The sequence below is a fragment of the Zootoca vivipara genome, chromosome 7 (genome assembly GCF_965207765.1).
Source record: "Zootoca vivipara chromosome 7, rZooViv2.hap1.1, whole genome shotgun sequence".
Classification (NCBI taxonomy): Eukaryota; Metazoa; Chordata; class Lepidosauria; order Squamata; family Lacertidae; genus Zootoca; species Zootoca vivipara.
Genome location: NC_142590.1, coordinates 5,165,955 through 5,414,349, shown reverse-complemented (window position 1 = coordinate 5,414,349; position 248,395 = coordinate 5,165,955). Strand labels below are relative to the sequence as shown.

Sequence of the window (248,395 nt, the reverse complement as noted above, 5' to 3'; positions counted from 1 at the left end):
GCTGCCTTTGCTGGTGCTGAGCTCAGTGTGCAAACTAAAAACCCTGTGCGAGCCTTAAGAATTGCAGGAAAAGAGCAAAAGTATTGACCAGTGTGTTTGTTTTTCAGTAACAAAGACTTCTTTGTTGTAGTATGCACACATTTTAAAGATAATTCTTGCCAAGAATTTTAAGTTTTTAAGCATTATTTATCTTGTAGTGGGGTTTTATTTTTCTGTTTTTAGGTGCAGATTCTGTGTTTCAGTATAACATCAATGGAACTGCTATGCCCAGTTAAAAACAGCAACAACCCAGAATCTGGCCAGATTCAAACAGGTTCCATGTTCTGGCCAGGCAAAACTTGCTCACTCTTAAAAAAATTAATACTGTCCATGATTTGGCACAAGATTGCACCAGCTGTGCATATTGAACAAAATTTAGCTGTTTGATTCAATTAAAGAAAAAAACCAAGTTAGTTTAAGTGGAATTTAAAAGCTTTGGGGTCATAGATGGGAAGGATAGAAAGACCCAAAGTTTGATTGGGAACCATTAATAGGGAACGATTGATTTTCCAGATTGTGACTTGGTAGACTGTGGATTATTGAAAAAATAGCTGGAACTGGTTGCTTTAGTATTACTGGGTTAAAATCTAGTCTATTTGAAAATTGTTTCTTATATTACATATTGTGGCTACAGCATAACTCCCAGGAGATACTGTCATATCTACATAGATGAATCAGTGTTACGCAGTTCAGGGACCTGCTATAGATCAGATACCTGAATCATGAGTCTGTTAGAGGAAAATCAGTAATATAGTTGGGACTAGTTGGTATGTTTGCACTTGATAAAATGAAATCTTGCACCTATAAACTTATGCTAATAAATGACTTTATGCAAATTAGACTAATTTATGTACATTATTTAACATTATGCTTACATTTTGAATATGATTAGCTCTTTAAAATAAAAGCACAGTTACGAAAATTTGTCGAACACATTATATTGGTAGTGAAGAAAAAACATTGCCCTTGGATATTAAAGGCCACTAAAGGCAGCATAATTTTATTTTGTTCTTGAACAGGAAAACCACAACCTCCTGTACCATTCTAATGTGAGCTGTGCTTGGAATAAAATATATGATAGTTGTTAAAAAAAATTACATACATTTTCTATTTGCTCTGAACTGATCTTTGAATTTGTTTGAAAAGTTTATAATTTGGGGGCAAGAAGCAAGTTGGTAAGAAAAATATGGATAAAAGAGGGATGGGTAAAGGGGGCTGGGCAGAAGTCTTGCATAATGTGGTCAGAGTGAAAATGTAACGAAGCCACAGTGGTGGAAGGACACACAAGCAAACAGAAGCTCCACTTCTTGAAATGGTAGGACTCTTGGTGGGCTCTACTAGCACTTTTTCCTGAATAAGGATATAAAAAGCGCCTAGCTGGATCAGACCAAAAGTCCAACTAGTCCAGCTTTCACAGGCAGAAGGGAAGTGCCATTCCTTCCTGTTTGACCTCAGCATCTTGTACTGGTATATGGCCTCTGCTTACCGTCTTTCCCACATTTTAAGACACCGTCTTATCACTTTTTTTCCTCAAAAAAACACTGGGTGGCTTATTTTCAGGGAATGTCTTACCGGTATTTTTATTACATCAGGAGCAGTGCCCCTCTTGCTCCCTGTCTCCCTGCGGGGCAGGACTCTTGACTGAAAGAAAATGACGGGCAACAGCCACCACCAAGCTCCATGAGAGGGAGTCTGAGGGAAGGGAGGTGTGTGCATCGCTGGCCCAGCCCTCTCTCCCTGGCCCTGGGATGTTCGTGAGGGAGGGAAGGAGCTCCTCCGAAGGGCTGCTCTCTCTCTCTCCCCTCACAGGTGGGGACTCACTTAATAGCAATCTGCTACACTGGAGCTTCTTAAATTTAAACCAGTACAGTATAATGGAATCTATCTGTGTGATGCAGTCGTAGCAGTAGCCTATACTAAAGCAAATAAGGATCTCTACCAGCCAGCCAACTGCCCAAGACTTAAGAGCGAAAGTTCCAACAATGTAGCACTTTGTAGCACTGATAGCAAAGAGGCTACCGGCTGAGATACTGTAGAAAACAAAGCAGCCAGCTGAGCAGCAATTAAGATGGTAAATGGTAGCAATTAAGTAGCAATTGAGCCAGCAGAAAGCGGGGTGAGATAATCTGCTGGTCCTAACAACCCGTCCGTGTTTCTCTTACCCACAAAATGTTAACTTTTGTGTAGGGTGTAGGGCAGTGTTTAGCAGCTCCTAAACAGCGAGAAGGGGAAAGTCCTTAATCCCCAAGGCAAGGACTGCGCCACCGGCAGCGATCCCGGTACCGGTACAAATCCTTAAAGGGGAAGCTCTACAGACAAGCAATGGAAAGAAAAAAGAATCCTCACTTTTTAAAAGGCTATTAAAAGGGGGAAAGGTGGGGGGAAGCGAGAGGTGGGCTGTGTGTGTGTGTGAGAGAGAGAGAGAGAGAGAGAGAGAGAGAGAGGCGGGGGGGGGAGAGAGAGAGAGACGCGCACACAGAGTCTCTCCCTAAAGGGGAAGGCAGCGTCTTCAATCGCCCCTCTTTTTTCCCTCGTGCTTTCATCTTCTCCCCACCGCAAATGCCACTTTTCTCCTCTTCACCAAGCAAGCAGAGCTCACACAGCCTAGCTAAAAAAAAATATTTTGGAATCCTTTTACAGGTATTTTAAAAAATGCTTACAGAAACAGGAGGGGGAATCACGAGGCTGCAGGAACGGCTCTACGGTGCATTTTTACAAGCTTTTAAAAGAAATGCGTGTCTTTGGAGCGACAGTAAAATGGGGAGAGATTTTTATGGGGGAGAGTTGGCTGGCGGGAGGGGGGAAGGGTCTATCACTATGTCTTATTTTCGGGTTATGGCTTATATCGCGCAACTGCTTAGAAATCCTGCTATGTCTTATATTATGGCTACGTCTTAAAAAGGGGGAAACACGGTAGCTATACAGTACTGCTTAATAGCTATTGGTAGAACTATCCTCTAATGTTCTCCAGGGTACTCAAGTGCACATCACTGCATTTTATGAGTTTTGTATGTTCATGATGGAAGAAGCACTTACAAGGCCAAGGTTCATATACAGTAGTGTGTTACAACCATGGGAACAAGAAATATACATTCCTCCTTCTCTCCCACCCCCGCCCTGCCAGAAAAAGCAGGGCAGAGATGATTCTATAGGAGTAGTCAGATTCTTTGTCATGTACCATATTCCAGCTGGGATTCTACATGTGTGGGGTTGTGGAAGTATTTGCCATCTACTTAAAGTGCTTATGTGTATGCAACAAATTCTGGAAAGCACCCCAAATCTGCAAAAATTAAAAGCAGAAACAGCCTGAAATTACAGGAAATAAGATTTCTGTTGAGGTGCACCTTTTGACAATTGGTCCATATGAAGTCTGATCTTTAAGGTCCATTTCAGCAGTTTGATGCAGCAAGTGAAATAATAGGATCATACTTTGTGTACCGTACTATAATAATCTCACTGCCCGCTCAGGCACATGGATAATTGCCATGATCAATTCAGAGTGATGTTCATTCCCAGCAGTTGCTATGTCACATGAAAATGGATGTCTCTGTGTTCAAGAGGATAGCGAATGGTGGTAGATTTCAAGAGCATGATCTGTCTCGGTTCATGTAGGCCGAGGGGAAGTTTTGTTTCCCCCAAGACCGCTTTGTGTGAATGTGAGCCTCAGCATCCCCAGCCTGCCCTCCCATTGCCAGTGTGGTGTCACATCACTCCACTCAAATGTGAAGCTCTCAGGGTGACTCTTGGGCCAGGCACTCTCTCAGCATAACCTACCTACCTCATAAAGGTTGTTATGAGAGGTTGAGGGAAGACCCATCTCCACTGCCCTGACTCCCTGGGGGAAGGTCAGGATAAACATGTTGCAACTACATACAGTATTCTCTTTTGCATCCTCTCCAGAGCCTCCCCCATTCCCATTCTAGCTGCCTTCTGCAGTGGGGATGTTTGTAATGGGTGTAGCATAGCACAAATATTGTAAACCAAATGTTTGTCCCCTACCTTAGCTGCTTCTTCCAGATGGTCAATTGATGAAACACAGTTTCAGGTTGGAAAGATTATCAGACATGGCCATTTGAGCTGCTACAGATGCGGGGGGGGGGGGGAGAGAGAAGGTTATTGTTCCATTTCCCCTGCTGCATTTATCAGTGGATTCTAGTCACTGGTTAAGACCTGCTTAAGATGTTGCTCTGTAAGGCAGACCCCCGCTCCATAAGGACGTGGCTCTCCTTCCTGCCTTGTTTGTTTTTGTGTAATGCTTTAATGGGCCTCTCAGACCATTTGACATAATTTGAATACAGTAGACTTGTGCCTATCTCCACCCCACCCACCCCCCGCTTATGTTTATATAGGATTCTGTTCCATAGTTCCATAGGCCTGCCATGACTTCGTTCTTCAATGTTATTCCAATTTGCCAGAGACTCCTGTGCTGTGGAAGAACATGAGCGTCAAGCATCTGTCTTGAATGCAGAAGGTCCCAGATTCAACCCCAGCATTTCCAGGCAGGGCTGGGATAGAAATCCTGGAGAGCTGAGGCAAATAGGTGCAGACGGTATGGTGGATGTGATTCTGATTAAGGCAGCTTCCATGTTCCCTTCAGGTTTTGTTTCCTGAAGAGAAGTACTGTACTTTCTGCTTCATGGTGCTCCTGGAGAAAAATGCAAAATGTACATTGTTGTTTTTACAACTTTAGAACAAGGTGTTTAAAGCACTAGTAGCATTTGAAATTACATTTTTATTCTGTTTTGAGGCATGCGCATATGCGGAACGGAGAGGTGAAAGTCCTATGGACTGTGTCTTCAATATTCTGCTTCTGGGACCTTGAGGAATAGTCAGTGGTTGAGATGTGTGTTCATTTGGATGCTTCAAGTTACCCAAGTGCCATGAAATGTTGAACTTTTAGTATTTCCTGGCATCCATGCTGGGTCTTCCATCGTCTTTCATCAGACAGCCAAGGTTGCATATTTACTGGCAAGTTCCAGAGCTTGCCAACTCATACGGTATCATTAGTGTTATTTGAAAACAACAACAACAATGAGGTATTTTGAAACTTCTATGTAATGGCTTTGTGAAGTTTTCATGCTCAGATTTAACTTTTGGCTGAAGGTTTCTAAAATCAGTTGTTTTATCTCCTATAGATGTTGCCAGAATTGCAAAAATGGAGTTGAACCTCACTTGACTCTCCTTTTAACAGGGATGATGCTCCCCCTATATATATATATATATATATATATGACATAATTCCCCGCACCTCTTCATTTTTTCTCTTCTAGGGCTTCCTTCAGCTGTTGGTAAACCGTTCTCTTCAGCACACCCCCAGTAGCCAATTCCAGCATAATTCCCTGAGCCCTTCTTTAGTCATTTAACTTCATTGTATCATGCACAGTGGAGAGAGATGGGACACCACTTGGCAAGTAATTCTGCCATTATTTTTAGTATTTATTTGTGTATTTATTTATTTAACTTGCATAATTGTCTCATGTCTGGCAATGCCCTGCCTACTTCATCAGTGCAGTGCAATTTTCTTGCACAGAATGTGCGGACCTCAGCCTAACCTGGTCCTGCCCTCTCTTACAGGGAAGCAGAGCAATGGAGGTGCAGGTCTCCCCAAGGGACAAAGACATTACTGCCCACCTTTAGGCAGCAGTGAAATCAAGCATACTTTGATTCTTTCTTCCTTTATGGCAGTAAGTCCTTAGCTAACCCTTACCTTTTAACTTAGAGTGTTGGCGTTGATGCGGAAACCAATAAAAGAGGACATTTATCGTGCAGTTTCACTGTTGACCTCATTGAAATATCACAGTTGCAGCTATAGCAAGCTTTTAAAATCTGCTGCAATATGTGTGCATAATAATTTGTTTAACCTACTGTGATTTCCTAATTTAGTTTGGCCTTCTAAAGAAACGTGCAGCTTTGAATATGTAAGTGCCCCATAGATTATAAGATTCATTCACTACTTAACTGGCTGCGCTAATGTTATAGAGAGAGATATTGGTCGTTGTCTGCTTTTCATTCAGTTGTTATGATGTTAAATCAGAACAGGAGCATGACACTAGTTGCAAGTAAACACTAGTGTTGTCTCTTCTCCAAAATGAATATATAAGCAATGGTTGGTGTAACAGAAACTTTCTGTTATGCCTCTGAGGATGGAGACTTTTTTTGTGGTTTTCTCGCGTTGTGCATTGAAGCCCCCAATATCTTGTGCTCGCTCAGTAAATGAATCTAATTGGATGAACAAGCTCTTAAAGATACACTTTGCTCAGCTTTAGCCAGAAGATGGCTGTGCATTTGGGGTTATAGGGACAAGAAAGCAAAGTGGCCCAGAATATTTTATAAAGTTGGGATGCAAAGTACAATTCAGCTAGAAAAATAGTTGCAGGAGAGTGACTATTGTAGTGAAAGTTTCTGCTGTTCCTCCTGACTGAATTAGGTGTTTTCTGCTGCCAAACTTTAATTCCTTCCTTGTGAATGGGATGGTTTGCAATATCCTGGAAGGCATTGAGGGCACTTATCTGTTTATGATTACCTGATAATTGCACCAGACAATGATTAGTTTGATATCTCCAAGAGATTCAAACCCAATTAAAAATATTTAAACTACCAACAATGGCAGTTGGTGATGACTGGGTACATATTTTTCCTATGGGATGAAGTGAGTTTTGAAATTCAGTGAGGCTTTGTATTGCATTTGAAGGTCTCATCTGATTTGTAACAAATCAAACTGGCAATTAAGTTTAAATGGCTTAATGTGAAGGATTGCAGGTGAGCACATCCCAGTGGATTGGGGCCAGTGTGTTCAGCAGAGACTTTTCATTCTCTCTTTTTCCTGAGTACTTACCCCACCCCCACCCCAAAATATCAGGAACCAGAAGGTATCTCTCTGCCTAAACAATAAGCTCCCTGAGACAAACTAGGTTTAAGACGAGGGTAGAACTAGATGTTCCACCAAATTCAGAGTTGCAGATGAAAACAGTAGTACCCTGTGTGTCTAGTTCCACCTGTTTTCCCTGTCTCCATGTGTATAGTATCGATATGTGTATTCTCCATACACACAGATCCCAACCGCTAATGTATAAAGATGGATTAGAAAATGTGCCACATGGTGAAGTCTTAAGTTCTTGTTACCCCACATTACGGGGCAACAGAGGAGGCCCTGGCTTGGGTGGCAACTGCATATTTGCAGGATTCACCTATCCAGACTTCCTCTTGTGCAACAGCGCTTTCCACCACCACCACTTGCCCCCCCCCCCCGAAAGTTGGCTGGGGGTGTTGGGAGAGCTCCCAGAACAGCACACAGGGGGAGGGGGGTTGTTTCACCTGACAAACTGCAATGCTGTGCAGAGAGTACAATTGGAAGATTGCAATGCTGAATCCCACCCAACAAACCCTTGAATCTTTTCAGTGAGCTCATCATCAGCGCTCTAAACATCAGCATCAATTTCTGTAGTTCTTTCTCTGGTGCTATTACTTGATCTATGCATAACTAAGATCCTGCTTTTCAGCCGCTGGCCTTGTAGTCATGCTTTTTACCACCTAGAGTTCAACCTAATCTGATGCACAAATTTCAGCTTACGAAATTCCAATTTACATTCTGTAAATTGAATTCAATGGAGTTTATACGTAAAGTCCACCAAAAGGAGTGTGCACACTCAGTCCCCCCTCCCACCCTTTTCACTCAGTCCTGTTTTGCAATTTGGGGTTGGTCCAAAAGATGACTTTGTCAGGATAGGTTTTTCATAGGTTTGGTTGTAGGCAGATTCCGGTTATCCCAGTATATTTTTTATCATACCCAACAGTGTGCAAGCCAGTTCTTCTAGGTCATGTATACTAACACAAAGCTTACATTTTCAGATTAGCTGATTATAAATTGTAGGTTCAGAAAAATAGTCTGGAACTTCTTGGAAAATCAATAACCAAATAAATGAGGGTCTTTAATCTCCTCTTTATGAGCTCTAGATTATGTTTCTTATCATGCAGTCCTGTTGACAGGGATGGTTTTCTGGGCCACTTGGAGACCTACGAAACAGATTGCAGGACAAAGTTCTGGTAGGTGCAGGGTGCAAGTTGGAGCCCCCTTTAGTGATGCTAGTAATCCCTGGCCTGGATGTGAAATACGCAGCTTCATTTTGCTGACAAGTACAAGAAAAGACAAACCTGTGTTGTTAAAAAATGCATCTAAGTATTACAGCTACAAGAAAAGACAAACCTGTGTTGTTAAAAAATGCATCTAAGTATTACAGCTCAGCTAAGTCTTTCCAGCATCTATTGCAAATCAGCTTTCAAAAGTAGTGTGGCACTTTAAGTAGGTTATTTAAGCACCCTCACTTCCTTTCTCCTGTCCCTCCCATATGCACTTTAAGCTCTCTGGCTGTTACCTGTTACATGCAGGAGGGTTGTGTTAGATGGGCAATGGGTAGTGGTGATGTTAACCTTGCCTGCCATTGCTGCCTCCTCTATCTCCAGAGGCAAAGGCATTGTGCATACCCTTTCCTGTCTCAGCTTATCCACACCACTCAATAATGTGAAAGCTAGAAATTTGGCATGCAGTGGCTTTTGTGAAGTGGGCTAACCCATTTTTGACAGTTCTCATGAGCTAAGCTGTGGTTTTCAATGATCAGCTGAGCCACAGAACCTAAGCTTTTAAGGAGGGATGAACTAAACTGCCATGGGATCAAAACTATATTGAAATTCTGTAGGTTTTAACTTTTCCACACGTGTCCCTTCCTGAACGTCTGCCTCAATGATCTGTTCTTGGGTGGATTCTTGCTGAGACAGACTGAAAGCTGGCCCTGCATTGGATGTTATGGGCTAGGGTGCCACCCTCTTGAATGCCACCCATGCTAAAGGAGAGCGCCTGTAAAGCACAGGTGCTTTGGGATGCTGTGCTGCTACCTTGAACTCATGCATTATAGCTATGTGTTGTGCATGTTGCCACAACACGAATGAGAGCGCCAACGGGATATCTGTCTGAGTTGCACAGTGCAGGGGATACCCTTGCCCACTTTCTGTGGTCTGGCTTTTGGTGGGATGTGTGGGAATCTTGAGCAAACTGCGGCTCAGAATGGATCACTGCCACTGGTGAATTAGCCAATTTGATTTTTCTGTTGCACCCCACTCCTAAAGTTTTAAATATATAACTCTTCTCTTATTACAGAAATATCCTAATCATGTGTCCCTTCCCCCCTTTTAAAACTAATCAACCACCACCTCGCAGACCCTTTAAAACTATTGCTCTATGAATCTGAAACAAGATATCTCTTGCAGTTCTTGAACTGCTCTCTTTTGGTTGCATTGCATTGCATTGCAACAGAATTCATACTTCACTTCTCCAACAGGCTGAAATGTGATCCAGTTGTTTGGGCTGTTCTGCTATCAATCATTGTCAATTTATTTTTTATTAGCATTTTCCCAAACCCACATTTGGTGCATCTTTTATTCTCCCAGTGAGGAAGAAAACAAAAGAGAGGTGATATGGTCATTATTCTGTGAGTGTGTCTTTTGGTGGTGGTGGTGGTGGTGGGGAGAGTAAAACAACAGTGAAGATAAAGACTTGTACAAACTTATTTAAAGCAGTTTAGCAAAAATAAATGAACTAAAAGCTCTCGTTGAACAGCTTTAAAAACAATGTGAATGGAAACTTAGAAACTGGGTTAGGACTCTGAAAAATTCTATAAATGTATACTTGAAATTCTGTTTGTATTTTAAAACAAATGCATTTTCCTCTTTAACACTGTGTAAAAGAAATGTTATGCATGTGAGTGGTTTGAGAATTAAATGGTTTAATACTCATAAATGGAGTGCACTGTCTTTTGTTTGACTGTCCACAGTCCTATGTACCACCTCTTCCATTTAACAGTCCCCAAAGTAAGGTTTTTTGTTGCCACCCATCTGTCTTGTGAGACAATGGAGTGCACCTCCAGGGGGAAGTCAAACCGGTATGTTAGCAGCACTGAAGTGACCTCCTCGGTGCACAAGCCTGGGCAGTGTGTATGGAGGTCCTGAGCTGCCCAAATGACAAGATCAGCCTCACCGATGTGGCCCAAAAGAAAGCAGAGCAATACATTTGGCACCAGCTTGGCTGCAGGAGTTGCCAGAAGGCAGCCATACAAGGCGCCATCCAACCATCTTAGGGACTCCATTCCAGATTTGTGCAGGGTTTACTCCTTAGCCTTTTCTTCTCCCAAAGATGTCCTGCAAGGCAGTGGAGATTGAGGATAAAAGTTTTCCTTCTCTAGATGGACTACCTTCCCGGACTGATGAGTCCTGTCTGCCCCTCACTTCCCTTTACAGCACATGCAGGAACTGCATTCTTGACCGTTGGACCCCCTCTTGGTTTCATCCACCCAATCTGCTGGAGCCTGTCTTCGCATGCAGGGGCGACCTTAATTCACCAAGGTTTAAGACCCATCAGCCACCCTCATCTGGTTAAGTCTGTCAGTCAAAGCCATTCTCAGGCTGTGGCTGCTGTTGCATCCTGACAGCTTGTGGGCACCACAGGTGAGAACTGAGTGCAAGGTGGGAACCAAAGGTGTGCAGACTAGCCCAGAAGGGGCATACCAGAGGTAGTGCCCTCCCCATACAACCCATACACCCCAAACTAAGGTTCACTACTCACACAAAGTCAGTTTTCCCTAGTTTTTTTCAATTTATTAGAGCCCCTCACTGGTCTTTGTGGACAATAAATCACTCTGGTTCTTCAGTATATTCAGCTTTCACAATGGTAGCTTCATACATGCCTCATGCCCTGAATCATTCTGTCACCAACCCAAAGGCAGCTATGTACAGCGGTCCACCAGGAAAGTTGTCAAGCACAAAGCAAAATATGAGTGGTGTTTGCTTTCTCGGGTCACAAGTTGTACAACCTAGGCTTCCTGGTTTTGCCATTGCCAGTGGATTGCAACCCTATAATACCATTCGCTTCTGTGGCAAAGGCTCTTCCAAAAGCCACAACATGGACTTAAATGAACAACTAAGATAGCAGCCATCTTCTTCAGCAATTCAAAAATGTTGCTAAGATGGCAACTGCTAAAGAAGCGCTGTAAAGCTGCACCCTATGCACAATTACAAGGATGCAAAGTACATGGAACTAAAGGATTATCACTTCTGAGTCAATATGCATAGAATCATTTCAGTTCAAGGTGCAAGTAGAATCTTGTGTGCTCTTCCAATGATCTTCAATGCTTCCGCTGTTCTTAAGTGGAAATAAATGCACAGATTGCTATATACATCATGGGGCGGGCAGGGTGTTTTTGTTTTGATAGCCCATTTGCTATAGCTTGTATCTGTGATCAACCTCCATTAATGGGACTTGGGGCCTTCGTTTTATTAATCAAAGTCAACAAGTTAGAATTCCAATTTGCATAGCCAACTATTTATTCGGTAAAGCTGTCATCATTTGGGAATGACTTCCAAAGAGCTCGCACGCTCTTCCTGGAATAGAGTAACCATGTTATTCACAGAGCGGCGGGGGGAGGGATCACTCCACAATACATCTCTCTTGCAGTGCAGCTAGCCTCTTCAAACATCTGCCATCTTAAAGGTTAAATTAAGGTACCACCAGTTAATAAACTACTGTCTCTAAACATAGCTGAAGAGGCAGGTGTGTGTAGTAAATTGTGAGAAGCTTCAATTTATTCTTCCAAGATTCAGATTTTCAAAGAAAAAGAAGATGCTGCTAGGCAGGAATGACAGATGGAAAGAGAAAGACATGAAAGAGGGAACACACACAATACGCAGGCAGATACAGTAGTGCCCAAGGCCTCTGCAAATTGTCCTGGAGGTCTTCCTGTTGTGGAAGGAGGAATTTTTGGTTTGTCTTTGCTTTTGTTTTTATTATGTATTTGTGTTTTTATATTGTAATTTTATGTCGTGAACTGCCCCGTGGTCAACAAATTTAATAATAATTTTTAAAAAGAATAATGATGATGAAGGCATTTCAGAGTCAATATGCACAGTTGAGTAAGAATGGGTTTAGTTGTAATTTGAGAACATGTCATTTGAGAGATACAGCAATAATACCTTTTTATTAGCTGTTTCAAAACAGGAGGAGGACCACTGAAAAACAACCTGAAGTGTTAAGAGCAGGGATTGGCTACTCTGCCCAGGAAGAGAATGGCATTGATGGCAACTTCCCGTATGAGCACCAAGAAAGGTCTGTTAGCATTGAAGACAAGTTTGTTCAAAGGAAATGAACGGCCTGCGATCATGACTGCTGTGGCGGCAGCTGCCTCACTGCCTTCTTCATTCACCTGCCAATCAAAGATGCACAGAATTTAGGCCACACGTTTTCAAGAACAGTAGCACCGGAGACCAATAGAGATAAGGGCTTCCTTCTTCCATGATGCCCTATCCCAACTCGGGTTGCATGTTTCATTTACTAACTGGTTAGATTAATCAACTAAATAGGTGCCCCCCTGATTACTTGGAAAGCACATTTTGAAATATATACACATGCTGATCAAAAGTATAGTGGCAGACTCTCCAAGTGTCCCTGTTTTCCCGGGACATCCCTGATTTAGAGAAGCCACCCCAGTTTCTGATTTGATCCTGGAATGTCTCCCTTTTCCTTAGGATGTCCTTATTTTCACTGTGGAAATGTTGGAGGATATGGAGTTATCTGACCCCGATCCATCTGAAGGCAATCCTGTATAGGGAAGTTTTTTTTTTAATGTTTCATTATGTTTTTATATATGTTGGAGCAATGGGATGTCCCTATTTTCACTAGACAAATGTTGGAAGGTATGTAGTGAGCAATCACCATCTTGAGGCACCCCCCTTTTCGCTTACAATGGTGGGAATGTCTCTCCTAAAATGATACCTGCTACAACACAAATACCTTTGACATAGGCCCTGTGTGCATGTGCTGGAGCTGTCTGAAAAGGCAGTTGAAAGCAGCAATGAGAACAGCACTGACTTACCTCTAGGGAAGCTTTGTGGAATGCTTCAGATACAAAAACATCCCTCCGGACACCTGAAATTATACCTGAAAGAGACAAGAATTACAGTAAAATTACGGTATAAATAGGCAAGCTGTCGGGGAAAAGCAGGCAGCCACAGGAGTTTATGATGTGGCTATTAAGCATTCAGTGTGGAGAAATTGCCAGCAAATGGTGGGTGGGTGTGCGCGCGCGCATGCACACACCATATCATGTGATTGATTCTGCAGAGTGGGGCTTACCTGCCCCCCCCCCCAATACTTTATTTAAGTTGGCACCCCTGTGGTGGAATATATACACTTTCCACTTATGACACTGTTCCTCATCACATGAGAAGCTGTAGAGCAGGCATCCCCAGACTTCGGCCCTCCAGATGTTTTGGACTGCAATTCCCATCTTCCCTGACCACTGGTCCTGTTAGCTAGGAATCATGGGAGTTGTAGGCCAAAACATCTGGAGGGCCGCAGGTTGGGCATGCCTGCTGTAGAGGGTGCAAAAGGTGGGAGCCGTGTGTGTGTGTGAGAGAGAGAGAGAGAGGAAGGAAGGAAGGAAGGAAGGAAGGAAGGAAGGAAGGAAGGAAGGAAGGAAGGAAGGAAGGAAGGAAGGAAGGACAGGGCTGCAGCAGCTGCCTCACGAACCTGGCTAAAACTGATTGCAGAACAGAAGGTCTGCACTAGAAGGCATAGAGCAAGCTGTCCCTCCAGCATACAGGTGAAACTCGGAAAATTAGAATATCCTCGAAAAGTGCGTTTATTTCAGTAATGCAACTTTTTATTTTTTATTTTTCACAAATGCTCTCTTTTGGAAATTCCACAGTAATAAAACAAATAGTTATAATAATACAAAAATAAACATCGCTATTACATTTCATTAATTACATTCCATTTATAATTGACCCGCCTAATGACAAATAATTACAATCACAACAAATAAAGGCTTGACATATCTTGCTTTGCATGTCATGCATCTATATCATACTGTATATTGGTTTCACCTTTTAAGTTGCTTTACTGAAATAAATGCACTTTTCGACTATATTCTTATTTTCTGAGCTTCACCTGTATGTTGATGGATTTCTATCCCCCAATTGAAAGTGGCACAAGATGGATCTCTGGACTGGACCTTAGAGATCGTATGCATGTTGATGGTCTGAACTGATGGATCATATAAACCAGGTGTGGGGAATCTCTGGCCTCCAGAACTTGGAGCTACAACTTGCCACCACCTCTGACTATTGCCCATGCTGGCTGAGGCCGATGGGAGTTGTACTTCAGCAAGATCTGGGGGGGGGGAAAGACCTCCCCCCAAAAAACACTTGATATAAACAGGAGTTTCAGGGCAAGACTTTCATTTTATCCACCAGATGCACAGATACACCTGGGGACAGTGGGCTTTCAAAACCAGGGCAAAAAATATAATTGTAAAGAAGTTTGTCTAGTTTTATAATTAGGGTTGTTTTTAGGTAAAGGTAAAGGGGCCCCTGACCATTTGGTCCAGTCGTGTCCAACTCTGGGGTTGTGGCGCTCATCTCATTCTATAGGCCGAGGGAGCCGGCGTTTGTAAGCAGACAGATTCTGGGTCATGTAGCCAGCATGACAAAGCTGCTTCTGGCGAACCAGAGCAGCGCACGGAAACGCCGTTTACCTTCCTGCCGGAGTGGTCCCTATGTATCTACTTGCACTTTGATGTGCTTTCAAACTGCTAGGTGGGCAGGAGCTGGGACCGAGCAATGGGAGCTCACCCCGTCGCGGGAATTCGAACCGCCGACCTTCTGATCAGCAAGCCCTAGACTTTGTGGTTTAACCACAGCGCTACCTGGGTCCCAGGGTTGTTTTTACCATGTGCTTATTATTTACTTTTTGGTACACATTCTTAGAAAATCTGGAGAGGAATACTTTTGTTTTGTCTCTCGTGGTAATGAGACCAAGGCTATTCCTGATAAATTGTGTGTGTGGCCTGCGGGCAGGGAGGTAGCATATAAGCAAAGTTTTGCATATGGTTGTTAAAACTGGATATATTATTTTGAAATAAATCTTAACTATTTGAAGGTTTTGGATCTTTTGTGACAGTATCAGTGTGGCAACAAGAGAAGTGGCGCCAGTAAATAAAGGGGCACAGAACATATAATTAGTAGTACAGTGGTGCCTCGCTTAACGAATGCCCTGCTTAACGAAATTTCCACTTATCGAAAGGTTTTTTCTAGCGGAGGTTGCCGTGGAACGAATTAAATTCGTCTAGCGAGGCACCACTGTACGTGGCTGCAGATCATAGAGTGACAAGCAGAACGTAGATGTTCCATGAACTTCCTGAGACCAAACACAGGTATGCCAACATATAGAATCATAGAATTGTAGAGTTGGAAGGGATCCCAAGGGTCATCTAGTCCAACCCCCTGCCATGCAGGAATCTCAACTAAAGTATCCATGACAGATGGCCATCCAACCTCTGCTTAAAAACCTCCAAAGAAGGAGGTTTTTACAATAAGGAGGTCTAGAAAGTTGTTATGCTTAGAATCTTAGGAATCCAAGTTGTTAACCTCAAAGATCTTTGAAACTGAATGTGTTTTTAAAAACAGCTTTGAAAAAAACATTTTTTGCCAGGTGTGAGTTTCTATGCATAAAACTTTATCCTGAGGGCAGAGGGGCATCCTATCCTCTTTCCAAGCACAGGAGCCCTTTGAGACTGACCTGGCAGATTGGCAAGTTCCGGTCTGAAGAGATCAGTCAGCCCCATCTGTTCCAGCTTCTCCTTCAGGCTGAAACTGTCCTCCATACGGAAGCGGGGCAGATGCACTGAGATGGAGGCCTCTCTCAGGACATTCAGCCAGCCTTCCAGCTTCTCGGCTGTCAGCCCCTGTTCCACTTGTGCCAGGGAGGTCTGTGCAAAGGGCAGGATGAGGACCATGGTGATGTCATCTCCTTTGTAGGGCAGCTCCAGGACCTGTACTTTGGAGCTTGCAAAAGAGGCATACTTGAATGTCGCTTCCTGATACATTGTAGGCACAGAGCAAGGCTCAGAAGCACTTCTGTAAAAGGTCTCCACCTTTGTATTTTCGAGCTGGAACTTGGATTTCCAGTGGCCCTGAGTTAATGCATTAAAATAAAAGAGAACAATCAGTCAAGAAGCCAGGTATCTGGACTACCCAGTGCAATTTACTTTGGCCCTGATTTCTCACCAACCCCATGCAGGTTTACTCCCTACAAGGAAATTATTAATCTGGAATAATTACCACACATGGCTCTGTATCACTAAAATGGATTGGGATCTACAGAAAAGCATCTGAAGATTTTTTTTGGGGGGGGGAACCCCACCTTTGTTAAGACAGGTTGAGAAGTAACTACAGTGGTACCTCTACTTATGAATAACTCTTCTTACGAATGTTTCTACTTACGAACGGAGCTCCGTCGGCCATCTTGGATGCGGTTCAGATAGGGTTGCTTCGACTTACGCATTTATTCTCCCAATGCATTCCTATGGGATTCGACTTACAATTCTTTTTTCGACTTACGAATGTGCGTTCGGAACACATAAAATTCGTAAGTAGAGGTACCACTGTATTTCATGTTGAGATGTCTTGAGCGAGTGCCCACTGAAAGGGATCACGACAGAAACAGGCTTTGGATACACAAACTGATGATCTCACTTCCATTCCCACTGATGTTTACAATTATGCCTTGTAAGGTTGGGCAGGCAATCAGACACTGCTCCCTCACAACTGGCTCCTCATCCTCTCTGCAGACTAGCTACAGTATATTCCTGGCAGTGGCCTCTGGATCAGTTTTGTGAAGCCAGCATCCTCATGGGGCATGGCTGCCCCCCCACACACACCCTGCCGTCAGGAACATAGCTAGGCTTGGTTTCAGAAAATAATTTTCTCCTTCCATCAACAGCCCCTCTCCCCTCTGTGAGTGAGTTTTAAACCACCTTTCATCAGTTCAAGCATGCCACTCTTGTGACCTTTCCATACCTTAAAGTAAATAGTGTTGACCAGTACCAAACTGGTGAGGGCATCAATGCCTCCTTCTGGGATCACGTTATTGATGAGCTTCTCTGTTTTGTTTGCCACCCAATCATTAATGAGTGCCCTAGATAATTCTGGCTTCTCCTGAAATGGGGAACATAGAAAAGGCTCTATGAAACCTTGCATTCTACCAGACAATGAATTCAGATGTTTAATTCTTTAATTCGGTTCAAAGCTAATAGAATTTCTCAACCACAGTCCCTCAGTACTATTGTTCAACACCTACAGTAAAGGACATAAAGAACTGGAGGCAATACCATCGGCCTATTTGGAAAAAAATGTGTCCAAGGTCATGGTTACCAACCAGCCAAAACTATACAGGTCAGTAAAAATTGTCCTCTTGGCCAGTTGACAGAATTGGAGGATTAAAAAACCAATAAAAATGTAGTAGGGGCATTTTTGCTACGGTATGTCATAAGTAGCGCTCACATGTGGACTAAGGGAAGTAGCTGTGTTTATAAGTGAATGGCACATGCATGCCACTGTGAATGAATACACCTTGCAGGGCAACTGTACTCAAATCACAGCAGTTCTGACTGTGAGAGAGAATTTCCTGGTAGTAGTTTGCAGTTCTGGAACTCCTTGCCCAGGGAAATTCAATGGACCCCATTTGTCTCGACCTTCTGTAAAAAGAACAGGACGTGCAAATGGGTTGGGAGGTAATATGACCAAGCCAACACCAATGAAATAACAGAGTAACACCATGGGGGGAGGGGGAGCAAATACATTTTGTGGCATATGCTGTCTTAAATGCAGCTTGTTGATGACTTGTGACAATGTCTGGTTGACATGGAAACTGCTTCAATCAAGTAGTATATAAATTTTATGAAACAAATGCATTTTGTGAAATAAACAGGAAAAATCCAGAGAATGACTCTTAAGCCAAAGCCCTGAGAGTAAAAACCACAGGTGTGAAAATCTTAATTCACACCAACCTGTTCTCCGTAATGGTTTTATTCCATTTTTTTTCCATCATAGCAATTCATTAAGAAAAAGGCAACCCTATAACTTGTCCAGAGCAACAGCCAAATCCAAAGCAAATTAGCACAGAATTAGAAAATATTACCTTTGAACAAATCAAATAAAGTTGCAAAGTGCAGGAGGGGGCAGAGAAGAGGAGGAAATCAGGTCTGGATGCGAGGCTGGGATGTGAGTCATTTGAGGAGCAAAAGTGAATGTGGAGCGTGGAGGGAAACTTAGCACCCAAACAGCAACAAAACAAAACAAAAACCTGCATTAACTTCTAGTTTGCGTACATCAGTATCCATCCTTCAAGTTCAGAAATGTCTAAGACAATAAGAAATCTATTCACACCTCTTAATAGCATCATCACATTCATGACTCACTTTGAAGTTCAAAGGCCAGAGTTTAGCTCCATAAACCACCTCACTAACATTCTGATAGGTTTCGTTGAAGCTGAAGGACTTCTCCCCAAAGAGGCGGTTGGCCGACACCAACTCTGATGATTTGTTGGCTTTCTTGTAAAGTCGGCAGTTAAGTTTGGCAAAGAAGAAGTGGACCTGATCCGATGTCTTTTCTGAAATGGTGTCAAATTGAAAAACCTGCAAAAACAGAACAATGACAACAGGAATTGAAGGCCAGGCCAGGAAGGTGGATGAATTCTGTTTGTGCATCTCAGAGGGAACTCAAACACGCTACGGAGTCTCTTGACTACAGCGGCCACCCAGGCAACCCAATGTATTGTGTCACACAAACAGAAAAGAGGTTGTACTTCTTAAACTTTTTTTTTAAGCTGGAACAATAATTGGAAGCCAGATGTGCCTGAAAACTAGCTTAGCCAATAAAGTTATTTGCACATGGATTTACATAGCCTAATTCTGTGATAAAATCATTTACAATGAATAGTCATTTTGCCTTTGTTAACTATTTCCAATAAGCTTCATCAGATGCATCCCTTTTAGTCTACCATAGTTCATAATACCATAGAACAGGGGTCCCCAGACTACGGCCCCCGGGCCGGATGCGGCCCAATTAGCCTCCCAATCCGGCCCGCGACGACCCCCGCCGCCCGCCGCCACCCGCTCTTACGGCGTGCGGCGCGGCGACGATCTTCAAAATCGGCAAAAAATCGCCGAAAATGCTTTGTGCGCATGCGTATGGGCCTCTCCCGACCCAGAAGAGGTCATTTCCGATGCACTTCCGGGTCGGGGGAGGCCCATACGCATGCGCACAAGCGATTTTCGGCGATTTTTTTCCGACCGTGTGCGTGTGCGCATGCGCACGGGCGCGCACTCCCCCGCCCTCCGCCCCGCTGCACGCGCACTCCCCTGCTCTCCGGCCCGCCGCGCGGTCGGCGCGGCGGGCACCGGCCCGAAGCCCGGTAAGTCTGGGGACCCCTGCCATAGAATCATAGAGTTGGAAGAGACCACAAGGGCCATCCAGTCCAACCCCCTGCCAAGCAGGAAACACCATCAAAGCATTCTTGACATATGCCTGTCAAGCCTCTGCTTAAAGACCTCCAAAGAAGGAGACTCCACCACACTCCTTGGTAGCAAATTCCAGTGCCGAACAGCTCTTACTGTCAGGAAGTTCTTCCTAATGTTTAGGTGGAATCTTCTTTCTTGTAGCTTGAATCCATTGCTCTGTGTCCGCTTCTCTGGAGCAGCAGAAAACAACCTCCCTCCCTCCTATATATGACATCCTTTTATATATTTGAACATGGCTATCATATCACTCACCCCTTAACCTTCTCTTCTCCAGGCTAAACATACCCAGCTCCCTAAGCTGTTCCTCATAAGGCATTGTTTCCAGGCCTTTGACCATTTTGGTTGCCCTCCTCTGGACACGTTCCAGCTTGTCAGTATCCTTCTTGAACTATGGTGCCCAGAACTGGACACAGTACTCCAGGTGAGGTCTGACCAGAGCAGAATACAGTGGTACTATTACTTCCCTTGATCTAGATGCTATACTCCTATTGATGCAGCCCAGAATTGCATTGGCTTTTGTAGCTGCTGCATCACACTGTTGACTCATGTCAAGTTTGTGGTCTACCAAGACTCCTAGATCCTTTTCATATGTACTGCTCTCAAGCCAGGTGTCACCCATCCTGTATTTGTGCCTTTCATATATTTTTTTTGCCCAAGTGTAGTACTTTACATTTCTTCCTGTCAAAATCCATCTTGTTTGTTTTGGCCCAGTTGTCTAATCTGTTAAGGTCATTTTGAAGTGTGATCCTGTCCTCTGGGGTATTAGCCACCCCTCCCAATTTGCAAACTTGCTCAGGATGCCCTCAAGCCCATATACTTGCTACTACTTGCTACTACTCTGTTTGTATATACTTGCTACTACTCTGTTTGTTGGGATCCCGGAAGCCTAGACCCAAATTTGAGGCAAGAACCCCAGCAGAGATTTAACATGGCAAAACATGCAGCAAAGAAAAGATGGAAATATAATATAAATCTTTAAAAATGTGCCCTTTCAGTGAGTTCCTAAGTATCCCACTTCCCTACCACAGAGAGACCACAGGTTTGGGAACTTATAAAATGGTTAAGTTACAAAACTATTCAAAGGTCAGGTTCATGTACTTTTCCATACAGCAGTCAGAAAAAGTTGCGCGGGCAGTAAAATGTTGCTTGATTACAAAATGCTAGAAGTTCCTAAACCATTGGTATAGAAAAAAGCTAGTTTCAGACTGCATTCTTGTTGATAAAGCCATGTGGTTGGAGGGAGCAGCTCAGAGCTCCTCACACAACTGATTTCACATGTAGACTGAGACAATGAAAGGCTTGGTTGCCCATTTCATCCCAAGGTGAGGGGAAGTGACCTAAGCTAAGCTTTACTTTATGGCTTTTACCCAGGCATCCCCAACCTGCGGCCCTCCAGATGTTTTGGACTACAATTCCCATCATCCCTGACCACTGGTCCTGTTAGCTAGGGATCATGGGAGTTGTAGGCCAAAACATTTGGAGGGCCGCAGGTTGGGGATGTCTGCTTTAACCCCTTCCTGCATTAATTTGTCTCAAATATGCTTATATGAGGCTGGTTACTCTACACTGTTTATTCTGCATTCATCCTGACTTACTGACATTAAGCTTCCACAATGGTTAAACTATGTCTGGTCTTTACTGAGCATTTGTACTGATTTGTTTGTGGGGTAGTTCTATGACAATGGACATTCTGCTTTTGGTGTGTTTACACATCTTTCCTCATCACTTTCCTGACCACAAAATGTCACTTTCTTTCTTAAAGCGGATTTGTTGTGCTAGAGCAAGAGAGCCCTTTCATCCACTTTAACTGAACAGGCCTAAAGTTCTGGTATGTGCTCAAATTTCTCCAGCAAAATACCGAGAGTCTGGAGGAACCTTTAGTCTTCCAGATGAAACATATTGTTTGCAGGGGGAAAGCACAATTTCCCCTCTGTCCCTTGGGGGAGGGAATCTATGAGACTGCTCAGCATATGTTGATGGAAGAGACAAGGGAGAGCACCAGGGGCGTAGGAAGGGGTACAGGGGGTGCTGTCTGAAGTGTCATCCCTGAGCGGGTGACAAAGTGGCACACCGCGGGGGGCAGCACTGGGAATGACACGACCCAAAACGGCAGCATGGGGCTTGCATCCGCCAGGCAGACTCTGTGGGCAGCTTGCCACGGCGCCCCCCTGAGCGAATCGCTGTCGCGCCCCCATGGGGGGCTTGCCCCCGCCCCCACCATTCTGGGTCCTGGAGCAGCTAGCTACGCCCCTGGAGAGCACCGTCCACCTGCAAGGCCTCCTGCACAAGCCCCACTGAGTAACAGCCTTGGAGAGCTCATTTTGCCTGATGTGAACCTGACGTTCCAAACAAATCACCATCCATAGTCACAAGGATGAAAAGCTTGCTTTGTTTTTGGTAACTGAAAGCTTATGGTTTTTCAGAACTTAAATTTGCATGTACAGATCATTCTAGAAGGTCTGCCTCCACTGCCCCGGGAGACGCTGGGAATCCTGCACTGGTCCACATGGTCTTGGGAGCCACAGTGCCAGTCCACACAGACTAGGGGAAGCTGCGGCCTCCTCCTCAGCTGGTGCCACAGACGTACTTCTGGACGTCAGCTTCCAGAAGGGCCACAACAGGAGGAGGAAGAGTGATGGGGACAAGGTAAGTTTGGGTCCCGTGCTCTGGCACGGCCAGAGCATTGGAGCCAAAACAGGACATCCTGGACTGGGATCAGTAGCCGGGGTGGCTTCTGTCAATCTGAGACGTCCCACTTAGAACAGTATGACCTTCCTTCCAGTGCAGATTTAGGGACACACAAGAGGGGGAAAAGGGAGGGAAGTCTTGTTGTTTGATGGGCGCTTGATCTGCTTGCACAACTGCCCTATATGCAACATGCTGATCTGTGATATTCTTTATTCATAGTAGCCTATGGTTTTATGTCCTGAACCAATACATAAAAACCACGTGGAAAGATTAACAACCAAATAGTAAAATAATTAAGCCTTTTTGGGAGCTGATTTACAACGAGTTAAAAAGATTGTTAAAATACACATTCCCCCAAAAAAACCCTGAGTTAATTTTGTTGGGCTTAATAGGAAGTGAAATAAGAAAGGAGGATGTAAGAAAATTTATGTATGCCACCACAGCAGCCAGAGTGCTCCTAGCTCAGAAGTGGAAAACCACTGAGATTCCATCAGTAGAGGACTGGAGAGGTAAAATGGTAGAGTACACAGAACTAGCTAAATTGACTGGAAGGGTAAGAGATCAAAAAGACCAGAAAATCCAGAAAGAATGGGGTAAATTTGCAGAATATCTTAAAACGTACTGTAAAACACCAATCATGCCTATAGGGACTTTGTAACACCTGCATCTGTAATAATTGAGATTATATAGAAGAGGACAGGGTATAATTAAACAAATAAGAAATGGATTCATAAGAGCGCAAGTAGAAAAATTTGACAAATAAAACCAAAGTTGAGGGAAAGGGGAAGCCGAGTTCGGCAGAACAAATGTTGAATGTGTTGTAACTAAAGGAGATATCCCTAAAAATGCACAATTTGGGATATATATATATTATTATTATGGAAAGATTAACAACCAAGCATGGAGTGGAAATCATTCGAGTCTTCCAAAAGGAAAGACTCCAGCTCCGTCTTATGCAAGAAGGCTGTCCAAACATAACCTGGCCCCACATTACCTCCATTAGCTGCTGGAGGGTGTTGCCACAGGCCCCCAGCTTAGTCATGGCAAAGGCTGTGGAGATGCTGAGGGGTGACAAGAAGATGTTCTCCTTGGCATTCCTGGAGGTGGTCAGGTTCTTGTAGAAGAGGGCAGCAAAGCGAGAATTGGCCTTGGACAACTCCCAGACCCGTGGGTTGGTAGAGCTGGGAATGTTCTCTGGAATCGGCCCAGAGGCTGCAGCCTCCTGGGCCTTCTTATCTGGGTTGCGGTAGATACAAATAGGGTTGACAGGGATATCCTTTGGCTTGGCAGTACACACATCCTTCACTAAATGGTGTTGTGGAGTTACAGCAGGCAATGTACAGATGAGAAGTAGTACTGGGAGCTGCATCTTCCTGTAAGCAAGAGAGGGGTGGACTAAAGATAAAGAGATCCAGCTTTCTCAAACATAAATGAGCATGCAGACAGATAAACAACCTATGGCACTTCCTGCTGCTAAAACAGCCACCCATGAAGTATCTTAGTGGAAGAAATCAGAGAGTAAGCAAAATGGTGCTTATTCTTCAATGAATGAGTTCAGGAGCAAGACAGATGAAACAAACAGCATTTTACTCCTGTAATGATGGTGCTGTAATCTAAGAGAGTTTAAAATGCAGAACTGAACATAGTTGTTTGTTTTTTAATTGGGATTGGCAATTTCCCCCCCTTTTGCTCTAATGCAGGCATCCCCAAACTGCGGCCCTCCAGATGTTTTGGCCTACAACTCCCATGATCCCTAGCTAACAAGACCAGTGGTCGGGGAAAATGGGAATTGTAGTCCAAAACATTTGGAGGGCCGAAGTTTGGGGATGCCTGCTCTAATGCATTCAGGATTTAGAAACAATTGTAAAGCCTGGAATGCCAGGTGGGAGTGGGGAGAGAAATGTTAATTGCATGCTTCACAACTGAAGTAATACACGTGACTGCCTTGCAGGGGGTTGGACTAGATGAACCTTGGGGTCCCTTCCAACTCTGTTTCTATGATTCTCTGAGTGTCCAAAGGGCACCCCTCCCCCCGGTAAGGCCATTAAGTCCAGCGTCAAAAATGACCTGTTTGCCCCAATGATACTGCCATTGAGAGTCTTATCTTCCTTGAATCCATCAAATACCCTTTTTAAGCCATCAGAATTGGCCAGACCCTTCACTGTTACATTTTGTGGTCACAAATTAAGAGTTTAACTTTGCATTGTATGGCAGAACACCTTCTTTTGCTTCACCTTAACCTTTTAGTTTCACTGAGTGGCCCAAAGTTGTAGTATGAGAAGGTGCATGTTGTGTATAAGAGTCGTTTTTCTTCATCTTATATACCTGTATCATGTTCCACAATGAATCACCTTTTTGCTACAGCATGCCCAGACAGTTTAGCGCAAAAATTCAAACGGTTGCCCCACTGAGGTAAGGCTTTACTAATAAATGAGGGAACTACCCCTTTGCTGTCTTTTAATAGTACGCCAAACTCCACCACCTGAGGCAGGTGACCTCACCTGGTTGAATGGCTGGACTGGCTCCGATTTAAAGAAACCTTCAAGAACTGGGATCTCTTACCTCCTCCTTCCTGGGGCTTTCTCTCCTCTTAAGGCAGGGCGAGCAAATGGCTGGTTTGCTTGCTTTTGGCAAAGTTCATCCCAGTCAGTAAGAGTGTTCCTTCTACTCAGCCAGAGCCAAAACAAGGGGAAAGGGGGTGGGAAGGCCATGGAGGTCAAAGGAGAATGACCAGCTGAAGCAGGTTAAACAAAGAGCGAGGCCAAGCAATGTTTGATCTGAGAGATTTAATGTTCAACTCGATGTGGGAATGTCTGGATATATACCGCACATATGAAACCGCAAATAGACCCAGCAGCACTGGAGAAGTAGTAACAGGAGAAAGTTTCTGTTTTATTTCTTAAAACTATTATTCGTTCATTTTGTTGGAAACACACAATATGAATAAAGCCCATGAAAGCAATGTAATCCTACTCATTTTTCCTGGGAGAAAGCAGTTTTGCAAGCCAGCCCTCCTCTTTGCAACACGTGACCTTTCCTGGTCTTAAAGGTGGCAGCTATGGGATGATGACAACATAGAGAGGAAGGGAACGCCCAGCCAGCCTGCTTTTAAGAGCCTTTGCATGAGAACCATGCCTGCCCCCAGAACTGTTTCATAAAAATACGTATTGCTTGGACCAGCACTTGCAGATATAAGCAGCCATGCCAGGGGGCAGCAGGGGAGAGGACTGGAAGGTAGTAGCCCAATGACTGGGATGGGAAGAAACACAGGGCCTGCCTACATCACACATTTCAACTGCTTTAATAGAAGCTCCATCTCCCTGGCAACCCAAAGAGCTGTATTTCTGTGAGGCGGGCTAGGAATCTCCATCAGACAATGCTCAGGGCCTCAACAAAACTATAGTTCCCAAGACACTTTTTGAAGAACCTTTTGACAGAGTTGGGAGCCTGGATTGTGTTCGGTTGATTTTTGGCTGTACACACTGTTGTGATTAAAAAATCAATCTTCCCATCAGACTGAGAATATCTACTCACTCACCCAGTTTAATATATTCACCATTCTTCAGCAGGGTTTCTTTTTTTTCAGCAAAGTAAGATGCTCACATATCTGTCAAACAAAGCTTTAATAATAAAGAAAACTCACACAGCAACAGTGTCTGAGAGAAACTAAAACAGCATCATGAGGCAAGAATGAGAATCCGCCTCTCTAACTGAACTGAACTGACCTGAACACCCCAAGGGAGGGGCCAATTCCAGGGCACAACACAAAATCCCCGCCCACCAGATGCCAGACATTCTACTATTCAAATTAGGCCCGAGTGTTTTCCTTACATACACACCGTGCCCTGAATGCACACACCCGCACCCAAATTCTGGGCACTGTAGTTTACCTCTCACAGAGTTAAAATTCTCATCAACCCTTAGCAAACTAGTGCACAGAAATTTGCTTCAAATGTGTTTTAAATGTATAACACGCATGTAGCCTGTAATGTATGTTTTGGGTAGGAGGGTTGCAAACATATGCAATTGTTCAATGGACCTGTGTTTGGTTTGTGCTGCTAGGCTCTGAATACTTAAGATTGTGCAATATTTGAGCATGTTGATGAAGCCCTATATTCTCCAGAAGTCTGCAGAAATAATGTGATTACCAGACTCCTAGTTTCAATCACACTTCTGAAGATGTTGTGTTCTGCAACTTTCAAGTGTCATTTCCAACGTCAAGCCTTACAAATGAATCTTATTTAGATAGCCAGGTAAATGGTAGTAGCAATCCTATTGTTAACATCACTGCCTTTAACATTTTTGAGCTAGGTTTGCAGCAGTATAATTGGGTAGAGATCCAGTTCTAAGCTTGTGGAGGGGGGTGTCCTAGGAAAGCTGCCCTCAGGACTCCCCCTTAGTAACCCCCACTCCCATGTGCTTGTTTGCAGACCAGCAGATAGCCTTCCCAACAGTTAATGGCAGTGACAGCATCCTCTTATCACACACACACACGGTTCCTGTCATAGGATTAGTGGGCTCTGATGAAACTCTGTGCTTGCCGGAGTATGCTGTACATTTGAATCCTCTGATTTCCCCCCCCATTCATTTTTACATGCTTTTATGTGTTCTTCATATTGCCATTTTACTTCTTTTAGGGTGTATGTTTAACAACATATTTGTTTTCACACCATAGAAGACACACTTGAGGGAAGATATAACTCAAAATAAGTATATTGATAGCAATAGCTGTCAAACCCGTAACCTCCAAGCAAATCACGAAGTCAATGAGCTCAATGCCTTGGAGTCTTCTTTATTATCACCAGCATCACTTTAGACAATTTTTTATTTTATTTTTTGTTAAATATACCTCTGCAGGGCACAATCACATACAATCAATACGATTGGTAAATTACATGAGCTCTATCCCAAGCATATATGCACCAAAATGTCAAAAAAGTTATTAAAAAATGAACTCCACCCAAAAAGGTGATAATGACTTAAGAATGTCTCGGGGAGACTGGTACAATCCTAAAAAGACCAAAGGAAACTTGGCTTAATACCCCACCCCACCCCCGCACACAACCATAAAGAATGCACACAGATATAGAGAAATCCCACAACTGGAAATGGCTTGGGAAATGTGAGAGAGGCAGGTTCGATGAACAAAAATAGGGAGTGAAATCTAGATCGAAGGCTGCAAGTCCATCAAAACTAATTTTAAAATGCCACCATGCTGCTGATAAGGTCGCCTTGAAGGAAAGGGGTCCATGGTTAGCAAAGAGGCTGCTTACATAGCAAGCAGAGACTGTAAGGCAATTGTAAACTCACAATAGGCAGCAGAGACTGAATTTAGAGATCTGTAGAGAGCCTGAAACTGATCTGTCAAGACAGCCGGCAAAAAAGGGGCACTGCCCGTCTTGTTCCCCACTCCTAGCTGCCTTTATCTCATGCTAAGCTAGGGAGGATCTCCCTAAACAAATCCAGCTGTGGGATTCTGTTCCAGTTACACAATCTGGTTTTGGATGCCAAAGACTTGTGAGTATTGTCTGCCACAACAAACTAACATTAACGACAAGAGGGCACAGAGGGGGGGGTGTCTTCTTGCACACATCCCATGAATTCAATGGGACTTGCATGTAGAAGACAATCCCGCTTACAAATGGTGCCCAAAGTCACTTTTAACATACACAGAAGCAAACAAATTTTGTTTATAGCAAACACCAAATACTCCACAGGATTCTGTTTTTTATATATATAAAAGATATGTATACATGTAACATCAGCATATCTAATACTTTTGAGAGAGAGAGAGAGAGAGAGAGAGAGAGAGAGAGAGAGAGAGAGAGAGAGAGAGAGAGAGAGACTGCATTTAAGCATGTGTTTTTCTTTCGGTAAAAAAAACCCCAAACGTTTGCCTCCAAAATTAAGATACTTTTTTTGTATGTGGGGAGAAAAGCATCAGGCGGTCATAAATACTTAAGTTATTTAGATATAGGCAACATCAGAACAGAAGCTACCCAGAAAATGGCAACTGTAACTATTAAGGAACTTTTTTTTATCATAATGAAAGCTGAGAGTGTTTGCTGTCTTTCAGAACCAGAGCCTTATACTAGTAGCTCAAGAAATCAAAAAGCAATTATTCTGCCATAATAAATAATTATTAAAACCACTGCGAGTCCATTGGTGAATCCAGCACAATGTTTACTACAGGAATCCCATTGAAGCCATGAAGGAAAGGAGCCATTTTCGTCTCCGTTTTACTTTGGATGTCATCAATATGTCCCCTCACTGAGCTACCCTTTTAAAAAGTACAGAACTGTCTCTGGGTTGATTTGGTGAAATAGGAACTAATTTGGTGTTTTTAAATGATGAATATTAGGCAATTGATCCTGAAAAGGCCTTTCCTCGAGAGCTGCTTATCAACCCAAGATCAGCAATTACACCAGAGACCATTGGGTGATGCAGGGACATAGCTAATCTCATGCAATTTAGTTTACTCAATCAAGGCCATAGCTTTTAGTATGTCTGTCTAAAAGTACAACTGTGAATTTTGAAGAGATTCCTCTGTTGTGTTTTCTATATAGGGGAGTGGAAGAAAAGAATTGCGAGGTGGGAAATTCTGTACCAGAATCTCAGTAGCTTGGTTTACACATTACATTAAATCATAATGTTAAAAAACCCTATTAACTTCATGTTTACTTACAGTGTTCCTGCCACAGATAAAACAAGCCAGACTCTGGTTTGTTATACTGTCCAAACCTGGGCTTGTGGTTTGCTTCCTCCAAATGAACCATGATTGGTAAGTCCAGAGCCTTACCAAACCAGAGCTCATGGTTTGGAGTAAACAAACAGGCTGGGTTCAAAGAACATGACCAGCCACCTCCTGGCTTGTTTTATCTGTGGTGTGGCGACAGAAGCAGGGAGAATGCCACTGGAACTTCTGAGCAACGTGCAACGCCCTGCTCCTCTTTCATACAAAACCAGTTTGTTTTACTCCAAGATATAAAGTCCTGTGTTAACTGGACCCTATCAAGCTAAATTAGCATTACAAGAATGAGCCTCCACAAATCCTGAGCTTATGTACTCATTTCCTCTGCCAGAATGGTGGCGAGGAGATGACCAGAAGTTTATTCTTCCCATTCAGATGAGCCAATTTACCTGTTGCCCAAACCCTATACAGTAATTAAACTTAACTATGATTCAATGAAAGAAGCCTGGCTACTAAACTATGGTTTGAAGCTGGCTTGTCTCAAAAAAGGGGTAAGAAAATAAAGTTAAGATGAAGCACTTTCTCTTGGTACAGACAACATGGGGTGATTTTCTACTAAGATTTACCTAAATTCATTAAATTCAATGCACCATTAGAAACATTACACAAGGACAATTTTTAAAAAGATGATTTCATTGCAATTTGGGTTGACTTTATAGATTTTATGAGTAGAGTCAAACATGGCAATCTTCTGGCACCTACTCCTCATACTATAGGGTTTCCTAACCCCTTCTCTTGGTGAACAAGGCTCATCTGTGGAAAAAAAGAATCCTTATACCACTAGGTGGTGCTATAGTTATATGAATATTCTGAATAAAGGTTTATTTTTATTACTTAAATCCATCTCAAAGCATTATTTAAGAATTTGCACTATATTTTGGGTTTGTTTCATTTTCTGTGTGTATTGTGATTTAGTATATATTATTTGTAGTTTGATTCGTTTGTCATATGTTTTTTTGATTTTGTATGTTACATTGGCCTAATACCAAATCAGTTATTCTGTAAGCTACTACTATGGAAATTCCAACTTGGGTGTTTTACAGGTCCTGTTTTGCAAATATAATGTTCATTAGTCTTATGGATAAAAAAGAAAATAAAAATATTTTAAAAATAATAATAGGACAAAGTCAGGTTGATTAATTTCAGTGGGTCTACTCTGCACCCAACTTCATGGCACAATGCAGTTAATCTAAAACTGAAAGCTTTTGAATGCCTCTTTGCAGCTGTTCCCAGGAGAATGCAAACTTGGCTTACACAGGCTTTTTCTCGTAATGCTAAACATAGTTTAGCACTATGTCTGAATGAGGCCACTGACATACCTTTTTAAGTTCTTTCTGGAGCAGGTCAGTACAGAGATTTGCTTCATAAGAGGGAGTCAACTGCTGGTATTAGTCCATTGCTTTCCTATAGTGGGTGGAATTCAATGCAGCACTAAGGAGATTGTTCCATTTCTTTCTGCTTGCCTAAGGGCTTCCCCCCCCCCCTGCAGACTGTTCTAGGGGTTCTCCCAACCTTCCAGAGCAGGTTGGAGGAAGGTGCAAAGGGAAGGAAGCCTTGTGACACTAATGTGCCCTGGCTTTTGCTAACAGAACCAGGTAGTTGAATCTGCCGTTCATAATCAATTTCATACTTCACAAGACACACTGTGCCAAGCAAATATCTGGGGTTGTTGGACCAGAGTTAGGTGATCCTGCCTGTCCCTTTAGATATTTTGAGGCAAGGAAGCGTATGCAGCTGCTAGTTTTCCTTCCACTGGTCTACTTGCCTACCATCCACTTCCATGTAAGGTAAAACTGCAGTCTGTTTATAACAACAGGCAGGGCGTGGGGGCAGATGAGAGGCTCAGAATGGGAGAGGCACCTGTGGTATCATTTCTGCTGCTGCCTTCAGATCTTAAATGAACAGGCTGGATCTCAAGAACACAACTTGGGAAATCTAGCGCTGGAAAAAGTTCCCTTCCATAGACAGAAAGATTTGCAAATGCGTAGAACATAATGTCAATTCCACTATGAACATACTGATGAGATATGGGGAAATGACCTCATTGGGGCCATTTATTTTTAAAAAGCCCATGCCTGCTAAGTAGAATTATGAAACCAAGTGCTTTTTTTATTACATATGCTTGTCTTTATGGATTCATGTATTAATTGGTCAGAATGAAAGAGGCTTCTATATAGCTATGGGCATGCAGGAAAATGGTATAATGTGTCTAAGATACAACTCAATACACTTTCTGCAGCCAAGGACCACAGAGCTACCTGTGCAGTCAGCATGTGCAATGTGTTTGCATGCATTTGCTTCTGCATTTAATTACATCTGGTGCTACTTCTACTACTAAAATTCTTCAAGCTTCCTTATATTTATTTTTACTAGACTTCAATAGAAAATTTCAAGGAGGAATAATGACAGTAAACAGTAACTTTTTCATAAGCCCTTTTTGTTGCAAATTGTAACTTGATGTGTGATGGGAGAGTATTCAAGCATTTAAAAAATAGAAAAGGGGATATATAAATGGCTGCAAATTTAATGAGGCTTAAACACACCACTTCCAAAATCTAATAATTTATCATCACTGAATGTGTTTTTGTAAGGCTCAACAGTCATAACCTTTTAGACATATTTACCAGTGTTAAGAGCTGAAAACACAGAAACCAAGTTCAATACAAACTGGCTAAACCAGTAGGATGAATAAAATAAAAATACACCCCCCCCCAAAAAAACCACCCAAGAGTAAAGCACAAGTCTTTGGCTCTCCTTGAACAAAAAGCAAACCAAAAAAAAGTATTTCCCACATTTATACAGACCCCCCCATTTGCCTACCAGTAGGGGCAATATCACATTTGTGCATCACTGAGTAATAACACCATTAGAAAAGGCAACTTCACAGAAGTTATTGGCTAATCGAATTCATTTGAATGCTCTATTTTGAGGCAGCAAGCTTTTGACTGGTGCATGATCAGGGAGGGTGACAGGCACATCTACAGAAGGAAAAGGAAAAGAAGCAGAAGAAGCTAGAGCAGTTAAATGAGAATGGGTACTGCAAAAAGCATCTAAGTTATCCTGTAAATCCTTCATAAACCTTTTACGGAATTAAATTTTGTTCTAACCACCAAGGTTACATGGGACAGCAAATGACATCCCGCTCAAAATGCTCTAATAAGGTTTAAAGTGAACAGGGTGTTGTAAACAACAAAGTGGAAAGAAAGGAGTAATCTACAGAATTGTTCATTAATAACAGCTATTAAAATTGTAGGCTAAATGTATCAGAGAAAAATAAGCCAAAAACATAAGCAGTGGAGGATGCTGCTGTAAAGGTTTGTTGACTATTGTGAAATACATCTATGTCTGTTTGCCTATTTCCTCATTGCTATAAGACATCCAGAGTACAAAGGTTATAAAGCTAGCGTCAAGAGAAGCGGAGTCTGGATCCCATGGACAGTTTAAAAGTCTAGTGTGTCACGATGTTTCTCTTAAAACAGAGAGAAACCGTGTGAAAGGGGGGCGGGAACTAGTCCACTGATGCAACTTGAACACCAGCAGACGTCTCTCTATTTCTCAAGTTTATGAATATCCAAGCTCAAAAGATTCTGAAAAGAGCTTTTTGAATGCCACTAGAATACAGCTATTTCTCAGGTTTCAATATTTTCTGTCTCCTTTACAAAGCAGGAAGGATTCACTGCCACCCAGCTCCTTACCTTAAATAGTGCTGAAAGGTCCTAGCAAACTAATTTACTAGGAAAACTAATTATAAAAGAACAAACTAGATGAACTAGAGAATTAGATTCTTCTACTTGAAAGCCAGTACACTTCACCAAAAAGTCACTGAAAAACTTAAAAGCCTTTTCCTAATTCCTTATGTGCTCAACTTTGTTGAGTAAATCTTTGCACCAAAAAATGAGGGAAATGGGAAACTCAGCCAAGATCAATGTGGTTTGAAAAGATTAAACCAAAACCTTTGCTTGTGCAAACAGGACGTTAACCTAGATAGGACACTGTGCACAGAGTACAGCCTGGGTGGGTGGGTGGGATGACACAAATATTGAGAGATCTAATTTTTAAGCTCGCATTCAGAGCGTGTACTTTTATAGTAGAAGCTTCTCAGTATCAGCAATGGCATTTCCCTCATGTTCTGCCCATTCCTCCACGTGCTCAACGAATACACACATGGCAGGGTGATTAAGCCTCTGTACAAACTGCTTTTTGCAATGTCCCTAAGCAAAGAGACAAGCCTTGGCATATACACTTTGTACACCCATGGGCAAATTTCACACAGACTAGTGAGTGCATGTAAGATAAGGGTGGCTGGACTTGCCACCGTGATGCTGCTCCCCTATACCAAGGGTGAACCATCTTTTTGGCCCAGCGAGGCAGATCCTTCTCCCTCCCTCCCTCCCCATGGACCAACACTGACAGGTGGGCGAGGCCACCCACCCTCCTGTCAAAGTTGGCCCACAGAGATGGAAAAAGATAGTGAGCAACACATCAGCTGGTTGCCTTCTGCAGGCTTTACAAAGCGTGCGGCTGTTGGGTGGGTGAAGGTTGTCCTGCTTTATGCAAGGAACAGCTTGCCTGTGCCGGTTGCCTGCAGCAGGTGAAGCAGAAACCATCAACACAGCGGAACTAAGCAGGACGGATGCCCACCTCCTATCAGGTGACACCACCTGCTCACCACTTGACTGTCGAGTGGGCGGGCTTTATGAAATATAGTCTCCTGGGCCACATTAGAATCTTGGACAAGCCCAAATTGACCCATGGGCCAGAGGCGCTCCACTCCTGCCCTTTATGCGCGTTGACAGTATGCACATTAAAATGACTGAGAAGTGCTGAAGTCTCTCTTCCCTGAAGTTAGAAAATTTTCTGCATATGAAATTATTCTAACAGAAAGCCAATTTTTCTCTTTTTCCAAGTTAGGCTCTCTCTGGAGGGGAAGATCTTTAAAAGAGTGCTACATAATTTATGTACAAGGTTAACTAAATATTGTTTTCTTGCAAACAAAGATGAGATTTTGGGCTAGGCCCTTCATAGCCCTGGTTCATTCAAAGGAGTTCCTGTGTTGTGAGGAATAAGAATAGTATTTACAAGCAAGGTTAGCTTGTTTCAGTGCTCCCCTGATATTACTCTTGCTTTACCGCACCAGGAAAGGCAGAAAGGTGTGATGGACTCCCTCAAGTGAACAATTTTCATCAAGAAAAGCATTTCTATCCAGACTTCAGTGGAAAGCAGGGCCAGGGGAAAGAAAGGTAGTGCAAAAGGAGAAAAAACATTTCTCATGTTAAAATTCTGACAGAGTGGTGTGTGAATTTAAGAGAAGCTGAAGATGATTGTTAAAATGCCTTTTGAGATATATTTTCTCAGTGCCTCTACCTCCCAGATGTTTTATAACAGCTGCACTCATGTGAAAAAATTCTTAAAACATACCCAATATATATACAGATATAACTACATATATGTGTATATATACATACATATATAGATAATTTTTATTTAAATAAAAAAATGAATGCTCGAATCCCAAGCCAATACATGTATCAAATTTTTGGCCAGCCAGGTCTGTAGGGCATAATCAAATTCAATGTGAAATAGTATATAAATGCGGTGCCTTGACTGGGCAAATTAAATAATCACTACTCAACAGAGTCTTCTGCTTGGACTCTCCTACTGGTAGGCAACAGGGGACTGTATCCCCCCCCCCCATTTTGTTCAATGTAACAGTACGACAGATGCAAAATAGCTGAAGGTTGCTATGACCTCAACAAGGGTTTAAGGGAAGAAAAACAACCTAAAACAAGATTAATAAACTTATGCTTTTACCCAACCAAAGCAATGCTTCAACTTATTACATAACCAGTGCTTTCTGAGTTTTAGTAGTCTAATCCAAATGGGAGAAGTAGGCTGAAGAGATGCGTGGGAGCTTTTGCAATGGTTTCCACTCAGAGCATCTCTACCTACATATCAACCTGGAGGGAAAGAGGAGGAAGTCAAAATATGCACAGCACAAGTAAGATCACTGCCTGCAACAGTGGCATTTTAAGGACAATCTTAAATGCAATGACATACGCAGCAACAAGAAAGGTTTTCATCCCATCTAGATCCTGAAGGGTGTTGCTGTTGAGACAGAGTTGCTGAAAGTAAATCTAAGGAGTTCTATTACCTTGTCAGTCTCTCCCATTACTCAGAGAAAGCCTTCACTTTCAGAGACTGAATACAGCAGGGATAGGCAAGTCCCCCACCCCAAGACAGACCAGGGGCAATCAAGAGCAGCTTTGGAGCTTTAAAGATGCAGAGGGAACACAAAGTCAAGGGGCCTGCGCTTTCTGTCTTCTTGCTTCATCCCACCCAAACTATAACTTCTACAGCTCTCATCTTGGGCAGATACAGCAGCTTTCCCTGCATTAGGGTATCATGCCGTCCACATCCTTTCCCAAAACAAAAGTTAACATGGAAGTTGTGCTTTAGACCTGACAAAGAAGCAGAGAGACCCAAATTTCTTAACCTAACCCATCTCTGACAACCGAAGCCATTCTACACTTCAGTTTAGGTGTTCTTAATCTGCAGAAGAAATGCAATGGCTGCCTTTCAAGAGTGCTGGGATCAATCAGTATTAGCCAATTTATGCTGCCTCACCAGAAATGGAACAGCTATTTCATTCTTGTTCATGTAAATAGACCTGCTTGTTGAGGTGCTGAATACATGGTTTACAAATTGAAATTAAAAACCTATCATGCTTAGAAAAATACAATGGATAATGGTGATATACTACCATGCTTAAGGAGAGTTACTTTCAGAAACTCTGCAACACACAGCAATTGAGAGCTTCCTCCTCCATTGCAACACTTCCTAATTTCTTTTCAAACTCACACAAAGCAGTGGTGAGTGAGACTGTTTTGAAGGGAGAAGAAAAGAGGAAATTATATACTGGGTATGTAATAATACCAAAATAAAAGAGAAAACCTACCTCATTAAGATCATACAATTAATCAAACAGAGTGTGTGTATATATATTTATATATATAATATCTGTTTCTTTTAAAGCCCTGGCATTCAAGGCATCCAAAGTTATTAAAATAAAGTTCATTCACAGAACAAAAACAAATTTAATCAGAGTTGCTTGCAGATACTGCTAATTTTCATTTTTTTAATTAAAAAATGTGTTAATGTGAACTATGTGCAGGGTTTGTTCTAGTAGTGGTGTTGTGCACATTGTCTCAGGACCTGCCATTGTTGCAGCTCTTGCTCAGTGTCTCCCATTATATCCCAAGGAGGGGTAAAGGCGACCCCAGGCAGAAATGGAGAGATGCTTTTGTTCCTTCAGGGAGCAGATGTAGGCGTTGCTCCTGTCCTCTGGGCATCCAAGTCGCCTCCTCCCGCTTCAGTATCTTCCGGCAAGCTCAGAGCTGCAGTTTTGCTGGAGAGGAGGCCAATGCTTTCTTGGGTTGGAGCTGATCCATTTGGAACATCACTGCTGAAGAATGAATGCCAAAAAGGGAAATTAACAGTGAAGACAGTGAGGCAGAGAAATAAAGAAACTGAATAAAGTTTTAGAAAAAGAACAATATTGAGAAGACATGGTGTCCCAAGTGGCCACTATCAATGACAATCAAAAGATCAGTACAGTCTGGTAAAATACAGAATACTCTAAATACAAATTCAGTGAAGACAGATTATGCATTCTGAAGGTAGTGGAATTGGTTTTAACTCACATTTGTTGTGTTCCACTATATTGGTTTTCTAGGCAGGGCATGTGGGTGGAAGCAAATTCCACATACAGCCGTACCTCGGAAGTTGAACGGAATCCATTCTGGAAGTCTGTTTGACTTCCAAAACGATCGGAAACCAAGGTGCGGCTTCTGATTGGCTGCAGGAAGCTCCTGCAGCCAATGGAAGCCACGGAAGGCGTTCGGGTTCCAAAGAACATTCGCAAACTGGAACACTCACTTCCAGGTTTGCGGCTTTCGGGAGCCAAAACGTTCGAATCGCAAGGTGTTCGCCAACCAAGGCACGACTGTACCTTAAAATGCATTTCTATGTTTAGACATAAAACAATAATAAATCACCAAAACAAACAGAATACACAAGAAAAAAGAGAATATATTGCCATGTTTATTTTAGTATCTTTAATCTGCCTTGTTAAGTTGCATCTGTTTGGACCTTCTCAACTCCATTTAGGGAGCAGTACCCCAATAGTGTAGGGAACCAGGTGGCGCTGTGGTTAAACCACTGAGCCTAGGGCTTGCTGATCAGAAGGTCGGCGGTTCGAATCCCTGTGACGGGGTGAGCTCCCGTTGCTTGGTCCCAGCTCCTGCCAACCTAGCAGTTCGAAAGCACGTCAAAATGGAAGTAGATAAATAGGAACCGCTACAGCGGGAAGGTAAACGGCGTTTCCATGTGCTGCTCTGGTTCACCAGAAACGGCTATGTCATGCTGGCCACATGACCTGGAAGCTATACGCTGGCTCCCTCGGCCAATAATGCGAGATGAGCGCGCAACCCCAGAGTCGGTCACGACTGGACCTAATGGTCAGGGGTCCCTTTACATTTACCTTTACCCCAATATTGTAATATGTCACAACCACTAGTTCAAAGCAGAGCATAGACAGAGATGGTAACTGGGCAAAATAAATTTGACAGGCTACTGTGTGCTCTGTGACTGCATATGTTTGCATGGTGATAGTGCTCCTGTTGTGACCCACCTTGGATCAGGCTGTGACCCACCAGTTGAAGACCAGTGCTATTACCTGAATGTAAGTGCAACATCCTCAGCTGGTACCTTGCTTTGCTGTCCATTTTCTGTCTGCTTACTGGCACTCACTTTGCTTTTCACTTCCAATGAAGACTGACTCTCCTAGGGCAAGAATGGGAATATGTACAGTTCACTAAATGCAGGTAAGAGGTTTTCTATGCTTGTTTCACAGATGAGGAATGGGATAATTCTAAAACCACTGCACAAACCAACTCACACAAAAGCTGCAGGGCAAGGGAACATCTGAGACATATCTGCCCTGTCCATTTGTTCAGGATACACAAAAGCACATGTATCAAGCAGCAAAAGCTAAAGAATTCTATCACCACAGGCTTGAAAACCACTGCTCCATTTCCAAATGTCAACTAACAGGTGTGGTGCCCAGGCTGCAACACAGTGCATGCAGTGGGACAGTTTTGAACTCCAGGAGCTCATCATGAGAACTCCTAGCCAGGCTTCCTAGGAGAGTCTAAATATGAGACCGTGTTGATCCATTTTATGATAAATATCCAATTTTATAGGGATCAGCTGACAATTATATAATGGTGAGCTGGCAAAGGTGGTGTAGTTATCAGCATATGGAATTTGGCTAGGGAGACCTGGGTTCATATCCCTGATCTGTCAGGTGACATGACCTGATGTATTGGTGCTTACTTCTGACTGCACGTGTTCAACTTGTATCACACACTAAGAATTAACAAAAATAGATTTAGTCCGCTGAAATGCAACCTTTAGCTTCCAATTAGAAACACATGCAATCATGCAAAGCAGTATTACTATTTAAACTGCTAGTGTGAGGTAGGAATACCCACCAAGGAAAGAGTTACCTACCCTCTGCTTGATTACTTTCCTCATTCTCCAATTTCCTCTATGCTAATCTGTCCCAAATAGTAGTAAAACTTGAAAGCCTCGTTATCACCTCATTCACTTGCCAAGGGGGGCGGGAGTGAGCCTTTCAATTACCCTGGCACTATATAATATATTATAAGGGGGGGGGGGGACCTGCAAAGCTACAGAAGTCAGAATATTTAAATTAAATAAGAAGAGTTAACACGGGAAGCTGTTATCTAGAATAACACCTTTGAGGAACTCACCCAGCAACAGCAGTTTCTTTTTCAATCTGCTCTGCTCACCCTGCTAAACACTCACCATGCTCAGCTCCCGGGTTCTCTTCCCGATCTCCCTCTCCACCTGGTGCAGCTCCAAGCTCAGCTGTTCACTTGAGATCATTCCAGGCCACTTAGGAGGTGGCGGTGGGGGCTGTGGCTGGCCTGCCAAGGGGGTCGCCTCCCTCTGCAACAGCAGCCTGTTACTAACAGCCTAAATGCACAAAGCGAAGCACATACACAACTGAGCACAGAAAAAACACCATGCAGACATGAGGATGAGGCCAAATTTCAAGAGTATTGCTTGGTTCCCAAAACCCAACCTTCCTTCTTTCTCATATGAAATACACAAATTGGTCATTACTCCCAAGAATGTTTCACACACCCATGAATATAATCTTAAATCAGAAATATACAGTAGCTTGTGAAACATGCAAGCCCTTTCCCCAAGCTTTGTGAACAATCTTTCATTTCAGCTCGTAGCGTATGTGGTGATGCCTGGATCCATGCTCTAAGAAAGATGTGAGACAAAAGCAAACAGCACTGACACAAGACGTTCATTGCTGAATCAGGCCAAGGGTTCATTTAGTTCAGCACTCTCTTTCTGGAAGGAGGCAGCCAGGTGCACGTGGGAAGCTCACAAGTGAGAAAAGATAGCGAGCACCATCCTGCTGTTTCCCCCCCAAAATTCATAGGTACACTTGGAACATGGCGGTTCCATTTAACTGTCACAGTTATTAGCCATTAAGAAACCAGCTCTTAGTGAAGCTATCCAAGCTAGACGCCATCACTCCTCCTTGAGGTAGTGAATCCATGTTCTTTTCTCTGTTCTGTCCCTACTGTCCACAGATTTCATTGCGTGACTGAAAGAGAAGCACGGTGGTGTGTCCTGTTTAAGCTTTGTGCAAAAATCTGACACGTGCCGGGATTGGCCACCTTGCTCAAGGCGTCTCACTGTAATCAAGTTTACTGCAAGCTGGTGCTGTGGTGAAGCTGACTTAACCAAGCATCTGACTAGAGTCCTGAGACCCCATGCACCCCACATCCTGGTTTTGAAGCAGTGGCTTTCTGCGATTTCTTGGAAGCTTACTAGAGGTTACTTAATGAGAAGGAGGTGATGGCAGTTAAGCTTCCTTAAAATATAGTTTCCCTATCACCAGTGATCTTCCCTTGCAACCTGTAGTTGCAGGAGTGGTGCTCAAGAAGTGTTCATAAAGGGCAGCAGGGAGGCCAAATAGGTTTGGTAATCAGCTGACTGCGTCCTAGAACATCCTCCATGTTACGTAGCAGTGCACAGGAGTCTGCAGCAAATCATTCAATGTTGATTGAGTTGCTCCTAGCCTGAGAACCACTGCACTAAAACAAATTATTTCTGCCTAATTTGGACTGATCTGTACCTAGCTGAACAAATAAAATATAAGCATACTGGTATCTAAATGACATCTGAAATTAAGAATTGAATTATATATACATATATATGAAAATGTGTTTGAATGATTTCATCTTAAAGGTCTTAGCACTGAAGCATTAATATTTCAGAAATGTCTGTCACAAAATAGTTACAGGCATCTTTGGTGTTTGCATATTATCTAGTGCAATATTAGGTAACTAACCTCCAGTCCTCGTGTCTGCTGGCTAATCTGATGGTTTAGCTGCTGCAGTTCAAGTCGAAGCTGCTGTTCCCTCTCAGATGAGGGCAAAGGCTTCCCATGGCCAGCCACGTCTGTCATAGACAATCTCTCCCTTTGATGACAGAGAATTTGAAAAAGAAGCAAATGTTTCAGTTCTCCCTTTTCAAGGCATTAGAAAAGACAAAAACTTGTATAGTATTGTCCACCCAAACACAGCAGGTTTGGATCCTCGTTTGGACACTCTTACCTGTCACTAGGGCGTCCCTGAGAAGAAGGTATGTTTTGATGAGGTGAATATGGCGAACCTCCCCATGCACTGTGTGTTTCATAAGGGCTGTAATCTACAAAGCAATTGGAAAGGGCTATTAAAAAGTGCTGATTCAAATGACTTATATTTATGGTAGAGAAGATGAAGTTGCACAGTTGCTAAGGCAATGTATGTAATATTAACTGATTTTTCTTTCCTTTTGTGAAAAAATGTATATTGAAGAAAGTCTGCAAAAATACTGACAGATCTGGGTCATATTTCCATCTCCTTTTAAAACAGCCACCATAAAATGTTTGGTGACTGGGATGGGAATGGAAGAAAAGACCAAAGAGCAGTTGAACAACACCACAGAGAATGTTGGAGACCTTTAAAATACCCATTCCAGCTTTCAAAAAAGAAAGATAGATCTGCAGAGGGAGCAAAAAAAACAAACACTCATTACTTCTAGCCTGGGGAAAGGCTGCTTACGTAGGCTAAAGGGGTATTGGCAAAATCTACGCTGACTTTTGCATGTAGGACATAAACCAGGCATCCCCAAACTTCGGCCCTCCAGATGTTTTGGACTACAATTCCCATCATCCCTGACCACTGGTCCTGTTAGCTAGGGATCATGGGAGTTATAGGCCAAAACATCTGGAGGGCTGCAGTTTGGGGATGCCTGGACATAACATTTAGAATTTGCTTATATGTCACTAAAAGGCTCACTCACAGGTTTGCCACAGTGAGTATGCTGAGTAAGTGGCAGCGCAGCAGGGCCATGTATCCACTTGGTACAGTGTGTGTCCCAAATGCCTCCCTATGCTTCTCTGTCCAAACTGCCCCCACTTAAGCTGAAATCACTATACAAGGCAGAGCTCCCATCTTCTTCATGCTGCAGACAAGCACTGGGACTCAAGGAGGAACTTCAGGCACGCTCAAGGGTTTACATTAGCTCACAGAGAATTATTAAAAAGTCTCTCCCTATGTCATTTCACAAACCCGTTTTCGGATTTCTCAATTTTTGAACCATTTGCCACATGGCATACAGGCTTTAGTTGAAGAAGCACAGGTACAAACACCAACTAGCTGTGGAATGTCTCCCAAGGTTATGGCTGAAGTGAGGAGGCTCCTACAGGAAATTCTAAATTTGTGTGTCTATTAGCAACTCCTAATTCTACACTTCAGGACTGATGAAAGCCTACTGCAAAAGAAAGCCGGCCTCCAAAGGGGTACACTGCATACCTGAAATGTTGCCTGGCTTTGTAGATGCCCCTTGGACTGTCATGGCTTGCATGGGGCCAGGGTTCTGATACATCGCCTTAGATGTACGTGAGATGGCACCAAACCTTGATACCGTAGGCCGATCTCCAAATGGAATAAGATCATCGTCACCAGTCTCTGCTGCTCTCCTCTGCAAATCCAAACGCTGGTCTCGCATTCCCTTGCTATCCACGTTCTGGGAGGGTGAACCAAAAATAGGGGATTATAAGCAAGATTCTCCATTTTAACTAACTCGTCTCAGTAAGAATAAAATTATCATTTCACAGGGAACTGGGGGTGGGGGCACATGTGCAGAAAGACCCTGTTCCAACAAATTTCTTTCAAAATCTAGATACACTTTTAAAAAATGAACACCTTCTAGGATTTCTCTTGGACCCTTTAATATTTTAATATTCTATAATATTTTATGTGGCTGCCCAAACCGCTACCAAAGACAAATTGATATTAAAGATAAATTAAAACATTTATATACTGCTGTTCCGTTGGAAGGTTATACCGTTGGAGCCCACTATTCTCCTTCTTCCCAGAATGCAGTACAGTGGTACCTCTACTTACGAATTTAATGCGTTCCAAACGCACATTTGTAAGTAGAAAAAAATTGTAAGTCGAATCCCATAGGAATGCATTGGGAGAAAAAATTCGTAAGTAGAAAAAATCCTATCTAAACTGCATCCAAGATGGCGGACGGAGCTCCATTCGTAAGTAGAAACATTTGTAAGTAGAGTTATTCGTAAGTAGAGGTACCACTGTATCTCTCACACAGCTGAGGATCTCCAAGAGGAGCAGAACACAGTCAGGGCTACATCCAACCCCGTTCTCCAATTCTGGTTAACCCCACCACCACCACACACACACCATTAAAAAATGTTGAAATGTTGCCCTCATTTTACTTGAGTGCAAATGGAGTGGCAGAAAGACAGGAAGGGGGGCGTTTTGGCTCAGCACACACAAGTTGATGAAGGAGGCAAGGCTAGAGCAGGGAATCAGATAGAGACACAGCAAACAGCTTTCTCGGAGTAGATACCTTTTTCTCTTTTCACAGCACACAAACAGTTCTCTTGTGACACATGGTTCAGAACCATAACACTAACGTGGTCCACACCTTTTAACAAATAGTCTAGAGCTAGGATTTACTGCATGCTAAAGCCAACTTATTATAATCTGCCCTTCTGGTACAAGGTCCATTTGAATAGCACCCTCTGGCACTGATCGTTTGGTCTTCTCTGCATGCTTACCCCCATCTCAACAAGTCCCACTGCTGCTGTGTCTTTGGGTTTTGCATCTTTGGTTCCAATGTAGGAGCCAATGGTTTCACATGACCAGGGAGAGTACTGGCTATAATCATTTCCTTTGTATTTGCCAGCTACCTTCAGATCTTCATCTATATACTGCAAAAAAACCAAAGTCCATTTTTGTAAGTGAAGGAGAAGAATAACATTCAGTTATTGCAATAGTACTAAAATTAAATTTTAAAAAATCCTATGTGCCTCCACTAAACTTCTAAATTGACTCTGAAATAGCACAAGAGACAAAGTGGTTTGAAAGTGTTCAGACACTTCCAGTATGGCTATTGTATATGGTATTTCTTGCATAAATTTGCATAAAATGTAAATAAATGCGCCCAACATCACAAGCCTAGTTAACACCATTCTAATATTTAATGGGAACATGAAATATGGCTGTTAATACAAAAAACCTTCAAATATAATGAGTGCATTCAATGTGCCACTAAAATTGGGAGGCCATTCTATTGGACTGGCTTATTTAGAAGTCAGCTCTAAAAAGGGACACTGATGGCACAGTATTTCTCTGAAGCTCTCATTACTATGTCTCTAGCCCAGTTTAGACATGATGCATCTGAAGCATGGTGGGCAAGTGAGAGTACGCCTTCTTTCCCCACACAATCTGACAAGACCCTCCTGTTTCCCAAGCCACTGAATCTCCACATGTGGCATAACATTTAAATAGGGTGCACATCTTTAAAATCCAATGTGCATAGGCTCAGATCATGTGGACAATTCTAAGCAATTCATGCTGATCATGCTGTTCTGTCCAATGCATGTGTGTGCACTCTCTCTCCTACACATGGCTGGATGCAGTGAGATTCTGGCAGGACATGGTTCAAATGCACCTTTCTCCCTGCATGTCAGTTTACATTCATTGTTCATTACCAGGCATGTCCAAAGTCTGTTTCAGGGGCCTAATCCAGCCTGCCGGTTGGTTTAATCCTGGGTATAAAAATCCCCGGAAAAGCTCAGCTTTTGGGGTAAAATTGTAGAAAAGGTCAATAACTTCAATCCTAAAAAAAGGTCAACAACTTTGGTTGGCCCTCACGCATGTTCACGTCATCAAATCTGACACCCCTGTTCATTACTAAACCTACTTCCATGACTATTACTAAAGCAACAGCTATATTTTAAAATCATTTTAAAAACATGTTCACCTCATCAGTGTGTAAAGAGTGAGGCAGAGTTGGTGATGGTGCAAAAGGAGGTGGGGAGATGACCTTCCTTTCCTCTAGCTGGGCCATGATCTCCTTTCGTCGTCGGTGCAAATCATCTAGACTGGGATGAGGCTGAGGGGGAGGCCGGCTATAAGGCTCCTGAAGACAGAATATCATTTTGAAAAGTAATACTTAAAACATTTAAAATTTAAGACACAATCAATTATCCATTCTACATGTGAATCTAAAGCTGCAGCCCACAATCCACAATTGTTAGACATCAACGACAATGAACAAGACTAAGCACGGAGGGGGTGTATTTTTGTCCAAATCTGAAGTCTAGAATGCTTTATATTTGAGCATTCTGCTCCTCCAAAACTCTGGAGTTGACCATAATAGCCTCTGCAATTCACTCCAGAAGGGGACAGTATTCCCCTTGATTCTCTGCAGAAATTCAGTTCTAAGACAGAGACTGTACTCTGCACCCTGTGTGGCAAAGTCTCCAATGATGTGTAAGTAAAGAAGTCCCAGCCCTCAAATTGGAGATCTTTGGATGAGGATGTGCTAGAACCCCACTTTGTATGCCTCAAGACCTCAGAGTCAGGCTGGAAGAAAATATCATCTTGTTCCTCTAACAAAAATGCCCGTGTTTCTGGAGAAAGTCTAAGCTGCCAGAAAGGAGCGGGTCTTCGCTCACCAATGGAAGCTATGGTTCTGGTCCAGAATTTTTTGAGTGGGAATACAGTGCAAACTTGACCTCTCATTTTCAGCAACTAAGGGCAAGCCGTCCCTCTCTGTATGTCCCACATGGGTAGCAGAGGCAAAAAGAAATGATAAAAATTAAAAAATAAATAAATGTATTTTTAATTACAGTGGAACCTCGGTTTACGAACACCTCGGGTTACGAACATTCGGTTTACGAACAACCGAAACCCGGAAGTAAGTAACCCGAGGTGTTCGAGGCCAAGGAAGGCCTCCGCTGCAGCACCGGAGGCCCTCAGATGGCTTAGCGGAGGCCGGGGCCTCGCTCCGGACCTTCGCGGAGGTCCTGATTCAAGCCTGGGCCTTTGCGGAGGTCCGGATCAAAGCCCCGGCCTCTGCGAAGCCATCCGAGGCTCCGTTGCTGCAGCGCAGCCTCGGATGGCTTCGCGGAGGCCGGGGCTTCGTTCCGGACCTCCGCGGAGACCCGATCCAAGCCTGGGCCTTTGCGGAGGTCCGGATCAAAGCCCCGGCCTCCGCAAAGCCATCCGAGACTGTGCTGCAACAACGGAGCCTCGGATGGCTTCGCAGAGGCCGGGGCTTCGATCCGGACCTCCGCGGAGACCCGATCCAAGCCTGGGCCTTTGCGGAGGTCCGGATCAAAGCCCTGGCCTCCGCGAAGCCATCCGAGGCTGCGCTGCAGCAACGGAGCCTCGGATGGCTTCGCAGAGGCCGGGGCTTCATTCCGGAACTCCGCAGAGGCCCCGATCCAAGGCTGCTTCCCTTCTTTCCCCCCCGCCCACCCCCGGACTACCCTCTTCTCCACTAGGCGGCCGCTGGTTTTCTCCCCTTTGCTGCCGCCGCCGCTTCAGGTTCATGTTCGCTTCCCCCCCCATCCGCCAGCCATTTGGGGGGGGGGCAGGAGGGCTATTAAATCTCAGGGTCGTGGGCAAAAATAATTGCAGGGGGTTCAGCTAGATGACCCTGGGGGCCCCTCCCAGCTCTAAGATTATGGGAACTTGGAGCGTCCTACAGAGGCCCCGCAATTGGCCTCCAGCTGCAGAGGCCCAGAGGCCTCCACAACTGCCCCGCAGGATGATGTCCAGCAGGTAGCTTCCCAGCCCCAAAGTTAGGTAAGAAAACACTTTGTTTTTTGCTTTTGTGACTGCGGCTTGTGGCTTTATTTTTGTGACTTTTTTTTGTGACTGTGTGGAACCCAGTTCAGCTACTGGTTGATTGTGTGGCTGCAGAAATGGATAAAAGCCCCCTATCCAAACTGACTATCATCAGTGGACATAAGGGACAATACTGTCTTAATTATTTTATAGTGCAGTACATTGATTATTGCCTTCATTTTATGGATCAATGGTCTCATTAGTAAAATTTGTGTTAAATTGCTGTTTTAGGGGGTGTTTTTCATCATCTGGAACGGATTAATCCACTTTCCATTACTTTCAATGAGAAAGTTCGCTTCAGTTTATGAACAGACTTCTGGAACCAATTGTGTTCATAAACCGAGGTACCACTGTATAAAGGTTTCAATTTTTACCTTTTGTTATTGCAGAATCTTAGTTTCTCTGATGTACATTTTTATTTAATTTAAATGAAACATACATATGGGCCTGATCTAGATGAAAATCCCTACTTGGTCATGAACTTACTCAGTTGCCCTAATCAAGCCCAACTTTCTACTTCTCCCTTGTGTAAAATGGGATTACACAGAGCTTCTGCAAGAATGAAGACTGTATAGCATTTCGTAGACTAAAATGCCAAGCCCCCCCCCCAAAAAAAACCAGACAGACAGACAGACAGACAAACAAACAAGAAGTGACATATAGAACTCATACCCTGTGATATGAAGGTCTGATCTGACTCAGATGTGGACCAACTGGATAGTAGCCTTCCATTTGTGGATATCTGTCTCTTGTTTCAGGTACATATGGTGACACAGCTGGTGGAGGAATTTCGATGGGCACAGGGCTTCCTCGGATGATTTCTTCCCTCTGGTATGGCTGGGGAGGGGGGTACATGCGCCGGCTGTCATAATGTGGAGGGTACATGGGTTGTCCCATAGGAGGATATTGTTGGGGCTGTGCAGTGTACTGAGAATTCACCATGCGATCCTGAAGGTATGGTGGGTAATGTTCTAAATAAGGAGAGCCTTGTTCAGGAACAGACGGTGGAGGCCGGACAAATCGAGACATACACTGCGAAGGCTGAGCTGCAGGATAATATACACCTAAATGCACAAAATAAAAATTCGGAAAGCTGCTTTAAAGCAATTCACTCTTTCAACTGCTTCAGAGAACGGAAGTGGCAGTAAGTTGTCACTTTAAATCTCCTTTCACTTTACGTTTGAAGATGTTAATCCATTTTTACCAAGCGACAGCTGTTTGGAAAGAGCTTGGAAACACTTTGCATTATAACAATAGATCATCACTTGCCTTAACTTTGGGCCAATGGTGTTTTATAAATTACCATGAGGAAAACATGTGGAAGCCCCTCAAGGAGCCACTATAACTATGGGCCAATTCAGAGAGGTCCTCTCAGCAGTGATGCTAACAGGACAATTGCTCATCTACTCACCCTGCTTGGGAGTATGTGGCTCCCTTAGACACTAGCAGGAGCAGGAAGTCACCAGGGAGACCCTGCCCTAAGAAGCCAGGTGATGAAAAGGGGGTTGCATGGGCAATAATGGCAACAATGCTGAGGGGGCTAGAATGGAATGTATCCTTTTCTAAAAACATTGACAATATTTTGTGTTGAGATCCTGCAGGAAAAAGGGATTGGTGGTGTTGTTGCACATAGGAAAACAGCTTCAAAAGGATTAGATTGTCATGAAAGCTAGTGGGATGAGATAAAAGAACCTAGAGAAGGCGAGCAACTTTGTATCATAGGATTGCCACCTTTCACTATGTTTTCAAGAAATGGATTAATTCTTGGGAGTGGTACCTATTTCTAAATATATGGCTGACACTCAACGAAACTTCTGCAAGTGTGAATGCTTCCAGTTGGTGGCAGCAGTTTTCAACTCTGAAAGTTGCTACATCTAACCAGACAGCTGCTCTCTTCTGGCTTGATGAAATAAAATAAGGTATTTCCCTACCTGCAAAAATTCACTTAAAATTTTCAATACAATTTGTAAAAACAACAACTCACTTGGGTCTTCTTAAATGGTGGAGTGGTTGTGCTTATACACAAGATTTTAGTCAGAACGCCAAGTAGTGATGTGTTGTTGGGATTATAAGGAGAGCTGGTCATCCCTTGTAATTCTGAATGTGTGAACCTCAACAATCTGGGACCACTTACAAATGTGGATTCATGATGATTTCAGTTTTAGTTTAACAAAAAGCAGTTATCTAGCTCTCCTAGTTACAAAGCATCCTCTGAAAAATGTGCATGTCGCCTTTTGCAAATGTGCAAAAGTTTCCACCAGCGTTTAGGGATGGTATCCCTTTTTCTTGCTTTACTTCACTTCTTGCCTTGTGATCCCAAGCAAGTACATACACATCCCTTTTGCTTTTCATTCATACATTTCTCTATCCCTATACAGACACTTTCCCTCATCACATAACTCCAAATCCTGCACTTATCTGGTTCAAGATAAAGCATGCAACTGTAAAAAAAAAAAAAAGTTTACGCAAATTATATTGATCATTCTGAGACCAGATGTTGAAATGTCTGTGTAAAGAGTTAGGTTATATTTTGTGCTATACATGAAGTGCTACAATGATAGGATGTTTGAACACACAACTAAGAAGGGGGGTAGAAAGGATATTTTATCAGCATTGATAGGTAGGGTAGGAGACAGCTAAGCAGCAGGTGTCAAATATTGGGGTAGTTTATCTGAAATCCACTGCAGAGGGCAAGAAATGCATTCGTACCTTGGATCCCAAATGCCTTGGTACTCAGACATTTTGGCTCCCGAATGCCGCAAACCTGGAAGTGGGTGTTCCGGTTTGCAAACATTATTTGGAACCCTACTGTTCGACAAGGCTTCCACAGCTTCCAAATGATTTGGTTTCCAAACGTTTTGGAAGTTGAACGGACTTCCGGAACAGATTCCGTTTGACTTTCAAGGTATGACTGTATATGGCCTAGCAAAATTAAAGTACAAAAAGGTATCCCTCAATAAATTTCTTTATACACACAGGGCCTGCTTACCATCCACAAAGCATTCCCTGGAAATAGTTGGTTAGGTGAACAAGTCCACAATTTCAACTGATTCCTATAGGAATCAGTGATCTTTCTCCCTCTCCCACCATGGTTTCTTCCTAAAACAACTGCAGCCAACCAGCAAAAGAGAGACAAAGGAAAAGCTAATTTGTCCGACCTCTCCTGCTCTCTGATTCATCCAATCTTTCTCCCCATTCCATGGTTTCTACTTGAAAATGGCTTGACCAAAAAAAAGCACAAGTAAGGAAGTGGGCAAGTTCCAGCCCTTTGGATCTCTATCTGTGGAGTGTATAGCAATGTTTGGGCATACAGTGGTACCTCCGGTTGTGGACGGAATCTGCTCCGGAGGTTCGGTTGGATCCTGAGGTTTCCGCAACCTGAGGACCGCTTCTGCGCATGCTACCAGGTTTGCCGCTTTCGCATCCTGAAGTTTACATAACCAGAGGGTTACGTAACCGGAGGTACTACTGTATTTCCTATGTTTGGATACGTGAATTGGTAGATAATGAGCAGGCTGATAGCAGGACGTGTGTATATGACACCTATTTTATTAACACTCTTTGCCAACCTTTTTAAATCTAGATGATCTAAAAGGCTGGAAATTGGAAGTACCAGACTGAAAATTTAACACTAACATAGCAGTCTTAACCATTGTCTTCTCAAAAGAAAGTCCTACTGAATTCAATGGGGCTTACTCACAGGTAAGAGGTATCTAGCACCCCACAGTATCTAGCACCCCATCCTTCATCTAGGGCAAGTAAATAAATAAATAATATGTAAACCTTTGCCACAAGCCCAAATTTTACCCAGATGGCATTGTTACCTGATTGGTAAGGTGGAGATTCAAATGGTGGACCTGCTCCCCGAGGATCTGGGTAAAACACATCTGTTTGTGGAGCTGGATACAACTGGGAGCCTCGTGGCACCATTTGGAGCTGCTTCCCAACAGATATTGGAGGCAGGTCTGCAGGTCCTCGGGGGGCCACTGGGTGAGAGTTCACTGGTAAGGCAGATAGAGAACTCTTGGGAACGGATTCCAGCCTAAAAGAGATCCAACACAACATTAGAGCAGCTACAAACCTGGGATGAATCCCCCCGAGTATTGCTGCTTTGGAGCCTACATTGATTTGTACATTGACTTCTCAGCAACCAAGCATATGCAAGAGGTAGCAGAAGATGGAAGGTGGAAGCATCACCAGCAGATATTAAGGGAGTCCAGCTAGGGTTCCAGAAGCTACGGCAATCCAGCTTACAGAAACATCAAAAGAGCCCTGCTGGATTAGACAAAAGACCCACTTATTCAAGAAACCTGTTCTTATCAGGTGCCCATGGAAAGCAAGCACTATCCCCCCTTGTGATTCCCAGCAGCTGGTATTCATTGGCATGCTGCATCCAATGCAAGGGACAATACACAGCCATCACGGCTAGTATTCATGGTTAGCTTTGTCCTGCATGAATTTGCCTAAATCCCTTTCAGAGACAACCAAGTTTGTGGCCATCACTACATCTTGTGGGGGCAAATTCCATAGTTTAACTATGGGCTTTGTGAAATCCTCTTGAATGGAAGTACTGCCACCTATATTTGATGGTAATGCAGGCCAGATACAGAGGTGACCTGAATGCAAAAGTCATGTCTGTGTATCCAATTTATGCACATGTGGACTGCATTCTCTAGACTGCCCAGTTTATATGAACACCATAAAAAGGTAAACGTACAAGTCAGGAGGTGACCCAGGGGCGCTGCTGCTAAGATGGTCAATTTTCCCGGGCTTCAAGGCTGAATCATAACTGGAGTCGGTTCCACGAGAGATCAGTTGTGTCACTGCACTGCCTGTTGAAACAATCCCATTTGGCAAGGCAGAGGGTTTTCTGTTGGGCAAGTCCATACTCCCTTCATCCGAGAGGATAGCTGCTGCCGATAGGCCCACCTCATTCAGCTGGCCTAAGGAGGCACTCAGGGGTCTTCGAGGAACCAGACGTTTGTTCATCTTACGAAATCTTCAAGAGAAACACGTGAGGAATTAAAGAACAAGGATGAGTTACAGCTCACGTTGGAACAGTTATTTTTCTTTTCCTACTCAAATGCTAGAGCACAAACTTTAATTCAGGCACGACTATTGCAGCTGGAACGCCTGCTATGCCAAACCTTATTGGTGTGATGAGGGCAGCACACACTAGGCACCATGCAGCAAACACGGCTGCTTGCTGCTTACAAAATGTCACAAGGTGTTTTACTCAGTTGCTGGGATAGTGAATGTGTAACTCGTATTTTCACTCAGTCCTGCCCTCTTTAACAGCCTGTAGCATACAAATCTTACTGTCTGTCTCCGTCTCATCTCATTTTTCTCTCTCTAAATCAGGGCATAATTCCAGTTTGGCAGTAAAACCCACACACTAGTATGACAAAAGACGACTATCTAGGGGCATATTGGGCAAGATACAGTGGTCACTCGACTTACAAAGTACTCGACTTACGAAATTTCGAGTTACGAATGGAAAAAAATGGCCTCATGCTTACGTTTTTTTCGACATCCGAAAGGAAAACCGTTGCGGTTTAGATGGGGTTTTCTCGACTTACGAATTTTCCGTTCCCAATGCATTCCTATGGGAAACTGCTTCTTTCAACTTACAAACTTTTCGACCTACAAATGTGCATTCGGAACGAATTAAATTCGTAAGCCGAGGGACCACTGTACTAGAAAGTTAGGAAGACAGGGCTTACCCCTGCAGAAGCCTTGTAAGCTGATATACATATATGAAGAAGCTGTAGAATTTAATTCTTCCACCACCATTTTATTTTATCTTTGTAGACTGCCATGTTCTCCCAATCCCCATGCAGGTGATCTGAAACATTTATACCTTCAACCCTATTCAATTATCCATTCTAAACTGGATACTAAGTTCACAATCAGAAGTAGAATAAGACATGGAATCTTACTTTTCTAGTTCTTCCTGCGAGTGTGCAAAGGTGCAGCTGGCCCCACGGGGGCAACCTCCTCTCTGCTTCATGTCTCGGCACATATATGTCTTATACTTGCTGTGTTGAGGAGGCTGGATCAAATGGAAAAATAAGGAAACTGAAACCAAAATTGTCAAAGTCTACAATTCTTCTAAAAATAATGCTCCAAAATAAATTCAGAATAAAAAAAATTGAAAAAAGACTGTGTAGAGAGATCTCCAGATCCAGAAAGAAAGCTTTGTTAGAGAACTGACCAAGAAGAATTGGGATTCACTATTAAGGTTGCAATCTTAAACAAATATACCAGTGAACTGAGGACACTATGCAACTTATTTCCAAGTAAGCATGCAGTGAGTTGTGCTGCATGTGCTGTGATAGCAGATTTAATAAATGGAATCCACTCATCTCTTTATTCAACACTCAGTGTTAGAAACTGAGATATGAAAGCTAGGAGCTAAATGGCACCTTAAACCTAGGTTATGGGTGCAACAATGGAATGTCTTTTGTTGTTGTTGTTGTTTAGTCGTTTAGTCGTGTCCGACTCTTCGTGACCCCATGGACCATAGCACGCCAGGCACTCCTGTCTTGCACTGCCTCCCGCAGTTTGGTCAAACTCATGTTCGTAGCTTCGAGAACACTGTCCAACCATCTTGTCCTCTGACGTCCCCTTCTCCTAGTGCCCTCAATCTTTCCCAACATCAGGGTCTTTTCCAAGGATTCTTCTCTTCTCATGAGGTGGCCAAAGTATTGGAGCCTCAGCTTCAGGATCTGTCCTTCCAGGGAGCACTCAGGGCTGATTTCCTTAAGAATGGATAGGTTTGATCTTCTTGCAGTCCATGGGACTCTCAAGAGTCTCCTCCAGCACCATAATTCAAAAGCATCAATTCTTGGGCGATCAGCCTTCTTTATGGACCAGCTCTCACTTCCATACATCACTACTGGGAAAACCAAAGCTTTAACTATACGGACCTTTGTCGGCAAGGTGATGTCTCTGCTTTTTAAGATGCTGTCTAGGTTTGTCATTGCTTTTCTCCCAAGAAGCAGGCGTCTTTTAATTTCGTGACTGCTGTCACCATCTGCAGTGATCAAGGAGCCCAAGAAGGTAAAATCTCTCACTGCCTCCATTTCTTCCCCTTCTATTTGCCAGGAGGTGATGGGACCAGTGGCCATGATCTTGGTTTTTTTGATGTTGAGCTTCAGACCATATTTTGCGCTCTCCTCTTTCACCCTCATTAAAAGGTTCTTTAATTCCTCCTCGCTTTCTGCCATCAAGGTTGTGTCATCTGCATATCTGAGGTTGTTGATATTTCTTCCGGCAATCTTAATTCCGGCTTGGGATTCATCTAGTCCAGCCTTTCGCATGATGAATTCTGCATATAAGTTAAATAAGCAGGGAGACAATATACAACCTTGTCGTACTCCTTTCCCAATTTTGAACCAATCAGTTGTTCCATATCCAGTTCTAACTGTAGCTTCTTGTCCCACATAGAGATTTCTCAGGAGACAGATGAGGTGATCAGGCACTCCCATTTCTTTAAGAACTTGCCATAGTTTGCTGTGGTCGACACAGTCAAAGGCTTTTGCATAGTCAATGAAGCAGAAGTAGACGTTTTTCTGGAACTCTCTAGCTTTCTCCATAATCCAGCGCATGTTTGCTATTTGGTCTCTGGTTCCACTGCCCTTTCGAAATCCAGCTTGCACTTCTGGGAGTTCTCGGTCCACATACTGCCTAAGCCTGCCTTGTAGAATTTTAAGCATAACCTTGCTAGCGTGTGAAATGAGCGCAATTGTGCGGCAGTTGGAGCATTCTTTGGCACTGCCCTTCTTTGGGACTGGGCTGTAGACTGATCTTCTCCAATCCTCTGGCTATTGCTGAGTTTTCCAAACTTGCTGGCATATTGGGTGTAGCACCTTAACAGCATCATCTTTTAAAATTTTAAATAGTTCAGCTGGAATATCATCACTTCCACTGGCCTTGTTATTAGCAGTGCTTTCTAAGGCCCATTTGACTTCACTCTCCAAGATGTCTGGCTCAAGGTCAGCAACCACACTACCTGGGGTGTATGAAACCTCCATGTCTTTCTGGTATAATTCCTCTGTGTATTCTTGCCACCTCTTCTTGATGTCTTCTGCTTCTGTTAGGTCCTTACCACTTTTGTCCTTGATTATGGTAATCTTTGTACGAAATGTTCCTTTCATATCTCCAATTTTCTTGAACAGATCTCTGGTTTTCCCCATTCTATTGTTTTCCTCTATTTCTTTGCATTGCTCATTGCATTGCTCTTGTCTCTCCTTGCTGTTTTTTGGAAATCTGCATTCAGTTTCCTGTATCTTTCCCTATCTCCCTTGCATTTTGCTTGCCTCCTCTCCTCCGCTATTCGTAAGGCCTCGTTGGACAGCCAGTTCAATGGAATGTCTAGGCGTGCTGAAAGCTGAAAATGAATGAACTGCAGCTAAAATATTATGTTCATTTTTCACATGGTCTAGTCCTTCCCCTGCCCACCCCCCTAGTATTCTTAAGAGGGTCTCTTCTCCAGTCTTCAGAGAGTAGCTAGAAGTGGGGAGGCGGAAAAAGGTCCTCCTTTCCTTCCACTCTGAAGTTTCAATCTGAAATCTTAGGTGCAGTATTGCGCCCAGGGCTCAGAAACTGCTCACACTAACAAAATTCCCTGTCGCAAAATGCGCCTAGAACAAAGGGAGTTTTGAACACCGTCAACACCTTGACAATATTAGGTATGGAACCATTAGTAGATAATCCTTTTCCCAATGGTGTAGCAATTCCAGGGTTGGAATTCCAATAAAATGTTCCATTTTTAAGTTGCTTTTCTGTCATAAATTCTACTGTTTTAATGTGGATCTAAAAAAAATTTTCTCCATTCATGCAGCAAAAGTTGCAAAGTACTTCACAAATGCAAAAGCACTGCTAAATATTTCAATGGCTTAAAAAAATTATTTCACATCTAACCTGCCTGGTATGTTCTTCTCCTTCCACATTCCCATCAGCTATATGATTCAGCCACCATTTCAAACCTCTCTGATGGTGAAAAACAGTTTATATGTTTTTTTTTAAAATTAATTAACTATATTATTATTAATTATTATTATTTATATACCACCCTATACCCACAGAAGTAAAAACTATGGCTACTGCAACTCAGAGCGCAGCGGTGGGGCCCTGTATGCATGAAGGGAGAAGGAAGTACAGGAATCCACATTATGTTCTCAACACTCCAACTATGATTTGGAAGTTGTTTCTAAAAGCAGGCTTGTGACACACACACACTCTCTCTCTTTGTTTTGACTTGCATTCTCTCAGCTTTATGCCTATGAAATAATACTCACACACAAATTACCATAGAAATTAAAGACAAGTAATGCAAAATAAGTATTACACAGTAGTGAGCTATACATAGCGTAAGAGAAAATAAATGCTTCTTGTTCCAATAAATTAGAAAATGCCTAATTACCTATAACATTTATTTAATACTTGCTACCTTACTCAAATTTTAATGTAATTAATGTCCATCATTTCTCTACTATTCTGAATTCTAGATATGCTTAGAACTTTTTTAAAAAAGAAAACACTTTCCAGTGAGTAGCTTTGATTTTCTTTCTACAATTAAAAAGCTTAATGAAAATCTTCAGACTGCAATTTTCGATGTTTCCTCTTAAATCACATTAAAAAATAGTTACTGGGCCCTCACATTCTGTGAAACCCACAGAATATGTAGTTCTTCCTCCCACCTTAATAATTGGACAAAATGATCAATATGCACAAAATGTTATGACATCTTCTGGATTTTAGGATTCCAACTAGGATCAAACAAAACTAATTTGGATATGTCTGAGGGTGTGGGCTATATGCCTAGCAGGATTCCCAGTCTTGGAGCAGCTGACCTCCATGCTATTATCACAAACTGATTTTAAAATGCCTGTTTCAGAAGAGCTTTGTCATGCAGCAAGGGGAGATAAGTCCAAAGTTGCCCAGGATACATAGAACTCATTGCATGGTTCTTTGGGTCTATGTCTGAATGAGTTGTGATTTATGAGAGTTCAAATGCTTTGGAATGGCTATGAATATTTCAGATGTAACAGTTCCATGTTTCTTGCTGGATTCCACTATTTACACATTTCCACTGCTTTGATAGATATGGGTTCCAGAACACCTTATGGCAAAGTACATTACACTTTCAATCAGTACCTTTTCAGTTAATGTGGCCATATGAAGAATTTTCACAGACATGCAGGCAGCACAGATAACTGTTAGAAATGCTGTTCCAAACGGTAGTGTTAATGTGTAATATTGGATGCTTTAAATGGCAAAAAGAGCTAAGATCATTTGGCAAGGCAAGAAACCAAGTATTACATTTAAAATATTAACAGATACTAAAGAAAGAGGTAGATTCTCATTTCCAAATATTTCTTTTTCTTTATTTTTTTTCTTACAATGTGAGGTTAGGATGAAAAGGGGGAAAGAGGGGGCTCACTTCCAAATCTAAAATTATATTATGATGCAGCATGTTTGACATGGATAAAGGAATTGATAATATTGAAAAAATGAACGGCACAAATACAGGATGGGTGACACCTGGCTTGAGAGCAGTATATGTGAAAAGGATCTAGGAGTCTTGGTAGACCTCAAACTTGACATGAGTTAACAGTGTGATGCAGCAGCTAAAAAAAGCCAATGCAATTCTGGGCTGCATCAATAGGAGTATAGCATCTAGATCAAGGGAAGTAATAGTACCACTGTATTCCACTCTGGTCAGACCTCACCTGGAGTACTGTGTCCAGTTCTGGGCACCACAGTTCAAGAAGGACACTGACAAGCTGGAACGTGTCCAGAGGAAGGCAACCAAAATGGTCAAAGGCCTGGAAACAATGCCTTATGAGGAACGGCTTAGGGAGCTGGGTATGTTTAGTCTGGAGAAGAGAAGGTTAAGGGGTGATATGATAGCCATGTTCAAATATATAAAAGGATGTCATATATAGGAGGGAGGGTGGTTGTTTTCTGCTGCTCCAGAGAAGCGGACACGGAGCAATGGATTCAAGCTACAAGAAAGAAGATTCCACCTAAACATTCGGAAGAACTTCCTGACAGTAAGAGCTGTTCGGCAGTGGAATTTGCTACCAAGGAGTGTGGTGGAGTCTCCTTCTTTGGAGGTCTTTAAGCGGAGGTTTCACAGCCATCTGTCAGGAATGCTTTGATGGTGTTTCCTGCTTGGCAGGGGGTTGGACTGGATGGCCCTTGTGGTCTCTTCCAACTCTATGATTTAATGATTCTAATATTTAACACCAAATAAACTGGCCAAGATGTATAAAAATGTGTCAAGTAAATGCTGGAAATGCAAAGGGATAGAAGGGTCATTCTTCCATATGTGGTGGACAACAGCTAAAGCCTTTTGGGAAATTATATAATGAAATGAAGAAAATGTTTAAATGGGCTATTCCCAAAAGACCAGAAGCTTTTCTTATAGGGATAATAGAGACAGATGCTCCAAAGAAGATGACCATATTATTTATGTATGTGACAACAGCTGCTAGAATATGATATGCACAGAAACAGAAAGAAGAGAAGGTTTCAACAAAGGAGGATAGGCTTTTGAAAGTATACAGACTATACAGAAATGTCAATAATGGACAGAAAAAATAGAGAGATCAAAATGATGAGCTTTTTATAGAAGAATGGAGGCTGTTCATAGACTATTTGAAAAAGCATCATAGTCAAATGGAATCACAGGCAGGATTCGAGATATAAAGCAGCGGAAGAAAAATATAAAATAAAATAATTAAAATAAAGGAACTTTTTATAATAGATAAAGATTATAATGAAGTAAAAAAGGTTTGAGCAAAAACACTGGAGGTGAGGGTGGGAAGTCAACTCATGGAACAATGTGATTTGATATGGTCACTGTGAAAACGCTGTGTGTTGTTGAACACATTTATTTTTTATGTACTGCTATAATATGTGGTCAAATTCTCCCAGTGCTTCAGAAACCTGCAAAACCTCCACCCAGAAACCAAAATGTGTGCCACAGACAATGATGGCTTAATCCTACACCCTGCAAGTCTCTGAAAGACTACTATCTGTCCTCAGCCTCATGTGTGCAATGTATCCCCTATGTCAGTGTTTCTCAACCAGTGTGCCTCCAGATGTTTTGGGACTACAACTCCCATCATCCCTAGCTAGCAAGACCAGTGGTCAGGAATGATGGGAGTTGTAGTCCCAAAACATCTGGAGGCACACTGGTTGGGAAACACTGCCCTATGTGACTCATATAATCTTTGTGGATTTGCTGGAGGTGGCAGGGAAGGACTAGACCAACACCCCAATTTTTACAAAATCTTCCTTTTCCTACAGTACTTCCTTCTGAGAACTCCAGGCATGAAATTATATCTTCTATATATATTGGCAACTGATTCACCTTTTTTATCTTACATATACTAGGGGAAGCATTTCCTTTTGTTCTTTTTTGATTTGGCAAGGTCTACTATGACAAAGTGTGCCTTCCACACAAGTTCCACACAATACAGTACCTGCTGCTGATCTGCTCCTTTTTTGCTGTGATTTTGGATGTAATCCACCAGCCCATGTACCACAGTCCGCACAGCGACAAGTCCATTCTCAAGCTGCTCCCAGGTGGGTGGTGGGGCATCTACAGTGTTTATAAGAACAATTGAATTTATCTCTGGAAAATGAGAAATCCTGTAGAAACAGGATCTGAATCATAGCAAGCATCAAAAAATTTACAACATGCAACATTTTAGTTCTGAAGGAAGAATAAATTTGACATGCAAGACTAAGGAAATGTCTATGGAAATTCAACACTGATTTGCCAGATTTAGGGAGCAGCAGCAGCAGCAGCAAACATTTCCTGCCTGTCAGTAAGGAATAAAGTTATTCAAATAGAAATGCTTGAGAGCATTTGAACCCTCAGAGAGACACCCCCCAGAAAAAATATTGTAATTGTGGGAAATATGGGAGAAGATTAGAGGTAATCAAGGAAAAGCAGCAATGTCTGAGAGAGCCCAATAGAGTCATTTCTAGTGAAAGGACTATCTCATTGACATGTGTTCCTTTTGCTAAAATATGGCAATATAACCCTACTACAACAATGATAAGCAGAGAGACATACACAGACATGTCCTCCTCAGAAAGGGCTGGGCAGGATTTAGCAAGACTCTGAGCCTAACCTCATGAATTCATAGAAAAATAATCCTATGATCCTGACCCATTCAGAATTATACAGGTCACAAGGCCTTTTCCTATTATCATTAAGGTCTGTGGGACCTTATGGAGTAGCCATTGTTGCCACAAAACCAACAAAGTCCTAGAATACCTTAAAGGCAAACAACTTTATTGGGGCATATGTTTTTGTGGGCAAGCCAATCAGCATATGTGCGACTTACTCCCAGCGAATGTCCATTGTTTATGAATAAACAGAGCAAGATCAGTAGTGTGAATGCACACCTATAGGAGGAATAGCCTGAGGTCCAATGTGGCCCCTCCAGGTTCTTGGAACCCTCCATAGGCCGTTCCCCTCACCATCTTTATTCTGTGTACTCTTCAAGTGCTTTTCCCGGGCTAGAGTGTGTCACTAAATTTTGGTGCCTCTTGCTTGCCAGGAAAGGGAGATGTGTATGTACAGAAACCTATATCCATGTAACACGCAACCTTTGTACAGAAGGAACATAGCCTGCTATACAAAAGGGTGATCTATTCATCTGCTGAATTTCACCTCTGACCCTGTCCATCACTGGGATGCAGCCCCTGGAAGGTTTTCCACAAGGGAATATAGCCCTCAGGTTGAAAGTGGTCTCCACTCTTATTGTCTCAGCTCATAGGGATGTTTTTATGCCTTAGAACTCCCAAATGCTGAGATTGCCACAACTCTGAGAAGTCTAGGCACATGGGCAGAAGGTAGATTTGTACTTTATAACTAAAGGTGCTCCGCCCCTGGATGAACATTTTGCATTTGGTTCTGCACCAGCCACAATTTTGCACCCTGCTTTGGTTCATGGGTCTTAAGTGTTCTAGTAAAAAATAAACAAGCCTGGTCTGTCCGCCATTAGAATATAAAGGAGACTAGAGCATCTCAAGAGAAACAGCTTTTTTGTTAATAAAGAAACAAGAGAGTACTCTGTTCACTTGTGCTTCTTACATTGACACGTATCAGTTTGATTGAAAGATATGCACAGCCTCTTCTGCTGATGTGAGCATGAATATAAACCACTTTTTTAATAGTTACCTGGGCTGGGATCAATATTTGCAAGGAGTTCTAGGTGGGGTCGAAGCCGGTTCAGATTGGCTGGGTCACCAGTCCTCTGGAGAGCGATAGTTAGTTCCTGAACACTCTGTGCAAAAGAGGCTGGGGTCTGCAACTTAAATATATATGTACAGTAATTAGAACTGCGTTCTGTACTCCTAGAGACCATCTTCAGTGAATCACACCTAAAAGATACATTTTAAAATTTCTTGTCTCACCAGCCCTCAAGATGTTTGCCTTGATGTGAAACCATTTTTTCAACAGAGATGCATTTACTCTAGAATTCAAGATTTCTCGCCATTGGTCAATCACAGCTTAGGCCCTTTCCAATAATACAGCCTGCATGTTCATTAATTTTATATACTAATATACAATGCATCAAGGCTCAGCGATATTAAATCCTGTTCAAGAGGGCAGTTCTTACAGAAGTGAAAATGGAACTGGCAACCCCATCACAGCTCCACAAAGCACAGCACATTCCTGAGACAATCTCCCAGCCACTTTTCTGCTTCACGCTCACGAGGAAGGCTTGGGCTTGCCCTTGCCATTAATAGCACCTGAGAAGCATGGTATGCCTTAGGAGACTCTTGATAGCAAGTGGGACATGGGAAGAAGAACTGAGGATCCCCACTTACAACTAATATCAGCAATAAAAACATAGTAGAAAATTAAAGGAAGTGGAATGATTTGAAGAGAATGTACCTTGTCAATAATTGACTGCATGTGGGATTTGTGGGACTGGTCTCCATATAGCAATGAAGACCACTGATCTGGGGCAATGCGCAAACCAGCCTCCATAGCAATTTGCACAATCTGGGAATCGTGTTCTCGTCTCAGAGCTTCATAGGTTCGGAACTCCTCCTTTAACTGCATCAGGGAGGAATCCTCATCTCGTTTAGTCACCTGGAAGAAAAAAATCCATCTAGATTAGGTAGGATGACAATACCCAACTTTACCAAATAAGGGGACAGTTTCTCAGTTCAGTTCCCTGACCCAAAAGTATTAGCTGCTTATAAGGATTTATGAAAGGAAGTACTATCGCTCAAGAATAATTCTTCCAGTTTGTATGGGGGAGGGGTCCCCTCTCCGATGATCAAATGAAAAGCTGAGACAATTGTGTATTAAATAATATGCCTCCAAAACTAAAGGGATACTGGATTTTCTCATGAAATGCAGTACATGAAATTGCAGAATGAAAGCCAAGAAAGAGAAGAGTGGAAGGGGAAATAGGTGTTCTTACTAAAAGCACCTTTACTATGCCTTTGACTTGACCAACACACTCTGGCTCACATTAAATTGTTATGCCAACTACTGCAGGCAACAATTTCCACACTGTCCTTGGAACGTAGATGACTGATGTAGGGTGGGTAGAGGAAGTGCAGAAGGGGACAGGTTGAGAAGCTTTGAGAAACTCTGTGCTTAAATGACTAGAAATGTAAGTTTAGAGTTACTAAAGGAGACAATTTGAGTGTTCCAATTTTGATGAAGAGTGCTGTATCATCAGAAACCAAGTTCTGTACTTTCAACTTTGCTTTTGATCAAATGAATCTGTTTTATACCATGGGCTTCTCTGGTTCAACACTTTTTGGCAGCAGGGGAGTGGAGTGTGTCATGAAGCCTGATGGCTGCTTTAAGAACAAGGTTTCAATAACCAGAGGGCAAATATTGTAAAGGGTGACTGTAAATGAATCTGCTTTATCTTGGAAAACATATTTCAAAACTAATGCTGCAAAGACTGAGCGGACCTAAAAGTAACTGGCAAAAAAAGATACCAGAGCTGAATTTGAAGCAGGCTATTCAGACCTATCATATGAGGCCACAGAGACATGGTGTGGGGAGGTATCCAAACTCAAAAGAGCGCAAATTTGACTAATGTCATTGACGAAACTGAGGATTCCAACGTGTACCTGGATAAGATCAGATCAGCATTGGCATCCAACAAGTCAGTGGTGCTGCAGCCCCTAGAAGCTAAACTTGATTATCTGGTCAAATAGCTGACATTTCTTAAAAAACAAATGAAGTACTCAGTAGGGCTGCGCGTTATCTGGTTTTAAACATTGTTATATATCAGCAGCTAAATACCATAATTATACTGATATATCACAATGTCTAGAATGTATCTTGGCTGCTTCTCTCCCACCACCACCACCTTAGGGAGGAAGAAGCAGCTGACATTGCCTAGCCCTGCTGAACAAGGCCCGATACCGCTCTGGTTCATGTCAGGTAGAGGGGCATTGGGGATTTGTTAAACTGCTCAGCTGGGGGACTCAGGCTCACACAAGTCAGAGGGGCTCCTCAAAGGCACAGGAAGGTAGGTAGATGGAGCCTAGGAAGGCGCTTACCCTGAACCTTCTCAGGCTCTGCCTGCCTGCACCTTTGCTGTCTGCAGGCAAGCTGAGCTGGTGTGATGTATTACAGCTCAAATTGTGTGAAAGCAGTATCGCGATCTGAACATCATACAGTACTGGTTTCAGAGCTCTAGTAGTGCTCAGTTAAGTCTTGCCGCAGCTCATCAGTCTGAACTGCAACTCCTGCAAATGGCACTGGAAGTTTCAGAATTAAAGTGAGAAGACCAATCTAATGAAGTTCAGCAAAATTTCCTCATATTAGGGGTCTTGGAAAAGGTGGTGGGAACATGCCTGCTTTTCCTGTGACCTAGTTTAACAGCTTAATTTCAGACTCTTCTCTATCTATGACATGGAAAGGGTCCAGAACCTCTTATTGGCCGTGTCTGAATTTCCCTGGGCACCAGGCACATTTCGCTACTGGTGTGGGTCCAATGCTAACCACATGGAGATTTCTGGGCACCAGGTAGCGACTGACATCTCCATCGAGTCAGCTGACTCGTGCGTGGCAAAAGATGTGCGTCTTGTCCTTCTGCACTGCTGCGCGAATCATGGACATCTTAGTCCTCCATCATCACATCAAGGAAAGTAAGTGCAGGGCTGAGTACAGATAAACTTGACTCTGCTGCAGCCTTTCCACAGGCCTCCCAAATGGAGCTGACAGAGCACAGTTCTTGCGTGAATCATTGTAAGAGCAAACTACAATCAAGCAATGTAGTTGAGTTAATAGAATCCTAGAATTGGAAGGGAACCCAAGGGTCATCATGTCCAACCCCCTGGCAAATACACATTCCGTTGTGGTGATGATAACTCAGGTTTAAGGGGCCTTTGGATGCCTAGCTTATACCGTGTTTCTCATATTATAAGACATGTCTTATATTTATTTTTTCCTCAAAAAAACACACTATGGCTTATTTTCAAGGGATGTCTTATTTTTTTCCTCCTCCTCCTGCTGCGGCCGGCATTGCTGCTGCGCCTATCACTATGTCTTATTTTCGGGGTATGGCTTATATTCCTTGAATGCTTAAAAATCCTGCTATGGCTTATTTTATGGGTATGTCTTAAAATATGAGAAACAGGGTATGAGTTTCTGAACGTGGATCTTGGGTGTGATGTCCCAGGCAAATGATCAGCCAAGAGATATTCTGGTGCATTTTGAGTACTACATGATTAAAGATTCTGTTTCTAAAGCTATTCGAACTGGCTTCTTGATGTGAGGGTTTTTTTTAATATTGGTTATTCTATCTGTACTCTTTCTGCACTAACAACAGCACTCAGTATCTACTTCAAAATCACTGAAACCACAACCAGAACAGCTTGCTCTCTACCTTGAAACAGGAGGCTCTGTATAGAAGCTGGACAACATGCCCAATGCTGGTTTTAGAAGCCTGAGGAAATCGTGGCTCCAACCTCTGTACCACAAAGAGAACCAAGACCTTCCGAGACAAAGCAGATCCATCTTCCAAAGCCAAAAGAACTAACTTGAGAGCTTCCTCCTGCATTGCTGAAAAATAAAAAGTAGCATGACAGAATGCCAGGTATTAAGAGCAATTTCAGATACATACTGCTTATTCTATTTTGTTTAGGCCTTACATAACTTACCCCAGGCTTAACAGTTCTAGTTACAGGTAGGTAGCCGTGTTGGTCTGAGTCGAAGCAAAATAAAAAAATTCCTTCAGTAACACCTTAAAGACCAACTAAGTTTTTATTTTGGTATGAGCTTTCGTGTGCATACAGAAGAAGTGTGCATGCACATGAAAGCTCATACCAAAATAAAAACTTAGTTGGTCTTTAAGGTGCTACTGAAGGAATTTTTTATTTTACCAGGCTTAATGACTACATTAGAGGTTCTACAAACCTCAGTGTTATGGTCAAGCTGTGAAATGTGGCACCCACTCTGCAAACAAGCAGCTTGAGTAGAATCCTGACAATATGCAGTTTCACTTAAAAGAAAATATTTAGTCTATATCACATGGTTTTAGAAATGTCAATAATCCAGTGTACAGGCAGGTCTGCTGTTAAAAATACTGGGAATCCCAATGCATTTTTTGCTGTACCCAAATCAAAAGAGATTACAGTATTATAACTTACAGTCTGATATTATGAAGGCTGGCAGGAACTTTGTGCAGGTTGTATGGAAAACAATGCTGAAATGTCAACTGTTTGCTTTCATACTCCGCATCTCAGCTCAAACTGAATCTGTCTTCTCATTATTTTGACAATTTAACAGTTCTGTACTCAGCTGTTGCGCTGTGTGATTAAGCATGATGAGACATGGTCCCAGGGTGGAACATGGTCCCAGGGTGGATTTGATTTACCGTAAATCAAAGCGATTTAAATCACAATTTAAATCACTAGCCAGTAAGGCTTGATTTAAATCATTTTCTTACAGAAAGGCCCATTCTTGCTGGTATAAGGTTTCATTTTTGGAATAATAAATTTTCAGAGTAGTTTTTACAGTTATATCAAAAATTACTGATTTGGTTATACTATCAGAAATACATAGAGAGATAATTATGAAATTATTGTGAGGTTTTTTTAAAAAAAAGTTAACTGTTTATATTTGGACAACTTTTCTGCTGTACTTTTTCTAGAAGGGAGGGAGGAGGAGAGATACAGTTGGTAGACCTAGGCTGCGACAGACTTGCAGAAAGAGCAGGCCAAGGAGAAACATGCTGGTGGAAAGCTGGAAAAGGGGAACCAAGGGCTAGAGCAGAGAACTTAAGGGATTCCTGCTGCAGGACTGAAGTTCCAGATAGAGACTTTATTGTTTGGAGAATGTCAGGCGAACCCTGGGAAGAAGGGCCTTGAACTACAACTAATCCTGAATGCGGCAGCTAGACTGATGACTGGGAGCGGCTGCCGAGACCACATAACACCGGTCTTGAAAGATCTACACTGGCTCCCAGTACGTTTCCGAGCACAGTTCAAAGTGTTGGTGCTGACCTTTAAAGCCCTAAATGGCCTCGGCCCAGTATACCTGAAGGAGCATCTCCACCTGCATCGTTCTGCCTGGACACTGAGGTCCAGCGCCGAGGGCCTTCTGGCGGTTCCCTCACTGCAAGAAATGAAGCTACAGGGAACCAGGCAGAGGGTCTTCTCGGTGGTGGCGATGTGGAATGCCCTCCCATCAGATGTCAAAGAGAAAAACAGCTACAGTACCAGATTTTTAGGAGACATCTGAAGGCAGCCCTGTTTAGGGATGCTTTTAATGTTTAATGGATTATTTTATTTTATTTTTCTGTTGGAAGCCGCCCAGAGTGGCTGGGGAAACCCAGCCAGATAGGCGGGGCATAAATAAAAAGATAATAATAATAATAGGGAGGCTTTTAATGTTTAATAGATTATTTTATTTCATTTTTCTGTTGGAAGCCGCCCAGATGGGCGGGGTATAAATAATAAATTATTATTATTATTATTATTATTATTACTCTTATTAGTTGCCTGGAAGCACTTCAAGGTCTCGCCAAGGACTTACAGATCCCAGTTACTATTTCCTCCACCACCACCACTCCTTTGGATTTGCTTCTACACTCAGGTGCCTATTCTGTACAGTTAAGTGTTAGTGCAGTTGCTGGAACCCAATGGGATTGGGAAGAGGTTGCCAGCCCTGAAGTGCCTTCAGCACTTGCCTCAAGTCTGAGTTGCACAGACATGCAACTGACTTGCACAATTATTATCCAGGACTAGTGGAGTATTCTGATCACAAGGTTGCACTTTCATTTTTACTGAATCATACTGAGCTACTTCGGCAGATCTATTCCACTCTAAACAATCTATTCATTGAACCTCTTGGAACTTAGCATTTAAGAGGTATGGGTTTGATTCTGTGTATATACATTTGCAAAGGAAATTTCCCGTTAAGAAAAGGCATGTTATCTCTGCAGACACAAATTCACACTTTTGAGAACTGCAAAAACAAGCATCTGTGATATCTTCTCATTAGAAAAACTGCCCCAGATAATCTTACGGAAACCTCTGGAAGCGCATGACATTGTGAATGGATTAATGGAATTCATTTACCAAGAAATTTAAACATTGCCTATAAAGCCTCATGATACATAATTAAAAACAAATCCTTATTTCCTGATGAATAGCCTTTGGACTATAACGTAACTTAAATAGAAAACTATCTTTAGAAAGATTTTTCTTCCAAAAGCATTTCATTTTTAAAAATCTGAGATTTTTAAAAATTCATTTAAAAAATAAATAAAACATTTTTATCCACCCTGCATGGTCCTAAACAATAGTAACAAATATTAATAGAACTGTAGAATTGGAAGGGGCCACAAGAGCCATCTGGTCCAACCCCCTGCAATGCAGGAACCTTTTGCGCAATGTAGGGCTTGAACCTATGATTAAGAGTCTCATGCTCTACCAACTGAGCTATCCTGTCAGCAGTATTCACTTAAAATATTTTTTTTAATGCGAGTGGGTACTCTAGCAGTTAAGAAAAAGCAGACAACTATATGTGTATCCCAGTGCACATGACAAACAGCCCTCCTACCGAAGCTGAACAGGTCTGGGTTTGGCCAATGCCTGAAAGAGTCTACCTGGCAACGCATGTATGCTGTCTTGGCTTATAGGATGAAAAACAGGATATAAATAGAACAAAAACAATAAATCTATATGTTGAGATTATCATAAGTCCCCTCCCCCCCCAGCAAGGAAGATTTTGTCATTTGCAATAAAGAACAGGGTGTTTTCAGTAGTTTTCCCTGGGCTGTGGAATGACCTTCTATGAAAAGTGTGATGGTGCGCTCACCTGGCCTTCAAGCAATTGCATAAAGCCCAGTCACATACTGAAGTCTACCAGTTATCTAATAATTGGCAGGGTAGTTGTAAATGTTTTTATTATTGCTGCTCAGTGATGTTTTAATATTAAGACTACAAGATATTTTGAACCTGGCGAAAGTCAATATATAAATATTTTAAATAATACATGGAATTTTCCAGGGTTTCCATTTCATGCATCCCACTTCTCTGAATCCATATCTGTGAAGTTCAACCTGTCAGCAGTATAAGGAACAGATATTTAGAAGAAGAAGAGTTTGGATTTGATATCCTGCTTCATCACTACTCGAAGGAGTCTCAAAGCAGCTAACAATCTCCTTTCCCTTCCTCCCCCACAACAAACACTCTGTGAGGTAAGTGGGGCTGAGAGACTTCAGAGAAGTGTGACTAGCCCAAGGTCACCCAGCAGCTGCATGATATTAATCAGAACCATACTCACAGTAGACCCATAGAAATCAATGGACTTTTCTTATTGATCAGTTCAACTAAGTAGTATTTTAGTCATTTAAATTTGTAAGTAACCAAATTCACTAAATCGCTTAATTTTTGTTACTGTACCAAATGCCATGGCTTGAGTGATATATACCTGGTCCAAGGAACTGGCAGCCTCTGGCCCTCACTGCAGCCCAGAGGTTGGAAGAGAGTTGCTGGGGGTTCTGGTGCTGAAGAATGAGCTCTGTGACAGTTCTTTCACCCAGAGATCGTGCTGCACGCATAGCCCTGATTCGCCCTTCTTCCTCCACTAACTGGCAGTGGACTAATGTCACAAGTTTCCTTTGCATGGGGCGACTGAGTACACTCTGAGTGGTGCTGTTCAGTCCCACACCTTTAAAAAAAAACAGAAGCAGGGAAGTTATTCCTCAGTTTCTCAGGGGCAATGCAAGGCTTATAGTCCATTGGCGGGTTAGTGAAATGGTACTTCAGTCTTAAGAGATTTATAGCCTATAGAATGTCTTCGGTAGATATCCCTTTTTCCCTAGTTAGTGATAAACTAAAAAATATTCACTTGTAAACTAGCTTCCATGAAACAAAAACATTAAAAGGTCACTCTGGATAAGTGCATTACAAACGAACTGGAACTGTACAAAGTAGGCCTGCAAAATAAGTTTTAATAGATAATCAGGCAGCAGATTTGTTTCTAAAATCCTCTATTTTTAATATATTTTTACAACTAAATTTGTTCTTGTTTTCTTTTTTCTTCCCAAAATTAATTCCTTGTCTTTGAAATGAATTAATTTAAATTATTTTATTGCCCTTCAAAGTAGCTGCACTGTTCTCATCATGAAGAACTCACCCACATTTCTCTGTCTCACCCACCCCACCCGTTTTCCGCAGTGCAGCTAACAGAGACAAGGGTTGAGGAAACTCTGTGAACACAGTAGTTTATCACTTGAAAAAAGTCATTAAAAAGGGTATTCCTTATAAGAAATCACACGAATAAAACCCCAAATAGCATTGAAACTGCAACTTAAACCACGTGTAAGATGGGGCAGCAGAATTTATTTATTTTTTAAGTGTCAAACATTTCTGCAGGTCACTGAAATGTCCTCCCTGTTTTACAAATATGCAAATTCATAAAGACTTAGCTGATCGTTGCTGGCATCTGTCTGTCTCGAGCGTACCTACTTGGGGGCGGGGTCAAACCACTGCATCAGCAGCACCAAAGTGACCTGCCTGGGGTGCAAGCCTGGGCAGTGTGTATGGAGGTCCTGGGCTGCCCAGATGACCCTTCTCTCTCAGCCTTGCTGATGTGGTCCAAAGGAAAAGAAAGCAATACTTTTGGCACCAGCTTGTCAGAAGGAGGCATACAAGACACCATCCAACCATTTTAGGGACTTCACTCTGGATTTGTGTAGAGTCTACTCCTTAGCCCTTTTTTCTCCCAAGATCAGTTTTTCATTCTCCTAGATGGGCTACTTTCCCAGGCTGACGAGCCCCATCTGACCCTCTTAGCTGATGAATTAGCTGATTAAAATTTGCATAGTTAATCAACCAAGGGTAGGGCCCACAGTAACACCTTCTGCTATTTCTTCTTGCTATTTGAAAATGAGGAAAAACAGTAAGAATTTTTGAACAATCTGATTGCTGAATTTAGCACTAGCAAATAGCCACTCACCTGGTCACCTGCGACAGAGATCTTCTGGGCAATCAGAGTTAACTTGCCTAAAATGAAAGCAAGTTGGTTCCTTTCGGGCTACTGATGTGCCACAAAGGTATTGTGTAGGGCAGGCTGGCTAGTAAAATATTGTGTGTGGTAATATTTTGATTCTATTTGCAGTTTTTCTTTTCTGACATTACTTCTTTGGCACTCAAAGTGATTGTGTTTTCAGCTGCAGGTTTTCATCCAATGTAGTCAATGAAATAGTGTTGGGGGTATTTAAAAAAACCAATAGATGCTGCTTAACTGTTTTAGTTTTCTTATAATGTAGGAAAGAGCACATATTCACCTCTTGCACTGCTGAGTGGTTTAAGGTACAAGGCTAGTTCTTCCACACATTTCTTGGCTTCCTCATAATGCTTGGTATCTTCAGCGCCACTACGTAGAGTTATTGGCTGCTGTTCTGGCACCTGTGTATAGATAACAATCAAAGTACAAAAGTGAAGAGGCTAGCAGTTCCAGTCATCTACCCCATCAACTGATGAAAATGCAGTGCATCTCTAAAACTATTTTAACTTTAAATAACACATATAACTTTAATACAAAGACGGATTGAAAGAAATTCAAAGCAAACATTCAAACATACTTTTACAGTGAGCCTATCAAATTCATCACATTTGTACCATTCAGTACAATAGTTGCCTTGCAACTATTCCTCAAATTTCCTTCTATGACAAAAAGACAATTTATTTTTTAGCATATCTGAAAATATTTTCCTTTTTTATTCATTTCCAACCTTTCTGTATCACCTTCCTATAAAAAGATTCATGGCAGCAGGCACTGAAATCAGGAGGAGTTTCTAAAAATTATGTTAGCATCCTCTTCAGTATGGAAAACTAAGAAAAAATGTTCAGTCTCAAAAGTGGTAGTAACGGTAGCCTATTACTTTGCCTCCACTGATCAATAGCTTATTACTTTGGTTAAAGATGTAGCCAAAATGTAGCCAGAGTCCTGTGTTTTCAATAAACTGTAACTTAATGACAAGGGAAAGTGGGAACTTCCCATCTATCCTATCCATACGCAAATCTTCAGAACTCCAGCAATTATTACAGGATTTGATATCGGACGGAAAAAAAGTAATGATGTCTGAAGCATCCCTGTTTACTATTTTTGACAAGCTACTACTAACATAAGCATGGCTGTTACTAAGAACTGGTTCACACATGACATTTATATAAGGTTCCAAGTTTGCAACCTGGAGAATGGTAAAAATAATAACAAATCCGTCAATACAATAGAAAGGAAAGCGATCATGGCTTCTCTAACTAATCCCCACCCCCAGCACGTTTTGCTATCCAACACCAGCCTTCTCCTGCAGCCAGCAGGATTTAAGGTAGACTGCATAGCAGGTGCAGAAGGCGAGGGTGGCAGATTTGGGGCATTAATGGCAGGAGCGGGACCTGAAGTTACCTTCTCTCTTGAAACACTGGGAATTTAAGCAGGTATATATTGTGGTGTCTCTACCTGATGCAGGAATCGTGGTTGGGCTGCTTCATCCTTCTCCCTCTCTCTGTCTAGGGAAAAGTGGAAGGAGTTCACCCTCCAAACTTGAGGGCTTGCCTGCCTCTGAGAAGGAGAATCCGCAGTGCAGACAGCACATACCTACTAAGCTTCATCACTGCTCTTTTGCCTGATCTCCACCACTCCCCCGGTGTGATCTTCATAATTGCTCTTTTGTGTGATCTTTACCCCCTCCCCCCACACCCTACATAGTTCCATGTTTCAGACATTGTGATATATCACTAAATCACAATGTTTAGCTGGTGATATATTGCAATGTTGAAAACCAGATATTGCCTAGCCCTACTACTGGGATGACTCTTCATCTTCTGGTGGAGGTGGAAGAAGCAGATTGCCAAGCTGTCCAAGGAGGAGGAAGGTAGCCAGTAGCAGCACCAGCTGGCCTGGAGATTGCAGGCAAAGGAACAAAAGGAGCAGGGCAGCTATTGGGTGTCTGTGACAACTTGTTCTGGCTGTCCCTCTGCAACTCAACTGGGCATCCAACACCTATGTTCACATTGTAGGCAGCAGTGCCACTTGTCTGTGGCCAAGTGAATTGCAGTGCAACAAGATTACATTTTTATTATATATACAGATACATTTGCTCATTCCACAGTAAACAAATCTGTTGGGGGGGGGGGGAACAGGTTAAGATACCCTTACCTGAGCACCCACAAGCTGCAGCAAGGCTGAGTTCACAGGAAGGTGCTCGATGTCTGTATTGATAGTGGTCTGGTCGAAGGGGCATGCCTTCCGGTGGAGCTTGTTCAGGCACATCTTGCATACTGTGTGGCCACAGCCCAGGCTGATAGGCTTCCGGATTGTTTCGTCGAATGTTTGTGTGCAAATAGGGCAGGAAAGAAAATCCGTCCATTGTGGAGCTTGTACAGGCATTTCTTCAGGCGTTACTTCACAAGACAAAATCTAAAGCACAGATTCCACTGGAATCAACTTTTTTTTGAAAAAAAATGTTTTTAAATATTTTCTGTAAGTACAGACAGTCAGCACATAGTGTGAAATATGACCTGAAATGTAAGCAAAAAGGAAGAAGAATAAGAATAAGTTAATGTCTATAGATGTTGTACTATAAGCCAGGGGATGAATCTATTTAACCAAGGCATCCAATGGTTTTCACAGACTTCTTGGGAGTAGCATGTTCAATTTTATTCCCAAGACTGGTGAAACTTTCAGAAAACAATTTACCCCCAGCCTGGGAATCAGTGACCCAATTCACATGTCACATTTAAACTACAGTTTAAAAGCAAGTTTTGGTTTAACGCGCTAATAGATGCTGCTAAAAGTTCCCGGGGTGCTGCCCCATTGACAAAACAAGCTAGAGTCTGCATTGTCATATTATCTGAACCTAAGCTTGTGGTTTGTTTCCCGAGCAAACCATGAGCGCTAAGCCGAGAATGAACGTGGTTCAGGCGATATGACAAACCAGACTCCAGTATGTTTTGTCTGTAGCACAGCCAAAGGAGGTGTGGTGAACTGCCATTGTCTGGAGTTTTGGGCTGGGTTGTCATCAATATGCTGATGACACCCAGATCTATCTGTTGATGGATGGCCGCCCTGCCTCGACTCCGGACACACTGACCAAGTGCTTGGAAGCTGTGGCTGGATGGCTATGTGGGAGTCAGTTGAAGCTAAATCCTTCGAAGACAGAGGTCCTCTGGCTGGGTTGGGTTGGGGGGCCAACTCCCATCTCTTGCAGGGGCTCAATTAGTGCCAGCGCCTTCTGTCAAGAGTTTGGGTGTAACCTTCGACACCTCCCTTTCCATGGAGGCGCAGGTTGCAGGCACAGCTAAGGTGGCTTTTTTCCATCTCCGCCGTATCAAGCAGTTGGTCCCTTACCTCTCTCGCCCTGATCTGGCCACAGTGATCCATGCGACGGTCACCTCCAGGCTTGATTATTGTAACTCGCTCTACGCGGGGCTGCCCTTGAAGCTGACCCAGAAACTCCAGCGGGTGCAGAATGCCGCGTCGAGGCTCCTTATGGGGTACCGGCCGCGGGATCACATTCATCCAGTGCTTTACCAGCTGCACTGGCTCCCGGTGGAGTACAGGATCAGGTTTAAGGTGCTAGTTTTGACCTTTAAAGGCTTGGGACCCTCATACCTACGGGACCGCCTCTCCTGGTATGCCCCCACGGAAGACCTTAAGGTCCACATACAACAATATTCTGGAGATCCCGAATTGGCCTCAACTAGGGCCAGGGCCTTCTCAGTATTGGCCCCAACTTGGTGGAATGCTCTTTCACAGGAGACCAGGGCCCTGCGGGATTTGTCATCTTTCCACAGTGCCTGCAAGACAGAGCTGTTCCGCCTGGCCTTTGGGTTGGATTCAGTCTGACCCCTGTGTTTTCCTCCCTCATGGTTTGGATTTATGGACTACTTAAAATGAGACTGCATTTTAAATTTTAAATTTCAATATTGTATTTTAATCTGTATTTTAATTAATTGTTTTCTTTTATGTCTCATTGTAATTTTATTGGTGTTAGCTGCCCTGAGCCTGGTTTTGACTGGGGAGAGCGGGGTATAAATAAAAATTTATTATTATTATTATTATTATTATTATTGAACCTTTGAGCAGCATGCACACTGACACTGATCATTCACATTAAACCAGTTTGTTTTAAACTATGGTATCATGGGACATGTGAACTGGGCCAATGTTTTACTGTATCAAGCAGAATACTGCAAATTGGAGGTCAGAGTACCCAGTATCTTTCAGAAGAAAAGATCCCTAGATTTTTGGCAGCAGTGAGGCAGGAGGGGAATTGCCTATGTGAAAGAATTTGATGAAAGCATGCTAAACTTTTCACTTGGCCACAATAAACATTTTAATACAGCCTCAATCTAAGGATCCTTATTCTTCTGCTTTGTCTCCTTCTAGAGCTTGCATACATCTTATTTCTTATTTCTGTGCTGAAAAAGGGTCCTATTGAAGGAAGGAAACCATGCCTTTTTTCCAAAACCTGTTATTCCATGTCCATCTACAAGTTACCAGAGCACACTGCCCTGTGCCATCACTGCAGCACGTGACATGCGTTAGGCACAGGCACACTGTGCCAAGTAGATGTTATTTCCATAACCCTGACCTATTATGGGATAAACTCTGTCCACATGGATTAAATTGACCTGAAGCGCAATATGGGCAGGATTACATCTAGAATGACATGGTGCAGCCATGGTGAGCATTTCCCACCTTCCATGATTTTGCAATTTCATCTGGCTATGCAAAAGCATCTAGGATATTTTCTCAAAGGACTACAGAACGCATACCAACATGGTGGTGTATCAACTGCCTGAGTAGAGCAGGAAACACCGGTCAACCCACAATGTTACTAGATCACAAATATTTTTTCCTAAGCCTCTCTCTTCAGGCACATCTGGCTTAAAATGCCAAACATCTGACAAAGCTTTCATGTCTGGTTGTCTGGAAAGAGTTTTTACTCAACACAGATAACCATGTGAATGCACAACTAATATAAATAATTCCCCCACCCCCATCACAAACAAGTAGGAACACCTTTCGATTATCTGCAGGACCAACCGTAGAATCCTAGAGTTGGAAGGGGCCCAAGGGGCATCTAGTCCAACTCCCCCCAATGCAGAAATCTCAGCTAAAGCATCCATGACAGACGGCCATCCAACCTCTGTTTAAAAACTTCCGAGGAATGAGAGTCCACCACCAGTATCAATAAATTTGAAACTGTGCTGAGGTAGCACTAGATTCTGTTAAGTTATACAACATTGCATATACCGTATTTTTAGTTCCATAAGATGGACTTTTTTCCTCCTAAAACAGAAGAGGAACTGTCTGTGCATCTTATGGAGCGAAAGTGTGGTCCCTGGAGCCGAATTGCCCAGGGGCTAAAGGCAGATCGTGCTTTTTAAAAAAAGAAAAAGAAAGAAAGAGCTAAAGGCTAACAAGAGGGAATGAGCTGAAAGGAACCGGCTCAGCAGCTGATTGCAAGAGATCGGGGAGGAAGATAAGAGAGCTAGCTCCCTTCCCAAGGGCTTGCCTAGGCCTCAATTGTTGTCTGCAGAGGGAGACATGTGACTGGCTAATTAGATTATCTGTAAGGAAACTGTAGAAATGGGTCCATTTACTTTCCTATAGAAGCTGCAGAACTGTGAGTTGAACCCCACAAAAACAGGATTTTATTCCCTTTGCAAGGAAACTCGGCAACTTTGAGCTGATCCTTAAAAAAATGGAGCTTTCCCCCTTTGCAAAAAAGATGCACAACTCTGAGCTGACCCCCCCCCTAAAAACGGGGCTTTTCCCATTTGCAAAAAAAGCTGCACAACTTTGAGCTGATCCTAAAAAAAATGGAGCTTTCCCCCTTTGCAAAAGAAGCTGTCTCAAATATTTAATTGGGGGGCAAAGGCACCTAGGTCTCTAGGAGTTGACTGCTATGCCTAGGTCAATTCAAGAAAGCAAAATATTTCCCCCCCCCTTGTTTTCCTCCTCTAAAAACTAGGTGCGTCCTATGGTCAGGTGCGTGCTATGGAGCGAAAAATACAGTATTTGTTTTGCACAGTTTTATATACAGTGGTGCCTCGCTAGACGAAATTAATTCGTTCCACGGGTCTTTTCTTATAGCGAAAAATTCGTCTAGCGAATCCCATAGGAATGCACTGATTTTTTTTTTACCTTTTTTTTGCCCATAGGAACGCATTAATTGAATTTCAATGCATTCCTATGGGAAACCACGATTCGCTAGACAAATTTTTCGTAAAACGCATTCGTCTAGCGAGGCAACCTCCGCTCGAAAAATCCTTTCGTTAAGCGGAAATTTCGTTAAGCAGGGCATTGGTTAAGCGAGGCACCACTGTATTTTGTTCCTTCTGGTCAGAGAGGGGCAAGGAAGCACCAAGTTCCTAGGCAGCTTGGCTATGAGGTAGGATGATGGCAATGGCTGTGATACTCAAAATATGACATTTCTCAAGATATGGCATTTTTACTCAGTCCCCAATTTCAAGCTTTGGCTGTGCTTACAGAGCAACTTAAGTGTTCATGCAGCGCTAATTATTAGTTAATGTTACACAGCAAATACATTTAGTACAACAGCATTTTTTCATGTACTTTTCATTTACTTACTATACAGTTACTAAATGTTAAAAAATGTATACTCTCTTAAGAAGACCCCCCTGAAGACTATGCACCTTTTAACATGACTGCCCACAGAGGCATTCTTATATTCAGAAGTGATTATCCTTGTTTTCAAAACCTAACAACAACTGGACCTTGATAAACTAGTTGGGACGAGGTCTAGTGATCAAGGCTAAAGAAACTGTTTTCTCATGATATCTCTGTGCACCTCATAAAAGAAAAGAATCACAGACTACTTTTCAAACACTGCTTTCAGAGAAAGCAGACAGAATAGATAGATGATAGATAGATAGATAATAGATAGACAGATAACTAAATATACAGTGGTACCTCTACTTACGAATAACTCTACTTATGAAAGGGATAACTTGGCAGCTATGTTCTACTTACGAACGGAGCTCCGCCAGCCATCTTGGATGCAGTTTACTTACGAATTTTTAGATAGGGTTGCTTTGCCTTACGAATTTTTTCTCCCAATGCATTCCTATGGGATTCAACTTACATTTTTTTCCGACTTACAGATGTGCGTTCGGAACGCAATTAAATTCGTAAGTAGAGGTACCACTGTAGATATATAATAACTTGAGACACAGTAGCTACATTCGTACATCATGCTTAAGTTAAATCTTTGTTTAAACAAAACTGCTTTATTACCTATGGTTTAAAGTTGGCTTATTTTGAAACTGACCATGGTTAACATTAAATCACAATCCCCAGTTCTGACAAAAATACCAGCTAAGTTTAAGTGAGACAGAAAGCAAGTTTCTGAACTCCTCCAGACAACATGGGAGGGGAAAGGGGAGAAGTGTCTGTGGCTCACTGCAGCTTGTGCTCACTGCACTAAACCATGATTTAGCACAGGGGAAGCCAACATGGTGCCCTCTAGTTGTTGCCACTGATCATGTTGTCTGGGGCTGGCAACACCTGCAGGACACTATATTGGCCACCCCTTGTTTAGCATAAAATGCATATTCAATATAGATACAATCTCATAAACTTAGCCAGTTTTATTATACACACATGATGGGAGGAAAATAGAGACTTGTATATGGTCAACCAAATGAGTATGTAGTCAATGAGAATGATCCTGAAGTCAGGGACTACCTGACTTAATAGTCTGTACTCTTAGCTGCTATGCTATACCAGTACCTTGAAATGCTTTCATTGCTGAAATGCCAGTGTGGAGATGGTAAGCTACATGCTCTATGTTCAGAAAGTCCATGGTTCAGAAGGTTGCTAGTTTCTTGTGCTTCACAGGAAGTAACCATAAAATCAAGAGGTAATGGGTGCGTTTCTCAAGACACTTTCATAAGCTTCCTGGCAAAGTTGAACTATGCAATGAATCATTTAGTGAGAGGAACAGTTTTTTGTTTTGTTTTTAAATACACCTCTTTTGCACACAAAAATCATACAGCTCTTTTGATTTATGATGACAGGCTCTTTTATTTCCACCAGCCAATATCTGCAAGTGCACAGCCTTAAGGATACCTCAAGTAAATAATCCTCCAACCAGATCCTAGGGCTCAGTTTAAACTAGACAGATCAAAACAAATGCATCTGTCATGTGTGCATATTCATTAATTGTGTGTAAAATACAGGGAATGCATTGGTCATGGTTTTCAGCATCCTGATTCACAATCCACCTTCTATAAGAAGACACATTTCCAGTCCTTGCTGCTGATAAGAGACAAAGTGTGGTAAATCTCTGAAACTTGCAGGGAACTTCAGTGGTCAGGATGCAAATTGTCACTGCCTATATGATTAGCAGAGCAGGAATAAATAATAATCATTATTTATTTGTCCAGTTCTGGGCACCACAGTTCAAGAAGGATACTGACAAGCTGGAACGTGTCCAGAGGAGGGCAACCAAAATGGTCAAAGGCCTGGAGACAATGCCTTATGAGGAACAGCTTAGGGAGCTGGGTACGTTTAGCCTGGAGAAGAGAAGGTTAAGGGGTGATATGACAGCCATGTTCAAATATATAAAAGGATGTCATATAGAGGAGGGAGAAAGGTTGTTTTTGCTGCTCCAGAGAAGCTGACATGGAGCAATGGATTCAAACTTCAAGAAAGAAGATTCCACCTAAACATTAGGAAGAACTTCCTGACAGTAAGAACTGTTCGACAGTGGAATTTGCTGCCAAGGAGTGTGGTGGAGTCTCCTTCTTTGGAGGTCTCTAAGCAGAGGCTTGACAGCCATGTGTCAAGAATGCTTTGATGGTGTTTCCTGCTTGGCAGGGGGTTGGACTGGATGGCCCTTGTGGTCTCTTCCAACTCTATGATTCTATGATTAATTACCCATCCTTCACCAGCATGTCCCAGGGTGGGTTACAACAATTAAAACACAATGTTAAAAGCAGCTTTTTAAAAACTTACAATTTTAGGTGGGTCATAATATACAACTCAGGTGTCAAAAGCCAGAGTAAAGAGGGGCATTCACCAAAAGCTAAATAATGAATAAGCCCAATACACTCTGTGGGGAGCGAGTTCCACAACTTAGGGGCTGTCACCAATAATGCCCTCTCCCAACACACTGCTACCCCGAGATTCTGTGAGCAATGGAACAACCAAGAGGGCCCCACTGTTGATCTTAATAACTGATTCTGTAGGGAAGGAAGCGGTCTTTCGGGTATTTGGGGCTTGAGTCATATAGGGCTTGAATTTGGCCACAAAAGAAACAAGCCACTTGTGCAGCTTTTTAAAACAGTGGTCATGTGATGTCTATATGGCATATAGCCAATAATTTGGCCACTGCATGTTAGACCAGTTAAAGTTTCTTAGTTGTCTTCAAGGGCAGCCCCAAGTCACCAGAGTACAGTGGCCAAGTCAGCTTCAGTTTATTGGCTCACACCCAGTGTTTGAAATTAAGCTGGGCGCCAGCTGCATTTTGCACCAGACTATTGGCCACTTGCAACCAAGTGAAAATGCCTGGGTGCCAGGATGGAGCCTGACATCTCCACCACCTGGAGCTGCATGCCTGGGGATCATTGATTGAATCTTGACTGTTTTCACACACTAATACAACATCCTGAAGAATTCTATCCATTATATTTTATCTGCACAATCAGAATGAATTTTAGAAACCAGAAGGCTTTTTCTGTGCAGCAGAAGCAGTGAATGATGTTATAGTTAATTGATGTAGTTTGTTTGCTTTCACTTCCCTCACCCCACTGTCCTGCTCACAGTTTTGAAGAATATTCTTACTTTATGAATGGTCTGTGTTAAGAAAAAGAGGCTGGAACAGGCGGGTTGTCCCTGGATAAAATTACTTTTTTGCTTTAAGTTCTCAAAGTTCTTAATCTAGTTCAAGGTTGGCCATCTGAAGTAGCCAGGTGTTTAACTGAAAATCAATCACAGTCAGTTCATCAACTGAAAAATAAGACTTCAGAGTCATTTTGCCCCAAAATGGCAAACAGACATTCTGTTTTGGCAGCTATAACCTTGGTTTAAGAAGCCATTTGCCCCTAGCTTATGCAGTCATGGGAAAAAAGTGCACCCTCTTTGAATTCTGTGATTTTACTTATGAGGACATAATAACAATTATCTGTTCATTAGCAAGTCTTAAAATTGGGTAAATACAACCTCAGATGAACAACAACACATGGCATGTTACACCGTGTCATGACTTACAAAAATAAAGCCAAAATGGGGAAGCCATGTGTGAAAAACTAAGTACACCCTTACTGCTTCCATAGAAATTAAGGGGCTAAGTAGCAGACGGGTGCTGCTAATCAAATGCCCTTGCTTAATTGGTCATCAGCAAGTCTAACCTCCTCTATAAAAGTTGAAGTTTCAGCAGATTGCTGGTCTAAAGCAGGCATAGGTAACCTTGGCTCTCCAGATGTTTTGGAACCACAACTCCCATGATTCCTGACCACTGGCCCTGTTAGCTAGGGATCATGGGAGTTGTAGTTCCAAAACATCTGGAGAGCCAAGGTTGCCTATGCCTGGTCTAAAGCATTCAGGTATGTTTTAACACAATGCCAAGGAGGAAAGACATCAGCAGTGCTCTGAGAAGCAATTGTTGCTGCCCACGTAACTGGGGAGGGTTCTAAGGCCATCTCCAACCAATTTTATGTCCATCATTCTACAGTGAGAAAGATGATTCAAAAGTGGAAAACATTCAAGATAGGTGCCAATCTTCCCAGGAGTGGACGTCCCAGCAAATTCACCTCAAGGTCAGACCGTGCAATGCTCACATAGAGTTACTGCTGCTAAAGGTGGTTCTACAAGCTGCTGAATCATAAGGTGTGCATATAGCTTCTCCATTTTTGCTTTATTTCTGTTAAATAAATCATACCACAATGTAATGTCATGCATTGTTCATCTGAGGTTACATTTACCTAATTTTAAGACCTGCTAAGGGACAGATGATTGTTATTATGTCCTCATACATAAAACCACAGAATTAAAAGAGGGTGCACTTTATTTTTTTCCATGACTGTATATCTGAATTTCTAACACTGCTCAAATTCAGTCAGTCACCACCTCCAAGCACTGATCGAACACCTCAGCCATCTCTTCTGATTCAGATGGAACAGAGCTGGGTGTTGCCTGCATATTGATAGCACTTCACTCCACATTAGATGACAGCTCAGAGGCCTCACAGCATGGCAGAAGAAGATGGAACCATGCAGGACACCACACGACAACTCCCATGGGACTGAAAAGCAGTCTTCCCTAACTGCTTTCTGGAATTGGCCCTGGAATAGGAGCAGAACCACTAAAGCACAGTGCCCCAACTCCCACTGAAATGCTCCAGAAGTTTAAAAATCATGCAAAAACAGCCATGTAAATGCAGTAATTATCAAAAATTATACAGGTTGCAGAATATTTTTTTTCCTGGTACACATCATAGGTTACCAGAAAGGTTTTATTTTTTAAAAGTACAGAACACACCACTGGCATTTCCCCATTAACAAATGTAGTTAACACTTTCACAAAAAGAACCACAAACCAATTCACTGCAGGTCTGCCATTTTTTGTTCAACTGACATTTATTTCAAAATATATAATAACAGACAAATAAAAATTTGTCTCCTGCACTTCAAAATCCTCATTCTAAGAGCGCTGCAAAGCTTTCACAATTCAAACATCTCTCAAAGTTAAAATCACAACTACACCTTTATAAAAGTATGACTCAGTTGCAACATACATGAAACGTTTCGAGTTTCTGTTACACAGAATTTCCACAGCTATACAGAACAGTGAAACAAAGACTCTCTTCTGATCAAGTAAAATATGCCACATGATAGTGGTAGAGAAGTTTGAACATTGAAAAAACTGGACCTTACTTTTGCTTCTGAAGCGCCTTGATTACCACAGCCACACGAGCTAATATCCTTTACTTAACAAAATATCAAGAACAAAATTTGGGGCACAACTAGCAGTTGCCTCAGCTGCAAATCCATAGAAAATTTTTATTGCACCAGAGGAAAAGAGAGAAATTATATCCTTACATCAGGGATATTATATGCATATGTCCTATGGTGACTTCTGGGGATAGGTACCCCAAACATTTGACTTGATGTTGCAAATAGGCATTTTGGGAAATACAGTAAGCACTTGAATTGTTAACCTTTCAGGGTTATTATATAAATTGTATAAAATGCCTATTTGCAACATCTTTCCAACTAAGGAAGAAACATTAGGAAAAGAACCAGTGCAATTCACTACCTAATCACCATTTTAAAGTAACAGCTGCTACGATACTGAACATACATGGCAAAAAGTGAGTACACAAAAAAGCTCTTTATCAGGTAATCTTTGGGACCAATATGGACATATTCTCAGATAAAGCCTCTAACATAATGTCCTGTTTAAAATTCCTTTTCCACAATTTTAAAGGCAATGCAATTCAAGACACATTTACAGCAATATTCAGTGATACAATCCCAATGTGTTGCATCCTACATACTTTCCATTTCTATCTAATTCTGATATCACTTATTTTTATTTTTAAAAAATCGTAGTCAAACATTATTACAAGTTCTAAAGAGTATGCAAAACACAGCCTCCATAAACTACATAAGCTAGCCTTCCCCTAATAAATGTATAGTTCTGAAGAACCAGAATATTAAAGACACAGTGATGAGTTCTCCTGCACAGATCCTGTTTTATTGAAAAAGGGAATATGTCTCCCTTTAGGGAACACCTCACATGCTCCACAGTTGCTGATTAGAGTCCTTGATATTCCACAACTTGACAAGTCATTTTCTTCCAACACCCAATAATCCATCTCCCTGATTCAGCATAAGGGCAATATGATAATCATCTTGTCATGATCTTCAGAATGCCAGATTCTGCCCTTCCTCGAGTTCATTATTAGTGGGGATGTTGATCCAGTAATAAAAAGGTAGGTTACAGGATTGCTTGGAAATTTGAAGGTGGTGTTTTTTTTCAGGCAGGCAAAGTACTGGATTTTCTCTCAGGCTAGTGCTTTCCCCCCTTTCCCTTCTTTCTTCCATTTCTAAGCCTGTCATAGGAAAGGGGAGAGATGTCTCTAACGGCATTTGCAGGGAATGGAGGATACAGACTTTCTGTCATACTTCCTTGGCATGATCTTTTTCAGGGCATTTCTTACATCTGAGACAGTAATAGAGACATGGCGCTTCTTTTTCCTCAAGCGCTCAGCAGCCAAGGACACCTTCTTGTAGAGGTCATGCACACAGAAATGCAAGATGTTCTGGGCTTCGTTGGTCATTCGAACACTGTCAAGCCGCAGTTTCTGTGCTTTCTTGGATGGCCTTCTGTCAGGGAGCTTCTTTCCATGGCCATGTTTTGCATGCCTCCCAAGTATCTTCCCCCCTCTGGGCCTTCTCTGCCTATACTGTGTCCTGTGCCGTTGCCTTTGATGCACCTGGCTTTTTTTCCTGGTTCTCCGGGTGGTAGCAGCCATTGTTTGACTTTAAGTTCACACAGCCAAATTCCCCGCCTGCCTGAAAATGCTCATACCCTGTCCCCTGAAATAATCTTATATAGTTCTGGCTATTCAAATAAGCAACCAAGTGCAAGCCCAGTGATTGGCTGACAAGAACAAAGCCCAACTTAAGCGCCTCATAATGACTTAACTGTGATCCATTCATCCTGTACTGAAATGGGAGATAGTAACAGCTCTACTAACCGTGTTGTGGCAGGATACTGGCACAACTTGTTGTCATTTGAACTTACTTAGAATGAAGAAGGCTGTTTATATATACCACTAAGATGTCTTCTTACTATAACCACTTTGAATATATTATATTAAAGATGACTAATATTCTCTCAGCCATTCCCTTACCCCTATTCCAAAAGCTAATGTAACTTTCTAAGTCCTATAGCTGTTCTGTAGGCAATGCAGAACATTTTTGAAAATGAAAGATAAGAAATTCTGGACAGAGAACATGACACATTTCTACTTCTGCCCTCGAAAAGCGATGAAACACTTACAATGAGGTTCGCAGAAGAATCTCACTGGAATGGTCACTGTGCATAGGCCAGAATTTCATGAGAAGTGAACAGTGGTAAATTTGGACCTGGAAAACTTGGGTTTGAATGTATCAGAGAGACTAGGGTACACAACAGTCCAATTATGATTTCCCTGGTTAGAATATGGACAGCCATTATCAACCTAGGTGGGCTCACCTATGCAAGGAATGCAATTAACATAAAAGATGGAAAATATCTGGTCCAAAAGATGTTTGCAGAGTGACTCATTTCCCCCTTTGTTCCTGTCTGACTTTCCAGATGAAGACAAGAGCACCCTGGCCCATAGCACCAATTAGGTCATTAATAACTTTATCCAAAAATGTTAGATGTTAGGACATTCTAGGAAACTTAGAAATTCTTTTTTAAACTATGTAGCTTGGATGAAGTTGGGAAAAGGCCAAATATTTAGCAAGCGAGTAGGAAGATTTGGCCTAGGATTCTCAATCAAATCACTTAGTTTGCTTTGCTATTCTTAATCCACATTGTTTTCTTAGTGAGTATATCTAACATTCTCAGAGTAGACCCAATGAAATCAATACATTTCTATTAGTCTCCTTTTAAACTACAACTCCTATCAGCCCCAGCCAACGTGACCTGTGGTTAGAGATTGTGGACATTTTATTCCAAAATGTTTGGAGGACACCAGGTTGGAGAAAACTGGTCTAGAATCTTAAGGCTACCAAAAAATCACAATGACAATACCACCATGGTAGTCTAGAGACAACAGACTGCCATGCAGATGACAGTACAAGTAAAGAATAAACTCTCACCACCAAGGGCCAGTTCCTATGATAAAATCATCACTTATAATCAATTAAAATGAAAGGCCATCAGTTAGACAACATAAGACCGGTCAAAGTATGACAAAAACATCTAGCAAGCTTTGGAGTTCTTCAGGATAGATGCTAAGCAAACAAAGAGTGGGGAGAAAAACAAGCTGCCTTGAAGTTGAAGCCACAAAGGCTGTGCCTTCAAGTGAGCTTGCTTCTCTCCCCATGCCTGCTTGCTTAACATCCAACCAGATGGTGAATAATGAAGGAATCAAAAGCTACTTCATTATTTTGTGATATTTGGGTTGGCTCTAATAAAGACAGCTCAACTGTGGATTTTGGAATGCAATCTACTGAAAACACATCTGCATGACAGCCACTTTGTCAATGTTCCAGAATCATTAATCACACAGACAGCCCCCAAAGAATTGTGGCACTAATCATAATGCCACACAATCAGTCATAATCCTCCCAAATGAGTTTCCGCACTGCAGACTATATGACCTCTGGGGTCCCTTCCAACTCTACATTCATATGATCTATGATTCATAGGTAAAAGGTAAAGGGGCCCCTGACCATCAGGTCCAGTCGTGTCCGACTCTGGGGTTGCGGCGCTCATCTCGCTCTACAGGCCGAGGGAGCCGGTGTTTGTCCGCAGACAGCTTCCGGGTCATGTGGCCAGCATGACAAAGCTGCTTCTGGCGAACCAGAGCAGCACACGGAAACGCCATTTACCTTCCCGCCGGAGCGGTCCCTATTTATCTACTTGCACTTTGATGTGCTTTCGAACTGCTAGGTGGGCAGGAGCTGGGACCAAGCAACGGGAGCTCACCCCGTTGCAGGGATTCAAACCGCCGACCTTCTCATCAGCAAGCCCTAGACTCTGTGGATTAACCTACAGCGCCACCTGGGTCCCTTCATATGCTGCCCTTAATTCATTTATTAATTTATATCCCAAATCTGGCCTTCTTGCATATTTTTCAGGGCAGTCTGCAAACACTGTAAAATTCTGAGTAAGACAATGTTTAAGAGCCAGCATAAACAAGCTGGCAACAAAAACCTTAACAATTTTAAGCTTCCATTTAAGATTAATCACAGTTTACAATTACATCTGGATACTAACACTGAATACTAGAATTACAGCTGAATATTTAAACTTAACTATGGTTTGCTTAGACAAACCTGATTTTGGAATTATGGTGTGAAGTTGGATTGTTCCATAAAGCAGTTAAGGTTAACCAGTTTGCCTGTCCAGGTTTGGGCAACACAACAAGTTGCGGTTACTCAAAAACAGAAGGAAAAGTTTCCAAACTCTTCCTCATGGTCACACTGCAGGAGGAAGGAGGGAGCACGTGAGCCCAAGGCTAACCTAGGCATGCTCTTGTAGTAATGCTAAAGTAGGGGTGACGAATCACTTCCAGTCAGAAGGGCTGATCCAAGAGACAAACCCTACACTTTCAGCAATAGGATGGGACTGGGATGAACCCATCAATCACCTGTAATCATACCACATCAGACATGAGGAAGATCAGAATGATCTGCCCAAAATGGCCTGGTGGGTCAATTTCAGAGGCCTCACAGCAATAATGAGGCCTTTTGTCAGACTGCTGCCAGCAACTCCCGGCTAGTTGCCCAGGAATGTACAGAGACAAGGGAATGCTTCTTATCGTCCTATTTTTATTCAGTACTAGCGTTGCTGTGGCTCATCCCTGTGACTCTCCCCACCCCACCCCATCCCGACCCATGACCTATCCCAATCCCATCCTCCACCCACCCCCCACCCAGGCAAGCCCGCACCTCCACTCAGCCCAGTCTGCAAACTGCTTTGGAGAGGGAAGCTTTTCTAGCTGCAGTACCAGAGGTGTCGCCGCTACAGGGCGATGTTTTGCAACCTCTGTTCCTGTCTTTCTGGTTTTTCCCAAAAAAAATCCAAAAAAGCATGTTTTTACCTCTAATAGGTGTGACATCTGTACAATCTAAGTTTATACAAACACTCCTGTATTGGATTGCAACGTTGTGTCAAAATTTCAACTCATGCGGTCAAGCACTTTCGGAGTAAGCTGAGAGTGAGCACACACAACCTGGCATTTTACCTTTTTATTTATATAGATTTCCAGAGCGAGGCTATAGAACCCAGCCTCTTGGATAATGGCATTGTCCTGAGTCAGGCACCCCCAAACTTCGGCCCTCCAGATGTTTTGGACTACAATTCCCATCTTCCCCGACCACTGGTCCTGTTAGCTAGGGATCATGGGAGTTGTAGGCTAAAACATCTGGAGGGCCGCAGTTTGGGGATGCCTGTCCTGAGTGAATCTCCACCACCCCCATCTCTCCCACTTCCTCATTCTTCTCCTCCATGGGTGCTGCTACGTCCCCTCTGTCTTTGAGCTCTTTGCTCTCCTACTTTCAGGCTTGCCGGGTTCTGGGAGAGGGGGGTCTGGAATGCTTTCTAAAGACACCGTGTCCATCAGCTGCTTTCTCCTCCTCCTCTCCCATTATTTCCCAACTTTCCCCCTCATCTGCCTCTGAGCTGCGATCTCCCTCACTCCCCTGTCTATACTCTCTTCCTCTTCCTCCTCCCTGGAAGGGTCAGGATGGGGAGGCAGCCTCCACCATTCCTTCTCTGCCCAGGCCCTGACATCTGTGGGCTGGAAGTTCCCCACTATGATTTAGCATTGCATCTGAATAAGCCTGGGGAAAATTTTCAATTAAAAGTTACACTAAAAAAAAACCCCAAACCAGTTCAAATCGCATTGCAGTGGATTATAGAATGTCCAGATTTAGTTACATATTCCAATAGTGACTGCAGAACACAGTGGATTTAATGTGTTGGCAAATAAATAAATCTCTGGTAGAAATGGTAATGTAGTTTAGCACTTAACATCTGCGTGTCAGATTACATTTCAGCTTGATTTTTTCCTTGTGTCAAATATTAAAAACTGATTCTCTTAAGAAATTAAAAAATAAAATTCAGACTATTTTGCAGTCATCTTAATTTTCTGAAGCCAGTACTCCTACATCCTTAGAAGTCAACTGGAAGTTCAACATTTTCATTTTTATCACAGCATTTTGCGGGCTTTTCATTCAGCAGTCTGCCTCATTTCATAATTAATACTAGTACAGTACCTGATAACAGAACAAATGTAAGAGATAACTCAGATCAGGAATACACAAAAGCAGTTGCCAATTGTAAAGGCAAATTTTCTTTCTGGCCACCATTTGCTTCTAGAGGCCCAGAGCAGAGAGACACTGCATCTCCCACCCCAAGTTTTAATGTCTTATACAAATAACTTGTGATGTGAGATTCACACCGCTCACAAGTTTGCATTTGTCTTTAAAATTAGAGAGGAGCAGGAATAACCTCTTTCACTTTTACTGGATGCCTCCAATCCCTGGCATGATAGGAAAGATTGATCCAGTTACTCCTCAGAAGACTAAGGCTGATGAAGGATTAATGTATATATGGCTCACCACCTTCCTCTTTAAAATACTTGAAAAATGTTACATATTTTATTCTACACATTTTTAAACATCAAGAAGGCTAATACAACAGAAATTCTCAGTTTAGAAGCCCAGACTATACAGTACAAATTTTCTCAATAAGTGTGTCTGGCACCTTCATCATACAGCTTTTGGAGAATGCTGAAAACACACCTGACTCTTGCTTTTGACATCTGCAGTGTATATTTTTGGGACACATCTTATTTTTATGGCTGCAGATTGCTTTTAATATTGTGTTTTAATGCTGGGGTGTTAGGGTGAAGGGTGGGTAATAAATAAATAAATTTGTGAACTTACCGCCTTAACTAAGACATTGAAAAACCAAGTAGTATATTAAAATGTCGTTATAATAAACGAGGGCCAAACTAAGATGAATTCAGCCCACACCTTGTCTCTTGCACACTTATAAAGGTAAAGGAGCCCTGGACGGTTAAGTCCAGTCAAAGGCAACTATGGGATTGCAGCGCCCATCTTGCTTTCAGGCCAAAGGAGCCAGCGTTTGTCCACAGACAGCTTTCCGGGTCATGTGGCCAGCAGGACTAAACCGCTTCTGGTGCAACGGCACACCGTGACAGAAACCAGAGTGCATGGAAACACCGTTTACCTTCCCGCCACCTATTTATCTACTTGCACTAGTGTGCTTTCGAACTGCTAGATTGGCAGGAGCTGGCACAGGGCAACGGGGGCTCATTCCATCACGCAGATTCGATCTGCCAACCTTCCGATCAGCAAGTCCAAAAGGCTCAGTGGTGGTCTACACACTTATATCATTTGTTAATTTGGCTCTAAATGCAAACTCCTGGTGGAAAGGCAAATGCAAATTAGAAGGCTGCTCAAGAGCACAGTCCTAAACATTTCTAATAAGAAGTCCCACTTCTTGTGGCTTCAAGTTACAAGGAGATTCCAACTAAACATTCAGGGGGGAAATTCTGACTGTAAATGCTGTTCGGCCGTGGAACAGACTCCCACAAAAGGTTGTGGACTCTCCTTCCTTGGAGGTTGGATGGTCATCTGTCATGGGTGCTTTAGCTGCATTGCAGGGGGTTGGACTAGATGAGTCTTGGGTCTATGATTCTATGAATAGGACTTATTCACATGAAAGTGCCTGAGGCTACAGTCCCATACAGTTACTTGGGAGTAAGCCTCCTTTATCTCAGTGAGGCTCTATTCTGAGTAGGATTACACAAGATTGGACCCATTTAACACCTATCTAGATAATTTAATGTACTACCAGGCATCCCCAAACTGCAGCCTTCCAGATGTTTTGGCCTACAACTCCCATGATCCCAAGCTAACAGGACCAGTGATCGGGGAAGATGGGAATTGTAGTCCAAAACATCTGGAGGGCCTAAGTTTGAAGATGCCTGTATTACTGTATAATCTACTTCAATTCAGCACTAATAAAGGATGCCAGTCTGAGAGCTAATCAGATGGTATGGAAGTTTCTGAATGCATTTTATCTTTATTCCTGGAGTATTTTTTTACAGTTGTAACTCCTTATTGTTGTAAACTGCTTTGAACAGGCTTTGCCTGGAAAAGTGGAATATAAATATTTAAAAGAAAACAGTCAACCTGATAAACTGACAGATAAAAAAAAAATCCAATAAAAAAATTAATGCAGGCACCGCTCCCATTTATGTGTGATTGACTCACACGTGATTGCATACATGCACAGTGCTGGGAAAGAAAAAATAAATTCAAACCAGGAAATGGTGAGAGAGAGTTAGAGTCCTCATGGCTTATGAAGAGACCCTCTCTGGAGCCCAAAGAGGATGTCAAGGAGGGCTTTGTTTAGACTGCTCAGCCTCCCCGCCTAACAGCTGATGTGCAAGGTAGCGCAGCAGCAGCCACTTTTCTGAGTGTCCTCCAGTCTTCAGCCAGCCCCAGAGCTTAAACTCTAGTTGAACAAAAGAGATGTGTGTAGAGAGAGGGCGAGAGAGAACTGGAGAGCAGAAACTGCCCTGAGACCTGGGGGTATAGGGCCATATACAAAATTAATTAATTAGTAAATAATATTAACAATAATTAAAAACTGGGCATTTAGAGAGTTCTCCGCACTTATGCAATTTTTGCTTATATGCGCAGAGGCCCATAACATTAAGTGGGGAGGGATGACTGTACACACAATGCAATCTAAACTTAATTTGCTACTTAAAAGAACATAGAAAGGTAAAGGGACCCCTGACTGCTAGGTCCAGTCGCGGACAACTCTAGGGTTGCGGCGCTCATCTTGCTTTACTAGCCGAAGGAGCCGGCGTACAGCTTGCGGGTCATGTGGCCAGCATGACTAGGCCACTTTTGGTGAACCAGAGTAGCACACGGAAATGCTGTTTACCTTCCCACCGGAGCAGTACCTATTTATCTACTTGCACTTGCTCGAACTGCTTTCGAACTGCTAGGTTGGCAGGAGCTGGGACCGAGCAATGGGAGCTCACCCCGTCGCAGGGATTCGAACCGCCGACCTTCTGATCGTCAAGCCCTAGGCTCTGTGGTTTAACCCACAGGGCCACCTGCATCCCTAAAAGAACATCAAATGCATCAAATGCTGTCTGCAGCTTTCAGATCCCAAGATGAAAGTCTGCAAGTAGCTCTTAGAAATATGAAATAATAAATACATTTTTCAGATTTTTAAAAATCATCAATTTTTAATCATTTTTCAATTTTAAATTTTGTAACTTAACTTTAACATTTAAAGTAAGTCCATCATGTGACATATCATATTAAAGCCTATGAAGTTCTGAAAAGATTGGTATTTTTAGTTTTGAAATGTCTGAATTCTGGGCTCAGCTTTTAAGGATTTTGGCAAGGTAAAAATAATCATTTTACAAAAATTTCAAATGAAAACAGGATGAAATAAAAATTTAGATTTAAACTTAGTTTTGATCCTTCAACAAATGTACAATTTTTAAAGAAAACTGGATGACATGAGGTATGTACACAGCTGTTGAGAATGGGCTGTTCCCCCCCCCCAGCTGTTTTGTAAGTTTATAATCCCCATCTTACATTTTCTATCCCACCTATTTTTCTGAGAAGACTGTAATAAATACAGAATAAAAGCAAATTGTCTCTGAAAAAACACAGTAGACATTAAATAACAGTATACAAACTGTTTCAAAAATTGCAGCAGCACAAAACTCAGCCAGCAAAATTATACAACTAACCACTCTACAGCAAGGTACTCCATAGCGTGCAAGTCACAATAGAAAATGTCCTATCTCCAGTTGACACCGATGTACCTACTGAGGTTTAAAGATCCAAGAATGTGGGGAAGGACATATGCAAAGAGAAAGTTCCTAAACTACCCATGTCCCAATATATTAAGGGCTTTCAGGGCAAGATCAGTAAAAATCACAGAGAAGCAATGTGATAGAATCAAAGCTCCCATCAACATTCTGCACTAACAGAAGTTTAAAAATGCATTTTAATGTCAGATTCAACATACAGCTTGTTATAGCGATCTAATCTAGAAGTCAATACAGAATAAATGACTGCAGCAAGGTCCACCTTTCATCAGGAAGCTGAAGCAGGAAAAAGGCATCCTTTGCCACACATACATCAAACAGGAGCACTGCTTCAAGGAGCATCCCCAAGTACCCACCTGCTCTTTCAGGAGAGTGCAGAATTTGATGTAAACCCAACAGTCCCATCTACCAACAGTACTTCTGTTGTATCAGGCCAATGCCCATCTAGTCCAGCATTCTGTTCTCACAGTGGCCAGCAAGATACCTGTGGGAACCCCAAAAGCAGGACCTGAGCACAAAAGTACTTTCCTCACCTGTGATTCCCAGCAACTGGTACTCAGAAGCCCTGTTGGCTTCTGCCAGCCTTTTCTGCTGTAGTAGCTCCAGACAGAGGCTCCTTAGGGATCTGTGGGGCTTTGGATCCAGTGAATTCAAAGCCTCTGGTGCCCTGCCCCAAAACAATCCATTTCACTGGCAACTGTAAAATATGGTAGTCTTATCACAGCAGAACCCACCCACCAGTGGCATTCTTCCCCATCAGCAAAGAGACATCATTCTAACTCCCAACACCAGTCCCCAGCATCCAGGAGACTAGGACTGTAGCGTAATGAGATTTTAATTTCTCCAGTTTTAAAAAAGTGGGGAGTTGAAAACTGAAGATGATCACCACTGTGATAAGCAAAGGACCATAAGTTTAGAAACCACCACGTTGAGTAGACGTGACCATTATCATACACAAACAACAAAATATCATTTTTAGACTGTAAGAGTGTTTAGTAAATGAACATTACTACTTCATAATGAAGACATAGCAACAAATTTGGATAGTTAAACATCGTAAAATATATAGCAAGAATGGGCAACTAGATTTGTGGGTTATGTTTTTAAAAAAATTGGAAACCAAAGGTGCCCCAACCAAAGTCAGGCACAGATGCAAGATGATGGCTTGGGAAAGGAGTAAATTACCTATTGGTATAATCTAACTATGCATCTAGTTATCACACATCAGGGTCTCTTAACAGCTAAATTCAGGGGAACTGTCTTTGTTCCAACAAGTGGAAGTCAGGAAACTGTACCAATCTACCAAATTTCCAATCTACCTCTTGCCCACCCCTGCTATGCAGTAATGCTGCAATTTATGCACACGCAATTGACAGCAGGTCCTACTGAATTCAGTGGGATTTGATTCTGAGTAAACATGTATAAGAGCAGGTTGCAAGCATCACAGTAATTTGTCCATGAGCCAGGACAAAATTATTGCCAAATATGATAGTAGTGAATGTTATTTCTGGCATGATCAATGAACAAAAATGAGTAGAGCTGCAGCAACCATACTGTTTTGCAATGTAATCACAATTTATATAAATATTACCCAGGGAACGCTCTGCCATACAGCAAGGTGAAAGAACCTACTTAAGGTAACACCAGCACTAACACAAGACCCAGAGAGTGTTCTGTATGGTGACCAACACTTCTAGTATAGTACAGTGGTACCTTGGTTTAAGTACACAATTGGTTCCGGAAGTCCGTACTTAACGTGAAGCGTACTTAACCTGAAGCAAACTTTCCCATCGAAAGTAATGGAAAGTGGATTAATCCGTTCCAGACGGGTCCGCGGGAGTGTACTTAAACTGAAATTACTCAAACCGAAGCGTACTTAAACCGAGGTATGAGTGTACTTAAATTGAAAGTACTCAAACTGAAGCGTACTTAAACCGAGGTATGACAGTACAGTATCTCCTACAAGCAAGCATTTCATCACATGCAATCAAATGCTTCCTTTGGGTACAAGACCCACACAGCCTTAACAGTTGACATTATCTGCTAGCAAAAAGAACTAAAAAACCTGTAGACTAGAACTGCAGCAGGCGCCAGAAGAGGCATGGAGCACTTATCTGCCTCTTCTATTAGCCCAACTGATTTATATGCTACATGTGCAAACGAGGGCTTTGTCTGTTGTGCCTTCAGCATAGAAATGTGATGGGCTAGTAGCAAAGCCAATGATCGCCTTGTCCTTTTGCCACCAGCACCCCCCTTTCTATACTGGACCTGCAGGGAAGAGCTTTATTTTCTGCAGATCTTGCAGGAAAATGCAGAAGTCTGGCAGAGGAGGATTGATCACAGCATCCTCCTCTGCCAGCTTATTTGGTTTATGGGCTGGTCAGAGTAGAAGGGATTTCACTCCCTACAGCCAGCACAGAACCTGAGTGAGCAGGTGGAGGAAGTAAAGAGCAACTTATCTGTCCTTATTCCACCAGGACATAATGTTTTCATACTTGCTAAATATGATGGGGGTTCAATACCAAGTAATGATGGAAGCTGAGCAAGCTAGCAGAGAAAAGGCAGGTTGACCTGTCCCTCAGGCCCTGTCATTCTGTTTACTCACTTGAATGCATTTTTATATATCATTTTAGAATATAATCCTGGGTACGGGGACTATATTGATGCTGATCTTTGTAAGCCATTCTAGAAGGCTTTTCAGCTAAAGAGTGGAGTAAAAATTCCTTAAATAATGAATTCTATGTGTTCTTCATTCTTGATCACCTGTGGCGACCAGGTAAGTAAATACAAATTCCTGTTAATTTTCATGAACAGAATTCACAATGCTCTCTCATAACCAAAACACTATCTGATAGAAGTCAAAATAAATAAATCACAATTTATTCTAACAAAATAATCAGTGTGACAGTTGTGTTTATGAAGAGATGGGTGAGGAATAAACTAAACAGCCTTCATTTTGTGCAATGAAATTTTTCATGGCTTCTTGGTGAACTGTTTGCAGATGTCACTTCCTGCTCAATATCAACTCTCTCCCTGAACACAAAGGTTTGCTTGCTTGATTGTTGGCTTGCTTGAGGTAGCCAAACCAGATTCTTCATTTCCTGGGAAGCAGACTTTTGTCCAATCCTCTGAAACCATGACACTGAAAGTTACATACATGATAAATATACAGAAGGTAGGGGTACTTGTACTCCTCCAGAATTTTTAGAATTACATTTTTGTTCTGTGTTTTTAACGTTTCTTTCCTCCCTTGAGTACAGTAACTACTGCCAGGGATAATGTTCAAAAGATCATGGGGAGGTCAATGTCAGAACCCAAAAAGCTTCAGGGAATGAACATAGAAGCTACATTTAGGGAACAGAGGCACAGAATAAAAGCATGTGTGATCTTTTAACATGTGGGACAGCGCTCTCCCCTAAGAAGTATGGACGTGCGCAATGTGATCCTATCTGTATGTGTGTTTACTTTAGAGTGTGATCCACACACACACTTACTCGGGAGTAAGTACCACTGAACTTAATGGGGGCGCTTCTGAGTAGACATGCATGAAGCTGAGCTGTCAGAGATAATTCCCACCGAGGGTCAATGAGGATCACACCTGGCAAGGGGTTCCACCCACCCCCGCGCACGTCCTAGCCAAGAATACTGGACTGTATATCCACACACACACACACACACACAGAAAACTGGAATGAGTCGAGACCGCGTGTAACCACCGGCCCCCAGAATATTTCCCGGCCTCTTACGAAGCCGCGGGGGCGGAAAGCGCCCGGCAGAAGCCTGAGGCCTAGAGAGGCGGCGACGAAGTGGAGGGGAAATGGTGGAAGAGGCCGCTGGGTCGTCTCGCACGGAGACACCAGCCGCAATGCCAGGTAGAGGCGCCGCCGGCCCGAAGGGAAAGAGAGGAGAAGGCCGCAGCCTCCGCCCTATTGTTCCCCGCCACCCGCCCACCGGGGAGACTCCCGCTTACCTCACGGCGGCGGCGGCGGCAGCTCCTCTCAGCTGCGGGCCACGGACGTGGCCGTCGCGCCCTCCTTCTCCTTGTCCTCCACCAGCAGCAGGAGCCGGGCGGCCGCGGCCTTCCCTTCCGCCCTCCGGCCCTCTGCTGCTGCCACGGCCGCCTCTGCAGCAGGGGCCATCTTGGGTGCCTCTCAGCTCGCCTCAGCAGCAAAGCCCTGCCTCGCCTCCAGGGCCGCCGCTAATGCATCGCTCGCCCGGCAGCCGCCCGCCCCTTCCTGCTCGGCGGCAGAGGGGGCGGAGCGGGCCCAGGCAGGCGCCGCTTCCTTGCCCTCCATTTATAGAATGCGGAAGGTGTAGATATAGAAAGGGGTGTGTGTGTGGATATATATATGCACGCATACAGTATATATAATCTGTGAGGCAGAAGAAACCTTGGTTTATCAGTTGTGGTTCCGAAATCCAAAGATCCGCAACGGTATGTAGCTGAAGACTGGAAGGAAGAGTTGCTATGAAATGCTCTTTATTTTAGAAAACCCCCTTCTACGTAGAGATTAACTTTCAGTGCTTTACTTTCAGGCTGCAATACAGCGCATACTTTCCTGCCACTGGGCCTTGTGAAACCCTGTCAACATGCATGAGCCTGGACTGCAATTCATGTCAAGAGTGTGTATATAGTATAGTATCTACGCCTTTTTTTATTGTACTCGTGTCTGCTGCTGGTAAGTCAACCCAAGTGCAGGATCCTGTAGAAAGGCAGCTTAAAAATAACAGTGGTTGCTGTGTAGGAAAAGACTCAAGGCTCCTGTGGCAAAGATTGATTACATGTGCTGATTCAGGTGCAGAGCCATACTGAACTTATTAAAGGGCCACAAGACTCTTTATTGTTTGTGATAATAACTAGGATGATAGAAGTAAGAACATTGCCAGGTAGCCGATGTGTCACTCTATACCAGGCATAGCCAAAAGGATAAAGCAGCTGCTCTTCATTTCAGATCCCATGGCTCCTAGCATCCCCAGTCTTGAACCATGGCACAAGGATCCACACATTTCTTCTGTCTGAAAGATGTCTTCCCAGCCTGAAATGATATTAAAATGTCAACTAACAGCAACTCTAATTAGCTGCATTTCCTTCTTGAGTACCGTGTGTAAAAGAGACATACATGCTTTGTTTGACAGCTAGCTGCAGTTTCCAAAAGGGGAATAATAGAAACTTCAAAATCACTTCCCTGCTCTGTTTGCTTGCTTTGGAAGTACAGTATACATGAAGCATTAAAAGACAAGTCACAGAAGGTAAAAGCATCTTAAAGCTATGAGACATCAACAGGCCTAGGAGAATAAAAAAGGGCATCACTCTGGAGCCAGCATTCCACAACTGGGTAGCCACCACTGAAAATGCCCTTCTACCTACCATTACCTGGCAGGGCCATTTGATATGAGCTTTGAAGGAGATCCCAACAATTAGACAGGTACATGCGGAAAGAGGTAGTCTATGAAGCACCCTGGTCTCAACTGCAAAGGGCCTTTTCCAGGTCCAATTGAAGGTGTTTGATTTTCCCTCTTTTTTGGCTGTGAGCCAGGGGAGCTGCTTGATCACCAGAGTGGTGTGATTCATACAATCCAGTCTCAGCAGTCTGTTAGCTACTTTCGGAACCAACACAAATTTCCAGAACATTTTAAAAAGCAACAGTGCACATAATACTTTGCAGTAGTCCACAGAGGAGGTTACCAACGCATGAATTGCTGAAGCAAGGCTACTTTGACCATAGCTGGCAAAACTTCCTGAGTTGGAGAAAGGTACTCTGGGTTACAGAGGCGATTTCTGCCCATTACAAAAATGGATGAATGGGCACACCCACCCACCCTCAGGTGATGAACATGATTCTTTAGGGGGAATTACAGCCCTTTAGAACAGGATAAATACCTTTTACCTGGGTAGGCAAACTTCCCACTAAGCAGTGCCTCTGTTCTGTCTGGGTTGAGGGCATGATCAGCCATTGCTGCGGGACCATATTAATGCCTGAGAAAGCTAAGAGGACATACATGGGGACAGAGGGAGGAAAGGAAAGCAAGAAAGGGAACTCATAAAAATACATTGAGGAGTGTGGAGGCAGGGCAGGGTTTGGGAGGTAGCTTTATTGTGCCAATGCAACAGTGCTTTTTCCTAATTGCTTTACAACTATCACCTAGTAAAGGATAGTGCTATGAGTTTGGGGTGTGTGCATCTTAAACTGGGTGCTAGACCCCTCTCATCCCTGGATCTTACAAGTGTTAAAATAATAGCCAGGCTAGCCTTGGGGTGAGGAGTAAGGAGAACAAAGGAAGGGGCTCTGTGATAAATGGCAAATGGGTGGGGCCCCTCCCTCAACTTGCAGACAGCAAGAAGGAATAAAGACAGAGTTGAGAGTAGAGAGCTGTGATGTGACCTAGGAAGGAAGCAGCAAGCTGGAGAGAGAGAGAGAGCAATGTTTGAGAGCAACGTTTGATTCCTTTTTGAATCCAAGGCTGCAGCTATGGGAGAAACAATAAACTTTTGGGGGGTGTTAATGCTGCGAACCCCTTCTCCATCATAGGCTAATGCTGTACTGTATGTATGTGTAAGTAAACCATATATCCTAAAAACAACACAGTTTCTGCTATGCCTCATTTCCAAAAGGAAACATGAACTCTGGGTAAGCGCCCAGAACCCCTGGAATCTTGCACCATTCGGAGATTGGGGTGGCATGCAACAGTATCAATAATTAACACTCCTTCCCTTTTGTGGCAATGGTGGCACCCAGGCTGAGGGTGGCAACCTAGGAAACAAAATATCAAAGCCTAGGTAAGAAACAGCAAAGAAGGTGCAACATGTAATTGCCTGAGGAATCACCCTCCCTGGGAGCAAGTACTTACTGTACCTCTGAACCTGTTAGAGGTAATCTAACATAGGGTATGGTTAGATTACTTGCCATAAATGAAAAGTTGGACTCATGAGAGAGGGTAACTCAGTGTCTAGCTGGTAAGCCAATAAGGGATATAACTTTAGAATGTTTCTATTGGACAAGTTTTCAGGTTGCCTCAACCCACTTGCAAAAGCAATGGGCAATACTGTGGAACCTTGTTTATCAAACGTAATCCATTCCAGAAGACCATTCGACTTCTGAAACGTTCGACAACCAAAGCGCAATGGGTGGTCGGCAAATTCCATTGAGAAAATGGAGAAACGCGCCTTGGAAGCTGTTCAACTTCGGAGGCGCATTTGAAAACTGAAGAATTCACTCCTAGGTTTTTGGCGTTCTGAATTGTTTGTCTTCCGAGACACTCAAAAACCGAGGTTCCACTGTACTGTGAATAAAACTTATTATTTGCCACTGTCACCATCATTGCCTCAGTGTGGTACAACATTGAGTTTTTACTTGTGTTGATGAGTGATATCTCCAAACAAAGCTATCCCCCTGCTGTAGACCCACTAACAGTTTATTCACCTCATCACATACACATGCCCAAAAAAACCCCAAGCGTACAGCAGAACAAGCAATTACACACCTCTGCACAATATGCCCTGTAGTAATAGATGAGTCAATGGTGAGTCATAGCCATAGGTGAGCCAATGGCCTTTATTCGGAATTAAGGAAGTCCACACACCCAGACCCAAAACACATACTGGATGTGCCTACAATGGAATTTACAATCAGTATGGCAGAATGGTAGTTCTGGGTGCTTTAAAACACAATTTCACTGGGATTAGGATACAAGTTCTACTCACAAACACAACTGTGGAAGACTGGTTGAAAGCCCACTCCCCACTTTGTTTCCTGAGATGTGGCTATCAAAAGTCGCAGTTGTGCTGCCACAATGTAGGGAGGGGATAGGCTGGTAATGTCCCTGAAAATACAGTAGTCAATTAATGGTATTTCAAGTCATATCAATCCACTGATTGCAAACCTCTCTAACCAGCAATCCCCTTCGCATAGCTGGGTTAGTGGTCAAATATGACAATAGAGGAGGGGGAGTTTGTGCATTGTATAGCAGCACCATTGAAGAAACCCATCCTTAGGAACCACAAATCAAAACAAATCACCACCTCTGTTGCAAAGTCTTGACTGTGCTTTAATCACCATTGCCTTGGCCAACAGTGTTGTCTGGCTTGCTCCTTGTATTCACGTGCAATGCTTCTGGCTGCAACCTAGAAAGTAGAAAGCAGAATCCCAAAGAGGATCCACATTGCATGTCATTGTACCCTTTTTTCCTCTGTGTGCTGACTGTGCTGCAAGCGTTGTCAGAATTATTTCCGCACTGCCAGATGGGAATAAGCATAAGTAATGTGTGTAATTATCACACCAAAATAATTGCTAGAGAAGCCAAACCTGTATGGTCACATCCTATTAATTCTGTCCTGGATTTGCTAAGGTGCTGATTTAACATTAATAAACCCTCAGGCACATTGCAATATCATATTATTTACTCTCATTTTACAGCCCAAATTTAGCCCTCAAATTTCAACAGCAAATTCCATACCTGAAATAGTAGTGTGCTATGTAATCTTCCACAACAAATTAAAACATACAATTTAATCATGTTACATCTTCAGATTTAATTCTCCCCCCTCAAGTTACCTGTCATTCCCCACATTACAATCTTAAAAACCCATCCCTATCTTTGACATGCCCTATGGAACTTCCACCTGCGGAGTAGATTTTGTAGGTGTGCATGGAGTTGTAGGCAGTGCTTTGTTATAGGAAAAAAAGGTGCCAGAACACCACTTCAGTCTGCAATCCAGATGCTGATGCCACCATCTTGAAACTGAAATCAAACGACAAGACCCACCTACTCAGGCCACTTCAGTCACCATTGTGCGCACCTTGCTGGTCTCCTGTCCTGCTCAGGCCACTTCAGCTGCCCTCGTGCATGCACACTTTGCCGCTCACCACTCACACCACTTCCCCTGCTCAGGCTGCTTCAGCTGCCATCCTGCACACCTTGCTGTTCAGGGGACTTCCTTTGCTGGGTGAGCAGAATTATTGGATCCCTTCCAATCGGGATTCAGGCCTCACCATGGGACTGAAACTGTCTTGGTCGCGCTGGTCGATGATCTCCGGCGAGCTAGGGACAAAGGTAAGAGCTGTTTCCTAGTTCTGCTGGATCTCTCAGCGGCCTTTGACACCATCGACCATAACATCCTTCTGGACCGTCTAGAGGGGTTGGGAGCTGGGGGCACTGTCATACAGTGGTTCCACTCCTTCCTCCTGGGCCGTGTTCAGAAAGTGGTGGGGGGGATGAGTGTTCAGACCCCTGGGCACTCACTTGTGGGGTGCCTCAGGGTTCCGTTCTCTCCCCCATGCTTTTTAATATCTATATGAAGCCGCTGGGAGAGATCATCAGGGGGTTTGGGCTGGGTGTTCATCAGTATGCAGATGACACCCAGCTCTACCTCTCTTTCAAATCAGAACCAGTGAAGGTCCTGTGTGAGTGCCTGGAGGCAGTTGGAGGATGGATGGCGGCTAACGGATTGAGGTTGAATCCTGACAAGACAGAAGTACTGTTTTGGGGGGACAGGAGGCGGGCAGGTGTGGAGGACTCCCTGGTCCTGAATGGGGTAACTGTGCCCCTGAAGGACCAGGTACGCAGCCTGGGAGTCATTTTGGACTCACAGCTGTCCATGGAGGCACAGGTTAATTCTGTGTCCAGGGCAGCTGTCTACCAGCTCCATCTGGTATGCAGGCTGAGACCCTACCTGCCGGCAGACTGTCTCGCCAGAGTGGTGCATGCTCTGGTTATCTCCCGCTTGGACTACTGTAATGCACTCTACATGGGGCTACCTTTGAAGGTGACCCAGAAACTGCAATTAATCCAGAATGCGGCAGCTAGACTAGTGACTGGGAGTGGCCGCCAGGACCACATAACACCGGTCCTGAGAGATCTACACTGGCTCCCAGTACGTTTGAGGAGCACAAAATTCAAAGTGTTGGTACTGACCTTTAAAGCCCTAAATGGCCTCGGTCCTGTATACCTGAAGGAACGTCTCCACCCCCACCATTCAGCCCGGGCACTGAGATCCAGCACCGAGGGCCTTCTGGCGGTTCCCTCATTGCGAGAAGTGAGGTTACAGGGAACCAGACAGAGGGCCTTCTTGGTAGTGGCACCTGCCCTGTGGACCGCCCTCCCAACAGATGTCAAGGCAATAAACAACTATTTTACATTTAGAAGACAACTGAAGGCGGCCCTGTTTAGGGAAGTTTTTAATGTTTGATGCTGTACTGTTTTTAATATTTGGTTGGAAGCCGCCCAGAGTGGCTGGGGAAACCCAGCCAGATGGGCGGGGTATAAATAATAAATTATTATTATTAGACAAAGCAAGGCAAAAAAACCCCCCGTGTTCCAGCACTTTCTGGCAGAAAAAAAAGCCCCAGGCATAGGGAAGAGGAGGAGGGACGTTCCATTGCATGAGTGACAGATTGCCGCACTAGTGGAACTGCAGAAATGGATACAACCCATTGTGCTTAACAATAAGATAAACACAGCATGTGCAGAATTCAGAAGTAAAACCCTTGTTCGTCTTTAAACGGCTTATAACTCATTCCCTTATTGTTGTTTAAGCTTTAAAGCAATGAGTAAGTCTACCCTCTTGGCTAAGATTTATTAAACATTTTATATTTTATGTGCAGTTTTAGACCGGGTTGACGGTCTGGGAAAGGAATACAAACAGGAGTGTTCTGGGAGGGCTGAGTCTGAGCCAGGAGAGGGAGATCCTGGGGGGATGACAGCCTCCCTGGGTGTCAGTCTAGCCAGGAGGGGAGAGTTATTCTAGGTCCAGAAGACTCCGAACCCAGACCCAAGGGGTGAGGGGATCCCCTGGGTCTGTGATACCATTTAGAAGACCTCAGGGGTGGGATGGTTAAGAGACTGGGCAACTGAGGAGAAGCTGTGAAGGAAGCGGTATGGTGTTGAAAGTATTTAATGGGAATATCTCAGTGACAGAAACTGAGTTGAACATTTTACTCTCTATTTTAGAAACCTGAGCATCTACCACCAGAAGTGTAACAACTCATTTTTAGTAGCTGAAGTTCAAGAAGCACTGTGCCTATAGTGTTGTGTTTAAGCCTGAGTTAGTTAAAGTGAACAAGTTAACTTCTACCTGAAAGAATGCATTTGCTGACCCACTTTGTTTCATAAACCATTTTTGTTTAATAAAACTTTTCTTGTTTGTTTATTTTATGCTTGAGACTCCAATCATTAAGTTTTCCCTCACACAAGTCCCCCACTAGATTATCTGTGGTAAATTGTGGGTGCACCATATTTAATAGTTAGCAGGAGTGGATCCGCTGCCTTACTAATGGGTGGTATTAAGTGGTGGGTCTGCTACAGCATCTAATAAATTCAATAAGTAATAGTAATAGTAAGGTCCGTATAGTTAAAGCTATGGTTTTCCCAGTAGTGATGTATGGAAGTGAGAGCTGGACCATAAAGAAGGCTGATCGCCGAACAATTGATGCTTTTGAATTATGGTGCTGGAGGAGACTCTTGAGAGTCCCATGGACTGCAAGAAGATCAAACCTATCAATTCTGAAGGAAATCAGCCCTGAGTGCTCACTAGAAGGACAGATCGTGAAGCTGAGGCTCCAATACTTTGGCCACCTCATGAGAAGAGAAGACTCCCTGGAAAAGACCCTGATGTTGGGAAAGATTGAGGGCACAAGGAGAAGGGGACGACAGAGGACGAGATGGTTGGACAGTGTTCTCGAAGCGACCAGCATGAGTTTGACCAAACTGCGGGAGGCAGTGCAAGACAGGAGTGCCTGGCGTGCTATGGTCCATGGGGTCACGAAGAGTCGGACACGACTAAACAACAACAACAACAAAGTAATAGTAATAAGATTATAGAGCAGGATTTGGTCTTTATCAGCCCCATGCCAGGATGTTTAATAAAGCTTTTTGTTATTCTTTGTCAAAGTTTTAAAAAAATCATATTGCCCTGAAAGGTCCACCACTTCATGGCAAACTGTGGATGCTCAGCTGACAGTCTGATGCCCTCTGCTGTTGTAATTACAGAGCTAACCATCAGTAATTTCTGAAAGTTCACTTAAGTTTCAGAGCACTGCACAAATCCCTATTGCCATCCTATTCTAAAATTCTGTCATATGCATTCTGGTCCTGTGCATATGTATATCTAAGTAAGTTCACAGAGAATCTCAATCTCATTTCTTTCTTTTTTAAATGAAGGAAGGAAGGATGATCTTGTCACATTTTTGCAGGAAGGAGACTCCTGGTTTATTGCTAGTACTGGATAAGAGTTGGGGACTGGTTAGATGCAGAGAAATGGTGGGAGGAGCCAGCTGGGGGACCGGCAAGGAAATAAGGCTCAGAGCTTGGGGATTGGAGAGATGTCCAGAATCAGAAGATGAAGCAGGAGGGTGGGATGCGGGAGGCCAAGAGGCAGAGATGAGTCCAGCTGGTGAAGTCACAGTTGTCTCCCCCTCCTGCTGCGACACCGCTAGTTTCCCAGAACCAGAAAAGGTATGAAGAGGGCCGAGGAGAAATTAGCATCACAGGCACAATGTCAGATTCCTTGGGGGGAAACCCTGGAGAGGAGGGGACTTAGGCAGCTGTGAGAAGGTGGGGATCTTCCGTCACCATAGCTGATTCATAAGGGCAAGACTTACCAAATAAGAGTTGCTGTGCTCATTAGGTTTGACACTCCTGTGTAGATCCTGCTCCTTCTAATAAAGCACTAGCTCCACTTACTTCATGTGATCTACTGCGGGCTTATACCTGTCAATAACCTTGAGCTCTTCTTGGATAATTTCTGTATCAACTTGGTATTAGCAAGCTTTATTGGTAAGTGTTCAGAAAAAGCTTATCTGTTTTCACATAACTCTTCCAACATGTTGGTGTATATGTGCCGATGGTGTTGTGTGCATGTGACCTGAGCTCACTGTACATAAACAGCCATGGCAGAGAAGCACATCTTTCCACCTTAAACCTGTTTCTTATAAACCTTCTGGTGAAACCCTACAGCTGCCCATCATTAGCATTAGAGCATTAAATGTTACTGCCATTTTGAACATCTTGTGTTTGTGTGCCAGACCAGACCTGTAGGTTCAGCTCCATTCCTCACACCTGACCCATATCCATGTGCCCTGCAATCAGGGTTAGGTGTGGTGCTAGCAATTTGGAAGCGACCTAGATTGTTGTCGTAAAGCAGAGCTGTATTGTGCTCTCTTGTTTAATGAGGAATCGTTCATTCTGCTACCTGTTCTCCACCTCCAGCAGAAGCCAGAGCAAGCATGTTAAGGACTGGCTACTAGAAGAAATGTTCTGTTGTTACTTTTTTAAAAATCAATGGGGAAATAAAAATTTAATAGTAACAAAATAGTTACAAAAGACTACAGATATGGATACAAAGGGGCAATAAACTGACAGACATATTTGCTTCCCCATGGTTCAGTTCTTTGTTTTTTAAATAACTTTATTTTATTTCAGGTTAAAATCAACAAAACATAATATAATGTAGAACGTAACATAATCGAACATAATTGAACATAATCAAATATAAGCAAACATAATTTTCAAGAATGAAAAAAAGGACAAAAAGAAGAAAAAGACAGAAGAAAAAAAAATAAAAAAGCAAAGATAAGAAACCAAGAAAACAACAACATCAAAATCAAAATTACAGATGAAAAAAAATATTAACTTCCAAACATTTAAATTCAGCTCTCTCTCACATACAATTTTACTACGCTTTTCCTAATCATTTTGATTCTATACCATATCCTAACTTCCTTATATTTTCCATTTACTTAATCAGCTTGTGCATTTTACTCTAAACATATCACCCATTTTGAATTTATACCTTGTTTATAAAAATAGTCCTCAACATATTTCCACTCTTCCTTAATTTTTTGTTTGGGGATCCTCCTAATTATTGCTGTTAATTTAGCTAGGTTCATATATTCCACCAATTTAATACGCCATTCTTGTATAGATGGGATTTTGTCCCCTTTCCAATTTTGGTCTATCAGCGTTCTGGCTGCCGCACATGCATATAATAAGACATTCTTCCTATCCCTCGGTACACTTTCTGGGAGCAGGCTTAATAACAAAATCTTCGGTTTTTTCTCAAACGTGAATCTTAGCATTTTTTTCATTTCATCGTACACTTCTGGCCAGAATATGTTGACCTTTTTACAACTCCACCAACAATGAAGGTAGTCCCCCGTTTTTCATGGTTCAGTTTTTATTTCCCATGCATTCCAAAAAGAGCAAGGATACAGACCACCTGCATCCCATTGAAATCTATGGAAATACACTTTTATTTAAACAGTGTGACTGCCAAACTTAACCTTTTCTAGTACTGTATAGTCAACGCTATAATTGTCTCCAACTCAGTGTACTCTTGAGGATGGAGGGAGTTCTGTTTTTCATTGTTATAGCTGAAAAAAAATAAAATAAACAGATTTTTTAAAAGGAAGAAAATCCTCAAATCTCCTCAGGCAGGATTTTCCTCAAAGCTCTATGACTTTAACAAGTTCCTTGACTCCAGCTTTTCATAGCCTAGCTCAGAGTAATCATGTGTAATAATTCAGAAGTAAACCCCACTTAACTAAGTTAGAATTATTTCAAACATGATGCTACACATCTGCCTCCTTTCCCCATAATTTACTAGAATCCTCTTTATCATTGTTTGCCGTTACAGTGATTTAGGGGGTAGAATATAATTACTTTAACTGCATAGATAACACTAGGAGTGAACTCCTAAAATCATAGAATTGGAAGAGACCACAAGGGCCATCCAGTCCAACCCTCTGCCAAGCAGGAAACACCATCAAAACATTCCTGACAGATGGCTGTCAAGCCTCCGCTTAAAGACCTCCAAAGAAGGAGACTCCACCACACTCCTTGGCAGCAAATTCCACTGCCGAACAGCTCTTACTGTCAGGAAGTTCTTCCTAATGTTTAGGTGGAATCTTCTTTCTTGTAGTTTGAATCCATTGCTCCGTGTCCGCTTCTCTGGAGCAGCAGAAAACAACCTTTCTCCCTTCTCTATATGACATCCTTTTATATATTTGAACATGGCTATCATATCACCCCTTAACCTTCTCTTCTCCAGGCTAAACATACCCAGCTCCCTAAGCCGTTCCTCATAAGGCATCGTTTCCAGGCCTTTGACCATTTTGGTTGCCCTCTTCTGGACACGTTCCAGCTTTTCAGTATCCTTCTTGAACTGTGGTGCCCAGAACTGGACACAGTACTCCAGGTGAGGTCTGACCAGAGCAGAATACAGTGGTACTATTACTTCCCTAGATCTAGATGCTATACTCCTATTGATGCAGCCCAGAATTGCATTGGCTTTTTTAGCTGCTGCATCACACTGCTGAGTCATGTCAAGTTTGTGGTCTACCAAGACTCCTAGATCCTTTTCACATGTACTGCTCTCAAGCCAGGTGTCACCCATCCTGTATTTGTGCCTTTCATTTTTTCTGCCCAAATGTAGTACCTTACATTTCCCCTTGTTAAAATTCATATTGTTTGCTTTGGCCCAGTTGTCTAATCAGTTAAGGTCATTTTGAAGTGTGATCCTGTCCTCTGGGGTATTAGCCACCGCTCCCAATTTGGTGTCGTCTGCAAACTTGCTCAGGATGCCCTCAAGCCCATCATCCAGGTCATTGATAAAGATGTTGAATAAGACTGGGCCCAAGACAGAACCCTGTGGCACCCCACTAGTCACTACACTCCAGGATGAGGAGGAGCCATTGATGAGCACCCTTTGGGATTGGTCAGTAAGCCAGTTACAAATCCACTGAATGGTAGCATTGTCTAGCCCACATTTTACCAGCTTCTTTACAAGAATATCATGGGGCACCTTGTCAAAGGCCTTGCTGAAATCAAGATAGGCTACATCCACAGCATTCCCTTCATCTACCAGGCTTGTAATTCTGTCAAAAAATGAGATCAGATTAGGCTCAATTGCATGGCTTTTCCCCACTTACTTTTGCCTGTTTTGAGGACACACACCATGTGAATCTGGTGCTTATACAGTGGTACCTCTGGTTACGAACTTTATTCATTCCGGAGGTCCGTTCTTAACCTGAAACTGTTCTTAACCTAAGGTACCACTTTAGCTAATGGGGCCTCCCACCAGGGCCGGCTCTAGGGGAAGGCTGGGTGGTGCGGCGCACCAGGCTGCCAGGGGGGCACCGCGCCGCGCACTGCGCCTGCCCACCAGCTGCAGCAAGAAACGGGTCAGGGCGGGGGCGCTGGAGCTACCTCCGCACCACGCGCCGGGGTGTCTGACATGCTTAAGACAGCCCTGCCTCCCGCTGCCGCCGTGCCGCCACCACGTGCTTTCTGTTCTCATCCTGGGGCAAAATTCTTAATCCGAGGTACTACTTCTTAGTTAGCGGAGTCTGTAACCCAAAGTGTTTGTAACCCAAAGTGTTTGTAACCCGAGGTACCACTGTACTTATAACTGCAGCAGCATAGGATTGTACCACAGAGAAATAGCTCTCATGCCACCTAAAGAGCCAATATATATTTAACACAAGCTGACTAATAATATTCACGCCGCAACAGGGGAAGGAAATCGGTGAGTTACGTTTCTCTTAATATCCCTTGAGACAGGAGCTTGAACACAGCACACAGTGCATAGCTAAACTGTCAAATCCATGCCCACAAGATGTAGTGATGGCCATCAACCTGCATGGCTTTGGACAAATCCATTAAGAAAAAAACGGTAACTGAGTACTAGTCATGAGAGCTATTTGTTGGGATATCACCACTGGGAGGTCGAGCTGGTGATTCCAACGGAACACGACCCAGGGTCTCAGTAACCTGAGCACGTCATCAGCAGAGATGTCCACGCAGTTTTAGCAGAGAAGATAAGGCAGGTGAGAGGCATTTTAAAAGCAGTTTATTTACAGCGTCTCAGAAGAGGGAGCAAAAGATGCTTCCTCTCTTCCATCAGTCCAACAGTACAGAAAAAGTACAAACGGAAATGCACAGACATGTGACTCTGTATGGGAAGCAAAATTGAAATGTTTATTTTGAGCAATATATTTTGTTTGAATATCCACAGAGAGGTTTAAAAAATAACAAAAATGTAACCATGTCAATATATTTTAAAGAAAGCACGTTTTATGTAGGTTTGTCTTATGGCAAAGATTAAAGCTTGCTAATAGTCCAAGAGTTCATGCAGAGCTGCTACATTTTAAAAAAATGCAATTTAAAATAATACAAGTAACTGTAGGGACACTTACGAGGTGGCCTCTAGTAAATACGTCTGAAATTGTTGTCAGTTTGCAGCAATTGCCTTCCTGTGCATAATATTTAGCCCAATTATTTTACACAGGTCTAACCTTAAAATCTCAAATTCTGGACCATAAAGAAGGCTGATCGCCGAAGAATTTATGCTTTTGAATTATGGTGCTGGAGGAGACTCTTGAGAGTCCCCTGGACTGCAAGAAGATCAAAGCTATCCATTCTGAAGGAAATCAGCCCTGAGTGCTCACTGGAAGGACAGATTGTGAAGCTGAGGCTCCAATACTTTGGCCACCTCATGAGAAGAGAAGACTCCCTGGAAAAGACCCTGATGTTGGGACGACGACAGAGGACAAGATGGTTGGACGGTGTTATTGAAGCCATGAACATGAGTCTGACCAAGCTGCGGGAGGCAGTGGAAGACAGGAGTGCCTGGTGTGCTCTGGTCCATGAGGTCACGAAGAGTCGGAAATGACTAAACAACAACCTCAAATCAGGTTTCATGAAACTGGGATTAGTGTGCACCCCACCCCTGATTTACATAAGAATGCTTGTTTTGCATTGATGGGACAGGTACAAATTTAAAATCAATTTTAATTTTGGAATTATGTTGATTACTTGTCCAAAACAATTACAGTTGGGGAAATGGTATGTCTGTGGTATTTTTAGGTTATGGGATACTTGAATTAAATTAAATTGTCAGGATCACAATTTAAGGTCCAATTTAAAAAAAAACAAAACAAAACTACCCATAAATTTCATTTTAGATCCATCAGGTTATATTATCAGTACAGTACAGTACAGAACTCTGATACTTAAAGGGCAGGCAACCCAACTCCTTATCAGCTTCTGTAATACTGCAGGGTGCAAAATAAGTTTGATATCTACAGTAAAATAAAATGCAATATTGCTGGATCTGGGGGGTTCTAGTGAAGGGCTAAAAGCAGTGCAACCATGTAGCCAGCGTTGCTTATTAGACAGAGCAGCCACATTCCTAGGTTGGGTATTTTTTTTTGGAGTGGGGGAGGCACATCGTGCCAACCAGTTCCCACCCCCCACTCACTAGTGGAGAGGCTGTGAGGGCCAGGCCAGAAGAAGGGAAGGACAGTAACCTTTATTCACACTCTCCCATGCAAAGAGTGTGTTAACTTAACCTAGCCCATTGTGTACATTGAGCAGAATATTATTTTTTTAGCCCGTTTGAGTTTTTAAAAATTTTGTTAGTTCTTTTAGGTTTGTTCCTGACCTTTAGGATTTTCATTCTGGTCGGACCTTCAATGGAAAATCAGTTAGCTACCAAAATGACCCGGCGTATAAGACGACTCCCGACTTTTGAAAAGATTTTCCTGGGTTAAAAAGTAGTCTTATACGCAGGAATATACGTAGTTGCTTTATAAAGGACTATCTAAGTGATTGGATACTAATTGTGGAAAACAGTTTGACTTTCCCCCCTGGTTGCTGGGGCTGGATTTTCTGTCCATAAACCATTAAATCCATGGGAAAGGCCTCCCACTGAGCTGCACACATTGGGAACCTCAGAAATTAGCTCTGAGTTATAGCCTGGGTGGCCGGCCAGCCAGCCAGGTAACTGTAAGTATACACAGCAGTGTTTCTGTTCTTCTAGGGCTGTTTTCATCCTTTGCCATAAAGTACTCAAAAAAGAGGAGGAAATAGTCATTATGAGAGTAAAGGATATATATGTTTTTTCATATGACTTTAAATTATCCCTTCATTTCATCCTTTGGCAATAAACATCCAATCCTGCTATGCTCATCATAATAACTGCAAAATAAGCAAACCCAACCCTTACTTCTTACTGCAGGCAAACAAACATGTTTCCTTATTACTGGCTTGGTAGAAAGCAGAACGGAAAATGGTGAGCAAATGAAAGTCCAAAGGGTGGTGTCTAACTCTAGTCCATAATACAAAGTTGTAATATTTAACTCTTTTAGGCTCACATGCACAGCCTATTTTTCGTGATAACTTTGCTCATTTAGAAACCAGTAGGAGAACACTTCAATCTCCCAGGACATACTATACAAGATCTCAAAGTAGCTGTTTTATTACAGAAAAACTTCAGAAACAGACTGGAAAGAGAAGTTGCTGAATTGCAACTCATTACCAAGCTTAAAACCATGGAGAGACCTGGTCTGAATAAGGACACTGGATTCTTATCTCATTATACACGATCAAGCTTTCTTTAGCACCTCAGCCCTTGCTTTTTCCTGCAAGACCAATTGCAGTCGTTAACAGTCATCAACAGGTTTCCACTCCTATCAGCCAATCACCCATTCCCACCCCCCTTCTGAGTAATACCCCTCCCCACCCTCTCACTATATACCGTATAAGGGTCTGGTGACTTCTGTTTCAGTGTATCTGAAGAAGTGTGCATGCACACAAAAGCTCATACCTATGACAAACCTAGTTGGTCTCTAAGATGCTACTGGAAGGATTTTTTTATTTTGTTTTGCTCATTTAATTCAGTTTTCCCCAATCCATAGATAATATGTTCAGGGGAAAAAATATATAATTGCATGTCACCCAATTACAGGTGTACTGAACTGCATTGTATCAAAGTGTGCATGTGTTTTTCATCTGTGTGGCTTCTGATGAGGCAGGCACCACACCCACCCACAGCCACAGCCACCAACGTTTTGCCCACTGTTTTGTGCAAATCTGGTTTGTGGGAATACTTGTATCGCAAAAATAAAAAATTGGCCACAGGCACAACTAAACAAATACCTGTGTGCATGCTCACAATGGATCTCAAGTTTCTGCATTTTTTGGGGGGGTGGAAAGGTAGTAACTGAGGGGACGAGACAACACACAATGTGAATACATCTCATCAAGCCGTGCATGCTAGTGTGAACAGAAAGCATTGATACAGAGTTCACCTAAAAGTGTTCATGTGTGGATGAATGTGCACAAAAACACATAGAAAAATCTGATATGTGCACCCACTAGCTCATGAACATGCTGGTGTGTTATTTGTTGTTGCTGTCATGCACCTCTTTCTTGAGACAATGGAGTGTGCTTCGTTTGGGGGGGGGTAAAGTCAAACAGCTATGTTAGCAGCACTGAAGTGACCTGCCCGGGGTGCAAGCCTGGGCAATGTGTATGGGGGTCCTGGGCTACCCAAACAAGACTCCCCCTCAGCCTCGCTGATGTGGTCCAAAGGAAAGCAGAGCAATACTTGAGCACCAGCTTAGCTGCAGGAGTTGCCAAAAGGAGGCATAGAAGGCACCATCCAACCCTCTGGATTTGTGTAGGGTTTATTCCTTAGCCTTTTCCTCTCCTGAAGATGTCCTGCAAGGATTTCAGATTAGTGTTCTCATTCTCTTAGATGGGCTACTTTCCCGGGTTGGTGAGCTCTATGTACCCCTCACTTCCCTCTACAGCATATGCAGAAACCACATTCTTGACCGTTGGACCACTTGGTCTTGTCTGCTCAATCCACCAGAGCCGGTCTTTGCATGCTGCCCCAAACTCACTGAGGGTTTGAGACCCTCCGGCTACCCTCACCTGGTTTAGCCAGCCAGTCAAGCCTTTCCTGATGTGTGGCTGCTGTCATATGCGGACAGCTTCTAGGAGCCACAGGTGAGAGCTGAGTGCAGGGTGGGGACCAAAGGTGGACTAACTACCCCAGGAGCATGATGTGTCCCCAACAGAAGTACTACCCTCTCCCCTAACACCCCATTCAAAGCCTTTATCTTGTATCTGCTCCTAGCAGCCATGGCAAATCAGCGTACTCTGATAAATAGCAGTTTCTGAGGTTGCCTGTCACTCATAAGTGATTCTGATTTGGTCGATGGCATCCTGTTGTCTTAAGCTGCATGGTGGGAGTAGAAAGAAACCCATGTCCTCACAACAGCTTGTCTTACAGGAACAAATTCTGTTTAATCTGGATGATGCAATATAAGAAAAACCTGTTTAAAGTGAGCAGTGAGCAATGTGGCAAACTATTTTCCCCATCCCCATGTACCGTATTTAATATATTGGTCTCTTTGGGTCAGTGATTGTGATGAAGGTTGTCAGTCTGTTAAGAACCTGCTTAAATTCACAGAATTCTAATGTAATTGAAGAGGCAGCTTTTACAGGATCAATGTCTTATAGTCCAAGAGCTCATCTCCATATACGTATTTCCTTCCTGAGGAATTGAAGGCTTGGCTATTTAAACATTTTACAAAAAACTGCCCGTCTAATGAATGACTGGTGGGTCTTTTAAAGGGCACTGTGGTACTGGGCACTGTGTGGCAAAAAGTAATGTTAATCTATAATTACTATACAATTAAAATATGTATATGTAATAATTACAAATGATATCATTGAATTGTAATTTCTTACGCCAATAGTGGAGACTGGAGCTTAAGTAAAAAAGTAACATTTGATGCATTCAATTTATTGGAAAAAAATCCTAAACTCTGATTCTGTTCCAATAATTCATAGTTTTTGACTACCAATTCATATTTTTTTATTGATTTGCCATAACACAGCAAAAGAAACAAAATTACTGTCATGTCAGATTACACTCACAGTTCTGAGAATAAATGCAGCCAAACAAGGGTTTACAAGCATACCAGGAGAGAGGGGGAGAGAGTAATCCTAAACTCAAAGATTTGCTGGCTGAGCAGCATTTGCATTCTAGAGGAAGGGTAACCCTGCTAGTGGAAGGGAAGAAGCCCCCCTGGAATGCCAGCAGAAGGTCCTACTGGTAGGAATGTTTCACCAGCCAAGTTATGTGCTATCTTTGTTATTGTTTGCTTTTTTGTTGTTCAATATTATTATGATTGTTTTAATAATCTGCCTTGAGTGCTGTATATGGTTGGATATAATTATTGTTAAATATATGTGAAATAGGCTAAAGGTTATTAGGAGAGGTTTAGTGAGAGCGTTGTGTTTGCTGAAAGGCAGAGGGGTTGTGTCATGCACTAAGTTTTTCCTACACAAAATAAATCTCCATGGAAAGTGATTTGCAATAAGATTTAGAAAGAAGCTAGTACAGTTGGCTAAAGTATTGGAGCCTCAGCTTCAGGATCTGTCCTTCCAGTGAGCCACTGCTGCAATACTTTGGCCACCTCATGAGAAGAGAAGACTCCCTGGAAAAGACCCTGATGTTGGGAAAGATGGAGGGCACAAGAAGGGGACGACAGAGGATGAGATGGTTGGACAGTGTTCTCGAAGCTACGAACATGAGTTTGACCAAACTGCGGGAGGCAGGGGAAGACAGGAGTGCCTGGTGTGCTCTGGTCCATGGGGTCACGAAGAGTCAGACACAACTAAGCGACTAAACAACAACAAAGTACAGTTGGCTGTTGCTTCATCCACAAGGCAGGCAGCTGGACTTCATAGCTGCCAAGTTTTCCATTTTCTCGCGAGGAAGCCTATTCAGCATAATGGAATTTCCCTTAAAAAAAGGGATAACTTGGCAGCTATGCTGGACTTGCAGACTGGATCTGCTGCCACCTTGGCATTCCCCATAAATGCTGGAGGTGCCCTCCTTCACCTTGCAGATCTTCACTCCCCTTTTCTTCCCTAGCAGGTGGGGTTGTGGTGCCATTTTGTAGTTCTCAGACACCATGGTCTGTCACCAGTAAAACATCCTCTGCTCTTTTAAATGTGCTTTTGGGGTGCAAGGCGTTATTGTTTTGTTACTGCTCATGTTATGTATCATGTATTTTGTTTTAGTATTCTGTTTGCATGCTGTGAACTGCCCTGAGATCTATGGATGAAGGGTGGTGGTTATGTTGTTTAGTCGTTTAGTCGTGTCCGACTCTTCGTGACCCCATGGACCATAGCACGCCAGGCACTCCTGTCTTCCACTGCCTCCCGCAGTTTGGTCAAACTCATGTTCGTAGCTTCGAGAACACTATCCAACCATCTCGTCCTCTGTCGTACCCTTCTCCTTGTGCCCTCCATCTTTCCCAACATCAGGGTCTTTTCCAATGATTCTTCTCTTCTCATGAGGTGGCCAAAGTATTGGAGCCTCAGCTTGTGGTGGTTATACAAATGTAATAAATAATAACAGCAAAACTGGTTAGGCTTAAATAACAAGGGGCCAGCACAAACACCTGCACTTCACACATTACAAACGTTATCCAACCAGGGCTTTTTCTTAAAAAATAAAATAAAATTCCGGGGGGGGGAGAAACTGGCCACTCCGAGGCGGCCTCTCCAGGTGAGATCCAGAGGCCACATTTTGGTGGTTCAGTTTAGCTGGCCGCGCTAACGGGACGCTGGGATTCGGCCCGCGAAAGGCTCCGAGGGTCGGAGCCCGTCATTCGCAGCGCGGGCGGGGCCTGGAGGATGCCTCTGCGTGGGGGAGGGAGAGGAGGGAGTGGGAGAGCCCATCGAAGGAGAACAGGGGGCGGGCGCGGACCAGTCGGCCCTGCCTCTCCCAGCCAGCGCCCCCTCTCCCCTCCCCTCCCCTCCGGGCATGTCGGGCGCGCCCTTTTTGCGAGTGGGGCGGGGCTGGTGCCTTGGCGCGCGCCTGCGCTGTTGTTCTGTCTCACCGCCGCTCCATCTCATCCCCCTCCCTTCATTGCAAAACAGAACCGCCAACGTCATCTGCGCCGCCGTCCCTTCGGCGGAGAGGGAAGCGGCCCGAGGCGGGGAGGCGGGGGCTCTGCTTCTGCCACCACCGTCAACCGCCACCCTGAGGGAGCGGGAAGCCGCCGGTAAGAAGCGGGCCGGGGGCCGGGGCGCTGCTCCTCCTCCGCCGGGGGGCGCTGTCCCTCGACGCCGAGAGTGGACTTCGGAGTTGTTTTGGGCTCTCTATTTCGGGAGGGGTTTTCTCTCTCTCTCTCACCCCCCTCCGGGAAACCGGCTGGGCGGAGGGGAGGGGTGCTGCTGCTGCTGCCGCTGCTGCAAAAACCTTTCTGGGACAGGAGGAGGAGGAGGGGCAACAACAAGAACAAACTTCCGATTCGGGTTAATTTCGGGGCTCTCCTTCTCTCCCCTCTCGGGGGTTGCAGCAGCCGCCAAGTTCGCACCGGTTCAAGGGATGCCAAGGAAAAGAGCCGCGCAGACTTGGGGGGGGGGGCTTCCCGCTCTGCCTCCATCCCAACTTGTGCGTGTGAGCCTCGGGGGAAGAAGGGCGGTCGAGAAATTCAGTAAATAAACGCAGCGAGGAGGTGTTAAAAGGAGACTTGGCCTCCTGTGCCGCCTTGGCAGGGAGCCTGCCTGGGAGCCGGCGATGCCGCCGTCGCCCGCTGCGGTTCTTCTGCTTTGCAGCAGCCCTTGATTGAGGGCGAAGACTTTCTGAAAGCGGCGAGACTTTGCGGCGAGGGGGGGGCGATGCTGTTGAGCTAAAGTTGCTGGATGCTCCGGATGAGCACGGAGGGGTTGCTCTGCCGGGGGTGGGGGAGGAGGTTGTCGTTGTCGATCAGCATTTTCCTTTCCTTTTAGAAAGCTGCGGGTGTTTGGTATAGATGTTCTTGTTAGACGAGGATCGATGTTAGATGAATTTTCACCCCGGCAGAGGCGAAGAATAATGGCTTGCGGTTTAATGGAAAGCTCTCCTAGCAAACATCTCGATAGATCTCGCCTGTACAAAAACTTCAGGTCCAAAGATGAATTGAATTGGGAGAGCAAATACGCAGGGCTTGTCAAGTTTTCTATTCGTTTCTCTCTGGAACTGAAACTGTGACGAAGACTGCAACGTGTTTGTCACACTTCAGCCTTCGAAGGGGCTTTACTGGCCAATCTTTCATAAACGGGCTGATTTCAGGGGAAGCTAGAAGTGGTTGTGAGTTACAGTACAACTAAATTGGGTAGAGAACCAGAAGAAAATCATTGTTAGAATTTGGTTTTTGTTTATTCACATCCAAAAGTAATTTTGTGCAGAGAATTTAATTTATTGACAAGCTGTGGAATTATTTTGTGAAGTGAAGCTAAATTCTGGTTTTTTTAAAAGATGCATTTCCAGCCCTCTTGACAAAGTTTCTTACTGTCACATACCTTAAGAAAGGGATCCACATGAGAGCCCGGAAAAAGTATTTGATTTTGCAGTAACATTTTGTTTATTCTTAGTAGCTTCGGTAGGCTCCTGAAATTATTAAGCCTGGAATTCTATTAGGGAGAAGTTCTGTTGAAATTGGAAGAGGCAAACATGATTAAAATTGTACTGCAAGCCTGAGTATGTTATAATGAGGATGACCACCTATAGGTCCACTTCTCCCACTACATATCTGGAAATGCTTCAAGATGACATTTGGAAGTGTGGCAAACAAGTTTTGTAACAAAGTTGACACATGTGGTGGCTCCTTGCTTCAACAACCTCTCATGGGCAATTAATTTTTATTGCTTTTCAAAAAAATCAACACATTAACATCAAATTAATTCACATTTAATGCAAATTTAAAAGTTGACTTCCCACCCTGCATCCATGATGTTTTTCTCCCCTCCCTTACTTGCTGCTCAATGTAACATGCATTTCCAAATTCCATTTCAATACTTAAAATATTTTAACATTTATCATGAATTTGTTCCCCTTCTTCATTTCCCATCGATTGTACATATTTTAATTCCTCCATTGACTCATATTTAACTATAACATATTTCCAAAATCTCAAGTAGAGTTACTCTTCATTGTGAGCCCACAAAATCAACAATCTCTCCTGGGGTGCACCGAGTCCTCATATTGTTGACTTTTCATTGGCAGCAGAAGACACACCTCTTTACTCAGGCTTTTGGGAAGGGTTGGAGTTTTAAACCACTCAGATATGTTTTATAATGTACCATTAATACAGTGTTTGTGATGTGTAACTCTGCTCTGGGACCAGATGGTTACAGGTTGAGTATAAAGGGTTGCATACGGTATATAAGGGTTGCATACGGTATATAATATAAGGGTTGCATACGGTAAATAATATATTAATATATCTTGGCAGAAAAAGGGCAAGCAGACAAAGAGATGGTAGAAGAGACTTTATGGGAAAACATTGTTAAAACCATTAAGACCAATGAAAAGAAGCTCTTTAAATATACAGTGGTACCTCGGTTTAAGTACACAATTGGTTCTGGAAGTCTGTACTTAACCTGAAGCGAACTTTCCCATTGAAAGTAATGGAAAGTGGATTAATCCGTTCCAGACGGGTCCACGGAGTACTTAAACTGAAAGTACTCAAACTGAAGTGTACTTAAACTGAGGTATGACTATATTATTAGCAGGGGAAAGTAGGTAAAAGTTTTCTCTCTCTCATAATGCTAGAACTTGTGAACAGCCAATGAATCTGAATGTTGGAAGATTCAGGACAGATAAGAGAACGTACAGATAAGAGAATGCAGCTCATTGTTAAACTATGGAACTTGCTCCCGCAGGAGGCAGTGATGGCCGCCAACTGAGATGCTTTTTAAAAAACAATTTGACAAATTCATGGAGGATAAGGGCTATCAACGGCTACTAAGCACAATGGCTATGTTCTGCCTTCATGGTAGGAGGCAGGAATGCTTCTGAATACCAGTTGTTGGAAGCCGCAAGAAGGGAGAGGCTCTTGTACTCGGGTCCTGCTTGGCTACTGTGAGAACAGGATGCTGGGCTAGATGGCCTGATCCGGCAGGCTCTTCTTATGTTCCTTCAAACCATACTGAGAAAAGAGTGTTAGATCAGCGGTAGAACACATGCTTTGAATGGAGAAGGTCCAAGTTTCAGTACTTGGCATTTCCAGCCAAAATGATCTTGGGTGGCAGGGCTGGCAAAGACCCATCCTTAAGACTTTGAAGAGCCACTGCTAGCCAGAATACATGATAGTGGGCTGAATGAACTACTGGACCAGTGAATTGTAACATAGGTTCATATAATTTTCTGCCAAAAACCCAATGCTTCATCTGATATGTGTTGTGATTTGGGGTCTTCCTGCATCTGTTATCTATCTATTTATTTATTATTCTGATTTGTCATGGCCAGTGGCTACTACAATAAAGTTATTTGGATTGGGCATGAATAAATAGGCTGAATCTAACTTGGCATACAAAATTAATTGCATGTGTAAATGTATATAAAAATTAAAATCTGCAGCAAGCTTTGTAATTCATAATATTCAGGAATTGGTTTTATGGAATCATAGAGCTGGAAGGGACCCCAAGGATCATCTAGTCCAACCCCCGGCAATGTAGGAATATGCAGCTGTCCTGTAGGGGGGGTCAAATGGTTATTAGTGAATAATGTGATAATGTAACTAATATAAGGTAAAGGTAAAGGACCCCTGGACAGTTAAGTTCAGTCAAAAGCAACTATGGGGTTGTCCCACTCATCTTGCTTTCAGGCCCGAGGGAGCCGGCGTTCGTCCACAGACAGCTTTCTGGGTCATGTGGCGAGCAGGACTAAACCACTTCTGGCGCAGTGGAACACTGTGTTGGAAACCAGAGCGTGGTACCTATTTATCTACTTGCACTGGTGTGCTTTCGAGCTCCTAGGGTGGCAGTTCTAATATAGTGTGACATCAGTATGTACGGTACTGTGATAATGCCATGTTCTGGGTGTGTTGTTATCTTTCTCATCTTTAGCAGCAGTTTCTCTGATTAACCCTTTAAAAAATAAGTTTTATTGATTTTCAGTGTATAAACACAATTACAAAGGGTCCTCACATTCCAACTTACCATCCCCTCCCCCACCCCGGCCTGAACAACCTTTTCGATGTAATAGTGATTCCTTCACTCTCTCTATTTTCCTCATGCTTCTTGGGTGCTGTTAAAAGATTTGCATGAATCCTCTTGCCTGAAGGTTCCACTCCTTAACTAGTACAGTATCTAATTCTTTAGTGTGTTTCATGATGGCTGTCTGTCCCCTTTTCAAAGTGGAACTCACAGGTGCAGATTAGTTTCAGTGGGTAGAATGAAAGAAATACTAATTTGATTTTTTTTTGGCGGGGGGGGGGAGGATAATGTTCTTCGTCAGGAGACATGCTGCGCACCTGATCTTTGTATTGGGGACAAGCATTTCCTAGTGGATAATATTATTAGCATGGCAGAAGTTTAAAAAGCTTTATAAAAAAAGAACCCTAAGAAGTATCCAATGTAAAATTTGACATTGGCACAAAATTAGATTTTACCATTACTGTATAATTGTCCCTAAATGTTCACATTTACATGCATTTGAAAAGGTAAATTAAATAGATATGACTGTCTTTCCAATGTTCATTTCCATTGTTTTTTCTCGTAGGAGTATGATATCATTTCTGCCCCATATATTAAAATTCAGTACGCCAAAACATACCTGCCTAAACCGAGTACATATAGCAGAATGCTCCAGGGATTTATATGATCTATGATGATTACTTAAACTTAAATTTTGTGGGCCTCAACAATACAAATTCTGTGTCAAGTAGAACCCAATTTATATTTTGCAGAATAAATATGCAATCTGGCACACTCATTCAACACCGACCTTTTCTGAGGAAGAAGCTGACAGGGGCTTGCTGGCTGAAGTGGGTAGGATGCTGGCATCAACCCAAAATTGTATGCTGGTGCCACTGCCATGGACAGGGAAGAAAAATCACAAGAGTTTACATTGGTGCACTAATGGCTTGTAGAGTTGTTTCTCAGCTTGTGCAAGAGTTCTCCATCTCAGCCTTCAAGATGGGTATCTGAACCAGCCCTGTGTGACTTATTTGCAAAACATCTGCATGCTCTGATTGGATTCCATATTGCGTATATAGTACTACTGTCTGTAATCACACCTGTTTGGCTGAGTGTTGATTGTTTCAGCCTGATGATGATGATAAGCTGTGTGGCTGCCTGCCTGTATGTCTGACCTTTGTCTATCTTCTTTTGTTTGACCCCCAAAGGTGATTAACAGGTCCTGCTTGCCTTGAAAGAGATGACTGAAAGACTGCTCTTTATGAAAGCTTCTTTGAATGGTTAATATCACACCTTAGGTTGTTAAGTTCTGGCAACAGTAAATGGGTAAGTGCTGCAATACAAAAAGAATAATACAGTATAGTGAAGCTTATATGCCAAATGGGGACTGAACGTGGCTGTCTAGCCTTTAGGACCCTCCTCAGACCACACACTTCCCTAGCATAGCTGCCAAGTCTCCTGCTGAAAAATGCGGGATCAGCAGTGGCGTGGCACCGGAAGTCACTTCTACGCATGTCCGGACATGCATAGAAGCAACTTCCGGTGCCACGCGGCCATGTCTGGGCACTGGAAATTGGGCGGTGCCAGCACCCAAAATGGAGCCTCCCTGGCAGGTAGGAAATCCGGGGGATTTACAGGATTTTTTTCAATCTGGGCTGCCAGCGGGAAACTGTTTAAAATATGGGGGTTTCCCATGATAAACGGGAGACTTGGCATGCCTTAAGTCGGGGGTCAGCAAACTTTTTCAGCAGGGGGCTGGTCCACTGTCCCTCAGATCTTGTGGGGGCGGACAGACTATATTTTGAAACAAAATACTGTATGGACAAATTCCTATGCCCCACAAATAACCCAGAGATGCATTTTAAATAAAAGGACACATTCTACTCATGTAAAAACACCAGGCAGGCCCCACAAATAACCCAGAGATGCATTTTAAATAAAAGGACACATTCTACTCATGTAAAAACATGCTGATTCCTGGACCGTCCACGGGCCAGATTTAGAAGGCTATTGGGCGGCATCCGGCCCCTGGGCCTAAGTTTGGGGACCCCCGCCTTAAGTCCTTTTGTTGACTGGAATATATCCTTGAACTGTGATAATGCCTCTTGTTTGCTTGGATGGAGAAATGCGTGTAGAAAACTTTTGTATGGCTGGAATGTAGCCTACTGTAAGAGTCACATCCACCCACATTTTTTTAGGTCCTCCTCACATGCCGATGAGGGAATGGGATCAATCCCTTGGGCTGAAAAATGTTCCCTGTCCTTGCTGTACCCAATTACTTGGGAGCAAGTCCCATTGCATTCAGTTTGACATACTTCTGAGTAGGCATGTATAAGATTGCACTGTACAGTAGGTGTTCATAAAACAATGGTTTCCCTCAATAGCACAATCACACACACAAAAACACACACACATAGAAGCCAGTCCTCTTAAAGTGGATATAGGATTTCAGTCTAAGAAGTAATTGTTTCAGGGCTAAAGTAAATTGATAACATGTAATTAGTCATTTCAGAGATGAGCTTTGTTCAAAATTAGTTTCAGCATAGGGCGTTTCCAACTACAGATGTAACTTCTCTTCCATTGCTGATTCTATATCTGTCCCCTAATGTTTCATATAGCTAATTTTCAAGTTGTAAAATGATCTGATAATACTTGAAACTAGTTTCTTAGGTTTCAGTGTTGCATTGTAAATGAGGTTTTTGAAAGACAGAAGCGATCATGAGACTACTGTAGTTTTGCAGTTGTGGGGAAACCCCCCCCCCCTTTGAACAATTCTGGAAGCGTTGGCACATTAGCATTTAGGTGCCAGTTAAAACTTTTGTGTTGGAGTTAATAAATTGTCTGATAGATTATACACCGGGGAACAAAATTTTTGTTGCATTGACACCTGCAGTTGCTCTAACCTAATTTCAACGTGCTTATTTCATATCTGAAGTCGGTTTTGTTCTGTAAGCTCTAGTTTTTTTGCAATTCATGTTTTTCATTTTTTACCATAATCTTCATTTTTTGCAATGCAAGAATTCAATCTTTTATTAAACACATAGCCAAAGTAGTAGAATATGATTATAAATGTGACATATATTGTTTGGGTCCCCCCTTTTCTCCTTTTTGAATATAGGGACAACATTTGTCCTCCTCCAGTCTGCTGTGTTCTCTGTTCTCTCCTGTGAATGAAGGTTGCAGTGAAGTGGTTTGGCTAGCTAAATAAATAAAGTGTAGCCAAAGCTGCTTTTGTGGCATGAAGTCATTACATGGGGTGGGTGTCACCTTGGCAACAGATATACATGGATTATAATTCCAGTAGGATAGAGACTGTCATATCTTTGAACATATAATTTCGAATGACTGAGGGTGACTGTGGGGCAGGAAACCAAACATTGGTAAAATACTCTTAAATTGCTGCAAGTTTCTTATTTCTGTTATCCATAAGAAGCGTTTTACAATTTTACAAATAAAATCACAATCCCATCAGAATAAGAAAGATTAAAATCACATCACAAATATAATCTCAAATATAATCCTAACAATACAGCAGCTGTACTCTCAGTCTCCTATCCTGGGCTGCATTCAGTGCCGTCCCTTCGCTAGTGGAACTGACTTCCATTTGCACCATGAAACATCTTCCTCTCCTCCCCCTGTGTGCCCTCAAAATCTGCTCTGGAGGATTGGGGGACCCCCTGAACCTGTTTGGCGGGGCATGCAAAGGACTGCAAGAGGGAGGAGAGGCAGGTGAAGTCCTGTTGCGTGAATGGAGCCTCGCCTGTCGTATATACATCTCTTCCTGATTTAAGAGACGGTACTGTATTCTGTCCTTCAGAAATCCAAATAGATCAGAAAATGCTTTTAATTATATAATTAATTATATCCTTAAATTTTTTTATAATGAAGTGACAACATTATAATTATATTATGTGGTCAACGAACAAACTATATATTTCTTATCACATTAACTTTGTTTGCTTGCTATTTGGTTTTCATGCACTATATTAAGCCCTAGATATGTGATATTTTAGGGGAGAGGATTTGTTTGATACCTATTTGGAATTTATGCATGGTATTTGTGGATTTTTGGAAACGGTGAGTTTACAATAAGGATTTTGGTTTTTTTTTTGTAGTACTGGTAACTTGATTTGATATAGTGGATGATAGTGTTATTTTTGTATTTTATTCTGGCTGCAGAAAGGGTCATCATTCTGAAATGGACATTGGATTTGACAAAGTCAGTCTTTCTTCTGAAACTGTTTTGGTAGTAAATCAGGAAGAATATGTCTTCGTTAAAAAGCATCCTGAAGATCTGTGTGCAAAAGATGAGAAATTTCAGCTGACGGTAAAATTTCCTTGATTTTTATTTAAAAACAAATTTTAGCAGTTTTAACATTTATGTGGACCCAGGTGGCGCTGTGGTTAAACCACTGAGCCTAGGGCTTGCTGATCAGAAGGTCGGCGGTTCGAATCCCTGTGACGGGGTGAGCTCCCATTGCTTGGTCCCAGCTCCTGCCAACCTAGCAGTTCGAAAGCACGTCAAAATGCAAGTAGATAAATAGGAACCGCTACAGCGGGAAGGTAAACGGCGTTTCCATGTGCTGCTCTGGTTTGCCAGAAGCGGCTTTGTCATGCTGGCCACATGACCTGGAAGCTATACGCCGGCTCCCTCGGCCAATAATGCGAGATGAGCGCGCAACCCCAGAGTCGGTCACGACTGGACCTAATGGTCAGGGGTCCCTTTACCTTTAACATTTCAGTGATGGCCCATAAGTAGCATTCTATTCTAAAAATGGACCTAAATTAATTGTGAAATGATGCCTATTGTACAGTTAAGTGTGAATAAGGAATTGTGTCGCTTTTTGTAGCTCATTCTGCCTTGCCAGTTTGTGTGGTATGTATGCTTCAAGGTCATTGTCTTCTTAAGAAATAAGCTTTTAGAAGGCTATTTAACTTAATATTAACATAATATGATTCTGTATTGTCTAATTATGTGAGTAAAGATTAGACATGAGGTGAGAATATGACTACATGGTTAAACCATCTTAAATGAAATTTATTTTTCCAGATATCGACAATTCAGAAATATCCTATCTCTGTGAATGGAACTGTGAAGGATTTAATTTAATTTTGTGAAATCTTACAGATTCAAAAATCTCTCCCTGTGTTCTGCCTTCTACAGATGCTTCCAAACAAAGATGAACAAATGGAGAAAGCCGTGGAAGAGATACTAAGAGATTCTGATAAAGGCCAGAAGCTTGATACTACTGATTGTGTAGACTTGAGTGGTGATTGCAGGCAGTCACTTGGATATGTCAGCCAGTCCCCTATGCATTTTCTACTGGATTCTCCCACCACAAGTACTGGCTTTAATATTTAGCATATAAGGGAAAATGTGGGGGATGCAAAACAAAAACTGGATGGTGGTTGGGAAGTCTGTTTTCTCTTACAGAAGAATGAAACTCTCATTATTATTTGTTTTGTTAAGCAAACTTTGCTTGTTTTTCCTTGCCATTATTTTTGAACATGGCCTGGATTGCTCCAGTGTAACTTTTATGTGGACTGACTTGGAAAAAACTGTTTAGCAATGCCCTTTTAAAACAGATAATAACCAAGAATCCTTTAGCAAACTGCAAAAATGTAGTTAGCAAATACTTGTTTTAACTGTAGCCATTGAAAACAAATGCAAATTGAAAGATATTTTTGGGGAAATATTCCAATTTGGTCTTTGAGCTTCTAAATAAAAGTTAGGTACTTGTGCAATAGCCAGCAGCTACTCCTCTTTGTAATTTTTAAAATGGTGTGTGGGGTCACACTTGGTGGCTCTTCTATTTGCAAGTGACAAATTAGGAATACCTGAAAAATAAACTCAAAATGGTGTTGTCAACTCAACACTGTTAAAAATCTGCTTTAGGGTAAAAACCAGCACTTTTGTACTTGAGCAGCTTTGGAAGTCAATGTAAGCCATGACCATGACCAGCTGCAACCTTTAAATAGACTTCAAGGACAGCTTGAGTCCACTTCTGCAGTTAGATGTTGAATGACTGTTGCAAGGAAAGGAGATCATTGTGGGTAATGACTGAATTTTATTCACTTTCAGATGTTTTGTCAGATACAGCCTATTCCCCTACTGTACCCCCAGAAGAGGAGAGTGTATTGTTCAACAAACTGACATATCTTGGATGTATGAAGGTTTCTGCTCCTCGCAGTGAATCAGAGGCACTGTGTGCCATGGGAACTATGAAGAGCTCAAGTAATTCACCTTTCCCCGTAACTCTGTATGTTCCAAATATCCCAGATGGTTCTGTCAGGTGAGTTACACCTGCTTTTTAAAATCATAATATATATTCATACTTTTGTGCATACAGACAAATAGGACGCACCCGACCATAGGAAGCATCTAGTTTTTAGAGGAAAACAAGAAAAATATATATTTTGCTTTCTTTAATTGTCCTAGGCTCTGGCTTTTGCGCAGGCTCTGGCTCTGGCACGGGCTCTGGTTTTGCGTGGGCTCTGGGCGGGCTCTGGCTCTGGCTCTCGCATTCGCTCCATAGGACGCACAGACTCTCCCCCTTCCTTTTTGGGAGGGAAAAAGTGTGTCTTATGGAGCGAAAAATACGGTATATGCTTAGTTTACTTCTTCCTCCTTTAGTTATATGGGGTTTTTTTTTTGTGGGGACACTAAATGCCAACATGGGCCTAGCAAGAGAGCAGGAGTGGATTCATGCATACAAGATGCACAGGAAACCTTTTTGTGACTTTTTTGAATGCCATCATGGCATTCCCATCCTCAAAGCACCCCACATACTGTTGGGGGCTAAATAAATGTTCTCACCAAGAGGGAGTGCTCATTTTAGTGCTCTGTGTGTGTGTGTGTGTGTGTGTTGTTTTTGTTATTATGCTATGTGTTACTGTTGTTTATATTGTAAACCACGACGCTGTGAACTTCAGATGAGGGGCGGTATAGATTTTTTTTAAATAAATAAACCTAACAAGTGGCTTTCTAGCCTGGGAATTGCAGAGGAAAGTCGTTCAGCTTGGAGCAGCACATCTCCTTTGAGCGCAAATGGTTTCTCCTGTGCAGAGGGGCTGCGCTAGTTGTTCTCAAAGCTAGTTTGAGGTGCCACGATCCAAGCAAGGTGCTGTGTAGCAGCGCACGTGTAATACGGTGTAACCACCCTCCTGACCCGGAATTCCTGCTGCTTAGCCTTCCTGAGATGGTGGCAATGTTGGGGGGCATGCAGGTGAACCAGTGGGACTACCACCCCCAATCCAGTGCTTGTTCTGGTGCACTTGCACAGCTCCAACAAGCAGCAACACAAGTGGCAGGAGAGTTACTCTGCCCCATGGCTTGCACTGCTGTTGCTTCTCTGTGCAGAACCAGACATCCACACATGTTACTTGGTGGATCAAGAGCAGCGGTTGTAAAGTGGCATGCAGACATGGAAAATGTTGTGGAGAACATCCATACTTGTTTGTGCTTTTAATGTATACCCCAAGCTCCTTTATTCAGCAAATGATGTGGGAAGAAGGCTGGTTTTGAATGTGGCTCTCCTTAGTTTGACTAGGGGAAGCATGGTGTGGGAGGGGCAGTATAAAGCGAGAAAGTGTTTCTCCCTTAGTGCTTCCTCCCTGCCATACTGTGTCAGGTTCTTTTATTCATTTGTGAAGCTCCACAAGACAGGATACAAACGGTGAAACTTTTAATGAGTTCACATTTGTACATATTAAAAACACTGACATTTTGCCTGTTGATGCACACAGGATTTCCAGTGAAATAAATGAGAATAGTAATAGATTTTTAAAATCTATTTAACTTTTTTGCTTAAGGTGTTAATATTGATGATTTTAGTTGGAATAGAATGACCTAGGTTTCCTAATGTGTTGTGAACATTTTCAGTGTTAATCAGAATATTTCAGATTAATAAAGTTTTTATTTAGATTTCAAAAGTGGCAAGTAAATTTCTCTCTTTGGGACTTGCTGAGTGACAAAAGTCTTTCAATTTCCTCCTCCTTATTTAGAATAATAGATCAGTCCACTGGTACAGAAATTGCTTCTTTCCCAATCTACAAAGTCTTATTTTGTGTCCGTGGGAAAAGTGGAACTTTGGAAAGTGATTGCTTTGCATTTACTGAGAGCTTCTGTGGCAGTGATGAGTTCCAGATTCATGTCTTCTCTTGCAAAATTAAAGAGGCAGTGAGTAGAAAGTATTGTTTTTAATGAGCCCTTTACAAACTTTTTGAAGAGTGTACCTATCCTTTCCAGTTAATACTATTGTATGCTGTTTCCACTTCAAATACAAAATTTCATATTATACTAGAACAGCATCGTCAGTCTGACGTGAAGAAGCCATTTTAAACTTTGTAGGCTATATTTCATATGGAAATGGCATGGTTAGAGCTGCATGGGGGTTTATTTTTTATTTGCATTTGTCATATAACATCCCATTTTAATAGATTGATGACTTAAGTGTATATGACCTAAGGTTTGATCCCAACATTTTGTTTCACAATTGTCCTGTCTGTTGTGCTAGAATTTCTTTGAGCCAAAGCTGTTCAGTAGTGTGAGATAACCACTTCGGCTAATGTGTTCCACTTGCATGCTTAGCTTTTTGTATCATAAATTATTGGCTTAATCACAGTCTTCCCCACTTCTCTTCTATCCTCCTCCTCCCTCCTCTTTTGGTGCAATTTTAGGTCAGCCGAATTTTGTATAGTTTTTCAACAGCATTCAAACGTTCCTCCAAACAAGCATCAGATCACATAAAGGACACTATTGTTCCAACTCCTGACAGTGATACATTCACTTTCAGTGTTTCTTTAGAGGTCAAAGAAGATGATGGTAAAGGAAACTTCAGGTAAATGGAAGAAGTTTTTTTTAAAACTCATTAAAAAGATCAGCTGTTTCATCTGTATAGTTAAATTTCTTTTGCAAAGTTTGTTAAAATTGTTGGGTGCCCATCTCTAAGGAGCTCAGAACAGCATACATAATGTTGCTTATTAGGGTGCCAGCATGAAGGGACGGGGGGGGGGGTAATAGATTGTCTTTCCTGGTACCTGATAGTCCAGTGGGTCTGATCCAGGCTAAAAGCCTGTAACAATGTGGAAACAACATTGGCCCCAACAAATTGCACATCAGAAGCTGTGCAAGAACAAAAGAAGCAATATTCTGAACAGTGAACTTCACCTTGTATAAAATATAATGGAGTATATTTTTGGGGTTTCCTTAGAAGTTATTCAGTTTTTCCTGAAGCAAATGGTCTTGAATTTACAGCAGACATTTTGTAATAGTTTTCTATATTATAGTCTATGATTGCTAAATGGATGCTAATGATTTGTTATTCTTATGAAATTTTCTTTAGCCCAGTACCAAAGGACAGAGAGAAACTTTATTTCAAACTGAAACAGGGAGTTGAGAAGAAAGTTGTGATCACTGTACAACAGATTTCCAACAAAGAATTAGCAATTGAAAGGTATTGCTTGAAACTATCAGTGTTGAAATGCTCTTTAATTATATTTTCAATGACCTTGCAAGGTGGTATTGGCCTAGCCAAACCAAAAAATGATAATGAATATGTTCTGCTTCAATCCATCATAATCTAAATGGCTTATCAATTTGTTTCTAGTCCCAGTTTAAAGTACTGGTCTTCAGTACTTTAAATTGGGACTGGAAACGCATTGCTTTGGGAACAGATTATTTGAAGGACCCCCTAGACCTGTATAAACCTGCCTGCTGATTGACCCCATATTGTCTGCCACCAGGGAAGGTGAGAATGGTGGGCTACCTGCCTTTTTAGTGTGTCCCTTTCACCAACATCTGCATCACACATCCTCTCTCGTTTTTAAATGGATCCTGCAGGCTCATTGTTTGTTAGCTTTTCCCTGAATTTATTTAATTTATTTAGTCTCTTTATTAAACCACTTACTGTCCACAGTTCTTGAGGCAGTTTACAATAAGGAAAATGCAAATACACAATCAAGCAACATAAATATACAATACTGATATCCATAGTAACCGTATTTGTATAGCTAACAGGGCCGTCTTAAGCGCCCCTGGCGCCGTGGAGCGACGGATCCCTCCAGCGCCCCCCCGCCCCATTTCCCCTCCGGCGCCCCCCACCCCGTTTCCCAGCGCAGTGGGCGGGCGCAGCGCGGCTGACACAGGCGCTGCTGCGCGGCGGGCAGGCACAGCGCAGTTGCCATGGGCACAGCTGCGCGGCGGACCGGCGGGCTGGCCAGCGGGCGGGCGGGCGCAGCTCACGGCGCCCTCCTGGCGGGCCGGCGCTGTGGTGCCCCGCGCCACCCAGCCTGGCCGCAGGGCCAGCCCTGATAGCTAATAGCTAAACCAGCTAAAACCAGGCCGGCCCTGGTTTTTCCATCCATTGTGGGGCTATAGAAACATCCATTGTGGGGCTATAGAAATGGAGAAGTTGTCTTCCACCACTAGAGCTGGGGGATATATTGGCAAATTGTCTGAAACCAGTATAGCGTTCAGGCAGGGGCATAGCATGTGCTCTTGCTGCCTGGGGCGCATCATGCACAGCGGGAGGCAGAGGGAGCCCAGCCCAGCAGCCCAGCCCTTGCCACTGCTTCAGGGTGCACTCATGCTGCCCTGGCAACCCCTGTGTAACCCAAGAGCAGTACTGGTGTGCTCTGGGAAGCTCATTTGGAAACGTGGCTTCTTCCAGCCCTGCAAGTGGCAGCATTGCACCCTGACAGTGTGGCGTGCGTGCGCCTTCCACCAGGGCGGTGTGGAAGTCCCCTGAAGCAGCGGCGAGGGCAATGCGAGTGTACCTTTCACGCTGCCCCTGGCAGCTCTCTGTGGCTTTGTGAAGCTGGGATAGGACTGTCAGATGCCAACCCAGCTTTGCAGTGCAGTGCTGGGTTGACAGGGCAGCGTGAAGAGCAAAATGTGTCCCCCAAACTGTGCCTGGGATGACCACCCCTCCCTGCCCTGATTTCAGACATTTTGAGCTGGCAATACTTCGTGGTGGTCAGGGAGCTGCAAAGTATTCCCAGCTCAAATGGCCTGCAGATGGCAAAAGCACAGGTAGGCAGACAATTTACCGGTTTCAGACAATTTACCAATATATTGCCCAGTCAGTCTTTCTCCCTGCTATGCACAGAACCAACCTAAATGCACACCCCTGGGAGCAAAGAGAAAGATTTCTGGAGATCCCTTCATGGATCTCACATTGTGTCTATTAGTTTCCTCCCTTAATCCAGTAGCATGGTGTGTGTGTGGTGTGTGGAGGCTGAAGGGGGCACAATCAGGTGCCCCCATGACAACTTCCTTCATTGGAGCCTGGCTCTAGCATGCGAGGGAGCTCCCACCCAGCCGTAGCTCCACTCCTAGGTCAGACCAGACCGGGGGGGGGGAGTTGGCAGCAGCTTCCCCACCCACCCCTCTCCTCCACTGGACTGTGCTCGAAGGAGTGGTCAGCTTCCTTTTGCCCAGCCACAGCTCTGCTCCCGGGTCAGGTCTGACCTGGGGGCGGAGTGGAGAGTCGTCAGCAGTGTTACTATGGTGGCGCTCCTCTCTTTCACTGGGCTGCATGTGGGAGGATGCTGCCAGGCTGAGCTGCAGCTGGCAGCTCCACTCTCGGGTCAAGCCTGAACCAGGGGTGGGGAGAGGAGAATCGGTGGCAGAGTTGCTGTCCCTATCCTCAGCTGGGCACTGCCGTGCAAGGATGCTACCAAGACAGCATTCTCTCGCTTGGGCACAGCGGGCTCCCTCCATGCCATGCCCCTTCAGTGGTGCGCCCCATGTTTTTGCTCCAGGCGGTGGGGGCATATGCTCTGCCACTTCCCTTAATAATAAAACAAGACTTCTGAACACATTTTCTTAAGTTGCACTGAAAAAGAAACTACCCTAGGTGGCAACCTTCTCATAAGATTTTAAACAGATTGTTTCATATAGGAAACTTTCCCCCTGCAGTATGATTTAAACACACACACACACACACACACACACACACACACACACACACACACAAAACACCACCCATAGAGCTGCAACTGGTTTGTATTTGTTTTTATATGCTTTTTTGCTTTTTCCAGATTTTTTTTAAAAACCAGGGTTGAAGATAATAAGTTTTGGGCAACTAAATATTAAGGGGAACATTGCATACCAATGACTGTAATTTAATAGGAAGAAATCTCAGATTATATATACAGTGGTACCTCTACTTACGAATTTAATGCGTTCCGAACACACATTTGTAAGTCGAAAAAATTTGTAAGTCGAATCCCATAGGAATGCACTGGGAGAAAAAATTTGTAAGTCGAAGCAACCCTATCTAAAAATTCGTAAGTAGAAAAAATCCTATCTAAACCGCATCTAAGATGGTGGATGGAGCTCCATTCGTAAGTAGAAACATTCGTAAGTAGAGTTATTCGTAAGTAGAGGTACCACTGTACACACACACACACACACACACACAAATTTAGATTTGGATTGATTAATGAATTTTAGGTTGAGGATAGTTGATTTTTTTTTGTAGATTAGAATTGGTTGTGAGATAATGGAAAAATTGTGTTAGAATGATTTAAGATGATAAAATGAAAATTGCTTAATTTAGATTTAAAAATGGACCCAGTGTGGGGGGAATCGAGGAAGTCCACAATGTCAAGTTAATGTAAGAATTGATATGTTTTTCTTTTTTTCTTTTTTGTCTATGTCTTATTTTTATTTCTTTTTGCCTTTTTGTTTTTGCTTTTGTGAATTTTTGTATTTTGAAATGTTTGAAAATCAATAAATATTATTTGGGAAAAAAAGAGATTCCTGCATTGCAGGGGGTTGGGCTAGATGACCCTCTGGGACCTTTCCAACTCTACAATTCTATGATTATCCCTCAGTTTTTAAAGAGTATTAATTACCTCCTGGACAAATTTTCTTCTCCTGTTCCACCACCCCATGAAGGACAAGGGACGAGCCAACACATGTTAAACTGCACCTCTCAGAAAAACATGTACACTCTTAGGCCGCAAGAATGGATACATAGCTTTAGACTTGGAAAATAGTAGTTGATAATATATTGATAAAAATCAGCTTTCTTTCTTTTTTTAAGTGACTCTTCTGTTGCTTTCTGTATATCATTTGTAGGTGCTTTGGGATGCTTCTAAGTCCAGGTCGAAATGTCAAAAACAGTGAAATGCACTTACTGGATATGGCAAGTATTATTACTATATGTAACTAGTAGAGACTGCAGGAATAATAATAATAATAATAATAAATTTTTATTTATACCCCGCCCTCCCCAGTCAAAAACCGGGCTCAGGGCGGCTGACACCAACAGAACCACAATAAAACATAAAAACAATTAATTAAAATACAGATTAAAATACAGTATTAAAATTTAAAGTGCAGCCTCATTTCAAGTAGGCCATAAGTGGCTGACACCAACAGAACCACAATAAAACATAAAACAATTAGTTAAAATACAGATTAAAATACAGAATTAAAATTTAAAGTGCAGCCTCATTTCAAGTAGGCCATAAATCCAAGCCATGAGGGAGAAAAACACAGGGGTCAGGCTGAGTCTAACCCAAAGGCCAGGCGGAACAGCTCTGTCTTGCAGGCCCTGCGGAAAGATGACAAATCCCGCAGGGCCCTGGTCTCCTGGGAAAGAGCGTTCCACCAGGTTGGGGCCAGTACTGAAAAGGCCCTGGCTCTAGTAGAGGCCAATCTAGCCATCTTATGACTCGGGATCTCCAGAATATTATTGTTTGTGGACCTTAAGGTCCTCCGCGGGGCATACCAGGAGAGGCGGTCCCGTAGGTACGAGGGTCCCAAGTCGCATAGGGCTTTAAAGGTCAAAACCAGCACCTGTTAATGCAGTTCTTAATTTATTTTCTTTTTAAATAATGTTACGGTATCCAAAGTAATTATTGCAAAATCCACCTGAATGAACATATTTTTGCCCAGGGTGGAAATTGAAATCCCCATGCTTCTTAATGGTACTGTAAGTGTTTCCGAGAATATGTCTCAGTAACGGTTGTGTTTCATCAGAAATCCTCTGGAGTCTATTATTGGTTCATTTTATTGCATGAAGCTGAGCCCCTCACGAAAGAGGCTCCCTTTCTTATGATTTTTCATGTGATGTCCCAGGAGATATCACCAACGGGCTTGCTTTTTTCGAAGCAGATCTATCTGCTGCTGAGAAAGGTCTCTTGCTTGATTCATACGCCAGGCTAGAATCATTCTCCCTCATCCCCTTAACAAAGTTGTTTATGGTTGGCTAGGATTGCTTACAAGTAACTATTGTGCTGTTCTTTGGAGTGAGCTGCATTTGCAGTGAAGAGTATATATGATTATTGCAGGAGAAGGAGGGGAATGAGAGGGTCCTTTCCCTAGAAAGGAACTGGGGGTGTGAAGACTCTTAAGGGCAAAGATGAATGTTTCAAAAGAGGATCCTTAGATGAGATATTCAGCTGTGGTGTGAAGCTGGTATTCTTGTGGCTTCACATTTTTAATAATTGCCATACATGCCAGTGAACTGAGCTCTGGTTCAACCATCATTCTTGCCGCTCTCCTCATTCTTCATATGTGCTGCTTGCCTGTGTGTATGCCTGTGAATGTTTGAAATGTTGCAAGAATGTGTGTTCCTGTTCATCCATTATCACATTAAAAAATGTTACAACCCTTGCAAAAGTTTCTAAAACTGCTCAGGTGTATGTATATTTGGGTGTGAAAATATCAGAAGCAAAGCCAGTTATCAACACTAAGTTATCAACAATCAGCTTCTGCTGCAGGCTTGCAGAATTGTTTCCTTTGCAAAAATAAAATAAAATAATAACTTGACCCTAGAGAGGTACTTTGACACCTCTTTAAACTTGACTCCACTACTCAACAAAAGTTACATTTGTCTTTCTAATATATTTATTTTCTGACTCAATTTTGCAGCGAGTTAAATACATTACGTCATATATATAATTATTAACAAGTCTTCGTACCAAGTTGGATAGGGAATGATTCCTTGACACTATTAACATTTTCTGCATCTCTTCATACCATTAATTCTACGGTGTGCCTTGGGCAGATTTTTTGTATGCTATAATTGTGAATTGATTGTAAATTACACAATTAGACTGCTTAAATGTTAGGATTGGAGCTGTTGTCACTATCCATTAGCACTATCTTCTAAAATATATATCATTTGTTGTACCTAATGCTCTGCTCCTACTTAGTGCAGAAACAATAGTGAATTTCTGGCTACTAGCTCCATGTTCCACATGGAAGTACTTTTATGGAAATTGGAAATGACCTGGGAGTTGCTCTTCTACAACCCAGCTGGAGCTGGCAAGGCTAGCTTAAGTCATTTAAACTGTTTATGAGTAAATTTATACAATTGCATATTTGTGGTAAGAACCATCAACTTTTCTGACGTTACTCTGCTGCACTAGCTAGGCAGATCTTATCACTGATACCATTATTTTCAGAAGTATCACGTGATGCCTGGGGCCTGCAAACTGTATACAATTTGTACCTGAAATGTGAAGCTGCCAGCCAGAAGGGCAACATGTTAGCTTTATTTGTACTAAGCTCCTACACTAACTTGGAAAATTGCAATTAGAATGAACAGCCTTACCAGAGGGTAGTTTAGATAAACAATTGAAAATTTAGAGTTTATCCTTTTGAATGTTTGTGTTATTAGGAGTCCATGGGGAAAAGCTTTGATGGAAAAGCATATATTATTACTGGGATTTGGAATCCTAATACACCTACCTTTGTAGTACTAAATGAGGAAACTCCTAAAGGTAATTATGCATTTTAATGCTATTTGTAAACTTTTTACTTTATATAATTGCTAGAGACTCTTGGTGATCAGCTCACAACAAGAGTAAAGAAACACAAATTTGCAAAGCTTCTTATACACTTCTTGGGCTCATTTCCCCCTCCTCTGTAAATGTGCGCACGCAAGGGGGTCACAAGTACATATAAGGAAGATCCGTGTCCGGTCCTGTGCATAAACACATGCTGACTCATGCTACCCCGGTAGCATCCTCGAGTGGGGGCTTGAATTCCTATCTATCTTGCCTGCTCTTTTTGTCAGACTGCTAGCATCAGACAAGACAGTCATCCGGCCTTGATAGCAAGCTGGGCATCCTGTTCCTTTTGCTTACATTACCCTTTGGCACACAGAGAGAGGCAAAGAAAAAAAGCATTTTAAGCAAGACATCCCAGAGATATTGGGGGGGGGGCTAAGCCATACAATCAGACTTATACAATGCAACTATATGATCAGATTTAGCTCAATAATACAATTGGCAAACCCCTCCCTTCACAAGTGGGTTGAGGAACTAGTGTAACCTCCAGCTGTATGGAGCATGCTTCATGCACTGAATTGGACAATAGCATAACAGTGCTTTGACACTAGGTGTACTGTGATTCAGTTTGAAAGTACCAAACCTATGTCAAGGGTTCAGATAAGAAAAGCAAGACAGTTAGAGAAAGGGAGGAAACACAAGGGGAAGAGAAATATCAGACGTCAAAAGCCTGGGAGCAGTTTAAATGCTATTTAAACCTTTACAAAAAAAGTGAAATGTGGAGAGTTCCAGAAAAAAAGGGGATGGTGATTTAGAGGGTGGGGGGCATGAAACAGTAGCAACTCATAGTTTAGACAAGAGAAAACTGTCAGAGTATTTTTGATCTTGTTTCCAATGTTATTAAATACCTTTATGCTATAACATTTAATCGTCAATTATTTTATGTACTACAGATAAGTGTGTGTACATGACTGTGGCTGTAGATATGGTGGTCACAGAAGTGGTTGAGCCAGTTCGTTTTCTGCTGGAGACACTTGTACGTGTGTATCCTGCCAATGAGCGCTTCTGGTATTTCAGCAGAAAAACTTTCACAGAAACATTCCACATGAAACTGAAACAGGTAATCCTCTCCCCCCCCCTTTCAGTAAACAAGGGTAAAAAACATATTTAAAAGACAATACGAAATGATTCTTCACTGCCCAACTGGAGCCCCTAGGTAGAACGTGGCCTCTAAAGGAATGGTGTTTGGCCTGCAGTTGTCAACCCAGTAGCAAAAAAGGGGCATAGAGGGGTGAATGCCTGTGTCTTTACAGCTAATTGGAAGACTTTTTGGGAACTGCAAACTTGGCCTGCCACCTTCACCCCCTACTTGGAGTGGCTTTTCAGGAAAATGTAATGGCTGACCAAGACGTAAATTGTTGAAGTGGTTCAGTTGCTGTAGTCCAGCAGAGGAATACCAAGTGAGTTTAGGATTCACTTGCAGATATTTAGCTTCACCTTCCATTATCAGAGGTAAATGACACATTCCAGCCAGGCAAAGAAAGTCAAGGAAGTTGCAAAGCATGGTCATTTTAGGGCATCGTCTGGTGAGAGTCCTAAGGGCAGTGGCAGACTTTGGGCTCTTCAGATTTCAGTGGTGCACTGCAACACTAAAATTTGGCATTCCCCTGCCTATTGTGCTCTATTCTACATCATTGTTGTGGCACCCCAAATGCTGGCACCCAGTGTGGAGAAACCAGTCGTGCTACACTAAAACAACCTTTGCTAAGGGCCAAACCGAGGTCTGGAGAGCCATAATTGCATGGGGGAATAGGGTTGTTTTGTTCTGTTTTGTTTTTAAACGGGTTCCAAGCCATAGAGGGTCAGAAATCTGCACACAACATGCAAAAGTGGTTGGAGCAGTGGATGTACGTTTTCCCTCTGCATGCTGCTTTCTACACACTCATATACCCTCTGCTATCCAGGCAGGCAAAATAGCATTACCTGCAGAGAAAAGGTGCCGTTTGGGGAGAGTCCTGAGACAGAGAGGCTTGGAGGGCTTCATTTGGCCCCAGGGCCTGAAGTGCCGCACCTCTGGCATAAGTGGTGGGAATTTGGGAGAAAATGAAACAGATTCTAAGAGTTCTGATCTAGATTATCCATGTGAGGTTCTACAGGACTCAATTTTATCCCCCATGTTGTTTAAAATCTAAATGGAACTGCTGAGTGGCATCATCCAGAATTTTGGACTACATTGTCAGTATGCTGATGACACACAGCTATGGTTCTCTTTTATGTCTGCAGGTGTGGCAGTGGATTTGCTGGGCAGATGTCTTGCCTTAGTAATGGACTGGATGAGAGCCAATAAGATGAAGCTCAATCCAGATAAGACTGAGTCATTGTTAGTGGGTGATTCCCTAGACTGGTTGGATGGGTGGTTGCCTGCTCTTGACAGGGTTACACTCTCTCTGAAGGAGCAAGTACGTAGTCTTGAGGTATGTCTGGGTCCATCACTGTCGCTTGAGGCTCAAGTGGCCTCGGTGATACAGGGTGTCGTCCATCAGGTATGGCTGGTGGCCCATCTATGCTTGTATCTGGACAGGGATAGCCTCATTTTCTGTTGCCTATGTTCTGGTAACCCTTAGGTTAGGTAAAGATAAAGGTACCCCTGACCGTTAGGTCCAGTCCCGGACGACTCTGGGGTTGCGATCTCATCTCGCTCTATAGGTCGAGGGAGCTGGTGTTTGTCCGCAGACAGCTTCCGGGTCATGTGGCCAGCATGACTCAGCCGCTTCTGGCGAAACCAGAGCAGCGCACAGAAACACCGTTTACCTTCCCGCCGGAGCGGTACCTATTTATCTATTTGCACTTGACGTGCTTTCGAACTGTTTTTTTTCTTAAAACATTGTAACTTATTTTGAGCTGCTGTGGCAAAGTGACCAATAAATTTAATAAATAACAACAATAGGCTGAAATGTATTTGTCATATTTAGAGTGAAGAGAAAGGTCACCCAAATGCTGGAGATGCCATTTATGAAGTCTTGAGTCTTCAGAAAGATTCTGAAAGAGAGGAAGAACCAGGCAGCCCATCACACGAGGATGAGGCAAAAGAGGGTAAAGCTAACTTCAGTAATACCTGTACAGGCTGTAATGTACTCCATTAAATATAGCTCTTCCTAATTTTGCTTGCCAGGGATGTACGTCAAATAGGAGAGATGCATAATTTCTGGGGGTAACCGGTTATCCATAAATGCTGTTTGTCATCTCTGTCTTTTAATTCTCCTGGTGATGAATTGCTTTGTTAGCCCCCTGCGTCCATCTTCCACTACAACCGCTACCTATCTCTGTAGGTAGTGGGCTGGAAACAGCTCCAGAGTAGATCCTGCTAGGCACCCCCTCTGAAAAAAAAACCCCACGGTTGAGTGGGGACCCCAGGGGTCCAGTGGAGCGTCGGGGAACTCGCCGACCCTGATCTCCTCGCTGCCGTCTTTGCGAGGAGGAAGGGAAGAGGCTTGAGTCTGCTTACGGCTTCATTGCACCCTACAGCCGAAGCCACATGCTGTCACCGTAAGCAGTAGATTTTCCAATTAGAGGTAAAGACCAAATACAGCTCTAAAGAAGCTTTAAAGACTTCTTTGGAGGTCTTTAAGCAGAGGCTTGACAGCCATCTGTCAGGAATCCTTTGATGGTGTTTCCTGCTTGGCAGGGGGTTGGACTGGATGGCCCTTGTGGTCTCTTCCAACTCTATGATTCCATGAAAGAAGCAATTGGATTTAAATCAATTGATCTGGCAAAACGGAAGCAAAAAAGGAAGTTGGCTTCCATTTTCTGTGGACAGGCAGAATGGGAGCAGAGCACAGTAGTAGCAGCTAATGGAGACTATTTAGCAATTTTGAAATACAGTACAAGAGATTTCCCTTCTTTTGGATACATATTGGATACAATTATGTCTGGTTGCTATTCAATAGAGTAACTTTGAGATACAAGCTGACAGCTGGGCAGAGATACAATTTGACAGACTGAGTGATCTCTGGCAGAGCAGCAAAAGACTCCTGTTTAAAGAGAGGCTTAGAAATACAGTGGAACCTCTACTTACGAATTTAATCTGTTCCGAATGCACATTCGTAAGTAGAAACATTCGTAAGTCGAAATGATGTTTCCCATAGGAATGCATTGGGAATGGATTAATTCATTCCGGGGCATTAAAAAAGGCACTTTAAAGACCGGCGACAGCTGCGAGGGCCCGATCTGGCCCTATGGCCAGATCGGCAGGTGGGGAAGCCGGTAGGAGGCCGGTGGGAGCGGCGACGATGGGCCCGATCCGGCCCTATGGCCGGATCGGCAGCTGGGGAGGCTGGCAGCGGCGGGGAGGGCTGGGGGGGCACGGCGGGAGGCCGGCGACGGTGGCGAGGATGGGAGTAGTTGGAACAGAATAGATGGAATAGGACTGCTGGGAGCAGACTTCTTCTTCCGAAGTGACAGTTGCACTACCACCAACCTGGCACACACTTTCTGCCAGGGATCCTGTGAACCAAACTACACCCCTTAACTACATTAGTTTTATAAACTAATTTGTGTTCTGCCTTGCACTAGTTTTCCTTACAGAGTTATAAGAAGTGTGCAATGGAATAAGAATCTCTTGTGACCATGTCACTGATAAGTATGTTCATGTCTTGGGTTTTTCTGATATAGAGAGCGATAATGAACTCTCAAGTGGTACTGGTGATGTATCAAAGGATTGCCCAGAGAAGATCTTGTATTCATGGGGAGAATTGCTTGGAAGATGGTAAGAATGAATTAGAAATAATTTGCAAGAGAAGTGAACAGTGACTGATTAGAAAAGTAACTTTTTTAAAGACTTGAGCATAATTTACCTAGGAGTTTATCTCACTCCATTTCTTTGGCGTAAAACTGAAAGCAAGAAAAAAACAACAGTACTTGGGGATGGGGAGAGAAGAAGGTGCTTGATGTGGTATCACATTTTTCATGCTTTAGGACAGGCCACAGAAGCCTGTGTGTGATGCATAGTTCTGTCAATTTTCCTTTGGACTTGCTGTGATTAGATGCCTGAATTACCCTGTCAGTACCTCTCTTTTCTATTACAAGGGGGACTCAGAGCATGGGAGTTTACTTGTAAATAATAGGCTACTGAGAGACTTACAAGTTGGTTATCCAAATTGGTTTAATCTCATGCTTTTATGTCATTGAGATGCAATTGTTATATGGTCTAGCACCCCTTCCTCAGTATAGTTGTTTAAGAACAGAAAACAGAAAAGAAGAGCCTGCTGAACCAGGCCAAGGGCCCATCTAGCTCAACATCTGGCTCTCACAATGGCCAACCAGATACCTGCGGGAAACAGGCAAGCAGGACATGCACATAAGAGCAACCACCCACCCCATGGCTTCCAACAACTGGTATTCAGAAGCATTCCTGCCTCCTAGCATGAAGGTAGAACATAGCCATTGTGCTCAGTAGCCGTTCATAGCCCTTATCCTCCATGAATTTGTCAAATTGTTTTTTAAAAGCATCTCAGTTGGCGGCCATCACTGCCTCCTGTGGGAGCAAGTTCCATAGTTTAACAATGAGCTGCATGAAGAATTACTTTCTCTTATCAGTCCTGAATCTTCCAACATTCAGATTCATTGCATGTTCCTGCGTCCTAGTGTTATGGGAGAGGAAGAAAAAACTTTTTATTTTATAATTTTATGAAATTCTATCTTCTCGCCTCTTACTGGCCTTTCCTCTAAACTAAAACGTCCCAGACGCTGCAAGAGTTGGTAATTGGGCATATATTCTGATGTCAGAATATTAAGCTCTCCCTTTTGACATATACCGTATTTTTCCGTGTATTGGACGAGGTTTTTTTGACTCAAAAATCATGTCAAAAAAGTGGAGTCGCCCAATACATGGATAGTGGGGTGGGGTGGAGGAAGAAGTGGGGTGCTGCCAGCCATCTGGTTGGCAGGAGCGTGGCAGCAACCGAGGAGCGATCTGGGGGCATTTCCTGTCCACAGCTGCTCGTTGGTGGGAGTGCAACTTTCCCCGGTGCCTCTGCGCGTGGCGGGCGCTGCCTGGATCCTTTCCTGCACGTGGCGGCATCGGAGGAGGTTGCGCTCCCACCCACCGGATGGCGGGCAGGAGCACAAATTCCTCCGATGCCACTGTGGGTGGGAAACAATCTAGGGAGTGTTTCCTGCCTGCAGCTGCCTGGGGGAAGAGGCTCAACAATTTTGGGCCATCTCCCCTCATTTTCTTAAAACAGTCCCCAAAAATGGGGGGCATGTCTTATACATGGGGGCACCCTATAGATGGAACAATATAGTACGTACAGGAGTGTCACCATTCCTACTGTCTTCTCATCACCAGGATAGTTGAGAATTTGTTATGGCAAATCTATTTTTCCTGTTTTATATTAGAATATTTCAAAGTGACTTTCTGTAGAAGGTGTGTGTATAATTTAGGCTTGCACTGTTCAAATAAGCAACAACTTTCCTACCTTTTCGTTAGGCATAGTAACCTTAGTGTGAGACCAAAAGGACTGTCTTCGCTGGTGAAGCGTGGTGTTCCAGAGGCATTAAGAGCTGAGGTATGGCAGTTACTAGCAGGATGCCATGATAACCAGGCGATGTTGGAAAAATACAGAATTCTCATCACAAAGGTGAGTCTTTCGAAAATGTTCATTGATATGATGTCTTTGTATATTAAATCAGATCATTCTGCATGTGCAACAATAGAGCTATATCTTAAAAAAGAAATTTTCACTAGAATACTTTACTGCTTGCTGTGGGTACCCACAGATTTGATTCAATTAGCTACCCCATCCGGCCCTGTAGCCTTCCTTGAGTTGATTCCCTTCAGCACCTTCCTCATCTCTCCTTCTTCCGCATTAAATACTACATTCCTTTGTACTGATGATGGTGACTGTGGTGATGGTGGGTGGCAAAGCCTCCACAGGTGTCACTGCAGTTGTTGCTTCCAAACGGGCACAAAAGACATTCAACTCCTCTGCAAGGGATGCCCCTCCCTTGCCTGCCAGGGAATCTTTGGATTTATACCCCATCAATTCCTGTACACTTCGCCACACCTGCCTAGTATTGTTACTCTGTGGGTGATTCCCCAACCGCTGTCGATACACCTCCTTGACCACACGGATACCTCTCTTTAAGTCCGCTCTGGCTAAACTGTACAGCAACCTATTTCCACTCCTGAAAGAAGTATTTCTTGTCTTTAGCAACCCCTGGCCCTCCCTTGTCATCCAGGGCTTCCTGTTTGGGTAGATCTTTATCCGGCGCCTCTGTGTCACATTGTCAGTGCAGAACCTGATGTAGTCCAGCACTTCCTCAGTATGAGTCTCTACATCCTATTGGGCCAATACCTCCCAGTCTGTTATTACCTATCCAGAATTTAGGTGAACAAGGTTATTAATCTAATAAATTCAGCAGAGAAGGATATAACTGTGTCATTCACTTAGCACCAACAATGTTTCTGGCACTGTACAAAGTATGTTGCTAGCTATACCTAAGACTGAAGTAACATGGATTAAGCACAAGTAAAAAAAGGATAAAATTCGCAGTGGATTGAGGGGAATGATAGTTAGGAAGTAATAGTTGGCAAGTACAGGTTACACAAAAGCTTAGTTTAGATGGAGGATTGGAAACAAATTGCAGGGTGTACACACTCCCTCTACCCACTCCATTCTTGCATAGCGTCCTTTTCCATTTTTTGTTTAGTGCTAGGTGAAGTTAGCTGTGTACTTGGGACTGGAAGCTAGTGTATATGACAAGCACTGCTGTAATGTAATGATACCTGCCAGTTCCCATCAATAATCTTGCTTACCTATTTTGGAGTAGTTGGTGTTTCAAAGTAGTTCGATTGCAGTAGTACATTGCAGTAGTACAACTCACAGCTCCCCAGCACATGGATAATTGTCACAAAGCTCTCTCTTATCCAGTAGTAGTGTAGTTTATATATAAGCAAAAAAAAAAGTGCTCTGTGCCACTAAGGCTGTTGTGTGCCTCAAGTGACAGAGCTGGATCTAAGATTACCTATGGACCTGCTCTTTTAAGGGGAGTGTAAGAACCCTGGCCAAAATAGGCTGTATTTTGCCTAATTACCATATTGGCCTGAATATAAGACGCACCCACAAATAAGCCACACATTTAAAATTCAAGGCTTATTTGCCCGCTTCCTGGTACTACCTCCCCAAGCCTGGGGAGGCTTGGGAACGGCGGGCAGGCTGTGCGCCATTGCCCCATGCTCCTGGGCTGCTTCCGGGGGGGGGGGGAGAGCAGCCGCACCACTTTGCCAGCGGCCTCCCCCTCTCCCCTTCCTTAGGCAGCTGGGGGAGGCTTGGGAGCAGTGGGTGGGTGGCTTGCCGCTGCCCCGTGCTCCCAGGCTGCTTCCCCGGGGGGGAGGGGAGGGGGAGCCACATGGTAAGATTGCGAATACAAGCCGCACTTTAACTTTTCATGGCCTGAATTCAGAAAAAAAGTATGGCTTATATTTGGGCCAATACGGTAGATGGACAAACAACTCATAAACAGTGCTTGTCTGCCTTAGGTCTCTTTATTGGCCTTCCAGCTCATTACTGTGTTCAAGCACTAGTTCTAGAACCTCTACTGCCTCACCTGCTTTAGATGAAAAGGAGACATAAAATTCTAAGTGGATTTGAGGTAGCTGAAAGATGTTCCAAGCTGAAGCTGTAATATTGGCAAAGCAGAAATTAAACTTTACTAAAAAATATACAGCCCACACAATGCTGCTTGCTTGCTTAGGTCAGCTGGAGAGAGACAAAAGTTAGTACCATCACGGTCTGAAGTGCAGTTCATGAGGATACAATAAAATATTTTTCCTGCTATGTGCCCAGCTATGGAACTCCCTATCCTAGGACATTCTTTTAGTGCAGGGGTCCCCAGACTACGGCCCGGGGGCCGGATACGGCCCAATTGGCCTGCCAATCCGGCCTGCGACGACCCCCGCCGCCCGCTCTTATGGCGCGCAGCGCGGCAGTGCTCTTCCGGGTCGGGGAAAAAGCGCCGAAAATCCTTTGTGCGCATGCGTATGGGCCTCTCCCGACCCGGAAGAGGTCATTTCTGGTGCACTTCCGGGTCGGGGGAGGCCCATACGCATGTGCACAACAGATTTTCGGCGCTTTTTCCACCCTGGAAGCGCGCCGCCGCGCCAGTAAGTGCCCGTGCGCATGCGCACGGGCGCGCACTCCCCCGCCCGCCGGCCCGCACAGGCGCGCGCTCCCCATCCTCCGGCCCACCGCGCGATCGACGCGGTGGGAACCGGCCCAAACGCCGGTCAAGTCTGGGGACCGCTGTTTTAGTGCCTACTTTGGTTGCATTCCAGTGCCAGCTGAAACTTCTTTTTTTTTTCTGGTAGGCTTTTCACTTGACCAATGTATGAAGTTAAGTCTTATTTGCCTGTCTGCTTTGCTTTCTGAATTTTTCATCTCCTTTAAAATTTTTTCTTTTTAATTACAAATTATCGTTATTGGCCAAATTATACTGTTCCCAACCTTAGCTAGCAAAGCTTGCTATCATCCCAAATGCACTTTTTTTGGGTACCTATCGCTGTTTAAGTGGATGTTTGTACATTCTCCTTCTCATTGAGCCTTTGTGTAAGTTAGGAAGAGAACTAGGCAGGAACATGTACATTCTTCTAGAAAAGTCTTTATCAAAGGGAAGGGTAGGGAGCAGAGCACACACACAATTCCTTGTTGAGGCTCTAGAAGCTTCTGCACTATAGATTGGTCATGTGGGATCCCAAATGTTTGAGGGCAAGAAGGCCAGTTAATGAACAATGGTTGGAGGATTTTTGTTGTAAGTTGCCTTATGCCAACACTGTATTTTCCTCATCCCCTCCAATGAGAACCTCCAACTCCAATGAGTTGGGCAGTGAGAATATCATTCTGTGTCATCGGTGTTTTGTTGCACGTCATTAGTATTATTCATTTCATTTCTATACCATTTTATATTTTGAAGAAAAAACTAATAATCCCAAAGTGGTTTACAACCTATATTAAAACATCAAGAAAAGGAAAAAAAGAATCCAGAAGAAATCCAAATATAAAGTATACATTCAAAGAAATATAACCGGAAACTAAAATATTATCTTAAAGATTTCAGTATAAAACATTACAAAGGTGCTCAACTGCAGAATGCACATTTAACGCAGCAAAGTTAACAACAACTACATTTTTATCTTAAGCATTTCAAAAGAAAACATTACTAAAGGAAGTGAAATATAAAATGCACATTTAAAACAGCATAATCAGCAAGAGAATAAAATTAAAATACAATAATAAACATACAACATATCTGCTGCTGTAGGTAAGGTGGTCTCTGAGCTCTTCAACAGCCTCAGCTTTTGTAGCTGGAGTCAATCAGGGCCCTGCCCTCCCCATGATTCATGATTCATGCATCCTGTTTTTGGTAGCAGCCCTTTTGTATCATGCAGTTCTGCCCTTAGCAGCAGGGGTGGGTGGGTGGGAATCAAGTGTTGGACTGGAGAGACATGTATTCAGTCCCATCACACCCAAGACACTTTCTGAAAGACCATAGGTCAATCTTCAACCACCAATCTAGCAAAGCACATAGCTTGTAGGATGAAATTGGGCTTTATGTTGCCCTGAACTTTGTCATTGAAGGGTGAGATTTCTTGATTCCTTCCTTCCTTCCTTGCGCGGGGCGCCAGGCCGACAGGGCGGGGGCGCCGGAGCAATCTCCGCACCACGGCGCCCGACATGCTTGAGATGGCCCTCCTTCCTTCCTTCCTTCCTTCCTTCCTTCCTTCCTTCCTTCCTTCCTTCCTTCCTTCCTTCCTTCCTTCCTCTCTTTTGCTGTTGTTGATTCTTGCCAATCAAACTTTTTTCCTATTTTCATTGCTGTCTTAGGAAAACGGATTTTTGAATAACTTCCTGTCTTTTTCTTTGTTATCGGGTGCTTCTAGCTTTCCCTACTTTTTGAAAACAGCAGTGTTGTTATCACAAGTAATGTCCACACTTTTGAAATCTCATGAGAAGCTGGAGGATTTTGAATTGGAGGTCTGATGCAGACTGAGTCACATTTAAGCTAATTGGACTGTAGAATATATATTAAATCACAGAATGAATCCTAGTACATATATAATAAAAACTGTGTGTTAGAATCTGAAGATACTTAAACAAAAAAACCAATTTGTTTTCTTATTCAGTGTTTTGATACGTTTGCTTTGTTCAACACCTATTATTCTGTAGCACTGAAGACATGTATTAATTCTGCTCTCTAGAGGAGATTTTATAAAACAATATGTGTAGGTCTTTTGAAAGTTGAGTCATAGAAGTTGGCTGAGATTGATCTATTTTTTCTACTTTTGACTGCTTTTAAGATCCCAGTTGCCATAACAACTTTATTACCTTTTTTTCTTTTAGCAAATCAGTTGCCATAACAATAAAATATAGCTTTATGAATGTGACCGCGTTTCTTTTTGACATTCTTCATTTTTATAGAAATACCTCGTGGTTGGGGGTTGTGTATGTTTCTTAAAATATTAAGCCTTCAATCTAGCATTCTGCATATTTGTGGATGTATCTCACTGAAGCCAATGTATATCCAACTGTGTATTTTCCTGTTTCTTTCCAAGCCAGCATTTGTACATTATGAAATGAATCTATTCATATAATCTATAGGCCAGGAAAGAGGCATATGGCACAGGCAGTTAGTGACTCTGCTGTGTGCCAGCCCCTCCTCCATCCTGGGGAATTCGGTTGTCCTGTTTGCCGGCCCTCGAGTCTGCAGTTGTTGTTGCTGAATGCCAGGTTGGCTCTGAGTAAGATTCCCCCAATCCATGATCTGATGATGGATGAGAATGCTGATTTTGGTCTGTACCACTGAGACCTGGGTGAGTAAGCAGGGTGGAGTGGGTCTCCCCCAGCTGTGCCCACCTGAATACTTGGTGCAGCATCAGGGCAGACTTGAGGGTCCGGGAGCGGAAGTTGCTGTGTCTAGAGAGATTCCAGCTCCCTTTCAGGCTCTCTGTCCAGTTGTGAGGGGGATCTAGAGCAGGGGTAGGCAAACTAAGACCTTCTAAATCTGGCCCATTAAATCAGTGTGTTTTTACATGAGTAGAATGTGTCCTTTTATTTAAAATGCATCTCTGGGTTGTTTGTAGGGCACAGGAATTCATTCATTTTTCTCCCTCCAAAATATAGTCCGGCCCACCACACGGCTGAAAAAGCTTGCTGACCCCTGATCTAGAGTGTGTGTTCCTGGCATTGGGCTATCAGAACAGATTAGAGAGCCTGCTGGTTTACTAGATGGACGGCAGGTTGCCTGGTCTTGATGGAGTTACATTCTCTCTAAAGGAGCAAGTACATAGCTTGTGGGTACTTCAGGATTCTTTGCTGTCGCTTGGGGCTCAGGTGGCCTTGGTGGAGTGGAGTGGGCCAGGTAAAGCTGATGTTACCTGTGTTTTCTTTGTAGCATAGGAGTCCCATAGCTATTAATTTTTAATATTGCTAGATCTTCTTCATTGTACTTGTATAATTAAGAGAAGCAGTGCATTGCATTGCAACCTAATTGAATTGCATGTGACGGAGGACATCTGTTATGGTTCTCTCTGTCTCTTAAAGTCTGTGTGGCATGCAAGCCATGTTTAAGTATTCAACAGTCAGCATTATGATTGGCTTAACTGAACTAATATTGGGGGTGACTCCAGAGGTTCAGCCTGACTTTGCCATATCTGGATTTCACACCTTGCACAATCCCGGCTCAAGCTCACCTAGTTGCCGCTAGCTCACGTAGCTCACTTTTATATGTCTTTCATGTCCTACTCTCCCTGTGCTCAAAGTCATCCGTGTCTGACTCAACTTACTTAGTCATATAGACCAATTTCCACAAGTTATCTGGATTGTTGATTTCCCCATAATTTTTGGGAATATTGTTCCAAACACAGATTTCCAATAGGTTGATAAAGTATGATTTTTGTTACCTGTTTTCTATCATTTCTGGGGGTAGAAAAATACTCTGCAAGTACTGTACTCTTAGATACGGTATGTTTTACATTGTGGTGTTTGATTTGCAATATTTTGTGTTCCAAATTGTTGTGGCCTGCCTTGGAAGAGGTAACCCTGAAAGGCAGCCTATACATAATAAAATGGGAACAAAACACACAATATCAAATTCATTGTGACTAATAATGTCTCTCTGTGTGTGGACTCAGAAAAATTAACTTCATATTCTTGATTCCAAATTCATGAAAGCACACAATACAAATTCATTTCATGTGACTCAATGTGGTGCCTTCCATAGTTCTAGTTACAGGTAGGTAGCCGTGTTGGTCTGCCGTAGTTGAAACAAAATAAAAAAATTCCTTCCAGTAGCACCTTAGAGGCCAAGCATTTTGATTGCTTCTTTTGCTACCAGTCAGCAGTTTCATGCTGGTTACCAGCAGCTTTGATAATACCTTTACTTCGGATCTATTCTTTTAACATTCCCAGCTTTGCTACCAACTTCAGGGGAGTGGCAGCTCTCTTCTGTGCCCTTTGGTCTCTTGCTCAGTCCTCCAAGGCACTTTGATATTATTGTTACCAGAGTAATAGCAGTATGTCAGCTTCTGATAGTTTCCAGTATTTATTTCTACTAATTTATCACTGAGCCTTAAAATTTGCTGTGTATCACATAAAATATGCGGCAACTGAAACATACAATAAGCTTCAAAGAAACTATTTTTCAACTACATGTCTGTGTCTAGCCAGTGCTTCCCTACAGGGCTGTCTTACCCATAGGTGCTAGGGGTGCCGGGCACCCGGGCGCTGGGCTCTCAGGGGTGCCAGGCCGAGAGTCTGGGGCCTGAGAGTTGGGTCCTGGGAAGAGCCCCCCCTTCGGTTGGAGCGCTGTGGCGGGCTCTTTTGCGGGGCGGCTCTGTGTCACGAGTTAGGGAGAGACCAAGCCAGCGAGACAGTGTGGTGGCCGGCCGGCTCTGCCCTCCTGCGTGCCTGGGACTGGGCAACCTGGGGGGTGGGTGGGCAACAGGCGGATCTTTGCACCCTGGTGCCGCATATGCTTGAGACAGCCCTGCTTCCCTATAAAGGGCTTTGGAAATGCTCCACTTATTTGTACCAGCAAGGTATCATATGAAAGCCCATGGCAAGTATTGACTGATATTGTGTAGTCCTAAAGTACTTTTGTGCTATGTGGGTTTCAGCAATTTAAAATTCTGACTACTACTCATTATTATGCTATGTTAGATTTGGTTCTGAAGAATAGAGTCATTGTGATGGCCTGGGACTCGGGCTCGGACTCGGAACCAGAGGAGTCTCAGTCTGCACCGGATCCTCTGCCACAGGCATCAGCTGAGCCAAGTCAGGGGCCTGAGCTTGTCCTGGCTCCAACAGCTGGCCCACTACCGGCTGAGTCAGGAGAGGCTGAGGTGGCTCCTGGGTCTAGTAACGCACCTGCGTCTCCCAAGCTGCAGAGACTCAGGTCTGAGAGAAGGAGAGATCTGAGTACTCGCAGGAGGAGTGCTCGCCTTCAGGCGAGACATGGTGGTGAGTCATCAGGGGATCGGGACCGGCTATTACCCCGTCAGAGATAAAAGGGGGTCAGATCCCACCCCAGATTGCGGGAGCAACATTGCTGTTTGCCAGATCCTGCCTGTGTTCCTGTTCCTGACTGTGTCTGCTTTCCTGCCCTGCACCCTCCTTCAGCTACATCAGACTGACTCTACGTTGACTCTTCGGACCGCGGACCGGACCTGGACCTCGCTTCTCGGATTACCCACGGGACCAGCACGGTCATTTCAGTTGAGGCTTTTGGAGGGTGCAAGGAGTTTCAGTGTGTGTTTGTGTGGGACTTGAAGAATCCTAGTGCATAAATTCATATACAGTGGTGACTCGACTTACAAATTTAATCTGTTCTGAAGGCACCTTCCTAGGTCAAAAAATTCGTAAGTCGAAAAGCACCATTGGAAATGTGATTTCCCCGTAGGAATGCATTGGAAACAGAAAAATTTGTAAGTCGAAGCAACCCCATCTAAAATTCGTAAGTCGAAAAAACCCTATCTAAAACCGCCGCGGTTTCCGTTCGGATGTCGAGAAATTCGTACGCATGCAGCCATTTGCCCCACTCGTAAGTCGAAAAATTTGGTTGTCGAGTCGAGGTACCACTGTATAGCTTTTTGGATCCCGGGTATGAAGTTTAATTAAACAGATGTAGCTAAATAACTTCTAATTCCGGTTCTGAGGTGCTCTATGTTCTGTTTAGCATACGGGGACCTTTCACAGAGTTGTACTGACTTGTATCATAGCAAACAAGGCAGTTAAAACTGGAGAGCCTGTGAAACCTCTGTCTACCAATGATACTGCAGGATATCAAACACATGCTGCCAGGTGGTGTTTGCAGCCTGTGGGCTCTAAACGTGCTAATATTATTACAGTATGCTAGCTCAAGAGAAGCTTGGTATGAAATCTGGCTTCATACTTAAACAAGTGTCTTTGGCAGTTGAACTGGTGCAAAGTAAAGTTACAAATTTTATTGGTAAAAACTATTTAAAAATACAAAGTAAAACCACCAAATCAGAATGGCAGAAAGAATACCACCCAGTCTCTCCCATCCCCTGGCTGAAGGGCTGGGCTGTGTGTTGGTATGATGTGCAGGATTCACCCCCACCCAACCAGCGGAAAGGAGTGGAGGCCCCAGCTTTGCCCTAGCACAGGCACCCCCAAACTCCGGCCCTCCAGATGTTTTGGACTACAATTCCCATCATCCCTGACCACTGATCCTGTTAGCTAGGGATCATGGGAGTTGTAGGCCAAAACATCTGGAGGGCCGGAGTTTGGGGATGCCTGCCCTAGCACATGGAGACCCACTGCTGATGGTAGCCAATAGAAAGCCCAGAAGCTGAGTGTGTTGTGAGGTAAGCTGGCAGCTTTAGTTCTACTTTAGCCCAAGGCCTCCAGAACCCAATCATTAGCTTGTGCTGACCTGGAGCTGGGGGAGAGAGAGAGAATATCAAAAACTCTGCTCTCTCTCTCTCTCTCTCTCTCTCTCTCTCTCTCTCTCTCTCTCTTTCTCTCTCTCTGAGCATTGAGTCTTTCTGACCTTTTGGCGATAGCAATACTTTTGAATTGGGATTGACTTAGTGGTCCAGAGAACTAATTGGCAGAAAACGGGAGACTGGCAGAGATATCTCCAGGAGTTTTTCTGAGTTCAAATGGAAGGATATGGGTGGGGGGATGGACAGGGAAGAGGCTTTCAGATTTTGGGGAAACTGAAAATAATTATTCTTGAAATGTCACTTGGCCAACCTCCATTCAGATGCAGCTATGCTTGGTATACAATAAACATTCTGAAACAAGACAACTCAAAATATTGAAACTGCTTATATCTAAGTATATATACCTAGTGTTTACATAAATGCTTGGTAGAGAAGTTTGCAGTTGACCGTCTCTTTTAGTGTACAACTATTCTTGGTTTAAGAAGAGCCCTGTTTATGAACTATTTGGTATACGAACTCCGCAAAACCGGAAGCAGTGTTCTGGTTACCGAACTTTACCTTGGTCTACGAACAGAAGCTTAACGGTGGAAGGGCACCTCAGTTTAAGAAGGGAAAGCGCGCCTCAGTTTAAGAAGGGCTTTGGTTTACGAACGGACTTCTGGAAAGGATTAAGTTTGTAAACCGAGGTACCACTGTATAGTTGTATGCTGAATATAGTTACATAAAAATATCTTGACCTTAACAGATTAGACAACTGGGCCAAAGCAAACAAGATGAATTTTAACAAGGAGAAATGTAAAGTACTACACTTGGGCAAAAAAAATGAAAGGCACAAATACAGGATGGGTGACACCTAGCTTTAGAGAAGTACATGTGAAAAGGATCTAGGAGTCTTGGTAGACCACATGAGTCAACAGTGTGGTGCAGCAGCTAAAAAAGCCAATGCAATTCTGGACTGCATGAATAGGAGTATAGCATATAGATCAAGGGAAGTAATAGTCTGGGCATCACAGTTCAAGAAGGATACTGACAAGCTGGAACGTGTCCAGAAGAGGGCAACTAAAATGGTCAAAGGCCTGGAAACAATGCCTTGTGAGGAACGGCTTAGGGAGCTGGGTATGTTTAGCCTGGAGAAGAGAAGGTTAAGGGGTGATATGTCATATGGAGGAGGGAGAAAGGTTGTTTTCTGCTGCTCCAGAGAAGCGGACACGGAGCAATGGATTCAAACTACAAGAAAGAAGATTCCACCTAAACATTAGGAAGAACTTCCTGACAGTAAGAGCTGTTCGACAGTGGAATTTGCTACGAAGGAGGGTGGTGGAGTCTCCTTCTTTGGAGGTTTTTAAGCAAAGGCTTGACAGGCATATGTCAAGAATGCTTTGATGGTGTTTCCTGCTTGGCAGGGGGTTGGACTGGATGGCCCTTGTGGTCTCTTCCAACTCTATGATTCTATTCTATGATTCTATCAAATTGAAAAATTGCGTGTATCTTTTATTTTTGTACGTACCTGCAGGCCATCGGTGGAACAGAATAATAAAAATAGCATGCTAATTAAGTATATTTTGAAAATCTGAAATTTTCCATTGTGGGCCTGTTCCCGTCTGTGGATCACTCTCTAGTCTATTAGCTGTCTTCAAGCAGCTCCACACTGGATAGTGGCAGCTGTGATTATCTCTTTCTACTATTTAAAGCCCTAAACTGCCTCGGTCCTGTATACCTGAAGGAGCGTCTCCACCCCCACCATTCAGCCCGGACACTGAGATCCAGCACCGAGGGCCTTCTGGCGGTTCCCTCATTGCGAGAAGTGAGGTTACAGGGGACCAGACAGAGGGCCTTCTTGGTAGTGGCACCCGTCCTGTGGAAGCCCTCTCAGCAGATGTCAAGGCAATAAGTAACTATTTTACTTTTAGAAGACAACTGAAGGCGGCCCTTTTTAGGGAAGTTTTTAATGTTTAATGCTGTACTGTCTTAATATTCGGTTGGAAGCCGCCCAGAGTGGCTGGGGAAACCCAGCCAGATGGGCGGGGTATAAATAATAAATAATAATAATAATAATAATAATAATAATAATAATAATAATTAGTCCTGCACGTCTCTTCACTCCCATCCCCCCTGATAAAAACATTTACTCTAATTTGTATGATTTCAGGGAATCTAATGATACAGTTTGTGAACTATTGCCTTAATTATAATGCTTGAATTTGAATTCAAGTGCTATTATAAATATAAGTAAAATTCCATAGACTTGATTTTATTTGTAATGAGCCGAATGTTTTAACATGGAATTGTAGTGATAATGCATTTTTAATCTGAGTTGCTGTATAACATGACTTAATTGAGAGTTTTAGCATTAGTTGTCGTTATTTTCCCATGTGTGGTTATGTAAACAAATGTAGATGAATCATTTTTACAGTGAACCTCTGTATTATGATTGTGATAGTAATTTGAAGTATAAAGGGATAAAAGGAAGAGCTTCCAAGTTTTACTAATTGCAATAAAACACATTGTCATTTCAAATGATAAACAATCATTTGACTTATAGAGGGTTGTTTTTTTTTTTATAAAAAAACACCAAACCCTTATTTATGTGTTTAATAATTAATAGCTCTTTCTTCCCAGTGGGGATTAGATTACTGCTGACTTGGTTTAGCTACTGCTCATTTTTAGTACACTAAAGGTATCTTTGGAGTTGGAGCATGTAAGTTATTCCTAAGGATATTTTCATTGCTTGTTTGATGGAAGAAGGTAGCTCTGCAGAAGCATACTTTCCCTAAAATCCTCAGTATATTAATTGAGATCGGTCACTTTCAATTGTCTTCGCTTGTCATTCTTATTCATGGCTTGCTGTAGAAGGCTATAAGCCGGCATTGTCCCTGGCAACTGTTACCTAGTGACAGTTTCAGCTGCAGTAGCCATGGGTTGTTCTTTTGATTGGGGCTGAAGGACCGAGTCACCTTTCTGATGGCGAGTTTTTCTGCATCAGCTAAGGATGCGGAGGAGGGGCAGGCTTAGGTGCAAGCTAAGAGAGAGCATGCAAGAAATAGCAATAGCATTCTCAAAACTGGTCACAGTAAATAGGATTTCTGTGTCTACACCACAGCTCCTGAAAAAGCAAATATATATGCAAGGCACCGCTTCACTGCTTTGACAAGAGATTTTAATTTTAACAGTGTTTTAATTTTGAGATAGAATGAACTGCTTACAGATGCAATGGGTAACGTTCTTTGGATGCTATAAAAGCACAAGGACCTCCAGCACAGCATGGTGGTGATGGACATGAGACATGAAACTTAGAAAATGATGCTTTCTATTCATCCCACTGCTGCAGCAGGACGAGAGAAAAATCTTTTCTTTCTCATGTAAGGAATTCCTTTTTCAGAAGGCACAGCAAGGATCATTAAGCAGTGCCAATGCGATTCCAGCACTTCAAAAAGAGAAAAGAGAGTCTTCTGTTAACATAAAATTGAAATGACCTTGGATTTTCTTTTTAATTAAAAGATGTGAGCTGAATAATTTCTCCTGTATCTTTAAATGATTAACAATGCATTTGATCTGGGTGTGGATGGTGGGTGGGTTAGAAAGCGAGACTGCTGCATGCACTGAATGAAAGATCCATACAGTAGTCAAATACCTGCTTATTAGTGAGCATCGAAGGAGCCTTCTTACCCCATTGGATGTGTCATAGTGGCAGATGTAATGGATGTGGTAATATTTGCTTCCGAGATAAAGAATTTTTGAAGCAGATGGTTATCATTTTAATTGTCTAATGAAATGCGTATGTAGCAACTGAGGAAATGAAGCCTGAAGACTAATGGAGTAACAGAATGCAACGGCAGCTTTTCTTGTTAAATCAACGTTTCATTAGCTTCCTAGAAGAATTTAGATGAGGGTTTATTATCTCATTGTGTTGGGACATACAAAAGAATGTGGACATCGCTATAGAGGTGAGAAATGACATGGATAGAGCTATGAACTTCACTGTAGCAGCTGCGGCTTTATTTCTAAAGATTTTTTTAAAATCATTTATTGCTCTTGAAATTAAATGCAAGACAAGTTTGTATTCCGTGAGAACCTTGGATTACCCTGTTGGCGTCTAATAATGTAATGGACAACCTATCTTTCTAACTGGCTTGACTGAAGATCCAGCATCATGTCTGTTTATTTCTTTCCTTTATTATACGTGGTCTTGTTAACTAAATGGAGAGGATATTGCTCATCAAAGGGACGAACCTGTTCTTCATGCAGTGATTGCTGCCCCAACATATTTCCTTACTCGTTACCAAAGACTAGTGACATTTGTTTGCATTAAGATGCCCCAAATCTTAACCTTAATAATGCAGAATGAAGATGATACAAATGACATTACTCCTTGAAGAAAACCGAAGGATACAATATATTAGAATGAGCATCTTATTAGACTTCTTATCTACTTTGCTTCTAGTTTTTAGCTCCTAACAGTTTTTGTTTTAGAAAACATTACATTGAGAATTTCTACCTAGTACTCCCTCCTTCACCTTTCCCCCCAGGAAAATGCACTTGCAGAGATTTTGATCGTGACATTATATTTTACTCTCCTTTTTGGTGTTTCTCTCTTCCAAAAAGTACAGCTTAAACAAAGTGCTTTGTTTAGAAGTGCCTTGTGTCAAATTTGCTAAGGAAGGAACGAGCACAGGAAGAAGCTAAGAGCAGTGGCCTTCTTGCCTCTTTTCTCTATTGTAATATGAACAATTTTAGAAGCTATTCTAAAATCTACCCAGAGAAGTGGATATGTAAACAAAATTAGCTGGTGACTCAGAAATCACCTAGTTCTGAGTTTTGAACACGTTACGTAATGCAGATCATGAACCAGTCCACTTGGATTGAGTGGAAGACTCTGAATATGAGCAGTAGTATTGTGAATGTATCTGAGCATTACTCCTGTCCAATTGGTTTTGGGCACTACAGTGTTGTTGATATCTGCATCCTTGAGACTGTAATTATTGTCTTACTAACATTTTTAATTATAACTGGTAACTTAACAGTAATTTTTGTCTTTCATTGTGCTCCACTGTTACATCATTACACCACCAGCTATTTTATTCAGACTATGGCATATGCTGATCTTTTTGTTGGGGTTAGCTGCTTGATTCCTACCTTGTCATTGCTGCACTATTCTACAGGTGTCCATGAGTCTTTGACATGCCAGGTATTTGGATATATCATCTCTGTACTGAAAAGTGTTTCTATGGCCTGTCTTGCTTTTATTAGTGTGGATCGCTATCTGGCTATCACAAAACCACTTACCTACAACCAATTGGTTACACCTTGCCGGCTGAGAATCTGCATCATTTTGATTTGGTTGTATTCCTGCCTTATTTTTTTGCCTTCATTTTTTGGCTGGGGAAAGCCAGGCTATCATGGAGACATTTTTGAATGGTGTGCAACCTCTTGGCTCACCAATGCCTATTTTACTGGCTTTATTGTATGCTTGCTATATGCTCCAGCAGCCTTCATCATCTGTTTTACATACTTCCACATCTTCAAAATCTGCCGGCAGCACACCAAAGAGATAAACGACAGGAGAGCTCGTTTTCCTAGTCATGAAGTGGATACTGCTACAGAAAGTGGGCACGGCCCTGACCGGCGCTATGCTATGGTTTTATTTCGTATAACCAGTGTGTTTTATGTGCTCTGGCTCCCCTACATCATCTACTTTATGCTGGAGAGTTCTAGGGTGCTAGAAAATCCAGCACTGTCTTTCTTAACAACATGGCTCGCTATAAGCAATAGTTTTTGTAACTGTGTTATATATAGCCTCTCAAACAGTGTTTTCAGATTGGGACTTTGGAGATTGTCAGAGACGGTGTGTTCATCTTGTATACATAAAAAAGACAGCATTGTTCAAGACCCAGTTCCTAGAAAACGGGCTAATTCCTGCTCCATCTAAGGAGAACTAAAACAGTCAAATACCATGTGATATTTGGGCTAGGTAGTATTCTATCCTTTGGAATGCTGCTGCAATAAACAGTCAATAAATATGTATTCACTGTAAAATGAATTATGGATTGAATGGTGATTTGTAAGAAAAAGCACGTAGCTGGAATGGTCAGAGATGGATTCTTGGTGAAATTGTGGTATATGAGTGAATCACTGGTAAATGTAGGGGAAAGCTTCCAGTAGTGTGAACTAATCTGTTCAGAACTAAAGAATAATTCATCAACAGTAATAGTGAAATTGTCACATATTATATATGTGGATGAATTTGTAGTACTATGTTGTATTAAGATAAATCTTGTTTGATGCAGTAAGTGATGGATTATCAATTACATCCTTAGGAAATAAATGTTTTAATATGAGGCAGCTTCAATCTTGTAGTTTTGTCTCTTGTACAAAAACATTTTTAAAACTCTTGTAATTTTAAAACTAAATATATTTCTTTGCAGGGAAATAATGTAAAGTATATTTTAATGTTCTAGTGTAACACATATAAATGACTTAATACTTTTCTGTTCTTTTGGAGCCTTTTGTTCCCATTGCTCAGGCGTATTATTTATTCTGGGGTCAGAAGCCCATATAGTTGCCCCCTTACAGCTACTGTTCTCAAGCTGTTTGAGGGGTCTGGAGTAATTTTAGGCACAATGTATGTGAGGGGTAAGCTTTGAGAGAATATACCGTTGAGTGAAACAACAGTCAAATTATAGAAATTAACTTGTATTTTCTAGTGCCTACTAAATTAGCACAAATTTATTGAGTCTTTTTGTGCTAATGCTTTTGCTTTGTAATTTATTGCATATGCAATAAAATCAAATAGCAGTGTGACTTAGCTGCTCAATAACACTTTTTAAATGTAAGTTTTAAAAAGCAGGTTCCACTTTAGTTATATAGTTGTGAATGTATTGCAGTTTGCATGAGCTCAGCATGTATATAACACTGTATATTTTTTTAAATGATCATTTTGTATTCTGTGCCTAATGGTTTTCCTAGCATATTGTTAAATCATTGTTTTAAATTTGGGATAAATAAAACTTTGAGTTGACTTTACAGAAGTTCATCTTGCAGTGTTAAATGCGTATTAGGCAAATTTTGTTAGAGGTTCACAAAATTGTTAGAGGGGGCTTGCGTTAGTGCTTCCATAATCAATTTGTGAGGACTCATGAAGTATGTAGGGCATGATTCACTTCACATTACAATCAGTGGGACTTACCTTGTGCTGGATTGTACTCACAGTTATCAGTAATTTATATAATACTGATTTTGGCTCAATCTGCCACATTCTGACTGTTGCTTTTAACATGGGTAAAGGTAAAAGGTAAAGGGAACCCTGACCATTAGGTCCAGTCATGACCGACTCTGGGGTTGCGCGCTCATCTCGCATTATTGGCCGAGGGAGCCGGCGTACAGCTTCCAGGTCATGTGGCCAGCATGACTAAGCCACTTCTGGAGAACCAGAGCAGCGCATGGAAACGCCGTTTACCTTCCCGCTATAGCGGTACCTATTTATCTACTTCCACTTTGACGTGCTTTCGAACTGCTAGGTTGGCAGGAGCTGGGACCGAGCAATTAATGGAGGTAAAGTTAAAAGAAAAATTATGGTTGACATTTATCAATAATAATAACAATTAGGGGAAAAGAAATGATTGATTCTGAGACACCTTGACTTAAAAGAAATATTGTTTAACAGAAGGTGGAGAAGATAGACAGAATGTTATAGAGAGAGAGCGGGGGGAAGAAAGAAACACACAGATGGAAAATTGGAAGTTTTGTTTTTGTATCTTTTCTCTCTCTTTTTATTGCCCCTTTCATTTTTCTGTTTCTCTTTTTTGTTTTTTGTATGTTCTTCTTTCTTGGAAGTCCTATGTCTGGGGCCTTTATTAAGGTCCAGAGATTGTATACTCATGAGGTGGTAGGTGGTTGATGGAGGACCCTGGGTGAGAGACAGGGAAATGTTGGTCTCCCAGGGTGAGGGGCTGGGAGGACAAAGGAAAGATCCCAGGTAATAGCAGGTTACCTCACGCAACGAATGCCTCACGCAACGAAAGTGTCTAGCGATTCTTTGTTGCCTTGCAAGGCGAAGCTTTCTATGGCCACATCTCGCAAGACGATTTTTTGCTGCCTGCCCTTTTTTCCCTGCAAGACGAAAAATTTCGTAAGACAGCACGACCCGTGGGACGAATTATTTTCGTCTTGCGAGGTACCACTGTTGCCTCTCTCTCTCATTAGTAGCCCTTCCCAGTGCCATCTCTATGGCAGCCCCTTGGTGAAAAGGAGGGAAGCTGAGGATAGGGAAGAACTTTATGGGGTAAAGGAGCACAGATCCTAGAGATCAGGTCAAGAATGCCAAGTACTGCGGTAGCACAAAAGTTCCTGTTTTAATGTGTCCTGAAGCACTGCCTTTATCTCTTTGTAGGAAAATGTATATCTGACCACCATGCAAACCTGTAAAACTATTTTTAGCTCATTCCTAAAATAGATTTTCTTGAAACCCAAAAGATGCTGTGCATCTTTTCAACAAATGTGTCATTGCTCAGCAAACTGTACACTTCATAGAAGTCAACTCCTAGAGGCCGAGGTCCCTTCGCCGCCGCCCAAATAAAATATTTGAGGAGGCCGCCCCCAAAGTTGATGGATATTGTCATTCAAATGCTGTGCATGTGCTGTGTCTTGTGAACCATTATGTGGGGCAGGGCTTACCTTCCTCCCCCCCTATATTTTACTCAAGTTGGCTTTCCTGGTACACTTTAACATGCTACTTTTTCCTGTTGACTTGGAGATAATCTAATTAAAGAGAAAAGCAGGTGAAGTCTCTAAAAGGAAGAAAAAGATGAAAGACAGGTAATTAGAGGATTAGTTTAATTAAATCTGTTGGCTGGATGTTAAGTCTGTCCATTTTGAAATTAATTAAGCCTATTATATGCGAAAGGTTGTATAGTTGTAGCTTGCATAAAACACCTAGGAAGTGGTAACAGAATGTCCTATAGGTAACAATATAATTTCTATTTTGGTATGAGCTTTCGTGTGCATGCACACGAAAGCTCATACCAAAATAAAAACTTAGTTGTTCTTTAAGGTGCTACTGAAGGATTTTTTTTATTTTGTTTCGACTCAGACCAACACGGCTACCTACCTGTAAATATAATTTCTATAGGGCTTTTTACCACCTGCCCTTTCACAATCCTTTTTACAATATTGCCCACAATAGCTTAAGCAGTGGGGCTTATTCACGGCGATGCAGTGTCAGATTTCAGGAATGCAGAGGACCAGGTATGCAGCTTGGGGTGCTAATGGAGTCATTGTGGTCTGGGCAGGCAAAGATAGTGGCAGTGGCCAGGAGTGCATTCTACCTACCCAAGCTTGTATGCCAGCTATATCCCTATCTGGAGCAGCAGGGCCTGGCCTTAGCCAGGATGCTAATAATGGAGGCTTGTATTCTAATCATGTGATACCACTTTTGTGCCAGTTGTACTGGCTGCCAGTGAATTTAGAGGCCTAAGGATCCCCAACGTTGTTATGACCCTACCTAAAATAGAAGTTCCTGTTTGCGTGCACAACAGTGAAATTGCTTAGGTTGGCAAGCATAAGAAATGGGACCTTCTTGGTGGTTGCCGCATAAGTGTGGAACTCTTGCAGTTCACATTCATTTGGCTCATTAAGTTCTAGCATTCAAGAAGGATTTATCTTTTGACTGACCTTTCCCTAAGAGAATTGTGATCCAACGCAGTATCTCTCAAGCCTCTCTTTGTATCCGCTCTGTGCTTCATACTCTGCCTGATATTCTATTTTTAAATCTGCTCCATCTGAATCGGGAGAGATGGATAAGGTACTAGATTGATGCTTGAAGGCGGTGATGGGCTGGATTTGGATCAGTAAATTGAACCTGAATCCTCGAAAGACAGGTGTTATGTGTTACGGGTTATTCATTCTGGGAGGTAGGAATATGGCCTGTTCTGGATGGGGTTGCACTCCCCCAGAAGCAGCAGGTTAGGGGGTACTACTGGATCCAACATTGTCACTGTGGTTGCCTGGGTGGCTAAGAGTGCTTATTTCCAGCTATGACTGGTTCACCAGCTATGGTCCTTTTTGGACAAAGATGACTTGGCTGCTGCACTCCATGCTCTGGTAACCTCCAGATTGGACTATTGCAATGTGCTTTACATGGGGCTGCCCTTGAAGAAACTTCAGCTGGTGTAAATTGTGGCAGCCAGGTTACTGGCTGGCTGTCCATTTAGAATTCATATAATCCCTGAATTAAAATAGCTGCACCGGTTGGGCTTCTTTCTAGACCCAATTTAAAGATGCTCACATTAGTGTTTAAAGCACTCAATGATTTAGGCCCCAAATATCTTAATGAGCATATCCATTATCCAACCCTTCTTGGGCATTAGGAGCTGCAGTGGGTGGTGCCCTGGGCCATAAATTGGGGAACTCCCATCCTATAAATGTTTGTTTTTGGTTTTCTCATCCTCTTGCCCCTTTGTTGAGCCACATGTAGGGAAAGTACCGTACCTTTAGGGAACTGCCTTTAAAATGTAATTGGATTTGCATGAAGATTTTGGTGTTGAAGCAAACATCATGGTTGACACCCAGTTGTTACTTGTTGTTACATATTTGTTTGTTTCTCCTAGCAGAAAAAGTTGTAAATTTACTATTAAGGTTTTTTTTTAGGAGGATTTTGTGTGGTGGTTTTATAAATTTTGCTTTTCTTTAATTTTAAGTGAATGTGTTTATTTTCTGTCAAAAGAAAAAAAGAAAAAGAAAAGAAAAGCAGAAGATATGGGGCTTTTAGAGCAGAATTAAAGATCTCATATTAGTAGCCATTAACTGGAAATGACATTGATCTGCCATTAAGGATGATTATTCAATTCTAAAAATTATGCTTTTAAGTAACATGAATAAATTTTGCTAATGTGTCATTTCAATTAAAGGTGATTATAGCACTGGCAAAGTAATTCTATTTTTTAAATGAGTGAAATGTTGAAGTTAATCCTATTAATGTTGTGTTATCTTTTGCAATACATGTCATGTTTAAGTGACATAGTAAATCACTGATATTTTAAAAATCTCTTTCAACTTTTATAAACTAAGCAATAGTGCACAAAGGGCTGGTCAGGTAGATAAGAAAAGGCAATGTTTTTTTTAATATACTTAACTTTTGTGGAAGTTCTCCATACAAAAAAAGAGCAAGCTATACTCATTTCTTCTGCTGCCAGCTTCTTGCCAGGATATCACTGGCAGGTTTTCACTGCCTCACAAATTAGGTTGAAGCACTCTTACCTGAATATCTCTGCCATCTGCGTTTGTGGCTTCTCAACAACCTGTGTGTTAAGTCATGTTCTCTGCTTACATGAAAAAGCCAATCAGTTTTGGTCAGTGCCCTGCATGAACTGTATATCCTAGTACATGTGCCAGACGTTTCAGCAACAAACTCGGAATCCATGGTAGACAATTCCATACCCTGTTTCTCATATTTTAAGACATACCCATAAAATAAGCCATAGCAGGATTTTTAAGCATTCAAGGAATATAAGCCATACCCCGAAAATAAGACATAGTGATAGGCGCAGCAGCAATGCTGGCTGCGGCAGGAGAAGGAGGAAAAAAATAAGACATCCCTTGAAAATAAGCCATAGTGTGTTTTTTTGAGGAAAAAATAAATATAAGACATGTCTTATAATATGAGAAACACGGTATATGTATCAGTATAATGAAATTAATTTGATGGGAAGCTGATGGGAGTGAATAGAATAGTTTTGTTGGGTCTAGTCCATCATCACGTTTCTGACAGTGTCCAATAGCAACAGGGCAAGAAGGTTACAGCAATTTCATGCTGCTGCTCCCCAGCACCTGTTACTCAGAGGGATGGATTCTGCTTTGAACTTGAAGGTTCCATATAGACTTCATGAGTATTGATTAACTCAACTACCATGCGTTTGTCTAATCCTCTTGAGATGGTGGCTCTCGTCACAGTTTGTGGCAGCCAATATATTTATTATTTATTTATTAAATTTGCATACTGCCCTTCATCCATAGATTACAGGGCAGTTTACATAGGAATTCCATAGGAGAGGTAGCTTATTCAATCTCTAAAGTTGGTAAGCTCCCTGGCACTTCATCAGCTGTCAGAACTACGCACCAGTTTGCTGCTGCCATGTGATAAGGCTCACCTACCCACTAAATGGGTTTATTGCTTATTGAGAAATGATATACAGAAAAAGATGTTTAAAACAACTTTCCTAAAAAAACCAACAAAACCTAGAGGCATTTCTGTTAGGAATTGTTCAGACACAAGTTCCCAGGAGTCAGAAGAACTTATTCATGTACGCAACAACAGCGGCTCGGATTTTGTTAGCCCAAAAATGGAAAGTGAGAGAGGCCCCTGGTATGGAAGATTGGCAATTTAAGGCGATAGAATATGCAGAATTAGCAGGCCTAACAAGTAGAATAAGAGAACAAGAAGAACAGGTATTCAAAGAGGAGTGGAAATTGAAAATAATTGTGCACAGTTAAAAACGCTGGCTGTATTAAAGTAATTCAGCAGTACAGTATAACATATTTTGAACTGATAGGAGAATTAAATTAGGTGGAGATATTAAAATATGCAAGAATGGTGGATAGGTTAAATGAACCTTGGAAGGGGAGGGAGGGAGTTCAACGAATGTATGGTATAATAAAGGTAAAGGTACCTCTGACCATTAGGTCCAGTTGCGGACGACTCTGGGGTTGCACCCTCATCTTGCTCTATAGGCCGAGGGAGCCGGCGTTTGTCCACAGACAGCTTCCAGGTCATGGGGCCAGCATGACTAAACCACGTCTGGCGAACCAGAGCAGTGCACGGAAATTCCATTTACCTTCCCACCGGAGCTGTACCTATTTATCTACTTGCACTTTGAGGTGCTTTCGAACTGCTAGGTGGGCAGGAGCGTCAAACCCTTTCATGCCCCTGCTTTCTTCAACCCCATTGCACTTACTTCTCTCTTCTCTGCTACTCCCTTTGCAAACACGTTTTCACCTTCCTTTTTCCTCCACCCTCCTTTTCCCAACTCTCACACAGATCACCCCCACTTGTACGCCGCCTTTTCTCTTCTATTCTGCACACATCAGCCATTATCACTTCCACCCCCTTTTCCCCACCTCCTCCTTTTTTCAACTCTTCCTTGCCCACCACTCCCACTTCCATCCCTCCTCCTTTCTCCTTATCTGCAGCCAGCCCCTTTGCGCAAAAACTCCATGCTATTTATGTTACTGTGAGGATGAATAGAATCTTAAGATAAGGTTACCAGATTTTTTTCAAAGAATCCGGGGATACTTTTTAAAAACAAAAGAGAGAGAAAATATATTTAAAGAAAGTTATTTTTTAAAAAATTAAGTAATATCTTCTTTTTTGTGACCTTCCTCTGGGCTCCAGCCTGCTCTTTTGGAGCACTAGCCACCGTGGAGTAGGCTCAGGTTGGGCCTGGGCTTGGCCACGTGTTCTTGCCCTCCTGGTGCCCTCCTACCTTTCTTCCTGAGTGGCGGCAGCGGCACGGCAAGGTCGGGGCTCCACTCTTTTTTCTCCTTCCTCTTTCTCTCTCTTCCTTCTCCTTCTCCTCTCCTTCTCCCTGCGTTGGCTCCGGGGTTTTCCTGGCCCTGGAGCACCACTGGGCAGTTGGCTGCTCGTGCCAGGCTCAATTTGGGTCACTGGGTGTGTGTGTCAGTGGTTACCTCACTTGACGTGCTGGGCGTCCCCGGTTCCCCTTCGGCAGTGGCGGCTGCAGCGGCAGTCTCAGCAGCCCGGAGCCAGCATGATAGCGCAGTTGGCTCTGGCTGGCTTCAGGAGCTGCTCGCTGCCATGGCACCCACCTTTTTGCCTCTCCAGAAGTCCCCATATGACGTGTCTTGTGCCATTGAACCAATCATGCAACATTCATTCCCTACTAATAAATCTACAACACTTAAAATATAAATCCGGGGACATTAAATGAAATCCGGGGACATTCCAGGGACAGATTTTGTAATCCGGGGACAGTTTTGTAATCCGGGGACTGTCCCTGGGAAACGGGGACATCTGGTAACCATATCTTAAGAGCAAGCCTGTCAGAGACAGTTAGGTTCACTTGCTGTGTGTTGGGCATATATGGGTGTTTGCTTGTTGTTAGAATATTTCTTCTAAATTACTATATTGAATCTGGAACTTCACGCTGAAGACAACATATGGTACCAGGAATTCAGTACATTGTGGGTGCCTTTGTTTAGAACTGCCATTTCCCTCTCAGTATCCCTTCTCAGTATCCCTATGCCATGTTATACAACTTTTGTTCCTCTCCCCTGACCTGACTTCATGCAAATACAGGATTGTGGTGAAACACTACAAATCCTCCAATGGGGGGGTTGTACTCTGACTTCATGCAGATTGAGGATTCTGATGTGGCAGTACTTATGCATTTTTATGTGTAAAGGAAAGTGTGTGAGAGAGAGTTTACAGCGCATTTGGACACCAGGTATCAAAACAAAATTTTGTATAATGGTTCCTGAGAGCAAAGAGGAAATTTTTGTCCGTTTGGATACAATTGGACTCCATTCTGAATCAAGATGGCAGACTGAAGCTTTCAGAAGTGCAATATTTTAACCACTGATTTCAAAACTGCACTGACTTTTTAGAATTCCCGAGTCATGGCAGATAACAGGCCACCAGTTATAAATAAACAGCAATAAATTATTTTGGTTTGATTTCTAAGCACTAGCCTTTTGGTCAGTGGCTACATCCAGCTACTGGGTAGAAGGAATAAAAAGGCGAATAAAGGTATTGAATGGAAATAAATGGTGGCAGTTGAACTATAAAGGGATAAAGAAAGCAGGTATTTTTTAATATAAAGTGTTTGTGTGGGAGAGCCTACAGTGGATCTTGTGGATATTTTAAGTACGGTAATTTAAAAACAGAAACAGGGTAAACACCATCCTGTGAACACCACTTGGTGGGATCACCAAGTCATGTTCCCTGGGAGCTCTTGAAATAGGGGAATTGAAAGTCACACCTTGTATCAAATATTTTCTGTGTGTTTTCCAGCCCGGAAACAGACTCACATCAGAGCATTTCTAAATTCAAGCTTCATCTGCGGGGTTGCTCTACTATTTGTTCATTCCACATATGGCAAATCATTTTACTGACTTTCAAAAAAAGATTATTATGTGAATTGATGATCCTGATTACTTAGACCTTCCAGCATCATACACTCTAAAATTATGTATGTGTGTGTGTGTGTGTGTGTGTGTGTGTGTGTATTTTGAGCTCACTTAAGTGAGATAAATATAATAATGAGGTCTCCATAGAGATATATTGGTAATTTTAAAATGTGCAGAGCTGTATGAGCAGGGATGAGGACAATCTATTTTGGGGGGAGATAATTACAGCATTACTGTAGAGAGTAGTTCTTTAAAAATAGCGGGCCTCAGATGTTGTGGGAGAAAGGTAATTAAGGCGTGAATAATAATGATAAATACTTTCCCCCTGTGCTGCTCTTTAACTACACATAGGCACACCCATTACAGGAACTATGTTGTTATAAACCCTATGGAAATTGTGCTGCTGCACATACGTAAGTTATCCTGTGCTAGAAAAAGCCTTGGTTCTTGGCTCCTTTGGGAGGAAGAGCAAGAAAAGAAGAGATATACAGTAAGCCCAGAACTTGCACAGGGGTTTTGTTCTCGGGATCATGCTTAAAGCCAAAATTGTGTATAATCAAAACCCATTGGGTTCAGTGGTCGATGGGATTGCCAAAGTCATTTACCCCAGAACCCTTCCCACCCCCTTTTTAATTTTTTGGCATGTGCATGAAGCTGAATGCACACAAATTAAATGTGCTCAAGTTGTAGTCTTACTATATTTTCTTACATGTTCTGCCACCAAGGAAGCTTAGGTGATGGGAGTTGTAGTCCCAAAACATCTGGAGGGCCAAGTTTGCCTATGCCTGGACTGCTGCCAATATTTCCAAAGGATAATTTAGCTTGGTTCAATCTTTTTGTTTCTCTAATGGAGTTTTTTTCCTGCTCCGGAGCCGAGGACCTGAACCCAATGGCTTCAAGTTATAAGAAAGGAGATTCTGACTAAACACCAGGAAGAATGTTCTGACAGTAAGAGCTGTTCAGCAGTGGAACAGATTTCCGCAGGAGGTGGTGGACTCTCCTTCCTTGGAGGTTTTTAAGCAGAGTTTGCTGACCCCTGGTTTAGTTCAAGTGATATTTTCTTCCTGCATTTTTGATGCTGTGTTTAGGGAACATACATAGCATTTGTAAGTAAGTTATGTTGCTGTTCTAACTATATAGTCAGAGCTTTCCAGTGAAGAATATACACCCTAAACAGTTGGAAATGATCTAGAGACAAGAAATAGGTCAGCTTGAAAAGAACTAATAAAAAACTGTAGAATGGCAAGTGTACTGTGGCATGTTAATTATATTAATGCTGCTGTGTAGGAAATACAAGAAGTCTGATTTAGTGCGTAAAAATAGTGAGTCAGAGGATGGTAGGCAACAGAGTTTTCTTTTTTGAAAATGAAACAAAATCTATTTCAGCTACCTATATCCAAGGAAACTAGATAAACATTTTGGAGTGGGATCTTCTAAAATTGATTATTTATAGCAATATTAAAACAGTAAAACAGCTAATCAAATGGGGAAGAAATAACTTTTTTAAAATAATAATGTCGTTTGTCGAACTGTGAAAGATCTCTCTCCACAAAGAGGGGGTATAATTTTATAGGTGAAATAAAAGTGGCCTGGCATAAATAATATTTTCTCTGAAATTGGGGTGAAAACAGAGAAAGGAGGCTATCATATTGGCTGTGTATGTTCAAGAGGTTGGCATTCGAAACATGCAGAAGATTTTAGTAGTAACTTGAGCTGAATTGGCTGCCTTTCTCTTTCCACAGCTTGAGGCTCTCTCTCTCTCTCTCTCTCTCTCTCTCTCCCACCTCCTCCATTCCCCATTGCCATAGTTTTTTTAAAAAAAATAAATTATGTCTACTAATGTCATCCAACTTGCTTCTTGAGGCTGGTTATTAAATCTGATTTCTAAGGTTCATATTCTATCAATGTTGTAGGGGTTTGTAAACTGATGAAAATCAAACCAGTTGTTAATCATTGTTTTTCGCCTTGCTATTGGTGTATTGCACTATTGGCTGGTGGATGTTTATGAGGCTTAGTGAAGTGTGAACACTGGAATACAAAAGCAGATGGAGGAATGTGCTGCTATTTCTAGCTCATACCAATCATCCTGAGGCAAGTGCTGCTGAAATGGTTATTGGAGGTGTTTTCAGTTGGTAAGGAGATGAGAAGGATGGCGCTGCCTAAATAACTTTTCCAGTTTTCTTATCTCAGCTTTTCTGAGGATAGAAAAGTACCATATGTGTGAGCTGCTTCTTTTTTCTGGCAGAGGGGAGAGGCCACCATCTCAACTTCTGGCTCCTCCGCTCTGCTTCTGTGAGCCATTCGAGTTTAGCATGGTGGCACTATTCAGGATTGAGCTTGAGGGATGTATTCTGTGGAGGTTCTTCTACCAGAGCAACTTGGGTACACTGAATTTTAATTGCAGTACAGCATGCAGAATGATTTTAAAATGCAGAATTAGGGATTTCTGCCCTTCCCTTCATGAATGTAATTTGGGTGGGATGAAAGAAGCAAAGCTCCTTTCCAAGTTCTGAAGCATTGTATAATCAGTTTTTAGTGCTGTAACAGGCTTCTTTCTTACCCTCAAAAGTTTTGAAGCAAAAAATGGGCTTCCAAGGCAGGTGAAAAATCCTCTACCATGTTCTTATTTTGTTTCTGTTCACAATAGCTGCCTAGCAGCTGGTGTGTGCTGTAGCACTGCCGCCGCCGCCATTGCTTTTCTGCCAATGCTCCAGTCTCCAGCCAGCTTCAGAGCTTCAACTCTAGTTGAAGAGAGAGTGGGAGCATGTGCATAGCCAGGATTTTTTGTTGGGGGGTTGGCAGGATTTTTGTTTGGGGGGGGGAGAACTGACGTGATTGGTCAGTTAAGTATTTCTATTGTTTTACTTGATCGGGGGCGGGGGGAGCTGTCCCCACAAGTGGGAGGGAGTGCTGGAGAGTAGGGGAAAATGGGCATTTAGAGGCTTTTTAGAGGGTGCTCCCTCCCTTACATAATTTTTGCTTATGTGCATGGGAGCCTGGAATGTAACCCCAAAGCAAGTGGGGGCTGAGATGCCTGTACATTTATGCCCCACCTCCCTTTCACGGAGCCCATGATAGCATGTGAGGTTCTCTTCCTGATTTTATCCTCAAAGCAACCTACCAATTAGGTTAGGCTGAGAGGTAGTAACTGACCCACAGCAAAATGCTGATTCAAACCTGTGTCTTCCTGGTCTTACTTCAACACTCTAACCATTACATCATGCTGTGCTACTGTTCTGGTGCCATTTGCACAGCTCCTAACGTGATCCAAACTAGAGAGGGGCCTTATAGCTTATGTGATGACATCAGATTTGGGTACCAGATGATATCAGAGGGAAAACACATGGCTGAGGTGGTGGCAAGCAATCAAACAAATCTGTCTCATAGAATCATAGAGTTGGAAGAGACCACAAGGGCCATCCAGTCCAACCCCCTGCCGAGCAGGAAAAACCATCAAAGCATTCCTGACATATGCCTGTCAAGCCTCTGCTTAAAGACCTCCAAAGAATCATAGAATCATAGAATCATAGAATCATAGAGTTGGAAGAGACCACAAGGGCCATCCAGTCCAACCCCCTGCCAAGCAGGAGTTTCCAGGCCTTTGACCATTTTGGTTGCCCTCCTCTGGACACGTTCCAGCTTTTCAGTATCCTTCTTGAACTGTGGTGCCCAGAACTGGACACGATATTCCAGGTGAGGTCTGACTAGAGCGGAATACAGTGGTACTATTACTTCCCTTGATCTAGATGCTATACCCCTATTGATGCAGCCCAGAATTGCATTGCCTTTTAAAGCTGCTGCATCACACTGTTGATTCATGTCAAGTTTGTGGTCTACCAAGACTCCTAGATCCTTTTCACATGTACTGCTCTCAAGCCAGGTGTCACCCATCCTGTATTTGTGCCTTTCATTTTCATTTTGCCCAAGTGTAGTACTTTACATTTCTCCCTGTTAAAATTCATCTTGTTTGCTTTGGCCCAGTTGTCTAATCTGTTAAGGTCATTTTGAAGTGTGATCCTGTCCTCTGGGGTATTAGCCACCCCTCCCAATTTGGTGTCGTCTGCAAACTTGCTCAGGGTGCCCTCAAGCCCATCACCCAAGTCATTGATAAAGATGTTGAATAAGATTGGGCCCAAGACAGAACCCTGTGGCACCCCACTAGTCACTTCTCTCCAGGATGAAGAGGAGCCATTGATGAGCACCCTTTGGGTCTCTTCCTCTTCAGCTTGCTGGGGCCAAGGGCTGCACAGGTGCACTGCTTATATCCTGCTAGCTAAAGCCTTCCTGAGTTAGACCAAAGGCTCATCTAGTCCAGCATTCTGTTCTCACAGCCAGGCTCCTGTGGGAGCCTGCAGGCAGGACATCTGTGCACCAGCCCTTTCCCTACCTGTGATTTCCCAGTAGGAAATCACTGCACTGCCTGCAGAAGTGAAGGTAGAACTTAGCCATCGTGGCCACTAGTGCCATTTTTTTTTTGCATTGAAACCTTTTCATCATATGATACAACAAAAACAAACTAAAAACAAACAGGCATGCTTGGAGGAAACTGCTTATCTGGATTCCTTGCAGTCTGACTTCAGGTCTGGCTGTCGCCATGCAACTGCCTTGGTCAACCTGGCGGATGACATTTGTTAGGAGAGAATTGCTGGGAGGGAGTGCAATCCTTCTTGTTTTCCTTTACCTCCTGATACCATTGAACTTGTTATCCTTCTTGGACATCTGAAGGAGGTGAGGGTTGGGGGGCAGTGGCGGAGGAAGAGGAGTGCGGGGGGGGGGGGAGCGCACCGTCGCTGGCAGTGCGATCCCGGTGGCATGCCATCGCGGCTGCCCTCCCCCCGTGCTGGGCGCTGTTCCCCCGCGGGCGGTGTGACACATCCCCAGGATGTGCGCCAGCCCTGCCTCCGCCTGCTCTCCGCCCCCCGCCCCCCGGTGCCGGAGCATGAAGCTCCACCACTGTTGGGGGCACTTTACTTTGGTGGTTCTGCTCCTGCCTCCAGGGCCATTTCCAGAAAGTAATTATGGGGGCCATTGTTCAGCACTATGGGAGGTGCTGGCAGGGTTTCATCTTGTCATGCTATTTGGTATATATCTGAAGCCACTGTGAGCTGTCATCAGGAGATTTGGAGTGAGGTGTCACCAATATGCAGATGGCACCCAGCTCTGTCTCTCTGTTCTGTCTGAATTTGGAGAGGTGGCTGAGGTTCTAGACTGGTGCTTGAAGATGGTGATGGGCTGGATGTGGGCCAGTAAACTGAAGCTGAATTTAAAAAAGCCAAAAGTATTATGTGTTCCAAGTTATTGAGTCTGGGAGGCAGAAAGATGGCCTGTTGCACACCTCTGGAAGGAGCAGGTTTGCAGCTTTGGGGTACTTTTCAATTCAACGTTTGTAGGTTAGGTTTTCATTGTAGGGGGGACAAGGATAGCCACGTTGTGAATCCTTTACCTCTAACTTAAGCAATGTTTAATTTCTTTTTGTAAAGTTCAGTGCTGTGCCTTTTGTTTTTCTAACTGAACAAAACACAGAAATTAAAGGAAGATTTTTAGTAGTCAAAATGTCAGAATTAGTGCTGCTCAAATATGTTTAATCCTTGCTGTCAAACATTTTTAAACATGTTGACTAACAAGCTAAGTTGGCGGCATTTTAGAAACCTGTTCTCTGTAAATGTCACCATTTTGAATTACCTGTCTTGAATATCTTTTTAAAGCATGAAACACATCCTAAGGTTCTGTTTTTTGTTTTTTGTTAAATTGAATTTAGATCCTCCCTCAAAGCACTGTGTATCATATTATAATATCGCTTTTTGCTAATTGAGTAATGTCTTTGTGGTTTGTGAACCTTTTCAAATTGAAGGGAAAACAGAATGTATTCTATTAGCATGGTACAAAAGTTCAACTTCATTAGTTTTGACTAAGGGATTTATACCATCTGTTGCCTATGGCACATATTTCATAGAGCAGGGACGTTCAACTCCCAAGAGACTATGATCTACTCCCGGGGAAAAAAAACTGGCAGTGATCTACCCTTTTTTTGGGGACGACGACACAAAGTTGTTGAGCTTTTTTAAGCGGGGGTGCCATAGCTCGTCTGCTCTTTGGGGAGGTACACCATATGTTGATAAAATAAAGACTCCACCGCTCTCGCATCACCTACGACACGGTGTTTAGGCAGGCCTTCGTCCCTGGCAATGCTCTCGCTATGTGCTACCCTCTGGTTGGGTCATCATGGGGAAGCAGAGGATGGGCACCAGGAACAGTCTACCGCTGCACAATTGCATGGATAGCCCGGCATTAAGCCTCCTGCCGGTGTGAACTTGTTGCAGCCTGCCGGCAGGGGCTTCCATAATGCTGAGGTAGCAGGGCGCCAGTGGCTGAGTGACGACCGACTCTCGCCAGGTCAGGACAGCATGCGTGTGGATGCTCTTTTTCCACTGCGGAGGAAAATGAGCCCATGATCGACCACTATTACTCGAGGATCGACCTGTCGATCGCGGTCAACCGGTTGGACATCCCTGTCGTAGAGTATTTAAAATCTGCCATCAACACAGCTTTCTGCAGACTTGTTGGTATTCATTTTATATGGTATAACTATGATTGGATGAAAATATGTAGATGACAGGAGAGGGCCAGCAGTAAATCACACAGAGCAAATTGGTGTTAACTCTTATTAGCAAAAACAGGATCTGCACAGGTGTATCATACCTAATGAGCACAGCAACTCATCTCCAGCAGGTCTTGCCCCCATGAAGCAGTTGCTGAGACTCAAGGTCCCTGCCTCCACAGAGCTGCCTAAGTCCTCTCCTTAGTCCCCCCCCCCAGGTAATCTGAGACTTTACCTGTATGAAGCTAATTTCTCTTCCTCTCTCTTCATGCCTCTCCTGGTTCTGGAAGACCCAGGGGCAGGGTAGCTGGTCACAACAAGAGGGGGAGACTCCCATGCCTCTTCACACGCCAGAATCAGTCTCTGCCTCTTGGCTTCCCTTCTCTTCTGCTTCTGGGCTTGTCTCTGCCACAGACTCTACCTGCTCTGTTACTTCTTCAGCTTCTGACACCTCCTCTTTACTCTGAGCACTCATCATTGTCCCACCACCAATCCCTGGGCTCTTACAATTCTGTGGTGAATGACACGCCCTATTTTCTCCTGCACGGTAAAAGACCCAAGGTGCATTACTTTAAAGTTTTTGGCTGCAAAGTTTATGTTCTAATACCCAAGTCGCAGCGCAGGAAGGGTAGCCCCAGGTCACAAAGGATGATTTTCTGTGGGTATGAACCTTACTCAAAATCCTGGAGGTTTGTTTACCCTGAGGATGACCGGTCAAGGGTGGTAATCAGCAGAAGTGCTGAATTCTGTGAGCAGAGTGGATGGACACATTTACATGGGAACCCTGACATCCTCATGGAAAGTTTGGATGCCATTGCTGGAGAGGAGCAAGCACCTCCAGAGGCTGGTGGTCCAGACCAGGGTCCCAACCATGCCAGGGGGCAACTCCTAGGGAAGTAAAGTCAGAATCTAGGAGTGCACCCACATCCCCACAGGCAAAACCTGAAAAGTACAAGAGGCACAGCAGGTCTATTGATGGGTCTCCAGATGTTCAGGATGTAAAATCCGAGACCGACAAGCCAGGGTCAGAGGGGGAGCCTGAAGTGGGTTTGCGGCGGTCCAAGTGCACCACCAAGGGCAAACCTCCTGACAGTTTTACAGCTACCAATGTATGGGCTAATCTGGCACAGTGTGAGCCGGAGAGCTTTACAGAGGTGCAACAGCTTCCCAAAGCTGAAGCTGACAAGTGGCAACAAGCGATGGAAAGGGAGATGGATTCCATGAAGTCTCTAGGAGTCTTCACCACCACAACGCTACCTGAGGGAAAGCAGGCAGTGAGTTGTTGCTGGGTTTACAGTATAAAGCCCGGTTAGTTGCCAGAGAGTTCTCTCAAAGGAAAGGGGTGCATTATACACAGATTTATGCTCCTACTTCTAGACCCGAGACTTTATGTTTATTTTTGAAGTCAGCTGCTCAAAAGGGTTGTGCACTTCATCATTTTGAGGTGGATGTAGCCTACCTGAATTCTCCATTGCAGGAGGAGCTCTATATGTTACCTCCTCCAGGGTCTGAAGCCAACAGACCAGATCAGGTATGGAGATTGCATAAATCCATTTACGGGCTCAAACAGTCTGCAAGAAACTGGAACATATGCCTCAATGATGCACTAGAGAGTATAGGGTTCAGGAAGAGTCTAGCAGACAGCTGTCTCTACCTGAGAGGTTCGAGTGTTGAACAAGAAGCAGTTTTGGTTTTCATTGATAACCTGTTATTTTCTGGAAAAACTGAGGCACAGTCACAACAGTTTGCCAAAGAACTTGGGCAGTGTTTTAAGCTCAAGGCACATGGCTCTGTTAGCGTATATCTGGGGGTCCGGGCACACAGAACCCGGGATGGAAGCTTTTCGCTTAGCCAAGAAGGAAAAAATAGAACAACTACTAAAAAGGTTTAGAATGGCTGATTGTGCAGGTGTTCGTACTCGGATGGAACTGTGTTTCATAAAAGATAGCCGGTCTGATCAAAGTACTGAGTTTAAAAATCTAGAAGTTTACCAATCAGCTCTAGGGAGTCTGCTACATCTTTCACAGTGGACTCACCCCAATATTGCCTTTGCTGTGAATATGCTAAGCAGACAAGCTGCAAAACCAACTGTGCACACGTGGCAAGGTATTAAAAGAGTGTTCAGATACTTACAAACCACCAAAAGGTTCTGCCTAAAACTGTCAGCTGGAGGTGATACGCAGCTAGAATGCTGGGCTGACAGCAGTTGGGCTGATTCTGATCCAGACAGGAAGTCGGTGTCTGGAATGGCTGTAAAATTTGGAGATGCCTTAATTGCCAAAAAGCAAGAACTTATTGCACTTTCATCCATAGAGGCGGAATTCAGCGCTCTGTCAGATATGTGCAAGGAGCTTGAATTCTTCAAATGTCTAGTACAGGAATTGTATGGGAATTGTTGTTTACCCATCAGGGTATGGGAGGACAACCAACCTTGTTTAAAGCTAGCGGAATCCGGACAATTTAAATCTCGGACCAAACATTTGGATATTTGGTTTTAAAATGTATGCCAAAGTGTCAATCTAGGCTTAATTCAACTTCAGTAATGTCCTAGCAAAGAAAATCTTGCAGATGGTTTCACTAAACCTCTAAGTTTTCAGAGACATGAAGAGTTCTGTTCAGGTTTGAATTTAAGTTAAATAAAGTTGTATTACCTCAGTGATGCGAACGAGAGGGGGTGTTGGTATGGAGTTAAATTATACACAGGATATTACATTCTGTCACTGAGAATGCTGGGAATGCATGAGCTTGTATAAATATCTCTGTACGAAAGGGGGAGTTCTCTTCCTGTTCTTCCTGATTGCTTTGTGTTCTGTTAGTTTCATTTTCCCGGCCGGAGAGAGCATGTCAGCTCAATCCCCAGGAATGTAAATAAATATAGCTCAAAGATAAGGAGCTCGACACAATCCTGTTTTATTTCTACTTGAGACCAGCTGCTGTGCTACTGTTGTGCTCTCTGCTAAAGGGAGACGAAAAGCAGGACGCTTCAGAAGTGTGCTGGGCGGCCATTATTGCCTAATTAGTCTCCCGGTCACGTTATTGAGGTTTCACCACCCCATAACTCAAAGTTGACCATAAAACTATAAATTACTGAACAAAATCTTTATGTGGATGTGGACACCAGTACCTCAAGGGCCACCTCTCCCCACAGGAACTAACCTGGACCCTGCAGTCATCATCTGAGGCCCACTTTTGTGCCCCCTTCACGGGAAGTTTGGAGAGTTGGTTTCATAGATCCTGAAATATAAAAATGAAAGACACACAAATACCTAAACTGGTGTGTTTATGCAAATTGGACCGAGGGATCGATTTTCCTATAGGTGGCAGCAGTGGTGGGACATGTTTGCTTAAATCAAGAGAAGGCATTATAGTCAGTAATCCCCCCTCCCGCCAAGGGCCACCATGGCTTCCTCCAAAGTGTATCATCGAAGTGCAAAAACTAATTGTTTTGTTTTGTGGATGCATGAAGCAGTTACTACTAATGCCCTATTGAATGGCTAATAATTTCATGCAAATCTTAAGATGGGGCACATGTTCTGGATTCCATCATGCAATTGAGGTACGACTTCTGGCCAGCTGGTAGTGGTATAATCTGTCGAGTACTGTATATGTTTTCATTCTGTGTTGAAGTATCTTGGTTTCCTCATTTTAAGTGTAGTTTGTATATGCTATTTTCTCCCTTTCTTCACAGGACTCATCCCAGGAGAGTGTCATTACACGAGACATTCATCGTACATTCCCAGCTCATGAATATTTTAAAGATACAGGAGGAGATGGGCAGGAATCTCTATATAAGATCTGTAAGGTACGGCCAGATTTGTATGTAATTTGCATTGAAAAGTCTAGCTCCCACTCCCAATGATCAGTACATTTTACACATGTCTTAATAGCTTCCATATATTAACACAGTTTCCATATATTATTCTAAATGCCATTTCTGAATGTTTAAATATTTTGTAATTCTGTGGCACATTGGTGGTTTTTGTGTGTATTTGCGACTCTGTGATGGTACTGTGAGAATAGTCAGCTGCAGTATAATATTTTTGTGCTGCAAGGAAAAACAGGTGATCTATATCATCCAAAGGGCCAATTTTAGGTAATCAGTGATTCATTATTTAATTTGCTCAATGGTATTTTATGACACCTATAGCAGTAGTCTAGGATATTTTTATTTACATAATTCAAGCATTATCCACCACCCAGTAACAACATAAAGGGAGCAAGGTCCATTTGTTGGCTGTAGGTTCCCTTCAACCATCTTCTTGGCAGTATAATTTGCCTCCTTTTATTTTATTTATATCTGCCTAAATATTATGAGATATTAATAGTTACCGTCTTTTGATTGTATTATGGGCTGAAGACCAAACAAACAAACAAAAGATTGGATTAAAACAAACTTGTTTTGCCACAAATTTGCTGTTTAGGAGAGGATTATTGATCAAATTGAGGAAGTTGAAGGATTAACAGTCCTGCTATAATTGTTCACTACATTGTATCTAAATCATTAGGTCCGTATTCTATAATTCTATTATGGTCTATCCAGATTGGAAGCTCTGGGACTATTAATTGTTGTACTCCACATTGGCATCTAATACCTCATCATACACACCCCTTATGCGCTGTGCTGGGAAATAAGTAAATAATTCAATTCAAACCTGGAAATGGCAGAAGAGTGCTGGAGAGTCCTTGTGACCCTTCCCAGAGCCCAGAAGAATTTTTATGTAGATTATGAAAGAGCAGGGCTCTGGTGCTGACTTGAAAAAGGTGTGTTGCTGCTGCCGCTGCTGCACTACTGTGCTCATCAGCTGAGAGGCAGGAAAGCTGCTTTGCAGCACGTCTCATCTGTGCAACTTTCCCAGCTTCTCTGGGGTCACAGAACTTGTGAATACTCTTCTGGGGAGAAAACTCTTTATGCTTATGGTGGGCAGGAGCTCTCTTTGCTGCTATGCTACCCTGCTCAATAGCTGATGGGCGGGAAGCTGTTCCTTGCAGCGGACTCAGCTGCGTGGCTGAGATTGAGGGCGAGGGGCAGTAGGAAGGGGGGGGCTCTGCTGCCCTTTAGATTCCCCTTGTTCTACTCCTACCCGGAGGAGACGGGTGGAAATGGAAAACAAAGCTACTAAAAATGGTTTCCCACTTACACATTTCGCTTATGCACACAAAGGCCAGAACGTAAACCCCTCGTAAGTGGGGAATCTCCTGTATTTCTTGGCTCAAATGCTGTACTTTGAGGACTTGTTTGTTTGTATGTATGAGAAATCAATTTATTATCTGAATTTTTTTTGGTATAGCCTCCACTTCTGTAGATGATCTTTTTAATTTATAAGGATGAGGTGTCCTCTTACATGTACCTAGAAATAGAACATGAAATATTTAAGATAGTTACTGAGAAAATAACAATTGCAAAGGGCTTTCTAGAAGGGATCTGGCCAAGTCAGATGTTTGGTAACAACCATTTTTTCAAGCATTTCCTTTCCCCATCATATAAACAGATTAATTTTTTTAGGATTTGATACATTGTGGAATAATACTGGTGACCTACTTTTTGCTTGCATGTATATTCAAAGGTGTTTTACTACAGGGAATCAAAATAATTGGTTAAAGTCCTTATTTTAGCTCTTGGATTGCTGTGACAGCAATGCACAATTTAATTTGAGGGAAGCTGTTTTTTCACATTTTCAAGTTAAAGAGAGTTGTGTTTATCAGAGAAACAACTGCTGTGATTTTAATGAGTAGAATTTAATATGTTTTGGTAGACTCCATATACCAGCTCGTCCAGGTTAATACTCTGTCAAAAGAACAAAAACAAAACAGATCATCTCTTCTCTATTTTGTAACAAAGAGTTTTAAATATATTTTGAAAGCAGGGTGTAAGATTGAAAAGCCATTGATCGAGGCAATTCTGGGCTGCATCAATAGGAGAATAGCATATAGTTCAAGGGAAATAATAGTACCACTGTATTCTGCTCTGGTCTGCATCAATAGGAGAATAGCATCTAGTTCAAGGGAAGTAATAGTACCACTGTATTCTGCTCTGGTCAGACCTCACCTGGAGTACTGTGTCCAGTTCTGGGCCCCACAGTTCAAGAAGGATACCATACTGACAAGCTGGAACGTGTCCAGAGGAGGGCAACCAAAATGGTCAAAGGCCTGGAAACGATGCCTTATGAGGAACGGCTTAGGGAGCTGGGTATGTTTAGCCTGGAGAAGAGAAGGTTAAGGGGTGATATGATAGTCATATTCTAATATATAAAAGATGTCATGTAGAGGAGGGAGAAAGGTTGTTTTCTGCTGCTCCAGAGAAGCGGACACGGAGCAATGGATTCAAACTACAAGAAAGAAGATTCCACCTAAACATTCGGAAGAACTTCCTGACAGTAAGAGCTGTTCAGCAGTGGAGTTTGCTGCCAAGGAGTGTGGTGGAGTCTCCTTCTTTGGAGGTCTTTAAGCAGAGTCTTGACAGCCATCTGTCAGGAATGCTTTGATGGTGTTTCCTGCTTGGCAGGGGGTTGGACTAGATGGCCCTTGTGGTCTCTTCCAACTCTATGATTCTATGAGGCTCTTACTCTACCCTCAGTTGCAATGTGCATCTTTCCCCCCTTTTTTGCACTCCAGTTCTTTGCTGGGATGCTCCACTGCTATGAGTTGAGCAAGTGTATTGAGCCTTGTACCTGTACTCTTAATGTAGCTGTTAAACATTTGTCTTTGAAAACACATGCTCAAGCTACTACTGATGTAGTATTTGGCTTTTGGTTTATATAGGTTTTGTCATCTATATCGGCACAGCTTTAGAAATCCAGTGACCTACAAAATTCACTCCGATGCCTTGATTGCACTTTCCACATATATTGATAAAGATTAGGATCCCAGTTAGGATTGCCAAGTGTACGCCTGTCCTCTGTCCTGCTCTGCATTGATATTCTTCTAAATGCAGAATGTTTCACATCAGCCTTAAGCAGCCCTCTTTCAAGAGGCTGAGTGGCCTTGAAAGGAAAGTGTGCATTTTAAATTGAAGTTATAATTGGAAATTATTTCATTGTTACATGTCTGCTAGAAAGCTGCTGCTCATTTGTATAGGGGGGCTAAGTTACATTATGAGCTGCTGCAGGGCGTACCATGTGGTTATTTCCTGTGCCAATATGTGATTGCAAAGCATTCTCTCTTGAAAATGAGACCTAAACTCAACCTGCTGCAGTTGTGCCTACCGGGCAGTATCTCTTGGAATTATATTTAGTTTTGTCAGCCTCAATTTGGTTAGTTGGCTGCCTTCAGCAGCACTTTCAGAATGTCTCCTAAATGTCTGGATTAGGCAGAGGCAAAGTTTTGTGGGACCCTCAACACTAAAGCAGATGGGGGAGGATCACAGCTCAATGGCAGAGCAGCACTTGCTTTGCCTGCAGAAGGTCCCAGATTTGATCCCCAGCATCTCCAGTTAGAGTTGTGAGGGTCCCTTGCCTGAAACCCTGGAGAGCTGCTGCCACTGGACAGTATTATTATTATTATTATTATTATTATTATTATTAGTAGTAGTAGTAGTAGTACTAAGCATGAGCATCCATAGAAGCATACGATGGATAAAATCAGTGAAAAATAATCCTTAAACCAGAAAACTTCCTTAAAATGTCTGCTGAAAAAGAAGATGCTGGGCTAGAAGCCTGAGTTCAAGTTCGGGTCCAACGACATGTTATGTTTGTCCTGGACATTTTGGTGCCAGTGTTGAGCACTGGAGGGTGGGTCCACAGACAACTCCAAGGTTGGCTCTGGCTGGCCACTGTGAGAATAGGATGCTGGGCCGTTGGCCTGTGTCAAGTGAGCACCAGAATTTGGCATTATTGCAGACTAGAACACAAAATGTTTAAATTGTATAATAGTTACAAGCATGGGACCTGACTATAGACTACAAAGCATATATATATAAAGTTAAAATCAAGAAGGTTCTACCCATTGTTTATCAGAGCAAAGATGACACGAATTCTGAATCAGTATCACACTGGTTAGTTAAGACTTTCAGTGCTCACTTAAAGTTTAGGTTCTGTATAGAAGGGTCCAAACAAAACAAGGTTGCTCCTACTTTGAATTTGGAACACTGACAAGAACACTCCCACGGCTTCCTGGCATTAAAAATCTTGCTTGCTGACAGATGACACATCTGTCATGTATTGTCAGGCAAGGCGCAAACCATTATATAGTCTTCTCTTCTTACCACCAAGGTGTCTTTGCAAAATTATATGGTCTAGCCTTGCCTGTGTTGCCTTGAAACCAAGTTCATTCTGATGCCACATGGAAAAGAGTAGCACAGAAGGTGGCATCCTTTGTTTAGCAAAGAAAATTTCTGCATCCATTGTCTGTCTTTCCATTTGAAGAAACACTGCTGTCTTTGTATGGAGAAGATGAAGGGGAGAGAATTTTCACTTTTATATATTTAAATACAGCCATACCTCAGGTTAAGTACGTTTCAGGTTGAGTACTTTCAATTTAGGTACTCCACGGACCTGTCTGGAATGGATTAATCCACTTTCCATTACTTTCAGTGGGAAAGTTCGCTTCAGGTTAAGTACGCTTCAGGTTAAGTACAGACTTCCAGAACCAATTAAGTACTTAACCTGAGGTACCACTGTACTAGTACCTATTGTTGTGCTTGTACAAAGCATTCATTCAGAGACCACATGTATTCACTTTTTTTTAAAAAAACTTTACTGTCAATTCTGCCAGTTATAATCATTTTAGGGCTTGTCAGAAGAAATGTGGTAATGATGGTAGTATTTTTGATTGGAGAAGAATTCTATCATTTCAAGGAAAAGTATAAGCTTTTCTTATCAGAGATTGTTTCAGAGATCCAAATGGTTTTGTGAGGGACAGGGGATACCGGGAGGTCCCTCCCATCTTGAGCTCCAGCCCATCCCCGAGCGCTGGGGAAAGCAGGGAGAGTTCCGCCTCAAGTGGAGAAGCAGGAAGTGGTGTCCGAGGCTCAGGCAAGGTAGCGGAGCCACTGCCCAAGGTGGGACAGGAAGGGGGGAGCAAGGGGGGAAGGCCGATCCCGCCCACCCCGGAATTGCGCAAGAAACGTCGTGGGAAGAGGCTGGGTCTCCCCAAGCTTCTTTGCTGGAGGAAAACGCGCCAACCTCCATTCGGAGGTACTGAGGAAGACTGACAAGATGTGCCACTATCTGTAAATAAAACTGCCTTGAGCACTGTACATACACAGCACCAATAAAAGGATAAAATGCAGAGCTGTGTGGAGTCGTTACTCTGAAGTAGCCCACCCAGGCCACTGTGACAGGTTTTGATTACAAATATCACATGAACTTTAAAAGTAATTATTTCCTGTCTTGTCTGGATGCTTGGTAGGAGTGAAGGGTAAAATTATTTGTTATTATTACCTTATTGGGAAATGTAAAACTCTTTGTCCATGTGGGGTTGTAACAATGGATGAAGCTACCATCAATGCAAAATTATGAACAGTAGTAATAGCCTATTCAGACACAAGAGGATTGTATGATGTGGTGGTGGTGGTGGTGGTGGGGGAGGAACAAATGCTTAAGGACACTCCTATCTTGGGCTCCCTGTTCTCATCATGTTTTAGTAAAAGGATATTATTTTTTTCAAACATAGATGAAGTCCTTGGGCAATGCAATGCAAGCAGAAGAAATATCACAGCACTATAGTGTTCAGATTGCTTTAATTCATTAGTCCCAGATTCCTTAAAGAAATAAAGCAGTTCTTGAATGTCTCTTTCTCTCTGTTTGGGAATGAATTTTGCATACAACCTTATTTACTTCAACCTAATGCTCACCTTTTTTGACCAAATTATGTTGCAAAATATAAGGTGCACATTAGATTCGATGGCACATTTACATTCTTCAGCAAATAATTTTTTGTTTCAAGGTTCTGAAAATTGATGTGCACATTAGATTCGATGGTGTATTAGACTTGAGTAAATACTTTACTTCGGCTTATCAAAACTTTAAAAAGGTAAAGGATCCCTGACAGTTAAGTCCAGTTGCAGACGACTCTGGGGTTGTGGCGCTCATCTTGCTTTACAGGTTGAGGGAGCCGGCATTTCTCCATAGACAGTTTTTCTGGGTCATGTGGCCAGCATGACTAAGCATGACTAAGCTGCTTCTGGCGTAGCAGAACACCGACACCAGAGCAGCGCATGGAAATGCCGTTTACCTTCCCGCTGGAGCGGTACCCATTTATCTACTTGCGCTTTGATGTGCTTTCAAACTGCTTGGTTGGCAGGAGCCTGGGACCGAGCAACAGGAGCTCACCCCGTCACAAGGATTCGAACCGCCGACCTTCTGATCAGCAAGCCCAAGAGGCTCAGTGGTTTAGATCACAGTGCCACCTGTCCTGCATCCCCTAACTTTAAACTTTATCCAAGCAAAATCATGAATAGTAGTACCATAATTTTATTTTAAAAAGCATTTGAGAGGAAGGAATTACATGTTTGCAGTATCTCCCAAACTGTAGGCTGCCTTTACCCTTTACCACTTTACCTGTTGCAGACTTTGCATCCAAAATCTTCCCTGTTAACCAACTCATTAGACATCCTTCCTGAGTTCCTCCTCTGCGTGCATGTATTCTGTTTTTATTCACTGAATCATACTTTCAGATTTATCTGCATGCACACACATATGCTTAATTGCTGCTTCCTTTTCATTTGTTCGGTGAACTTTCCCTTCCTTGGTGTCAGTCCATGACACTCTGTGATCCCTTCTCCCTACTTCTAATGGAAATTTATTAGGGATAATAGTAATTCACCTGCTGCATAAGGTATCTTCATTAGCTTAGAGTCTTTAAGATACCGTAAGATTTATAGTTTATTTATAGTTGCATAATATTTTGGGGCAGGAATCTTAAATTATCCAATGCAAGTGATTAAGTGTGCCCTGACCCATAAAAACCAGTGCCACAAGACTGCAGAGTTTTGCTGCGGCAGAGTCACAGCTGCCTGCGTAGATCAAAATGGTGAAATTGGCAGTCAAGATAACCCCTGGACTAATTGTTAGTTGCTGCAAGAATGAGCTCATAAATGCTTATCTGCTTTGAAACTTTGAAGCCTTCATTTTGGTTCAGTTGGGGAAGGAGAGGCTTCTGGTGCTGTCTGCCTGTTGCTACTCCCTTATCTGAGGGATGGACAAGAGCTGGGAAGGGGCCTCTAATCCACTGATGCCGGCTTACGTAGCCTGTTCTGTATATAAGTAGTGTTTAACATATTAACACTTTGTGGACAAGTCATGACAACTGCCTGCTACTTCAGTGTCTGTCATAGCAGTGGAGCATTGCAGGCTAAGTTTTAAGTTTACACCTTTTAAAATAAAGCACTAGAGGAGGCCATTCTGGGGGAGTGGCTGGGGGAACCCGGCCAGATGGGCGGGGTATAAATAATAAATTATTATTATTATATTATTATTATTCTGGAAAGACCACATTGCTCTCTCTACCATCACCTGAATTGTGATCATGGACTGACATTATTCACTACAATATTGTAATAAAACTTGTCCTTTTATTACAGGCATATTCCGTGTATGATGAAGAAATTGGCTATTGTCAGGGTCATTCCTTTCTAGCTGCTGTTTTGCTGCTGCACGTGAGTACACCATGGAAACGATGTTCTTGCTTAAGGAGCCAAAGCAGTTAAAAGATTTTTGCTTTCCATATCTCAAATACTTGTAAGATTCCCTTTCCTGTTTAATCCTCTTTTCTTGCTGCTTCCTTTTGTCCAGATTGAAACTAGAACAGGACTACTTTGTTCTTTGATTAGCTTCCTCCATTTTCAGCTCCCATATTTGCCCACTAGACTGCTTTGATCTGCAGAACTGGTACTGTTACAGGTGCCACGTAATGCTCATTCCACATTTGTATATGCCCCTCCATTGTGAGAATTGCCCATTTATTATTACACTCTGCTTCCCGCTCTTTAACCTTTTTCTGATCGGCAAGAGGGCCTGTCATCCTATGGTTCCAAAGCTTACTTGGGAGTCTTTGGCAAGTTGTATCAAACTCTGTTTGAAAGCCATGGGGCACATTATGTATTGGCTCATCCATTTCTTGATGCTCTCTAAAACTCTTTTAAAAAATTGTGATAGGTTGTGCAAAGGTAAATCCTATGTTGGTTCCTCAACAAAACACGTATTTTTTACGCTTGATTATTCTATATCCAGTAATTATTTCCACCAGTTTCTCCAGAGCAGATATTAAGCCAACTATCCCCCCTGGATCCCCCTTTAAAAACTGGTGATAAATTTACCACTTTCCAGTCCTTGGGTATGGAAACTGATCTGAGAGACAAGTTCTATATTTTTGTAAGGTTTTCAGCCATTTCATATTTGAATTCTTCAATAATTCTCAGGTAGATGATTTTTTAGATTTTAATTTGCCTATAAAGCCTAGAACTTCGTCTCTTGTCACCACTATTTCCTTCAGTTCTTCACGCTCCTTTCCTGGAAAAGTTAGTTTGAGTACATGCATCTGTAACCCTCTATGAAACACACTGGGCAGCGGTCACACATCTGGATTTCTACCTTTACATCTGTAATTGTTATTTATTGAGTTTGTATACTTAGGAACCTGGAATTTGTAAGATCAGAAGGCAGAGAGTTGACTGCCTTGGCCTTATTGCTCCATTGCTAAACATGTACAAATGCTTAACTTGCTTGTTAGCTTTATTCTCTGTCACTAGGGCTCCCGTTGTGCATATAGAACAGGTTTGAGGGAGTTCACCTTGAAATATATTTGCATTTTGTCAGCTAGGAAAACTTGCACTTCCGCAGCATCACTAGTACTGTAATTAAAATGGCAGGTGCATGTATTGTATGGCCCATAATTTATAGAATAATAGAACTTGCTGTTCACAAAATCAAAAGTAATTTCTAAATGCAATATTTAGAGAAATGCTTTTGTTTGCTTGCTTGCTTTGCACTCTTTGCATATAATCCTCTATGTGCAATACATTCTAGGGCTAAAGCATTACAGAGCTCACATGAGGGCCACTTTGTTCATTTAAATGGTTTCCATGCAGATGCCTGAAGAGCAAGCATTCTGTGTGCTGGTGAGGATAATGTATGACTATGGCCTGCGGGACCTCTATAAAAACAACTTGGAAGATCTTCGCAGCAAATTTTACCAGTTGGAGAAACTTATACAGGTAAGCTCTGGCTCAGGAATTCATCTTTACATTATAAAAATGTTAAACCAAGGGAGGGTACCATTGAAACCTGTAGTGTTGTCCTGAGAACTGATGTGTGTGGAAACAAGTGTGCATTTCTTGTGCATACATTATTTTGTGAAGTTACTTCTAGTAAAAGGACTGCAATTGGTCTCATTGCATTTCTTTAATTGGAAAATTAGAATCTTTTTCATATGAAAGGTTATCTCTCTACAGAAATATATTGTCTTTATTATATCCTAGCTTCCTGCTCTCTAAAGAATAAATGATACATCTTTAAATTTACTTTCACATTTTATTGGTATAATTGAAGTGTTCTCCTGGGTCTCCCCAGGGGTATTTGACAACACTGGGATGGTGCCTCCACTGGAGCAGAGTGGCAGGATACATCCTTCTTGCTTCTCCAGATTATGAGGCCACCCTGACCTATCAGGCCCAGAGCCGTCTTTCCTACAGGGGCTACTGGCACAATGCGCCAAAGCGCCGGCCTCTCAGGGATCCCCAGCGAGTGGGGGAGCTGCGCGGCTTTGCCGGCGGCAGGGGTTCTGGAGGGCGCAGTGGAAGAGGTGGAGACTGGATGCTGTGCCTCCCAGCATCAGCTCGCCGCCCTCTCCATGCCGTGCGTGCCCGGAGTCTCCTCCCTGCCAGAGGAGTCCGCCCTCCAGCCCCTCCGGCAGCACCGCCTTCGCCCGCCTTCACCATGCCGCGGCTGCAAACATCTCACCCAAGAACCTTTGCTTTCATGAGTAAATCCCGTGATTGCTTTGGGAGGGTGTATGTGAGAGAACTTTGCAGAGGCATCTGAGGACTGGGAAGTGGGGGGGGGGAGAGAAGAAAGCTGCTGCCAAGAGGGCGGGAAGGGTGGGCTTTTGCTTTGCAACCTGACCCTTGTAGAGAAAGGAGGACAAGGATAGCGAGGGGTCTCTCTAATCTGCTTCCATGAAGCACACAAAAGTGGAGCAGAGTGTGGAGCGTGAGTCGCCTCCTTCCACCGGGGCGAGGAAGCCGGGGCGCATTAGGGCCCTGCGGGAAAGCTCCCCAAGTGGGGTCCCTCTGTCCAGCTTATCTGGGTCTCACATACATATACCATCCGCCCGTGCACGCGCAGAGAGTGGCTGTCTGGCAGGCAGGGCGGGCAGGCAGCGGCTGCACTGATCCGAGCTCGGGATGGCTGCCAGCTGCTGCTGCCTTCATGTGTTGCGATGGCGGCGGCGGCGGCGGCAACCCCCTCATTTGATGCAAGGAACCTTTGAAGCCTGGCGCTGGGCTGGCTCCCTCCACTGTCCGTCCATTTGGCACACACGCACGTGCACATTCTCTCTCTCTCTCTCTCTCTCTCTCTCTCTCTCTCTCTCACACACACACACACACACACACACACACACACAGACGCACACACCCTCTTGCCTTCCCTCATGTTATGCAACCTTGTGCAAGTTGGCTCCGGAGAAAGACTCCGTGCAGCGTGATCCTATGCCTGTTTACTCGGAAGTATCCAGCTTCTCTTCTCCAGGGGGTGGGGGTGGGGGTGGGGCCGGGGACGGACGGACGCCGGAGGGATCCATGCACCACGGCGCAATATGAGCTTAAGTTGGTCCTGATCAGGCCAGCCTTGGATTCAGAACCTTTTGCCTTTAGTTTTAATTTAAGTTTATACTTCTGCTTCTCTGTTCCTCCCCTGATAGAGAAAGGTAACAAGGACACGTAAGGGAAACTACAGGTAGTTGCTGTTGCATCCTTATCCCACTCCCAGCACTGTGTTGAGTGGGAGAGTTCAGGGTTAGGTGCAGTTATATCATGGAAATCCCCATCAGTTCTACAACTCAGTTCTACAACTCAGTCCAGCCATCTCTCCTCTCCCATAGGGTAGGTAAGAGGACACTGAGACCCTCAGCACACAGAATACACCAAAATTAACACACTTTCCCATGTGTCACAGGAAATATCCCTACTTTGGCTATGTCCTAAGTCAGTGCACCCCAAGGAACAAGACTGGCACAAGCTGGATATGACTAAGATGCTTCACATCTATTTAGATAGGATGACATAACCTAGGAAAACAAGAGTCCCTATTCATTTCCTTCCTGAACAGATGTTTGGGTACCAGAGTCTCTAAACAACCATCTATTGGTGGATGACATTGTTGGGATATCACCATTGGGAGGTCCAGCCGGCAGCCTCCTCTTCGTCCTCTTCCCCGGTGATTCCCATGGAACACGACTCAAGGTCTTTGTGACCTGAGCACGCAATCAGCAGAGCTCATTCCAGCGTTAGTGTGGTGTGGCAGCAGCATCAGCATCAGAAGGAATACTCAGAGAGAAGTCCTTGCATATTTACAAGCGTTTATTATAAAGCATCTAAAGCATCTCGGAAGATAGACCAAACGTGTCTGTCTCCATCCTCAAAGCGAAAGCAAGACTAACTAACAGCATTACAATAGTACAACCCACGGAAATATATATCATGTGATACATTCAACATCCTCTGCCAAGCCTGTTCCTGTTTAAGGTGGAACAGAATCTACTATGAAATCCTAACAAAACTCCCCCATTCTGTGTAACCTTAAACTTCAGTAATCCCAACTGTAGCTTTGGCACATCCACCTTTAGTTGTTCTCTGTTAACAACCTTGGACAACACACTAGCAGGAAAATCATTACCTGGCATGTAGGACACTTGACCTGGTCCCTTCCTGATACACTCTCTTGCATGACGTAACCTCATTTGCAAGAACTTGGACCTTTGCTTGCAACCCTCTGAAGCTAGCAAATCCAAACAGGAAATGTTGTCCTGATACACCTGTACTGGACAAGTCACCTTGACTTTGACATCCTGAAACAGTTGCATCAACCACTCGCAATCTGTGAGCGAGAATGAGAGAGTGTTGAGTTCCGCTGCATAGGAACTCAAACTCACTATTGTTTGCTCCTTGCACATCCAGCCAATCAGACAGTGGTTGTACAAGTAGCAAACCCCAGAAGAGCTTGTGCCACCTGTGGCATCACTTCTGAAACTTGCATTTGCAAAAATCTCAAGACCTCCAGTCTTCTGACTTGTCAACTTCAGCTTGCAGTGCATAGTGCTTCGAAGATAGCGACCTATGCGCTGCAGAGCTTGCCAATCCTTAACAGTAGGATTGTTTGCATGCCTGCCAAGCAAATCACAGCTTGCAGCAATGTCAGGTCTTGAACATTTTGCAATGAAGCATAGCTTGCCTAGAACACATCTATACAAAATGGTGTCAGAAAATGCTTCTGCGTTATCATCTCTTAGATAACCTGGCACCATAGGTGTGTCTATAGGATTTGCATCACCCAAATCCATCCTGTTCAATACCTCTGTAATTTCCTGGGTCTGGTGCACCAGAAAATTACCTTCTGTGTCTTTCTCAACTTCTAGAGAAAAATAGTTGGAAACCTCACCAAGATCCTCCATGGTGTAGTGTTCCTGCAACTTAGCAAGTGTACGCTGGTACAAATCCTTGTGTTTCCAGAAGATAAGCATTTCAGCATCATAACAAAAGCAATACAGTTTGTGCTCCCCCTCTTCCTTGACAAACACACATGAAACAGCAATACTTTGGTGAAAACCTAGAGAAAGCAACATCTCTGTTAGTGTTGTGTCCCAACACCTGGCACTCCTCTTGAGACCAAATAGGGATTTCTTCAACTTGCAGACCATCCCCTGTGGTACGTGCACTCCTGCAGGTGGAAGTAAAAACAGATCCTCCTGCAAAATCCCAGTCAAAACATTTGCATCATTAGCATCCAATACAATATGTGATACGTGCATTTTCTCCTCCGAAGCAATCTTGAGCAAAAGCTTTAAGCTCTCATACTTCACATTGGGTGCAATAGTCTCAATGCTGTTTTCACCTTGAACCTGTGAAAACCCTGTTGCGACCAGTTTGGCTGTGTGCCTCACTACCTTGCCATGTTGGTCAGCTTCGGCCTTAAAGACCCACCTGCTGTTTACCAGCTTCATTCCTGGGACCATTTTGACCAGTTCCCAGGTCTGATTCCTATCTAAGGAATCAATCTCTGCGTTCATGGCAGCTAGCCATGGTTGAGCATATTTTGAGGTCATTTCCTGAACCTCCTTGAAGCTTTCAGGTTCAAAAACCTTTTCTGAGCCTCTAAGAACAGCAACAGCAGTCTTAGGAAACTCATCAGCAAATCTCTCAGGCTGTTTGCCTGTTGTAGCCCCTACAGATTTGCAAAGACTCATTTCCTCTTTCTCAAGAGAAAAATTATCAATGGTGAGCAGTGGTTCTCCCAATTCAGTGTCAGACTCAAATGCAGGTCTGAGTGAGGTTTCAACACCTTTGTAGCCTGCTGCATCACCAGCTACAGCAGTACCACTACCTCCCACTGAATTTGAACCATCCTGATCATCATCTGCATCTTGTGCTGCTCCACTTGGGTGAATCACATCATTTGCATGAACCAGGAAAATTCCCCCACCTTCCTCCCACTTGGGATTGGTAGCACCACCTAGGTGAACCAGGGAAATTTCCTCCTTTACCACCCCCTTGGGATTGACATCACCATCTGGGTGAACCTGGGAAATACCTTTCATTTGTATCTTCTCTGGATTGGCACTGTGCAACAAGGGTGTTAGTCCCTGCTGCATTGATTTTCCAGAATTCCCAGCTCCCTCACACAAATTACCCTCCCAAGAACTTTTGGGACGTGAGAGATCCTTTTGAATTTGCTTCTCATCCAGGAAAGCATCTAGCTCCTGAGAAGTGAATTCACCTTCACTGGGACCGGAGCATTTCACTCCAATGAGATCGGCATTACCATCATTCCTGATGTACCCCTCTTCACTCTCTGAGGGAGTCAGTTGACCATCTTGGCCATTTGCAACTTCATCCACTGAAAGTGTCATTTGATCAGCTAGATCAATATGAATCACTTCACAGGGTGTGGAAGTCTGTCTGCTAGACAGCTTCCCATCATCAGCAATTACATCATTGCAATCAGCAAAAGAATCACAGGGTTGAACCTTTAAACCCTGAACCCTTCCAGGCTCCTCATTGGACACCTCTTGCAAACTCAGGTGACCATTGGTGTGATCAAAACCACCTGTAAGAAGAAACTGATCAGTGTTAGCATCACAGGCCTCTTCAGGTATATAAACCACATTTTCATCATCATAATCAAAAGTAAATACATATTGATTATCAACTCTTGGAGCATTCAGAAATTCCTCATCTCCTTTCTTGATGAGACAGCTTCCATTTTCAAAAGAAATTCCATACCCTTCTTCAGACATCTGTGAAATGGAAAGCAAATTATTTTGTGCATCTTGCACATACAAAACATCACATAGTGTGAAATTCAGTCCTTTTATGTAGACATCTCCAGCTCCCTGCACATGTAAAAGTCCTTCATTAGACTTCATGAATTCATCCTGTGAAGAAAAGCAAGTAAACAAATTTTTGTCATTGCAAATGTGCTTCTGAATTGTGGAACTGACAACAAACTTGCTTTGAACTCTTCCAGCCAGCAAAGTCCTGTTTTGCTGCTGTGTGGGCTTCTGCTCCTGGCCGCCCCCCTTCTTCTTTCCAGCCGAAGACTTTTTCTCTTTGCCAGCTGCAGTTGTGGGCTTCAACTCTCTGCCCCCCTGCTCCTGGCCTCGTGACACTGTTGTGGGCTGCAATTCTTCCCCCTTCGGCTGGGCCTTAGCAACAAGCTTCACATTTGTGGGCTTCTCCTCGCCCCTCCTTAGCGACAAAGCTGCTGCACCTGCAAGCTTCTGTTTACGTGTCGGCTTTTGCAAAGACTTTGAAGACTGACCTTCGTTCCCATGGGACTGCACGTCTGTGTGGGATGATGACGCCATCTCCCCCTGAGATTTGCAACTGGCGCCCTCAGCAATTTCCATTGAAGCACTCTGTGCAGCCACTTGCTCCAGGTCTGACGCGACAGCCAGCTCCTGCTGCAATTCCCAAGTGGCGCCCTCAGCTTTTGCATTCACTGGAGACTGCACCCCCACCACGTCTGACATCTCAGCCAGCTCTTCCTGTGGTTTGCAACCGGGTGACCCAGCACTCCAGCAATCATTTGGGGAATCGCCATCACAGCTTCCTCCCCCTCCAAAAGCTAGCTTCAATGTTTCCCACATCTCACAAGCTGAATTGCATGCACCAACATAAATCAATTGTCCCGGACACAAACTTGTGATAATCAATCCTCTTGCAAAAGAATCATCTTCCCTCCAGCTGGGGAATTGGTCTGGGGTATTTTCACTTCCCCTTTTTGCGGCAATTGTGTACCACACCCCCGCATCCTGCAGCCTCTTCTGTGTACATTTTGCCCAATTATGATAATTTTCTCCACGAAGGAAAATTATCTCTTCAGAGCCAGAGCTGTACAAAAACTCCATTTTTCCCTTCTCTCTTACTAACTGGGAAAAATGCTTGCAGCTCTCTCACAGTCCACTGTCCTCACAGTCATTAATCACTGTGAAAGTTTTACTGCGTGCCATAAAACTTCAGGCTGCGCAGATCAAAGTCTCTTGCTTGCATGCCTGCCGCGGCATGCTTGTAAAAGCCCCGGCTTTCACATACCTTCTCTCCACTTTGTCCGAAGTTTTCCAGCATTCCAGCTGCTTTCGGAACACACTGCCTTTTCCTGCTGCCTCCTGGGCGATTAGCCTTTCCATTCCTGGGCACGGAACCCTTTGCCCAGCAATCCATAGTCTGGTGCCCATGACGCTTTGTTCACCGTCTCCACTGGGCCCGTTAATCCTTTGTCCAGGAATCCATAGTCTGGGCCCATTAACCCTTTGTTGGGATATCACCATTGGGAGGTCCAGCCGGCAGCCTCCTCTTCGTCCTCTTCCCCGGTGATTCCCATGGAATCAATAGACATGATCTATTGTCTTGGCCAATCAGAGCTTGGTCCAGAAGCTACTGGTGGGTATTGCAGCCCACTCTCTAAGCGTGGCAGCTGCTTTGGCAGCTTTCAAGGGTAGTTTTCCTGATGAGGACATTTAGGCCTTGGTCTACACATTTGCAGAGTTTTATATAATTTATTCTGTTTGCTCAGCAGATTCTGCTTTTAGCATTAAAAAAATGTGCAGGATTGTAAAGTAATAACTCTTGGTTTTCAGAAGTCCATCCAGAATGTATACTGTTACCAATTTGGTAACAAGTTGGCTGCAGTATCGTTAGCGTAGTGAACTATTTAAATTAGATAAGAGGAATGGTTTTTCAACTCAAAACTTCGCAATTAGAAAGAGACCTGTTAGATAATAATAATAATAATAATAATAATAATAATAATAATAATAATAAATCATTGCCTAAAATGTATGAGATGCTATTAGAATGGCAAACAAAAGATGAACAGGTGAAATCATCAATGATACACTGAGGAATATATATTGGTCATAATATTGAAATGACAGAGTGGGAGTGACTGTGGAATGTTGATATGAAATTTATTGCATGTTATGGGATAAAAGAAAACTATATGAAAATGATGTATAGATGGTATCTGACTCCCAGTAAATTAGCAAAAATGTTTGTCAGAATCAGATACCTGTTGGAAGTGTAAGGAGAAAGAGGATACCCTTTTCAAACGTAGTGGTCTTGCAAGGTAGCAAAAGCATACTGGAAAATGATATATAATGAGTTGGAAAAAATGCTGAAGATAATTTACTGGAAGATTAAGAAATCAAGAAGAGAGATGTTTTGATATAGAATGGGGAAATTTTATTGATTATCTGAAGAATTATTGTAAACAGCTTAAATCACTCGCAGGATTGACATAAAAACGTGCAGTGAGAATAACTGAAATATAACATAAATCATGTAGTAGATAGATATTGTCAGGGGGCTCTCAGAGGTTCTGCGGGAGGAGGGGGATGCCAGATCGGGTTACAGGGATCCCCGCCCCCAGCCCCTTCTCTCCAGCAGTACCTCTTCCAGCTGAGGTAGCAGCGAGTCGTCCAATGAGGAGGAAGGGGAAACGGTCAGCGAGGAGGAAAGAGGGGTCAGCGATGCTAGCAAGGAGCCCCTGCACCACCTCAGGGAGGAGGGCTCAGAGAGGGAGATGCAGCTTCCGTTGCCCCAGTTGCGCAGAGGTGTCAAACACAAAGAGGGGAGGCGGCGCCTGGGGGTGCCCAATTTCTTAGGTTGGGGTGGAAACCGGAAGGGGGCACTCCTGGATTCTGCGAGTGACTGAGATGGACGTGTTTTTGTAGCTCTGCACTGTAAATAGTATGCACAATAAAACTGTTAAAAGACAGTTTGGAGGCTGGCGTGAGCAACCACCACACGATCCTGACAGATAGGAACTGGAAATGCAGTGGGGAAATATTTAACATAAGTAACCACAGAAAGGTGTTTTTTTTTATGATTGGATGTTTCAGTTGGATCTGTTAAATTCAGATGTGTGATTATATTGTAAAATGTGAAGATGAAAAATAAAATATTAAAAAACCAGAATGTATACTGCTGTGATGTAACACTGTTAGAATTGTTGAGTGTCCTCTGGGATCGCATGAGGAAATAGAATTTCCCTTATAGTGAATTTCTGTTTTCTGAGACTCCCAGGAGGCATTTGTCATTGGATCATTAAGTTGGAATGGACTACAAGGACCATCTAGTCCAACCCCCTGCAATGCAGGAATCTTTTGTCCAGTGTGGGGCTCGAACCTTCTTTCCTTCTGAGACTAACCAGTTACAGGAGGAGTTGGTGGCTTTTGCCTCTGCTGTACATGTCGGGGAAGTAAGTAGGGTCTCCTGTGATTTAATTACTGTACTCAACCCTGATTTAATTGTTCTTTCGGTTAGCTGTGGACCCTGCATATCTGCTCTAGGAGGAGGCGCCATCCAAATGTTGTTGAGTGCCCTCCAGGTGTCACAGAAATTCATCATAAGAAAATGTACATATATTAGTAGGATAAGAATAAGGAGAGCAAAACAGGTATCAACTTAAAATGTATTTTGGCATGCTAGCATTTGTAATGAAGTATTTCATTGTTAGAAGCTTGTTAGAAGTCAACTTTCTCTTTTCCCTCTAGGAGCAGCTTCCGGATTTGTATAATCATTTCTTGAAACAGAACTTGGAAGCTCACATGTATGCATCCCAGTGGTTTCTCACCCTCTTCACTGCCAAGTTCCCACTCTGCATGGTCTTCCACATAATTGATTTACTCCTTTGTGAGGTAAAATAAAACCACCTTCAATCTGAAGAGTCTTGCTTTGCATGAAATGAATTGCCACTTTTCTTGAGCTTACTTTTGTTATTGAATATGAAGGAAGACTACTTGTATTAAATGAGAATATTACAGGGGAATGCTCTTGCACTTACTCTGTTTTCTTAAAATAATGTGGGTTACTCTGCCATCTGTAGCGCAATGGCTCCTGCTAGTGCAACAGGGTTTTCTCCTCTCTCCTCTCATCATACGCCCCAAAAATTGTCTTTAGGGAGATTGGGAGATACCCTACAAGAGTACACGGGGGGAAAGAAAGCAGTGAATTGTTCCATTCAGCAAGGTGCTATGTATAACCTCTTCCCAAAGTTGCCTTTTTTTAAAAAGAACTGGAATGATTGTGGGATAATTTTTCTGACCCTTTCTCCATTATAAGATTTGTTTGAATAATTGAGGCTACTTGTTTGTTTGTTTTTTTATAATTATTTTTTTGTTAAGGATTTTCTTGGGTTACAAAGGTAGTGCAATGTCTCAATTCCCCCCCCCCCTTCTTCCATGTATCATTTTTACACAATCAATTTTACTTATTGAGACATTATGAGGAAGGGGGGAAAGAGGTGGGTGGGATGGGGGGTTGGGTGTGGTGGATTGTCGATGTTTCTGCTTTTTTTGATATGTGTAGGGGTTTGGCGTCAGCATCGTTTGTGCAGGTTCTCTGTTGTTTGTTCGTGCTTCTCTGTTGGTGAGAGAGGTCGGGATTCGTCTTAGTGAAGGTGTCTTCTTCTGTTTGTCCCTGTGTCAGTTTCAGCTTACTGGTTAGTTTTTCTAGTAGGGCCGTTTCCCATACAACCTGGTACCATTGGTCCATGCTTACTCCTGACAGGTCCCTCCAGTGTCTGGCTATGATGGTTCTTGTTGCTGACAATAGGTGAATTATAAGTTATTTGTGTTCTGAGTGAGCGTTGTTATCTTGAAAGATATTTAGTAAAACCAATTCTGGGGTGATTTCTAGCACTTGCTTAGTTATCTTACAGATTTCTTGCATGGATGTCATCCAGAATGATTGGATTTTAGGGCACTCCCACCACATGTGGAGATATGTGCCTATGGAGGTGCATCCTCTCCAACATTTCGATGAGGTTCCTGAACGTATTAATGCTAGTTTCCTTGGAGTCAGGTACCATCTGTAAGTTAGTTTCAACGAGAGTTCTTTTCTTTTCATTGATATAGATTTGAAGGGGGGTTTCGACCACATTCTAATCCACTGGGTAGGGTTGATTTCATATCCTATGTCATCCTCCCATTGTCTTTTTAGGTTGTCCAAGGGGTCTGTGGGATTTTGGAGTAGTATTTTGTATATTGCAGATACTGTCCCCTTTCCATGTCCTTTTAACATTTGGAGGAGGCTTTCGAAAGTTGTCAGGGGTCTAGTTGCTGCCGATTTTACTGTTGGGTTATTTAGAAAGGCATGTAGTTGGTGAGGCTACTTGTTAAAGGAGAAATCTGCTTTCTAAAAACATGGTTTTGGCTGCTTCAAAGTGCCACCCCCATACACACTATGAAGTTTAAATCAGTTTGCCTCATACACTTTAGTTTACCTTTCAACATTCTGACCGGAAAGAGTCATAGACCTTATTCAGAAGTAACAGCAGAGCACTGCTAATACGATTTGCAGGCCCCAGAGACATAAATGAACAAATGAGTAGGCCTGGGTGATGTATCGATACATTGCTCAGGACCGGTATGAGGGGCAGACCGTGATGGGGGCTTCACCTGGGTATATTGCAGGTAAAACAGACTCTGCTCCCGAGTCCTCTGCTACCAGCTTCAGGCCACTAGTAGCAGAGGGACTCAGGCGCAGAGGTGGTTTCACCCGTGTTATACTGCTGAGTGAAGCTGTCATCGCTCTGCCCCTCCTCCTGGCTGGGGCCAGTGTAGCTTGTTGTTTTGACATTGTGGTTTTGACATTGTGGTGTATCACCAGGTCACGATGTTTGGTTGGTGTGGTGATATAACATGATGTTGAAAACCCGACGTTGCCCAGCCCTACAAATGAACCTAGTGTCTAGAGTATGTAGAAGAACTGGCATTGTACCCTTTCCTCAAAATCTAACGCCTAAAGGGCGTTTGTGTCTGATTTGTGCATATAGTCTAAAACAGCAGCACAGAATATATTAATTAAATGAAAGTGACAAACAGAAATCTAAGGAGCTTTAACAAAGAGACGAGGATACCAACCCATTCTGCAGTTTTTCAAAATGTACAAAGTCGTTTTGGGGGCGTGGGGTAGGGTAGGGTTTGGCCATGTTGCATGTTTATAACAGCCCAGAGAAATAATGCTTGGGCATTGATTGATGTGTGTTTTACCAATTTGTATGGCCCAGTAGACTATGACTAAGGCTTCCACACGGGTAGGAAGAGGGAATGTGTGATCCCACAGTGACGCTGCTGATCACCAAACCATGATTTAGTTTTATGTTTGAATTGAGCCATTTTCATTCATCATCTTGTACTGCAGGGGTCGGAAACCTAAGGCCCATGGGCTTCAAGTGGCCCATGGGGGTTGTTTAACTGAACCGCCCCCGAACCGAGCCGCCTGCTTGGCGAGTCCCCCTCGCATTGCACTAAACAGGTGTGACGTGGGGACTCGCTTCTGCGGTGTCAGAAATCACACCTGTGCATGTGCAGGCGAGGTAAATCTTGCCGACCCCTGTTGTACTGTATGTAAAGACCTGTGACACATTGTGTTCAGGATATGTAAAGTAACTGCTGCTGGCTATTGGAGTTTAATTACTGTTACAATTCTGACCTCTAGTGGATGAAATCTGGTTTGCTTACATGATACAGTATGATTAAAAAATATTCCTTTTGTATTTGTGACCCCGGTTAAATAAATACAACTTTAGCATGTTTAGTTTTGTACCAGACTGTGGCCAGTACCATTTGTAAGTTACTACAGCTGCCTACTAAATCATGAGCCTTGAGGTCACTTACTTCCTCTCCCCTCTGCACTCTGCCATTGGAATATTCTAATCACACTTAGCAGCAAACCAAAGCTAGCAGTCCTGGTTTCAGGGTAAACTCTGGATTGCCACTCACTGCAGTTTTATGTTTCTGATCATGGGTCATATGGGGAGGAGGAGCCATGTGAGCCAAATATTTGTGAGTTGAAAATAAACACCAGATAAAGCAAAAATACTGTCCCTGAGCTGTTCTGCTTTAAACTAAAAGTGGGGATCACACAACAGAATGATAAACAAATAGCTCTACATTCAGAAAACTAGATAAGAAGAGTTATTTAGTCTAGTCTTCTCCTTAATGTGTTAGTTTTGTATTCACAGGTACTTTTTTTCACAGTTAAGCCATAATGACTGTAGTAGAGTGATGATATAGCCTGGGAACAGTTTTGCTGCTTGATTTGATGTTTGTGTTACTTTTGCTTTGTCACAGAAGTAGTTCTTAAATATTTGTGTTTTGGAGTGTCCCTGTTTTTTAAAATTGATAAACAGGATCAATACCATATATTTCTCTTTTTCAGGGTCTGAATGTAATCTTTAATGTAGCACTGGCTCTCCTAAAGGTAAGTCATTTTGTGTAACTTGACAAAAATTACTCACAACTTTACTAGCCTATTTGACCACATATGTTTGTCTTGTCATTTGTTGCTCCTTGATAGCCTCCCTGCCAATTTATAAAAGCTTCCTGCCTTGTGACTAGGAGGTAGTTTTTATTCACCATAGCTAGGTGGCTGTTAGAAGCCTGCCCATACAGTTCATAGATGTTTTATATCAGGCAGTTTATTCCAGTACAGGGATTTGAATCAGAAGCTAGTTCTCGTATTATAGGAAACTTCAGTGTGAGCAACAATTATTTTATAAAACTATTTCTTGGCATGAAAGGATCATGAAGGCAAACAGGTATATGAAGAATTCTGTATCGGAGAGGAGCTATAGTAATGTGGCCTTTCCCCCTACAAAAGAAGCTGCTGGCCTGACTGAAAGTGATAAGATGCCCCTTGCAACTCTTGGAAGTCTCTTAGAAGACAAGCATTGCTGTTCATACTGGGAGGTTGAAAGGAAGTAGGAGCAATTGTAGAGCGAAGTGAGATCTCCGTTGCTATGTCCTTGGTTGTTGGCCTTGGCTGGCTCTTTTTGGGAACAAGCACTATATTATATACATTTCCCTCCCTGGGTGACTATAGTGATCAGCACGGCTGTTCTGTTTGTTATGGGGATGAGAGCTGTTGCATCTAGCTGGGCACTAGATAGAATGAAATGCTATATTGAATGAAGCAGATGTATGGAATAAGTGTATCAGTGTCCTGCTTGCAGTTCACTCTCCAGTGCCTTTTGAAGTGGTAGTCAGCACAAGGAGTGCCACGTGCCATGACGAAGGTGCTTTGAGAAAATGAAAATTTGTTTCGCTGTGAATGTCTGTTTCAAGATCCTTATAGTGGATATTCCTGATAGGGGTGACATTTCCTACTGGAAGTTCAGGCAGGGTACTTCACAAGGAGAGGAGTCATCCCTCCCACCAGACTAACTGGCAGGGCAGACAATTATTCAACCCATAAATGATCCTTGAAAAGAGACCACCTGAAAAATAACTTAAAACATCATTTCAGGAAACTAGCAAGGAAGGGTGTGTGCCTGTGTGTGTGTGTGTGCCTGTGTGTGTGTGTGTGTGTGTGTGTGTGTGTGTGTAGGGAGCCACAGACAGAACAAGAATAGCAGGCTCCCCCTGCCCTCACTTTAGCAGACAAAAAGCTCAGTTTACAGGTAACTCTCTAAATTGGGGAAAGGAAGCCCTAACCTTGTGTGAAGTGGTGGTGTAACCCACAACCCTCCCCCCAAGTTGTCAGTGGAGGAAGGAAAGGTGGGCAGAATGTCCTCCCTTCGGGGTCTTCAAACATAAATTCGCAGCAAGACAAATGTCCCTTTATGCCAAACCATTATGGGGGACATTCTTTTAAAAAGAAAAGTAATAATAATAAATTTTATTAAGGCTTTCCATAATGCAATGCAATAAAAATAAACAAATAAAAACAGAAAAAAGAGGAAGAAGAATGTTAAGGTCATCTTGAATCCCAAATACTGTCTTCTGTGGCATTGGCTGCCCCTTCCAGTCTGGTGTCATTCAAATCATTTATAAAGGTGTTGAACAACAATGGGCCCGGGACAGAACTCTGTGGCACCCCACTTGTCACTTTTCCCCAGGATAACACGGAACTGTTAGTGAGCACTCTTTGGTTCGGTCAGTCAACCAGCTACAAATTCACCTAAGTTACTTCGTTCAGTCCACATTTTATCAGTTTCTCCACAAGAATATCATGGGGGACTTTGTCAAAAGCCTTACTGAAATCAAGATACACTACATCCACAGCATTTCCCTGATCTACTAAACTTGTGATTTGTCTGGCATGACTTGTTTTTGAGAAACCCATTCTGAGTCTTGGTTGTCACAGCATTGTTTCCTAAGTGCACAGACTGTTTAATTATCTGTTCTAGAGACTTCTCTGGGATCAATGTCAAGCTCACCGGTTGGTGGTTACCTGGGCCTTCTCTCCCCCCTCCCCTTTTGAATATGGAGGCAACATATGCCTGTCTCCAATCCACAGGGACCTTATCTGTTCTCCAAGAATTATCAAAGATTACAGACAAAGACACTGAGATTTCATCTGTACCTTTAGTACCCTTAGGTGTAGTTCACCAGGCCCTGGAGATTTGAATTCATTTAAAGTAGCTAGGTGTTCCCTTACTGCATCTTTTCCTATCTTGGGCTGCAGCTCCTTCCTTGTGTCACAAGATTGGGCATTGCTTTCCTGTTGGGTGACGACAGGCAGAGTAAGTGTCGAGCAGTTCTGTCTTCTCTCTGTTACCCAATAGCATTTGTCCATCTTCTCCATGCAAGGAACTTAACACTTGCTTGTTCTTTCTCTTGTTTCAACATAGCCGAAGAAACCTTTCAAAATTGCTTTTAACCTCTCTTGCAAGAGTTCATTCTGACTGGAAGCCCTTGAACTTACTGTCACATGATGTTTGGACCTTAGGTCTTCTCTGCTGCCTGAGAGCAGTTCTCAAGTATTAAAATGAAGACTTGAGTGATTCTGATGTTTGGTTATAAATGACAATGCAGCATGATGTCACAACAAAACAAAAAGTTTTAAAGAGGTATTTATCATACCAGTTAAGGATTACACATAGTAAGTATGCCTAAAAAGTTTGCCTAAAAAGCCCGTGACACACCTGCTCATGACACACACACATTGGGAGATGCTGATGTAGAGAATACTGACCTTAATGAACCAAGGCTGTGTTCCTAACTGATGAAGTGAGCTCTTGGTTACTAAAGACTGTGCCACCAAATAAGTTTTTAAGGCACCACAAATCATTTAAATGATTATAAGTTAGTAAACTACAGTTTCCAAATTCAAATAATGAAATTGGCCCAAGTGTCAGTTGATTGCAGCCATGAGGCATAGAAACACACCCTGTGTTCTTTAATAGGAAAAGGCTATTTCATTCTAGAAGAAAATAATTTGCTTCACTGCAGTCCCTTTATGATAGTATATGTAAACCAGGCATCCCCAAACTGCAGCCCTCCAGATGATTTGGCCTACGATTACCATGATCCCTAGCTAACAGGACCAGTGGTCGGGGAAGATGGGAATTGTAGTCCAAAACATCTGGAGGGCCAAAGTTTGGGGATGCCTGATGTAAACCTTTCCTGAGATCTAGTTTTATATTTTAAGCTCAGCCATTCACCCAGGAACTCTGTAATTTGAGGAGGCTGTTTTAGAAATCAGAGCACAAGTGTGATTCATGTACAGAGTCTTCCCACCACCATCTCAAATCCGAGATTGTTATAGCTATATAGCAGATTGGCGGGGGAGGCATTTGGAAAGTGGTAAATGGAATGGGGAGTTTTCCTCACTTAACATCATGCAGCCCACCATCCCTGATCTCTGATCTCCTCCCCCCTCCAGCAGACTTACTATAAATTGTTATGGGCTTGAAGAAGATGGTTCATTCTTCTTCTCAATACGCAAAGTTTCCTCTTCTTGCTCCCCCCTCCCCCTCTCTAATTGCCTCCTAGTTTGTGGAGTGTAAGTTTGCAATTTTACCATTCTTTCTAATAGTGAACTTGGGTGGTTGAGTTCAGTTTGGAGTCAAAATAGGATGTTAGCACAGGGTGGTGATGGCCCAAGGGTGGGCATTCTCATGTCTGCATCATTGAGCCTTACCAACTGAAACTCATCCAACACAACAGGTCTAGACTGTGCTCTAGACACCCCTTGAGATTCATCTGCTGTAACAGCGGAGGCAAGGTCCCGATGGATGCAAGCAATTTTATCCTCAATATGCTTTGCAAACAAGTAACAGTGAGTTGCTGTTAATTTTGCCACCTCCTTCGGGCCAGACTGTAATGGACCCCACATTTCCCGGAAAAGCTCTACTGGACGGCACAATGATAATGCAATGGAAGAAGCCAAGTAGTCCTTCTTTTCAGCCTTCACTGCCACTAGGTAGACTTGATGATGAGCCCTCACGTGTTCGATTGCATTCAACCAGATTTTCCCTCCACGTGTGTTCTAGTATACCAAGGAGCCAAACGGGCTCCACAAAGTGAAAGAGGGTGCGATTGTGTCACTGGTCTGAGCCATTCGGTTGTTCCAGAGGGTCAGCCAGAGTTTCGACAGGAGCATCAGTCCTATCGGGTGGGAAATCCCCCAGAGCTGCCTGGAAGCCCATTGACTCCATCAGTCTCTGAGGGCAGACCATCCTAATAGGTTTCCTGCCTCTTTGGAGGGGGAAAGGTGCTGAAAGCCTAAACATCATCAGGAAGTGATCTGACCATGATAAGGGACTGATGCCAATATCCCTCAGATCACCCTCTTCCTGCCCAGTTGAGAAAATAAGGTCCAGAGTGTGGCTTGCCACGTGTGTTGGGCCATTGACATGTTCATCATGGCAGTTAGGAAGTCCTGAACCACCCCAGAGCCGGTCACCTCAGTATGGATGTTGAAGCCCCCCCAGAACCAACAGTCTGGGAGTCTCCAACACTGCCACTGCTCAACACCAGGAACACACACTCTAATTCCCACCCAACTGGACTGGACGGGGGGGGGGGAGAGAGAGAGAGAATATCTCTATAGACCACAGCAACTCTCCCTACCCCACCCTCAAGTCTTGCCTGATGCTGCACTGAGTACCGAGGTGGGCACATCTGGGTGAGACCGACTCTACCCTGCTCACCCACTCAGGTCTCAGTGATGCAGGCCAGATTGGCCTCCTCATCTGTAATCAGGTCATGGATGAGAGGGTCCTTATTCACAGTATTTTTAACAATGTGATTTAATGGTTGCAGCCTGGCCTGGATCCTTAGGGTGAAGGGTGGGTTATTATTTTAAGTTTCAGGGTCAGCAAGAAGTAGAATGGCATCTTAATCACATAGGGCAAGTTTATGTTCAGAGTCTTTACATTTTAATCCTTTAAGTCTGGGGGTTTGCTGAACAGTAAGCTAGGGGAGAGAACAGGCCTGCCTGCAGCCTTGATATAAGTAGAATTGTTGTGATTTTATCCTATTAGTAATGACATGAAGCTTAGGAATGGAATCAAGAATTATATGGTCAAGTTAGACAGAACTATAATGAGAAATTCATTTACAATAATCAGCAAATTCACAACACTGTTTTCTGAAGGGTTGTTGCATGTAGGTGTATATGGTCTCTGATCTTGTGCTATACCCACACTGCTTTTTGTAATCAGTCTTTGATAAGATAATTTCTGCTCCATTCCAGAAAATCACCAGTCTTCATCTATGTTTGTCTTCGGCGATATGCTGGATTTAATATACTTTAACTAAATAATTTTTCCTTGTTGATAAACCTTTGTTTTAGATGTTCTTCTTTAGTCGTGTGATGGTGGTGTATCTCCCCCCCCCCCAAAAAAAATTGGGGCAGGGTTGGTTGGAGGGGTAGTTTTTTTAAATTAAAAAGTCCACTCACCACCCAGAATATACGTAAAACCAGTTTCATATGCAGAATCCAGCATTCCCCTTATTGAGGTGAATTCTTGGTAAATTATGGTACACATGGTCATGGTAACTGTGTCTGTCTGTATGTCTGGGTCATGGCTAATATAAGCAAATCAAGCAGAATCTTTGTCTAGGAGACAGAGACATCTGATTTTATCCCAGCCACATTGAAATCTGTGACATGACAATATGGGCATGTAATATGTGGCTCATTATCTACAGGCCGTAGGCTCTTTAATGAGAAATATAGATGTTGTTAAAAACAAGGTGACTACAAATATAATGTCTTTATAGACAACAGATTACCGTATCTACAATGAAGAAAAGAAAATGAAGTCTAAATAATCAGGCACTTTAAATTTGTTAGATTAGATTTACATCTGAATGTTTAGCAATTTCAAAAAAAAAAATCAGTATTGTGAAACGTGTGTTAAATGTCCCGTATGCTAATAATATTTGCATATATCTCCAATGAAACTATCCTTTGAAGTTTGCTGCATCACATTTTCCAATCAGTATTGCTCCTTTTACCCAGTATGCTTATTTTATGTTTTTAGAGCAGTTCTCCATTTCCCCACATACAGCTGCTCTGAAGCTTTTCCACCATGGAAGCTGTAACTTAGTGCTGTACAGAGAATAGGAATACAGTCTACCATTTCAGATGATCATGCATCAGTAGCGCCCAGCTGTTTTGTTCTTCCATTGGTCTTGCATTCGTACAGCAATCTGGGTGGGACTGATGGGTCTCCCCTCCCTTCCTCTCCCTCTGCTTTAGTATGCCTAGGCAGGATCACATCTTTATTTGAAAGCAGATATTTATTGAGGCCAGTATTTTGTGTGGCTATCAGCCTGACTTCTTCCTAGCAAGAGACACTGAGACTACAATGTGTCTGCAGGCTTGGGTAGCTGTCAGACTAATGTAGACGGAAGGTGGATTGGGAGGGGAGCTCATCTGTCCAAGAGCTCACTATTGGCTTCTTATTACAGCATTCTCCTCTGAGACACCCTCTGCATGCTCATTCACCTACCTCCGCCTCTCCCTTCCCCCTCCTTTTCTACCCCTTCATTACTGATTCACAGCGAGAGGCAGCAGCAGCAGCTTAGACACGCTTGTCACGAATCTAGGATTGCAATGAGCTCATCCTTTTTCTCTTTGCAGCTTTACAACTGGCCTGAGCTTTTTGCTCTTGCTGCTGCTCCTGTCTGCTCCTACACACATTCAGAGGCAGGCTGGGCCATCGCAGCCTTTTTCTGCATCATTCTCTGCCATTTCGCCTGTTTTCAGACATTTTTAGATCCATCTCTTTAAGTTTTTATTTTTGGTCTTTTTTGAATTACCAGCTTCTTCTGTGCTTTTTAGCAAATATGTTTTCTGTTTTTTGAGCCTGTACCTGAAAGTCCCTGGTGTAGACAGTAAATGTATTGGTCTTTCAGAGACCTAAAGCTGGCTCCGATAATAACCACCGTGTGAAATTGTGGCTTAAGGGAACAGTGCTTCTCACTCTGGATACTTGCTGTTTTTTGCTGATGGAAGAAGGGGTGCCTTGCCCAACCCCAGCTCCCAAGCTTGCACCACCCATCAGAAAGTCCCAGGATATACATGATGAAAGAAGCAAGCTTGTGAATGAGTATGCCTGTCGAGTGTTGGAACTTCTGGGAATGGGGCATCGCCTGTTTGTTCCCCGGCTTCTTGCGGTGAGATTCTGGTTTTCTAGAAATAGACGCATAGCAAATCTGCCATTCTTATCACTCAGCTGTCTCAAAGGATCCATTTCATGGGTGGTTGCATGAGGGTAACCCTAATTTATGCAGTGCATTTAGGACATAATGATTCTTGGTTGTCTTCTGTATAGGCTTAGATTACCTTCTGAGTAATTGCCTCCTCTCTACTTGCCAATGGTGTCATAGTTGAATCTGATTTTCCAGTGGATTTCCTAGCGTCCTCAAATGTTTAAGACTTGATGATATTATTATTATTATTATTATTATTATTATTATTATTATTACTACTACTACTACTACTACCATTATTATTAAACATCATTACAGTAAATTCATTGTACTAGCCATTGGCCTTTGCAATTTGCAGATGTTAGCAGCATCATTATTAGCATCAACACGATCTATTCTGCCATATTATGAAGGTGCAAACTATCTTTTCTACATTCTTGGTAAGCAGTAATAGTGCAAATCGAATGTTTGTGTCATTGATTATGAGAATAGGGCTGGTAGGAAGTGATAAGTTGAATTTTTGATCTGAAATTATTAAAAAGTGTTCTCTTAACAATTAGAACAAATTAACTATGTCCATGTACAACCTTCAGAACTGCAAATGACAGGCAAATCGTACAGGTTTGATTGATCCAAACTTATCCCTAAAATTATTTTAGTTCATCTAGATATTAATTAACAGGTATCTAGTCCATCAGTTTACTTTATACACTGCCCAAACGACATTAAATCATCTTCACACTATATTAAAAAATAAAGCCAAAACAAAACCCATAAGCTCTCTGTTTCTGACTCTCAGTATTTACAGTGTATATCCAGGACTTGATGGTGTTGCAATTTTTCATTGTCTGGTTTATAATCCATCAGATTCCTAAGACTTTCATTGGTTTCAGAATTTCATTATTTCATGCAATAATTTCTGTTACTCTGATATTGTTGCTAAATAGAAGAGCAACTCTGTTGCTTTGTCTGTCCTGAAAATATTTAAGAATCTGTTTTGCCACAAGTATTGTCAGTATGATGTATACCAGGTTGAAAAAGAACACACATTACTAGCTACAACTTAGTCTTCTACAAAAAAATAATAGTGTATATGAATTCAGCAGATCAGATACCATCACCTGTGGGTGGAACCTGGAATGTTTTGTTTACCTCAACAGCTTCCCTCAACGAACTTTGTCAACATTTAAAATGTGAGATTTGATGTTGTATTTCTTGGTGCGATTCAACAACCTTGTAAATCTAGGGGAAGAACCTCAATAATCTTCATAAGAATGTAAGACCAGACTATCATCCAGAGGCTTGTCTAGGCTAATGTTCAGTTTCCAATAGCGGCCACCAGGAGCCTCTAGAAGCTCACAAGCAGGGCCTTCTACAGTTGGTCCACAGTATCTCCCATTCAGGTCTAGTATTTGAGGGATGCTGCCTCTGGACATGGTGATTCCATTGAGCTATTATAATGAAGAGCTGCAGAAAGATGAGGAAAAGATTGTCCCATATTTTTTTTAAAGCCGCTTAAGCTAGCAGCCATCATACCATCTATGTTCTATTTTCTTACCTGAGACATCAATAATTTTCATTGGATTACAACCTTTAGGCACCATCCATAATTTTGTAAACATCTGTCATATTCCACCTTGTGCACGTTCTAATCACCAACCTCTCTATTTTCTCCTCATAGGGAAGGTACCCTAACATCATTTTAGTTTCCTTTTTCTGGAGTTTTCCCCATTCTGTGATGCCTTTTGGAAATGGGGCAACCAGAGCTGGACACAGTATTCTAAATGCAGTCATGCCATGGGTGCATGTTATCTTGTTCTCTTTTAGTCCTTTTCCTAATAGTTCCTCTCCTCTGGTCCTATCTCCCTTTCACTCCTCTGTGTTGATGCTTTTAGTCAGCTTTCCACTATTACCATCTTTCTGAATTATTTAACCATTATTTTAGAGCCCATTAAAGCAATTGTGAATCTAGGGTTTTTGTCCCAGTCTGTATCGCTTTGCACTTGCTTATGTTGTTCTGTCATTTTGGTGTCCATTGCACAGTCCTTGAATAACATTGATTCCACTACAGTGGGGAGGAATTGCTGGCTTATTGCTGCTACCCACCCACCCCATTTAGTGAGTTCCAGTGTCTCCTGTACTCATCCTATAACTACTAAATTTCTGTGAAAGGTAATAGTTAAAGATCCTCCCCTTATCAACCATATAATTCTATCAATAGATTTCTTAACATTCTCAAAAATATATATATAAAAAATAGATTGCATAAAAGATTCTGTGGTGGCTCACTTGTGACTTCCTTGATCAACTGAAAAAAACAACCCTGTAAACTTGAAGCAATACAGTCAGATATACATGAAATCTGCTATCTAAGTATCACATAACCAGTATTTTACATGCTCCAAAGTTTATGTTTTTCACATAGAAATTATGAAGTATCATGCCAGACACTTCTAGGACTTTTAAATGAGATTTTGCCCCCCCACCACCACTACCAGCCAGTTCCAGGGATCCCTGTAAATGTTCAGTCTGGCAGTCCAGTCATTTAATTTAGGTTTTCTACATGGGGTGAGGAGGAGTAATTTCTCCTCCCCCACCCCAATTCTTTCGCCATACACTTCCTACTAAGAGAGCCACAAAGTTGTTGTTGTGCACAAAAAGATATCCTAAATATTGTAGGTTTTTACCACTATCCCTGCAGCCTGGTATTGTTGCTTTTAAAATACATACCAGAGATTTTCTAGTGTTCCTGATACGTGGAAAAGAGAGAAGGGGAAAGAACATTCAAATATTACACACTTCAGGCTAATTTTGCTGGTGCTCAAAATAATTTCATGAATGTATTAACTGATATAGGCCCATTCTCTCTAAGATTCACATACATTATTATTAACAACTCTATTTAAGGAAAAAAGCCAGAAAATTTTGGACATTGCAATTACAACCTGCCTACACATCATGCTAAACCACAGGTTGGCATTATGTGACCAAACCCTGAAGAGTCTGAGTATCATGTGATTCCTACTTTTTCTTCCTTTTTAAACAACAACAACTACAACAACAACAACCGTAGTTTGCTATTTAATCTGAACCAAGCAAACTATGATTGATTGAGAAATGGGAACCAAAGGTAAGAATCACAAGGCTGGGGAGAGAATGTGCAAGTCTGAGGCAACAGGAGTTATCCCATTGAATTTAATGCCTAATCACAGGCAAGGCAAAATTTAGTTGGTTATGTGTCCTTTTTTTTTGAGAGCTGCTTTCTGAGCTGAAATAGAGCAGCTAAAGTATCACTACTGTTTATGTGTACAGGTACAAAGTTGCCTTTCTTTGTAATCAGAGCTGCAGTCTGCAGATTTAAGAAGGCAGTTTAGAAAGAAAGAAATCATGATTCATCATGGAAAACAAATTAGACACCTCTCTTCCATTACCCTATCTGTAATTCTCTTGCCAAATTTATTTAGCAGCACACATTCAGGAGGTTTGGGGATATTGGGGCTTGTTCCTTCTGTTCATAAAGCAACTGGGCAAGACAAGATTACCACTGTAACCCCAGCAGTGACAAATGGTTCTATCAGAGGACTCCTCTTCCCTTCCCTCATTGCTGTTTGAGATACAGTGGATTGCATTTCTGTTTCAGTGCGTACTGTCTCAAAATGTGCATATTGCTCATGGCTTCCTAAATGTTGTACTTTCTGATCTGGAAATACTTTCTGATTATCCTAGATTAATTGAAATTTGCTCTGGATACTCAGCGACATTAAAAGCTTTTTCAAATTTTGAGGCTGAGCTTTGTCTTAAATTAAGTCTTCTCAAAGTTAAGAGCCTGTATGTTGTTTTTAGCAGAACTAATACTTTAATATTGAGAGAATGTTGTTGATTATAGCTGGTGTGTGTTTCTTGGCATATGTATTTTTATTTATTTATTTACAAGTATTTTTCAAATTTCTATATTGACACTCACATCACTCTGTTTGCAATATCTGAAAAATAGGGATATTGTGTTTACAAAAAAATAGAGATTTGTGTTTACATCAATGCAATAGGCCATTAAATGTATTCAATAGATGATGAGTCCAGCCCTTAACAGAGCCAGTGTGTCTGTCTTCTGTGCTTACACCACTTCTCCAATGTGTTTCCTTACAGACCTCCAAGGAGGATCTTCTGCAAGCTGATTTTGAAGGAGCTTTGAAGTTCTTTAGGGTACAGCTGCCCAAGAGGTACAGAGCTGAAGAGAACGCTAGAAGGCTTATGGAACAGGCTTGCAATGTAAAGGTAAGGGCTATCATTTTGTCTGTAAATAAGGTAAAATTAGCCCCTAGCAGTGGAATTAGCAGTTGGATCAAAAACCCATGGCAGAGCTTCGAATCCCTGCGATGGAGTGAGCTTCCGTTGCTCGGTCCCAGCTCCTGCCAACCTAGCAGTTTGAAAGCACGTCAAAGTGCAAGTAGATAAATAGGTACTGCTCCGGCAGGAAGGTAAACGGCGTTTCCGTGTGTTGCTCTGGTTCGCCAGAAGCGGCTTTGTCATGCTGGCCACATGACCTGAAAGCTGTACGCTGGCTCCCTCGGCCAATAATGCGAGATGAGTGCGCAACCCCAGAGTCGGTCACGACTGGACCTAATGGTCAGGGGTCCCTTTACCTTTACCCAAGATGGAGGTGTTGATGTTTGGTGGTTCAGCAGATCTCAGAGTAGGAAGGCAACCTATTCTGTATGAGGTTGCAGTCCCCCTTCTTTCAAAAGTTCAGGAACTCTTCTGGATCTGGTGCTATTTCTGTTAATACTTTCCCCCATTAGATCTTTTCAACGTGTCACAATGCCATTTGGTGTCAAATACAATTATTAGCAGGGGGGAATTGCTTGAGACAAAATGGCACTCCTGGGAGACTGTCATGTTATTGAGGATAAAGGAAAAGATGACTCCTCAGTGGAAGCAAAGTTGATGTTAGGACAGTTAGTGCTTGAGGATACATTTTATAACTATTTAATTCTAGTATGTGCTAATCTGGTTTTCTTACATTTGAATTGCTGAAAGTAGTGACTAAATGAGCAGAGGAGGTGACTACATTTTCAGTACTGATTAAATTATTTTACCAGGTTTACTTAGGAATGTTGTCAGTGTTCCTGTTGAAAAGTGGGACTTTATATTCAATATTTTTTTTGTAATATGTTAATCTTATCTGACTTTCCCCCATTTTTGCCTTTACCACCTCAGTTTTGCATGCAATTTCTTCAGAAAAATACTAATGCTATGTTGCTTTAGCTATTCCTTGGCAAGCCTGTTGCTTAGCAACTGCCAAAAATAACAAAGGGGGCCATATCTAGCCATTTTCCTGGAGCAGCTTCTCATTTCTTCCTATTTCTTTTGCCACCACAGTTAAACATTCACTTCATTCTTCACATGGAGGTAAAACTCTGAAGCTGTGCACTTGTATTTGACATGTGCTTTGTTCTCTCTCCACCACATGCAACTCCCCATTTGTGCATGGGTTGCGTTGTGGGTCATTGCACATGTCAGCAGTCATGCATAAGCCTCTTCCACACCCACCCCACCCCCTTCCGGGGCCAAATATGGCACACGTGTCTGTGGTTGTGCACCAATCAGACACACGCAAAATGGATACCGCCTGTATTATTATTCTCATAAATCAAATACTCGTGACCAGACACTCTGGGTTGCATTTCAGTTTGCCAGGTAGAATGATTCATCCTCTCCTCCCTCTGCATGCTATTCTGAGGTTCTCCCAACCTCCCCAGAACCAGTTTTGGGGGTACATGAGGGAGAGGGGGGAAAGTCCCATAGCATAAATGGAAGTCCTTGTACGGGGCTTCTGCTGACTGGGCTCCTTGAGTGAATCCTGCCCACAGTCACACAATAGCATACTTTCAACCTGTTCCCCAAGTACTTTGGCTGCTTCAGTTTCACACTGATCTGGTTTGCATATCTCAGTAAGCCATAGTCTAAAGCAAAGTATGGCTTAATGTGAATGAGCAACATTACATGCATGCTGCTCAAATTGTGCCTGACCTGCTGTACCATTTGGTGAGGTGAAAGGAAACAAACCACAGCTCTGACTTATCATTATAGTCATACCTCAGGTTGAGTACGCTGCGGGTTGCGTACTTTTGGGTTGCGTACTCGGCAGACCCGGAAGTGTTTACTTCTGGGTTCCGCCATGCGCGCATGCGCAGAAGTGTCCTGTGCACTTCGCGCATGCGCAGAAGCGCTCTATCAGCGCTTCGGCGTGCGCTAAGGCGTCGCTCGGGTTAAATACTTTTCGGGGTGCAAACGGCACCCCAGAACAGATTGGGTACTTAACCCGAGGTACCACTGTCCATATGAACCAGTCTTTGTGGTTTCCTTCTTTCCAGCCTCTTGGTGTTTGCCTTCTAGGAAGGAGGCAGATCTCTCTATTGCAACTCAGGGCTAGGAGCCACCAGGCAAGATACCTGCTTCTACTAGCCCAGTGGCATTTCTGGCTTCCCCCACCCTCTCTGTGTCTTAAATGGGGAATTAACCATGTTGGTGTGTAAAGGAGAGGTTTGGAAAAGAGGATCCTTGCAATTTTTACTTTGGTGGACTAAAACTCCCATTGCATCTCATGGCTTAAATACAGAGCTTGCGGAATAAAGTGTGTGTGTGTTTGTGTGTTTCTGTTTAAACAAGAGCCTGGAAAAGGCAATCTTCACTGTACCAGTGTCCCCAATTCTGCTGCACAGTTGATCTTGTGTGTTGATGTTAATGTTATGTGTTGCTACAAACTCTTAAACGGCTTTTCTTTGTTTCTGTACAAGCAAAAATGTTTTGTGGCATGTTAAGGAGTAACAAATTGTATAATGGGTAAGCATTGGTGAGATGCATACAGCATGGAGGGGCAAATGCATCATTAACATTGGCTGTTGTCAAGAGCAGTTCACAACAAGCCTAAAAACACCTACCGTACTTTAGCTTTGGTTTCTATCTTAATTTCTAACAAGAGATATAGTTGCTCATTTGTTGGACTTGTGTTCTTTATTTGAATGACATTCTCTCAGGGACTGCAGTCAATACTTAAAAAGTGTCATACTTAATGACATCATTGGGACTCCCCTGCAACATCACTGGGGGCTGCCCCCAGGGTCTCAGTTTGGGGCAGTGTTCATGACCTGGCAATCCTACCTCAGACCAAACTTTTCCTGAACAAATAGGCTTTTTTTTTAAAGTAAGGCAAGCAGTTTGAGAAAATGATTTTAGAGATAAATAATGCTATAGTTACTCATAAGTAATAAATTTAAAATGGAGAGAAACACATATGACTATGGCTATTCTAAATTGTTACCCTAATGAAGTCAACACGTTATCCATTTTTACCCTCTGTTCAGATTTTGAGTCTCTTCACAGTCATCTCTTGGCTTCTGCAGCTAAAGTGCTCTCTGACCAGTGTTTCAGTGTTTCAACTTCAGATCCAGCTCTACAAGTTTCAAACCCCACAGCCCTTATCCTTTTCAATTCTGCAACTATCTACCCTATTTTTCAACTTGGGTTATACACTATATTTTCACTCACCAACCTTTTAGCCAGTTGAAAGGAGAGTAGATTTCTCGCTAAGTTTCCATTTCCCTTTAATTGTCTGGTTGGTACAGAACAGGATTCTGCACTAGCTGGACCAGCAGGGCCCTCTTCTCTAGTTTTACCTCAACACAAAATGCCTTGTTAACAGCGAGTTAAAATCTTACAGTCTAGTGTAGAGTGTGTGCATATGTGTGCATGAAAATTTATAAGTAGTGTTTCAGTTTAGAACCATAAATGCGATCTAGAATAAAGGGTGTAAAACCACTTCCGTCATTACTTCTGCTGTAGCATCATTGTGAAATGTTAAAGCAGTAGCCGTTGGATTAGTCACTGTGGTCTCAGTAAACTATTCTGCAGAAATGGTTTGAAATTTCTTAAAGGATCTCTGCAGATGGGAATGTCTGCACCTGGAATCAAATGTGGCTTTCCTGGAAAATAGACAGACTATTTACAAAGAATAAGTCCTCTATTTCCAGTTTGTTAAAATGTTGCACGAGAGAATTTCAGAGACTACCTTCCAAGTATGCTTGGAGGTTTCTCCTTCCCTTCCCTGCCAAGCAACTCATTAAGAGTAGAGGGAAGCAGAGAGTGGAGTGACTCCTGTCTCCTGATCTGTCTCCTAGGAAGCCAGTGTAGCAAGCTAAAAGAAAGGAGCTAGTGGATGCATTTTTGTTAATTAAGTATAGTAGAGGAAATCAATGTTGTGGCTATTGTCATTTCTTAAGAATAGAAAGGGACATACTATGATGCTTGAAAAGTGGTTTACAAAAAGAAGACAAATTTTAAATGAAAATATACAATAATTTAAACCATACAAGAAGTTAAAATACTAAAAACAGATTAAAATTCACACCACAAGAATGCTTTTAGCAAGCGTTGAAAAGAATACAGTACAGTGAATACATCTGCTAGATATCCATAGGCAGGCAGTTCCAAAATGTAGGTGCTGCCACATTAAAAGGATAGGGTGGAATATACAAACATCTGACTCCCAATATTTTTGCCGTCAAATGATTAACTTAAAAGATACCTGAATACTATTGACATGTTTTTAAGGGTTGCTTTTTTGGGTGGAGATCTTGCATTCTTCACCTCCTCCTTCGATCCCGCTGCAGAATTTGAAGAAAGGAGTGTATATAGTTGTAATGGATGTGATGGATGTTGTAATTTCATCCCTTCCTGGAAGGGAACATGGGATCAACAGCAGTCTTTGTCCACCCGCCTTGTGCCACACACATTATCATACTCCCAAGCTGAGTCATTGTGATGGTGAAACTACAAAGGCAGGCAGCTTTCACTTCTAGCAAGCATTTTCTACCAGGAAGTTGAAGCAAAGATGAAGGGAGAAATGCTTCCCTGGACCTAGTACTGTAGCATGCTTAGGAAAACAGAGTGCAAGTTTTAGAAGCTCAGGTAGGAATTAGGTTCACTGGAATCCAAAAAGAATTGTTTGTTTACTGCTTAGATATGAACTACTACCCTGGGAAAACAAGTAAGATTAACCTAGCTTCAGTATCACAGAACTACATTATTACAAGTTTCAAACAGGATGCATAGGTTTCTCATTGCACTTCGTGGGTTAAACGTGACCAGTAGCTCTTAAGGATTTCTTAAGAGGATTTCTTTGCATTTTGCCTGCCTTAAGCCTATTACCGGTCAAATTCTGTGCTGTTTCCTAGCAATAGCAAGTGGTTTTTACTCCTCCTTTATTAAAACAGAAATGTTTTTTATCCACCATGTTACAGCTTTGTCCCAGCTTCCCTGTGTAATAGCAAACAACACCTGTTGCTCTTGAGAGGGACCCCTGAGGAAAACAGGATGAAAAGACAAGCAGTTTTCTTTGGTTTTATTCGGCAGGGGGGGAAATCATGTGACAAAATTGCAACAGTTTGGATCAGGAAATACCATATGACTTTTGTGGTGACCAAAATATACTCTCATTCGTGATAAATGTCAGATATATATCTGTCCTTAAAGTTGGAAGAAAATGCTATAGAACAGGGCAAAACATGCAGTAAATAAGTCAGGAATGGGTCCTTTGATCTTTTCTCCTTTCTGTTCTTAATGTAAGAATATTGCTTTTTGGTTAACAGCTTCTTGTTATTTGGAGGGTAGGCATGGAGTTTTACATGATTTTGCATGTCTTGGCAAAACTATAGTTGAACATTCTCAAATGTTTCAGATTTTGGTGCATTTTTTCCTTTTTTATAAACACTGGTCTGAAATTACAAAGTACAAAGACACTGTCTGCGAGGAAGATTTTCTTTCTGTGCTCTTCTGTTTCTGTGCTCTACTGTTTTGATGAACAAAGGCATACATTTTTTTGTGAATGAAGGCCATGTAGATGAGATTTTATCCTTTTGAGGTATGATCTTACTCTCTGACTAACAGTGAAAACTTGTCGCTGTGATCTTACAGGTATATAAGATTGTTTCAATGCAGCAATATAAAAGGCTGATGAGGCCCTGTATTTCTGTTTTATGTCAGAATAATTTATGTCAGACCCGACACCAGACCAAACCTGCCAAAGAAAAAACACCATTTCCTCAGGTATCTGATAAGAGATTCTGAAAAATCCCAAGAGTGGCAGAATACTGTTCACTCCTTCTGTGGGAATCTGTGGGATAAGCATAAAGCAAGTCGTCTTGTGAAATCTGTCCTCCTCCACTAAAAAGAATCTTTTTACTGTGGTGAAATATTCCATTTAAAGAACAAGAAGTTGTGGGGAAACACAAGAGAGAACTCTGTTATGAACTGAAGTTTTTTGATTTAACCCTGCTTCTTTTGGATTTTAATTACTGGGAAAAAAGACTTTCCTTAGCGAATGACTGTTTTATTATCTGAGCATATGAACAGGTGTTACAACTATGCATTTCCTGCAAAGATAAGGAAGATTCCCAGAGGAACGCAACATACAGGAGCTTGGGCTGCCTGCTGTGTTTCTTTGCTTTTTTGTTCCTTCTCTGACACTCCACCCACTTAGTCTCTTCAAGTGGGTGTGGACAATCGACACACAGCTGAGCTAATTCTTTGTCGTTGGATACTGAACCTGTTGCTGGCACTGCTAACAGAGTGTGCTGACAAAATGATGGAAGAAATTTCTATTGTGGTGGCCTACGACTCCCATGTTTTTAGCAAGCTATATGATGAAGACTTTATGGCCAGCCTGGTTGCAGTCAGCAAACCCAAATATGTGGTAGGTGTCTAGATTGTGAAATACTGTTCTATTTTTTTTCTTCAGTACCATTTTTTCTTCAATGTCTGTAGCAGGGAAATGATTCTACTTGCTCTTTCTCCTTTAGACCTCATCTTCTTTACAAGGTTCTTGAATAGTACTGTGCTAAAAACCTCTCACACTGTCAAATGTATATTTTTGTCGAACACCCATGGATTCTTATCACACTGCTCATGCCTGGTGTTGTTACACTAAAAGAGATTCTGCTGATGCCTCAAGGCAGCCTATAGCTGGTCTGGCCTTGCTTAACCTGTAGGACTAGTGAACTTAATTTGCACAAGAAAGGTTCTTCTTCAACTTAATTTTATTTATGTTTATGTAAGAGAGATGGAGGGATGCGGGTGGCGCTGTGGTCTAAACCACAGAGCCTAGGACTTGCCGATCAGAAGGTTGGTGGTTCGAATCCCCACGATGGGGTGAGCTCCCGTTGCTCGGTCCCAGCTCCTGCTAACCTAGCAGTTCAAAAGCACGTCAAAGTGCAAGTAGATAAATAGGTACCGCTCTGGCAAGAAGGTAAACAACGTTTCCGTGCGCTGCTCTGGTTCACCAGAAGCGACTTAGTCATGCTGGCCATATGACCTGGAAGCTGTCTGCGAACAAACACTGGCTCTCTTGGCCAGTAAAGCGAGATGAGCGCCACAACCCCAGAGTCGTCCACGACTGGACTTAGCAGTCAGGGGTCCCTTTACCTTTTAAAGAGATGGAAGTGAACGCGTGTTATATAGTTTGTTTTATTTGGCAATGGGAACTGAGGGGTTAAGCTTCATGGAAAAAGTGGGTTTTGGGAAGAATTTTTTTGCATATGTGATGCTTAAGTTCCATGGAAGTGGCTATTGTGCTGCTTATGCAAGAACTGAGTGGATTTATTATTGGGAATGTTAATTCTCATTCTATCTATCTGCAAAAGTACATTCTTTAAGAAGTTTAAATGGTGTAATCTGCAGTTGAGGTACATTCCATTGAGGAAGCAGACAAACTTAACATTGAAATTTTTATCCATATCCAAAATTCTATGCCTGCTCAAGCGGTGTTTTGCCCCCTTGAATTATATTAGAATTGGATAATAATAGGAAGGAAAGTCTTATTAACAGAGAGGATTACAATTTTGTGATTATAATAATCATAGTGATAATAATATGCAATTAATCAAGATAATCTAGGGAATTGCAATCGTGGGGGAAATACTAGCTTTATTAGACAAAAAGAAGCAAGAATACAATCTGACATTTTCATTATGCAGTTGTGATTTTTTTATTGTGTTTTGGAGAGAATGTGTACATCCATGCAGGTTTACTTCATCAAAAGTAGATGTAGCTATAATAGCATTTATATGGTGTTGAAATTCTAGACATATACTATTGCAGTAACCTTTACAGTCTTCTCTGTAAAAGAGCAGTGCTTTGAAAACGGCAGGGGCAGAGCAGAGGGAAAGAGGCTTATCTAAAACCATCTACTAAGTTTATAGCTGAGGTGAGAGTTGAATTGGGGATTTCCATGACCACATTATAAATTTTAGCATGATGCCAGATAGAAATCATTTTCTATCACTGTGATGTAAGATGACATGCCCTTATATTCCCTCTTCTGTTAAAAACTGGAGAAAATGTCACCTCCCACCAAAATAGGAGGTGACTTTAAATACTAGGGAGACTTTAAACACGGTACTACTTTTTTCATGAATGCAAAGGAAAGTGTAATGGATGTGAGGTGGTTGCTCACGAGTATTGACGCTAGAATCCAGCCTGTCTTTTACAGGTTTTATTGTGCCAACTATGTACAGTGCAGAGCTAACTAAAACATGTCCATCTCAGTCACTCCCAGAATCTGGGAGTGCCCCCTTCTTGTTGTGACCCCAACAAAGGAACTTGGGCACCCCTAAGTGCCTCCTACCATCTTTGCATTTGGCCCCCCGACGCAGCTCTCTCTTTCAGAATCCTCTCCTCTGAGAGGATCTTGCTTGCATCCCTGACCCATCTCTCCTCCTGGCTAACCTCCCCCCCCCTTCCACCTCATTGGACGACTCGCTGCTGCCTCGGCTGGATGATGTACTGCTGGAGAGGAGGGGCCGGGACTCCCTGTAACCCGATCTGGCACCCCCCTCCTCCTGCGAAGCCTCTGAGTGTCCCCTGACATCCATCCCCTCCCCAAAAACCCCCTCCTCCCCTGAGGTGCGTTGTCCACAAGGTGATGGTGGGAAGCCTCTGAAGGACGCCTCCTCCTCGTCTGTGGTGCCAAACACTTGTGCCCAGTCCTTGGAGATGGTGGGTGACGCAGGAAAGCCCACAAAGGATTCTTCATCTGAGTCCGTGTCCTCAAACACCGCTTGCCACTCTCTGCCTCCTGCGTCCCCTGAAGAGTGTTCCCACTCCCCATTGCTCTCTGCTTCCCTTTCAGAATGGAACCCCCAGAACTCCTCTTCGCTATCTGTGGGTGCAAAAACCTCTCCTCTACCCACATTCTGGGCGGCTTAGCCTGTGTGGGAACAGAGCATGGAAATCCTCTATGAGGTAATCCTCAGTGAGACTATCTGCCGGCACCCAAGTATTGTCTGATTCAGGGGGCCCCTCCCAAGCAACCAGGTACTCCAACCGTGGGGTTGTCGTGTAACTGTTTGAGAATGCAGGCCTTCAAAGCCTCCCCGGCACATATAATGTCCCCTTGTGAAAAAGCATGCCCCTTTTTCCTCGAACCCTTACCTTCCCAGAGCTCCATCAGCTTGTTTTGTGCGAAATCATCTTCCCTGGTGAGTCTGGCCAGTTCAGCTTCCCCCACCTCTCCTCTGAGGTGGATCTGGGGCTCCTTGCTTGCATCCCTGACCCCTCTCTCCTCCTGGCTAACCTCCCCCCCTTCCACCTCATTGGACGACTCACTTCTGCCTCGGCTGGATGATGTACAGCTGGAGAGGAAGGGCCGGGACTCCCTGTAACCCGATCTGGCACCCCCCTCCTTCCGCGAAGCCTCTGAGCGTCCCCTGACAGAAAGCAAGATTTCAATGCTTAGCTGTTTTGCTTAGTGGTACCTCGACTTACGAATGACTCGACAACCGAATTTTTTGACTTACGAATGGGGCAAATGGCCGCAAGCTTATGAATTTCTCGACATCCGAATGGAAACCGCGGCGGTTTTAGATAGGGTTTTTTCAACTTACGAATTTTTAGATGGGGTTGCTTCGACTTACGAATTTTTCCATTTCCAATGCATTCCTATGGAAAATCGCGTTTCCAATGACGCTTTTCGACTTAACGAATTTTTTGACCTACGAAGGTGCCTTCGGAATGGATTAAATTCGTAAGTCGAGGCACCACTGTATTCTCAATTTGCAGGGTTTTGTTATGTGGTTAAAAGTTTTAAATTGTCTAATTTCTCTGCTTCCTCACAAACCTTGTAGCATCATACCTGGTGTTCCAGTTCTCATGGCCAAACGACATGTGAGGTTAAACGCACTTTTGCACCTAATGTGCAGGTGTTTTAAATTGCATCAGCTGTGGGGATTGATATTAATAGAATCAGTGCAGGCATGGAGGGAGAATATTAAGTTTCCTAATCAAAACCCCTCTTTTGAAGCCCGTATTGTTTGTGGGCAAATTCCCCACTGGTGCCTCATGAAAAAGTCCTTGATAGAAAGTTATAGAGAAAGTCAACAGTGGAGTCAGAGACGGCTATCCAATCTGAATAGTACTTTGCAAACAACCATTTATAATTTCTAAGAATTGTTTAGCCTCTTCATTATTTTATTATTCTTCAGAAATACATTTATTTTAAAGGGATGCCCAATCTATATAAAATGTTTCTTCAGTGAGAAACCTCAACTCCGTTTGTTTATTTAATACTTCTGGATGTGTATCAACTAAAATTTCCATTTCTTTTTCACTTACATTTTCAAGATGGATGTGTATATTCCAGCACTCTTAACATTTACTACTATGGCCTGGTTTGCACAGTGTGGTAAATCAGATTATGATTTATCAGGACAGTGTGAACATGTGGGCTCCTGGAGGGGAGCTTCCAGCTGCTTTGCCCCTCCCTAGTCTTTTCTTAAGTCTTTGCCATGTGTGTTGTTCGAACTTGTGCTTGTGCTTAAAATCTCTCCTGACTAGTCATGCGCTTTAGCCAAGAACAAACATACAAGTGCAGTCCCAGGTTTGTCTTATGGTGCCTTGCCAGTGTGCCTCAATCTTACAAAGTTGCAGTGCTTTTTTCTGGGGGGATGGAGGGGGACGCATACCCCTAAACATTTTGTGAATCTAAGTTTTGGCTCATTGAGGGGCAGTATTTCAATATGAGTAGGAAAATGAGAGTACACCTAAACATATTTTCATCCAAAGTTGATCCTGTAAGCACCTTCAGTGCCAGTAGCACATTCTTGATTTATGCCAGAATCCTCTGCACGTCTACTCAGAAGTAAGACCCATTGAGTTCAATGGAGTTTAATCTCAGGCAAATGGGTATAGGATTATAACCTTATTCCCCCAAAAGCCTTAAAAGTTTTCCTCAAAAAACCAGCCATGCCATATTCTTCAATTTCTCCAGAGGCACCTCTTAATTTCACATTGCAACTCCTCACCATAGAATTCAGTTCTTGTTCTGTTTGCCTTCTTTGTCTTTTTGTATATGCTTCTTTATAGGTACCTTTTGTAATGACACCTTATGCTGTCCCCTCTCCATTTTCTTTCTCTGTTTGTTCTATGATTTTTTTTGTAGATTTTTAATCTCTCTTTGCTTTCTAATCTATAGACTCTCTTGATCCCCCTTAGATAAAGATTTTATATCCTCAGCTTTTGATAAAATGACTCTCCCTCTCCTTTTCTTGTCAAACTTCTTAGTCCCATTTTAAAGTAATAATGGAGTATCAACATTCTTAGGGAAATCTTTAAAAAATAAATAAACCTAAGAGGGCAGCCCTATCCCCCGCCCAACAGCTCAATGAGGACTGAATATGCTCTAGAGCAGGCATCCCCAAACTGCGGCCCTCCAGATGTTTTTGCCTACAACTCCCATAATCCGTAGCTAAGAGGACCAGTGGTCAGGGATGATGGGAATTGTAGTACAAAACATCTGGAGGGCTGAAGTTTGGGGATGCCTGCTCTAGAGCCAAGAAATGTTGAGTGTCTGTTGGAAAAGAAGCACTGGAATGTGTGTGCACTGGTGGAGCAGGGGCGGGGCTAGCGCACGTTCTGCAGGCGTGGCACGCCTCCCGTAGGGGCATGGTGTGCGTTCTGGGGGCATGGTGCATGTTCTTGGGGCGTGGTGTGCGTTCTGGGGGCGTGGTGCCCTCAGGATCGCGCTGCCCGGGGCGGAGCGCCCCCATTGCCTCTCCCTTCCTACGCCCCTGTTTTTGTGTGTGTAGTACAGTGGTACCTCTACTTACGAATTTAATGGGTTCCGAACGCACATTCGTAAGTCGAAACGATTTGTAAGTCGAATCCCATAGGAATGCATTGGGAGGAAAAAATTGTAAGTCAAAGCAACCCTATCTAAAAATTCGTAAGTAGAAAAAATCCTATCTAAACCTCATCCAAGATGGCGCGCGGAGCTCCATTCGTAAGTAGAAACATTCGTAAGTAGAGTTATTTGTAAGTAGAGGTACCACTGTATAATAGTCTCCTGGAGGAAGACATGACTGACTGGTAACCATGAGCAGACCACTTTTATTAAATTTTGCACCTTTATTGTGCAATCTTTTTTTTTTGCAGGTCCTACATGTAAGCCCTAGTGTGTAGCAATAGCCATTATTACCAAGACATTTGGTTCAGCTAGACTCTGCATGTATCCTGGAACAGTGTGTGTGTTTTAACTTGCTCGGTTGAAAGAGTAGAGGGCCACTGCAAAATAACAGAGAAGGCAAGTTTGATTTCAGCAGAATACTTACAGCAGCAAGCGTCACATGGTGCAACTCAGGAAACTACTTCTTTTTGCTCTCCTGTTCTTGGGACAGGTACCAGTAGCTATCAGTGTCTTGCTTCTCCCTACTATCATTTCTTGCTGCCTTTCAACCTTCCCATTATGCAAAGCCTACTTGTCTGTATTCAGACTCTTTCCCTGGTGCATTTAGGCTTCCACTGCAATTCAACTGGTTCCTAGCACCCACTTGAACTTCATACAGGGCAGACTCTCCACTTCTGACTCTCTAATGGAGCTAAACGTGGAATTGGAGCTTGGACACCTAGGCTAGTGATATATGTACACTCATTTCTATGTTATGGTAAACACATTCAGATGTCATGAGCCGAAACAAGCCACAGTGAGCCATGGATTTTGAACACAGCCTCCCTTCTCCTCTCACAGGGCTGGAAGAAGAACTTCAGAAGCATTGGCTTTCAATTTTGGTTAACCACTGTGTGGCATGTTATCTAGACTCAGAGGGGTGGTTAATATTAACTTATATTTGTTTCAGCAAGTGAGCTTCAGCAAACATGCTTTGAAGTTGGCTTGTTTGAAACTAGCCATAGTTAATATTATCTGCAGTTATTTGGGCTTTATGACACAACAAACTGGTTGACCAAATCTGAAAGCAAAGCTTCCAAGATGGAGGAGAGTGCATGCACGTCGTGTAGTAGCAATTAACAGTAATTTTACTTATTGCTGTTCCCTCAAAAGCCAACTTTAGTGTTTCTGACACTGCCCCTGCAAACTCTCGAATCTTCATTTGCAATCTTCATTAGTGGCAATGCTTTCCACACCAGCTTATGCACTACCCTGTATTTTCTGTTATCGTCTTGCTTCTGTTGACAGAAGGGTAGTGGCAAAACATCAGGGAATATAAGATGTGCATTTGCCAAGAGGTATCCTAGCAACATGTTAGGAATCTGTTGTGTCCCCATGAAAACATCAGCATGCTGAGGAGGGCACAGAAGGCCGTCTGATGTGCTTTGCATCTGTTCTTCGGGATCTGGATTTTAAGTGTGTGACCAGAGTTTTAAAAGCCAAGGATATATAGGAAAAAGAATATGGGTTAAAAAAACATTTTTTGCTTAGATCTGCCCCTATTTTTTCCTGACTCATCAAATTGAAGCATTTTTTGCCTCTGAAGTATACTGAATTAAGGTTGTCTTGGTAGCTAGGGAAGGGGGGCTTTTGCCTTCTGTTTTATCTTCACTTGTAAAAACTGAACATTATTGCAAATCCTGAATTTTTTCTTTTGTAAAGAAATTGACAAAGTCATTTGAAAGAGCAACATTAAGACTGCAGTTCCACCTTCTCTCCCCAAGAGCAGTTGTGCTAATGCAATTGTTGGACTCAATAGAATTTAATTTAATATTTATTGACACACTATCAGTGTTCACATGTAGCATCAAACCATGGTTTAATTCTACATATGTGATCTGCAGTAAGCCCAAGTGAAATGCTGGACCCATGCACTACCTTCTTCTGCATGGCCAGGAGCAGGATTTTGTCAGAGATGAATCCTGAATTTTGTCACAGTAAAAATTCTGGCTTACAACAAACTTTAAGCAGCCCAGCTTCATACATTATCAGGAGATTTGGAGTGAACTGTCATAAAAATGCAGATGACATCCAGCTCTATCTATTGTTTCATCTGAATCAGAGGGGTGGTAGAGGTGCTGGACCAGTGCATGGAAGTAGTGATGGCTTGGATGTAGTTCAATAAACTGAAGCTGAATCCTGGACAGAGAGGTGTTGTGTATTCCAGATGTTCATGTCGAGGAGGTAGGAAAGTAGCCTGCCCTGGATAGGGTTGCAGTCCCTTGGAAGGAGCAAGTTTGCAATTTGGGAGTGCTCCTCAATTCAACACTGTCACGAGAGGCTCAGGTGACCTCAGTGGCTAGGAGTGCCTTTTTCTGCTCCAACTGGTTTGCCAGCTGCAATCCCTTTTGGACATAATAATAATAATAATAATAATAATAATAATAATTTATTATTTATACTCCACCCATCTGGCTGGGTTTTCCCAGCCCCTCTGGACAGCTTCCTACTGAATATTAAAACCAACACACCATGCTGTAGTTAATTTCCAGGTTAGATTGAAGATGATTTGAAAGCTTCAATTGGTCCAATATGCAGCAGCCAGATTGCTGGCTAGGGCTCCATTTATATCTCATCTAGCCTCTGCTTTAAAACTGCTGCACTGGTTGCAAGTTTGCTTCCAGGCCCAATTCAAGGGGCTCACATTAGTAGTTAAAGCCCTAAATCACTTAGGCCCCAAATATCTCCCTACAAACCCTCTTGGGTGCTGAGATCAGCACCTTCTTGGTAGTTTCTTCACCCCCAGAAGCTCATGGGAGGGAGGACATTCACTGTGGTGGCTCCTAAGCTGTGAACCTCCCTTCCCACAGAGGTGTGTCTGGCACCTTCATTATACAGCTTGCAGAGAATACTGAAGACATACCTCTTTACCCTGACTTTTGATACCTGCAGCGGTTTTTTTTAGGACCTCCTAATTTTTTGTGTTTTTAAGTTGTTTAAAATATTTAACGTTGTAACCTGCCCTGGAACAGAGGCTGAAGGGTGGGTTGTTGTTGTTAATTTCTTCATTAAGAGCTCTCTACTTTTCCTCCCATGATTCTGCCCACCAGGGCAAGGGGCACCACATCATACGGTTTCACTTTAGTTTCACATTGCTTGGATTTCAGAGACAGACTTTAACAAGTTAATGTTGCTCATTTGCTGAACTTCAGTAGGGAACGTCCGGATCTTCTGTTACGCTCTCTGTGTCGGCACAGCAACTTGTCTCATTTTTCTCCCAGCCCCTACTCCCAAGTGTTGCTCTTAACATCACTAACATTAGTTTTTGTTCCCCTGTAGGTGCCCACAAAGAAGCTGAAGAAATATGAGAGGGAGTATCAAATGATGCGAGAGAATCAGCTGCAGCAGGAAGACCCTCTGGACAGATACAAGGTAATGGGATGCAAAGTATTCAGACAACTTCCATTGACCCACTTAGGCAAAACAGGATCACCTTCACAAGCTGTTCAACAGTAGTGTGTTATATGTTTATTTTAAAAGGCACAGTTCAGGCACTTTTTGTTGTTTGAAAATATGCATTTATATTTTGTTTAAAATAATTAAAAGGCACCATAAAGCCTGCCACATAATATTTTTTTTATTCTTTCAGTTTATATGTTTGTAGGTAACACTTCTGCTGTTGAACTTTTCTGGGAAACTGCATGGGATCCTGAGAGAGAGAGATTCTCTACCACTGACACACAAAGGAGGAAATATATTATGCTTTTTTAGACAAAGCTCTGTGTGGTTCACTACCACAGATACATTTTGGAAGGTGCATGCTTCCAAGATTGATCTTTCACTCTCTGTGGTGCAAATCTTCCTCATAATTTGTTCTTGTTTGTAGTTGTGTTTATCACACATAATGAGAGGCACAGAATAGGTGAAATATTCTGTTTTATTGGGCCAAGTTTTTCTTAAGTCATGGTTGTTCTAAGCAAGGATAAAATGAAAGTCCTTAGTAAGGTGAAGCCTTGTCTCACCCATTTTTATTCTACCTTTGTTCTGAACTCCCAGGCCTCAAAAAGTCCTGATGTAGCGTAGTGGCTAAGTGAGCAGGAAGTTCCTGTTTCAAATCCCATCTCAGCCACAAACTCATTCCGCAAGCCACTATACCCTCAGACTCAGTTTGGCATCTATAATGTGGTAACAATCATACTGGCCTACCTTACAGGGCTGTTGTAAGGATTATGAGATAATGTATGTGAAGCACTTGGAATACTTGAAGTGCACTATGCGAGTGCTAAGTATCAAGTCTGAAGGCTTGCATTATGTATAACTGGTCTAATAAAATAAAACACCCACTGACTGAATTTTATTAATATGGTGTCCTAATACCTATTTGTGGTTCTAGTGAGAAATGCAACAGAAATAAATCTATATTACCCCTTTCTTCTAAGAATTGATAAACCAACCGCCCACAAATAGGATGTTTTTATTCTTTTATTACATTGAAGCATAGCTTGGATTCTAGGTCAGAAGAAATTTTTCATGGTGTTCTGGTTAGTGTGGTCATGGTAGTGTGACATATATTGATTATTTTCTGTTTGTTTAATTAAAGTATTGAACGTGAATGTTAGTTCATTAAGCTTCTTCCGCCATAATGCAGGAGTCTCCGCCATTTTGTGGTGAGCAGATTTGTCATACTGCAGTCCATTTCTAAAATAGGCTTTGTTGCTCAGAAATTTGTCAATACCACATTGACTGCCTATTAGGAGAAATATTAAAACCTGTACATACTGTAAATTTCCATACTTGGTGATCCATGCCTGGGCAAAACCTACGCAGAGCAAGCTGTGTGCAAATATATCTGAAAAGAAGAAGCACTTAGGGAATGACCCCCCCTTTTTTTTCCACCACAAGACGTTAAGGGGAGGTAAAATATGTGGTTGTTAGTTATGTTGAGAAAATTGCAGGAGGATTCCTGCATTAAGATGTTTCCTTGCTACTTTGGGCTGTTTACTCTAAATGTGAAATATGCCATGCCCTTCTACAAAAACATCCATTAGCGAAAGAGTTGGCAGTTAAGGTGAAACCGAAATCCTTGCACTCACATCCTCATTGGTCAGGTAAAATCTTTCCTCCAGAGGGCGCCTGTATTACAGCGATATTACTAGTTATCCTTGTTTACCGTGAAAAGGTGCACACACAGGCAGATGCCTTAAAGGGCTGGGAGAGGCATGTTTTCAATATGGCAATGGTGGGTTCTTTCTTTGTTGCATAAACTTCGTTTGTGTTGCATAAGGTGAACTTTCACCACTTGATACCACTAGCTTGAGGGTGTTGGTTGTTTACAAACATTTTCAGATGCATTTGGGGCTTCAGTGTCCCCAGAAGCAGGATTTGTGAGTTTTGCTGGATCACAAGGAAAGTTCTAACTGGAATTATTATTTTTGCAAGTTACGTTTTTAAAATAATGTAAACTTCTGTAGTATTATTGGTCCCTAATATGGTTTGTGTTGATATTACAGAAGGTGATTTAATTTGCTTTTTCTGCAATTAGTAAAAAAATATTGCTTTCGTCTAAATAATTGTTTTTGTTGCTCCTTTCTCACTAGAAGTGGGTGGAACAGGTTCAACATTATGCACCTGTGTGCATGACGAGCAACTTCTGCATTTGAACAGCATTTTGCAGGGTTTCTTTGCCCCCTAGTACTTTGTGTGTATTATTTTTCAGTTGCCCCTGGCATTTCAACAGGGGTTTTGACCACAAAAAGTATTAAGAATAAAAACATTGATTTTTTTTTTATTAAGTTAAGGAGTTGTGACTCATAGGATGATGTACATCTAATGGTTGAGGACTAACCTTGGGCATGTAGTTGTAGAAGACAAAGGCAAGTTGTTGTTTTTTACTCATTTCCAGTGCTGTTAGGGTGCACTTGTCAACAGAGGGTTAAGACTGTAAATTATGTATCTCTTTTTAAAAGCTGGTGCTAATTTCAGGAATGAGATAGACTTTCCTTCCACAAATACAAATGATAATACATTTATTGCATGGCTTAGACAATAAATAATAGACACACATGCTCATAATATTCTTGATTCAAACAATATTCAGGAACAATAGAGGCTTCCTTGAAATACATTTGCTTGTTGTTTAGTCGTGTCCGACTCTTCGTGACCCCACGGACCATAGCACGCCAGGCACTCCTGTCTTGCACTGCCTCCCGCAGTTTGGTCAAACTCATGTTTGCTTAGATTCATAGAACTGTAAAGTTGGAAGGGTCCCCAAGGCTCATCTAGTCCAACCTCCTGCAATGCAAAAATCTTAGCTAAAGTGTCCATGATGGATGGCCATCCAACCTTTGCTTAAAACCCCCCAATGAAGGAGAGTGCACAATGTCCCAAGGGAGACAGTTCCTCTATTGACCAGTTCTTACTGTCAGAAAGTTCTTTCTGGTGTTTAGTCATAATCTCCTTTATTAAAGCCATTGGTTTGAGACATATCCTCCAGAGCAAGAGAAAACAAGCTTGTTCCCTCTTCCATGTGACAGCCCTTTGAGATATTTGAAGATGGCTATCATATCTCCTCTTTTCCAGGCTAAACATAACCAACTCCTTCCATCGTTCCTCATACGTAAGGCTTGGTTTGCCCTCCTCTGCATACTTTCCAGCTTGTCAGCATCCTTCTTAAATTGTGGTGCCCATAATTGGATACAGTATTCCAGGTGTGGTCTGACCAAAGCAGAATAGAGTGGTACTATTACTTCCCTTGATCTGAACACAATACTTCTGTTAATGCAACCTAGAATAGCATTAGCTTTTTATTTTTGCTGCTGCTGCTGCTGCTGCCTCACACTTTTTACTCATGTTAAGCATGTGGTCCACCAAGACCCCTAGATCCTTTTCACATGTACTGCTAGTAAGCCAGGTGTTCCCCATCTTCTATTTGTGCATCTGGTTCTTCCTGCCTAAGTGCAGGACCTCACATTTGTCCCTGTTGAAATGCATTTTGTTAGCTTGCGCCCAGTTCTCCAATCTGTTAAGGTCAATTTGAATTTTGATTCTGTCTTCTGCGGCATTAGCTACCCCTCCCAGTTTGGTGTCCTTGAAAATATGATGAGCATCCCCTCAATTCCATCATCCAAGTTGTTTATAAAGATGTTGAACAACAATGGGCCCAGGGAAGAATGCTGTGGCACCCCACTTGTCACTTTTTCCAGGATGATGAGGAACAATTAATGAGTACTCTTTGGATTAAGTCAGTCAAACCCGCCTAACAGTTACCTCATCCAACCCACATTTTACCAGCTTCCTCAGAAGAATATCATGGGGGACTTTGTCAAAAGCCTTACTGAAATCAAGATACACTATGTCCACAGCATTTCCCTGATCCACCAAGCTTGTTACACCAACAACAACAAAAATAGATTCGTCTGGCATGCCCTAATTTTTAGAAACCTATGCTTATTGCTACAGTCATACCTCGGTTTAAGTATGCTTCGGTTTGAGTACTTTCAGTTTAAGTACTCCGCGGACCCGTTTGGAATGGATTAATCCACTTTCCATTACTTTCAATGGGAAAGTTCACTTCAGGTTAAGTACGCTTCAGGTAAAGTACGGATTTCCAGAACCAATTACACTCATATTTCAGGTTAAGTACGCTTCAGGTTGAGTACTCCGCGGACCCGTCTGGAACGGATTAATCCACTTTCCATTACTTTCAATGGGAAGGTGCGCTTCTGGTTAAGTACACTTCAGTTTAAGTACTCCATGGACCGTCTGGAATGGATTAATCCACTTTCCATTACTTTCAATGAGAAAGTTCACTTCAGGTTAAGTATGCTTCAGGTTAAGTACAGACTTCCGGAACCAATTGTGTACTTAAACCGAGGTACCACTGTAGATACATTTGCATTGGCAGCCAGATACTGTTGAACTTTGACACCATCACTGATTAATATGCATTTGAGCAAAAGGCATGTATATCCTGTGTTAACCAAAATAAAAAAATTCCTTCAGTAGCACCTTAAAGACCAACTAAGTTTATATTTTGGTATGAGCTTTCGTGTGCATGCACACTTCTTCAGATACCATCTGAAGAAGTGTGCATGCACACGAAAGCTCATACCAAAATATAAACTTAGTTGGTCTTTAAGGTGCTACTGAAGGAATTTTTTTATTTTGCTTCGACTCAGACCAACACGGCTACCTACCTGTAACTGTGTTAACCAAACAGAGTCCTCTATCATCATAATCATCAAACCTTTTATTGGCATCACATACAAACATCCATAACAAATCAATACAGAATTACCACCTCCCCAGTGGCACAAAACATTAGCCAAAAGAAGAGAGGCAAAGCAGTCGCTCGTCATACCGTATCTCTAGGTCTCCAGGGAGATCAGACGCCTACAGTGTGTTTCGATGACAGAAAACCAAATAGAGATATTTAGCGACTAACTTGGTGAGTTCCTGATCATTCCCCAGTAATAGAAAATGAATGACCTCCAGCTCTGGTTTCCATTTGGGGGTGCAGAGTTGCGAGTCTTCTATTACCTTTGAAGGGGTAAAGCATCACCCATAGCTCCAGTCTTGGGTATAAATACCACTACTCTTCTTTTAAGCCTTTAAGCTAGTGTGTTGTAGGAGAAACTACACTGTCCAGGCACTTCTCCTCAGAATTTGGAAGCTGCCAGCTAGACATAAGAATCAGTCTGCTCTCTCTTGTACAGGAGAAAGTTTTTGCAGGTTCTGAGGTGTGACATTTGGATTTACCACCTTGACACCAAAATATTTTGGTCTTGTACAATTCCAAACGTATTTTACTGGTAGTGGCCCCTTGATTCTGTGAAACTTGCTTCTGACTAATCGTGCTTAGGATTAGGAATGTGGAAAGCTTCCGCCTTTTAGTCAGAATTTCAGTCTGAGTCAGTTTGGTTGTCAGCTGGTGGGGCTGGGACCCACTATGGTTCATGGCTCAACAGCAGCACTTACCACCATATAAATATGAAGGGGGAGGAAGAAAAGAAATTGTTCCACAAATGCATATTTGCAGGGCAGTCTCGAGCAGGTCAGGCACTGAGGGGCGGAGATCGCTCCGGCGCCCCCACCCTCGCAGGGCGCAGCATGGCTTCCGCGCGGCTTTGCCATGCAGCGCCCCGCCTACCGCCCTGGCGCCCCGCGCCACCGGGACTCTACCTAGAGCCGGCCCAGCATATTTGGTATAAAAGTGGGTCCTGGCATTCCAGGATTTCAGTTATTTGGCACCTATAGCTGAAAATGCCTCTTCCCCTTCCCTGAGAATAAAAATGCAAGAATAATAAACAAGTCTGCTCTTGCTTTACGGCAGCCAAAATAAGACACCCATGGAGCCATTTCACTCTGTCCAGTGTCAAGACCTAGTTGATCCCTTTTACCACATGATATATGGTTACTCAAATAAATTCTATTCTGTGTTGCTGCTGCTCTCTCTGACTGCAAGAGTAGGAAAAAAGAATCACATATTGAATGCCGTTTTTCTTTTTGAAGAACAATTTCTAAATAATGGCATTCTGGACGACTGTGTGCTTAAATTACTCATAGCAACAGACAACACAGTGGGAAAACGTTGTGATGTGTTCCACAAAGCACATAGTCTAACTTTAGCTTTTATATTTTGGCAGTCTTAATGGCTTGCAATAATTTTATCTTATAGTTAACCTTTCTCCTTTTTGGCTGCCTTTCAAACCTGCACATATCCAAGGTTCTGGTTTTCTTTCTAATTTTAACAACTACCCATATTGAAGCAACTCAGTGTCCAAATAGTCGCTCTGTTGCAATGAAATGTAATGAAGGCGTTTAGCAAGGGGTGTGACACATTGAGTTACACCCAGCTTTAGGAATAATATTGTAATCTATTTGCATCAGTCTACATGTTCATTCTCTATGCTGAATGAGGATAGTTGAGGGTGGAGTTAAGTGTATAGCACCCTTCCTGAGTTGGAACTTGTCTTCTTGTTTCAAGCTTCCTCTTTTTAATCAAATGTTGCCTTTAATAGGTCACAGCTGGAAGTGGTTATACCCTTTTTAAAAGGGAAAGGGAAAAGCCAACCCCAACTCTCCCAAGCTGGTTTCCCCCCTGCTTCTTAATTATTGTTGGTTGATACTTAAATTTCACTGGATTACTTCTCTTTCTCTCTCTCAACTTTATATCTATGATTGAAAGCAGTAGTTGTTCTGTGACTTGTATGGAGGTAAGTTTTGTATCTCTGTGTTACTGTATTACATATTTTCCTCTCTGTTTTGGAAATGCAGTGTCCTTCTTGACAGCTCATAACAAGCAATTTCCTCAACTTCATTCCCTCTATTAATGCTACAACTTGTATTGGGGGTGTAGTAGTAGCAGTAGTAGCTAGTACTGGAGGATTAGTACAAGAAGTCTCTGTTTACATATCTATCTTTAAATTGGCTGGCATGGTCATAAATGTTTTCTTCTAGAATGTAATAGTATTTACAAGTGGGTTATATTTAAAGCGAATCTAAAACTTTCCTAGAGGCAACAGAATTAACCTGTGTATTCCTTGAGATGCATAATTTAAGTTCCTTTCCCTCTGGGATTCTCAATTTTCTCAGGATTTAAGAATTTTAAAAATGATTATTTCAAGAAGAATTATAACTCCTTCGCAGAGAGCAAGGACTCATTCCTCCCTAGGGGAACATTGGGTGTGTGTGTGTGTGTGTGTGTTGAAATCATACTCAGTGATTTAATTCTGCAGCAAAAAGGAGTAAAGGCAGCTTGATGGTGACCATCAGCCAAAAAATAAAGAATAGTTTTGACCAGAGGGCTTTCATTCAGTCATTTGCTACAGCAGCTCTATTTTTAAATTTGACCATTAAAAAAAATAGTGTAGAATGGGAGGACACTGCAATTCCTACCACACAGCTTGCTTGCTCGCTCACTTGTCCGTAAATGAATAGCCAGGCAGCTGAAGTTCACGTTTGTGCTACTTGCTTTGCAAACACCAAAGCTTTTGGTAAGCAGACAGCAAAAGATGTAAAACCAACTATTGCTCGTGAAGGAAAGCTCCCTTCAAGGCTGCAAAGAGTTGAAATGGGGACTCAAGTAGATGTGCACTTAAGTACTTAGCAGTCAGTTGCATATCTTGTTTTTTCTAAACAAATTTATGGGGTGGGAAAGCACAGTCTCACAATGAGGGCAGTGAGATAAGGGAAAGGTCCCATTGATGCCCCATTGCTACAGTTAATCAGTCCACAATTTACATAGAATTTGGAATCTTTTTTTACCCTAGACCTGTCCTAGGCAAAAGAGTTGCCAGCTTGAGCCTTTTCCCACCCTTGTCAGCTAGCTTTCTTTAAGTAATATTTTCTTATGTCTTGTGGCCGAAAACAGTTGTGGGTGTTTACTTCTTTATTTTAGGTGTAACCCTAGTTTGCGATTGCACTTGGAAGTATGCCTTACAGATTCAGGAAGAACATTAGTGTTAGGTTGCGTTCACATCTTAGCACAATTTTCCCGCTTCCCTTATCTCATGCTGGGCTTCACAGTTTAATTATAGAAGTAGTTGCAGTGAGTCCCAGAATTCTCCTGTAGCTCCTGAAGGGTGTTCCAAACCTTCAGGATGAGCCCCATCCCCAGGACAGCAGCAGAGCCAATAAGGATGATCCTCTCCAGGCGGAGGAGCTACCCTGCCCTCTCAGATCAGACCTATCAGGGATTTTTTGTGAGCTTCTCAAGGTCACCAGTGTAAAACAAAATATTTCCTTTCTTGATTTATTTATTTATTTATTTATTTATTTATTTATTTATTATTACCTTTTCATCTTTCCCCTCTACACCACCCAAAACATCACAGCTAGGGATTGGGGCATAGGGAACAGAGCAGATCAACACTGGAGGCTGCATGCCATTGTTGCAATGGGACAGCAAGCAGGCTCCTCACCCCTTCTGGGGCTGTCAGGCCACCCACCATGGGAGAAATCTCAATGGCCAGGCTAGTTCTCACTACTCCCAGCTGTGTCAGGGCTGTTTGGGGTGATACATTTGCCCCCAAATGCTTCCATTTTTCTAAGCTTCCCCCACTCCAGGGGACCAGACATGAGCTTTGGGCTGCTGGGTTAACTGCAGCAGACATGAAATCCCAGAAGGATGTGTCAGGGGACACAGTGGTGCCAAGGGAAGGTCAAGCACTGCAGTCCTCTCAGGCTGGCTCTCCAGCATCTCATAATATGAGGCTCTTCTTCCCAATACCAATAGATCTCTGGATCTGGGTAGTGAGTTACACCCAAATTCTTCACTTGGATGAGGGGAATGATTGCCCATGAGATACCCTGGCTGGTTTTGTACTTGGAAGGGGATGGGAGCAGCAGCCATATCTGTTCCAGTTTGGGGTCTAGAAAGTTCCAGAAGGAAACAGCAAAAGCACTATCCTTGGGAGTGCACTAGCCACAAAAGGAACAGGAGGTATCTACTCTTGAGATCATCATCATCATCATCATCATCATCTAGCTCCTCCAGGAAGTCGTCTTTCTATAAGCATATGCCTGCCTCTTCTGTCACTCTGGGAAGACCAAGGACCCTTATGACAGGAGATTTGAAGCTTCTGCTACTGCCTTCTGGGCTTTGCTTGCCAGCTCTAGCTTTGTGTGATTTGACTAGATCATCCTCAGTGTCCCTTCGAACTCTACAATTCTATGATTCTATTATTCTATGTGGTTCCAGGAGTTGGAAGGTACCAAGGTGATTAAGGATGGTCTCAAGAAGATTGGACTGGCTTCTATGCTCATGGCAGACACTTCTCATGGGTACCCTCAAGTTATAGTCTCGTATACAAGCTGTTTGGCAAGGCATTTGATCTAGTGCTCAGAAAGAGAAGAATGCCTAGTCTACTCTAGAAAGGAAGAAAAAGAACCAAAACAGTGACAGTCTTTACACTCGGGCTTATTCCACAAGGAATTGGACTTCAGGGAGGTGCTTCTAGCACAGTTTATCCCAGGGGTTTGGGTGCAGCTCCATGCAGACCCAACCAGGGACAAACACATCTGCTAGGTTCAACAAGGTTTAGAATAAGTCTTCCTCTTCCTGACACCAGCTCCCTGCCAGTAACTAAAGGTAGGTGACTCTTTACTATGCATCAAACTAGTTCTGAACCACAAAGGATGCATAGGGCTGGGAGACGGTCTCTCTAGGTTACATAATGGAGTATGCATGTTGTCCCAGAAATAAATTCATGACCTCCCCAAGGTCATGTAATCTGTCCAAACACCAGGCAGGGCTAGAAGCCATCAGCACCTTCTGGATGTCAAAAGAATAGCACTTGTCTCTACAGTCTGGAGCAGGGGTCGGCAAACTAAGGCCCGGGGGCTGGATCAGGCCCAATTGCCTTCAGGATTTGGCCCGCGGACTGTCCGCGGATCGGTGTAGGGATTCTGTTCCCCTCCCTGTGCCATTCCATTTTTTCTCTTTTCCCTCACACACACCGTGGTGGTGCCTCCTCCTCCCCTCCTCCTGGCTTCTCCCTGCCCTGCCTAGAGGAGGAAGGGGGCTGGGCTGGGCTGGATGAGCACCATTTTAAGCAGCCTCTCTCCGGAGCCAGCCCTTTCGCGCCACTCATCTTCCCTCTGCTGCCGCCCTGGTGCCAGAGAGTGGAGCGAACGAGCTTGCTCTGCCTACCCACGAGAAGCAGCAGCGGTGGTGGCGGCAGCCCCTGGGAAGGTAAGTGCAGCGGCTGGGGGTGGGACTGGGGGGTGGGGAGGAGGACTACTTGCCTCCCTCGCCTCTTCTTCCAGCTCCCCCCCCCAGTGCCCCTACTCCGGCCCACCACAAGGTCTGAGGGACAGAGGACCGGCCCGGAGCTAAAACGTTTTTGCCAACCCCTGGTCTAGAGATCTGGAGTCTATTCCTTTCTTGGTGTCACAAAAGGTTGGAGATTTCAGAGCTATTTTGGACTTAAAGCAGCTCAACAAGTTTCTCTTCCCACCAGAAGCATTTTAGGATGAAGTCTCTCAGATCCATCATGACAGCTCTCTTGAAAGATGACTTTTTGTAATTAGTGGATTTGTCAGATGCCGATCTCCACATCTTCATCAGATCCAGCAACGGGATGACCCTACATTAATTTTTTTTATTAAGGTGATTTCAATTAAAGGAATTAAAGTGATACAGAAAAAAACAGGAAAAGTGAGAGGGAGAAAAACAACAGCAGCATCAAAGATACACATGAAAGCAAAAATATGCAAAAAAAGAAAGAAATGATATTCCCATACATTCTTGTCTAAAGTGGTATAGTGTTATTGTCCTAGTAAATGTTAATACCCTACAACATTTTGTATAAGCTCATTCCAAATGTTATCCTATTTATCCATACAGAATCTGCACCTGTAAGCAGTCCGTTCATAAATTGCGAGTGATGTCATATTGTTCCTACATTTTGTATGCAACAAAAAATACTTCAGTACAGGCTATTTGGGTTCAACATTCTAATATGGTCCCTATTCAGGGAGAAAGCTATGGAAAAATATAGAGCACACTTTTGTGTCCAGAGGCATGGCTTAGTGAACTCTTCTCTATGTTTACCACAAGTGCCTTCATGATCCCTAGAACACATGTGAGTGATCCTGGACACCACCTGATTCAGGATGTTCCTCACAACAGAACGTTAGCAGCAATGCTTTTCTTGTCTCCTCAGCAGGCTCTGCATGAGAAGAGTTTGAAACTGCTTCACTGTTGCCCTTAAAGCAGCAATCTTACCTTACCTGTACAGTATTACTTCTGCTTTATGACATTTGCATACCCAAGAAATTTACTTTCTCCCTGCTTCTTTCACAATCTGCAAGTTGTGTGCTCATCAAATTTGTTGAGGAGAAGGAGGACCAAATGGAAGCACTTTACTGAATTTTTAATTTTATTGCTCTTCTGCTATTTGGGTGTTTTTGTAGTTTTAAAGAGGGTTTTAAACTTTGTCGAGTTCCACTTTAGTCCCTTTAGTGCTCCCTCTATTCTGCATAGTTATTTAAGTTCAAGAGACAAGGAATGACACTGTGGTTGTAGGCTTTTAAAAAGGCAAAATCACTTTGCTTCACATGCTAATCATCACAGGGCAAGGGGCCACATGCAGAATAAGGTGAACATGATCAGTGGAACTTAATCCTTCCCTATGGTACCAAGTCTTAGGTTCAAACCAAACCGTCCATAGTATGTTTGTGAACAACATATCATTATTTCTGGACTCTGAGTAGTAGCGCTTTCTAAACTTCCTTTCTTCAGCTCAAATGTCTTGCACGGCTACTCTGTGTCTTCTTCAATATTGGCAAGAGTTAACTTCCTGTTTTGGTGGTTCCTCTCTTTCTGCAGAGGGAGAACCGCAGGCTTCAGGAAGCCAGCATGCGGCTTGAGCAAGAGAACGATGACCTTGCCCATGAACTTGTAACAAGCAAAATTGCTCTACGGAATGACTTGGACCAGGTGAGAAAAGCCTCCATCAGTAGGCAGCTATAAGCCAAAATTAGAGGAATCACAGCATTATTATTATTATTATTATTATTATTATTATTATTATGGGTGGGTGGTTCATATTTGTGAATGGTATTTAGTGTTAAAAATGCTGGCCTGAACCGTTCAAACCCTAAATGGCTTGGGACTAGGTTACCTGCAAGATCCACACCTTCTGTATATAACTACCTTAAGATCCTCTTCAGAGGTCCATCTTCAAGTTCTTTCACCATGTGATTTAAGTGGTTGCTAGTGAGGCCGCCTTGGTGATGGCACTCAAGCTGTGGAATAACCTCCCCAGAGAGTCTTACCTGGCACCTTCTTTGTGGTCTTTTCATTGCCAGGTGAAGACCCTTTTAGTCTCCCTGTTTTAAACCATGGGATCTTAAAATTGGAACTTTTGTATGTGGTGCATTTTTAGTTAAACTGTAAATTTGGTTTTAGGTTTCTCTCACTGCTGGGAAATTTTTATGCTGCAACAGTTCTTTTATATTTTTAATGCATAGTATTTTCTCATTTTTTATTTTTTATTGACCAGAAGAACTATGTTATTGGGTTGCAGATATAAACGAGTCCTTCTGGCCATAATTACTATTGAGCTCCCACATGGTCCATGAGGGAATGTGGTCCTCAGGGTGAAAAAGGTTATGCACCCCTGAGCTCATGAAGGCCAATCATTTCCCCACTTTCAGAGAAACGGCTTACCATATACTTAAGACATGTCACATTTGGGCTAAGCCCAGGAGAAGGCAGGTGCTTGGATAAAAGAAGGTATAGACCCATTCTATAATAAATATCTCTGAGAGATGGATATTAGAAAAGTAAATGTTTCACCCAATAGGAGCTTTTCCAATCAGGGGCGTAGCGTGGGCTGGGCCAGGGGGCTGTAGCCCCAAACACATGATTTTGAAGGAATGCGAACCAGAAACCCCCTTGCAAGGATCCCTGTTCCACCCTACCTTCCGCTGGGGGTCTCTGGGCCCTGGAGCCTGGCCTGGCCTTGCTGCCATGTCCCCAGCCCCCTCTCCTGGTCAGTGTTGGGAGGATGTTCCCGCCAAGGACTGCGTCGGCCAAGCAGATTCCCCCCTGGGTGGGCAGGCAGCACAGTGTGGTCCTGTGAACCCTCACTGCCCTGTGCCCACCTGGTGGCGGCAGCATCAGCAGTGAGGGCTGGGCTGGCTCGGCAGGTTTTCTTTACCCTCTGTGCCTCGCCCCCCCCCGCTCCCGCCCGGTGTGTGCATGAGTGCCTCAGGTGCCAGCAAAGGATGCAACTCTGCTCTTTCCAATAGCCTTCTGCATGTTTAATTAACTTAAATGAAAGATCAGATGGCTACCCATGTGTAGATTTCATTGTAAAGAGATATGTGGGAGGCTAATTCTCTGGGCCCAGTATTTGGCTATACATTATATCATAATGTTGTAAGCATTTATCTTCAAAGTGCCAAGAGAGATGACAAGCCCATACATATATCACACACAAGCACACACCTCCATGCAGATATTAACACATCTTCAGGGGAGTGCACATTCCATTGATAATGGTAGCTCCACATTGAGGCTCAGATAAATTGTGTTCTTGTTGCTCAAGAGCCAGTCTTGTTGTGTAACTGGGACCTTCTTTGAATTCTCAGGCTGAAGACAAAGCAGATGTTTTGAATAAGGAGCTGCTTTTGACCAAACAAAAACTAGTGGAGACTGAAGAGGAGAAGAGGAAACAGGAAGAAGAAACAGCCCAGGTAAGAATAGCTTCAGTGATCAGCAGAGGAGGCAACTAACCTATATGCAGAATAAGCAGAATAAGCATATAAACACGGTATATCAAAAGGGCAAAATAGAGAATGTTGACTAAAGATCCCGTGAACAATCACTGCTGCTTTCACACTGCACAGCCTGAGCATGAGAGACCTGTTAGAAGCTCGATGGAAAATGAATGGATTGATTGCAGTATCGCCTACCTTTTTCACAAGGTTGCTCAAGGTGGCATACATAGTTCTTCCCACTCATTTAATCCTCACAAGAAATCTGTGGGGCAGCTTAGGTTGTGAGGGGCAGGGACTACTCCAGGGTCACACCCGGAGCTTCATGGCTATGTGGGGATTTGAACCCTTGTGTCCCAGATCTTTGTCCATCACTCTAACCACTACACTTAATATATTATATATTTTGTTGTTAGCCACCTTGAGCCTGGTTCTGCCTGGGGAGGGTGGGATATAAATAAAATTTGTTGTTGTTGTTGTTGTTGCACTATGCTGGATGTAGTTGTGTACATAATAAATAGCTTCAGGGAATCTCCCTGTCACGTTCCAGACAAAAATTGCCTTACCAAAGGTGATTGCATTTCAAGGGACTTCCACTAACAACAGTGGGAACAAGTTTAGCCCTTGTGCTGATGTTGGGCACCATTAATAATGGCAGAGCAGGAGGCAACACCTGGTCCTTGGGAGGCAATTCCCTGGGAAATTCTCCTGGTGCCACTCCAATAATTTCCAAGCAAATTGCCCCTCATGTTAATTAGTGCACCATTTGGAATTTTCTCCTTGGGCACCAAATGTGTTGGGTCAACCATGTGCTGGAGGCATGTTTCCAATGCTTTGATTAGACAACTTCATGTGACTTACCCAGCAGATGAATGGAGGTTTCATGCTGGTGAAGTAGACCCCTCCCCTCTGCAGGCCAATACTGACAGGTAGGTGGGGCCATCCACCTGCTAACTGTCTGGTGTCTGAATGGTGGGTGAATTTGCCCACCTGCCAAAGTTGACCTGGGAGGTGGGGGAGAGGGATTTGTTTTGCAGAGAACTTGCCAGTGAAGCAGCAGCCAGCAGGATTGAATGCTCTATTCATAAGATGATGTGGAAACTGCAGTGCTTTTCCCTGCAGGAGCCTAATAAGGATTTAACACTCCACCCCAATCATCAGAGAATGTGGGGGTTTAAATCCTGCAGATTTGGCTGTGCATGCTTGTTCCCTATGTGCATAGCCAGTTGAAGCACATACACACACTCCGCCCAAAAGCTGATGTCACCTCACCCATCAAAGTGATGACGGGTGTGGTGTGAGGAAAATAGCCTCGCGGCCCAATTTTAAACCTTGATAGGTCAAGTTTTCTTCCAGACTACAGATTCTCCTTCCTTAATTTAAAGTATGCCAAACAATGGGAATTTCTATTGTTCAGAAAAGGGTATGAAGACATGGGTCCCTGGAAGGCATGGGTCCAAGCAGTTTTCTGCTTGCCCAAGGGAAAACCTGATCTTTACCAATGGTAAATCCAGGAAAAAACCAAATTGACTTTTGCTCCAATTGAGCACTAAAGAGCAGTTTATCCTGGGGGAAAGCAGTGGGACAAAAGGAAGTGTGGAAAAGAGAGCTCCTTCTGGATTAATGAACACAACCAAGGCTATACTTTGTTTAGAATTGCTGTTGCAACCCTACACATAAATATGCATTCAAAGAGTAAGGTGTGTCAGATATGCAACCTTTTACCACTGAGTGCAACAATATAAAAAGGTAATTACACCATAGTGACTAATCCATGTGAAGTGAATATCCTTGTGCATGTAATATATTCAACCAATGATTGCCTAATATGTGTCAGGTTATAACATCCAATGTATGCTTGGGGCAGGACAACCCCTGGAACAGTATGCGGGGGGAGAAGAAGAGAGTGATCTCCTTAGCGCAGGGTTGAATTTCTCCCACCATCTTTGATGAGAAAACATTGCACCAGATACACGCTCCTAATGATTCAAAATCCAGAGCAAATAATTATAGGAAACATTTACCCTAGACCAGGCATCCCCTAACTTCGGCCCTCCAGATGTTTTGGACTACAATTCCCATCTTCCCCGACCACTGGTCCTGTTAGCTAGGGATCCTGCGAGTTGTAGGCCAAAACATCTGGAGGGCCGCAGTTTGGGGATGCCTGCCCTAGACTTTAGGGATTAAGGGTACAGTCCTAGCCTGGGAGTAAACCCCATGGGATTCAGTAGAATTTATTTCTGCAGTAGATATGGTTAAAATTGTTGCAAGAAACTGCTAAGATTGCCTGAGAGTTGAGAAATGAGAATATAGAATATTGTTGATAAAGGGTATGTTTCAGAAAGTAATTAGTTAATTAAGTGTCTCAAACTTTAATGATAATATGTTCTCTCTCCTTCTGTATTAAAAGTTAAAAGAGATCTTCAGAAAACAGCTAGAGAAAGCAGAATCTGAGATAAAGAAGACAGCAGCCATTATTGCAGAGTATAAACAGGTAATGGGCTTTAAGAAATGTTTTAGTTGAGATTCATGCATTACAGGGGGTTGGACTAGATGACCCTCAGGGTCCCTTCCAGCTCTATAATTCTATATTTTCATCTCCACTTTCACTATGTGTAAGTTTCTGAAGAGTAACTATGTATACTTATAATTAAATAGCTAGCCATCCACTTCACAATTCAGGAACAAGCTTGTATTTCCTGCCAGTCAAGTCCGTGCCAAATGTTCAGAGGCAAGTTTGTCAATACAAATTTATAGAGCTAATAACCAGACTTGGAAATGCTCACCAATGAATGACCTGTGAGGGAATAACTTTGATTATATTTATTTATTTAATATTCTACCTTTCTTCCAAAGAATTCAAAGTAGCATATTTGATTACAGGCGCGCTGAGTTGGGCCCAACATGGGGGGGGGGGGTGTCACGCAATGCCCCCCCCCCCGGTCGGCCAGGCCTTTCAGGACATGCGGGCATCACTTTGAAGATCACCAGAGCACCTTCCTGGAAGGCGCTGGCGAGTGTGAGAGGGAGGGAGGGAGGGAGGGGGGAAATTGCCCAGCGCGCCCGCCCGGGCTGGAGAGGAACCCTAAGGATGCCTTCTTGTGGCTCTCTTTGCATGCACATTGCTTGGCTATTCCGAGGAGGGGGGAGGCAGGCAGCGAGGAGCTGCACTTGTAGCTGTCCTTGGCATTGAAAGAAAGAAGCGGCTAGCGATTCCTGAGTCTCTTACACGTGAATCACAAAAATACTCCCATTGGGATCAGCTATTGGTCTGCCTCTCAACTCCCTTCCTAATCCACCTTTTATCAGACATTCAGACTAGCCATGGGCAAAAGAAAAAAGGTGTGTGTGTGTGTGTGGCGGGGGGGAGATAGTTGGGGAGGCTCCGTAGCTCTCCCAACACTCAGCCCAGCCCAATCCCAGCCAATTCTCCCTGCCTTTTCTCCCTCTCGCACACACGCTTGTGGATAGTTTTTGAGTGCCCAAACCGAAGTCCCTCCTGAAATGCTGCAGCCTTCCAAATAATAATAATAATTAATTAATTAATAATAATTTATTATTTATACCCCGCCCATCTGGCTGGGTTTCCCCAGTCACTCTGGGCGGCTTCCAACCGAATATTAAAAACAGTACAGCATCAAACATTAAAAACTTCTCTAAACAGGGGCCGCCTTCAGTTGTCTTCTAAAAGTAAAATAATTGCTTATTGTCTTGATGTTTGCTGGGAGGGCATTCCACTACCGAGAAGGCCCTCTGTCTGGTTCCCTGCAACCTCACCTCTCGCAATGAGGGAACCGCCAGAAGGCCCTTGGTGCTGGATCTCAGTGTCTGGGCTGAATTATGGGGGTGGAGACGCTCCTTCAGGTATACAGGACACAACAGAAACCTCCCAGCATTGGTTGCTTCAGGGAATCCTCCCTCTTTATTTTGCACTCTGCCTCCCCCACTCTGGTGCTCGCCCAGGGGCAGGGGGGTGATTGTGACCCCCTCAATATTGGGGGGCTCATCTCCCTACCTTGAAATATTGAGGGGGTTGAATGCTCCTTGCGCCCCCTGTAGCCAGAGTCCCTGCTTGATTTTCTCCCCTTCTCCTATTTTATTCTCACCACAGCCCTGTGAGGTGGGTTTCACTGAGAGCTAGTGACTGGCCCCAGACCACCCAGTGAACTTCATGGCTGAGTGGGGATTCGGATTGTGTTCTCCTAGGACCTAGGGCCCATCCAGACTACCTGTTCATTAAGCATTCGTCCTGACCTGGTCTTTACAGAATATCTATTCTGATTTGTTGGGCAGGGGGAGGATATATAACAATGAGTTTTCATCCTGATTTGCTTGCACATTGCATCTTACCATTAATCAGTTGTTTATCCCAAACTTAGAATGAATTTCTCTGTCACTTCATTAACTGCAAAAAGTCGCCTCTTTTTAATAAAGTGGATTTATTGTGACAGAAAACTTTAATCCATTTTAACTGCGCAAGCCTCAATTTCTGGTAAGCGATTGAATCCCTCCCACGACATACCGATAGTCTGGAAGTTACGCTAGTATTCTAATCACTTCAACTCTTTGACAGAGTAAAGGCTTTCAAGAGGCTAAAAGAAGATGAAATGTCAACGCCTTGGTTAAATATGTTAAATTTTCTTTTTCCTTGAGAATAAATGTTAGTGAAAGTATATTATCTCCTCCTAGATTTGCTCTCAGTTGAGTAGCAGGCTGGAGAAGCAGCAGGCAGCCAATAAAGAGGAACTTGAAGTGGTAAAGGTGAGAATACTCTGAATCTGACATGCATCTACCTCAAAATAGTCATGTGTTAATTGTTAACAATTGTAGGTCTATAGCTTGGCCATCTGGCAAAAAGACTGCCTTGGTGGCATTTCAGCAGAGGGAAACGATGGCAGTACTCTTTTGAAAAGGCTTTTAACATCACATTGAGACTCTTTGTAAAAAATAATGCATGAATCATTTTGTGATCTGAGATGTGCCATTCTTCCCATGTTCGGGAGTCTGTTTAATAAGGGTTCTGATCATAGATAAATTTATAAGGCAGAATGTGCCTAGAGTGGGAGAATGTTGAGCAAGCAGAAATTCACCCAAGCAGAATACCACCCAATGTGTGGTGTGAATATGATTTAGGTTTCTGAAAGTGGACGTGGCCAGTCTCTGGCACCAACAATGTCTTGAGGTCTCAGATTTTCATGCCAAACTGGTCCCAGATGTTGTTATACCTTTTTACAATATGTTGTCTTCAGTTAGTAAATTCTGGTATCCTTTTGGCCAGGAAGAGCCACATTGGGCAACCTAACTCTATCTGCTCAGTGACTTTGTAGTTGCAACTCACAACATCACCTTAGCATAGTGAGCAGCCTCTTTGATATCATAACTATCAACTGACTCTCTGATTTGACTATTTCAGGGCAAGGTGATGGCTTGCAAACATTGTAGTGAACTATTCAGTAAAGAGGGGACATTGAAAGTGCCTGCTGTACCGAGAGAGAGCCCAAGAGCAGACACGGATGACGAGAAAGATGCCCTTAAAAAGCAGCTGAGAGAGATGGAGCTGGACCTGGCACAGACCAAACTACAACTTGTGGAAGCCAAATGCAAAATACAGGTAATGCCGTTTTATGCATGCTGTACTGCATTGCTGAAAATAGACCGTTGTTGCATCTCTTGGTATGGTAAAGAATGAACTATACCTTTTCTACCCATCTAGCTGTATTGGAGGGACAGATAGCATGTCTTTGAGGCAAACGTATTAATTGACAATGAAGCATTCTTTGGTGGGACTCCTGTGATGAGAATCCTGTGATTGAATCCAAAACTGCTTCATCCCCCTGGTGTAGTGACACAGAGGAATAAACTACCCCTTTCCCCTTCCATTCTGCACATCAATTGCTGGCAGGGCTTTGGGGGTGCAGTGGGGAATCCACCGCACTCCAGTCTTCATTTGGATTCCTCTGTTAATTTGCAGGGGTGGTTGCTTTGTCTTTGCTTCATTAGGAGAGAAGGGGTTCCAGTTTTATTTATTTAAGTGTTCCTTGCAAATCTGTTGAGAAGGATTTTCATAATAATCTTTAAAAGGATTGACACTGAACTTTTTAAAAATTAAAAACATACAACTCACAAATTACATTGTTGCTGGCATCCATCTGTCTCAAGAGACAATGGAGTGCACTTCTGGAAGTGAAGTAAAACCACTACATTAGCAGCACTGAAGTGACCTCCCCAGGGTGCAAACCTGGGCAGCGTGTATGGAGGTTGTCGGCTGCCCAGACAGCAAGAACTCCCTCTTAGCCTCATTGATATGGTCCAGAGGAAAGCAGAGCGATACGTTTGGCACCAGCTTGGCTGCAGGTGTTGCCAGGAGGCGTAGAAGGCACCATGCAACCGTTTTAGGGACTCTGCTCCGGATTTGTGTAGGGTTTACTCCTTAGCCTTTTCTTCTCCCAAAGATATCCCACAAACCAATGAAGGTTTAGGATCAGAGTTTTCCTTCTTCTAGATGGGCTACCTTTCCAGGTTGCTGAGCTCCATCTGCCCCACACTTGCCTCTACAGCACATGTAGAAACCTCCTCCTCCTCCTGACTGTTGGACCGCTGTTGGTCTTGTCCACTCAATCTGCTAGAGCCTATCTTTCCATGCAGCAGAAGTCCCTAACTCACCAAGGTTAAAGACCCATCAGCCAGCTTTACCTGCTTTAGCCGACCAGTCAAAGCCGTTTCCAGGGTTTGACCACTGTCACATGCTGACAGCTTCTAGAGCAGTGTTTCTCAACCTTTTTTGGGCCACGGCACACTTGTTCCGTGAAAAAAATCACGAGGCACACCACCATTAAAAAAGTTAAAAAATTTAACTCTGTGCCGCCCTATATTATAATTATGACTGTAAGAAACACTTGCCAAATATTGCTTTCTGGCGGGTTAGTGTAGTGTATTGGCGGCCGCCAGGCTCGTTTGCACTGAGCTTTGGGAAAGAGGAGGAGAAATATTGCTTTCCGGCGGGTTAGTGATGTGTATTGGCGGCCGCCAGGCACGTGACAAGGCAAATTGCCCTTCTCGTCGCCGCACGTCGCGGCACACCAGCCAGCGTCTCGCGGCACACTAGTGTGCCGCAGAACAGTGGTTGAGAAACGCTGTTCTAGAGCCACAGGTGAGAGCTGAGTGCAGGGTGGGGACCAAAGGGGGACAAACTGTCCCAAAGGAGCACAATGTGTCCCTCACCAGGGGTACTGCCTCTCCCCTAACACCCCATACATTACATTGTAATGTAAGCAGATATAAGTTGTTGATGTGAAGTTCAACATTGGAAATTATCTATAAACTTGGCAACAATTTTTATTAAGCTGGTTAATTTCATCAAAAGATGACTCAAATGTCTAAGCCCTCCTGAATAGTTATCTGATCAGCACTGGACTGCTTTCCTTTCACAGGAGCTAGAACACCAGAGAGGAGCACTTATGAGTGAAATCCAAGCTGCCAAGAACTCTTGGTTTAGCAAAACCCTGAACTCTATCAAAACAGCTACTGGCACACAGCCACTACAACAACAGGCTCAGGCTCAGGCTCAGCTGCCGTCGTCACCCAAAGAGGGCAGCACATAGTTCCAGCTGGATTCCAAGCACCAAGAGCACAATGGACAAAGCAGCTTGAAACCCCTTGGATATTCACCCAATAGCACCTGTTCAAAAGGGGAAGCAGGAGACAGGCAGGAGAGCCAGCCTGCAAACCAATTCCTTCAGTGTCTTTTATTTGTTCTGATGTGGCCCTTTCCGAAGGGAAGTTATTTAAAGAATCCTGTTTTATGTGGAATACTCGTTCCCAGCTGCCTTGCCACATCCTGGTACCTTCATATTTTACATGTTATTTTGTATGCCTAGAAGTTCAACTCTGAGGAGCAAGTAATTCAGAACTATGTGTTCCATATGTTGCTAAAAATATTCATAATTATTTATAAGACAGTTTTTCCCCACTTTAGGAGAAGAGATAGAAGGCAGGGTAAAATAATGAAGAAAAAGCACATTTATTATAATGCCAGAGCGTTTTCTGGTAGATCAGTTCAAAGGTTTACAGCTAATGTTGCACCCTGCCAAGATGCACCTGTTGTTTTAAGGCTTGAGTCTCAGGCCACATCTATAACAAGTGGAACAACAGTAATTTTAATTTTTGTGTGTGTAAAGCTACTAAATGAGAACATGCATAAAACCACATCTACTTTAATGCTGCCTTTAAGCATTCCGTAACTTATGCCGTATATTGCAAATAAGGGAAATAGCTCTTTCCCACACCTCTGTTCTCTTTTGCCAATCAGCAGACTTGGGGCACAATCTCACAAAAGCTCTTTGGAGGACTCACCTTCAAATTGAATCAAAGCTAGCAGAACTTCCTAGTGGATTGCACCCTTTGCTCTTTTGCACAGGGCTTGTGTAGGAGACATTCCTGGTCCTGGTAAAATGTGTCCAAAATGCTTTGATGGAAGGTGACCTTCACCTTTGACTGGCAGAACAAATTTTTCAGAAGATTCCTGTGTCTGTCTGGAAATCATACTTGTTTTATATCTTTCTAAAGTGCAAAAAAACATTTGTTACATTTTTGAATTTAACATAAAATGTTTATAGAAATGCTTATTCCATGGAGAATTATACTATTGCTTAAATTGATGGAAATATTTTTTTTATTATGTGTAATGTGTATAATAATGTCTCACAGGTCAACATCACTACTGGATAAGAAGTTGGTTATGTACTTGGTTTCCATGTTATGAAAAGTGTTCCTGGGACATTGTTCTGTGCTGATTTTAACCCAAATTAACGCAATAGCCTATCAGTCAGTTCTCTACAATAAAGTTTAATGATGCTCACTTTGTGTTTCATTGTTGGGCATATTTGCCATCAGGAGTTTTCAACACTATAATGCAAAGTTTGACTTGCTCATGATAACTGAGGGCCAAACCAAACATATTAATACTGTGGTTAGCATCCACATTTGGTTGTGTTGGTTTTTTTAATAAATAGTATGTACTGTGGGAGGGCATATACAAATGAATATTATTTACTTGTGAAGTTTAAGTGGTTACAAAAAAAGATACCTAAGACCAAATAAAAATACATAACACAGTTAAAATTATATTTATGACCAAGAGGAATTAAAAACAAGATGACAGAATAATAATCAGTAGCATTAGATATATTCCAGAGTGAAATATAAGGTTCATATTTATACAAAACATCAAATAATCATTAATGCCAAATAAACTTACATTTAGTACAAACAGTCCCCAAGCAGAAGAAATTGGGGAGTCCGCATGAACTCTGGCAGCAAGGA

At 42.8% G+C, this 248,395-nt stretch overlaps 4 protein-coding genes, 1 long non-coding RNA gene and 1 pseudogene across 10 annotated transcripts; 3 read left to right on the top strand and 3 right to left on the bottom strand.

The window, feature by feature from the left end:
- Nucleotides 1-11,990: 11,990 nt before the first annotated feature.
- SERPINC1 (serpin family C member 1) lies at nucleotides 11,991-24,853 on the bottom strand. Of its 2 annotated transcripts, none has more exons than XM_035122424.3 (7): nucleotides 24,690-24,853; nucleotides 23,122-23,500; nucleotides 18,339-18,554; nucleotides 16,939-17,076; nucleotides 15,659-16,052; nucleotides 12,954-13,018; nucleotides 11,991-12,284 (listed from the first exon to the last, which is right to left on the bottom strand). In XM_035122424.3, exons 1-7 carry the CDS (start codon nucleotides 24,836-24,838, stop codon nucleotides 12,111-12,113), a joined length of 1,515 nt encoding a protein of 504 aa, XP_034978315.3. In that variant the 5' UTR covers nucleotides 24,839-24,853; the 3' UTR covers nucleotides 11,991-12,110. The 2 variants fall into 2 exon arrangements, with proteins under 2 accessions (XP_034978315.3, XP_034978316.3); XM_035122425.3 differs by having other exon boundaries at nucleotides 24,629-24,780.
- Nucleotides 24,854-35,460: 10,607 nt separating this feature from the next.
- On the bottom strand, nucleotides 35,461-95,429 carry RC3H1 (ring finger and CCCH-type domains 1). Of its 3 annotated transcripts, XM_088674851.1 has the most exons (21): nucleotides 95,292-95,398; nucleotides 91,678-91,805; nucleotides 71,887-72,248; nucleotides 70,013-70,133; nucleotides 68,152-68,391; nucleotides 64,100-64,275; nucleotides 61,129-61,329; nucleotides 60,409-60,541; nucleotides 58,697-58,815; nucleotides 52,139-52,251; nucleotides 50,917-51,198; nucleotides 50,024-50,241; nucleotides 46,872-47,263; nucleotides 44,326-44,484; nucleotides 43,118-43,270; nucleotides 41,844-42,057; nucleotides 40,602-40,695; nucleotides 40,337-40,466; nucleotides 38,767-38,937; nucleotides 37,613-37,719; nucleotides 35,485-36,340 (listed from the first exon to the last, which is right to left on the bottom strand). In XM_088674851.1, exons 3-21 carry the CDS (start codon nucleotides 72,115-72,117, stop codon nucleotides 36,187-36,189), a joined length of 3,408 nt encoding a protein of 1,135 aa, XP_088530977.1. In that variant the 5' UTR covers nucleotides 72,118-72,248; nucleotides 91,678-91,805; nucleotides 95,292-95,398; the 3' UTR covers nucleotides 35,485-36,186. The 3 variants fall into 3 exon arrangements, with proteins under 3 accessions (XP_034978314.1, XP_088530977.1, XP_034978312.1); XM_035122423.3 differs by lacking the exon at nucleotides 91,678-91,805 and having other exon boundaries at nucleotides 35,461-36,337; nucleotides 95,292-95,429; XM_035122421.3 differs by lacking the exon at nucleotides 91,678-91,805 and having other exon boundaries at nucleotides 95,292-95,429.
- Nucleotides 95,430-95,467: 38 nt separating this feature from the next.
- Nucleotides 95,468-96,396, top strand: LOC118089370 (uncharacterized). The gene is made up of 3 exons (XR_015951227.1): nucleotides 95,468-95,756; nucleotides 95,858-95,944; nucleotides 96,274-96,396. It is a non-coding gene; the product is annotated as an uncharacterized LOC118089370 (long non-coding RNA).
- Nucleotides 96,397-115,093: 18,697 nt separating this feature from the next.
- On the top strand, nucleotides 115,094-247,931 carry RABGAP1L (RAB GTPase activating protein 1 like). Of its 3 annotated transcripts, none has more exons than XM_035123631.3 (27): nucleotides 115,094-115,185; nucleotides 120,295-120,412; nucleotides 123,266-123,413; nucleotides 124,251-124,428; nucleotides 125,169-125,379; nucleotides 127,091-127,265; nucleotides 127,766-127,926; nucleotides 128,431-128,541; nucleotides 132,174-132,240; nucleotides 134,725-134,827; nucleotides 135,790-135,956; nucleotides 137,809-137,929; nucleotides 139,508-139,601; nucleotides 141,324-141,474; nucleotides 176,219-176,332; nucleotides 184,049-184,123; nucleotides 185,555-185,680; nucleotides 194,737-194,880; nucleotides 198,407-198,448; nucleotides 209,782-209,910; nucleotides 225,188-225,280; nucleotides 237,180-237,290; nucleotides 238,949-239,053; nucleotides 241,485-241,568; nucleotides 243,764-243,835; nucleotides 244,488-244,685; nucleotides 246,505-247,931. In XM_035123631.3, the coding sequence occupies exons 3-27, from the start codon at nucleotides 123,285-123,287 to the stop codon at nucleotides 246,673-246,675; spliced, it is 3,132 nt and encodes a 1,043-aa protein (XP_034979522.3). In that variant the 5' UTR covers nucleotides 115,094-115,185; nucleotides 120,295-120,412; nucleotides 123,266-123,284; the 3' UTR covers nucleotides 246,676-247,931. The 3 variants fall into 3 exon arrangements, with proteins under 3 accessions (XP_034979522.3, XP_034979524.3, XP_034979523.3); XM_035123632.3 differs by lacking the exon at nucleotides 115,094-115,185 and adding an exon at nucleotides 115,555-115,577; XM_035123633.3 differs by lacking the exon at nucleotides 176,219-176,332.
- GPR52 (G protein-coupled receptor 52) lies at nucleotides 153,469-156,864 on the top strand. The gene has a single exon (XM_088674848.1). The coding sequence runs from the start codon at nucleotides 155,629-155,631 to the stop codon at nucleotides 156,721-156,723; it is 1,095 nt and encodes a 364-aa protein (XP_088530974.1). The 5' UTR covers nucleotides 153,469-155,628; the 3' UTR covers nucleotides 156,724-156,864.
- On the bottom strand, nucleotides 202,024-203,969 carry LOC148684963 (uncharacterized; annotated as a pseudogene).
- Nucleotides 247,932-248,395: the final 464 nt, after the last annotated feature.

What these genes read in the sequence shown, in the direction of transcription:
- SERPINC1 (XM_035122424.3), bottom strand. Translation starts at nt 24,838, where the DNA reads ATGGCCTTCCCACCCCCTTTCCCCTTGTTTTGGCTCTGGCTGAGTAGA. An exon ending in GGAACTTGCCAATCTGCCAG is followed by an intron (nt 13,019 to 15,658) that starts GTCAGTCTCAAA and finishes TGTCTCTTTCAG; the next exon opens with GTATAATTTCAGGTGTCCGG. An exon ending in TCCACAAAGCTTCCCTAGAG is followed by an intron (nt 12,285 to 12,953) that starts GTAAGTCAGTGC and finishes TTTGATTGGCAG; the next exon opens with GTGAATGAAGAAGGCAGTGA.
- RC3H1 (XM_035122421.3), bottom strand. Translation starts at nt 72,117, where the DNA reads ATGCCTGTACAAGCTCCACAATGGACGGATTTTCTTTCCTGCCCTATT. An exon ending in ATCTCCACCTTACCAATCAG is followed by an intron (nt 47,264 to 50,023) that starts GTAACAATGCCA and finishes TTGTGCATTTAG; the next exon opens with GTGTATATTATCCTGCAGCT. An exon ending in AGCAGACACGAGGACTGGAG is followed by an intron (nt 38,938 to 40,336) that starts GTTAGTTACCTA and finishes TTGTGCATTTAG; the next exon opens with GCTGTTAGTAACAGGCTGCT.
- RABGAP1L (XM_035123631.3), top strand. Translation starts at nt 123,285, where the DNA reads ATGGACATTGGATTTGACAAAGTCAGTCTTTCTTCTGAAACTGTTTTG. An exon ending in TCCACATGAAACTGAAACAG is followed by an intron (nt 135,957 to 137,808) that starts GTAATCCTCTCC and finishes TGTCATATTTAG; the next exon opens with AGTGAAGAGAAAGGTCACCC. An exon ending in AAGCCAAATGCAAAATACAG is followed by an intron (nt 244,686 to 246,504) that starts GTAATGCCGTTT and finishes TTCCTTTCACAG; the next exon opens with GAGCTAGAACACCAGAGAGG.
- GPR52 (XM_088674848.1), top strand. Translation starts at nt 155,629, where the DNA reads ATGCAGATCATGAACCAGTCCACTTGGATTGAGTGGAAGACTCTGAAT.